Here is a 284,457-nt window from a genome sequence, read left to right as displayed (position 1 = left end):
GAGACCAGGTACATGTTCAACAAATAGATCTGGGGAATGGCAGAATTTGAATCCAGCGGCATCTTGGAGACAAACAAGATTCTGAGGAAATGAATTTTTAAAAATCAGAGCTCCCTTCTCCAGATACTAAAGGTATTTCGAGAAGGGAGTTCTGACTCTCGAAAGTTTATGCCCTGAAAATTTTGTTGGTCTTAAAGGGTTCCTGGACCTCAATCCTACTGTTCTACTGCAGACCAGCACAGTTATCTACATCTGGGGAATAGATCCAGAGGAGTTAACCATGTTAGTCTGTAGTAGCAAAATAGAAAAGAGTCCAGTAGCACCTTTCATACTAACCAACTTTACTGTAGCATAAGCTTTCAAGAACCACAGCTCTCTTCATCAGATGTATCTGACAAAGAGAGCTGTGGTTCTCGAAACCTTATGCTACAGTAAAGTTGGTTAGTATGAAAGGTGCTACTGGACTTTTTTCTATCTGGGGAATACTTTCCAAAGAAAAATTCTGGAGAACTCAAAAGCCTGCCCACTCTTTTGTTGTATTTTAGTTGCTCCTAATTTAAAAAGTGCATGGCCTTTTTCTTTATTTCCGGTTTTGTGGGCACCCCTGGCTGCTTCTAACTTCTGTTTTCAAAAAGAACCGGGACAAATAAATGGCCAGGGTGGACGCGGCAGCCTCGGCGCGCCCTCTTGTGTTTTCGCCGCTAGGCTATCTCGGGTCCTTCTAGAGCCACAGATACGCTGCGATTTGGGTCCCGTGGCGCCTTAGAGATCAACAAGAGATTTGCTTTCGAGAGGCAGAGCTCCCTTCTTCAGATAACCTGAACGGAGCTTTGACTCTTGAAGGCCGTGACCCTGAAAATCGCGTTGGTCTTTAAGGTGCCACTGGCTGGCCCCCAATCCTGCTGTTCAACTGCAAACCAACAACGCTGCCGAACTGAACACTTCTTTCTTTCTGTCTCTCGGAAAGTCTTGGAAAGCATGCAGAACTTCCACCTAAGCGATTCCGGAAGCAATACCGGACAACCACTTTGAGACAAAGAGTCCTGCTAAACTTACAAATTGCTAAACTTAACAAATAGGGAGTCAGTCTAACTAAACGTGCTGTTCCTTGTTCCTGGGGCTGGCAACTTTTAGTTGGTACATTTATGGAAATTTGGGGGTGAAGGTTGGAGAAGTTGGAGCTCGGGGGAAGGACCTCAGAGGGGTATAATGCCATAGACTCCACCCTCCAAAGCCGTCTTTTTTCTTCCAAGGAATCTAATCTTTGTAAGTCTGGAGAACAGTTGTAATTCCGGGAGACCTCCAGGTCTCACCAGGAGGTTGGCAACACTACTTGTAGGAACATTACACCTTTATTAAAATGCAAAAAAAACACCCTCTGATGCAAACCCACAGTGCACGTTTAAGGGGAAGCTCCATCCTTCCTTCTGCTGTTGCTAAATTTCTGCGGCTTTTCTGACCCCTCCCCCCAGCACAGGATTTGCCTACGGTGCCTATCGTGTCATGGCTGCCGCCACCACTTTGCGTAACGGCTTCGGACATCCGTGCAGAAACCGGTCCCACTCGAAGCCGTTCCGCCGACTCGTTCAGGGCGCAAAATAAGGCGAGCGAAGAGTCCCATCTTCCGACGCCTCTTATTGGCTGAGAGTGGCCACAGGAGGGGGTGAGGCCAGCACCGATTGGGCAGTACCTGGCGCGTCGCCGGTCAATCCCAGGGAGGCGGCGCTTGGAGGAGGGGGTGCAATACTGCCTTTGCAAACACACGAGGGAGTGTGTTGCGAATTCCGGCCGTGGGGCGGCTCCGGTCCCTCCCACGGTCATTGCGGCTGGGAAACGGGGGCTGCTGGGGACGGTCCTGCGCCGGGGCTGCCCTTGGCCGCCTTGCACGCGAGTTGGCCCGGAGCCGGGCATTCCCTGGAGAACTCTGCCCCCCTCGCCGCCTTTGCAAGCCCCTCCATGGCTGAAGAGAAGCCCTCGACGGTGGTGACCTGCACCGCCCCGGTCAACATCGCGGTGGTCAAATACTGTAAGTACCGTCTCTCCCCGCCCCCCCCCCGCCCCCAGCTGCTTGCAAGCCGCAGGATTGGCCTTAAGCGTGGAGAGGCTGGTCAAGAAGCGGGCGAGGAAGAGTTTAATAGTGGGGGCTTCTAAAAGACTAGCGGCACCCCCCACGCTCTTTGCAGAAGGGGGCTAGATCTGAAGAGGAAGGAAAGGGAGAGCCTCTCCTTGCCGCTTTCACGCACGTTGGATAATGCCCACTGGCAAACCTTTGCACCCGCATGTTTCTGGGCGAAACAGCGAAATCGGCTGATTCCGCACACGTTGGATAATGCACTTTCAATGCACTTTATCAATCCACTCATCCACTCGCAAACAATCACTAAACGCGTATCAGAGCAAGATTCGGGGCCAGGAGCACCTTAAAGTCCAATCAAGTCTCCAGGGTAGGAGCTTTCGAAAGTCAAAGTGTATTGAAAGTATATTATCCAATGCGTGTGAAATCAGTCTTTGATGCGCTGCATAGACGTACTTCCCTTGTGTTGTCCCTCTTTTGCACTTTGAGTCACAAACCTCTTGGCAATGGAGGAACACATTCAAAGTTTCCTTGGAAGTTTGGGTGTAGTTAAGCATACTTAAAAGGAAGGCCTAAAACGAGATGGCTGGACTCGATCAAAGAAGACGCTTCCTCCAGTTTGCAGGATCTATGCAAGTCTGGTAATGATAGGACGTTTTGGAGGTCTTTCCTTCATAGGGACGCCATAGGTCAGAGGCGACTTGACGGCACATAACACACACAGCACAAGCATACGTTGCCTTGATATGGATCAGCCAGGGCAAGCTGGATCCCAGGCAAGTCAGATCTCAGAAGCCAAGCAGTGTCAGCCTTGGTTAGTAGTTGGATGGGAGATCTCCAAAGAAGATCACAGGGTTGCAGAGGCAGGCAATGACAAACCACCTCTGTTGCTCTCTTTTCCCTGAAAACCCCAGCAGAAGTTGCCGTAAGTCAGCTCCAGCCTGAAGGCGCTTTCCACCACCAAGCAAACTTTGCAGTAACTCAACCTGCTATTAGGGCATTTCTGCTCTAGCACCAAATTTCTTTTTGCCAGGTGTGTAGCAACTTTTTTTGGCGTAGTGGTTAAAAGCAGCAGGTCTCTAATCTGGAGAACTGGGTTTGATTCCCCACTCCTGTGCTTGAAGCCAGCTTGGGTCAGTCACAGCTCTCTCAGAGCTCTCTCAGCCCCACCCACCTCACAGGGTGATTGTTGTGGGGATAAACTTGCTCTGAGTGGGTGTTAAGTTGTCCTGAAGGGCGGTATATATATCAAATGCTATTATTAACGAATGGGCGGTTTCTTGGCAATGCCAGATGTCAACAACCAAGGTGTGCAAAAACAAGTCTTAGCCAATTGCTCCCTTGTTGTGAAATTCCCTGGGCCATGTTGTTGTGCTTTAAGGCTGTGACAGTCTTTCTAAAACAATTTTAAAATATTGGGGTTGTTTTAGAGGAGAGAATGGTAAAAGACACCTTCTGAAATGCAGGCTGTAAGTAAACTTATGTTCTGCTCAGTCCTTCAGAGAATTGAGAGCATCAGTTTTCTGCCCCTTCCCATCAGACAGAGAAGCAGGACAGCTGAGACCCAGCTGAAAATTGGCTTCTCCTGCTGCCATTGTACAATCTTGCCTGTTGACACCCGAGAGAGCAGGTTGGACTACTTCTGCCGAACCCCAAGATTTACAAGGCTTTGTAAATCTTACAAAGACTTACAAAGCAAGCAGGAGGATTCAGTTGTGAAAGCGGGGCCCGGTGCGTGGTGCAATTCTGCTTCCGTTCCCAGCCCTAACAATGTCATCCTTCGCCCAGGGGGAAAACGCGACGAAGAGTTGATCTTGCCGATTAATTCCTCCCTCAGCGTCACCCTGCACCAGGATCAGGTTAGTCTCTGCGCATGACAAATGGACTGTTGTGTTTGTGCAACTGAATGGGGAGTGGGGCTGCTGTTGGTTGTGATAGAAGAGCAATTGTTGGATCCAGGCTGAAAATGTGTCTGTGGGGGTGGGGGGAGGATAGGAGTGTCAAGTTAAGAGCAGAAATCAAATCCAGTCGTGTAGATTGCCTTAAAGTTCTGGCTCAAGAGGTCCGGACCCAGTTGGATCTACTAAATTGAAATTGCCATATGTCAGGAGACCTTTGAAGTTCTGTTTCTGTGATTTGAGGGACCATCACCAGGCATGCATAGCCCTAAAATTTCTTGGAATAAGTACTGACTTTGGTGTCTTCAAGCAACGATAGTGGAGTTCTCTAGTGTGGAATCTGCACAGAACATTTTTTCCCTCCCCTCTCTGCAGACCAGAAAAGATCCTCTTGCTGAAGTTCTGTTGAACTTTGGCCAAAAATGAGAGTGTCTCGGTGTCGCTCTTGCCCTTCATTCAGACTTGTGGTTCTTTTGCAGCTGAAAACCACCACGACGGCGGCCATCAGCCGGGACTTCAAAGAAGACCGCCTCTGGCTCAACGGGAAGGAAGATGACATTGGGCACCCCCGTCTCCAATCCTGCCTGCGGGAGAGTGAGTGGGAGGCAGGGAGGGGTGGACAAGTGACAAGTACTGAGAGCCAGTGTGGTGTAATGGTTAAAATCATCGAGACCTGGGTTCGAATCCTTCCTCTGCCATGAAGCTCCTTGGGTGACTGGGTCAGTCTTTTAGTCTACCTCACAAGAGTGTTGTAAGGATAAAACTAGGAGTGGGGGAAGATGAACAATATATTTTTTAAATTAGATATTGGAGCCAGAGTGCATCCTGGATGGGTGGTGGAGTTTCTAGCCAGGTTTAAGGTTGTCAAAAACAGGGCATTCGTGAGCGTGTGTTCATGGGAGAGGTTGGTGCCTAATAGAATTTCCAGTGCTCTCTCTGGGCTGCGTGGCTGGAGGCTGTGGAAGGAACAGGGTCGGGTGGCTGCATTCACAAAGCAGGCTGCAGAATTTTGCTCGGGGCGCCTTAACTTCGGCGCAAAATTCTGTTGCTTTATCTGTTCTGTCCCACTGTACACTGCAGGTTAGAGTTTCCCCCTCCGTGCAAAAAAATACTTGGATGTTGAAAAGACGGATGTTGAAAAGCCAGCCCCCCTCGCTTGTGCACTCTCTCTCTCTCTCCTTGTAGGGGCTGTGCTCTCTTCTCCTTTGCACCACTTTATCTTTACCTTAACCCTGTGAGGCACATTAAGCTGAGCAAGAGTGACTTGCTCAGGTGAGCTTCATGGCTTAGCAGGGCTCGGAAGCCAGGTGTCGTCATGGGGTCTGCGTCCAAGACTTTCAACCCAATTCCCCTTACAGGCTCTCAGTATGCAGACTTTGCAATGGGCAGGGAAATTTTTTTGGACAGAGGCGCGTTCCATTCTGTGAGCCTGCACTGTTCGTGTGTAAGCACATGGCTTCCACCTTGCTGAGAACCGGCGTTTCTGTGACTTCGGGCCTGTTCTCGCCCTCTCTCTAGGCCTACGTCACCCGTATCTCTAATGTGTGCTTTCCTGCAGTTCGCCGTCTGGCTAGGAAGCGGCGTGGTGGCAACGGCGACAGCGGCAGTGGAGACCATCCTCCCCTAAGTCTCGCCTACAAGGTCCACATTGCCTCGGAGAACAACTTCCCCACAGCAGCTGGGCTGGCCTCCTCTGCGGCTGGATACGCCTGTTTGGGTAAGCGTGGCATCTCTTGGGCCTCTGTCTCCTGAAATGGTGGCTTCTCCATTCAGGATGGCATCTGTGGGTGGGGTGGTGGGGAGCTGCGATCATGTTGCGGGGGTTGAGATTTGGAGAACTGGGTCCCGAAGCATCGTGGATAGAGCTGTGGGCTACGATTGGATGATCATTTAGGGCAGGGAGAGAGGAAGGGGTTTTTTAGAACGGCTTACCTGGTTTACGCATGCAAGGGGAGAATAATAATAACATTCGATTTATATACCGCCCTTCAGGACGACTTAATGCCCACTCAGAGCGGTTTGCAAAGTATGTTGTTGTTATTCCAAAGTGGAACAAGGGGGCAGAGACCAGAGGTGGTAGAAAGGGCTGCCCCACTTCAGTCTGACACTCCCTGCCAATAGAAAACCAGCATAGCAAGCAGAGAGAGTAGGCAAAGCCTTTCTCTTTGCTGTGCTAGTTTTCTGTTTGCATGGATTTTTTTATAAAGGAAAGGAACGTTCAGAGTTGGAATCCACCACTTGCTCTGAACCAGCGGAGTCATCTCTTATATAATAAAAGTAATAATAACATTCAGTTCAATAATGCCTCCATGAAGAACTGCAAGAGCTGGGGGAGTGCTTTAATAATTATAATGACAAAATTCGCTCTTAACCACTCAGAGTAGTTTACAAAGTATGTTGTTATTATTATCTCCACAACAGTCACGGGAGGGCTGAGAGAGCTCTGAGAAAGCTGTGACTGACCCAAGGTCACCCAGCTGGCTTCAAGTGGAGGAGTGGGGAATCAAACCTAGCTCTCCAGATTAGAGTCCTGCCGCTCTTAACCACGACACCAAACTGGCTCTTCTCTCACTTCAAGGCTCTGCCACCTTATCAGCCTAGAGAAAGATGCCAGGGGTCTTTGGGTCCTAAAATGAGGACAGAGGAGAACTATGCTGCACAAAAGAGCATAAGATTGGGGGGAGGGGCCCTCTACATAGCCGCTCCCTTTCCTGCCTTTTGAAACTGCAAGGGACCTTTGGGCCAGTCCTTCATACTCAGCCTAGCCTACTTTGCAGGGTTATGATGAAGATAAATGGAGGGGACTTACGCCACTGAATTCTTTGGAAGAAGGGTGGGACAAAAACATGGTTAAATAAAACAAGGGCCTGTCCGTCCATGAGGCATCCCTAACAGGCCACCCTTGACCCCTCTCTGATCTTGCAGTCTATACCCTTGCCAAGTTGTATGGTGTGGAGGGGGAGCTCTCTGAAGTGGCTCGCCAAGGCTCCGGAAGTGCCTGCCGGAGTATGTTTGGAGGCTTTGTGCAGTGGATCGTGGGAGAATCGGCGGACGGCAAGGACAGTGTTGCTCTACAGGTGGCGCCAGAGACACACTGGCCTGAGCTGAGAGTTCTAATCCTGGTGGTGAGTAGCCGTGCTTAAGGGTGCCACGAAAGCAGCGCAGGGTCCAGGGGCTGGGCCATTCTGGGTCATGCTTCTTGAGCTGTGTGGTGCAGTCCAATACCTGGGGATGGCCCCGGTTTTCCAGTTAATAATAATAATAATGTTGTGCTTATATACTGCTCTTCTAGACAGAGTAGTGCCCCGCTCAGAGCAGTGAACAAAGTCAGTGTTATTATTATCTCCCCAATACAGCTGGGGCTGAGAGGAGTGGCTTCCCCAAGGCCACCTGCTGAGTTCATGGTGGCAAAAGTGGGATTCCAAACAGCAGAGGGCTGTTTTGCCACCCCGCTACTTAACCACTCCCTTCTGCAGGGAGCCTGAGATGTTGCTCTTTCTTCCTTCCCCATCCCCAGGTGAGTGCGGAAAAGAAGCCGGTGGGGAGCACCGCTGGAATGCAGACCAGTGTGAAGACCAGTCTGTTGTTGAAGGTCAGAGAAGGTGCTGCCCCCTGATGGCAGGAGAATGCATGCAGCCCAGTGGGTCGACTGCACAGCTGTATTTTCATCTTGGGGAATGTTTTCTCTGTGCTCCAGCTTGCAGTCAAGTTAGCTGCCATGAGAATGCAGCAACCGTAATGCAGTAACCTTGCTACACTGAAGTATTTTGCTTGACGACGTCTTGAGAACAGAAGAAAGGGTGAAATCACCCAGTGCTGACAGTGGCCCGTCCGATGCTTCTGGTGGAGTTTGGTTGGAAGCCGGACTAGACAAGAGATCACCAATCCCTCTCATTCATTCTCAGTGCCCGGTGCTCAGAGATAGTTTATCTTTCAATACGAGGTTCTGTTTTAAGCAGAATAAAACATTACAAAGCATATGAGAGGTTACTTGAGACCTGGTAAACATCATAGATAAACAATCACGTATCCAAACATTACAGCTGCTAGCAAAAGCACGTTTCGAAATAATCTGCTTCAGATGGTAACATATTGTCTCCAGACATGTGAAATAAACCTAGTCTCCTACATGAAGACACCCATGAATTCAAAAAGTTCAGGATAACCATTTTTTTCTCTCTGGTTCAAACACTGCAAGGTCTCATATGCTTTGTAAGGCGGAATATTTTTAGGACGCTCACCATTTTTCATGTATTTTTGCCCTCATTCTCATCCCGTCAGGGAGAATGGGTGCGAGGAGCGTCTATATATCGTGTTCCCCACAAGGTGACAGGCTGGTATCGCTTCCCCATTGCTGCTGCAGTTGCCAGTAAAGTGTGGCAAATGGCAAATATACGCAAGACTATATGCTTGTATATATTTATTGGATTCAGTTGTATTTTGATGTAGAGCTGCATCATAGATTTTTCACTCGTTTTTCATTGTTTGTGGGTGTAGGTTTTTGTTTCCTTTTGTGCGGTCGCACATTCTTTCAGAGGTTCCCTTTCAAGCTACATATTTGCTCTGTGAACTTCGGTTCTATTTTTAAAAGGCGGCTTCTGCTAATGGTGGCTGCCATGTCTTACAGCAACTCCAGAGAAGTTCCCCCCCCCCCCCGGCTTACCACACTCAGCTGACTCTTCTGTTGGAATTTACTGATTATTTCCAGTTCTCTCCCCCCTGCTGAATGTTTTATTTAGGAACTCTTCCTTCTCAAGGTGGGTTTGGGTATGATCTAACGTGTACCAGCCTCCCCTCTTCCAGCACCGCGCAGAGGCTGTGGTTCCGGAGCGCATGGAACAAATGATCCAGCACATCCAGGAACGAGACTTTGAGGCCTTTGCGGAGCTCACTATGAAGGACAGCAACCAGTTCCATGCCACCTGCATGGATACCTTTCCGCCCATTTTCTACCTCAATGACGTCTCCAAGCAAGTGATCGCCTTGGTTCACCGCTTCAATGCGCACTACGGCAAAGCCAAGGTTGGAGGGGCAGCGGCAATGCTTGGGAGGTGTGGGGACTACTGCGGCCTTGCCTGTCAGCAGAGGAGGGGCTGCTTTGGAAGGGAAAACTCCGTATGAGTTAACAAGGGAAGCTTTTGTTCAAGAACTTCACTGTAAGGTGAAAAAGTCCTGTGTGGCGCAGAGGGAGAGGCCTCTTTCTCCCTCTCACAACACTAGAACTCAAGACAGGGACAGGTGGTAGATTTGAGATAGGCAAACAGAAGTTGGACTTGCCACAACACATCATTTAACATGTGGAACTCACTGCCACAGGATTGGCTTAAGGCTGTTCTTGTTTGCAGGGGCTTTAAATGAGATTTTTGATGCCTGCAAGTGGATTGATGTCTTTGGGTTTACCATGTTGTGTGTTTGAGTGAACAGCTGCCATGAGTTCAGATTTGGGAGAAGGTGGGAAGTAAGTAGGTTAGTGAATAAAATCTGGCATTCGGGGGAGCTAGTCTCTTCTCCCAGGGCTTGCTTGTCCAAACAGAAACCTTGGCAGGCGCTTCACTGACATCTGGGCTGGATTGCAGGTGGCTTATACCTTTGATGCTGGTCCAAACGCGGTTCTCTTTGCTCTGGAAGACACTGTAGATGACCTCGTGGAGGTGGTCAAGCGCAGCTTTCCTCCAGAAAACAATGGAGGCCAGTAAGTGAGCCTGGAATTCACGACGCTTCTTGAAATGGCTGTGCCACTTGCAAGGGGGGGGGGCAGGGAAGCGGTGGGGGCTGGACTGGGCATTCCCCTGAGCGCTGCTTTCTTTCCCATCCCTCCGCTTAGGTTCCTGAAGGGCCTGCCAGTGCACAAAGCGTCTCTGTCTGACGAACTTCTCACAGCCGTGGTGAGAGATCCGGTGCCAGGAGCGATCCGGTATTTGCTGCTCACCAAGGTGAGGCTGGGATGGGTCTGGGACGCCAACTGCAGCCTGCCCATTGCCCTGGGCTGAGGCTGGCGCCCTCTTCGTGGTTGAGGCAATGACTCTGCTCGTAATGTGGCCGCCCAGGGTGCATCCAGGGTGTAGGAGGGCACTGCCACACCTCATACCCCTGGCATGCCTTCTCCATGCCGAGCTGGATGTTGTGGGTGCCATTTAAGGCTGGAGTTAATTGGGGTGGAAAGAAGAATTTCCAGAGTGAAGGTGCGACTGGCAGGACTGGATGCCATCACTTGCCGTATCGCGGAGAGTGTCAGTCTGGTGTGGGGGAGAGCTCTCTCTCTCTTGGCCTGGCCGACATCGCAGGGGTGGCATAGGGCATGGCGCATAGAAATCTGTTGAATTCTCCCAGCTGGAGGCAGGATGGACCGATGGGGTCAAAGCCATGGAGTGTTCCTTCTCTTCCTCCTCTCCTCTGACTCTGTTGAATCTTTAGCTGGCAGCCTCCCTTATTCTAATGCGGGTTTTTTCCCCTCTTCCAGCCTGGGCCGGGGCCCATGATGGTGGAAGATGCCAGCAGCCATCTCCTCGGAGCAGATGGGCTCCCCCAAAGCAGCCCTTGAGCAAATGGAGCGCCATTCCTGGGAGTGCACCGAGCGCATGGATGGGGGCTTGGAAGACCTGCAGAGGACGCTGCCTTAAAAGATGGGGGGGGTTGTGAATAAGGGAGAGGAGAGGTTGCGGGGGGGGGGCGGGGGGAGTGTATATGTGGGGTTTCCCCAAGCTATGCGGAAAAGCGAGTATGTGGATTTGCATACGCTTCTCCCCTTGTTTTGTATGCCTGAAAGGTGTTCGGCAGGGAGTCCAGCAAGCACAAGCTTCTCTTCTCTCTCTGCCCTCTTCTCGGCTTTTGAGGGCTTGGATTTCCTTCCTCTAAGCAGCGATGGGCTGACGGTCACTTGGGGTCTCCTGGTGGACCGCTGGCCAGCTTCCGCTGCTGTGCCAGCAAGGGGCTGGGATTCTTGCAATGAGCGCTGACCTGAGTGGGCCTTGCTCTGGCCAAGCACTTCTTGACTTGTTCAGTGATCGAAAGTACATAAACCTAAGCAGTGTTAAAGAGGTCTTGTGTACATGCTCTGGCTTTGTACTCTCAATGTGGGAGGCAATGGAGGCACTTCAGTAAAAAACGGGATGATACAAATTTGCTTCCTGCACTGCGTTGTCCGTTCTAGCCCAGCTGAGCTCAAGGTGACAATCATAACTCGCTCAAGGAAAGATCAGTCGTTGCAGCGTTTTCACACCGATGGTGGTAATGACAGCCCAGGCTGCGTTCAGACGTTGCAGGCAGTGTCGTTAAGGAAACTTATGCGCACAGCCAGCTTGTTGCGGGATTCCTTTCCTTAATGGGTGTGACCAGCAATGTCCGAATGTTGCCCCAGCACCCCCCTGGGCAGCAAAAGCAGCTTTTCCCTGGTTCTGTGGTTTCTTAAATTCTCTCTCCCACGGTGTTCCACAGACAGACTTTTGGGCACCACTGATGCGTTTGCAGTTCTATAATGTTCCTAGATCCTTGCTGTCATTTTATTTTTAATTGATGGGTTACAAAAGAAAGTTTCATTCTCTGCCCGTCGTTGTTCCCTTGCTGTGGGATTATTGTGAGGTGGACATTGCCCCCTCTCACTCTTTGTGGCTCTGAGTTCCTCGCAGACATCTACCTGTGACAGTGTGCCATCATCCACAGTCATAGATGCAGAGGAGTTAGCCGTGTTAGTCTGTGGTAGCAAAATCAAAAAGAGTCCAGTAGCACCTTTAAGACTAACCAATTTTATTGTCATCTGACGAAGAGAACTTGATTCTCGGAAGCTTATGCTACAATAAAATTGGTTAGACTTAAAGGTGCTACTGGACTCTTTTTGATCATCCACAGTGTTACTCTAACAGCTCAGAGTGCAGCTGCCACCTCTAAAGTGCTGCCAACCTGTGCAACTGTGGGCAAAGAATGAAAGCGCAGTTAGGGAATAGGGGTGCAGCGGCAGGGCCCTGAAGGGAAGGGGGCTAGGACAGTAGGGGAAGAAGCAGAGGGTGGAGGAAAAGACCGTGGGAGGGAGGTAAGTGTGTGCTCAGAAGATAAAAGGGTTTGGGACAGATTTCACATCAAGGAAGCTGGCTGGGAAAAGAGCAGGGGAGAGTTCGGGCTTGCCAGTACAGGAGGGTGAAGCGGCGGTTCGATGCCAGTTGGTTGCAACCAGCCAGCCTCGTTCTCTATGCCCTGACCCAGTGGAGCCCCAGTCAAAGCACAGGAGTTCTATCCCTCTGGGCGGTGGATGCAAAACCTTGGTCAACCCAGTTCCTAGCGGCTGAGAGGAAGTCTTCCCCCCGCTGGCCCTTAAGAGTATGCAGCAGGAAACGTTTCTTAAGATGGTGTAACGAGCTTTTGCCCGTGTCTGAAACTAAGCTTCTACTAGCCAAAAGAAAGATGTATCTCAGCTTTCAGCAATTAGTTCTCAGACCTGTCAAACAGATAAGTTCTTTGAACCACCTGTTTATCAGTACATTTATTTATATAGGGTTCAATATTGCTTTGCAACTCTTTATCAAACACACAGACACCTGTCTAGAGTTTATTTCACTTTATTGAAAATACACCCTAGTTTTTTAATGAAACAAGTAATCAAAACATAAATGGCTATTAATATAAATCCTATAAACACAGAACACAGAAAGGCAATAAGAAATAAGTTTGCTAACATTTTTTAATAAATTCCAAGTTTAACATAAAGTTTCTATGAAATGCATAGGTAAAAATAAGTTCTCACCTAAATTCTCTCGAGAGATTTCTTCCATCAGAGCTCTGCCATTCTATCCAAGTTTGCAATTTTATACATCATCATATGCAAATATCTAAGGTCTATTCACATGATCGCACAAACAAACGATAATTGGTCTGATGCTTCATTGAATATTCATAGTTTCTATTGTACAACCTTCCAATTAGTAAAAAATTACGTTATACTCAAACTTACAAAACTATAAATCTCTGAGAAGTGTCAGGAAAAGTTGAGAGATCACCATTGGTTGAATCTCCGATAGAGGAACATTAATCTCGATAGACTCCACTATTTTAATTAACTGTCAAAAGATTAAAGCACACCTGTTAGAATTACCTAACACAGAAAAAACCACACAGACGATTCATGCAAAGTCTGAACGTCCATCTAGAACACAAGGGCTTGGCCTAGTATTGCTCAGTATTGATTATTGTCATGTGCTTTTATCTATATTAGTGCAACAATGGGTTGCACAAAATCCAGGTCTTGGGTTCATGCCTGATAGGCAGGGATTCCCCCCCCACCCCCTTGGTTAAATGCTTTTGTGAGAGTGACCGCACGTGGTTAAACGTGCAAACATGTAGCAAGACTGGGGGCCCCGCACCTTACTCCAGGTCTTGGCCCCAGGTATCTATTTGTTTAAAATACTTCGATAACTAACTGTAAAACAAACTTCTCTGAAAATAGTTTTTACACCAAACAGGAAATGCATTCTAAAGGTGGAGCACAGTTTAGTTTTAGTTTATTCAGTGTTTAACCTGCCCTCCCCACAAGCGGGCTCAGGGCGGGGTACAACAGTCATAAAATGTAATTGCATAGCAAATTCTACAATAAAATTCAGCAATTAAAATTATATATATACAAAAACCTGATACAGTTGGCTACACATTCCTGCCTCCAGCATACAAAGAGGAGGTAGGCAGACACATGAGCTGTACTTGAACACGGGAGACCGGTGGGAGGCTCAATGCTGGTCCTAGTACCAGCCTCAACCATAAGCTGGGTGGAACATCTCCGTCTTGCAGGCCCCCCCCCCCCCCGAAATGATACAAGATCCCTGCGGGGCCCGAGTGTCCTCGGACAGACAGCTAGCCTGCCTTGTGCTCTCTCCCTAAAGCAAACATCTTTTAGCTTGTGGAATTCTGGGTATTGCAGAGCAAAACTGCAGCGGGGGTGTGTGTGTGTGTGTGTGTGGAGCCCTGTCCCCCTCCAGCCCCACCTCAATTTCCATAGGCGTGAATGAGAGCCATTAACTCAATGCAAAGATATAATGGGGGAGGGGGGAATTTTGCTCACTTAAAATGCATCGCAAATTGTTGCTTGTTAACTGTCCCTGTCCCGCAGCTACACGCTTTCTAGGAGGCTTGGCTGCTGCTGCTTGGTGGAAGCCTGGAGTAAGGAGGGTGGATGCACCCAGGGGGCTGGGGGGGCACTCGCTAGCAGAGTCCGGGTAACAGTCAGCTGTCTCATTTTCTGGGTTCCTGATCTGACAGCCAGAGATGCAGCCGAGGAGGTTTGGGCAACATCTTGTGAGCCCCGGTGCCTCTCTGTCCGCAAAACAACCCCCCTGTGCCACCACCATCTTGCGATGTCCGATTTCACATAACGGTCGCTGGGAGGGGTCCTTTGGGTGTCTAGACTTACGCTTTATTCTGTCCAAGAGGACGTTCTTGTTTCCTCCCCCTCCCCTTATGATAACGAAGGTGCAACCGCAGGCGAGGCAGGCGCTTTTATATCTCCACCGGACTGCTTGGGGTCTGCAGTGAAAAAAACTGACGAAGGGAGCTGTGACTCTCGAAAGCTTACACCCTTGGGAAATCTTGCCGGTCTCTAAGGCGCTGCGGGATTCCGATCCCGCTTCTTTACTACAGACCAGCACAGCTACCTACCAGGGAAACACACCCGACTTTGCAAGTGGGTCAGGCTGTGCCCCCCCCCTCCCCCGGTGCGGTTCGAAGGCGGCTCCGGGAGGCGCCCAACTGGCCGTCCCAAGCGGAGGCGGGTCCCGGGCCGGGGCAGCCTTGCGCGCCGAGGAGCTCTGCGTAGCCCGCCGGCCGGCGCCGCCCCCAGCGCCCGCCCCCGGCTCGCCTCCGAGGAGGAGCCGCGCGGGGCGCCAGGAAGGGACGTAGCGCCGGCCGGAGTGCGGGCGACGGAGCGGCGGCGATGGGGCGCATCGAGTGGGCCATGTGGGCGAACGAGCAGGCGCTGGCGGCCGGCCTGAGTGAGTCCCGCGGGGCGCCTGGCCCTGGGCGCGGGCGGCGCCGGCTCTTCCCGGGGAGGGGCGCGCAGAACTCCCCGCGGGCGCGCAAGCGGGAGGGAGGGAGGACGGAGGGGGCTCCTTTGCGGAATCTAGCGGGACCCCGACCCGCCCCGTGCGCCGTCGCGGCCCCGTCCAGGCGCAGAGCTGGGGGCGGGGGGTTGGGAAGGGCCGGGGGCTGCAGCCCCCCCCCGAAACATGCCTGGTGCGCCCTCGGTTGCCCGCCAGGATGCCCTCCTCGGTGTGCATCCGCACCGCCTGCCTGCAGACTTGGCGCGGAGCCCTGCCCGGGTCCCGCTGCCTTCGGAGTTTCTCCTCCGAGGTGGGCTCTGCGCCGCCCCACCTGCCCGAGGCTGCGTCTGGCCGGAGGAGGAAGTGAGTCTTGGGCTGAAGGATTGAGGAAGTCAGAGGAGCAGAAGCGGGGGAAGGCAACGCTGCAGCAACGAGGAGGTGTCTGTTGCCCCCCAGGGGTCAGGCGCGCACGCCCTCCCCGGGCTGGCTCGCTTTTGCCCTGGGCCAGTTTCCTTGTGGCACTTGGAGAGTAAAGCTGCTATATATCAGCCCTTTGAGGCTTTACAAGAGCGCCCTCGCCCACTCCAGATAGCCAGCGCAAAGTAACAGCTGCCCCTGACTTCTGGACTTCTGCAGCGTGGGTTGAAAATCACTGCTTAAAGGCAGCTGGAACAGGGGCATTTAAGGTCACCTGGCCATGCACTGCGTTTAGAAATGCCACTCTCTGCCTCTGATTTGAATGGGTTTCTGCTTGAAGATGCCCCTGCCATTGGGCATCATGTTTGCCAGGCCCCTTTAAGTCTTGCATGGCGTGCTCTCCAGGCGGCGATCGCAGTGCTGCCAAGGTTCTGTGGGGTCAAGTGTGCTCTAAAGCGTTGATCTGGTTCTCTGGCAGAGGCACCCCCGACGTGCAGCTGGCTTCCCTCTGGCAATCGGAACCCAGTGAGGTCACTGCCAGCCTGGCTTTTGAACACTTCAGCGGCCCGCAGAACCCAAATGCCAAAGGGAGGCACGCAGCTCCCTCCAGCTGCTGCCTTGAAAGATCCCTGTGGGAGGGAGCGTGACACAGTCGCTTGAGAAGAGAGCATCCCACCCGGAGAAAGGGGCGGCCTCCGCCCAGGCCATCCGTTTGCTCTGCGTGTTTGAGGAATCGCTAGCATGGGTTTGTCGGATGCGGGTTTGCACATTCTCACAAGCATAGAAAAGAACACAGGAAGAGCCCTGTAGGATCGGAGCAGTACTCCATCGAGTCTCTCCACTAGAGGCCCCTGGAAGCTGGCAAGCGGGGCACAGAGGCCAAAGCTTGCTCTCCCCAGCAGCAGGCAGGCATTCAGAGTCACCTTGCCTTGATTAAGGCAGTGGTGGCTAATAGCCACGGACGGGTCCAAACGTGTGTCTCAGTCCTTTTGGAAGCCATTTTGGCTCACGGCCAATGGAGTTCCACAAGTTGATGAGCCCCAAATTTAGGGCTTATGAGCATAATTGGGTGTCCCCAGATTTATTGTGGGAATGAGAAACAAGCCTTTCCACTCTTTACGTAGATCAAGATGGGGAGCCGTGTTTGTCTGTAGCAGTAGAAAAGAGCAAGAGTCCAGTAGCACCTAGAAGACTAACAAAATTGGTGGTAGGGTATGAGCTTTCGTGAGCCACAGCTCACTTCTTGAGATACCTGAAGAAGCTGAAGATATCTGAAGTATCTGAAGAAGTGAGCTTGTGGCTCACGAAAGCTCATACCCTACCACCAATTTTGTTAGCCTTCTACTGGTCTCTTGCTCTTTTGCACTCTCTTCATATCATGCATAATTTTAAAAAGAGGGACTGTATGCAAAAACAATGAGAAAAACCAGTGTCCCCAGCAGGACTGGAGTTGGCGAGGTGATGGCCTCTCTGGTAGCGGAGGGCGGATTTCACTTCTTGTTCCTCGTCAGGTTGTGAGTTTCGCCAAATGGCTCAGTGGTTTCCACCAGTGATCTGTGGTCAGGTGACCAGAAGCTTTGAAGGAAGCGAGATCGAAAGCTAGTCTGCTAGTTGAGAGTGCAAGATGGAAGTTCCCCGTTCAAAGCTCTTCTCCGCCATGGGGTTCCATAAAGAAGCCATTCTCTTAGCTCCCTGCCCCATCTCCAACATGGGGGTCATGGTAGAGGCCTTCCTTACAAGGTTGTTATGGCCAAGAATGAGTCACTGTCCATGAAAGGCTTGGGACGCACCAAACAGCTGTGCAAACACCATGTAGTGTGGCACGCTGCCCAAAATTCAATGGGTGTCTCAGCTGGTTTCCTTTGGAAGAGAGAGAGCGCTTGAAAGGTTGTGGTGTGTTTGTAGCATCGGAATTATTTGCAAATCTATAAACTGCAGGTGTTGGGGCAACAGGGGCCCGCTTTACGGCTGTAAATCTCCCCCCCCCCCGCTAAAAACATCTGGATCTCTCTAATTCCCCCTTTCAGCTCGAAATACTCTTGCTGTCTCTGCATCCATCAGATGCTCTGACTCACAACAGTTTAGAGAAATCTTGTTTTTATGGTGTCACTGAACTTCTCTTTAATTTCTCTCTCTCCTGTCTCCATGTCCATCTCTTCCCCAAACTGTCAACTGCTACTACTCATGCACACAGCAGCCCCTCCTTCTGATGAATTCCCCCGTTATCCCCTCCTCACCATTAGATCTTACTGGTGAAGTAACACCCAGCCGTCCTAGAATGGTAACCATTGCTGAACTGCAATTGATATACAGATCTGACATTTGACAGATTTGGGCAGAATGGAGACTGGGTGCGGCTGGTACAATACGGGGAGCCATTGCACACTTTTCCTCCGGTGCTGCCAATTTACCCAGGAACTCAGGATGGGGAACTTGGTTCTCTCCCCCTCCGTTTTATCCTTACAACAACCCTGCAAGGTAGGTTAAGCAGAGAGAGAGAGATGACTGTCCTAAAGTCATTCATTGAGCTTCATGGTGGACTTGAACTTCCAAGTTCTCCCAGGTCCTCCCGCTAGAGCTCACTGGGTCTCGTGGTGCTGGACAATGGAATGTTACCCAACTGTGCCCTGGAATGCAAGGCCTTCTGTGGTCACCTGCAGAAGACCTTGCCTGCAGTTTGCACTCAGGGATATATACTTCTGCCCGTTGGCATCTAGCAGAGCGGGTTCCGCCGTCTGCCCCAAGAAGTGTGTTGGCTTTTAAGGTGTTACAAGATTCTTCACTATTCTGGCTGGAATGCTCGTTGGTACGACCAGCTGATCGTCAGCCTCTTCTCTTTCCAATGTGTTCCTTCACCTCTGGTAAAAGCCATTTGCAGCTCTGCGGCTTCATTTGGGGCCTTCAAGCCCAGAACCCATTTTGTGTGCCGGTTCTCAGCTCTAGGACGTTTGATGTAAGAAGACAAGAGTGTCTCTGAACATATACCAAGTTCATTCCTGGGCAACTCCGCCTGAGTCCCGCTGCTGTTGGGATTAAAGAGCAGAACATCCCAAGCAAGGAACTTCGGAGCGGCCTCGGCGCCTTGGGAACGAATCCCTGACTCCTGCCACGTGAACCTATAAGCAGCGGCTTGCATTTTTTGCGTTTGGGGTTTCTTGTTTTCCCGCACTACATGGACTCTTGAGTGTATACCCAAGGTGAAGATGAGAAAGCAAATAATGTGAACACGAAATAACTTTTCTTTCTCCGTGTCCTATTTAGTTCTTGTGACTGGTGGCATCGTGGCTGTCTCTGCCCAGTTCCAAGGCTGGAAGTTCGCGGCCTATGCAGTGTATCCTTCTGTGCAAGTCTTCCCTCGCCCCCTCCCTCGCCCCAGGATGAAATGCTATATTTCTTGCTGTCCTTTGAGGGCAAAGTAAATGCCTGGGTAGGTGTCTAGGTGTTACAAAAAACTGAAGGTGTGTGGCAGAATTGCAGTAGTCATTTTTTTTATAAAAAAACAAAAAACCAAGCTTCTAGTCCATAGGGCCACCGTGAGTTTTGCTACATTTCTACATGCAAAATAGATCATCGGTATGGAATTTCAAGACAGGAAGCAGTTCTGTGCAGGGGTAACTGGATAACCTGTGTGATTTGAGTCCAGTGGCATCTCAGAGACCAGTGAGATTTTCAGGGCCTAAGCTTTCGAGAGTCCAAGCTCCCTTCTTCAGATACCTGAGGAAGCTGTAACCTGGACACCCAATGTGTATAATGTGGTGTGTGCCAGTTGCACATGTGTAAATTTTGCTGTGCAGAACTATAGGCATAAGATTCTTACGAGGCTTGGTTTGCATACACGTTGCCCACGAATCCCTGCCTCAGAGCCCACCTTTCTGTCTTGAATTTTCTTAACAGCCAAAGCAGCCCTTCTTTGGAGAAGTTTGCAAGTGAGGGCTTTGTAATTTGCAGGTGGCCCTGGGCTTGATCCAAAGAAAGCTGAAAAGTTCTGGGTTTAGAGGGAAGGCTTTTGGGGGTCCCTCTGGATGCCGCCTTGATGAATTCCAGAGAAATTAGCGAGTGGGAATAGAAGGGGTTGGAGTCGGGTTTCTTGGAGGAAGGGAATGTCAGAGAACGGGGATGCAGGCATGTTGCGCAGCTCCTTGCTACTGGCCGTGTCACTTCCTTTTCATTGCCCCAGATTTTAAAACAGTAGTAAATTAAGGAAATCTGATTGGCCTTCATGCAGAGTTTGGTGATTGCAAAATTTGGAATTTCTCTGGCTTATGAATTTGGAAGTTGCTTAATGCAGAGTGGGGGATGGGAGTGGTGGCACAGTTTTGGTTCATCCAGGAAATTACGATAGCATCGTCCACAACTGCTAACAGATTCCCCCCCCCCCCCACACACACACAGATTTTAAATAGACAAAGAGGAAGCTGACTTCGGGATGGGGTAGAGCCGGCCATGGTGGCAAGAGGCGGTGAAGAAACCTGGCCTAGACCGTGTATCGGGTGGATCCCTGCAGATAACGGGTTTGGGCGTATTTTCACGGACCGGCCTTTGGCCTCAGTTTCCTGTATGGAAAAAGGGAATGGAAGAGGCTTTGCTTGCTTGCAAAGAAGATGGATGTCTGGATATGTTTTTACTCTCCCTGAGAGTTTGAGTTAGAGCGGATGATTAATATGAACCCGTCTCTGCCGCCCGTGGGATGTGTGGTGGACTCCAAAGGGGTTCTGGGCAACCAGTTCCATGTCTGCATCTGACGAAGAGAGCTGTGATTCTCGAAAGCTTATGCTACAGTAAAGTTGGTTAGTCTTAAAGGTGCTACTGGACTCTTTTCTATTTTTAATTGTATTTGCAACTGCTGTGATAAAGTTATTGGTTATGAGATGCCTCTGTGTACAGCTTAAAACACCTTCCCCTCACGCCCTATGCCTTAAGAGAGACGCTTCATCCATGTTACATTTGTGGGTGTTTTAAATGCCATTTCCCTTTTTGGAAAAGTGAACAAGCAGCCCATTTTTTAGAAAACCCAAAGGCCTCTTCCACTCCTCGTGGCTGACGTAAGTGGGGTGCTCTGGCAATCGTAGGTCTCTGTAGATAAAGTTTTCCTAGAACCCCCCCGGGAATACTGGGATGCATAAGAGATTGGTTCCCCCTTAACTGGATTCCCTGCAGAGCAGCTGGAGTCTTTGTTTGCCTGCTGGAATATCCCCGTGGGAAAAGGAAAAAAGGTTCCACCATGGAGAGATGGTAAGCACCCAACTCCTTGTCCTCCGGTGATGGCTGGGGTGCTGTAATTCTGGGCAAGTGTAGAAAAGCTGCTGCATCTGAAGAAATTTGGCTTCCAAGTTTCTAGCCCTTAGGGTTATAAAGATAGGCTATTAAGTGGGTTCACAAAACCAGAGGGGGGCTTAGCTGAGAGGGGGGCAAACTGCAGTCTGGTGCTTTTCTTCTGACCTGCAAGCTCCTTGATAATTTGTCAGGGCCCCTGGAGAGCAGCGCTGGCTAGTGGCCACTGTTGAACAGCTCAAGGGCTGAGGGCCATTAGGAGCCACAGATTGGGGGAGAGGGCCGCATCTGGGTCTCTGTCCGCTTTTGAGGATACTGAGTTGGGTGATTCCTTTGCTGTGCCAGCACAGGGCACGGGAAGAGCAAGGGTACAACTCGGAGCTCTCCGAAAATGGCAATGATACAGGGAGCTGCTGTGGCATTAGTGGTTAAGTGTTTGGGTTGCGAATCAGTGCTCTGCTGGTTCGACTCCCACTCCTGCCGTGAGCTCAGCAGGTGGCCTTGGGTCAGCCACTCCTCTCAGCACAGCTCTGAGTGGGGCACTAGGGGAGTGGTCTATAAACACACTTCTGTTATAATGGGGTCAAAAACTGTGTCCATTCCTGCGTGTGTCCCATTTCTAGTGATTGGTGCTTCAGAGGAACCCAGCAGAATTCCCCCCATGAATAGCAGAAGTAGAATGCATTGTGCAAGGGAAGGATACGTGCACCTTTACATAATTTGTACAGTTGCAGAATCCAGCTTTTCTGAGTATTTGTGTTTTTAGCATGCAGCTTTGGGTGTGATGTTTGCTTTACGCAGTTCCTAGCAACCATAATATTTCTTGGCTATCTGCCGTGACCATCTGAGCTTGTGGTGACCCCCAACCAATCACATACACTTCCCATCTCACACAACATTCAGAGATTTCAACATGTGAACTTTGCATGTGTGACAAATTCACACGTGCCTTTTGCCCCACACATCTTGGTTGGAGTGGACCTGTAGTTTCACTGCACGAACTTTCTCTGTGTGTCAGCTGACGTTAATTGGGTAGGTTGAAGGGTGCAATGTTTTGAGTTCTTCAGCCGAGTCAGTCTGTGTTTTATTCCCATTGCCAACAGGGGTCAGAAGTATTTTACAGCAGTGGTGAAGGTATTTGGACCACTCACTAGGAATTACTACATTAGAGCCATCCTACATGCAAGGTAAGGGTGCCCCCTCCGTTTCAGGCTTTGCAAGCATCAAAGGTCTCATCTTTAGCTCTCCCGGTTGCTGCTTCTTCCTTTTTTAGGTAGTCCACGATGTGTCTTCCCATGACTTTTGCAGTATGTTTGGATCCCTTTGATAGAGGCATTCAGTTTTCTCAGCCATATGAGAATCACAGCCCTGTCTTACTTTGCTGACCTGCCTTCTTTCAAGAATGTAATGTCAGGAGCCTTCATTTTAAAACACTCTGTACTGCCATCTTGGATGGTTGGCTGCAGAAGCCTGGGGAAGCAATCTTGGACGGCGTGTTCTCCCTGCCATGGCCTTTTGCCTAAGTTAAAAGGGAAGGGCCGTCTGAGCAGACTCGAGCACCGCCTTTTTCTTGCCCGCTTGCAAGATGAGCTTGCCCTGCTTCAACGAAGAGCTTCACTTCTTTGGCACCTCGCTGAATGCCTCTCCCCTTTAATCCACTGCGCAAAGTCATTGAATGCCTCCACCCAAGCCTCACGTAACCAAATGGGACAGAAAAATGACCCTCTGGGCTTCTGTATTTTGATGTATGGCAGAGTATGATTGGGGGGGGGGGAGGATGCCCCAAGCAGGCATAGGGAATTCTGGTTTGAGAGAGCTGGGTTTGATTCCCCACTCCTCCGCTTGCAGCCAGCTGGGTGACCTTGGGTCAAGCACAGCTCTCTCAGAGCTCTCTCAGCCCCACCCACCTCACAGGGTGATTGTTGTGGGGATAATATAACACACTTTGTAAACTGCTCTGAATGGACGTTAAGTTGTCCTGAAGGGAGGTATAGAAATCTCATGTTGTTATGATTATGATTATTATTATTCCTGTTTGCTGTGTGCTACTTCTTGAAGGGCTCGGGCGAGAAATCTGGGATCCTAATATTGTGGTGCAATGAACAGTATAAACTGACTCTCTTCTGCTGGCTGTTGCAAGCCATTGCCAGTGGGGAGAAGAGGCTACATAAAATCTTTCAGTCCCAAGTGCCCCGGAAATTCTGAATACTCCACGCAATTTATAGAGCACTCGAGGGTGGGGTGGGGGCGTACAGCCCCTGTTAGGAATCACTGTTCTAACTTTATCACCAGAACCCAAGCCAATTTATAGGCATACCATAAAATAGTCTTTAAAACGTTCAGGCACTGATGTGCAGCAAGTTGACAGGAGTCCGTCAGTGGCCAATTTCTGGTGGACAGCCCTGTGTTTGGAGGTTGTGGGAACTCTTACACTGAATGTTGGCCCAAGTGGGGTGGCTGAGCCTTCTTTAAAAAGCCAAAGTGGCAGAAAAACTCTGAGTAGGTCCATATCGGAGGACCACAGGGATGCCAGTGCAAAAAGGGGAGGCCAGCACTGCCTGACATTTATGGGAATTGAGTATCTTTGTATAAATATCCAGAGGAGGATCTGACGAAGAGAGCTGTGTTTCTCGAAAGCTTATGCTACAATAAAGTTGGTTAGTCTTAAAGGTGGTGTAATAATATAGATTAAAGCACATTATACTAATCAATACTAAGCTAATACATAGTAATGGCTTGTATTTTGGATCAACTTTTAAACTTCATGAACTGTGCATTTTTTTAGAGTGTTACGTAACTAAAACAGGTGCGCTTTAATCTTTTGACGGCTAATTAAAAATAGTGGACTCCATCTAGATTGGTTGTTGTGGGTTTTCCGGGCTGTATTGCCGTGGTCTTGGCATCAGGAACTACAATGCCAAGACCACGGCAATACAGCCCGGAAAACCCACAACAACCATCGTTCTCCGGCTGTGAAAGCCTTCGACAATCCATCTAGATTAATGTTTCTTTATCAGAGACTGGACCAATAGTGATCTAGTATCTTAACTCTTCCTGTCATTTCTCACGGATTTATGGTTTTGTTTTGCAAGTTAGTTATAATGTCATTTTTGGCTAATTAGAAGGTTATACAATAGAAATTATGAATATTCAATGAAGCATTAAACCTATCATAGTTTGTTTATGCTATTACCTGAAAAGATCTTGGATATTTGCATATGATAACCTATAAAACATGCTAATCTAGATAATGAGTTAGAATTCTAATTGGAAGAGCTCTCGTGAAAATTAGGTGAGATTCTTATCTTTGCAATGTAGGTTATGAAAATCTTAATGCATTTCATAAGAACTTTGATTATTTTCAAACTTAAGAGTTAGGAAATGTTAGTAAATTTAATTCTGATTGCCTTACTGTGTTCTATTTTTGTAGGACTTATATTAATAATCATATATTTTAACTACTTTCTTCATTAAAAAAATAGAGTATATTTTCAGTAAAAGAAATAAACTCTAACAGGTGTCTGAGTACTTTGATTAGAAATGGCAAAGCAATAAAGAACCTTTTACAAATAAATGTACTGATAAGCAAACGGTTCAAAGAACAATTTTGCTTGACAGGTCTTGAACTAATTGCTGAACACGATCCAAAAGAAAAGATAAACCTGTCCTTTGGAGTAGTGGAAGCCTAGTTCAGACCCAGGCAAGAGAGCCTGTTACAAAGGTGCTACTGGACTCTCTACTATTTTGTATAAATATGACTCCATGCTATAAATCAGAGGTGCGGTCACAGAAACAGCTCGGGGAGCAGGGAAATCATGGCTTGACGGTGACGTGCAGCCTGCAGCATTTTCTATTCAGGTCTTAGAGCATCGGCCAGGTGGATCGGCCTGCTGGATTGCAACGTTGGCTAGCAGGCTGACTCCCAATTGCGTGAGCTCTGAGTGCCATTAAGAGCGGCTAAGAGAGAAAGGGGGCACCTGGGGGGTCTCTCTGCTCGCTTTTGAGGGGTGGAGACTCAGAGGTGGCCCTCAGTCCAAGCACGGCTCTCACCCGTGCTCTGTCTACCCTTTCCCCTCTCTCACTGGTTCTTCCGATTTGCAGCTTGGCTGTTCCTGCGGGGTTCTTGCTGTCCACCATCCTGGGCACCGTATGCCTGGCTATAGCAAGTGGCATCTACTTACTGGTACGTGACCCATTCCTTTCCCCCTCCTTCCCACGTGACTCTAGGGATGCCAAGCAATTAAATTATTTGCGATTGATGGATCAGTTGCCTTTTGGCAAGTGGGAACAACCATCCATTGCAAGCATTTTAGCAGTGCTTCACTGTTGTTGAGATACGGAAGGAAATGTGATTACGTAGTTATGTAACAGTGGCAACTTGTTGGGGAGAGCGTGCCTCTTTGGGGTTGTTTTTCTTTTAAAAAAAAATTATTACTAGTTTTTGCAAGGGAGGACTAATTATAAGGTAACAAACGAACCAAAATTTACAAAATATCATACAGTTCCATACGAGTTTTCCAAAAAGGCCAATGTTTCCACTGCTGAAATACGCCCAGGACCCTTATAAATAATAATCATTTAAAGACCCTTTAATGTTTTCTTACCTTAGTGCTTCAGTGATTGAAATTTGCCCCCACAAGTTGATCAACTGGCAAGTCGTTGATTATTGCACCAATTCAACTACGTTTTCTGAATTAAAGTATTGATCAGATGGTATGACCAAATGGCTGCTATTTGTTGAAGCTCCCATCTCTCCCCTTCCCCTGCCCATTTCTACAACCACAGCTGGGAAGTGTGTGTGTTTGGGGGGGGGGGCGTGTTTCCTGGCTCATTCTTTTTCCTCTGCTTCTTCTAGGAGGCAAACCGTTTTGTTTCTACTCTGACGGCTAGTTGGTTATCTACATTGGCCCACATAGCTAAAAAATTTACTGTCCTCTAACTCCCTCTGCTGGGAGGAGTTAATACTGAACTTCAGTTTGAAAATGTGAATGAAATCCTTTCATTGTACTCCAGCATTTCACATGCAGCCAGAAAGATCAAGATGGGTAGCCATATTAGTCTGTCTGTAGAAAAGAGCAAGAGTCCAGTAGCACCTGTAAGACTAACAAAATTTGTGGTAGGGTAGGAGCTTTCGTGAGTCACAGCTCACTTCTTCAGATACAAAAGGGATCTTTCACAGAAAGTTCCTACCCTACCACAAATTTTGTTAGTCTTATAGGTTCTAATGGACTCTTGCTATTTTCTACTGCAGCCAGAAAGACAGTGTCTAAGAGCTGAAACAGACGTGGTGAGATACCTAGGTTCAACTCATGTTCTGTTACCTTAAGGTTTGTCGGGAAGTGTAGGCGTCTGAGCTGCGCGGCTTCAGGTGGGGGCCAGGCGAGCGAGGGGGAAGATGCAGCAATGCCCTCGCCCAGCCCCCACAGAGCGATGCCAGGCTGCACGGGGAGAGCAGGAGGAAAGGCACCCAGAGCATTGCTGCATCTCCCCCCGCTCGCCTGGCCGCCACCTGAAGCCGCGCGGCTCGGAGCTGCATAGCTCGCCGTCGCTCTGCGGGGGCTGGGCAAGGGGTGGGTGGAGTGACGGTCCGTGTGATCCAGGTAAAGGCAGAGCACGCCGGGCTATGCAGCTCTGGGCCATGTGGCTTTGGGCAGGGGCCAGGTGAGCGAGGGCGGGGGGAGATGCTCTGGGCGCCTTTCCTCCCAGCTCTCCCAGTGCAGCCAGGCATCGCTCTGCAGGGGCCAGGCCGGGTGAGGCAGGGAGATGAAGCGATACTCCGTGTAAGCGGGGAAGGGAAGATGCCGCGATGCACCTCGAGAGTGGGAGGAAAGGCTCCCCATGCCTGCACTCCCCTCCCTGCTGCTCTGTAAATGCTAAACTTTAAGCTGCAAGGATGCCTACACTTCCCGACAAACCTTGAGGTAAGAGAACACGAGTTGAACCTAAGTATCTCGTCACGTCTGTTTTGGCTCTAAAATGATGAACATTTTCTCATATATGATTAGGACATAAATGCCACTTCTATTTATTTAATTCTGTCTGATCACTTAGTAATAAGAGCGATCTTTCATCCTCAACTTGACCCTTTTGAAGTCATCCAAAAAAAATTAAACTTATAGGAAGGGTTATTGAGATGTGCTTAGACTATATTCTCATGAAGGGGGTACAGGAGATTCCCTTCCCCCTCATCATTATTATTGGTAATTTCTGGAGTTCAGAATGTGGCAGGTTTAAAACATTTGAATTCAAATTCCTGATGTATGATCACAACAACCCTGTAAGGTTGGCCACAATGGCCTCCGTGGCCCAAAGTTTCACAGCAAGTTTCCTGCAAGAGTGAGGACTTCAGTCCATGCCTGGTATAACGCCCTGACCCCTAAGCCACACTGGCTGTCCATGTCTATTCCTATGGGATGGCTATAAGAAATGTGCTGAACTGGGACAGAATGGGCCAGAGGTGACCTGCTCCCTTTGCCTTCCGTGCTGTTTGTTTTGCAGGCTGCCATCTGTGGCGAAGAGTGGAATCCCATTGAATCCAAGCCACGAGAACGGCTGGAAGTGGGTACCACCATTAAATACCCTCCAACTAACCCGCCGCCTCGACCGCCAGTGGATGCCCGCAGGAAGCAGGCTGACGAGGAGGTCAGGGGTCAAGACAACGCGGTTGTCGTGCAGGATGAGTGACGGATCGTGCTGCTGCTGCTGCCGCCACCCTGGGGGAAGCCACTTTGGGACTTCCTGTGCTATGCTTAGTGGAAAGGAGAGGCGCCCTGCTCTGGCTGACCTGCCTCTCCCACGAACACCCCTCTCTGCCAGCCTGTTGCTTACCCACTTGTCCCTGGCTGCTCACCAGGCACAGTGGCAGCTGTGTTTCTTTAGCCACGGAGTCCGGCGGCAGCCACGTTCTCTATCTCCACGCCAGCAGGAGGAGAGTTACAAAGCTCCAGGCAGTGGAGGGCGGGGAGAGGGCACCTCTAGCCACTTCCGGAGAGTTGTGCTGGGCTCGCTGCCCTCTCGGGCTGTCTTGGACTCTTTTGTGTGTGTTGGAACATTATAATAAAAAATGAGTGAAAGACCCCTTTGGTTTTCCTCTTGGTCATGTTGTGTCACTCTTTGTTCGGAGTGGAGAACCTTCCTTTTTTAAATTTAATTTTGGTAATTTGGCTGTTCTGTTTCCCATCTTTCAGGGACGTTGGGGAAGGGTGGTTGTCAGTACGGTGAATTCGTCAAAAATTTTTTGCATTATTGGAGGAGTTTGGGAGCATTCGAATAAACCCCTTTAGGATCAAGTTTCTGCCTTGTTGTTCAGTCTGTGGCTAAGACCCATCTTGAGGTCTATGGGCCTTGAACCAAAACTTGGCGGCCTGTTCAGCCCCTGCTGTGTGATGCCAAAACTGCTGGGAGGCAAAGATTGGGAGGAAGTCCAATGTGAGACAACCAAAGCACGTCCTTTATTGCATAGAGGGGCAAGCTAACCTGACCTGCACTGGATGAATACAAATCCCCTGGGCCGGACGGTGTGCACCCAAGAGCGCTCAAAGAACTTTCCAGAGAACTTGCAGAACCCCTGTCCATCATCTTCAAGGCCTCCTGGAGGACGGGGGATGTGCCACAAGATTGGAGAAGAGCGAATGTTATCCTAATCTTTAAGAAAGGGAAGAAGGATGACCCGGGGAACTACAGGCCAGTCAGTCTCACTTCTGTTGCTGGGAAGATAGTAGAGCAGATTTTAAAGGAATAGATCTCTAAGCATCTGAAGGATCGCTTAGTGATCCGGGGAAGTCAACATGGTTTTGTCCCGAACAGATCTTGTCAGACCAACCTGATTTCCTTTGATCGAGTGACGAGCTTACTGGAACTCTGTCGACGTGATTTACCTGGATTTCAGTAAAGCTTTTGATAAGGTTCCCCATGACATTCTAATGGGCAAACTGGAAGACTGTGGAGTAGACTATAGGACAGTTCAGTGGATAGGGAACTGGTTAGAGGACTGCACCCAAAGAGTGGTGGTCAATGGCATTTCATCAGATTGGAGGTGTCCAGTGGGGTGCCTGGTACTTTTCAATATTTTTATCAGTGATTTGAACAAAGGGGTAAATGGGTTACTTAAATTTGCTGTTGATACCAAAGTGGGAGGAGTGGCAAACACCCAAGAAGATAGAGTTAAAATTCAACAAGACCTGAATACTCTGGAGAAGTGGGCGGTTGTGAACAGGATGCAATTCAACATAGAAAAGTACACAATATTACATCTGGGCCACAAAAATGTGAAGCACAAATACTGGATGAGGGATACACTTCTGGGTAGTAGTGTATGCGAAAGAGATCTTGGGGTAAGAGTGGACTGTAAACTAAATAGGAGCAGTCAGTGTGATGCGGTGGCAAAAAAGGGTTGTATCAAAAGGGCCATTGCATTGAAATCATGGGAGGTCAGGCCGCACCTGGAGTACTGTGTGCAGTTCTGGAGGCCTCACTTCAAAAAGAATGTGGACAAAATTGCGTGGGTGCAGAAGAGAGCGACTCTGGAGACTGAGCACTACGAGGAAAGGCTGAGGGCCTTGGGAATATTTAGTTTGGAGAAGAGATTGAAGGGGGACATGATTGCTCTCTTTAAATATTTGAAAGACTGTCATTTGGAAGGAGCAGTTCCAGTTGGCAGCAGAGGGTAGGACTCGAAGCAACTGGCTTAAATTACATGCAAAAAGGTACCGGCTGGATACTAGGACAAACTTTTTCGCAATCAGAGTAGTTCAAAGGTGGAATCAGCTGCCTAGGGAGGTGGTGAGCTCCCCTTCACTGACAGTTTTCAAGAAGAGGCTGGGTGAATATTTGTCAGGGATGCTTTAGGCTCATCCTGCATTGGGCAGGGGGGGGGGGTTGGACTAGAAGGTCTGTATGGCCCCTGCCAACTCTTGTGATTCTGTGGCCTGCCACCATCCCCCAATCCACGCTTTCCTGCTGCGGAAAGGAGACGTCACTGGCTGGGGTGGTGGGTCTCTTTGCAGTTCTCTCCTTGGGCCACAGTTGGGTGGTGGTGCATGGAGGCCAGCCCCCCCCCCCATCTCGCAGAGCGTGACCTGCCTGGAGACCTGCTGCTGCTGCAGGTTCGTATCTTGACCTGGCCTGAAGATGGGACGTCACGTGTCTGGGTGACAGCAGGGACCAGAAATGCGGTGGATGGAGTCGCAGGGAGCTGGGTTTTCTCCAAAGCTGCTTCCAGTGCAGCGGTGGCCAAACCTCCTAGGTGAACACAGAGCTTGGCCTTCAGTCAACTCCGTCTTGCGCTCCAGACAGAGAAACACTTTCCAGCTGTGGGTTTTGGGCATGGGCGCCCTGTTCCAGGTCTGGCCCTGGCAACACCCTAATCCATGCCTGCAGCCAGCTGCCCTCTTCCTCTTGCCAGGCCTTTGTGCTTGTGGCACATTTGCAATGTTGCTCTTCTTAGTGCTCATGTATGACATCCCAAGAAGATATGGCAACCAGAATTACCATGTTGGCAGCCATTGGCAGCAGCAGGGAAGGGGCCCAGGACAGCGCCTGGCCAGCCAGATCTGTAGTTTACTTGACTGCAGTGGGCAATGCCGACCTGCCAGCTGTCTGCTGCCATTCTCCTTTTCTCTTCCAGAACTGGACTATCCCAACTGCTGTCTCGTTTGAAACAGAATGTATCAGCCTAGCGTTCCTTTTGTCCAAATAGAGGTTGCAGCTTGGAAAAGACAGCCAGAGCTCTGCTACGCAAGGAGAGTCCCAAGCAACTTTCTAGGAGGCTCACTAGAATGTGGGTGGGTGGGTGGGGGGCCTTTTGGTGCATTTTGGTGGTGCATGCCCGTGTGCCCGGCTGATATTGGGTCAGGCGGGCATCTTGTGACTCTCCCCTGTCATTGGCTTCCAGGGCCTGGAGAGGGCGCTGCGGGGTTACATTAGTCCTAAAGATGGATTTTGCAAATGAGTTTTATTCCAAAATGTTTCCGTCTCTCCAAATCATTCCCGTGAGCAAGTTTCACTTTATCCCCTTGGTTATAATTACCATTATGCCAAACCCCATTCACAAATTTGGACTACCAAGAATTTCCACCTCCAGCACCTTCCCACGAGAGAGGCAAGTTTCTGAATGGCGGGAACCTTGGGGTGGGGGTGGGGGCCTTCTTTCCTCTGCAAAGTATGAATGCTCACCTGCAAGCTGTTTAGAGCAGTTTGCGTGGAAGCCCCTCCCCTGCCCCATGCCCCCCCCCTTGGCTTGTGTCAAAATGTGGCCTGGATTGTGTAGGTGACTCAAGGGAGGCTATATATGTAGAATGCCGCTGGGGCACGCATTGGAACAGAGGGGACTTGAACTTCTTGTCATCAGACCCGACAGTTCTACAACCTTGTTAAAAACCAAAGCCAAGCAAGCTGAAGTCTGGATTCTTTCATTAAAGAAATAAAAGTTTTTATTTTATTTTTTTTGCATTTAAGAAAGCTTCACACAGGAGAAAACTTCTGTAGCCCAATTTGGGCAACATTCACTTCCATCGTAGAGAGTTAAGTCACATAATAAATAATACATTTGCATAAATAGTTTAATAATTTAGACATTATTATTAAGAATTTAAATAGAACAATTAAAAATTACATGGACTAACAAATAAATAAACAGAACGCTGTTCGACGATGCAAACAATGCATAGAATATTTGCTGTTCGTAGGGCTGGGCTCCTATGGAGAAGCAGCTTTGCTTCCTTGTCAACTGCAGTTCGCACTGTGGCCTTTGGCACGTGGCCTGCCCTGAGAACATCTCCTTTTATATAAAGGTGGGGGGGGGGACAGGTTTGCTAGGTTCCTGAGATAAATGAAATGGGTAGGGAATCTTGATTTGACAGTTATATTGTGTTTCATTTGTTCTGCAACTTTCTTAGCCACCCTGAGTCTTAAGTGGGTATGGTGGGATATAAATATCTTTCAATAAATAATAAATAAATACATTGCTAAAAACTCACACAGGACTTCAAGGGGGCCCCACTACACGGCTATCAAAAGTGAAATCACTTTATGAACACGTTTTTTTGCAAATGCGGCTTACAGAAATGGCTTGCAGTTGGTCCAAGCTGTGGTTTCCCCGTTTGTCCCTTAATTATAGCCGCGGCACAGGCCTCTTTGTATGGGCCAAGACTCGAGTCCAGTCTTGAGAATCTGTTGCTGCTTTCCTGGCCTGGCAAATCTGGCCAGCTCCTTCCAGCACAGGTGGGCTTCAACAGAACTTCCCTCACCTAAAAGAAGCAACTGGGCCAGAGAGAGAGAGAGAGAGGCTAGGCAGTGGTCAGTGCCGGTCCTGTGCCAGCACCATACACAGCATGCTGGCACTGACTAGAGCCCTTCCTAGCATTGCAAGAGCAAGAACCAGTTTGGCCTTTGTGCTGGCAACCATGATGGCGAGCTGATGCCTAGCCCAGGCCTCTGCCACCTCCAGAGCCCTCCTCCTCTCTCACATCTGTCCCGGTGCAAGTTGGCAGTGTAGTTGGGGGTCAGCCACACACTGGCTCCCAAACTCCTCTAGCTCACTGCACCGCACCGCACTGCAGGGTTGGCTGAGCATCATCTGCACACTGAGGGACAGCCAAGTGGCAGGCTGGTGTGACTGCTGGCCCAAGAGGGGCTAGTTGGCAGGCACCGAGCAAGGGAAGTCGCAGTTAGGCCCAGCGATGGAAATGCCGCCTGGTGCTTCTGGCACAAGAGTAAGATACTGGGAAATCTCACAGATGGGAATAAATATTATAAATACAAATAATAAATAAATAGGTTGCACACAAGCTTGTGGGACCAGCCAAGCTCAGCCTCTCCCATCGATCCAGGACTGGCTCCCCGCATACCCTGGCCGAGACAGGAGCTGTCCTGAGCGGTGCTGAGTCCCCTTCACTAGAGCACCCTCCAGCTGAGCAGGAAAGGGCACACGGCAAGCGGGGAAGTGGAATATTAATTAAGGGAGCAACTACATGGAAATGTCTTGCTTGGCCAAAGGGCAGAAGGGAGGAGGTATGCTCCACAGGGCACCCTCCGCGGGGAGGTCTCCTGCACTGCATTACGTGGTTATGCAGTACTCAGTTCAATGGGTGCTGAGCTGGAGAATGTTGCGGAGGACCGTTTCCTTTGACTCCATCTCCTTAGATTGCTGAAGTGCCTCTTCAACACCTGAGGATAAGGAGGGGGGGTCTCCCGAGACACACACCTTTTCAGAAATGTAGAGGGACAGGGGGGCCCTTTTTCACTTTTCAAATTCCCCCCCCCCGGGTCACTCAGACCACCATTGCAGACACGTCCCCCAAAAAGGAGTCCATGGCTTTAGAAAAAGCCTTGGAGGGCATTCTCGATGGCTTGAAAATGCTGTCCTGGTCTGAGATGGTGGGCCAGAGCAGCCGGGGGGAAACAGTGGCTAATTTCAGACACGCTGTTCTGCCTTTTCTGACCCCGGGGCCTACAGTTGAAATGAACAAGAACTTTAAAACAAACACACTACATACATAACGCGGGATCCACACAAACAAATTGGAGGCTCAAGACACTGCAAGTGAAGCGGCTTGACGTAAAGAGGCTGTAGCCCTCTCAGCTGCTGGACTGGGGCAGGACGCAGGTGCAGGCCACGGGCACCTTGATGTACTCCACCTCTAAGGTGAAGCCGGCAGCTTCCGCATTGTGCTTGCACGGTTTGCGGCGCAACACCATCATCTCTTGGAAGACGCGCACAGAGTTGAGGGAGGTGGTCTCCCGGCCCGTCTTGACATCGATACAACCTTTGCAGAGGCAGTGTGCGAAGGCCAGCCTGCGTGGGTAGCGGTCTTCGTCCACGTTGACTCTGTTGCAAGGCAAAAGACAGGTTAGGCCTTCAAAGTGTTTCCACATTGGTTAAAACGTTATCCCTCCAGTCCCCAAGATTCTTTGAGCAGAGATCATTCTTGCAAGGCAGCTGCGTCTACCCAAGTGCCTCCAGGACAATTACACCTGACGACTGGGTCATATTAAAACCTGTGAGGCCCTGAGCTATGTCAAGCTTTAAACCAAGTGTGTTATTCTAACTTTGAAATTCATTTTTCCCCCATTTAGAGACCCTAAACTTTTAGATCAAGATTGGTAGCCATGTTAGTCTGTCTGTAGCAATAGAGAGCAAGAGTTCAGTAGCACCTGTAAGACTCACAACATTTGTGGTAGGGTATGAGCTTTTGTGAGCCACAGCTCACGTCTGCAGATACAGCTACATTCTTCTTCCGATAGAGAGCTACATTCTAGCTGTATCTGAAGACGTGAGCTGTGGCTCATGAAAGCTCATACCCTACCGCAAATTTTGGGAGTCTTATAGGTGCCACTGGACTCTTGCTGTTTCCTAAACTTTTAGCTCACTTAGCTTGCACAGAAATCTAGGTCTGTTGACAGCCTCCTTTCCATCAAGCCAGACTGGAGCCCAAACCCATCAGAGTGGGTGGAACAAGGGTGGAAGGAATCTGGGGCCTTTGGAACAGATCGCCCCCAGGTAGTCATGTGTGGTGTGAGATTAGACCCCATGACTTTGGCTGGCTGCTGCTCTAGAGTTGGCCCATCTAGTCAGTTTGTCTCATTTCCGCTCTCCTTTTCTGTCCAGGGTGCTTACTCATAGCTCCAGGGCGAGATGGACCGCTCGTGGATCCCGCTGCGCTGCAGGTCTTGGAGCTGCAGAGATGGACATTTAGACTCCAGGTGCCTCCGCGGCCTCTGCGTCGTCTCCTTTTCCAGGTAGGGCACCAACTGCACCGCGGTGTGACGGTCCCACCGCCTGGTCCTGCTTAAGAACTCTGTGGGCACGTGCCCCTCCGGCACATCCTCTGGGTTGAAGCAGTGCTGGCGGCGGTGGTGGTGATGGCCATTTGACTGCTTGGCATCTGTCCAGGCAAGGAGGAGGAGAGGAAACAAGAGGAAGGACCTCTGGATGGGGCAAGGGGTGGGGGGGGAGAGAGCGGCATTGGGCATTAACAGAATGCAACTGAAGAGCAAACCTTGATTTCAGTTAACCAGAATGAGATGTAGCGAGCAGGATGCCTTGTTGAATTCATATGGCGTACCGGGCAGTGGTTAAGAAGAGTGCCAGAGGAAGATGGGAGAGACCCAGGTTCGAACCCCCACTCTGCAGTAGAAGCTTGCGGCCAGTCAATCACTGTGTCTGTCAGCCCACCCTGTCCCTCAGGCTTGTTGTGACAGGGAATGAAGGACTGAGGAACGATGCAAGTTGCTTTAAAATGCTGTTACATTTTAAGCTGGTCTAGGACCGTTTTAATAAAGATTGAGTAAATAATATGTACTGGAGTCATCGTCGTCCCCCACACTGCCTTTTAAAAAGTAATTTAACTTAATTGGTATCCAGAATATGAAATGTTATTTCCGCTTTGAGTTGAAAAGAAAGATGCCTTGAATGTTGGCAGGTTAATGGAAGTTGCAAAGGATGGCACGAGAAATCCCCTCCGTTTTGCTGGCTGTCTAATATTTACTGGGGCACGCGGGACCTTTCCACAAGCCCCATTTCATTTTCATTTCCCGCTTTTCAGACTTCGTTCTCCCTCTTCTACAGGGCGATCCCAGTTGGGGGGGGGGGGAGAGGAGCCTTTCCAGTTCCCACCTGAAACAGACTGGCTCCTGTTTAGGATTGCTTTCAGTTTTTATTTTATATAGACTAAACTTTAGTGGCAGGAGACCAGCTACCGAAAGAAAATCAGTATAGGACACACTAAACATGCACACAGCTTTATCCTCCCCTTATTCTGAACAGCCTTTCTCGACTTTGATTGGGATGGAATGTATCGCTGTAGGTATATTTAGGGTCTTGGCTTTGAAAACAGAACTCAAATATTGTATGAGGCAGATGAAAAGCAATGAACAAGTACGATTCTAAGCATAGTTACTTCAATGAAGTTCACAAGGTCATTTAGAGTTGCCCTGGAAGTCAGTTGATTAGCCATTAGACAGCCTGCCCTTGTTGTGTGTAAAGCAACATTACAAAATAAGAGAAGGAAACCTGACAACACTATATTAAAAAGGATGCCACATACATGAATAGTAAAGAGTCCAGTAGCACCTTTAAGACTAAACAATTTTATTGTAGAGCTTTTGAGAACCACAGCTCTCTTCGTCAGATGCATTGTCAAAAAGTTGGTTAGTCTTAAAGGTGCTACCGGACTCTCTACTATTTTGCAACTAGACTAACACGGTTAACTCCTCTGGATCTATGACCACACACAAGAAGGAGAGCTTCTTGGGGAAGCTATTATTGTTATTATTTACTTCATTTATACCCCAACTTTCTCGTTTGTCGCTCTCTATTTTGCATTCACAACAGCCCTGTGAGGTAGGTTAGGCTAAAAGGACGTGACTGGCCCGCAAGCTTCCATGGCAGGGTGGACATTTGAACATCACCCAGACAGTAGTCCAGCACTCTAACTGCTACATCACCCTGGCTCTCAAATAACAGTCACTCAACATGATAATACATAATATTGTTTAAAAGGAGAAAGAACGTTTTAAGCCTTTTCTTAGACAAGATAAAGTCAAGATGCAGATCAAGAATCAATCTAGTAGGTGGTTTTAAAAAAACTTGGATAAGTCTGATTGGAGTGGGGGGGGGGCGGAAACAGATTACTGCAGCTGGTCTCTTACCCCTGCAAAATTCATTCCCAAAACGGAGACCACAGTTAAAGCACCCTGCTGCCTTCAGCCAAGAGGAAAGGTAGGGTATAAATGTTTTAATAAATACATAAATGATCAGAAGCCAGACAAGATGCCTCACACCGTGTGGCTGAACTCAGCATACACTGAAATGCAACGCCCCCTTCTGCCCAGCCCTACCGTTGCTCCTCCTGGCTGTGCATTGCCCACTGCAGCCGGCAGCAGCTCGTCTCAGGCAGAGACGGTTTTGTCTGCCACTGGCTACCCAAGATCCTTTAATGGAAAAGCCTCCCAGGGATGGAAGCTGAGACTTTTCCGGCACGCAGAGCCATGTGCTTGACTGCAGTGCTACGGCCCCTCCCTGTAAATCCAAGCATGCACTGAGACACACCCCAAAGCTGTGTGGCGTGCATGCCTGTGTACACCTAGTGGCGCCTCAGCCCTGCTAAACTCGCGGTGCTGTCTGCCCGGCTGATTCTGCCTTGAGCAGCTGAGCCGGCAGATTGGAACCATCCCAACATGATACTCCAGCATTTCCGTCGGCCACCTGGAGGTGGCAGAGGCGGCACCCTTACCATTCTGGCTGATTCGGCTGTGGTTGTAGGAAGCCAATAGGTGAGGATGCTGGCTGGCTTTTCCAAGAGTGCTTCTTGTCCTGCTCTTGGGGTGGCTGCCCTGGGGGGCGGGTGATAGCCAGGTGCAATGACAGGTGATCTGAAGCCAGCTTTGCACCTGTCTCCATTTATATGCACCGGGGAGAGAGATGTTACACACCTGGAAACTCCAGCTCCTCTTCCCTCCTCCCCTTTGGGGAAATAGTTGAGTCTACTCACTTCCTCCTCCCTTCCTGAGCAGGGGCAGCTGATTTTAATAACCTGGTTCTTTATTCTGCAATCCCCATGCATTCATGAAATAGTTCTGTTGCGACAATTACCAACACCCCTGCTAACATTTATTTAATGCCAAGGGATTGTCTGTTGGGCACAGGGATCTATTTCAACCTTTCTGCCCTGGTTGACTTTATATTAGGACTGCCTGTTATCGATATTCAAACTGCTGCTTGCTAGATTTGAGAGTTTACATCACTGGTTGGGGTGCGGGTGGCCCTTTAGCCCAAGCAATCATGTTGCATTAGGGCATCCATTGCTGGGTGGTGAGATGTGGGGCAAGTTAAGTGAGGAGATACCGCAGGTGTAATCCAACTGTACCCCTCATCAGAGGATGAATAATGTTTATTTAACTAGAATGACACCCCCCCCCCACACACACCCAATTAAAGGCTATGTACTGTTTATTTAAATAGAATGAAACCCAAGCTACCTAATTTGGGTTAGGATTTCGCTGCAGGGGGAAATGATTTCTTCCACTGGGCCAACTTAACTTTGGTTTGACAGTATGCAGGCTACCGGTGGTGGAGAGTGCTCTCAAGGCATAGTTGACTTACAGAGACTAACAAGTGGTTTGCCACTGCCTGCCTCTGCAGCCCTGGTCTTCATTGGAGGTCTCCCTTCCAATTACTAACCAAGGCCGATCCTGCTTAGCTTCTGAGATCTGATAAGATCAGGCTCACCTGGGCTATCCAGGTCAGGGCATGCTGGCTACTGAGTTCTACAGAATTCCTCATAAAAATTCAATCACATACACAAACTCTGAGAAAAAAGGGGAACTACATTACATCTGGTCTGTATGCTGCAAGTCTGACTGCCTTTCCATTCCCTCAGATGAATGGTTCTGTGAAACACCAAAGCCTACATACCTCACATCCAATAAAGTATATTTTTTCATTTCCCCCTTTTGTCCTCGTTTCTAGATTCCAGTTGGGAACAACGGCCTTCATCAGTCCTCAGCTTCCCACCCCACCCCCCACCCCACCCCCAACATCTTCATTGGTTCCTTCTTTCATTTTTTTCTTGAATTATCCAAGGGGTTAAGGCTGTTAAGAACAAGTGTTCTAAAAGATTTTAAATTGCAGGTATTGAGCTAATACAATTCCTTCCCCACTGAATTGTGGTTCAGATACAAAGCTGTTGTATAGTTGCAAAAGATGCTCGAGTTCAGGGGGTGTTTGTACTTGTCTTGCATTTATGAATGGTTATCACAGACCATACACCATAAGCAGAGTTTTCAACCTCTTGTGCACAATGTACTTTTCATTGGCGGGAATTCCCATGCTCACCTGTGAGTCCTCAACAAGGGGTTGAATGAATGCATATGTGAACTGTCTTGCTGCACCTACCAGATTAAGGATTTCTTTATTTACTGAAATCAGCTCTCTTAGAATGTGATACACGGATTTTAATCAGGAGGCTAATCTTTCTTGCTATTTGTGACATTGACAATGGAGTGAAATGTGAGTGAACGTTAAGCGGAAGACATGAATACTGGGAAGTCCTATTGCACACACACAAAAGTTAGTACTTCTCATTTACATTTTGGTATATATTTATTTTCTTGCCTCGAAGGTTTCGAATCTAAAAGACAGAACCAATCCAGAGTTCTTGAAAGTCAGTGAAGCTTCTTTCCCATTAAATGCTCTCAGAACCAGGTTTTAAGCCTGCAACTAATTCATGTGTGGGTCTAACTCGGCAGTAAGTGGATCACCGGGGTCATATTCTTCGGCCGATACACAGGGGAAAGGTGAAGAGGGCAGGTGTTGCTGAAAGCGGATTCAGCTTGGCTGTAAAAGGGTCACCAATCCTTCCACTAGCCCTCTACCCAGGTAGCCTTCAGCCACTCGCTTGAGGATTGTTTCTTTGCCTTCTAACAACTGTTCAGGAAGGAGAACAGGCGCCTTCTCCCAGCACTGTTACGATCTGGGGAAGGAACTGCTGAGTCACTGTGGGACCCCCTCCTCCTTCCGTCTCCCTGGTAAAGCCTTCTGTCTTGGTGACTCTCACTGTGTCCCCTGGCAGTGAACGTCCCAAAGCAACTAAGCGAAGAAGTATCGCCTTTGGTCTGTCCTGAATCCCTCCTGATCAACTTCACTGGGTTCCTCCTTTACTGCTATTATGGGGGGAAATCTCTCTCTAGCCACTTTTTCCAGCCCATGCATAATTATATCAATCTCTCTGATGTCTCCCCTCAGTTGTATCTTTTTCTAAATTGGAACGTCCTCACCGGAAAGGGGCTCCAACCTGTCTGCTTCGGCACTTCCTCCAGCTTTTTGAGATACGGCAACCAGAACAATGCACAGGATTCGAAATGAGGCCGCACCACAGCTCTGCACAAGGACATTACAATTCGGCCCATTTTATTTTCAGTTCTTTCCCTAATAATCTTCAGCATGGAGGTTGCCTTTTTTTTCACTGCTGCCACACACTGCCAACATTTTCATGACGTTTGCCACTACAACTGCATGATTTCTTTCAGTCTCAGCCAGTCCGGACTCCATCAGCTCCTACGTAACACTGGCTCTTTCGTCCCAATATGCCTCTCCTTACTTAACCATGCCGAACATAGTTGGAGCACTCACCCCGTTGAGAAAGATCCTCCCAGAGGTCTTCACAATCTGCCTTGATTTTCACCTTCCTGAATATTTTGGTATCATCAGCAAACTCGGCCTCTACACTGCTCCGCCCGCCCTGCCAGATCATAGAATCATAGAGTTGGAAGGGACCTCTAGGGTCATTTAGTCCAACCCCCCGCACAATGCAGGAAATTCACAACTACCTCCCCCTCACACTCCCAGTGATCCTTGCTCCATGCCCAGAAGATGGCAAAACACCTCCAGGATCCCTGGCCAGACTGGCCCAGAGAAAATTGCTTCCTGACCCCAAAGTGGTGACTGGCATTACCCTGGGCGTGTAAGAAGGGGCCACGAGAACTAAGCCCTGATGGAACCCTTCCTGCCCTCCCTCTCATGGTTCACAGGCTCAGCACTGCTGTCAGATGGCCATCTAGCCTCTGCTTAAAAACCTCCAACGGGAGAGCCCACCACCTCCCGAGGAAGCCTGTTCCACTGAGGGACCGCTCTGTCACGTCATTTATGAACAAAGTAAATAATACTAGTTCCTGGGCTGATCCTTCTGGAACCCCACCCCTTTATTGTCAGAACTGCCCATGTCTCCCAGCTCTCTGCTTCCAGATGTTCCACAAGAAGGTCTGCCTTCTTATCTCATGAGTGCTAAGTTAACTCACTGAGGGATGCTGCCTTTCAGACCGTCCAAACATACAACCGCCAGGCAGGTCCCCTCTGAATATGGGCGCTGGGGAGGCTTTGCCCCTTTCTACTCTGCCTCTAGGCCTTCCGGGAGCATCTGGTTGACCGCTGCGGGAAGACCGGAGGGACTTCCAGTCATATCCCGCCTGTTGCTCTAATGAGCCTTTGCCGGGCTCCCTGGCTGCTTGAGCATGTTACAGGGGCGACTTACTTCTCTGAGGCCCACCACTCTCCATGCATGCCTTGGGCACCTGCGCATGTGGGCTTTTCTATACAGAATTATGTTTCTCAAGCCCATGTGGAGGGATGACTCGGGGGAAGAGGCGTAGCGAAGACAGAATTCATAGAGAAAGGAACGTCTTGGGTCCATGTGGTGGAGGGCTGGCATTTATCAGAGGCACCAGGGCTCCAGCGGCTGCAAAGCTCACTGGCTGACCTGGGGATCATTTTCTTTCCTAACCTTGCCTGCCCCACAGGACAGTTGTTGTTGGAGGATAAAACAAGGAGATGGGATGCACTCGGCTTCTTGGAGAATGAGCAGATGGGGCATGAAATGCGAAGGGAGCACTGCGGGAAGCGTGAGCGTTATTTCTGACGTGCAAGTACCAGAAAAGTGTCTTGCGAACAGGCCGGAAGCCACAGGGCATGCCAGGGCCGAAGGAGTCATTTCTGGAACATGGCAGCACTCGGGCAACGGGAGGTCCTGTGAGTGCCCCACCGGTGCCAGAAAGCTGCGTGGTGGCTTGGCGGGGAGGGAGGAGCAGGCGTGTGGATTTGGGCCGGCGGCTTCCTTGGCCCCTCCCCTGGGGCTCCCTGGAAGCAGCTCGTTGCCACCCCGCGGCTGCTGGAGCCCCAGTAACGGGCCGCTGGCCGCGCGTCAGGAGCGATGCCGCAGGCGCGCCACAGCAACCGCGCAAGGGGTTAATGGTTCTGCTGTGATGTTGAAATTGGGTGAAAAGTCAGCCCGAGCGGGAGATGAACTTTTTAGGTCACGGGATCCTTGGAAACCGGCCCTACAAGGAGCCGCGGCTCTGGCAGCGCTGTGCGTGTGTCACTCATTCACCGGGTGCATCACATGCTCCGACCTGCCCAGAGCAGGGAAAACCCCTCCACGTGGCTGGTAGCGTCACAGCACCCAATTCCATCACAGTGCAGGAGGAAGAAAAAATTGCCAAACTCCAGGGATCTTGAATCAGGGACTGAGCTACAAGTTAGGTGCCCAGTTCGTATTTCACCTCTGCCACCAACTTTCCCAAGGAAAGCCACTCTCGCCCAGCTTCTGGCGCCCTGATGCAATAGGAGAAGCAGAAGACGGGCCCAGCTTCCAGGGATTTTTTCAAGGCTGCCTGCCACATTGTGGTGTACTCTGAACTCTGGAAGTGCTGTTTAAATGGGAAGTCTTACTCATTCTCTCCATGGCTCCCATTCTTCCTGCAATGAACTCAGAATGGTGTACGTGGTTCCGTTCACTTCTGTTTTATCCTCACAACCCTGCGAGGTAGGTTGGGCTGAGAGGGAGTGATTGGCTCAGGGTGTGACACTGGAGCGTGAGGATTCACCTTTAGAAGGCCCTTTCCCTTGAGGCTTACATGACACTTACTGGGCTGGTTTTTTAGGTCCAAATATTTCTTTTTTTCCAGCTCTGGTCCAGCACTTAAGCGCAGGATTTCATATATCTTTCTACATAATCAGGAGTTTTAAAGCAAACAAAAATCCATATATCTCTAGGAAGATATATTTGCTTTTCAGTTTGAAGACCTGCCCATTTCAACAGAAGAGATCAAAGACAGTGCAGACGAGACTTCAAGACTGTGTGCAATATTATTAATAACACTACAATGTGGTGTAGTGGTTAGGAGCAGCAGGACTCTAATCTGGAGAGCCAGGTTTGATTCCCCACTCCTCCCCTTGAAGCCAGCTGGGCGACCTTGGGGCAGTCGCAGCTCTCTCAGAGCTCTCTCAGCCCCACCCACCTCGCAGGGTGTTTGTTGTGGGGATAATAATGACATACGTTGTAAACCACTCTGAGTGGGCGTTAAGTTGTCCTAAAGGGCGGCATATAAATTGAATGTTATTACGTTTAACATCCATGCTAGAATGTAGACACGGAATGTCAATATATGTCCATCTTTGGAGCCTGCGTGCCCAGAAGCCTGCCTAGGCACATGAGCACATCAGAAAAGCCGTGCTGCATCAGACCAGTAGCCCAGCTAGCGCACCATCCTGTTTTCAGTCCTGGCCCCAGCCTGGTGGGATGCTCTGTCTAATGAGACCAGGGCCCGGCAGGATTTGTTCTCTTTCCACCGGGTCTGTAAGACGGAGCTGTTCCGCCAGGCGTATGGTTGACGCTAGGTGGAGCCTCCCCCCCTATCTGGTTGCGTGTGGGCTGTGCCCTCCCCACTGGTGACATCTCCATCTGTTGAATATTTCCAAATGCTCTGGTGCTGACTAAAGGGTTATGCCGCTGTGTGATGTTTTTAATTTATGGTTTTAAATGCTATCTGATGTAATTTTAACTTTGCGTGCAAATTGTGATCCGCCCTGAGCCTGCTGGCGTGGGGAGGGCGGAGTATAAATCTAATAAATCAAAATTAAATTTTATACAACTGGGGCACAGTAGCCAAAGCTTCCTGCCTGCTGTTGCCCCCCAGTGCTGGTATACTGCTCCTAGATAGGGAGGTTCCATAATGGGCACGTCCTCCATGAATTTAAAACCAACCAAGCTGGTGGCTTTCACCACATCCTGTGGAAGCAAATTGCGCAAAATCTTTCACTAATGATGGACGGTGCAAAAAGAATGGTAGCTTCACATATACACTGATGGGATCTGAACGGGTTCGTGATCAACTAGGAATGAGATCGCCATGGCTGAGTCAAGGGAAACGTTGACTTGCGGTGTGGCAGTTGCAAAAAAGGGCTCATTGTGTGCCCTCTGTGATAGGGCTTGTTGAATGGAAAACCAGAGTTGTCATACTGCCAGTTTAATGATTTGTAACTGTGTGTTGCCATGTCTCAAGAAGGCTGCTGTAGCACTAGAAAAGGTATGAAAAAAGGGCAACAAAAACCTCAAGGAGTGGAAATATCCTACAGAGCTTCCTCAGATCTCACGAAAGTGGCTATTGAAATAAATGTTCGTCTTTAAGGTGCCCGCAAAATGGTGTATTATTTTGCTATAATAGACTAACTAACACAGCTACTCGTTTCCAGACTCTTCAGTTTAGAAAAAAGACCATTAAGAGGAGACGGGGTTTGTAGAATTATGCACGAGGTGGAGAAAGTGGCTAGAGAACTTATTCCCCCCCTCCCCTAATCGTAGCACTCTGAGGCACCCAGTAAAGTCGACAGGCGACAGATTCAGAACAGATGAAAGGAAGGACCTCTTCACTCAGAGACTAACTTGTGGAACTCACTGACACAAGATAGATAGCCTCAGCTTCAAAAGAGGGAGGAGGCGTAGACACATTCAAAAAAGAGTTCCCTCGGTGTCCGTGAGCCTTGAGGACTATAAATGCCCCTCCCTGTTTAAAAGCTGTAACCCTTTGAATGCCAGTTGGTGGGGGGGGGAGAACAACAGTGGGGGTACCTTTGATCTCTATGCCCCTGGTTTTGAGCCTTCTGGGACATACTTTGTCCACCTTGGAAAACAGGCCCAGTGGTCTAATCCAACAGAATTACTCTTTTGGTGTTCTTATGTATAGTGGTTTGCTTTCCCCATCCACAGAGGTCATGCTGCGATGAGACTTGAACTCGCCACCTCTCTGGTCGTGGCCTTCTTTTAGCCCCTCTCACACCAGCTCTCTAGCATTTGTGCTGGCCTCCAAAGACACCAATAAGGGAGCAGGATCGGGCCTCCTGCTTTATGTCCTGCTTAAGAAAAACTTGCCTATGCAGTGCAGAAAAAGGCCTGTTGCAGTTTTTCGTGATGTAACTGTATGTCCATTTAGTCAGTTGGCTAAGCCACCTCAAAGTCTTGAGTATCCTACTTACAGTTTAGAAAATTATACATCACTTTTTGTACCAATCTCCCTTTAAAATTATTTATTTACATGATTTCTACTCTACCTTCTCACCAAGAAGGCAGATTACAGAGGGTGAGTTAGTACAATAGTTTCTACAGCAGAACTAATGAACATGCTTATTGTGAATAATGATTATAAATTCTATCCAGAGAGCACTCTGGTATCAGCCAGATGGCAAACAGTTGGATGGAATGCAGTAAAGTTCCCTTGGCAATGGCATGAAATTAAAAAAAAAGAGCATAAAAAACTAAGCTATGAATTTTTGGGACAAGGAGGAAAGTAAACATGAAAGGGGACTGAACAGGAGATGCCATCAGAAGGAGTCCAGAGCCAGACATTTGGAGGTGGTCGACCTATGAATGTGCATGTCTGGTGCTCACCAGATGCAGAAAGCAACAGGCCAAAGTGGTCAGATAAGCCTTGTGGTATAGCCCTCTTATGATTACACCATAGGGTTGCCTGTTCCAGGTTGGGAAATTCCTGGAAGGTTTGGGGGGTGGGGGTGGAGCCCGAGGGTGGGTGTGATTTGGGAAGGGGAGGAGCCTCAGGGGTTATAATGCTGTAGAGTCCACCCTCCAAAGCAGCCGTTTTCTCCAGGGGAACTGATCTCTCTTACCTGGGGATCAGTTGTAATTCTGGAAGACCTCCAGCCCCCACCTGGAGGCTGTCAGCTCTACTCTAGAATGCAGGCCACCCTCACCACCCCTGCTTCCTTCCTCCCTCGTCGTGTGAATTCCCTGGACACAGAAATCTGGCATAGCAGAGTGGGGGGGAGGCCAAAACCCAGCTCACCCCCCCAGTTAATTATCCACAGGCAGCAATCTTTTAACTGGGGGTGGGGGGGACAGAGTGACCAACCAACTACATCCTACCTTATCATCAAACTGCCCCAGTGCTATGCAGTGCATTGAGTCCGGTTTGCTTGCTGCTCAGGTGCAGAAGCCTGATCTCGCTGGTTGCCAGGATGGTGGCTAGCGTGGGACGCCTTTATCTATCTAACACTTTTAAAACCCTACCTTTCTACACCCAATTCCATGAAAATGGTGCAAAATGCCACACCATAAACCCCAGAATCCCTAAACTGCCAGGGCCTATCAGTCACCCTATTAAAAAGCCCTGATGCACACAATGCCTTTCACCACTTCCTAAGCCCTGGGATAGGCCCTTTGGAGAGCCTGACGGACTGGGCTAGTTCACAGACAGGAGGAGGGCGGGTTCCACGTGTGCAAAATTCGAGTCCAGTAGGGCCTCAAAGAGCAGCAAGCGTTTCCAGGGTATAAGGACCGTGGGGGGAGGGTATAAAGACCTCTAGGTAAGAACTGTGGCTGAGCATCCCCCCGCCCGGCTTTGCCAAGGCAAGTTCAGTGGGGGCTTGGCTAAAGGGCTCTTGGATTTTTGCTTGCAGTTCCCAGCCCGTGGCATTACTGTGATGAGCTCCTGGAACTACGTAGCACCAGCACGGGGGAGAGGGATGCCCCATCATATCAGTGACACACAAGGAGTTTCTTAAGGGCCTATTGCTTTCGGTCTGATTAAATTATTCAGGGAGGGGGTATATTTTCATATGGAAGCTGCTGCAGGACAAAGCAGAAGGAAAAAAAGCAAGGCATATACGCCTAAACGAATGCAGTGAGAAATAGGCTATCTAAGAGGGAGGGGTCCAACCGGCCAGGAGACACGATGCGCCTTCAGTCCCAGTTAGCATTATTTGCTCAAGGAGGGGGATCTGGCAGACTGAACACCAAAGTCCATGGACTTCCTGACAGGATGGATGGGTTGGTAGGTTGGGGGGTTTACCCACGGGGCAAACTTGTAAGGGTGAACCCATCTGCGGGACCACTCACTGTGCCAGCACTTGCTGTCTGCTTGCTGTGTGGGCTGTGTTGTGCTTTACCATTAGCGCACCCCCTCCCCCTGTACCCCTCTAGTCTGGCTTTCGTCCCGTAAAAGGAAATTGCATGGTTCAGCAGGCTCCATTGGCTGATTTGGTAGGCAGCCTTGCTCCTCTGCACATGCTTCCAGTGCCTACGTTTAAAATTATTCTTAAGAGTACCACAAACTTAAGTGTCTTTTGGTCATTTCTTAAAAAAACAAGAAAGTTAAATGAGTGAATGGGAGTAAGATAAAGCAGGCTCACCACGTTACAGGTGTTAACCAATCAGGGCTGTGCACAGCTGGCGCCTACCGGGAGCCCTGATTTGTGCACATGGCGAGGAGCGTGTGTTTGAAAGCAACATAGGGAATGCACTTCTAATGGATGAAGCACGCAGATATTGTGATGTGGGTGTGGCCAGCCCAGTGAGAGGCAGCATGGTGGTGTGGTTAGAGCAGCGTGTCCCAACTTTTTTTTTCCCATGGAGGAATCGTGAAGTCAGTTTTTCAAATCCTGAGGAACCCCTACCAATGAAAAAGTTTACAGGCCAGAAAAAGTTGATGGCAGGGAACACAATTCAGTGTCTGCTAATTTATTGGCCAAAATTTTTAAGAGCTGCTCTCTCTCCCCCCTCTCTCGTATCAGCTTACATAACCTTAATAACTGTGGTATTTTTTAGGATTTTTAGAAGTTTTCATGGTATCTCAATTTTTTAAATTTATTTTCTTCACGATTTCCCATGGAACTCTTGACCATATCCTGAGAAAACCCAGGTTTCCATGGAACCCTGGTTGGTTAGAGGGGCAGATTAGGCTCTGGGCAACTAGGTTCAAATCCCCTCTGCCACAGAAGCTTCTTGACAATCTTAGGCCAACCCCACCCCATCGGCCTAACCTGCTTCACAGGGTCGCTGTAAGGTTAGCAGAGTCCAGTAGTACCTTTAAGACTAACCAACTTTATTGTAGCATAAGAGAGCTGTGGTTCTCGAAAGCTGACGCTGCATCTGACAAAGAGAGCTGTGGTTCGCGAAAGCTGATGATGCATCTGATGAGAGCTGTGGTTCACGAAAGGTGACGATGCATCTGACGAAGAGAGCTGTGGTTTTCAAAAGCTTATGCTACAATAAAGTTGGTTAGTCTTAAAGGTGCTACTGGACTCTCTGCTATTTTGCTACTGCAGGCTAACACGGCTAACTCCTCTGGAGCTGTAAGGATAAATGGAGGAGAATGCTGTCGCCACTGGGTAGAAAAGCGGGCAATAAATGAAGTATATAAAGTAGATGGCCCTTGTAGGCAAGACCTTCCAGCTGTAGAATTCTACATTTTCAATTTTTCAATGGGTTGTCTGTTTAGTCAGTGTTGCTGCTCTGCTTTTAGAACTGGGAAGTTTGCATTTTTAAACGTGACAATCTGCCTGGCTCTCCTGTGCTTGACAGACATCAGGCTAACAAGCAACTCGCCCAAAGGATAAAATATGGCACAGGTGATGGGAAGTGCCTTTGAGGAGAGTTATTCTGGTCGAATATGTGTAAATGTGGGAGCTGCTTCGAAGAGAGATTATTTTTAAGGCTATCCAAGGCAGGGACTAGTTCAGAATTCCAGAGAAACCCCTGCCCCCGTCCTCCTTGAAGTCCCGGTGTGCCAAGGGCCTTTGATGCCAAGTGGCACTTGGGTTCCAAGTGGCACTGCAGGTGCACTTTCCAGGGGTCAGGTTTTTCCACAGCACAAGTGCTGAAGCCGGCCTGGTTGCACGCCCCCCGGCTTCCTCTGAAGAGCCGCTCCAGTGCTGTTGTGGGTCTCCCACCCTGGCACGTCACAGGGTAGCAAATTTCTTACTGGCCAAAATTTCATCTGAAAGGCCCAGCACTCTTACATCCCATCTAGTCTGTCTCCCAGCCAGCTTTTTGCAAGGCCCAGCTCCTTTTAAAATCCAGCTTCTAACACTCTCTTCCGTCTCACTTCAACATGAAACAAGCTGCCACACTGATGAGTCTCTTAGCTCTCCTCCCTTGGCTGGCTCTGCCTTCTCCCAGGAGAGCCACACATGGCAGGACGCTGGGCACACAGGCTGCCATGTGCTTTTTGGCAAGCCCCACCAAGGCACATCACAGCGGGCTGGGAAGTGGCCATCTCCACAAGTGTCACAGGTGCTGGGAGCCAATCAGATCTTGACAAAGGCCACACCCCTCTTATCTAAGGGCCCGCCAGGTGACCTCACCCACTCCATCCCTCTTCTGCAGCAGGGGCATTCTTCCAGGGCTGTGCTCGGTACACCTGAAGCAAAGGCTAGAAATCCCAAATTAGGCAAGAACGGACAGGTTCAGGCTGGCCGACACCTTTCCCTGCAGCGTCGGTTTCTGAGATCACATCCTTCTTGAGGCCTCCAGTTCCAAGGCAGTGGAGCGGTGGCTGAATTTATTTAAAAATGGCTGGAAGAGATGATGCTCCATGGAGCCTAGCTACCTGCCTCCCCTCTCCCCATGCCATTAACAGACATCCAACAGATGCATCTTGGCCCTTTACTGCGCTCTTAGGATAGGGGGGAAATCTGCTCCCTGTTGGATTTCTGCCTCATCTTTTCTCATGCTGGCCCCAGCCAAAAGGAAAGGAAACTGCCAGAGCTGTGCGAGTGCCTGTGGCACTCACCTTCTGCCCAGGGAAACAGCAAGGGATGCAACATCTGCCGCCGCCACCTGCGCTGCTAACAGGCAGGCTTTGGGAGGCATGCAAAGCTCAGCTGCTGCAACTGGTGGAGCCATGCAGTGGCAGGGCAAGTCTGGGATAAGCCACAGGGATGCCTTCTCTCACAGCTACCCAAGCAGCCACTTTGGTCACTTGTGCAGTGAAGCAGCCCTCCTTATTCCCCACTGAAAAGAGAGTGCGCGAACTCTAGCGGGCAGAGGAGGATCACAGGGCAAATGCCTACCTAGGCGGCAGTAATCTCTCTCAACAACTGCTGCTGCTGCTGCCTGTAGCCTTCTAGCAGGGTGATTTAGATTGCTTGTCAAAAGGAAAAGCCACCACCAAGAGAATACAAAGATATACAGCTGGTGCCACATTGCAGAATATAAAACATCCTTTAAAAAAAAAAACAAGCAGCTCAACTCTCCTACCTTTCAGGAGAGCAAATTCCCAGTCCTCACAACATGCAAAGGATTATTGAGGAACTGCATCTGACTCCCCCTGCCCTGCCCCCCTCACCTCTGCTCTTGCCTCCAGCTGATCAAGTTTAACTGGACATTTCCACCTTTAGCGTTAAGCACATGGCGAGCTGTCGGCTGGCTTGTATTTCAGTTTTCCTCAAGGGCAGAATGCCCGGCCACTTGCTGCCACTACCAACAGATACCTCCCTAGGTATCACTTGTTTTGCCATGAAGAAAAATCACACATAGACCATGCACATGACTCCTTGGATCAGTTTGACCGAGTTGAGCCCCCCTAAGTCCCCTCCTCTCTCCATTCATACATATTGGGTTGGTTTTTAAACACACACACAAATCTACATCCAGGATCTTCTAAGACAACAGAGTGCTTGCCCTTTTACACTCTTCCAGTTGTCGGACAGGGGAGGGAGCAACTAAAAACCAATAGTAGAGTCCAGTCCAGTAGAGTCCAGTCCAGTAGAGTCCATTAAGACTAATCAACTTTATTGTAGCATAAGGTTTTGAGAACCACAGCTGTCAGATGCATCTGTGGTTCTCGAAAGCTTAGTAAAGTTGGTTAGTCTTAAAGATGCAACTAGACTCGTTACTGTTTTGCAACTACAGACTAACACGGCTAACTCCTCTGGATCTAAAAACCAATAGGGCTGTAGCCACAGAGCAAACAGCCAGTCTTCTTTGCAAAATCTGGCAACCTGTAGAAAATGACTAGCTGTTCTGAAGCTGAGCCTCAACAGAGACGCATTCTGGCCGGTACCATTTTGGAATAGACGGAAACTCTTCATTTTTTGCCCCTTCCCTGCCCCATCTGAATTTTCAGGCATGGAAATGTAAGTATTTCTTATTTTACATATCACACCAGAGAGATTTATCACAGAGACCTGTGAATTCTCAGCAGGCCAAAAACCCACCGCTAAAGTTAAATGGCAAAAGGTAGAAGTTACCGGGCACCTCAAGGCAGAGCTTGGGACAGGAACAGAAAAGGCCAAAGAGAAGGAACTGTTTATCAAAATACTTTATTTTCAGTGTAACCCCTCAAAAAAATGGCCCTCCTTATTAGACACACATCCCAACAATACCTTTGCCTTTTCTTTTAAATCAACTAAAACAATCTTTTGCTTAAAATAAAAGACACATGGGACCTTCCAACCAGACTTCCATTGCAGGATCTCTACGTAATTGATTTAGTTCCTGGTAGGGACGAGGTGGAGGGGGTAGGCAGAGAGACAACTTGGGGAGGGGGCACGCTTCCAGCAGGCGACGGTGGCTTTAGGCTCTCTCCTTACACAGTTATGTAGAACTGCATTGCTGAAGACACCCCACACACACCAGAGCTAACTAAGGAATACGGCTCAGAGCTAGCGGAGAGGAAGGCAAGGCAGGGCGGGAGAGGGGCACCCGGCAGGGCTGCTGTTTGGAGTCTGCTGTGCTGGACGCCCATGGAAAACATCAAGGGGGCTGGCTGCCTCTGCCAAGGTGCCCGCAATGCCTGGGTGGGAAGGAAGACTGAGGGAGCCGCCTCAGATCCAGAAGGTGGTGGGATTTGTAGCTGACAAACTTCTTTTTTCCCCCACTTTTCAATTTTTAAAAAGGATCACAGCCAAAAAAACAAAAAAACAAAACAGAACTGCAGAATCCGAAGTGGCTGCTTGTACACTATTTATAAAAACAGAGAGCAGTCTCTAATCCAGGGTAGGCTGCAGCAGCCTATGCTTTCCCGGGGATCTTGGCCCGCTTGCGGGCAATGGCATCTTCCACGGCCTTCAGCTGCTTCAGAAGTTCCTCCCGCCGGGATAATGTGCTGGACTTGCCCGATTTTGCAGTAGCAGCTGGGGGGGCAGCCTCAGCCCCCTTGCCCGGGATGCTTGTGACTTTGCTGGAGCTCTTGGACTGGGGAGATGGCGGACGCTTCCTAGGGCAGAAAAAAGCACACGGCGGTGAGACGCAGAAGGGCTGGAAGCGCACAGAGGTAGCTCCAGAGTTAAGCAAGGAAAAGTCTGCGACAGCTGAGCTGTTTACCACTTCTGCTCTAAAAGTCTTATTCCTGCCTTTGCTATGAGGCTACGGTAGGAATTCAACGTGTACAGCATAGCATTTATTCCAAGAAATCTGGCATTCCAGCAGGAAATCACCCACTCATTTTAAATGGCATGTGCCTATTCCCAAGAGAGTTTTGAGAAAAACCAGTCTCTATCCAACCACCTGTGACTTCAGAGCGGAAGTCTGTTATTCCCCCCTTTTGCTCCAGCCCACTGAGTTCCCTCACCCCAAATTTTAGGCAAAGCAGGGTCTACAATGAGGAGAAAATTGGCATAAATCTCTCCCTCTCTTCTGCAAACCGAAATGCCCGACTAGGGGAGGAACCAGGTAATTCAACACATTCTTCTATGAACAAACCCCCCTTCCAAAAGTGGGAGAAATGTAATTCATTCTGAACAATAAGGCAGTAAACCTATATAGACATAAAAGCTGAATTGTCAGATGAGACATTTTGGATCTGAAAAGGAATGTTAAGATGTCTGGGGATCCCGGCGAAGCAAGCGTCAGAGACCAGGATGCTGTGGAGAAGCTGGAGATTCTACAAACAGGTTTTGCTTGGAAAATGCTAGTCAAGCCAAGCAGATTTAAAGCTTTGTGCAGTGGCAGGAAAAGGAACGCATAAAGGAAGCATTATGGGGTAGTTTGTACTTCTGACATTAGGGATGTTAAGCTGCCAGAAAAGGCACCAGGTGAGCAACAGTATCTATCACTGGCTGCCTCCTAGGCTGGACAGAGGGCTAAAGTGGCTGTTTTGGACTCCAGGACCAACAGCTAAGGGGCTGCACAAAAAGGTATGGGAGCATGAATGTGAGATGACTGCCTGTAACTTCATCATGGCGTTCAACTGGCTGATCTGTAGTGTCTTATTGTAGAATATTTAATTGTTGGGTAAATTTCGGTTAGCATGTTAGTATGCAAAGAACTTTCCATCAGGAGGCAGATCAAGATGGGTAACCGTGTTAGTCTGTCTTTAGCAGTAGAAAAGGGCAAGAGTCCAGTAGCACCCATAAGACTAACAAAATTTGTGGAAGGGTATGAGGTTTTCTGAGTCACAGGACGCTTTCATGAAGAAGTGAGCTGTGACTCATTTATTTATTTTATTTATTTATGCTACTTATATTCCGCCTTTCTCACTGAGACTCAAGGCGGATTACAGAGTGTGAGGTTAGTACAATTAGCAGCAAGGACAAGGGCAGGCATTTCCATACAGTGTCAAGAACAATTCCATAAACAATGTCATGGGATAAAAAAAATTAAGTTTACAAAGATACAGTATTAGCAAGGATCCAGTATGGGGTTGAGGAATTGATGAAACAGAACATAATCAATTCTAGGACTTACACTGAACAACATAAAGCATAGGTAGGACATAGGAGTACATATTTAAAGCAACAGATAATATGTAAGGCAACATAATGGTGAAATCTGTGGTTTCTAACTCATTAGCGAAAACATCTGGGATCCTTTCCCTACAATACCGCCCTCTTAGCTGAGAAAAAAGTCCTTTTTGAATAATTCGGTTCTGCATAGTTTGCAGAAAGCCAGGAGGGTGGGGGCTCTCCTGACCTCCTCAGGCAGGCCGCTCCATACCCTACTACAAATGTTGCTAGTCTTATAGGTGCTACTGGACTCTTGCTCTTTTCTACTGCATCAGAAGGCAGAAAGTAAAACACACACACAGAGAAACACAAACCCCAGCAGAAAACCTAGAGCAGCTGGAGTAACTCCTCCTTCCCCATCAGGATTTCGCTCTGTAATGTCTGCGCAGAGGAAACCCCTAACTGCCAGGTGATGCCCCGTGACATCACACCCAAGCCAAGAAGCAAACATTAAGGGTTTGCTCGACTGCCCCATCCTCTCTGGAGTTGCTTCATGCCTTCACACGGGACTGGCATTGTGCAACCACTGCCTAAGGCTGATCCCCAAATACTATGAGTCACAGCAAGGCATCAGGCCCAGGTGCCACCCACTGGGGCATAGCAGCTTCTTGGCCATGACGACACTGTCTGTTCTGCAAGGACAGGGTTTGACAGTGCCCATGAGGACCCTCAACAGCGAGAAGGAAGCCCTGGAGCTGCCACTTCACTGCCTCTCTGAGACTGGCAGTGCAGAAGCAACGGAGGCTAAATACAGCCCCCAGTTCCATCCTTGCAAATCACGAAAGCCGCGAAGAATCCTCACATCTGGCAACAAAGTCTGCTGAAAAGGGTGCAAAGCCCCACCCTTCTGCCACCGTGCCTGTGAGTCCAAGTGGCACACATCTGAGGGAAGGAATTCAGCCACCCCCAGAAGAAGGAAAACCGACACAGCTTCCAGCAAGGCAGTGCCAGGAGATTCCCTGCCAAGTCAGACTGCTATTGGCTGTTGCCGGGGTGTGTGGACCACAGACAAGGAGGCCCTTCGAACAGCCTGCAGGAAGAAACAAGGCGGAGGGGCCAAAAAGCAGCCAGCCAAGACCCGGGAGCGAAACTCACTTGTCAGCCTGAGCGGGGGAGGGCTTGGGATTTGGGCCCCGCTGACGGTCCTGTTTAGGTGAGGAGAGCCTTCCCCCGGATTTCCTATCGCGAGGACCTGGGACAGAGTGGGAGGAAAAACAAACAAGTCACGTGATCTGAGTGACACGGTCACATGTCCAAAAAGCATGGCAGACATTCACTCTGAAATCCTTGCAACGCCCCTGTAAGGTAGAGCCACTACTGCTGACGGGAGACTGGAATTCTTGGGAGAGGTAAGATTGGAACTGGGGACTTTCCAGCTCTCTCACTCTCACAGCCATCAGCGCTAGCCAAGGGCTAATTAACACACTGTGACTTCTTGGAAGAGAAATCAGTCTCAGGAATGAGGCACAGTTAGCCGATGTTCCAAGGAAAGTCATTGTCTTGGCAACAGTTAAAGAGCACCGAGACAGTCTCAGTGATGGCCCAACAGCAAACGCCAAAGGAATCTAGGTTAAGCGGTGGTCACTCGACACTCCAGAGCAACTCAGTTCTGCTCACTGAGTCATACCCAGCAGGTATGTGGGAAAGCCGGGCACCCTACTTCTGGCCCTGGAGACACGAAAGCCAGGGGAGAGGTCCCCTGGGATGCTGCAATGGAGCATTCGAAATAAAAATGCCACGTGAAGGATAGCAAAGTTCTGGGACCTGCAGAACTGATAAAACAAATCATGCTCTGCTAGCACGGGCACAGACTAGGAAACACACCCTTCCCTGGCTGCTATTCAGCCCCTTGGCACCAGATGCTGCCCCAAAAGTTTATTATTCATAAAGCAAACTTGTTAGGCACTGTGCAAGAATTAAGAACAAGACATGCCTGGCAGGCTTACAGTGCAAAAGATTCAGAAGAAGTCACTTGAATGGCAGAGAGGAAAATCAAAGAGGATCTTGTTCAAGGTTACCTCTTTAGCTGGAGGGTGGACTTGTTCACGGGAATTTAAATCATGATTTTAAATTAACTTTTCCCCTTGGATACTCATAGATTTCCTAAGCAGTGATGCAAACTAATTGGTTCCTCTAAACACTAAAATATGCCAAGCGTACAACTAAAGAGGTCATTTGTACAACCCAGGAGAGCAGACATTCTTTATAGCTTATATATGCACATGTATGCTGTAATACTTGGGAGTTTTTACTAGTTTTAGGAAAGGCTGCATGGCCCACTTTAATAGCCTCCTTCATTGTGTATGTTTAGAAGCAAGGGCTGGCACAGCAGTTTATTGTCCTAAAATGAGAAAGAAACCATCTTTGTTCACAGAGAGCGATTTGGGAATTCTCTGAAGACCTCCGGTAATAAAAACAGAGGACTACAAAATCACTCAAGCAGACCCAAAGGACGATCCTTCTGGGGGAAGAAGAAGTCGGCCGCTGAATCCCAGCGCTTGCCCAGGCGTGCCAGACCCCAGCCCGAGTATCACACCCGTAGCAACAATACTCTGTATTGACCTGTGATGCCATACGGACCTCAGCAAGATGTTCTTTAGTCCGAGCACAAGGAGGAGCTGTTAAGTAAGCATGTTTGACGGAAGTCCACCTGACCAACTCTAAGAGATTATAAGTGTGTGTTTAAACTCACTCTTCATTTTTTAACCATGCTATTGTAAAAAGAATATTAAAAACAAATATAACCAACATAAATTAAAAATTTGACTGAAAAGAACGTTTAGTCATTATTGTTCCAAAGACTTTTTTTTTTTTAAAAAAAGCTGCCTGTCCCAAATTCTACAGCTGCATGGCATGGCCGCAGGGGAACAGAGCGTGTGTGGAGGGCAGCTGTGTTGCTTTTACAAGCCAGAAGTTCTCATCGAAAAGGCAGAGTCCTTCAAAGCTTTTGGTGTGTGTTAGGCCCTGTAGCAGGGGGTGCCGGCTGAATTACTGGCACCTCCAGGGGCATTACCGTGGAGGCTGGAAGGTGCCTGCTTTCTCACCTCTGTCTGGAGACAGGTTGATCCGCTTGGCTGGGGGAGAGGCCTGCCTGTCTTTGTCAGAGGGCTCGTATCTCTTCCTGCCGCTTCCTTTGTCAGCTGCCTAAAAACAGAATGGAGGTGGTCAACACCAAAGTGCTGCGACGCACTGGAGGAAAATGCAAGGAGGGCCGGCCTGCCTCCCTGCCTGCCAACATGGTGCCGCGTGGAAGAGCCTCCTGACAGCAGGATGCTTTGCCGTCAGCCCGCGTGCAAAGTTTCCCCTTCTGTCACGGGCAGCCAGAGGCTTTTTTGCACCTTTCAAGGAAAAGGTCAAGGACTGTGACTCCGGGCTGACCCAAAGGATCAGAGGGAAAGGTCTCACTAGCATGCGACAGGTCAGCTGAGCATCTGCCTGGGGCCCTGATCCAATCAAGATGCGGCCAGAGGGTTCCTTGCTCAACACCTGTTGTTGTTCTCCCCCCTCCCCCACCCAAGCCACTGCATACAGAACTTCGCCTTGGCTTGGAAGCACCGGCAGGCCCCGAATAGTGCGCTCAGATCCATTCTCTGCTCATCCCCCATTTATTTCTTCCAAGTGCTAAGCCTCTGGCCCCTTTGCTTCCTCCCAAGTGACAGAAATGCCAGCTCCTAGCATGGTTTCAGATTTGAGCACAACCAAGAAACGCCATCAAATCAAGGCTACACACGGAGGGATGGGCTGTGATCTGGAACACAACTGTGGCAGGTGGGGCAGGTGAGGAGAGACTTGACCCCCCACAGATACTGGGGTTGCCTGGGACATGTTTTCAATGGTGTGTCATCAGGTAGGACTTTTATATGCAAACAGATGCTACTGGCTCATTGGGGAAAGGTGACTCCCATCCACTAGAAAAGACGACTACGATGTGTCAAAACTACGCAGGACCTCTGGCTGTGCGACTGTGAGGGCTTGCATCCTACGGAGAAGGTACAATGCATTCTTGGGCACCCAGCAAATACACCTCCCTCCCCGGCACGAATAACAACAGGCACCTGCTAGCTACAAAATAATAGGCTGGGCTTTTTGTATGTGCAACAATAGCTACAGAAAAATAGACTCGCGCCATCCCTGACCCTAACCTTCCCCGGATTAAAACCTCTCTCACCGCCAGATCGTTTGCCCATTTAGCCCGGCATCGTCTACTCCAAGCAGGAGCGACTAGAGTCTTAACCACAGTAACAACTTTCCCACCTAACTTGCAATTTTTCTACTGCAGGCATCCTCTCCCCTTTGGGCTAAAAGAAGACCCTTTAATGCAATGTATAATATAAAACAAGTAAAGCCCATTTTTACAGGAGGGTAGCCAGATTTCTGCACACCAAATCCCATAATCTGCTGACCTGCATGAAGGACCCACATTGGCGCATACTTGTATGTTCTGCTAGTCGTATTTTGGGAGGCAAAGAATTATGCTGAGCATTGAAACGCGCACACACACCTTTGATCTCTTCAGGGCAAAAAAAAGCCCAATGGCACCCCTGCCCCCAACACACCTTTGTTAACACAGGAAGTGCTACTGCACAAGCCTCACTGAAATGAGCCAAAGTTATGCACAAAGCGGCTCTCTCGTCTACTCAGCACAGCAGAACTTCCTGACGGACGGTGCGCCCAGGGTGGTACCAAAGCCAGTCTCTCCCCTTCGCCAGTCAGCTGCTGTGCTTCCACTGTAGCCCCACAGCCATCTGAGGGACGATCTCTCTAGGCAAGGCCAACAAGAGGAAGCCACCCTGCCTGCCCCTCGACATCCAGCCGCTGGCCGTGGCACTCATACTGGGAATGTTCCCCTTTGCGGAGGAGGCGGAGGAGGAAGAGGAGCGCTGGAAGGCAGGCCCCCCTCTGCACCTGCAAACCCAGACCCTCACCTTGTTCAGGAGGGTGAGCTTGATTTCTTTGTGGGCACTGAAGCCCGCTGGCTGCAGCTGAGGCGGCGGGGGCTGTTGAGGTTGGGGCGGCTGCTGGGATTTGCTCCCTTGCACGGGCTTTGCTGGCTTGGGCGGCTGCGCAGGCGCTTCCCGTTTCCGCTTCTCCTCCTTGACGCTGCTGCCTTCTTTTTTGGACTTGCCTGCTAAGAACAGAACAGGCCTCCGTGAGCAAAGTGCCAGCCCAGCCCCCGCTTCCAGCTTCCAGCTTCTGCGGGGGGTGGGGGGGGGCAGGGACAGGAGACTGCCTGCTTGAAAGCAGCTGTGGACACTTCTGAGTAACACTTTTGCGACTAAGAAAAATGCAGATATGCACAAAGGTGAATTTTTGGATAAGCGATATATGCTCAACATAGTCTCCGGAATCAGTGCCGGAAGCTGAAACTGCCCTTTGAGGGACTCCCTGACCTTCTACCTCAGGATCACCTCCAGGCAGGGACGAGCCTTTTTCAGCCCTGTTGCCGACAACACAAAGCGCCAGGGACGGAACCAGGGATCCTTTTCACCCAGGAAAAATACACGGTTGACCACTGATCTAGTCCTTCCCAAATAACAAACCACTTGGTAATGTGGTAGTATTGCCTAATTTGACTGACAGCAGTTCCAAGATCTTCCTTCAGGGCTTGCCCAGACTCTCAACGGGAGACGCTTAATTTATGTTCTCACTTTTGGCTTCAGATAAGGTCTTAAGAGGCAGCTTCGGTCTGCCGAGGGCATTTTCCTTTCATATACTAAAATACAGGCAAGAAAGTTGAATCCAACATGATAAAAATTAATGAATTAGAAGTAAAATCTTCCCAGGGCACTTTTCAAGGCATCTGCGCTCTCAAGGACTGAGCCTGCAGCCCTCTGTCATACCTAGAAGCCTGGGTTGCACCTTCCCCATTTGGGTAATTAGACCACAAACAAATTAAGAAACACAACTTATCCCCCAAAGGCTTCATATTCTGAATCCAGAGTGAGCTGTGCAAACTAGCTGCCCGGATTTAACACATGGCTGCAAAACTTCTTCTGACTCCAGAGAACACCCCCAAATGGGTTTGGCAAGAACGAGTGCCGAAAAGCACTGGGGGGGGGGGGGTGAGACCATAAAGGGCCGTGTTGATTTGGGAACTGGCAGCAGCCGTGGGGTCCGTGTGCATGCAAGGGCATTCCGAGCAGTTCGTGCAAGCAGCGGTCAAGAGGCACCTACCTCTTTCTTTCTTCTGCTGCGCTGGGGTTGGGGATCGGGAACTGGCTGAAGACACTGGGCTGGTCAGGTCTGCGTACATGTCTTCCGAGTCAGCGCTTCGCACTGAGCTGCTGCTGGAAGAGGCACTAGAGACAGACGAGACACTACTCACACTTAGGGACCTGATGGGAGTGGGTGGGGGGAGAGAAAGGAGCGTAAACAGCATTAGCACCACCAGTAGAGACCAGACCTACAAGGAGTGGCTGAATCAGACCTTCAGGGGGCATCAGCTATCTTTTCATTCTTGTAATAAGATGAACATGAGCTTCTGCCCGTCGACATCCTGGCAGCAAGCCACTCCCCCTCACTGGCTGGCCTGCTGTGATGTCACGGAATGCTAAGACTCTTGTCAACAGCAGAACACTCGCCTACAATACAGCTCCTCAGACAGCAGTCAAGTCCGTTTGATTGTGAACAACTCCACATAGGTGGTCTAAGGAATAGGAGCGGTTGTTTGATCGGAAGCAGAAGCGGTGGTGATTGTTGCTGGGCAGACAGGGAGGCTACGCCGGGCCCATTCTGCCTTTGCACGAGATCACCAAGTTCATCCCTGACGAGGAGGAATTCGCAATTCTCAGAAGCCTTAGGCAATACAGCCCAGTCAGTTCGCACTCTTGCCGCCTTGGCTGTTTTTCCCTGGACTTCTTCCAGGCAACACAGTTAAGGCAGACTAGACTTTTTCCATGCAGCTAAATGATACAAAGGCACGGACCGTATTGCACAGGGTGCCGTGACGGCTGCTACGACTGGCTGAAAAAAGATTACGTAAGCAGAGGACAGCGATGGATGTGTCACAACACACAGAAGGAGAAGTTTTCAAGGAGCCCGTTGGATGACCAGGTCTGGCGGCTGCTAACAGGGAACGGACTATCACACACACACATGCCCTCTCTCTGAACTGCCTGGAAGGATCCGGCTGGACACCGGCAAGGGAGAAATGGACGATTGTTCTCTACCGGATTGGTGATTCTTAGGTTTTTGTAACAAGCTGTGACCTTTAACTTTTCCCATTCAAATGAACAGCAACGCTTTGGGGATGCTTTTAGCAAACAGATCAGGTGGTGGAAAGAGTTTACCCTTGTCCGACAAGACGCTCCCCCATTCTTAGCCTTCCAACCCCCCTGCAGAAGTAAGCCTCTCACCTGGATTTTCTGGAGCCAGATGGGGATGCGGAAACAGAGGCTGAAGAGGACCGGGAATGGGATCGGGAGAGAGATCGAGACAAAGACCTCGAGCGGGAGCTGGAGCCACTGTAGCTGCTGCCACTGCCACTCAAGCTGACAGCTCGCCTGCAACAAAGCCCAGGAGAAGCTGGTTGAGTTACTTCTGCATGGAGGGGCTGTGCTCCAGTCTGGCCAGGGTGCCCAAATGTGCCCACGCAACCCCTCAAGGCATTCCACCTTCCCAGGCACCCCAAGAAGCAACCTGCTCTCAGCAGCACCGAGCCAGCCTCCCTGGCCCTCCTACCTCCTGGGGGGTGTCCTTGTCTGACGTTCCTTCCGTCTTGCTTCCCGGGCATCCCCTCCTGCCTTGGTTGGTTCAGGTGCAGCTGGTGCAGTTTTAACAACAGGTGGGGGCGCTGGAGGGGCTGCTACTTTTTTCACAGGTTTGTCACTGCAGGAGCAAAATGGCATCAGGTTAAGCCTGTGAAGGTCACTGGGAAGAGTACTAGATGCTGACCAGGCCTGGGAAATCCCGGTCTCAACCTCAGCTGTTGTCTTAGGGGAGGTGGAGGGCTGCAACTGCTTAATTTATTTAATGCATGGATCTACCGACTGCTCAACCTACATGTTTACAAGATGCTTCACTATTCAAATCCATTATAAAATCCAACATGAACACATGGAAGAAGTTAACGGTCTGCTGTGGGGAAAAAGCCAGGAGAACTATTAAAACCCATTTCATACTACATTGAACAAGAGTAGCAAAGACAGGCAGGTGGCGGATGAGTAATTACAACCCATTACGCACAAGAGCAAGCGACAGGAGGCAGAGAAGGGACTGGGGGAGCAAGCAGCCCTTTAGACCTGTCATGTGGCTTCCTGCTACAGAAGGCTCAGGTGAGCTGGAGCCAGGCGTGAACACGCTTTACCCCGCCCACTAGACCCTTGTGCTGCAGAGTGTCTACTTTGATTGGCAGTGGGTTTCCCCAGGCACCTTCTGTGAGCAAGGGGATGCACGCTGCCACGGGGCTGAAGCCCCTCTCTGAATTCACAGGAACCCATGAAGCCGCCTTATATTGAAACAGACCATCAGTGCATCAAGGTCAGGACTGTCTACTCAGACTGGCAGGTAAAGGTCTTTCACATCGCCTCTTGCCTGGTCCTTCAATTGGAGATGCCAGGGTTTGAACCTGGGACCTTCTGCATGCAAAGCAGGTGCTCTACCACTGAGCCACAGCCTCTCCCTCCCATGAAGGGGAGCCCCTGTACTGTCACGGCCCTGGACAAATCGCCTTTTCTCTAAAGGATACCAGGGCAAAGCAGGGATTGCTCAGAGACACAGCTGTGTTCTTCTGGATTTTTAGTCCCTGGAACAAGGGAACGAGACATCCCGCGGTGTGCGGAAACAAAGCCACCCGCCCTCCCCCAGTACGTGGAACTTCTCCATGCTCGGTTCTGAGCTGCCGAATTTCTGCTAAGTAATACTTGCATGTTTTCAAGCTTACTTCAAGAACTAAATGCGGAAACAAAGCCAAATGGAAGCAGGCTGCTGAATTCTGAAATAGACAGCAAGCTGTACGTTCTGCTGGTGCAACTCTAAGCTCAGTCTGGCGGAACCAGGTGAGGGGGGGTCAGGGAGACGCCTTCACTGGAGATCTTCAAAGCAAAGGCTGGACAGCTCCGGGAACCGGCTTTGAAAACTGCACGTATGCCGGTTCAGCATAATCCGACTTTACTGGTTCCCCAGGTCGACCCCAGGATCAGATCCAGGGGCTCAACTCTGCGAGATGGCTTAGCCAGCTACAACAGGCAGCCGCTACAGGCAGCTGCTACAGGCAGCCACAGCAGTGAGCAAGCAGGCAGCCATGGAGCCCAGGCCCACGCCACTGCTGTAGGAGAGGGATGCGGGGCAGGCAAGTGGGGCAGGCAGAGCGGGTTCCAATCCGATTCTGCTTCTCCCCCCTGCCCAAGCTCTAAAAAGCCCTAGCTGGCTGCCACTGGGTGCCCTCTGTGGCTCAGGGGCAAGGAAGGAAACCTTCAATCTTCACTGTTTTGATAGGAAGCCATGGAGAGTGGCTGGGGTTGACCTGTTCAGGGGCCCCGGGGGTCCAACTCACTTGAAATTCACGGAGTCTTTAGGGGGTAGTCAGGAGTGAGTTTCCCCAAATTTACTGGAGCTAGCTCAAAAAATCCCCCCCTCCAAGCCCCTCTGAACATTATTCCCCATAGGCCAGTTAAATCCGAGATTCTCTAACCTGGATCAGAGAATCTGACCAGGATGTGACGAATCCTGGATTTTTTTTTTTTTAAAAAACCCTGAAATCTGGGTCCAAGTGCACACCCCTACCAGGGATGATCTAGTTTTGGATTCCTTGTGTTGATCAGGGGGCTGGACTAGATGGCGGAGAATGCCCTTCTAACTCGAGGAGTCTGTGGAATCCGTATTTTACATTGGTGCAAATTCATACCAGCCTCCACTTCTCGACTGCTGTCACACCCCAGCCCACTCTGCTAGCAATGGGCTGGGGGTCCCGAGCATGCAGATGCGACGGGCACTGGAACTCACAGTGGGATCTGGCACAACTGCAGCTCCATCCGCTTGATGTTAATATGGGCTGAATTACACAGCGGATCTTCATAAGAGATGTGCTAAGTTACTTTAAAAAATGGTTCATGGTTAAGGCGGCGTCTTCCTTGGGACTGCTGTGTACTCTAGTTGTGGCAGGCATTCGTGTCATGCTAATACAAAGCTGGTGTGCCTCTGTTTGTGGGGAGATGACGTCAGCTCCAAAATCAATATTTAAGCACCTACAGCTGTTGTGTTTGCGTTCATTCACGTACAGCCATCACAATAAATCTGGTCCACACTTCAGGAACCTGATCAGTTTCCTGCCTGGCTCGAAACAGAAGAGCAACAAAGAGGGCTAGTAATGACAACAGAAAAGGAAACACTCCAAAGGTGCTCAAAAACACCTTGCCATGTTTGGTCTCAGCCGCCATTCAGGCCCCACAAGGGTTCAGGAGCTTGGGAGGAAGAAGGAAAAACACTCCTCTTCCCCCAGCACCTCTGGGACATTCCTTTGGGTGTGTGCCATCATCACTCACACCCCATGCGGAGCCCTGGAAGCCGGTCTTGTTCCCAGCCTTTCGGCCTTTAGTTAGGATGGTCCTCCATGTCTCTAAAGCCAAACGCTTCGGGTTCCCGGTTATGGAGACACGATGCCACCCGCCCCTCGACTGCTTCCCCCCTCTAATGGAACAGCCTCCATTGCTTGCCTAGGCCCGGCTCGTTGGGTGTGCCTTTGGGCCCAGCAGCCTGAGCCACAAGAACAAGCCAAATGACACAGCCCCTGCTTCTGCTGCTAAGTGCCTCACCCAGCGCAGGCGCGGAGCGTTACCTCTTTCCAGGCGGTGGCGCAGGCTCCCCTTTCGCTTTGGCAGGAGGCTTATGCGGAGATGGCGTCGGAGAGGGGGAGGGGGAAGAGGAGAAGGATCGCGACCTGCCGAGAGAGGGGAAGGATGAGACCTGCCTTTCTTTGGACTGCAGCCCCACACCAGAAGCTGGATCGGTGGATCCATCACATTCTGAGGCAGGAAGGAGGGCCACAGCCTCACGTAACAACCCCCCCCCCATTTCTGCAAACATAGGAACAGGCTGACTGAGCATCTGAAAAGGTTCTGGAAAAGCTACCTGAAAGTCTTAATAACCAAATGTTTTGGAAGTTCTCTCTGAGCCAATGATTCCCTTTAAAAGTACCCATAACCCTAACCCACTCCCCCCTCCCCATACCATGGTCAGGGCTGTTTGTGTTCCTAGAACTCTCACGCAAGCACAGAATCAGGCACTGGGGAGGGGGTGGAGATGTTCAGCATCTGAAAACCTCCATTTTCTCTGGGCAGGTGGAGAAACAACCTTGCTTTCTAGGGGAGGAAGGAAATTTCAAAACGTGTAGGCAATGCACCTCATAAACTCTGAGGCCAAGGAGTGTCTGCCAAGATTTCCAGTAATTAGGAGTGGCACGTCTGCACCACGCATGGCTCCTGGCCCCTGCCTGATAGCCTCTGCCCTTGCAAGGCATCTGGCGTCAAAACTTCCCTCTTTTCAGTCCCTGAAGCCCTGGCACAGTTCTTGGGAAACCCCCTGGACCTTGGAAAAAGAATGATGCAAAAAGAGTGTTATTTAATCTGCAGGATTTGCGGAAGGAAGGGGAGAGCATTTGGGCTCTTTTGGTGGTTACCTGACAGGATGGGCCTTTCCCAGCCCTCACCCTGTCCAAGGAAGAGCCCCGTATTGCTGAGTCTCCTGAACAGAGAAAAAGTGAAGACTCTTTGCTCTCCTCTGTTCAGGGCCCAGCCACACAGGTGCTTCCTTCTCTGGGATTGGGGGCGGGGGGGGGGGGACAACACTGAGCTTTGGACTTTCAGTTTGAGCCAAAGTCCTCTGCATCTAACTCAAAGCTCTTTGCTGAACTGAAATTATAGGAGCAAGATCTCTTGGAAGAAGGACAGACAACGTAACAAAGAGCAGATCAACAAGACTCTTGCTGGCCATTCTGGGGATGCAAAAAGCTACATGGGAAGACAGGCAGCAGCTGCCTGGCTTAGGGCTGAGACCAAGTCACACGGTTCCCTGGAGCAGTCATGGGATGCTATAAATGCCTATAAAGACATCCCGGCTTTCTTGCACAGCTGCCTTGGATAAACAGAGAGGGTGCTCACAAGACAACCACCGATGTGTTTGCACAGCCCTCCACCCCTTCTGATAAGGGATGATTATGGGTGTATCTAGACACTTCGCCATCCTGTACCATTTCTGCCAGAAGCGGCCAATCCAAACATGCAAACCCCACTGGTGGTGTCTGGGCACTGTGCCTATCTAGGAAACGGCCCTCCGTTCAGTCACGTGCCCCTGCTTACATATAAGTCAATGTGATTACAACAGAGACCCTAGAGCCTTAAGGGACCATGTTGCCAATTCAGAAGATGCAGAAATGATCTTAAAATCACCCAAGAATTCCTAGGTGGCTGCCACTGTGAGATCTGGTGCTGATCACTATGAGCTAATCTGGTTTCACACTCTGGCCAGATCGAAAGAAGCACCCAGTTGAGAAGGAGACGCTTTCACCTTCACTCACTTCACACATGATGCAGTAAAAAAAGGAGGACACAACTATGATGCCAGAGCCCCCTCCGCTACCTGAAGCAGCAAAAGCCAGAGAGCGGAAGCGTGCAAACACGTCCATTCATTCATGTGTGTGCGTGACTGCCTCACTCAGCAACGGGGCCACTGTTACTGTTAGGAGTCCCTGACCGCCATGAAGTTAAAATTTGGTACACACTAGGAAGCCTTCCAACTGGATGTTTTTGCCTCTCTTCCTTGAAACTCAGGACATGAAGCCAGCTCTTACTGTAAGGTCAGCAAAGGCAGGACAAAATCTGGGGTTGTGCGAGAGCCCCACCTTTGTACTGAGGAAGCTGCCTCCATGACCACTATTGCCAGGCAGCAGCCACGAAGCCATGGCCCTGTGTTAGGCCACGCTACGTCCTTCCACGTGGGCTCCTGAGCCAGGCTTATGCCCAGGTTGCCACTCCCTATGTGTCACTCTGGCACTCTGCCTTGAGCTTCAAGTGGGGCACTACCGAGCTGCTGGCTCATGGAGGCGGCCCTTGGAGAGCTGAGTGCCAGTGGAAAGGCCAGAGAAACAGTACCTGGATCGACTGCCTGAGAAGGAGCTGTGCCTGGAAGAACGACTGGAGTAGGAGCTGTAAGAGGACGACCTGGATCGGGACCGTGAAGAACCGGAGCCAGAATAAGAGGAGGAGCGTGAGGAGGACCTGAAAGGAGAAAGGAAGAGACGTGCCGCATAACCTGCTGCAGCGTGGCTCCTGTGGTTAGATCCCTACAGGTGGACTTCCTTGCCCTATGGGCCTGCAAGCTCCACTTCCACCCACCTCCGAGACTCTTCTAGGTTCACATGAACCCAGGGCTTGGGCCCAGCCGCACCTGACCCCACACGCCCAAGCAGTTTCCCTTTCCTTCAGTCGACTCCCCCCCGCCCCCGCGAGCAGCCCTTTCTGTAACCAGTCCCAAGTGACCCACATCCCTTTTCTCCCCGATCTTGGCGAGCTTCCTCTCCCTCCAGCACTGCTTCTCCCACTAGGACAAGGTACCATCTGGGGAGGACGCAAACAGAGTGGCCTGCCCGTGTCATCATTGGCTGGCCCTCTCAGAGGCGTACCTTGAAGAACCAGAGCCGGATGCTGATGAAGCAGAGGTTTTCCTGCGCCGGCGTGCGCGGCTGGGCGAAGCAGACATCCCATGCTTCTTCTTGGGAGATTTGGATCGGCGCCAAGGGTCCTTCCACTCATCTGCTCTCTTGGACTGAGAAGGGGTAGTTGTGGTCGTCTCCTTCTCCTTCTTTGGTGGCTCGGGCTGGCGGCTGGAAGACAAACAGAGGAGATGAGTAGCCAGGGGGAAAAGATCTGCTCTCGTCTGTCTCATTGCCTGGCCCCTCCTCCTGCATTTTGAGGTTTCACCCAAAACGTGACCTAATTCGGAGCTTCTGATCAAGACATGATGTGATGCTTAGCTGGAAAGAAGAGCAAGTGGGTATTCCCCATCTGCCCCTGCTTGCCTGCAAGGGCCAGGATGGACAACTGAGACAGCCACACAGGACAGTGGCAGGGACTTAAGGGTAACAGACCCTTTAAGGGAAGGGACTTCAGGGGACTTCAGGGGAGGGGGGAGCTGATATCATTTGGTGCTGTTGTCTGAAATCCACAGCTGTTCTTAGTCCCGGCACATTTTAAAACGGGCTGCACTCAAGATTCAGCCAGCAGCTGGTGAAATATTTAATTTCTAGTCAAGCCCTGTCAGGAAGGAACACCCAGTGTGGGACCCCTGCTATTCAGAAACGCCAGACAATCAGAGAGAGGCTAAAGATCAAAGCCCTTTGCTGTTCCATGAATGCAACAAAATCTTTGCTCTCACTGCAACTGCAAAAGCCACTTGCAGTTGCATTGCTAATAAGACCAGCCCTGCGAGGAAAAGGTGTATGCATTTGCCTGAGAACTCACAACAGTCCTCTCTGATAGAGATGTGGCGGGAAGGCCCTGAAGCGCAAAATCCTTTCACCACTGGCCAGCGCAGGCTCCGGGTTGGCCTGCTAAAGATTCAACCTTAAGGCAGGGTTGTGTGGGAATGAGAAACGGCCCCTCAAATGATCACAAGGCGTTGGGTCCAAACCTCCTTCAACTTTTTGCTTCTCCGCTTCTGTGGCTTCCTCCAGTGCAAGGGCTGTTTAGTTAGCCAGGGCAGACACCCCGCTTTTCTTGTCAATAGGGACCCAAAGCGATTTACAAAGCACTGATTTAAATAAATAAAACACGAAGAAACAAAGCAAGACAAAGATACTCTAAACGTCCTGGGCAGTTCTAGGGCCCACAGCTGTGGTCTTAGCCATGGCAATGCCCTGGGATAAGAATCAAAGGCCAAGAACCCATGGCTCTTGCCAAAAAGTGTGCCCCTCTAACCATGCAACAGGAGACAATTGCTCACGAAATCCTTCAGAGTTCCATGGACCTACACAGATACCATGAAAAAGAGTGCGAAGTGTCTAGCCTTCGCTGTACCAAGAGCAAGTCTGAACAAATGCATGCAGTAGCCAATAAAGATGTGGAAACCAGGAGGTGCTTGGAAAGCTTTATACATATTCAGTTCCATTTCTAGGGGTTCTTCCTGACCCTATCAGAGGCCTCAGCTAAGACCGCCCGCATACCATTTTGCCTGGCTGGGTTGTCACTGCCTCTTACTGCAAAGAGATGGCTGACTGCATCATTAACATTCTCTTGCAGGGATTCTTGACATTCTAACAGAAGCCAACGGGGAATGTAAAGAACTGCCTCGGGGCCACACGCTCCCACCTGTACATTTGAGCTCTCTGGCAGCTGGTTGCTTGCTCTAGGAAAGGAAGGGGAGCAGAACTTTGAGGCTGCCACCCCAATTCTCCAGGAATTTGTTCTGACCAGGCAATTATAACAGTCCTGCCAAATCCTAGCAAGACTCAACACACACACCCCACCATCACCCTGAATGTGTGCCATGAACGAATCAGGCTGTGGCAGTGTTCAAACAGGTTACTTCACTTGAGAGGAAACCAAGAAGGGAAATCTGGACCTGTGCCAGGGCAGTAGGTTTTTAGACCAAAAAATCCCTCGGAATGCATTCATGCAAATATTTGCGCTGTGCTATTGTGTGCTTCAGAAAATGATTTAGTCAGAGAAAGTTACTTCCCTCCTCTCTTCCTTCAAACATGACATCAACACACCTTTTGACTGATGTCTTAATCTTATCAAGCAGGAAGGCTGCTGACGTGACAGCGCAGCTCTTTGAGGATCACTGCTAGGATGCTACACCTTTTGAAGGCAAAAACCTGTCCACCTGTCCTCTGGACCCCTGCCCATCCTGGCTGGTGAAGGCCAGCTCGGAGGGGCTACGGGACCATCTGGAGGCCATTGTTAACATCTCCCTGAGCTCTGGGGTTTTTCCAGGAGTGTTAAAGGAGGCGGTAGTGCGGCCCCTCCTGAAAAAAACATCTTTGGACCCCACCGACCCGTCCAGTTACCGCCCAGTGTCGAACCTCCCGTTCCTGGGCAAGGTGATTGAGCGGGCGGTGGCGGTACAACTGCAGGAATTCCTGAATGATGCTCTAGTCCTGGACCCATTCCAGTCTGGCTTCCGTCCTGGCCATGGGACGGAGACAGCCTTGGTTGCCCTCACAGACGACCTTCGCAGGCATCTGGATCGAGGCGGGTCAGCGCTGCTTGTGTTACTTGATCTCACAGCAGCGTTTGACACGGTTGACTATGATTTGTTGGCCAGCCGCCTTGCCGACGTGGGGATTAGGGGGACAGTCTTACAGTGGCTGGTCTCCTTTCTCCAGGGTCGGGGACAGAGGGTGGCGCTCGGGGGAGATCTATCGGCCCGTCACCCTTTGGTGTGCGGGGTTCCCCAAGGGGCGATACTCTCCCCAATGTTATTTAACATCTATATGCGCCCCCTCGCCCAGTTGGTGCGGAGGTTTGGGCTGGGTTGTCATCAATACGCGGATGACACCCAACTTTTTCTGTTGATGGACGGCCGGCCAGACACGGCCCCAGACAATCTGGCCAGAGCTTTGGAGGCTGTGACGGCATGGTTGAAACAGAGCAGGCTGAAATTGAACCCAGTGAAGACGGAGGTCCTGCAGCTGGGACGGGGGCTGCCAGATGTTGGGATCCAGCTCCCTGCCCTGGATGGGACACCACTGGCAACTTTGCCAGTGGTAAAGAGTCTGGGTGTGCTCCTGGATGCCTCCCTATCGATGGAGGCCCAGGTCACGGCGGTTGCCAAGTCTGCATTTTTCCATCTTCGTCAGATCAGGCAACTTGCCCCCTACCTGACGCCCCAGGACCTGGCTACAGTGATCCATGCAACGGTCACCTCCAGGCTAGATTACTGTAACTCACTCTACGCTGGGCTACCCCTGGGCCTGATCCGGAAACTACAACTGGTCCAGAATGCGGCGGCACGGGTCCTGACTGGTATACCTTACCAGTCACACATCACACCTGTCCTGCGCCAGCTGCACTGGCTTCCAGTTGAATTCCGAATCAGGTTCAAAGTGTTGGTTCTTACCTTTAAAGCCCTGAGTGGGTTGGGACCGGCATATCTTCGGGACCGCCTCTCCCTGTACGTTCCCCGGAGATCGCTCCGATCAGCGAATAAATATTTACTTGTGGTCCCCGGCCCTAAGGAAGCCCGCCTCGCTTCAACCAGGGCCAGGGCTTTTTCAGTCCTGGCCCCAGCCTGGTGGAACGCTCTGCCAATGGAAACCCGGGCCCAGCGGGACATATTATCGTTCCGCCGGGCCTGTAAGACAGAGCTGTTCCGCCAGGCGTTTGGTGATTGAAGGGGGCGGTGCCATGTCGGCCTCCCACCTTTGGGGTGGGGAAGGTTCTCCCCACCACTGCACCTTGTTAATTTGTTTTATTATTTGTATATTGATTTTAGTTTTGTTTTTATCAATTTTAACTGTTCACCGCCCAGAGCCCCTGGGATGGGCGGTATATAAATTGAATAAATAAATAAATAAATAAATAAAGTCCATCTAGAGCAAGGAAGTAAAGTTGCGGTGGTTTTTTTTTTCTTTACAAGAAAGGTGTCGCATTGACATCACCCTGAGTTTCCCAGGATTGTCAACAGGAAGTGAAAATGTTTGGAAGCGATTGCTCAACCGTCACCTGCTTAAAGAAGGTCTGAACACACACACACACACACACACACACGCACACCCCTTTCAAATGATGTATTTCTTTTTCAAAGTCTTTGAAATCTTCCAGGTAGGTACGGCAAGAGAGCCTTTAAGCATGAACCAAAAGGGACATGGATGTGCGCAGAGGCCTAAGAGGCAGGGGAGATAAGGAGACTGGACTTTCACGGCCACATACACACACGCTGCAGAAAGGTTTTGTGGTTACGTCTAAAGCAGTGGTTCTCAAATTTTAATAACGTGAGGACCGCCTTTCTGATTTTAAAATTTTCATAGATCTTCTCTCGAAACCCCCTCTCTTTTGCTTGCCTGTGCTAGCCACAAGCCAGACAGACCCCTTTCAAAGTGTGCACAGCAAGCCACACGTCGTCTTTGACAGAGGCTTCTGTCCTCTCGCATCCTTAAAACAATACAGTTAGGAAAAAAACAACAACAATACAGTTAGAAACATATCAGTAACACTTCAAACGCCAATGTAAAAAAAAATGTAAGCATTGTCTCAGAAAAGTCCTTACGGAAGAGTCACCAACGTCCTGGAATAGCCTTGCAGGCTCACCGCAGCCCAGCACCCCATGTGAGACACCCTCTTCTAAAGGCGGCTGGGTTGTGTTTTTCCTTTAGTCTCACCAGCCTCCCAAGGTACAACTCCATCTTTCCATTTGGGGTAGCTGCTGTGAAGGCAGAGCAGAAATAATGCTTTGAACTTAGGTGTCCGCGCACCTTGTATGGAATGCGATGACTAGTGGGCTATTTCCCCAGGTTTTCATCCTGCAACCTGCCCCTGGAGAGTGGCTGGAGAAGACTCCTAAATGGAGCTACTACAGAGGCAAGCTAAGCTGCACAGCTGTATGCGAAAACAGCCTTTGCAAAGCCTGGATTGATTTGGCTCAGAAGGTGAGCCATGCCCAAAAGGCACAGGGCCTTTGTAGTGCTTCTGGACAAGCAGCCAGGGCCTCCTTGCGCAATACCAGATGCAAAAAATGTTGCTCACTGGAGCCCAGCGTTTCCTGCAGCTGTGGCTCTTTCTAAGCCTCATCCCAAGGAGGAAAACTGGACCAACTATGACTAACCAAGAGGGGACTAACTCCAAGGAAAGAGTTTTAGAATTACGCAAATTCGCTCTTGCTCCACACTGGCCCCACAAGGCTGTGACTCTGCGTGCCTGTGTCAGAGAGGGACAGTCATGAAATTACAGTTGCATGACCTGATTGCTGCCGCTCCCTTCCGGCACCAAAGCTAATTTATTCCAACACTTTCCCGTTTACGGTGGTGTCTTAAGGGATTTCTGACTCAGATCATCCAGGCAAGGATGGGGATGGCAGAAGCAAATTAAACACATGATGCCATGCGGCTCTAAAGTGTCGTCAAGTTGCAGACGACTTATGTCGACCCCACAGGGTTTTCATGGCAAGAGGTGAACAGAGGTGATTGGCCATTGCTTGCCTCTGTGGAATGACCCTGGACTTCCTTCCTTCTTGGTGGGCTCTCACCCAAATACTATACAGAGCTGAGCCTGCTTAGCTTCCACAATCTAACGAGACCAGGCTAGACTGGGACACCCCAGTCAGAGCGTTCCATGAGGTGAAATAAAAAAACTAAAATGGCCCAAATCTTTTAATCTCTGCCAGCTGAAACGACTAAGTGGTTCACTGCTGCCTGAGTTTCTTGCAGGCCACAGTCTGCTTTGTCAGAAGGCAAGGCGTAAGAGCTTCTGCCTCTGAGATGTCGTGGCTCTTCTTGCCACTGTGCTGCTCGGAGTCCAAGAGGCATGCCCCACAGTACTGTGGGATCCAGCTGCAGTGGAAGAACCGCGTGCCTCCTTATCATGGGGCCACAGAACTAGCCGGGAAAACAAGCCCACGGGACTCACAAGCCAATAAGCAGTGTTAGCAGCTTGCTTGCCACACACGGCTACATCTGAAGCTGCTCAACGTCACTGGTCCACTGAGCTCAGTGCTGTCTATTCTGACCAGCAGGATTGAACCTGGAGCCCCCTGCAAAGCACAAGTTCTACTGCTGAGCTCTCTCTATTAGTCATTTGTGATCTAAGGCAGGAGGAGGAGCAACTCTTGCAAACCTTCCCTGCCTTGTGCCTGGAGGCAACGACCACTTGCCACGTGTCGGGTCTGATAAGGCAGCGCCAAGAAAGCAGCAAATCAGATCTCAAAAGAGACTAGGGACGCTCAGAGAGAGAAGGCATTCCCGCTGACAACCTTCGAAGCCTCCATGCTTGGCAAAAAGGTTTCCAGAGGGACAGTCTCCGGCACGGAGCGGCCAAGGGGGCATCCATGTGCCAGCCAGGCCCCCTGGACTCAACAGAGACTGGGAGTGGCGATCATCTCACAACAGACAGTAATGGTGCCTCTCTGGATGGCTGTGATGTTATTCATCATTCGTTGCTGATTTGTCATCAGTTGGGAATGGGCCACATCCACTCTGACCGGATCATGCTTTAATTTGCGCCCTCTTATACGCAGGGCTGTTTACGGATCGGCCTTTTGTTAGTAATTGGACGGGAGGCCCCCCGGGGGGACCAGGGAAAACCGCCCCTGTTAGTCCCTTGCCTTGGAAACCCCAGCAGGGGTCACCGCAGTTCAGGGGCCCAATTTTAGATCTGCAGTTGGGTGGGCTATGACTTGACAGCACTTTCCACCACCATGATGTGGTTAAATTTCTAGCCTGCCAAACTGCTGATAGAAGATTAGGGCTGGTCCTTTTACTGGCCCAAACATATTTGGTTGAACAGTAACTTATCCAAACAATATCTAATATATAAGTATATTAAAAACACTTCCATCTTGAGATAAACAGCTATTGGTGATCCCTGGCCCCAGGGTGGCCCGCCTGGCCTCACCCAGAGCCAGGGCCTTCTCGGTCCTGGCTCTGGCCTGGATGAATTCTCTGTCTATTGAAACCAGGGCCCGGGAGGACTTACTGTCCTTTTGCTGGGCCTGTAAGACAGAGATGTTCCACCAGGCATAGGGCTGAGGCTGGGCTAGGGCTCTGCCGGCCATGTAGGGGGCTGGGGTGGGTGGGTGTTTTAAAGCCCCTCCCAACCAGTTCGTTTTTTACCACCACTTTGTTTACCACCACTCTGTTACACCCAGAATGCATGGCAGTATTGCTATGGGGTTTTTATTCAAACAAAGATATGTAACAGCTACACTGTGGTGGCGGCCTCTTGATTCTTAATTATTTATTATGAAATTACTTAGATTTTAATTGTCTTAGGGGTTTTTTTGTGTATTTATTGATCACGTAACATTGTTATGACTAGGTTTTAAATGATGTAATCCCGCCCTGAGCCCATTTGCGAGGAGGGCAGAATAGAAATATAATAAATAAATAAAAACATTTAACAATGCTAGGTTAGGTTTCTACGAATGTGATTCACTGAACACAACCTGGAACGCCAGGGTCAACAAACAGAATAAAACAAACAAGTGGAACAAAGCCAAATAAAGCCAAAACCAGAAATAAATCAAAGCTAACAAACTATTCAAACGCGAAGTCCGGCTGGAGTCGCCTGAAGTTCCAGCCAGTGGACTTCAGGAGGAAGAGCCCTGCCACACGGCCTGGTCTGTCCCTCACTGCGGCTGGGCTTGAGGCAGGGGGCAGGGGGCCTTTCCTCCCACCCTTGAGAGCCAAAGGCGCCATCAAGAACTTATAAAGGCAGACTTGAAACCTAATGCAACAGCATCCTTGGCTTTGGGGAATAACGGACCACAGGCAAGTAACAGGTGGTTGACTGGCAATATCTGACTGGCCAAACCGGTGATTCCCGGCCCCAAGGATGTTTGCCTGGCCTCGACCAGGGCCAGAGCCTTTTCGGCTCTGGCACCAGCCTGGTGGAACGCTATCCCTGTAAACTTGTCACAATTTAGCCGATCTTGTGAAATGGAGATGTTTTGCCAGGCCTATGGTGACGGTTGAGGCACAGGTGAACATTCTTGCCCGCCTTCCTGTTGTAGCTGTTGACTCCTTTGCGCCTGCTGGTTGGATCTTGGCAGATCTCTCGGTGCCTGAAGGTTATTACTAGATTATATACTGACTGCCATATCTTGAAAAACGTTATATTTTGTAATGTTTTTATTTATACTGGATTTTATGACGTATTTATTGTGTTGTTTTATCTACTTATGTATCTATAGTCTTATATTTATGTGATTGAGATGTTGTGACTTGCCCTGATCCTGCATGAGAAGAGGGTGGGCTAGAAATCTAATCAATCAATTAATCAATCAAACCCAACTAAAATAAAGCATACTACACCAAGCACCAACTGTGCCAACAAGCCCAAACAGCTGTGCCACACCAACTCAGCTTCTGTGACCAAAGGCTGTGACACCTTCAAGACACCTTCTGAATACACACGGTGGTGTTCCTTTGGTGAGGCAGGGGCAGAGAGTGGGGATCAACCTTCTCCACCCAGTCTGCACGCAGGACTGCAATATCCTTTGTTCAGCAGACATGACTTCAAACAAATTGTAAATTCCACCAGGCGTGCAAACGGTCTTTGACATCACCACCACTTAGGAACGAAGGATCCAAAACGGTTCTCGACTCCCTGTTTTCCTTGAACCACCTTAACAGGGTTACAGCTTTCCCCACCAACTTCCTGGCTCTAATGCATACACAAAAACTCTTGTCTGCACTTCCAAACCCTTTTAGTCCTGCCAGCTCCATTTCACTTCTTTTCCACCTGGGGAAGGGGTGTGGGGAACTTGCACAGATGACATCGCAGCGGGCACCAGCAAACCTCCTTCAAGTAGCCATGGAGTGGTGAAACACACCCCGAGGGTTGCGTCATTTCATTTTCTGCCCTGGAATCTTTTTAGTTTAGTTTAGCATCCAGAAATACTTGGGTTTAAAAAGCAAAACAAAGCGGCCCTCTTCCTCCAGATAGTTCACGGTAGCACGGGGAGGAGGGGAGGGGGGGCTCCATTACCCTCATAATAACCTTGGTCAGAGATCATGACTTGCCAAAAGTAATACAGTGCGCATCATAGGGGAGGGTCTTCCTAAACCAATAGGTACCGAGGGGAAACTAAGGCAGGCAGATTCTTTGTCTGGAGATTAAGAGGCGGCGGCAAATAGAAGTTGATCCATGCTGACAGGCTATGCCTTGCAGGAGAATGTAGAGTCGTGCCAGGAACACAGAGATCTCATCAACAATGAAGCGGGCTAATAATATTCTCAAATCTGGTTTTCTTCTTGCAGGTTATATAAGCAAGCAACTATGTAAAGAGATGGTGAGGGGGGCAGGGGGGAGAAGCCCGTAATGAGCAATCTGCATTTCAGACTTTCTTAAAGAAACAAATCTGATTCATTAAAAGATTTGTAAGTGGACATAAGAGATTGCAGAAGGCATTTCAAGACCTGAGAGGCTTGCCAAGTCACGCGAACTCTTGGGCAGCATCAGCCCCAAACTACGCAAGATTCCGGAGTTGCCAAGAATTGAGGCAGGACTGAATGATTAGGGAAAGCACAGGAGTCTATAAATAGACCCAATTAATGAGAAGTCACGCCCACTCCAAGGGAGAAGCCGGCTAGGGAAACAAAGAATTTCTAAAGACATTACACATTAAACAAACTTCTAGGTTATTCTTCTTCAAGTGCTAAATTTAAACTGATAATTAGAACCGTAATCACTTGTAGGTCAAAGAGGGGAAAGCAGACAGGCCAGGAAACTACAGCTCCCACTAGAGGTCAGAACAGAGAGTCGCAGATTTAAGAAGGTGGCTCCAAAATGCAGCACCCATAAAAGAAAAAATCAAGTCACACACACTATAAAATCTCTCAAGTATCCCTCTACGGATCTTTCTAAAACGTTGCTTTGCTGCTGCACAAGCATTCACAACCCAATTTCTGCTGTCCAGCAAAAGCAAGCCAGGTTTTTGGATCTCGAGAAATGGAGCCCAAGGACAACTATTTCACCCCTCTCGACACCGGCTCTCTGAGCGAAGGAAACATTTCCTACAATGCTTCTCCAAAACTAGAAGGTACTTGGCCACTGCTGCGTAGGCCCCAATAACACCCAGGTTAGATCACTGTAATGCAGTTTGTGTGGGGCTGTCCTGCTCTGGAAGCGTCAGACACTTCAGAGCGCAGCAGGCAGGCTTAAGAGAACTGCACCAGCGGCCACCTTACTGTCGGGCACAATTTACAGTGCTGCCTTTACTTTTACGGCATATGAAGGACCCACTGGAGCCTGCTACCCCCTTCTACAAAGCCCCTGCTTCATGTGAACCCCGTAGAACGGATGATGGCCAGACACAGGGGAGTCGTGGTCAAACTGCTGGGAAGACCCACAGTCCAGCCTTTACTCAGTCATGAAGCACAGTGGGTGGGCCACCACTCACTCTGCCTTAGCTTAGTCCACGTCAAAGGGCTGTTGTGAGTATAAGAGAGAGGAGGCAAGAACCAAGTAGGCTGCCACGAACTTCCGGGAGGAAGAATAAAATGAAAGAGTTTGAGTTTAGAATTCCCTATCAACATTGCTTTGCCTGGCACCAAGATTGTTAGGTGCCACGCAGAAACTTTTAAAAATTTCCCAGGTATTTGTTAATTTCCCCAGCCCACAGCTTTATCTTCTTATCTGTGACGCTGTTCTCATAAGAATGTAGGCTACCCACTTCTAACTGTTGTGCTGCTTTCTTTGTTCAATTTTTTAAAAAAGAACTTATGTTTCTAGATAACTGTTGTGAGACACCTTGGTTGGGTTTTTTTTAATTTAAAAACAAAACAAAAGCGAGTGCACCAACTAAAAATATTTTGAGCCAGTCTCTTCCAGCCTAAGTGAAAGGAACCCTCGTCTTGTCAGAGGCTTCCAAAGTTCCAACAGGCACTTTCCGTACCCGAGATTAAACTTCTCCTTTTGGAACTGAGGAGCTCATTCAGAGCCAGCCTACAAAATCAGAGAATGTCGCTAAACCAATCTTTCCCCGCTATACTTCAGCTGCAAATGAGCTGTAGTAGCCACAGAGGAAGAGAGAAGCCATCCATCTAGAACAATGGACTCTTTGTTGGGGCCACACTGCTTTACCTGAAGAGCTAGAAGAAAACATGTTTTTAGCAGTCTTCCCTCATTGGCCAACAGTAATTAAGCCAATTAGCCTTCACAGACTGTCAACTCAGCTGTTAACCCACCATCTTCCACTCTGAGCAACAATGCAGATAGACTCTTGGTTACCACCAAACTTGGTCTTAAAAAAAGAACAAAAAAAGTCATTTGAATTCTCTCCAGATAGTTAAGGTGCCATCAGAAAACGGGATGAATTAGGGCCACTCTTGGCAAGTGAAGACAAATGGCATCGGAATACTTCAGAGAGAGAAAGAGAGAGAGAATGAATACATTTCCTTGCTGCAGCAGTTGGGGATCTGGGAAAACTGGGCTTTTAGCAATGTGGAGGTTTCAGTCTTACATCAAAGATTCTTCAACTGCTTATTCATCATCTGGGCATTTTATGTCATTAGAGTGAAAAAGTGGTTGGGACACATTATGCTTTCATGACAATGTACAGGTGCGAGTTTACAAGGCAGGCAAAGAAACTAGAGGGTAAGAGCTACAGAACAGACGCAAAGGCATCAGGGAAAGAGGGAAATTCTTGTGGTTCCAGGCCCCAAGAACTCCAAAGCCTCAACTAACATGTTCACGGTTCCTAACTAGGTACAGAACTGTACAGGAAGAGACAAAAATCCTCCCGTTAAGATGGAAGACATTTGCGGGTCATGATTACGAAAACTATATCCAGATTCCAACACAAATCGAGCGCTTAGGAAGAAATCTGGGTAGGGCTCTTCATTGGAGAAGCAGCAGGGACTCCCCCCTCGCAACCTCCTATGCACGTCGCACACACAACACAAACACCAAATGAAGTCATCTGGAAGTTCTGTATACAGAATTATGCAAATTACTTACTGTGCATAATCCAGTCTACGTGGAGTATCTTGGCAAGAACTGGGGCGGAAGGAGGAAGAGAGGAAAGCAAAGGCAGGAAGATGAGGGTTAGAGGGTCACTGGAACGAGTAAGCAGAGGCAGACAACTGCCAGCAGCGGACTGGGAAAGCGCCTACCTTTGTTTATCACAGTTAATGACTGCCGGCATAACAGGTCAAGGTATTTGAGAGATCAAAACAGAAAAACACCAAACCACAAAGGGGCTGCGCTTCTTGCATGGCAAAACCCCACCTCACCTACAGCTAAAATGGGATGCCGCTTGTGAACCAACAGCCCATGACCCCACTGGCTGAATTTCTGGAACGTCAGTCAATGCAGATGATTATGAAACGCCCAGGGGGGAAAGCCAGGCATATGACCATGATGCACGCTGAAGATGACGTAGAAAACCTGCTTTCGAAAACTTTTAAAGCAGACTCGCTGGCAATGCTTCGTTCAAATCATATTTGAGCCTCTGTGAGAAAGGAGGACTAGAGATGAAGCCAGTAGATAAAGATGTAAATATTATGTCACAGCCCAAGCCCCAAGGCCCATCAGCCGGGTGACCAAAGGGCCACATAAAACTGGAGCCATTTGCAGCAAGGAAAGTTCTCAAAGGGGAGCCCAAAGCAAACACATCGCACTAGCCTATTTTCCAACCAATCCAGCCATTTCCTGATCTCTCCTTCAGCGGCCACCAGCACTTTAAGCCTTGTGTCCACCTGGCTAGATCATCATCAACACAAAACCGCAACACCAACGTGCACAGCAGACACGCTGCCCTTACCTTGCTGGCTGTGGCGATCGCGGTTTTGGTTTCTCTTTCTCCTTCTCTCGGTCCCTTTCTCGGTCGCGGTCCCGGTGCTGCCGGTCCTTCTCGTCCCTCTTGATGCGTTCCCTCTCTCTCTCCCATTCCTCTTTCCTTCGCTGGCGTTCCTTATCGCGCTCTCGTTCCCTTTCGCGCTCGCGCTCCCGCTGCCGGCGTTCCCGTTCCCGCTCCCTCTCTCGCTCGCGTTCTCGCTCGCGCTGCCTGTTCTCCCGCTCCCGCTCTCTTTCTCTTTCCTTGTGAAACAAAATGGAGAGAGGTCAGCCTCCCATTTACCCTGGCTATATTTCTTCAACAGCAATGTGGCTTGTAGATCTCTTCCCACTTGTGGAGCATCACATGGTGAACCGGCACTCACTCTGCTTAGGTAACAGAGGGCCAGAGATTGCAGGAGCCCTTGCAATGGGGGTGGGGGTGGGGGATGGACTGCCTGAATCCACCCAATGCAGAACCTGAGTCAGAAGCCCAGGAGGGTGCAGAGAATTTACCTTACTCAGCCTGTAGTTCCGGTATGGATCTGGATCCGTGTACTGCACCCGGAAGTTCTCGTACTGCCCACCTCGCCAAAAACGTTCTATTTCACAGTCGTAATAGGGATCCGAATAAGGATCAAGTCTGCACGGAGATAAAGGGAAGAGTTTATTTCCATACTTCCGCACATGTTGGAAGCCCCCCAAATCGCCCAGCTAACCAATTCTTCTCCAAACACCATATTCAGAGGGGTACAGAAACTTTCGGAAGTAAACTGAAGGGCACTGCATGCACACTGAGGAGTTATTAAGATACGTAAACCATGCGGCATTTTCAGGAGCAATCGAACAGGCTGTTGTTCACAGGATCATTCTTGGAAAAACTGGTTACTTCGTCATGCCATCCCCAGGTATCTGCCGGCCCTGCTTACAGGTGCTGAGGCCCCGTTCCAGTCGCCGTGTTTGCTAGCCATACTGCCCGCATGCACTTATTCACAAGGTAAAACAGTATGACAACAAACATGATGGCTAGAGTTGGGTCTCTGTTGGGTTGATGGCTGGAAGGAACTCAGAGTGGTGCAAGAGCACTGGTGGAGTCTCAACAGTCTAGCCAACAGGGCTCGATGCCTACTGGAAAAGATTTATTTGTATCTATTTCCTGCTTTGCAGCGATCATTAGGAAACTCAGCTCCTTGAGATGTATGAAGCATGTCAACAAACCCAATATCTGCTTTAATGTGATGCTATTATAAAACGTCAGTGTGGCAATGACCTTCCACTTGAACGACAGATGCTGTCGCACCATTACATTTAGTGCACGACCTCTGGGATGATGGCGGATCTAGGTATCGAGGATCAACGGTCCTTGGGAATCCGGAAGAAAAATACCAAAGGATACTTCCACAGAGGGACAACTCCCCACGGTGCCCTCGAGAGTACAAATACAGCAGCATGCCCAGCTGCAAGAGTTTCTCCGCACAGGGTCTCCACGGCAGCACCTTGTGCCTGCCACCTCACTCCCACCCCACCACCAAAGTGCTTTTTCTCGGCTTTCAAAAAAGTATATTGCTGTAAGTGTCATGACACTACAGCAATATACCTGCTACCACGTTCTCTTAGTTGACAAAAATCCTGCCAGTGGCCAAGTGGGGGGAAAAGACAGTTGCAAGGCAATAGGAAGGGGAAGTGGCATCCATTGTGAGCAAAGAGGTTCAGAAATCTTCACCTTCCTGTTTACACTGCCGGGCAAACCAAATCTGACTTCCATCTTTGTGGAAAGATTACAGCTAAGTAGGTTTGGGAAACATCAGGGAAACTAGGGGTCGCCACGGAAAGAAACTGATTGGAGGATGATGTTGTGTGGATGCTCCGAAAAGCCCGGCTCTCGTTTGGGAGCCAAGGTGGAGCAAATCCTCCACGGGGAAGCAGCCAAAGCTGCAGCTCTGCTTGCCACCCTTCTTTGCAGGGAGTCACCAGAAAATGCATGCCATCGTCTGGACTCCAAGATGTAGTCAAGTGATTAGGAGCACAACAGTTACTGTAAACATTTACGAGATGTGGCCAACACCCAGCAGCCTCTGAATCAGATCACACTAAAGCAAGAGTTGGTCAGCTGTAAACCTTGCCTTATGCAACTGTGGATACACAACTGAGAATTCCGAAGAATTCCGAAGGATCAGGATAGAAGCAACACAGCCCTGCTGCCAAGAGAAAAGAGATTAGGGGGTGCTTACCCATAGTTAGCATTCTCTTTGATGTCCGCCTCACTGGAGTTTTTCAAGAAAAGGGAGAGGAGAAAAAAAGAGACTCATGAAGCTGTCGGCCATTTCCACACATCATAAACGGATCTCAGTGCAAGATCAGTTCACAATCTCAGATTTTAAGGGAGAAGGGAGCACATGACCAAGGTTCCCGTTCAGTGGCGAGAAAATCCACAACTAGAACAGCTTATTCAGAGCAAGATCATTGCATAAATCTGCAGAATTATTCCACTTCTCTGAGCTCCGAGAAGGAACAAGGAACACTTGCCCCTTACCCACTAATAGCCCTGCCTGAACCTCCTCTGAATCCTGAAGTTTAACCCGCCTTTTATGTTTTCAAACTTAAGGTGTCAGCCACATGGACTAGAAACTTGGCTTTAAACAAAATCTATACAAAGCCAAAGTTGTGCGTAAGTGGTGTAATCGAGGAAGTACTGAAGACACACAGCTAGTCCGAATGCCATCACTGCATCTACTTGGGACTTTCCCAAAGTTGGAGAATCAATTTGCTCTATTCATTTCACTCCTCTCACTCAAACAGGTTAGTTATTTGATCTATTTGGGCAACTCATGAGGGCTGGAATCTGCTGTCAACGCCAACCAAGACGGCGATCTGTGCGCAGAGGCCTGTTCACACCTTCTGCAGCTCTAGAGATGTTTAACGTGAAAGCTCTGCCAGACCAGAGGAGTGGTCCCTCTAAGCCAGCGTCCTGTTTCCCACAGTGGCCAGGAAAAGGCTCACAAGGTCCACGAAGGAAACAGTTAGTGGCCTTCAACACACTGTGTGGCCGTGATTTTGGTGCTCAGGCACTGATTTTTTCGGCCTGACCCTGATTTACTTCTCGCCTGCTCTTAAATAAAAGGGTGCTCCCAGCAAGACGAGACTGCTAAAAAAGCTCAAGCCTGAGAAGCAGGGCTGGTGCAGCAAGGTGCAATGCAGGGAGCAGGACGGGATGCTTGTGGCAAACCTGCTTCCAAAAACCAGGCTAGCAAAAAGTGTAGTTCATATAGCATTAGAGCTGTAAGCAGAAGAGGATTAGCAAAAACACGAGTGGCTGCTCCACTTCACATATGCATCTCTGTACATGGCAAGGGCTGCCACGCGGAGGAAGCTCCAGAGAGCAGAGAGGAAGAGAACTCTAATGTGGGAGCTTGCTTCTTCAGCGATGCCAACTTGCGTATGCGAATGCCGAGCACAGCGACGGCTCGCAAGGTTGGCCAACGCTGCCCTCTGCTGGACACTGCCCAGAAGCCAACTGAGGCCAGCGCAAACAGCAATGGGAAGCCAAAGAGGCAGAATTCACTCTTGGTCCACAGTTACACAAGCAAAGCAGCGCCTTACGTCGAGTCCCGGACATCTCGTGTGATCCGGTAATTCCAGTCTCGGAAAAATTCATTCTCTTTGTCGAACTCGCGCTCGTCCTCCCCGATGGTAACGGTAAGCCGTTTCTCCTCAAAGTCTGGCTCCTGCTCTTTCCTCATTGTGGCCTTTTTCAAAACCTAAGAGGGCAGGAGGTAGCATAACGGACCTTGCATGCAGGAAGGTTCCCGTATAACAAGTCAGAGCCCTGGCTATCTAGCTCAATGCTGCCTCTTCTGACCAGCAGGGTCTCAGGCTCAGAAGGTCTTCCTTAACCCCTGTGGCATAAGACCCTTCCCCTGGAGATGCAAGGGACTGAACCTGGGGTCTTCTGAATTTATTTTAACTTTATTCTATCACATTTATGCCAAGCAGGTGGTGGTGCTTGACCAGCAAGCCATAGCCACTTCCCAAGCCCGCTGACAATTTATATATATAATTTATATATATATATATAACCTGTATAATTTTGAGCTCATATGCCACTCACAAGGATCGGGATTCTTTTAGAATTACACGCATTTAGGTCATTCATTTAGACCATTCTTACTCCGCTGCTTAGGCACAGAAGAGTGGCTAAGCAGATGCACTGTGAGCAGGGAGTTCCTTGGCTCATATCTCATCCCTGCCAGGAGCTTATGAGGCGGCCTTAGGAAAGCCGTTCGGTCTCCTCAGCCTCATCCTACCCATCTGCAATATGGGGATAATAACAGTGGCATACCACCTTGTCGGGCTTCTGTTAGGATTACGCCAAGATACTGTGTGCAAACCACTTTGAACCGTGAAAGCGCTAAATAAATGGTTAAGCGTCCACACTGCCTCCTGTGATACAAATTCCAGGGTTGCGATTTTCCTCTTGACGCTCTGCAGTTACTTCCTTGATAATAATCAGTCTCTGGGTGATCACAGCACTGAGCACGGCTCCAGCACGCAGCCTTGTCATGCACTCTCATGAGGCACTGCGCAGAAGCCGTAACGACCTCTGCAACACACACGATGCTTAGTACTTAAACAGGATCAGCGGACGTGGCACACGCTTTTGTCATCTTGAGTTTTGAAAGCAAGCTGCATAGCAACCTTGGCTTTTAAGGAAATACAGTTTGTTGGTCAATTAAATGTTTAAATAAGGTTTCCTAGTGAACTTGCCCAAGCGGGGAAAATAATAATACTGCACGTGGCCTGGAACATGTTGGCATGTCATTGAGGAAATTGCTATCTTACGGGCTGTGACTCAGTGGGAGGACAGAAGCATCGCATGCGAAAGATTCCACATTCAATTTCCCGGCAACCTTCAAATGAAAGCTCCCCCGTGGCAGAGCTGGGAAGGACGTTTCTCTAAGAACGTGGGGAGCTATCTATCAAGTACGGTGTCAGTCTGCCCTCATTTCTGAGCGTGGCACGCACGGTGTTCCCTTCCCCAGTTTATCCTCACAACTGCCCTGTGAGGTAGGTTAAGCCTCAGACATTGTGACTGGCTCAAAGTCACTTTTTAAAGGCAGACTGGGGACTGGAACACAGGTTTCCGAGACTGCAGTCTAACCCGCTACCCAGTTGCCACAATGGCCAGAGACGTTACCACTGTGAGGAGCAATCTAGCCACTTGCATTTCAAGCTGGATTTGAATCACGGTTGAGGGATTTGCCATAAAGGCATCTCCAAGCAGCTCTCCTACCTCTTTAGCATGGCGAAGTCCCCTTTCCCAGGCACTTTCCGTAGGAGGGTCTGGCGGTGGCGGCGGCAATATTTCATCAACAGCAGGCCCTCCCTGTTAAAGGAGAAACGAGTGATTATTCCAGACAGACATTTCCCTTCCTACAAAAACATCACTAGGGGGTTGGCTGTCAGCACCCAGGAAATTCATGGAATGTCCAAAGGGTTGCAAATATCACCATTCCACCTTTTCTTTATACAAAAATGCCACCTCTGGCGTCCAAAGTCTCTTAAGGTCAAGGGTAGGACGTTTGTTTCTTTGTCCATTTACAGCCAGTCCCCTGTAGGAGGCTCTAGGGATGTGAAGCAGGTATTTACAGCACTAACTGTTCAGCATTACAAACGCTGAAAGATACAGTTAGGCAGACGGACCCCCCAAAACCTCACACCGTTTCCTGATACTCCGGCCCCCACAAATCCACTTGGCCAATAGTGGGTATCGCTGGCCCTCTGCAAGAGAGGACACACAGCCGCCCTAAGTATCATGGTGAGAAGAGGATCGGGGCTGCCCCTAAAGGCTGCTCCAGCAAAAGTCTCAACTAGAGGAATGGGGACTAGTTCTCCTCCTCTTCCTCCTCCTCCTCCCTTAACTATTTTGCAGGAGTTACAGAGACACTCCACCTATCACCTGCCCCCCTTCCCCATCACCAATAGTTTCCCAGTCCACTTCCTTCCCTCTACCCTTAAATCTCTCAGTAAACAGAGAACGTGCCCTCCTTGTCGAGGCAACTGGGAGGAGGCCTTTCAAGGCATTATGGGATCTGGCTGGCCAAGCTCTCTGCTGTGCCAAAATTGAGGCTGTGGCTGCTGACCTGTCCAAGAAGCACCTTGAGCTGCTCCAGTGACCAGAGTGCTGAGCACACCCAACTTCTCCCCTCCTGGCCTGCAAAGTGGACCAGTGGCCATTTCTGCATTTACATCTGCTCCAAACCTCCACACAACGGGAGAATTCCCCCCGTCCTAGTCTGCTGGACTTGGGGGAGAGGAGCAGCTGGTGGCAGCCACAAACAGCAGCTGGCAACCTAGGTCGGCCAACATTTGTGGACTTCCCAATTCACTTAAGGCATACATAAACTTGTTCCCTGCTAGCAGTCATGTGGGCCTCCGTCATGTTCCTACAGTTAATGTAGAAGCAGATTTCAGGCTGGTTTGTGATCATTATTAAGCACCCGAGAGATGAACACAAGCCTTTGCAAATGAGACACAAGAACTTTTGCACCAAGCCTGCATACTTACATAGCCTGCCCAGATGGCACGCTAACAGAATTTTGACAGAATAAGAACGTTTCCTTGACCAAGGAACTGTTCTTTCTCCCTTCAAGCAGGCCCAGGCACATTCCATGTTACCTGCTCTCTGGCCAGAAGGTTGCATAGCAAGAATCTCAATACAAAAAGAAATTAATAATACTATTCACACAAAATAATCTGACTACAGGAGTTGGGTTTCCAAGCACACAACAGTCATATGGCCTGGAACACGAGCTGTGGAGTTTCTTTCTTGGGATACAGTTTTTAAGTTCTCAAAGAAGAACAAGGCCCTTCCTGCCTACGGTGGAGCCTCACAACCCGCTTGCTACTGCCCAACGATCAAAACCATAGAGGTGAAGCAGAGAACGGAAAGTGTGAAGAGGGGTCTCTTTGTCCCTTACTGCCTGGTCATGTTTCCATCATACATATAAGCACGGAAGGGGATGAGACTCAGCGGCAGCACCTCTCTCTCTCTCCATAAAGGCCTCTGCAGTGAGCCACGGTATGCACACAGCTAATCAATCTCAGGCAGAAGGGCCGAGAAAGATCCTCTGCCAGCAGAGACTTATTTGGGGCATCTCCAATCACGGCTGTCCATCCATGACTACAGGCATCGCTGGCTTATGGGTTCCTCGTATCCCAGGTTTTCTAACAGGAACCCCTAGTGACGGAGCAGGCAGGTGACCCGCAGGCCCCGTCTCCTTGCCTCCTCCTCCTCCTCCAGCTCCTGGAACCACCTGCAGACCAACACAAGACAAGAGGCAGGACCCGAAAATGCCCACTCGATGCTCCTCACTTGCCTGGTGTTGCTACAGATTCCAAAGTAATGCACCCTGCTCAATGACTCAGCATCCAGAATGAGAAGATTTCGGTTTTAAAGTAATGCTTCCATACCCAAGGATTGGCTGGCATCAGTGGGTGAGGGCCGGGGCCGATAGGTGGGGCGCCGTTAGGTGAGAAAGAGTCTGGCTTAGAGATCAAGGAGTAGTTCCCTTTGTCATTCACGCCAGGATGAATAAATCTGCAGTTCATGCCCCAAGTACAGTGACCTGTAAGGGGGGGAAAACACACAGAAATGTTTCGAATGTTTCTGCACAGAACAACCAAAATGGGAAGGGAGCGCATGGAAGCAAATTCAACCTTTACCGAGGAGGTCAGGCAATTTCTTCTTCTACCGGAATGCCAAAAGCAGTTCTTCGCTGAGGCAAAGCTGGGCGAACTGAGGCAGGAGTGGACCCTGGACGTCCCACTGCAGCTGGAGAGCACAGCTACGTGCCCCGGCTGCATCACCGTGCCCCAGCCTGCCTACGCCCGTTCACTAAACGCTTCATCCATGTTGCTGAGCAAGAACCTTGAAACCCTGCAGTGTTAAGAACTGTGCCGATAAAGAGGGACCCAAAGGGCCGGCCCATGGAAGACAGCTGAGACTTGTTCCTTGCTGCTCCCGAGGGTGAGGCTAGACCTCATGGGCTAAAGTCGCAGGAGGGCAGATTGCAGCCGAACATGACAAGAAATGTCCTAACGGCAACAGCAGTTTGGTGACGGATCCGGTCACTATGGCTGGAGGGGGGGGGGATTCTACTCTGCAGGAGCTCGTTGCACAGAAGCTGAACAGCCTTCGGTTTGAGTTGCTCTTGCTTTAAAACACCCTGCGCTGAGCAGGGGGTTGGACTAGACAGCTTATAGGACTCCTTCCAATTTTAGGGCTCTAAAAACGGCTATTGGCCTAGGCAACGAAGGGGGACCTCCATGTTTGGAGGTAGCAGCCTCTGAGTATGAGACACTGGAGTACAGGGGGTGGGGGAGAACAAAGCAACGGAGAGGGCTTGGGGACTTCCACAAATATGGCACTGGCGGCTGTCCTTGGTCTGATTCAACCCTAAACCTCATCAATGGATGCTCTCAAGGACAGCATCTGGCTTGGTACTAAAATACAGAAATAACCCTGGGCCGTCTTCACAAGTCGTTAACGTTGTACAACACCGTGCAACACTCACAGAGCGCTGGCGCAATGTTAACAACGTGTGAAAACAGCCCTGGTCTGGTCCACAGATGTTCAGAAGCCACAAGCCTCCAGAGACCAGGCAGCACCACAATAAAGTCAGAATGTTCAGGGAGAGAGAAGGCTCCTACCTTTCACGAAGAACCGGCAGGTGGAACGTGGCCTTACTTTCCTGTCACTGGGGTCTTTCACCTCTCCTTCCTCGAGATCATCATCCTGGAGGTATTTAAAATGTCGACGTTGTTAAGACAGCAAGGTCTTAAGCCACCAACACGCTGGCTCAAGAGTCCAAGAATTTGAACAGACACACTTGGGCTCCACCTGCTCCGCAAGAGAACTGGGTGGCATGGCTCTCCAACTGGTTCTAATGACCCCCTGCTGCTTTGACCCCCCGCCACCCCTTCTCTGCTGCTTGTGGCGACTGCTAATCCTTAAGATTCAAGAGACATCTTGGACAAGTTCAATTGTTCAGGGAAAGTTCAACGGTTGTCTTCTTTTTCTTCCGCCTCCTTCGTTAACCCCACCTCTACTCAGCTATCCACCCCTTTCAACCTCTTATATCAGCTCCCAAATATTTCAGGTTCTTCAAAAACTCTAGAGCCAGTTCTGGGGATCGCATTGCTAATGGAAAGCTTTAAGCAAAGGCACATGTATTTTCAGGTTTGCACCAAATAATTCTGGTGGAGGACATACTTGGAATGGAACCGTGATCCCCCATCAAACCCTGTGGTGCAGAACAGGAGGTGCGCTTTCTTCCTAGTCTTCTCCTACTCACAAATCTTCAGGAAGCTGGATGGGCAGGCAGCTGCGGTTCTGCCTTATTAGGTTTAAAGGCAGCCGTTTTTAAGAGAAGACGCTAAAGCCATTTCACTCTTCGCTGCTACGACATCTCCCTCTATTTTTTATCCCACTTTTGGGAAGTAAAGACAGTACACTGGTAGTAATGCCCTCAATGACACTGTAAAACTTGCAATCTCTAGTTCAGTAGAATATGCAGTGTGGGCTGTGTGTGTGAGTGGGGAAGCTAGACATTTTTACAATTGCCGACACAATTATTATGTCAGAAATATCAGATCGTAAAACCAACCCCAAAACTTTTATTTTATTTTACAGAAAGGTGGAGTCAAAGTTCAGCAGCACACCAAGCATTCAGCATGCAGACGGCCCAAGGTTCAATCCCATCCTCCCTGGTATAATTTTTTTAAGCAAGGGCTTATAGCTCATTAGTAGGACGGACACCTCCTCTGCATGCGCTACAGACTTGTCAAGCAACCCCTCATTATGAGACCTTCCTCCAAAGGTCTAGCAATGATCCCACATCAACGCTTGGTTTTGCTGCTTCTGCAGTTCAAGCCTCCAAATACTCCCATGGCTGACAGACGCGTACAGGTCCTCCTGTCAACCCCCATCTCTCATTTCCTACACAGAACCTGCCCTTGCATGTCACCGTTATCTCACCAACGACACCCCTCTGAGGAGCTGGAATGCTTCTGAACATTCCATGCCATCACAACAGCTTAGTAAATGGTTAGGACAGACAAGCCAGTGGAGGCAATGGGGGGTCCATCTGAGACCACATCTTTGTTCAGCATTGCCAGCTGATGCAGAGAAGGCTATCCTGTCGCCCAGAAGCAATGTGTGTATTCAAGTGGCAAAGACGACAGCGGCACTAACCACTTCCCACAGAACTGCCTGAACTACAAGGAGGAAGAAAAACATACCAGGAAGATTCAAACAGAGCAGACCTCATGCTCGCCTCTGCTTGAAAGCCACCTGGACGGCAGTTTCAGACTGCACTGATCAAGAGAGCATCTCAGGGAACTGCAAAGCTTAAGTAGGGGATTAAGAAGCCCTGCGCAAACCCTTCCAGGAAAAGTTATGCCTCTGATCTGCTTTTTTTAAAAAAAAGGCAGGTCAAGCAGGATTGCTATCTAAGAGCAAGCAGGTTTTAAGGCGCGTCGTAACGCAGAAATGCTCAGCTCACACAAACAGGCATGGTCTGCTCACGTGTACTCTTCTGGGAAGACACACACACACACACACACACACACACACACACACACACACACACACACACACACACACACACACACACACAAGCAGGCTCCCAGCCACAACAGGTATATCAAAAGGAATCATCAAACTGAATTCCCTGGAGCTTGACACGGCCTCACCGGACTACAGGGGACTGCAAGCAGTTATTCCCTAAAAGAGCGATCACAAGATATAAAGCTGCCTTATTCTGGACCCGTCTAGCTCAGAACTGCCCATGATCAGAAGGCCAATGTGGTGTAGTGGTTAGAGTGTCAGACTAGGATCTGGGAGACCCAGGTTCGAATTCCCACTCTGTCACGGAAGCTTGCTGTGTGACCTTGGGCCAGTCCCACCCCCTTGGCCTAGCCTACCTTCAAAGGCTTGTAGTGAGGAGAATGATGCAAGCTCACTCAGGTCCCCACTGGAGAGAAAGTTAAGATAAACGTGAAGGACGTAAACAAACAAACAAACAAAAAGGATGACTGACCAACAAGGCCTCACCACAGTTCCAAGAAGAGAGAAGATCTCCCCCAACCTTGCACTCTCCTCCAGCGGTGGGTGCTAGGGAGGTCAGCCAGGAATCTTTTACAGGTAATGCTTTCGTAGGACCTCTGAGCTCTGCCCCGTTCGACTAACAGTTACGTCAGTCAGTCAAGTACCCCAATGCCAGGAAAAACCACGTATTCAGTAAAACCTCAAATTAAATCAATACAACCATAAAAATAACATGGTGGTCCCCGGCCTTGCTTCAACCAGGACCAGGGCCTTCTCAGCCCTGGTTCTCACCTGGTGGAACTCTGTCTGTGGAGCCCTGGGCTCAGCAGGAATTGTTCTCTTTCCGCTGGGACTGTAAGACAGAGATGTTCCACCAGGCATATGGTGGTTGAGGCGGGTAGGCTGTGAAACCGGCCTCCTGCCATGAGGGGGGCGGGGGGGGGGTGGTTCCCTTTTCTGTCACCATCTAATAACTGGCCGTCCAGCTCCATAGATTGCTGTTTGGGTTGTGCAATACGTGTGCTGCTGTCTTTTAGAAATTGTTTTACATATTTATTGATATTTTTATCTGGTTTTAAAGTAATATGTTTATGTATTTTATATATGTTGTAATCCGCTCCGAACCCATTCGCGGGGAGAGCGGATTAGAAATATAAATAACAACCACAACCACAACAACAGAATGACCAATAAAAGAATAAGCCCTGGAAACATGGCAGGGGCACAAAACAACATTCAGCAGCTTAAAATGATATTCATATTACAGGCTGGAAGTAGGCCTAAAAACGATGGGACACCTCAGTTACAAGCCTGGATAAAAATAAATGTTTCGGCCTGGCACCTAAAGGGGAGTTAGTTGGATACTGTCAAGGGGGAGGAGATCTCAAAGCCCACGATATGAGAGGAGGTCGTCCTTCAAGCACCCCAGCCCCAAGCCATTTAGAGATTTAAAAGAAACACCCACTCAAAATCCTGCCCAGAAATGGACAGGCAGCCAGTGCTGCCTTACATACAGAGGGGATATAATCCCTTCGTTCTGCTCCCAACAACAACTCAGATCATCTATAGTTCCCCAGAAGTCATCAAAAGTAGCCCCATGAAAGGCACATTACAATAATGCAACCTGGAGGAATTCAAACACGGAATGCTGCAGCGAGATCACATCCAAGAAACTTGCAAGGGGCACCCAAAACAGCCCTTTCTGAATGTGCGGCAGGTCTACAAAACGAAGGGGCAGAAAGTACTTTGAAGACTCAGAGTGAATGCTGCTTGTTTCCAAGAGTTTTGGGGGGGAGTAACGTGAGCTTGGGGGAGGGAAAGAATCTGAGACTTACGTCAATCTCGCCATCATCAATTTCTCCGTCATCTTCCTCTTTCTTCTTCTCCTTGAGGGGCTCCTGTCCATCCTTTTCATCGTCACTCTTGGTGCCAGATTTCTTCTCTTCCTCGGGGGCTTCATCTCCCTTCTCCTCCTCCTCTTCTTCCTCCTCTCCCCCAGCCTTGTCAGCCTCGTCGTCGGCAGCAACGGTGCTCGGCTCTTCTGGAACCTCCTCGTCGTAGTCCAATTCATGCTCGTCCAGCTCCCGAGTCACGGAGGAGGCTTCGTCCCCAAGGTCGTTTGCCCTCTCTTCCCCCTCCTTGATGCTCAAAGAGCCCTTCAGCCCCCTGGCTCGTTCGTTATTGTCGGATTCTGGAGACTTGGCTTCACTTAAGCGGTCCTCTTCCTCAGAGTGGTTTTCCTCCTCGTCTTCTTCCTGGCTCAGCTCTCTGGCCGCATCTTCTTCCTCTTCTCCCAAAAGGGCCTCCTGCCCTTCCTCTCCATCCTGTTCCGCGTCTGAGCCACTCTCTTTCAGGATTTCGTTGTCGGATAGCTGCTGGTCTTCCTCCTCCTCCTCCTCCTCCTTCTCATTGGGAGAACGGGGGTTTTGCTCTGGACTTTCAGAAACATCCATGTGGGCCTGCTATTTTCTGTGAGTGGGGGGATTAAATGAGACAAAAAGGTTCAGGTTTACTTTTGAACGGTACAGTTTTCACACATCTGAGCAAACCTGTTACCCATTTCCCTGTTACCTCTTTCCATCCTTGTATGTAACTTAACGCGAGTGCCTTGAGACAAGGGAAGCCATTCTGGAAGGCTTCTGTGTCTTAAAGATGTGATATAACAGGCACCCTCTCACGCCGCCTATATTTCTAGATATCTGGCAAATGCAAGATACAAGCCAAGTCAAGAAAAAAAGAGACTGGGAAGGTCTGATACTTTCTTATTGTACAGTAGGGTGAAAGTCTACAAATCCATGCAGCCCAAAGTACCCAGTCCGATAATGTCTGGCAAAGTATTGTTTATAACAGCAATCTTAAGCCAGGCTGGCCTCTCCTCCTAGGAAGCAAAGGGAGATTATATAAAGGGTTCCCTAGGTGAGCAACAAATCTAATTCCTGGTTAAGGTGCACACGACAACTAGATTCTCAGATGTTTCCAACACATACGCTTCTGTCCCGTTTGGAAGCAAGCCTGGGAATACGGGCACAGAGCCTGGACAACTTGCCTGCAGCTTTTCCTTACTTCTCATCTTGCTATGCACGGAGTGTCTCAACTCTCTTCTACTTGTCCTGTCCCAGCATTGCAACAGGCAAACACAGCAAGGACGAAACACAAACTATTTTGAAAACCCAACCTACAGACGGATAAACTCACACAGAAACTTACAATGAACACAGAAATCACAACACAAAGATAATGCAGCTCCAAAAATATTATTTGGATTTCTGTCCCAAAGGCTCAGGGCAGATTATAATACCTAGCTATTAAAAATTCCAGAGGGGAAGGCACATTAAGTCAGTTGCGGCAAAAACAACAGGATCTCGCTGCTCCTTAAAGAAACGTTCATGGGCTAGAGCCCATTCTGCCAGATACTCCATAGTTGCGGATGGAGGCAACAAGGGGACACTTGCCAGGGCTATACGGCTCTCAATAGGAGGCCTGAGTCCCTGCAAATTGGACAAAAATTCTTTAGCTACGTAACCAAAGAAATCTAAGCAAAGAGATTTTAAAGATGCCGCGCCAGTTACTGGGCAAAAAAAGCCCCGGAGCATCCTTGGCACGGTTTTGTATAATCAAAACAAAAGTAGCATCTGTGTGCGTGTGGCAGGCAGTCATCGTTGGGCTCCCCAGGCTTCCTTAGAAGGCAGAAGGTGGGCTGGAGACAGGAGCTCCTGAATCCACAGGCAGGCCCCGAACAGCAAGACTGGAAGCCGAGCAGCCTGTGGAGGAGGAGGACTCCAGACTCAGAATGGATTGCGACCCCAGCCCCCAGATCTACTTCGATCTAAAACAGCAACATGCCCTTGAGTCTCCTGCCCCAAACCCACTGCCCTCACTCACTAGATCCTTCATCCTGTTACTTTTCTTATCACAAGCTGAAGGTAGAAGGAACTGCAACTATGGGGGTCAGTTGTCAAGCCAAAGTTAAAAACAGAACATCCCAACCCAAACCCACACCGTTTGTAAGGATTCACAGGCTCTTTAAGTATGTGTGGGCTATCTAACTTGGGTGTCCTAGCCAGTTTTCAGAACACACAGTTCCTTCCTGCTCTTCTGAAACATTTCCCCCTCAGGCTTCCACTGAAGTGCTTGGCACAAGGAACCTCGCAGGGCAGTTGAGGAGCAGCACCTTCAAAGACGTTTGGGGGAGGATGGCGGAGGGGTCGGGGAAAGCAGCACAGGCTCTGTTTTGCATTGCTCCCTCCCTTTTCCAGGGCTTTAAAGTGCTACAGGAAACCGAACAGACAGACCACTACCCACGAGCTGTGCCCACAGCCAACCTGAAGGTGATGGTTTTCCAGTTCTTGCCAGATTCCCAGTGCCATCCTATGTGTTCAGAATTGAGCTATGCTGCATACAACAGGAGGCAGATCAAGATGGGTAGTCATCTTTGTCTGTCTGTAGCAGGAGAAAAGAGCAAGAGTCCAGTAGCACCTATAAGACTAACAAAATTTGTGGCAGGGCAGGCACTTTCGTATCTGAAGAAGAGAGCTGTGATTCAGGAAAGCTGATATAGGTGCTACTGGACTCTTGCTCTTTTCTACTGCATATAACAGGGCTTACTGCCAGGTAAGTATGCAGAGGACTGCAGTCCCTCGCTCAGTTACATCCTGAACTTAAAAGGAGAAGCTTCCCTAAGCCTTCAGAAGTGAGACTCCACCATGAAGCCCTCCCCCAAGCGTAAAGACCTCTCTGTGTGTTGCTTAGCTCTTTCGTTTTTCTCCCCATATCCCTTCTAGAGACATCCAGGCTGTGTCAGACATGCCAGGCAGCAGGCCAAACTCCTTCCTCCTCAAGGACAGCAAAAATGAAAGGAGAGAAAGTACACGGAAGATGAAGAGTGACAAACACCAAGTCATAATTGCTACCACGTGGACCACTGGGAAAAAGTCAGCAATTCAAGAGCGTGTCAGAAATCTGCATGTATATGCATTAGCAGCAAAGAACAAAAACAGAAGTTGGGGGTGGCAATGTTAATGGGTTAATTGAAGCAGCGCTTCAGAATACCCCACAGTCCCTCAGCAAGTCCTACACATCATATTTTGCGTCAGATCTCGATGTTCATGTAAATAACAACTGAAGTGAGACTACGAGGAGTCACGCGAGATAAGAGCACTGCTAATCGCCTCCTGTTAATTGCGGTCCAGGGCAGTCAAGTGAGGCCCTCATAGACTGCCTGTTTTAAAAGCACTTAAAGGCCAATGCTGAGGGCAGAAACATCCATCACCAACAGTGTGCAAACCTGGCTGTCTTCCGCTTACAGTTTGAAGCTGTTTAACTGCTCAAGAAATTACCCCCTTCTGAGCACTCACACATGACAATTTGCTTCTAATTTGCAATATCTGAAATTAAAGGTCAGAATTAACAAGCTTACAAAAATGTACAAAGTGTCTGATGAAGAGGACTTGGGTAATTGTTTCTTCATCTGCTCAAACAGATGGCTGGAGAATGTGACTGAGATGCCCTCCACAGATTAAGTCCTGAGCAGGAAAACATAACACTTGTATTTATTTCACAGGTAGATAAAAGCTGTTTTGTCTCCTAACCACTTTAACTCCCAGAATAATGTGCTTCAAATATAAAAGAAGCTTCCCTTGCCTGATTACCTGAAAGCCAGTTTTCTACAAGTAATCGGAAAACTAGCTATTAACGAAGCTGGAAGGTGACAACAAGCAGAGAACACTTCAGACCAGAGAAGCTCACTAAACTACCTTAGAAGAACTGTTTTAAGTGGCCCAATGAAAAATCATTAATGGGACAGTAATCCTACATATTTCTTTTTATTCCACAAAAGCCTAACCTGCAATATTGGAAGCTAATATGAAATGCCAAGTGATGCAGAAAGTGTGTGTGTGTGTGTGTGTGCGTGCGTGTGTGTGTGTGTCCAAGTCTGTAGGTGTCAGCTTCAGTTTTTAAGCAACAGCTGGCAAGTGGTCAAATACTACTTCAGTGTTGCCAGCATCAAACTTCCAGAAATCCAAGATCTTCCAGCCCTTCCATGAATAAAGAAATGGGAATCAAGATCGTAAGACTGCTTAAATGACTAGGTATACCAGGGTTATTTCAGAAGAAGAACATTCACAGTATACTTGGACAGAGTATCTCAGGATGTCCGAGTCACATCTACTTGGTTAAGAATATGACTGAGCACATGGGATGCTCATTGTTAAGTCTACTCAAGCCAACCTGTCCAAGGTACGAGCCATTAAATAGTTAGAAGGAAGGGTGAACAACATGGCTTTGGTGCTTTATGCAGCTCAATGCCTTGATTTATTTGGATTTATACTGGGTGGAGAGGGTAGCAGAGCATCTTGCTGAGGACATATTTCACACACTGTGTTGCCACCCAGTTCTGGTGCCACACCATTGTACAACATGGGCAGATAGAGCTTGTCACAGCTATGCTTTCCCAGCTTTTCAGTATCTACTAGAATATTCTGGGCTTTGCTGGTGATGCTGAGAGCTCCCCTTCAACATCACCTTTGTTATGTGGGAACTACCTTTTGCCAGGCAGCCCACAGGTGCTTGTCTCAAGGAAAACATCCACATAACCAGACTCCACCAACACAGCTGGGTTGCTCAAACATTACCCAGCCATGCAAAGGCTACACTGAAAAAGAGTTCCTGTATGGCTAGGATACCATTTACAGGCTCCAATATCAAACTTGAAGGTAATCATGAGGAATAGGGAATAAGGGAACAAGATAACCAACATCGCTTTTCAAAACATGTCCCAAAGAGTATTCAAACTATATTGTTCAGCCACCTTTTTGCTAAAACCCAGCCACTTAGAAACAGGTACTTGGAAATACAGTTGGCAACAGTGGCAGAAAAATGCTGTTTTCATTGTGTTCTTTGACAGTAACAATTCAACACCCCAGTGATGAAGCATCCACTGCCTCATCCAAAAAACTTTTTAATAAATTGACTTATGGCTTTTTGACATCTAGAGATTCAGTTACAAACAGTACACCAGTTTGCATTTTAAAAAAAAATGCCATGTGTGTTGTAATTACAGAAAAATGACAGGAGAAAGTGGATTGTAGATGGAGAAAGTATTCATTAGCAGCCTGGAATGGGCATGCTGTATTCTGAAGGCAGGTTTCAGTGAAACCCTAGAGGCCTCTTTGGCAGCTAACAGTTATTCATATTAGGTTTAATGGTAAGCCACTAACAAACAAAACTTAATGTATCTTTAAAAGCCCTCATTGATAACTAAGAACTCTGCATCTCTTAACTTACTAGGAATACCCATCTAACAACTTTTATTTATATTCTCCAGGAGTCACTAACCCACACTTAGGAGCAAATACAGGCTTCCAGGTCAGATAAGAGCTAAGAAGAGAACTGATGCCATTAACTTTCCTACAACTGCTATCATCCTTCCCAATTAGGGACCATGCTTTCTTCTGGGGGACCACACAGTTATCCCAGAAACAAATTTCCTCTGCCTATCCATTGCATCATTACATCCATTGTACTTCTGTTAAGACGCTGCTGAAGTAAGCATTCCCTTTCAAGATTAGCTGCTGCCTCCCAGCGATCTTCAGGCCTTTCAGTCTCTCCACCCCACTGGTAGTTACAGCCATCATACTCTAAATTTAAAAAAAATCAGGTTCCCCTTCAACAAGATGGGGTAAACATGTATTCCTCTTCCGCCTCCCTTTATGTGGGAAATCCACTTCCCCACCTTGCAGGGCCCTCAGACCAAGCTTTATGGCCCCATTGACCCACACAGTTCTGACTAGTTACTTCAACTCCCTTATTGTGTGGAAATTATGGTCCCAACCTCTTCTGATCTATGAAGATGGTTTCAGTTGGTTAGCTATGTTTGCAGTAGAAGAGCAAGGCTTGTGTCCAGTTGTACCTTAGAGATCAACTAAATTTCCAGAGTATTAGCATCTGAGACTCAAAACTCCCTTTGTAAAATATAAGGATTGGAAAAAGGTAGAATTCTTCATTAGAAAGGCAGAGTGTGGGAGTATCAGGTGGATAGCCATGTTGGTCTGTAGTAGAAGAGCAAGATTCAGGTCCCATAACAACTTAAAAGATTAACTAGATTTCCAGGGTATGAATTTTTACTCTCAATAGGTCATACCCTAGAAATCTAATTGATCTTTAAGGTGTTACCAGACCTGAATCTTATTTATTGTCTATCTTTCTCAATGAGATCTCGCTGAGATTCAAGGAGAATTACACACTGCAAGTAAACACAATATAACCAATAACTAGGACATTCAATGAGCAAAATACAGTATGATCAACAGTTAGGACAGTCAATGAAAGTAGATATTTTGAATAATAGCATAAAGCCAAATACAGAGGTGAAACCTTTCTGAATTAAAGTGTAATTTTATCTCCATCAGCAGATGATACTCAATAGTCTAGTCTATAGCCCCTGTCCCTTATCAAGGGCCATACTCTGTAAATCTAGTTGGTCTCTAAGGTGCAACTGGGCTTGAATCTTGTTCTTCTGATCTATGCGCACAGAGCCTTTTCTTGAGGCCAAGACCAGACCAGCCCCATCACCTTCCACCACGGAAATCTCTCAGGAAGGGATAGACGCCACTCCACCCAGCGGATGGGCCATGCAAGATCAGACCACAAGCCCATCTAGCCCAGCACTCCACTCACCACAGCAGCCAAGCAGATGACCCTGGGGTGCCCCAAAGTAGAGCAAGACACAGCAGCTGCCCCACTCAGTAACGTCCTTGAAATGGACTGTCCTGACTCACACTGTCATCTGCTCTGAGTCTAGGTGAGAAAAGCGGACTATGAATGAAGTAAATAAATACATAAACAAACTGGCGCATTACCTCTGCACATGGAGGCTTCATCCAGCCTGTATGGCTGGCAGCCCCTGACAGGCCCTCTGCTCCCCCCACCCCACCCCGCCTGCCCAAGCCTCCTTTAAACCGCCTCTCACAGCCCCCCGTGACCTCCCCCGCCCAAGGCATCCCAGAATAACCCCTTCAGCGGCCTTGGCAACGACCAGCCCCCACCCAACAACAGGGGCGGGGTCAGAGCCCCCTCCCCTCCTGGCCGCCCCTCCCCCACAGCTCCCCTCCCCACAGCTCCCCTCCCGATGACGTCACTCCGCCCCCTCAGGCCCGCCCCTCCCCGGCGGCCTCGGCCTCCTCTCCCCCCTCCCGCAGGCTCGGAGCCCGCCCTCTCCGGCCCTCGCCGCCCCCTCGCTCCCAGGGGGTCGGCCCCGCCGCGCCTCACCTGGCCGGGCGGGGAGGGGGGAGCGGGAAAAGCGGTTCCGGGAAGCGGCTGCGCGCGCGACAGGCCCCTACTGGCGGCGGCAGAGCGGGGCGGCCATGGCGTGACGTCATCGAGGCGCGACGGCGACGTGAGGGAAAAGAGCGTGCGCGCCACTGCGCTCGCGCGGGAGTGCAGGGCCCACGGGAGGCGAGGGAGGAGGAGGCGGGGCCGAGTTTGAAGGGACTGGCGAGGAGTCGCTCGGCCCCGCCCCGAGAAGGGAGAGGAGCCAATCAGTGGAGGCCAGCCGTGACACAACCCAGAGTCTTGTGCTTCGCTCGCAGGGTAGGAGAGACAGGCTGCGCGTGCGCACTGCGCGCCCTTGGTTTCTAGACGGGAGCCCGAGCGGTTGCCAACCTCCAGGTGGGGCCTGGGGATCTCCCCGAATTACCGCTGGAGAAAACTGTTGTTTTGGAGGGGGACGTAATGGCGTTATAACCTGCTGAGGTTTTTTCCCAACTTCACCCCGAAATCTCCAGGAATTTCCCGACCTAAAGTTAGCAAACACTATGTACAGCACCTAGCACTTTCGAGCCTTTAAATAAGACAGTTATATTGTGTCCAAGGAGAAGCATCATAAAAGTGTCCATATCACATCCCTTTGCCTTTTTCAAATAGCCTCTCCAAATCTCCAGGAATTTCCCAGCCTGGAGTTGGCAACCCTATCTTGGCCGTGGTGAGGGACAGATAAGATGCTGAGCATTTTATTTGTTTGCTGCTAAAAATATTCTGTCCAGTAAACAAATCAGTAAGAAAACTGACAATTAAAAAACTCAAAAAGAGTCCAGTAGCACCTTTAAGACTAACCAATTTTATTTTATTGTAGCATAAGCTTTCGAGAATCAAGTTCTCTTCATCAGATGCCGAACAGTTCGGATCAGGCATCTGATGAAGAGAACTTGATTCTCGAAAGCTTATGCTACAATAAAATAAAATTGGTTAGTCTTAAAGGTGCTACTGGACTCTTTTTGATTTTGCTACTACAGACTAACACGGCTAACTCCTCTGAATTAAAAAACTGCGGCCGTTAGACAACCAATATTAAAATGGAACAAATGAAAGAATCCAACAACAGCAAAAAAAAATATTGATTTTCAACGTCAAATTAGTTGAGCACACAGAGGTGGAATATCCTTTAAAACTGTGAAACAGAGCTCAAACATTGCATAAGTATATGAGAGGGAGGCAGAAGAGCAGTCCGTCCGGTGAAGTATTATGTAATTAGGGTTGCCAACTCTGGGTTGGGAAATTTTATTTAATTATTTTATTTTTTTATGTTGTTTATAGACTACCTTTCTCATTGAGATTCAAGGCGGATTACACAGTGCAGGTCAGTACTGTCAATTTCAAAGACATTTTAAAATTTGCAAAGATATAAACCTGCAGAAATACAATACACAGAGTTGAAGAAATGCTGAAACAAAGCACCAGCAATTCTAGAAAACAATTCAGTTCCTAGAGATTTGCGGGTGGGGCCTGGGGAGGGTGGGGTCTGGAGAGGAGAGGGACCTCCGTGGGGTATAGTGCCATAAGCATCTATTTTCCAAAGCAGCCATTTCCTCCAGGGGAGGTGGTCTCTGCGGAGATCACTTATAAGGAGATCTCCTGACCCCACCTAGAGGTCGGCAACTCTAATTCTGTTTTACACAGTGGCCAACCAGTCTCCTGGAAGTAGGGTTACCAGCCTCCAGGTAGTGGCTGGAGAGCTCCTGGAATTACAACTGGTCTCCAGGCCACAGAGATCAGTTCACCTGGAGAAAATGGCTACTTTGGAATACTTGGAATAACAACAATATTCGATTTATATACCGCCCTTCAGGACAACTTAATGTCACACTCAGAGCAGTTTACAAAGTGTGTTATTATTATCCTCACGACAATCACCCTGTGAGGTGGATGGGGCTGAGAGAGCTCCAAGAAGCTGTGACCCAAGGTCACCCAGCTGGCAAGCGGAGGAGTCGGGATTTGGGAACCAAACCTGGCTCTCCAGATTAGAGTCCTGCCGCTTTCAACTACCAAACTGGCTCATTTTGTAGCCTTTGGAATCGCCTTGAGAAACAAGACAGAGGATCAACTAATTATTATTTAAAATATTTCTACCTTGCTGTTTGGTCAAAGGACTCTCAAAGAAAGGCCCCATTTAAAATATGTCATAAATTACCAACAGCGTAAAACACAACAAACCAACAACTCCAACAGGATCCAAATGAGACAACTCAATAAAACCGGCCGAGATTTGAAGCAGAATCTCCATTCAGCAGAATGCCCTAAAACTCAGTGCTAACTCAGGTATCTGCTCCTCCTTTGGAAGCTGGCCCAAAGTTCGTCACCTGCCAGTTCTGGAACACTGCCCTCCGACACACTCAGCTCTTCAGACGCCCCACTTTTAACTTGGGAATCACCAACAGTCGCTGTGATTAGATCCAACATAAGGGGGAGCTCAAACCCAGCACGGATGCAAAATCAGTTTTGTCTCTCTGCCAGTGAATAACTGGTGAGGAAGGGGGCGGCGGAGAATAGAGCATCATGCAAGAAGACAGAATGATATTGTGGGGAAAACTGAAGCTGCACAGGGGGCCCTGGTGGGGGACTCTGGAAACGCGTGTTTCTCCTGTGCAGCAACATCCAGTGGAGGAAAGTCGGTTCCTAGGGCATCAGCAGGCCCTGTTGTAGTCCAGATCAATTCTTCCTCTAGCAATGATCACTATCAGGTTACTATTTCATACATACTGGGTGTGACAGTAGGAAAAGCTGCCTGTTGGTTATATTGTATTCCCTTGCAGTATGTAATCCGCCTCGGATCTCAGGGAGAAAGGTGGACTACAAATAGACCACAGTGCCAATGATAACCGCTTCCTGCTGCCGTGCGCAAAAGAGGGTGTGGGATAGAGGAATCTGGGGCAGTTTAATGACGCAGTCCTAGTAGAGTTAAACCTTTCTAAGGGCCAATGGACTTAGAAGGGTGTAACTCTGTTTAGGATTGCGCTGTGAGCATAATGCCACGCACCCACAACAGCCCAGCAGCAGAGAGAAGGGGCCATGTTCTGGGACGCTGCGGGTGCAAATCTTGAATATAGATTTATTTCGTTTATTTATAACCCACCTTTTCCCCAGAGAAGACTCAAAGCAGATTCTATCATTCTCCTGTCCCTTTCCCCCCTCACAGCACCCCTGTAAGGTTACATTGAGAGTGTGTGACTGGCCCAAGGTCACCCCGCAAGCTTTCATGGCAGATGGAGGATTTGAACCTGTGTCTCCCGGATCCTAGCTGACACTCTAAGCAGCATATCACACGGGTTATATTTTTATATTCCGAACGCTTTGCGAGCCCCTTTTAGCTTTTCACAGGCAGGATTCAAAAATAAAATTAAAATTAAAAACGGAGTACATCGTTTTTAGAACATGCCTGTTTAATTCGGTCCGCCTTCCAGTGTTATTCAGCGTTTGCATGTCTGGGCCTATCTATATATATCTGTACCTACGTATCTAAATAGGCATTAACTCAGGCTGCTCCACGAGGATGATAAAACAGGCTGCCTCCTACGGAAATGGAATGAACAGCTTCTAAGTCACGCTTTGTCTTCTGACTGGCTACTGGTCTGGCATTAACCTTCACACAGAGCATCGGTGTCACTCACCCAACGTGACCAAGAGCCATGCCTGTGCACACAACATCCCTGCCAGCCGAGAATTCACAGAGAAAGGGCAGCCCTCCAGACCCTGCCCTTAAACTTGGCTTTACCTGACTGGAGTGAGAAGCACGGCCTGGCAAATTCCAGCAGGGCAGGAATGCACGTCTGCTGCAGCCTTGCACAACTGTATCTTATTGCCCCTTGGAGACTGGAAGACATCGGTGGGTTGGACGGCATCAAGAAAGGGTTACACGGAGCCTCCTTAGCCGTGATAGTTAAGTTAAGCAAGGTAACGCCTAAGTAAATTAATTACCACCAGCTACAGCCAGCGGGAAAGGTCACTGTACTTATTTCAGACAAAGGCTGCAAATACTCGGGTTGGTCTACAGACAAATTGCCCACAAAGAACAATTCCCCAAACAAAACTTGTGTCATACCTTTTATTGGCACCAAGCAAAATATGTCAGAACAGTGGGTAGCCTGTACAGTTCTATATCGTATATGTTTTAAAAGGTGTGTGTATGGGTGGGGTGGGGTGGGGTGGGGTGGAAAAAGTTGTTCCAAAGCCCACAGTTGTGGCTCAAAGACACAAAACAAGGCATGTTGCAGACTAATAGATCAATCCTGTACATGTTTGCCCAGATACAAGTCCCATTGAATTCAATATGACTTACTCCCAGGAAAACATGCCTAGGACTGTCGCCTTCATTGGATGAGTTTAGTCAGTGCTGGGTGCAAAAGAAGTTTTCAAGATGCAGCAAGTGGCTAGGACAAAAGAGAGGTGGAGGAAACAGCATTCTCCCTTTATAAATATGGAAGGCAGCAGCTAGCTGCAGAGCAAGCACAAAAGAGAAATACGTTGTGCCCTGTCATCGCAGAATGAGACATTTCCACACATAGGCAAAGGTGACAAGTAGACACATTGTTCAGTAGACAAATTCCAAGACCAGAAGTCAAAATATCACAAAGCTGGGAGCGTCACTTCTCTTTGGTTCTTCTGAGTTGTACAGAAACATCACTATCTCTATTTCATAGCCCCCCCCCGCCCCCTTTCCCTCTGCTGGATGTTGCAGTTCCACGGACTGGGGTTTCACTTCATGCATCTGATGAAGTGGACTCCAAACCTTCTGTCTTAAGGTGTCAAAGGACTCCTTTTTGCTCTTTGACGGAGGCAGAAATCTTCAAGTGGAATGAGTCCACCACCAATTAAAGATAGCCTGCTGAGAATTAGTTACAGACTTCACTACTTGATTCATCAAGAGAAGCAGAAATGAACATTTTAACAACTCCTCTATTATATATTAGGAGGTTGCCGGTTAAAACATGGCTTGATTGGCATGGAGTGAGGTACAAAGGCCAGGAGACCAGACGGCATTCATTAGCCAAAGGAATCCAAACAAAGGAGCAAATCAAGGCAATTTACAACAAAAAAACCCCACCACAACCCTGAACCGAAAGCCCACTTTGAACCCGCTTTCCCAATGGCATTTCCAAAGATGGATACAGCAAAGTCGGAGATTCACCAAGATGCAAAGATTCATCTTTGAACACACACTCAAGTTCCTGTGTGTTTCATCTGACACCAGTTACTACATGAGATGGAGTGAAGAAAAATGCGACATCGTTTGCTTACCACTAAGCTGTGCCAAAACCCTTTCTTTCTGAATCGCAGCACTCTTAGACAAACACGCCTTTCCATTTTGCGCTCCCCCAAAAGAGTTCTGTGTAACCCACAAGCTTGCATGTTTGTAAATTCACAGAGGTATTCCCTGACCTATGTATTTGTCATTTTTGAAGAACTTCTTGCCTGTTGCTGTCTGTCTGTGCTTCTAGTGACCTGAGCAAAGGTCCATAGGTGACTCTGTTACTCAACAAAGGCAGGGGCTGACCCTTTGCTTTAGACCCAGGAAATGTTCGCATCTGCTCAGAAAGGAGCTGCCCGTTGCTTCCATGGAGCCAGTTGTGAGCAAGCCATTTCCAGGGGTGAGGAGGACAGAGGAGCTCCTACTTCCTACTAGCCACGGTCATCTCGGGGCCTTGTGTATCTACACAAAACCAGCCCAACCTCAAAGGAATGCCAGGCCTCTGGAATGGGAAACCAGCTCAGTGTAGCCACTGCATGCAAGCAGGGATTCCTTTGCCTACGTTTTGTTGCAGAGAGAGGAAATCCATTCTGATACATTTTCAGGGCCTGCACAAAAATCCGCTGAAATCTTCCCTTCTAATCCTCGCAGGCACAGTTGGCTCAGGACCTCTGAGCTAAGACCACTACCCAGAACATCTGCCAAGTCTTTTGTGCACCTTTGGCTGGTACCTGGAATACAGAAGCATCTGTCAGGCCTTAAATAATTCTGCACAAAAACCTGAGATGAGAGGCAAAGCTCGCCACTTGAGCCCCAGGATGTCTTTTGCATGGACTCTCCTGGCAGAAGCTTTGCAGGGGGAGGGTGCTCCCTGAGCTTGGGGAGGGGTATGATGAGTCGGGCCTACCACTTTGCATAGGTTTGCAGGCCCATTAGCGCAGGGCCTTTAGGAAGCTGCGATCTTACCTTCGGACAGCGGCTCAAGGGGAGAGGCATAGGCTACAGGGGCTGAATGTGGGACCAAGCAGACGTCCACACATTGCCTGGGAAGCACAAAGGTGGGTTTCAGTTTGTGTATGTGTGTGTGTGTGGTGGTGGGGGGTGGGAAGGCAACCAGTAACATCCCTTCGCACCGCTTTGGCAACAGTTGCAAGAACTTGGTGGAGGAGCCCTCTCGATTCAGCACCGCAGCTGCGGACAGCATTTCCGTCCATGAATAGACTGGCTGAAGGTTACTCCTTGGCAATCTTCCTGGCCAAATGGGGATATGAACCCAGGACACCCCCTCCCTTGGGCCCTAGCCCTGCTCTCTAGCCTTTATGCAATCCCATGAATAAACCAGAAACTGATATTAAGACGGCGAAAGACTGACAGGGGGGAAAGCCTAGGGAGACTTTGCTGTTCTTTTTGTGCTTCTGATTTGCAAAACCAGAAATGACCTCTCTCTTTCTGACTGCCTCTGAAACCAGGACTATATTTTGAAAAGTTGCAATGACGTGCCCAGGGTCACTTAAGAGAGTCTGTGTCAGGGAAAGTACTGAACCCAGGCCTCTTGAGGAGCAAGCCGTGCTTGAGTCACCTACCAGCACAGCGAATAGATCAAAACTGAATCCCAACAGAGTCTGTTTAGGAAACAACTGACATCCCCTCGAGCCCTAGTGACATGTCATATACCAAGACTCAGCAACGGCTTTAAGAGTCTGTAGTTTGGGACTGGAAAGCAAATGTTCCACCTGGCTTCCTGTGCCTCCTCTTGAATTCAAGCAACAGCTGTCAAAATACCCCCCCCCCTTTAACCAACAATACGTGCATTTAAAAATGACAAGGAAGAGCACTGCTATTTCTTTGATTTGCCCCTCTCCCGGCTTGCTTCCCTGCACAAGAAACAATTCTGATTACAATTTCTTTCTGGGAGGCAGTGAGGATGGGTCTCTCCTCTCATAGGTTAGCCTGGCAGAGTGAAGCTACATCAGCTGATGAGAAGTCCCCTTATATCTGTGAGCAAAAAGCAGCACCGGCTTTACTGAAGGGGGAGAGACAGAGGCTGTATCGACCGTGGGAGAAGAGACAGGAGAGGAAAACACTCCAGCGCAGCAGAAGCGAGGAGAGATCTGGGGAGAATGAGGTGCCTGCCCCTCTCTTAACTCTCTTCACACTGGAGACATTGCCTTCAACCCCCTGAATACGATGCAGAAGGTAAGTTCTCTGGAAAAGTTCGTTATTGGTTGTTGATGGAGTTGGGACGGAGAGGAGGAGGGAGGGAGGTGCTGACTCCCACAACGATGGGTTTGCAAACCAGCTTCAGTGTATGACACTGTTGGTGATAGTCCGTTTTGGGGTCCAGTGGACGGGCAAGTCAGTGCGTCAAGTTTCCAGGAGGGAAGGGGTTCCTATCACAGAAGTATGGCTTCTCCTAAAATACAGAGGGTACTCCAGAGAGGGGAGAGTGAAGCAGAGCTCCATGAAACTTTGGGATCTGATGGCTGGGAGGCAGGGCGCAGAGTAACTCCTGCCTCCCCACAGTTCCCGTAGCTTGGCCACTAAGGGGTTAGTCAGACAGTGCTCTGAGCTGCTGCATCCAACCATTTCACACTAGAATCCTCTTGGACACTTTGCCTCTGGGAACAAATCAAAGGCACCCTTCCAGGACAAATCCCCCGTGCGTTGCATCCTGACGCATTTGTGTGGCTTAAAGAAATATTTTTTAAATAAACTGGCAACTGATTGTCTGGCCCACTTGTTTCCAAACAAGAAAAAAAAAAGGAGGGGGGCTGCCACGAAGCAGGACAAGTTAGGCCATGCTGGGGTTGTGATATTTTGGCCCATCTGTCCGACTCCACTGCTGGCACTCATTTCCTGCCCTTCCCATTTCTGCAAGAGGCAGACCTGCAGTGGGGTGTAGGTCTCCTCTCGTGCCTGCGATGTGTTATCTCCAGGAATTGCAGCAGGTGCCTCTGGAAAGGATATTGCAGGTTGCTCCCAGGATGAGTGACGCTGACAAGGACTTGGATCCCAGAGCCGAGCAGAGCTGATAACAAAACTAGATGACGCGGTGCTCAGATGCGAAAGCGACGTCACATTTAAATGCAGGCTAACACCACTGAAACTGATCCCCTGGTAAAGCAAACCCAGCTGAGGGCCTGGGTGGACTCCCGGCGAGTCAGAGGAGCCCCTTGCCCTCCTGTGCCCCAAGAGATGCCCGCGGGTGCATTTTTCAAAAAATTGCCTTCCTCCTGGGCAGGCTAAAAGTGATGCTTCAGATCAGGAGGTAGCGCCCCCTTCATTCTAACCCTCCTTCAAGGCAAAGAGCGCTGCTTCCCTCCAGATAACCACGGGGAAGGAGCAGCAGACCGCAAAGGAAGGCATCAAAATCTAATCACAGGGGCTGTCAACTGATTAAAGCGTTTCAAATTGATCAATTGCCTGGCTTTTAACCGATTAAGTCAATTAACTGTCCAATTAGCCTGCTCCAAAGTCCTGTTGGAGAGCAGGGCATAGGGATCCCCTTCCCACCCCTCCTCTGCAGCCGTTGTTGGGGCAGCTCCAGAACCTGTTCCCATGCTAGGCATTGATGGCACTTGCTGGGTTAGGGTGACTAATTTCAACCATGTATCATGCTCTCATTCGGTCACTTCTGTTGGGGGAAGGGCAGAAATTTCAATTTCACCTTGAAGGGCAAACGATGGGTTTGTTTTAGACAGACACTGGGAGGAGTCCTTCCTTTTCATCTCTCCCAATGCCGGGAGGAAGGAGTCACAGGAGGAGTCACAGGAGTGAATGGCAACAGGTGCTTTAGGAGCCCAGGCCTCGAATCGTTCTTTGCAGCACTATTAGATTAAACTCTGATCTGATCTGAGGCCAGATTTAAAGGTGCAGTTAAAAGTTTAGTGGAGTCATCAGATCAATACACCGATTAAGGCTTGAAGCATTTAAACTGGGGAGGAAGGCTAGTCGGAAAAGAATGCACAGCTGCAAGTTCTGTTGGTTCTGTAAAAAAGGGCTAAGCGCTAGGTGCGATCCTAAACAGAGTCACACCTCCACCTATTGAAGCTGGTGGGCTTAGAAGGGTTTAACTCTGTTTAGGATTGCACTGCAAACTTTGCTAATGAATTCCAGCCCTGCCGGTCACTTGCTCCAACTGTCCTCAGATATGATCAGGGATGGAGTATGCAGGGAAAGCAAAACTACTTCTGCAAGTATCCATGTGTGTTGACTTATAAATAGCTGCATTCCAGTTTCACACAAAGGTGCCTCCCAAAAACCGGCCTGTACACAAATGAAACCCATACACAGCTCTGCTCTGAGGCCTTATAACGGCCAAGGCCAGAAATGCGGAAGGGAAGGAAAACTGCGGGGCTCTTGTGACCCCGCTAGAATAAGAGGGTGAGCGGTCCATTTCCACAAGCATTTCAACTCCAGGTGATTTCAGCCGAGCATCCTCCATTTCAGTTGCCTGCAGTTGTTACTGTCTGATTTATGTACATTCCTTCCTGCACGCAGTGATTGCGATGAAAACACTCCAACGGGGAGAAGTGGTCACGTCCTCTGAAAGCTGAGTCCTCATCCCCCCCACCCCAGACCAGCCATCAGCAGTCCCCACTGGGGCCTGCCTCGCTCCACACCTGGCCATGGAAAACAGCAGCAGCCAGGGAGGCAAGCCCACCAACATCTCCCTGGCAAGCAGCGATGCCATCTTTGACGTGCTGGAATATAAGGCTCTCTCTGTCTTCCTGGTGCTCGGCGTTTGCGGAGTCGGCATTGTTGGCAACGCCATGGTGGTGCTGGTGGTCACTACCACCCGAGACATGAGGACTCCAACCAACTGCTATTTGGTTAGCCTGGCCGTAGCTGATTTGATGGTTCTGGTCGCTGCTGGGTTGCCCAATGTCACCGAAAGCCTGATGGGAACATGGATCTATGGGTACATCGGCTGCCTGAGCATTACCTACTTCCAGTACCTGGGCATCAACGTGTCATCCTGCTCCATCACTGCCTTCACCGTGGAGAGGTAAGAAAATATGCTGTATTCTGTTCTACTTTCTGGCCAGGCATAAAGGGTCAAACTAGCTGCCCTTTTTGTGCAACTTCAAGACAATGTAGATGTGAAACGATGAAGCTCCCTTTCTTCTGGGCAAGACCAACAGGACATCTGGACCAGCGCTCTGACGGGCAGCTGCTCTCAAGGGACAGAGGACTTTCCTATCCCTTGACCTTGAAATCATTTCAAGTGGAGCTGCCTAGGAATTTCTGGACACCAAACGTACGCTGCAAAAAACAAAACCTTGTTCTCCCTATCTGGTTATTAGTTTTGAAGGCTAAGAAATTTATTTATTTGAAGTATTTTCCCGCCACCTGCCCACCCAGCTTAGGGTCTCCAAGGTGATCAAAGGCATTAAAACAAACTTTGAAAAATGCATAGCATAAAAACAATTAAACACAACAATTAAGGGAAGCACACAAACAATGAAGCAAAATGGGAAGAAGGTTTGCAGTGAGGGAATGCCCTTCAAAACAGGCAAGTTGTCACCTGCTGGTGGAAGGCGAGGATAGCGAGGAGCAGACAAATCTCCCAGCCCTGACCCTCAGGATCATGCCAGGTGGGGATGAACTCTGCACGTGCTCTGCCACTCCACTAGTGTCTGCTATAGAACTGGGAACCTGGAGACATCCCATTTCCTAGCCGTGAGGGGTATGGAGTCTGACCACTGATGGGTGGTTCCTGGCACAGGGCCAGCATGGGGCTTCTGGCAATGTGTGACACATCGGCCCTTATTTCTCCAGCTCAGCTGCAACAGAAGCTCCAGCTTTGGTGCTCAACTCAATCTGGTCACAGAATTTCCTGTATTAAAAATGCCAATTCTGCTCCAAGATCAGAATATATATCAGTCTAAGCAATTCAAGCATATAAAGGAGAAAAGCCCAGTCCATGTATAGACCCCCCCCCATCACACCACACCCGCCAGGCTCTAAGGTGGCTTAGCAATGGGAGACTTGCAGTTACACACAGGGCAGAGCAGTAGGGGGCAACTTGGTCAGGCTGGCCTCATTCCACAAAAGTGACTCTTCAGTGGCGGACTCTGTGAACGGGCATTAGATGCCTGCAGCCACGCAAATGGCTTTGATTGACTGTGATGAGCTGGGGTGGCAGTGCTGCTGCTGCAGAGATCTGGGTTTGAGTCCTTGCTTTGGGTTTTGGGACGGACACACTCTCTCAGCCCCCCTTACCTTTCAGGGCCGTTGTGAAGATAAAAACCGGGGAAGGAAACCCTACGGATGCCGCCCTGAGATCTCTGAAGGAAGGGCAGGATAAAAACATGGAAGGTTACATCAGTTGTGGGCCTGTAGACCACATTGTCAGAAGTGATATAGCCTAGGGAAGGACTGTGGCTCAGTGGCTTGGCATGCAGAAGGTTCCAGGTTTAATTCTTGTCATCTCCAGTTAAGGGTCAGGTTATAGATGATATGTAAGGCCTCTGCAGCTGGCAGTCCGAGTTGACCACACTCACCTTAATGGGCCAACGGGAGAAGGCAGCTTCACATCTGTGGCTCTGACAGATGGAGGATGCTTGAGGGGCTGATCCCGCTTGGGGGTCCAGAGGTAGAAGCTTGCTGTGGCATGCAGGTGGGCACGTGGCACTTGTTGGGCTGGGGAGGGGTGCCTTTCCTCAATCCTATCTGGCCTAAGCTGCAGCTTTGCTGCCTGGCATAACTCTCCCCCACTTCTCCCCACAGGTACATTGCTATCTGCCACCCGATGAAAGCCCAGACCATGTGCACAGTGTCACGTGCCAAGCGCATCATTGCTTTCCTCTGGAGCCTCACCTCAGTCTATTGCCTGCTCTGGTTCTTCTTGGTGGACATCAACGTTGGCAAGAGCCGGCAGGTGGAGTGTGGCTACAAAGTCTCCCGCAACCTCTACTTGCCCATCTACCTTCTGGACTTCGCCCTCTTCTTCGTCACCCCTTTGTGCCTGGCGATGGTGCTCTATGGCCTCATCGGCAGGGTCCTCTTCCGCAGTCCGGTCCCACGCCAACCGGCTGCCCTCGCCAAACACTGCAGAGACTCGAACGGCAAGGAGAGGAATGGCAGTTCTGGAACCAGCGGGCCAGTCTCCTCCAGAAAGCAGGTAGGGAGGCTGTCAGAGGATTCCCCCAGCAACACAAGCAATGTTTTGACCAGCACTTGCCATGAATTCAGGTCTGAAATGTGGGATCGTAAGGGGAGAGAGTGCTTCTGAGCAGGGGGGAAAGGGTTCTTTCCTGACCCCTGAAAAAGGTCGTCTCGTATCCCCGCCACCTCCAGCTAGGACGGAGCTGCGAGGCTTCTCACGGGCGCTGTGTGCTTCTGAGACGGAACAGATCCTCATCGCTCTTGCTTGGAAAGAATTAGCCACACAATGTGTCACCTGCCCTTTTCCCTCTGCCAGCATTTGTCACGTTCAGCGTGCCAATAAATTGACTTTGCATTGAATTGAATTATCACCACTGCCGACTGCCAAGCCGGGAACCAGAAGGATCCCTGGAGCCTTCGTCAGTGTTAAACTCTGGTTGCTTGCAGAACAGCTTTTATAAATTCTTTGGGAAGAGTCCAGGGGCAATAATGGCTGAGACAAGAATCCCAGAGAAAGGCTCTGCAGGAGACTTGGGGGTGGCCCATCCCGCTAGGAACAAAAAACTGCTCCGCTTGCTCCTACCTGGTTACATGGAAGGACAGCAACAGCCCACATACATGCATACATGCATGCATACATACATGTGTGTATACACACACACACACACTTCTAAGCTTCTTGAACAAAGGAAAACATAAAATATATTACCTACTAGCAACCAAGCCCATAGAAAACTGCCTGAAGAGAGCTGAGCCACCTCAGTGGGCCTTCCTGTGCCTCCAGAGGGCTGGGCCATTCGTAGTCCCTATTCAATCCAAGCCTGACTGAGTCAAATGGTTATCTTATTATTAGAAGTAACTGATCCCATTATCAGAAGCTACTGATTGCATCTTCTCCTCCCTCCCCTCTCCACCTGTATATCTGACCAGTTTCTTCTTACCCTCCATGCATCTGATGAAGAGAGCTGTGGTTCTCAAAAGCTTATGCCTCAATAAAGTTGGTTAGTCTTAAAGGTGCTACTGGACTCTTTTCTATTTTGCTACTACAGACTAACCCGGCTAACTCCTCTGGATCTATTTTTATTTACATCCTTGATCGCCTGCCTTTCTCACTGAGACTCCAGGCAGATTACGCGGCATGAGTCAGTGCAGTCGATTTCGAACACATTTCAATAAGCAATGTCATGGGTACATACATGCAAACTTGCAATGATTTAAACCTGCAGAAATACAACACACAGAGCTGAAGAAATGCCAAAACATTAGTGGTTCTAAGACTGAAATAGTAAACCTTTGGAGTGGGGGGGGGGGTTCTCCCCACCATTGCACTTGGTTAATTTATTTCATTATTGTTTTGTATGTTGATTTTAGTGTTGTTGTTTTCTTGTTTTTATTGATTTTAACTTGTTCACCGCCCAGAGCCCCTGAGGATGGGCAGTATATAAATTGAAATATAAAAACAAATAAATAAATAAATAAAATAAACAATATAGAACTATTAAGCAGGATCATACCTAAAACAACAGATAGTACATAATAGCAAGGAGTCCAGTAGCACCTTTAAGACTACCCAACTTTATTGTAGCATAAGCTTTTGAGAGCTACAGCTCTCTTCGTCAGACTAACATGGATAACTCCTCTAGATAGTATGTAGCAGCAACATAAAAAAGAAAACCAAACTTTAAAAAATATAGAAAAGAAAAATAAAAGGAAAAAAAGAATACAGTTACAAAATGTATGAAAATAGTACATAGTAGCATATGGCAGACAAGTCTGTGGTCCCGTCCCCTTATTGATGCCTCTCTTTGTTCAAAACAGCTGGGAGAGACTTGAGATCTGTCAGAGGGGCTGTGGGTAAAGACCGCAGCTCCTGGTCCACGTTTCTTTGCCTTGCCTTCCTCTTTTCTACTTCTCTGCAGGTCACCAAGATGCTGGCTGTGGTGGTGGTCCTCTTTGCCTTGCTCTGGATGCCCTACCGGACACTGGTGCTGGTCAACTCCTTCATGGAGCGCCCCTACCTAGACCGCTGGTTCGTCCTCTTCTGCAGGGTCTGTGTCTACGCAAACAGCGCCGTCAACCCCGTCATCTACAACCTCATGTCCCGGAAGTTCTGCCTTGCCTTCAAGAACCTCTGCAAGTGTCGGGGGACGGAGATGCCCCAGCGAAGCTTCTATGCAGCCTCCAGCGGCTACAGCATGAGGAGGCAACCCATCCTTCAGCACCAAAGAAAGGAGACAGAGGCCTCCTCAGAGTCAGCTGGAGAGAAGGCCCCAGCTGCCTTGGAGCCAGGGAGGACATCTTCCCAAGAGAAAGAGAAAGAATTATACTTCAGCGTGGTTTGAACAGCCAGCAGCTTCTCTGCCTTCTACCTGTAGATACGTCTGGGAAGCTGAGACAGGCTTGTGCTGACTTTTCCATTTATCTGGAATCACAGTTTGACCCTGGATAAACCTCATCTGGGCTGGGCTCTGCAGGAACGGGTGTCCTGAAGGCTCCTGTGCCCTATCAAGCCAAAGCGCGGTACTTTAGAAAGACCCTCCCCAATGGCCAAGGACGCTTCTTGCATCAGAGGTCCAGAGCAGATCAGAGTACTTGCTGACACTTGTAAAAGGCCGTCAGCCGTTCTCTTTTGCTGTATATAGGCTGCTTCCTGCTTTGCCTCCCACCCCCTGCTTCTCAAATGCACAATCCCCCAAGAATGTCAAATAAAACTGCAAATAAAGGAAAAGGGCACCAAGAAATTCTCATGCTCCTCTCCTTGAAAGCCAAGATCATATTTCAGCTACTGCTCTTCTTGTTGGGAAGCTGACTCAAAAGACGACAGGGGTTGGTGGGGGGGGGGGAGACCTCTCTGATCTTCAGACATGTCGCTTTGGAGAATTCTAAACCTGGACAATGGCCTGATCACAGCAAAAGCCTGAACTGCCCCCAAGGCAAGCACAGTCAGCAGGACAGAGCCCTTGCCAAGCAACCCCTGCCCAGGGCCAGTGAACTTAAATGATGTATGAGCCGGCTGAAATGTACTTTTACAAAGAAAATCATATCTCGCCTTGCCATCAAATCCAATATCCCAGCTTGCACAAAAGCTTAAAAAGCAAACAAACAACCCGCTCAGACTAAAATATCACGCAGTACAAAGCAGCAGCCTTGGAAGGGATAAAGCCCACATCGATTCACAGTTAAGACCCACCAAATCTTTGGGGGATGAATGTGGACGTGGCGTCGAAGCACTGCCCCCGAATGACTGCTTTTACAGTGGGTGCCACCAGTCCCGACTGGTCCCACGCACCCTACTGGCTCCACTTTGGGAAGGGCACTTGCTGGGACCCGGACGAAGTAGAATCATAGAATCATAGAGTTGGAAGGGGCCATACAGACCATCTAGTCCAACCCCCTGCCCAAGTACTGGCCTCTTGCCCTGGGGTTTTTATGAGAGGTTCTGCCCCTTTCCCTTATCACTGGACCCAAGCCTGTTATAGTCCTGGAGTGACTTTGCATGCAGTTAACAGTGTGTGTGTGTGGGGGGGGGGGGTAACAGCAGGCTGAAATACTGACAATGAATGAATGGAAAAGTCACAACCACCACCCTCTCTTCCTCCAGTAGCCCATTCCACAGGGTGAGTGCAATGACCGAGGAAACATGGGCTCTGGTGGATACTGACTGCACAGCACTTCAGATATGGGGGTTCAGGGTTGTGACGGGCTCCACCAGTAAGAAGCAACCAGTGTAGCTGCTTCACAACAATATACATGTGCCTGCTAGCCCAGGAAAACAATGAGGCTGCAGGATTCTGTACCCAGCAACATTTCTGATAGCCTTTAAAGGCAGCCCCTTGAAAAGCGTGATGCAGTAGTCCAGCTGTCAGGTTCCAAGAGATGTAACTAAGGGACAAATCTGGAGCCCCTTCCTGCAAAATATTGTGGACTCACAACTGAAAACAACAAAGAGCCTGCCTGCGAAACCTTCAAGCAAGAATTAGTCATCATTCCATTTTTCTCGAGAAGAAGCCAAAGGAGGGGGTCTGGGATGCAGATATCTCATTTCCTCGGTGGAGGATGCAACCTCTACATAACGTTACCACTATTACTTCTTCTGGGCTTCTCAGAAGTCTACCCCCTTCCTCCCCGGAGCTCATCTTGGCATATAGGGGGAGAGACCTTAGTAGGCAGAGCATCTGCGTATTCCATTTGAAAAGACAATCTGTGAGCACAAAATGTTACATCGGAAGCAGCCTGCTCTGCCACCAGAAAACCAAAACACAGACAATAGCTGCATAAACTTCTTTTTTTTTAAAAAAAAAGCCCATTTGTACTCCTGTGGGCTCAGGGTAGATTTGAACACCAAAATAAAACCTAGAAATGCATAAAACCGAACTCTAAAATACTCTGAACAGTTTTAAAAATGTTCACCGGAACCCCCCCCCCGCAATCAAAACAACAGGAAGCATGCCAGCTGAAAGCCAGATTACATCTGAAACTATTGCTGATGAGCTATTTATGCCTCCCAGGCATAATCCACCCTGAAAGTTCAAAGGAAAAACACTGATTTATGCCTCCCTCTGTCAGGACTGGAAAGGAGGGGGGAGAAGAGTGGGAGAGAGTCTCTCTATAAATGTGCTTTTAATTGAAAATGTATAAAGCTCTTTAATCTTGCTTATTGTCACCGAAATGCTTTAGTGTGCATAAACAGGTAGTTATCCCCTGTCCTTTTTATTGTAAAAATGAGCCTGGTCTCTCAGAAAAGACCAATTTAATAGACTTTCCATCACTCTATTAGGGGGGGGGGACTCAAAATGGGCCATTTCACGGGTACGAGAATTCCCACTTGCATTTAAAGGAGCTTTGCAATTCTTGGCCCTCCCTGTGGGCAGGCCAGACCCTTTCCACACAGGAGACACTGTCCGATACATGGCATTTCATCTGTCTCCCTGGGAGGCAAACAACACATTATTTGGCAGGAATATTAGACACTTCCTCCCGCCAAAGGCCCAGGGAATGGACAGTATGTCAAAACTCAAGCGATTTTAAAAAGTGCATTTACTGACAGCTGGAGCAGCAACAAAACATGTAACAATTCCATGACAAAAGTGGCACCCCCTCCCCCCAAAATATCTGTAAAATGAAGATGAGCTCTGACCTGGATAGCCCAGGCAAGCCCAAGCTGATCAGATTTTGGAAGCTAAGCAGGGTTGGCTTTGGTTAGTAATCGGATGGGAGACCTTCAATGAAGACCAGGGTTGCAGAGGCAGGCAATGGCAAACCACCTCTTATTTATTTATTTTATTTTATTTTTAACCCGTCCTCCTTGCAAGCGGGCTCAGGGCGAGGTACAACATTGATTAAAATACAACTTAAAATCATCTATAAAAACAGATAAAATACTGTGCCCCTTTCAGGGCAACCAGCGGGAGTGGACTCTCCAAACCTCTTGTAGAGGGAGACCGGTGGAAGCTCGGCAATGATGGGCTGAAATTAGCCACCATATGCCTGGCGGAACATCTCTGTCTTACAGGCCTGCCTAAACGATACACGATCCTGGCAGGCCCGAGTGTCCTCAGACAGAGAGTTCCACCAGGTTGGGGCCAGGACCGAAAAGGCCCTGGCCATGGTAGAGGCCAGCCAAGCCTCCCTAGGGCCAGGGACCACCAGTAGATGTTTTCCAGGGGTCACCATAAGTCAGCTATGACTTGAAGGCATTTTCGACTATCATCACTGAACTCCTGAGAGCTCAGTACAGGAGCTAAAGAATATCAGCTAGAATTCAGTCCTGACCGGAGGGGGGGCGTCATTTGGTAAGTAGCCATTGATTCAGATCTCATTAGATCTCAGAAGCCAAACAAGGTCGTCCTTGTTAAGTCATTGGATGGAAGATCTCCAAAGAAGACCAGGTTGGCTATGCAGGGGCAGGCAACGGCAAGCCACCTCTGTTAGTCTCTTGCCTTAAAAACCCCAACAGAAGTTGCCATAAGTCAGCTATGACTTGATGCTACTTTTCACCACCATATAAAGATGAAGTTCTTGGCTGCTAAGACGGGATGGCCCTGGTTAATACTTGGATGGGGGATTTCCAAGGAAGTCCAGGGTCACTACACAGAGGCAGACAATGGCAAGCCACCTCTGAATGTCTCTTGCCTTGAAAACTCTATGGGGGGGGCGGTCGCCATAAGCCAGCTGTGACTTGACAGCACTTCCCACCAGTACCTGGCAGACGTCCCCGGACTGTTCTTTAAGATGGAGGCCAGGACTGGAGAGACCCTGTTCTATTCACCAGTGATTAAAAGGTATGTGGAACAGACCCTCATCCCAGAGCAGAGGGGGAAAGGGAGATTTGGGTGGGGGGGCCACTTACTGGCACAGCCCCTTGCCTTGGGGGAAGGAACTCTTTGGCACCTTCTTGAAAAGCCATCCCTCTGCAAAGTCTGCTGGGAGAGGGCGAAGGATGCCGGAACGGGCACCAGCCGCCTCTCAGGACCTGTGCAGTCCCTGGAGGTTGGCAAGGGGAGAACACAGCAGCTGCATCTGTCACACTTCTTTTGCCAGCATCCAATGTTATATTTGCCCCCTGCTTCCCATGCAACAGGCCAGCCTCAGTCTGTGCCACGGCCAGTTGAAGGACTCGGGGAGCCAGTGCTGGGAAAGGCCTTTTACGACTTGGGCCCCTGGAAGTGTCTGCCAACCACAGCACACAACACCAGATGGACCGCTCTCCTGACTTAGCTTCATAGCTGGCTGTGGCTCAGTGATAAATCATCTGATTTGTGTGCAGAAGGTCTCGGGTTTGATCCCTGGCCTGTCCAGTTAAAAGAGTCAGGTTACAGGTGATGCAAAAGACCTCTGCTTGACTCCCCGGAGGAGACCCGTTGCCTGTCAGATGAGACAAGTCTGACTTTGATGGACCAAAGGTCTGACTCGGTGTATGGCTGCTTCATTTATGGAAGGGCTACAGCTCTGTGTCAGAGCACCTGCCTCCTACGCAAAAGGTCTATGGTTCCATCCCTGCCACTCCAGCGAAAAGATCTCCCGAGACAGATTTGGAGCGTCATTCCTCTGACAGAGGCCCTGGAGAGGTGCTGTGAGTTGAAGCAGAAAATAAGGAGCTGGATGGATCAAGGGCAGAAGACAGCATCGTATTCAGTGGAGCTGAGATCCTTTTCAAAAGGAAAACAGTTGCGTGGGCTTCTAAAAATCCCTCCAGCAGAACTGGAGATGGAATGTTAAGGCTACTATGGAGAAGGTCACAATTCAGATGACATGGGGAAAGGGCACTGGAGTTGGGGGGCAGAGGAGACCTTTTGGCATTTCAAGAGTTGACAGGTATGTTTTTAGGGAAAGTCTGCCAGCAAGAGATGGTGGGCCAAAACCCCACCACATCTTCGCTGAAGTGGCATTTTTCTGAGGCCGTTGGGGAACAAAAACGGTGTGTTCTAGAAATTTCACAGCCATCTATAGCTCCAGAGATGTTTTCAGAGCAAGCGTTCCTGTCAGTCAAAGGAGAAAAGTAATTAGCACAGTTCGCAATCTTTGACTGCAATTATGCCGGAACAGGCTTTGCCATGTGAAAAAAAGAAGCTTCCAAATGGGCCATTTTATCCAAGGCCAGAACAAGACCTCAACCTATGCAATTAAGAGAAGAAGGAAGAGGAGATTGTATAAGAACCTCTCCTTATTTGGGCATTGCAAAGTCTCTGTAGGGAGCAAGTGGAAGTTTTTCTCCATAATGAGACAGCTTTCAATCAGCAGTTTCAGAAAGCTGTCAAGAGATCCTTCCTTATTACAGCAGCTGTACAGAAAAGAATGGGTGAATCCAACAGCGGATCTGTCATTTGTTTGTTTAAATGCAGCTAATATCTGGCTGAAAATGGACCCCCGAGCCCTTTTATTTTCTTTTTAAAAGCGCAAAGCTCTGGGATTCATTTCCAGCAAAATGAAATTTCAGAGCCCGGCAGCTCCTTGCCATGATAGTCACACCAACGATGCCAGTCGAGGAACAGGGCATTCTCAGACCTGAAGGCTGGCAAGAAGGTCGGCAGCAGAGTTTCCAAAGGGCACAAGCAGGCCGAGAAGGAAGTGAAGGGTACAATATGGGTGGAAGAAAGCAGAGCCTTTAAGGGGGAGAGGGCTGGGGGGAAATAAAGGGTGCAAGAAAGGAGGGGGCAAAAGAAAAAAACTTGGATGTAGGGACAGGACAAGCTAAGTATTCTGGGAAGGAAGAAACTCCTCCGGTGAGGCTCTGTGCCGAGAGAACCGCTGGGGAGGGGAAGGTGACAGAGGAAAAGTGGTTTTGCTTATGCTTTGCTTCCTGCTTTGAGCTCAAAACAACAGGAGGGGAATCTCTTTCTTAGCAACAAGGGGAGGCATGCCAAAGGGGGTGGGGGGCAGAACCACAGCCCTGTTTGGCATGCAGGGACAGCTCTCCCCTCTGCGGCTCAGTCTGTTCCCCCTGCATCTGGCAAGTGCAAGCCTCTCCTTGCCCCACTTTTGCTTGCTGGAATGCCAATGTCTTCACAGGTAGATGCAGGGCTTTTTTTCTGGGAAAAGAGGTGGTGGAACTCAGTGGGTTGCCCTTGGAGAAAATGGTCACATGGCCGGTGGCTCCGCCCCCTGATCTCCAGACAGAGGGGAGTTTAGATTGTCCTCTGTGCCACAGCGATCTCAACTCCCCTCTGTCTGGAGATCAGGGGGTGGGGCCACCACCAGCCATGTGACCATTTTCAAGAGGTTCCAGAACTTCCTTCCACTGCGTTCCAGCTGAAAAAAAGCCCTGGGTAGATGTGACTTTTGGGGGCCAAAAAGGTTGCCTGCCTACCCCTGAATGAAAACATTGCTTAGTAGCAAGCAAGCTTCTTGGCTCACCAGAACTCCTTTTCAGAGCACAAGTTAGCAAAAAGGAAAAAGAAGAGACGCCCCAGCAAAAAAGAGTTCAGGTGAAATTGGGATGTTTGCGTGACACCTGGAGAAGTTTCAGCTGGTCGCTACTGTCAGGCTTGGATTCATTTCCTAATGGACCAGAACAGCTCTCTGTAATTTTCTTCTGATCGGAACTGAGCTGCGGTGCCATCCTTTCCATAACAATTACTCACAATTTACAGGCAGTTCCGTTCATCTGGAACTCAGTTGGTACTTTGCAGACCAGTTAAGGTAGACTCAGCTCTGTGGACCAAGATCATGCATTGATGCCCAGAGGTGGGGCACAGGGTTTTTAATTTCCAGCTAGGAACATGGATGGAGGTGTCAAATCAGCTCAGAACCCCAATTAAGCAATCCGCTCATTCGGATGAAAGCTGTAATTAGCAGCAGTCCAGTTGCATTCAGGATCATCCGAGGGAGGGAGGGAGGGAGGAGGTCTGGCAGTTCATAACAAAGCTGACTGGCATTCTGAAGGGCCATCAGGTGTGGATGGAAGAGCCCTCATCTGGAGAGAAGGAGCCACCTCTGCCGGGGATTGTACATACGTGAGTTTCAGCTGTGGCCACAACATACTAGAGCAATTACAGGCTTGTTATTATTGCCCAAGCCTCTGCATGGATATGAGATTGGAATGCATGCTGAGATCAGTTTCTGGGCTCAGCTGGCCTTGAAGGGTATTCAGGAACTGAAACAGAAGAGATGGTGATGGAGTACAAAAGGTCTAGGATGCCAGGGAGGAAGACAGGAAAAGCTTTGGATCCACAATGCCAGAGAATTTTCTTTCTTACTTCATAGTCACCTTTCTCCCCAAGGGGGGGGGGCAAAGTAGGTAGCCCAAAGTGACTTACCTAATTCTCTTTTCCTCCATTATATCCTTCACAACTCTCCACGAGCGGAGAGTGTTCGACTGGCCTAAGGTAACCCGGCAAACTTCCATAAGCAGAGTGGATCCGTGTTTCTGAATTCCTTCCACCTTTGCTGTAGTTGAGCACTGTAGCTGAGTGGTTGGGCTGTGAATCAGCACTCTGCTGGCTCGACTCCCACGACTGCCATGAGCTCAATAGGTGGCCTTGGGTAAGCCGCTCCTCTCAGCTCCACCTCCTCAACTGTATTGTGCAATGGTGATAACACTGACTTTGTTCACTGCTCTGAATGGAGCACTCATCTGTCCAGTAGAGCAATACATAAGCGCAGTTGCTGTTGCTGTTGTTTTTATCCACTAGCGCTCTTCCAGTGTTCAGCACCATTACTGATGCTGGTCTCAGCCCTCTGCTTCACAGATGGAGGATGCACAGCTCAGCCTTGCTTCCCCCCCCCCCCCCGCTCTCCTCTTCTGCCCCTTGCCTGAATCGATGTAGGGGAGTGAGGCAAGCATAGAATCTCATGCTGTGTTGCACAGCACCACTAGGGGCAGGATGTGCTCCACGCACTCACCCTTTGACAGCATCCTGCAGCTGCCACACTCACCCATGGGAGAGGGGCCTGCAGCAAACCTACTTGCTACTACCCTGCCTCCCCGGGACAGCTGTTGATATAATAAATTCGGCATATGGGACAGGCTGCCTACAGGTGGGCCAAGCGAAGCCCATAACCCATATGCAGGATGCCATTTGGGCTCATGGCCCATTTCACCACAGGCCACACAGCACAAAAACTGTGCAGGGACGCCACCTCTGTGCGTGCATTTCTTTAGGCCTCCTCCCCATCGCACCAGCAGCACTGATGATTTCAGAATGAAAATTGTTCACAGGGGACTTCTAGCCTTCCATAGCTTTCCAGTTGCTACCTTTAGAGATGGGAGATCCTACAATGCATTCTTCTGTTCATTCAGAGGCAGGGCAAAGACTTTCTAGAGCAGAAAATTATTGGGGTAAAACATACCCCCAAGCCTAGCGCTGGAGACATTGAAGTCTCTCTCCTCCTGCAGTGCTGCTCAGCTCCTCTAGAGGGCACCACTCTAACCATGCTCAGCACCAGGGAGCCCAAAGGGGGAAGGATACAGAAGGGAGGGGACACAGAATGCTAACCTTGCAATCAGCAGACGGAAAGGCCAGGATATATTTCACTCCTGCAAAAAAATAAAAGTCTGGATCTGCTTGAAAGCATGTTGACTTTATCTGAGCTCCGTTTTAAAAGTGGAAGATTCACAGTTGCTTTTCTTCACATCAACCCTGTGAGGTAGATAACTTTTGCACCCATTTAACAGATAGGAGAGGTGAGGCAGTGAGAGCATGCATCTAGCCTAAGATCACACTAATGAGTCTCCAAGACATGAGCCCAGGTTCAAATCTAGACAGAGTAACAGCCCCAGAGGTTCCTATCAGAACAAAAGCAACTGTTTTCTGCCTCTCTACCAGTCCAATGAAAGAACAATAAGCCAAGACTACACTTTCAGCTGTCGTCCTTTTTGGCGGCAGTTCCCACACCCTAATTCTCCCATTGTTTTGCCATTTCTTGCAAGGCGTTCTGTCTTTGGGGCCATAGAAAAAAAATCCCAGGACCCTTGGGGCAATTCCTTAACCACCTCTGCCATGTTGACAGCGGCTGAGAATGGAGGAATGGGACCCTTACTTGGCTATTGAAGTCATCAAGGCCTGACCTAGGCTAATTTGGCAGGGTTGACGGTCGGGCGGGGGCTGACTGGCTCACTGCAAAGGGAGATGACCGGTTTGAACTGCCGTTAATTGTAGCAAAGCAGAACAGGGATGCAATCTGCAGAGAAGTTTTGCAAAAGCCCCACTGAAGCAAACAAGAAAGGAACAATCAGGATTCTGCAGGGCTCCTGTTCACACCAGATTCTACAGAAGTCTCTTTGGCCAGCTTGGCACAATCCACAGCTGAAATTCCGGGGGGAACCTCCTTCCAAAAGGCCAAGCTACACTTTGGCGTGCCCCACATGGAACACCCAGTGTGTGTTTTGACCATAACGAAGGGGGAGGAGAGATTAAGCCCATTTCCTTCACTGAAAAATCCACCCTCTGCCAGGCTTAAATCTCAAAAGGGAAAAGAATACATGCAGGATATGGGTGGCCCTAGTAGAGCCATGGCTTATAACCAAATAACGGACATAAGTTTTACAATAGAAACCACAACATTAAAAAAAAAACAGTGGGGGAACATTTTAACCTTTCAGGACATTCAGTCGCTGACCTAACAGTAGCAGTTATCCTGCAGAGGAATTTCAAAGGGAGATTAGAAAGAGAGACTGCTGAATTGCAACTGCTAAGAAAGCTTGCCAATGCTCACCTGGATTGAATTGAGACCAAGGCTTCCTGTCTCATTACCAATGCTGATTTCTCCACACCCACCACCCCTCTGCATACCCCACTCTATTCAATCACGCCTACCATTGTCGTTCATCAGCTATTGTCATTTGGCATCTGAAATCACTCTACTCTCCAAGATATAAGGAGTCAAGGACAGATGGACTCACATTATAGCTGTATCCAGGGCTTTTCTTCTCGGAAAAGAGGTGGTGGAACTCAGTGGTGTAGCGTGGGTTGCCAGCACCCAGGGCAACTCCCTGCAGGAGGGGCCGCCCCTGGCACCATGCCTGCACACGCGCTCTCCCAGGACTGTGCGATGATGTCACTTCCAGGAAGTGAGGAGCTTGGCGTGCTCCTCAGCCAGCAGCTGCTGCAAGAGGGCCAGCTCAGCACCCAGCAAGCCAGCCGCCCCATCAGCGCAGCAGGCACTGTGGGCAATCTCCTATGGATGCAGTGCAGGCTCTCCTCGGCACGGCACCCCCTAAAAATTTTGTGCCCGGGGCGACCGACTCCCCCCCCCCAACACACACTACACCACTGGCCCGAGCAAGCCCATGAGCTTGGGTTGCCCAGATGCAGGGCTGGAGTGGAGGAGCACCAGGAAGGGGAAGAGCCAGGGCCTGGCCTCTGCTCCCAGGACAGGAAAATCTCCTGTGCCAGCTGGCCACGCCTGCTACTTCACCGCCTGATGTGCCCTCAGGGGCAGGGAGGCTCCCTTCTGCCTCCGGCTGGGGGGAAGCATTTGAGGAAGCGGCGGCAGGGCAAGCTGGGGCGCGGGGCCTGCTCTTGCTTTGCTGCTGCTGAAGCTCAGCATGCCGCAAAAGAGCTGGGCACCCTGGGCTGCACGCGGGGAGGACACGGAATCAGGGAGCGGGGCCACCAGACACATGGCTACTTCCAAGAGGCGCCGGAACTGCGTCCCACCACATTCCGGCTGAAAAAAAGCCCCGGCTGTATCTGAAGCCGTGAGCTGTGGCTCACCAAAGCACATGCCCTACCACAAATTTTGTTAGTGGTGCTACTGGACTCTTGCTCTTTTCTACTGCTACAGACAGACTAACACGGCTACCCATCTTGATTTAACAAAATAAGTCACCGTGTGCGTGTGCATGCCCTTCACAAATCAGTCAGAAATCACATACTGAACTTTCCTTTTATACAAGAGAAACAGAAATGTCATTTTCTTTGTTTGGAAATGTGCAAATGCCAGAAAAGCCACACGGGCAAGGCACCGCCACACACCACACTGGAACAGGATGCTCCTTCAGCACAATCTCCCTGAAAATTGACAAGGGAAGGCTGGCTGGCCATCAGGATAGAGACAGCACAGACTGTGAGCCCCTGGAGGCGGTTCACCTCCCAGGAACAAGACAAGAGTCTTCCAAGTCCTGGGGCAAGAGAGGGACAGGCAGCAGCCTTAGGGGGAGGATGCCCCCCCCCAGGAGCTAGCTTGGAGTTAATGCAGATCAGACACTTGCCGATAGCAATCTCTCCTTGCAAAGGCCAGAGGGAGCTTCCAATTCAGCCCCTCGACTGGTGATTTTCCTTTGCAATACAAAGAAGCTATATCCTTACTGGTCTCAAAGGGCAGGAGACACAAAAGAAAAATGCAAGGATATCTTTCTCTGGAACAATTCATATTTTATCTGATGGACAGACCTGCAAAACTGGAATGCTTGCATAGTCCTGTACCAATTTTTGTGGAGGGATAGAGGGTAGCCAAACCTTAGCAGGGTCTGGGTTGTACGAAAGGGGGAGGGAGGTCATTCCTAAGTGGGAGATAGGGGAAATACAACAGCAGGTGATCCAGTCCAAAGGTAAACTTCAGAGGCAGCCACATTACTCCAAGAGCTGGTGCGGGAGGAAGGAAGCACGGGGCTTCTAGAACTGCCAACAGACAGTCTTTTCTGGCTTAGGGATGCCATGAATTTAACAGGTCATACATTTGATGGTCAAATATATGGTGTTCAGCTGTGTTGATCAGATGCAACCAATCACTAACTCTTGTTCAGTTGAGTCCCTCCCAAGCCATTTGAATTACTGCTGAACAGGTCTGCACCAGGTGTTTGCAAATTCAGCACATGCTACATGCGTGGTTCTGTTTCAGGGCAGACAAAAAAGTCATTCTTGGCATGCAGCCCAATTCACTTATGGAACTCACTGCCACAGGATGCAGTGTAGACTGCTAGTTTAAACGACTAAAAGAGGATTAGAGGAGGGGTGTATTAATGCTGCTAGCCATGATGTCAGAATGGGGCCTCCATGTTTAGAGGATGTGTACCTCTGAATGGCCCTGACTGGGATAGCCCTGGTGAGCCTGATCTTATCAGACCTCAGAAGCTAAGCAGGGTCGGCCTGGGTTAGTAATTGGATGGAGGACCTCCAGTGAAGACCAGGCCTGCAGAGGCAGCCAATGGCTAACCATCTCTGTTAGTCTCTTGACATGAAAACTCCACCAGGGGTCGCCATAAGTCTGCTATGACTGGAGGGCACTCTCCACCACCACCACCACCACCCCTGAATGACTGCTGTGGCGGGTCAGTGATAGGAGAGCCATGGGTCTCTTTTCTCCTGCTTGTGGCCATTTGATCTGCTCCTGTGAGAAAGAGGATTCTGGAGGAGGGGGACAACTGGGGAGGGGGATAAGAACATGAAGTGGGGGGGCTGTTTGGCTGGAAGGAAGTGGAGGTTGTCTATGGAGTGAAACAGGCGTCTGGGAAGGGCTGAGTCACTGAATACTTCCTCTGGGTTTTAGATCCTTTATTGTCTAAGCATTTGCAAGCGCGTACATGTGCGCACACAAGAAGTTCACTTTCCTCTAAAGCCTGAAATGACTCTGAATTCTGTAGCAGGCATGAGGTTTCTCACTTGCCCCCCTGGGCATGTTTGCCTGATTTCCCAGTCAGGGAGCAGTTCCAGCCGGCATGGGTGTTTCTTTCTCTGCTCAAAGTTAGTGCCAAAGTCCTCCGTTTGATCTTGGAGTAATGGCTGGTGGGGGAGTGGAGAAGTGATTGCTGCTCCCACCCTACACGCCGGCCTGCATTCATATGGAAAGCTCGGACATGAAACTCCCCCCAGCCAGCTTATGGATAAAAGCAACAGGCTGCTAATGGAAGATCACAGCAGGTTTTGCTCCCTGCTGCTTTGCAGGCACTGTCCGTGGTCCTGAATCTCAAAGGCTAGAAAAGACGGGGCGGGGGGGGGGGGTGTCTTTCCAGACAGCCCTGTTACTGAGTAGTCAATGTACCACCATAACAGGAGGAATAAATCTTGTCCTCCTCCGCTAGTGTGTCTGTGCCAGGGGGAAATCAGTTGCAATAAAGCACAGGCAAACCTCACCCCTGCCTCTGACACTTGTCAAAGAGCATCCTTTAGCATCGCCCTTTGTCTGCATGGACATCTTGGCATCTCTGCTGCTGGACTGCCTTCCAGTCCTTCCGCTTTTGTGGCTGCATCTGGGGCCCTTCAAGACTCTCTCAGGGCTGCAGCAGACAGCCCAAGACTGGTTGGAGGGGTGGCTGGCTTCTAACCTCTGCCAGTCCTGTGGAGAAATCTTGTTACAACCAGAGGGCTGCCAGGAGGTTTTAATTGTGTTACTAGAAACAGGTGCTCCAGCTGTGGGAAGTGGGATCACATCACTGGGCAGATTCTAGCTTGCGTCTGAAAAAAGAAAGAAAGTAAGGATAGAGTAGGCTTCGTGCCAGTTTCCTGCCAGGCATTCAGGCTCTCCCTGCCAGACCCCCCGGGCACAAAAGGGCAATTCATTCCTTAAGAGCAGGGCTTTTTTTGAGTGGGAAAGCAGTGGAACAGAGTTCCGGCACCTCTTAAAAATGGTCACATGGCCAGTGGCCCCGGCCCCTGATCTCCAGACAGAGGGGAGTTGAGATTGCCCACTGTGCTGCTGTGCGACGCGGGGGGCAATCTAAACTCCTCTATGTCTGGAGATCAGGGGGCAGGGCCACTGGCCATGTGACCATTTTCACTGAGGGCAATTTAAACTTTAACCCCCCCCCCCTTGTTCCAGCTGACCCAAAGTGACGTCATTGTGCGGTCTTGAGTTCCACCACCTCTTTTCCCAGAAAAAAAGCCCTGCTTAAGAGCAATATTTTGCTCAGTAAAGGAAAGTGACTACAGACAATCCTCCTTGGAGGAAATAAAAAGGTAGTTGTTTAGCATGGCTTAGAAAATGAAACTCGCTCAGTCTTGTGGGTTGAGAGGCAGTTGAGGGGAAACAGCTGCTGAAAGACGCAGGGGGCACAGCAAGCTGGCTATTTCCTCTCTGCCTCTTTTTGTGCTCTGCCCCAGAACCTCGGGCACCCCACTAAGCTTGGCATGGAAACTGAGTGATAGCTTTAAAAAAAACAAAACGGTCATGTCAGAATTGAAAATGCACCTAATGTGTCTTGCACTTTACAGTAAGAAGCAAATCCATTACACTCCCCCCCCCCCATCTCATTTTCCCTATTGAGTTAATGTACTGGAGAGAAGCTTCTTTGGACCATGTCATGAAAGGCTATTCCAAGGCCTCTGATAGCTTGCAGTTGTTGCACAGTAGAGGGGGGGGGCCTTGAACCTTTGAACACCCTTCCCCAAGACAGAGAGCTCTGGCTGGCTCTTCTTCTAGCAGCTAGCTGGTCTGGTAAGCTACAGAAGACGTCGACTCCCTTCATCTCTAAGCACAGTTCAACCCAATTTGGAAATGGGGAAAATATGAAGGAACCAGAAACAGAAAATACGGAAGGACAGGTGTGTGTGTGGGGGAAACCAAGGAAAGAAATCAAGGGAGGAATAACGCGTGTGTAGTGTTTGTGCAAATGCCGTCTTTTCTGTTACTGAACTAACCACCTCATTTTTATCCATTCTCCAAGAGGACCAAGACAGCCTTTATGGTTCTCTCGCCCTTCATTTTATCCTCATGGCAACCCTGTGAGGGAGGGTGGGTCCGAGGGCACCACGTGGCCTTCAGGGCTGAGCAGGAATATGAACACGGGCCTCTCTGCTCCGAAACTTCCTATTAATCCATACCAGCTCCCCACCTGTAAGTGTTCATTTAGAGAATTTATCCATTGCCTCTCCAGACACCTCCTCAAGGTGTTATAAGTATAAAACTATAAACGCCCCCCTATTTTCAATTGTTAGGACATGTGCAGCCTTAGAAGCATCGGTCTGGACAAGAAACCAGGGGTCATCCAGCCAAGCCCGCTGCACTCCCCAGCCAGATTAAGCCCAGCAATCCCAACCACATGGAAAGGCAGAAAGGTCTTTTCAGGGCAGACAGCTTCAGAGAATTCCCAAGAGTAAACCAAACAAATGCCACCCCCAAGCCACCCACACCATGCCAGGTAGAGAAGAAAATGTCTGAGAGTCATGGGCAGGGCAGTGGCTCAGTGGCAGAGCATGTACTCTGCATGCAGAAGGGCCGCAGGTTCAATCCCCGACAATGACAATTAAAAAGGATCAAGCGGCCAGTGAGGTGGAAGGCTTTGACCGGAGACCCTGGCAGAGAAAACAGTCTGGACCTTGATGTACCCACAATGCCACTGTAAGCAGTTACACCCTTCAACACCTGCAGATTTAGAAGGGTGTAACTTTGCTTCTGAGGGCGCTGCAGCAGTCTGACGCAGCTCATGGCAGCTTCGTTTGAGGCTCATTGTCCTGCGTCCGCTTTGCTCGAAGAAGATTTCAGAGTCAGTCCCCAGAACCTTGGTCTATTTGTGTTGGCCATTGCCCTGTATCATCATCTGCACCTTGAGATGTTTTAGCAAGTTTTAGCATATACGTGTAGCCTGCCATTCAGGCCTTACGTTTTAAACTTGTTTTTAATCTACCCTTGTGCACATCTATAATAAATACTTTATATATTTTTAGGTTGTTACTTGACCCCATTTCTGTCCCCCTGCTTGTTTGGGTTGAGTTTGTGAGGACCTTCCCCCACACCCCCTTTTCCCTTCCTTGTTGTTAATGTGAAAGAGCAACAGCACGGAGCCCTATCAACTGGGAAACAGCTTCAGAGAACTCAAGCAAGCAAAGTAGGCCTGGAGAATGAGGGGATGCTCTCTGCATGTGCCCAGAGGCACAGAGCCGCTGCTATACAGCCTGGCTTGCTGAGACCTGGAGTTGAAAACAGCTCCCGGGACACAGCCTGCCTTTGAACGGGGCCTGCAAAGGCATCGCGAAGGGCTCCCTGCACATGGCTGCCTCTCTGCTGTTCTCTTCCGAAGGCACTTCTCTCCTGTAGCCCTCCGTCACCGCCGACTGGTGAAGCACCTCTTTGTGGGGCAGCACAGTGTGGATAAAAATACCTGAGAGGTCTCCTGCAGCCTCCAAATGCCAGCCGCCAGTGGGGAGAGGAGAGGAATGGAACAGAAAGAACGACTCGCGTGCCAAGAAAAACCGCCGCTTGCTAGGAATTCAGGCTGCCACTGGGCTCCCTTTCTAAAAGTGGGGGTTTTCCATCTGCATGTGGAGACTGCGCGACAGCTTCGACTGCACAGCAACCTAGCGTGTCCATCTGCGATTCCAGCGGAAAGTCGGCATTTCAACACTAAGCAGCAGCAAGGAAGGAATCCATTGTTGTTTGGATGCGAAACCAAAGAGTGGAGCGATGATGTCTCCCGGGGACCTCAGAGGAGCCACTCTGGGAGCCAGAAATCTGCATTTTGACACCACTGAGTCAAAGGCCTTTCTATTGGGAGTCCTAAATCACTGCTGGCTGCCATTCATCTTCCATGCAAGTGCACAACCTTCTCCAGCTGCTGGGGGCATTTATGTTCTCTTCTGCAGTCTTTCCTACAGAAACAACGTTCATAAACAGCACAAGGAAAGTGCAAAGGGTGTGCAGCTCCTCCCAGGTGAAAACACCCTCTGAAAAGAGAAGCCTCCATCATGCGCCCAAGAACTAGACAGGATTCACTTCAAGGCGCTATACTCTATGCTGCTAGGTACTGTCTGCTGATGTAGACACGCACCTACTAGGGAGTTTCCTCATTGCTACACCTGACATGTAAATGAGTTATGCTTTGTTTCAGAAAGATTTCATCTCTATGCTCGGCTTTATGCTTGTTTTTCAAATTTTCTGCTACCGTGCCCTTTTGCATCTATTTCACTGAATGTCCTCGCTGCTGATTATACTGTATTTTCAGTTGCACTGTGTAATCTACCTTGGCTCTCAGAGAAAAAGGTGGACTAATTAATAAGGATGGTGGTGATGATGATGATGATGTTGATTTCCAAGGAAGCTTCATCCCAGGGACAGACAGAAAGGCTTTGATCTTGCAGGCCTGAAATCGTGGCATGCTGGTGCTCCATCCTAGAACACGGGGGTCATAATAACTTGAAAAGGTGCCCCTGAGTAGCCACACCTGTGACAGGGCAGTGCGCCCAAATCAGGCACCGTGACTTCATAGAATCATAAAGGGACCTTCAGGATCATCTAGTCCAATCCCCTGCACAATGCGGGAAATTCACAACTGCCCCCCACGCCCCCGTGACCCCTGCTCCATGCCCAGAAGATGGCAAAACACCTCCAGGATCCCTAGCCAAACTGGCCTGGGGAAAATTACTTCCTGACCCCAAAGTGGTGCTCGGCTTTATCCTGGGCATGTAAGAACAAGGACTAAGCCCTGATGTAACCCTTCCTGCCCTCCGTCTCATGATCTGCCCAGGTTCACAGAATCAGCAATGTTGTCCGGTGGCCATCTAGCCTCTACTTAAAAACTTCCAAAGAAGGAGAGCCCACCACCTCCCAAGGAAGCCTGTTCCACTGAGGGACCGCTCTGACTGTCCGGAAGTTTTTCATAACGATTAGCCAAAAACTCTTTTGATTTAATTTCAACCCGTTGGTTCTGCTCCAACTTTCTGGAGCTATGGAAAACAACTCCGCGCCATCCTCTACATGACAGCCCTTCAGGTACTTGAAGATGGTTATCATATCACCTCTCAGTCGTCTCCCCTCCAAGCTAAACATTCTGAGTTCCTTCAACCTTTCCTCAGAGGACTTGGCCTCCAGACCCCTCACCGTCTTCCTTGCTCTCCTCTTGACACATTCCATCTTGTCTATATCCTTCTTATATTGTGGTGCCCAAAACTAAACACAATACTCTAGGTGAGGTCTAACCAGAGCAGAGTAGAGAGACACCATCACTTCTCGTGATCTGGACACTGTGCTTCTGTTGAGACAGCCCCAAACCACATTTGCCTTTTTGGCTCACACTGCTGCCTCATGTTCAGTGTGTGGTCTACTGAGACCCCTAGATCCTTTTTGCACATACCACTGCCAAGTCAAGTTTCCCTCATCCTATAATTATGCTTTTGATTTTTCCTACCTAAATGCACAACATTACATTTATCTCTGTTGAAATTCATTTTAGTTGTTTTAGCCCAGTTTCCCAGCCTGTCAAGATCACCCTGTATCCTGAATCTGTCTTCTACTATATTTGTTACCCCTCCCAATTTAGTATCATCTGCAAATTTAATCAGCATTCCCTCTATTCCTTCATCTAAAACAGGTCCCAGGACCGATCCTTCAGGCACTCCACTTGGCACTCTTCTCCAAGAGGACGAGGAGCCATTAACCACCACTCCCAGGGTGCGATCTGCCAACCAGTTACAGATCCACCCAACAGTAACAGGATCCAAACCACATTTTACCAACTTGTCAACCAGGATATTACGTGGGACCTTATCAAAAGACTTGCAGAGAGGTTTTGAACCTCAGCACCTCTTTATCTGGACACATTCCAGCATGTCTAACACCCTCTCTATCTATTGGAGGTTTTTATTAAGCAGAGGCCAGATGGCCCTCGGACAGCAACGCTGAGCCTGTGAACCTGGGCAGATCACGAGAGGGAGGGCAGGAAGGGTTACGTCAGGGCTTACTTCTCGTGGCCCTTTCTTACATGCTCAGGGTAATGCCAATCACCACTTTGGGGTCAGGATAGAACCCATTTTCTCCAGGCCAGTTTGGCTAGGGATCCAGGAGGTTTTTTTGCCATCTTCTGGGCATGGAGGTAGTTGTGAATTTAATGCATTGTGCAGAGGGTTGGACTAGATGACCCTGGAGGTCCCTTCCAACCCTGTGATTCTCTGATTATATCCACTTGCACAAGACAAACCACGGGTGGTAGGGGAACTCCCATAGGTGGGTGCGAGATGATCTCTGGATCCTAAAGCCAGCAGAGCCAGCCTGACTTGGAACCTCTTGTTTGTTCTCAGCGCTGCTAAATCGGGCTGCCTAAGTCACCCAGCAGCCTCAGCTGTGACTCACGAGGAGGGATTCAGTGCTGCTCAGAACCCTCGAGCCTCCGGTCCTCAAGCTGGCAGCGAAGGCCCTGAGCAAGGCGGGATGCCCATCTGGAGCCGCGTTGGCAGCAAGGCACGGCGCGGAGCAGTGTGGGGGATGGAGTGGCAGCAGCCGGCCCCTTCTGATGGTCTAAGTTGCGCCGCGAGGCAGAGATCAGGTCCCAGAGTCCCAGAGCAGGCACATCACCTTGCTTGGGTGCTGCAAGACACCCAATGCTCTGGCCCCAGTAAAGGTCCTGACTTGGCCCAGCAAAGGGCTTCCCAGGGAGCAGGCAAGGCCGCTGGGCCTGCAGCCGTTCAGCAGCTGCACCCCACAATCCTCTGTGATGCCGACAGGGCTCTTGGGGCACATCTCTGTGGCTGTGCAGCTCAGCTCAGCTCAGGGTGAGGAAACACTTGGCCACACCTCTGCTCAAAAGGTAACGGTGAGCACCAGAGATACAGAAAGGGAGCTGGCGCATCGCAGGTCACAGAAGGCACTCCCTACCTGACAGCAAGCATTTTTGAACCCTTGCAGGGACTTGGGCTTGACCAGCAGTGGGATAGGACTGGTTTGGGGGGGGGGAGGCCAGTCAACTCCCATGCCCCCAATGACTTGGAACAAGCACAGCTCTCCACACGTGTCTGCCCTAAGCATTCTCCTGGGGGGCTTGGCAGAGAACTGACCCTGCAAACCGTTCATCCATCTAGCCGACTTCTGTGGACTCCCGGACATTCAGATGAAAACCCTTTTCCAGTCCCTTTTGACTGGAGGAGTGGACTTCGGCATGCAGTGCAGGGGTGCTTCCATTAGACTCTGCCCTCCTCTCCTCCCCTTTTTAGAGGGGGGAGGAAAACCCAGCAGGGAGGTGGCCAATCCCTTGATGAAGGCAACTTATTTGTCAAGAGGGCTTTTGCTAATCTGCTCTTCTCTCTCCCAGCAAGTTTGGATGACCCTACAGGCCGGTGGGGAAGTTTGTACCCAGCACAACCAAAGCTTACAGACACACACACCCACACACAAAATCAAGGCCTAAATGAGGGAGACTGCTGTGAGGCAGCAGCTTCAGAGATGTGCATTTGATAAGATTAAGATGGTGATTTTTTTAAAAAAAGAAGAGATGTGAGGGAAAGAAAGAGCCTGTGTGGCCAGGATCAAAGCAGAGCAGAGGGAAAGAAGCCACCAGGGTTGCCAGCTCCAGGACGGGAAATTCCTGGAGATTTGGGGGGGGGGAAATCCTGGGGAGGGAGCTCAGTGGAGTATAATGCCATAGAGTCCACCTTTCAAAGCAGCCGTTTTCTCCAGGAGAACTGAGCTTTATTTGCTACTGATCACCATACCCCACCTGGAGGTTGGTAACTCTAGGAGTCACCCTGGGCAAAGGAATTCCTCTGCCCTGGAAGAAGGCGTGCTACATACCATAGATACAGAGGGGTTAGCTGTGTTAGTCTGTAGTTGCTAAGTAGAGAACACCTGCTTGGTCCATCCTAGCCCATCTTGTTCTCCCCATCAGGCCTCACGGCAAAGTACTTCCAGGGATAGCTGGGGTTAAATAAAGATTTCCCGGAATCTCTCACACACGGAAAGCCCTTCAGAGAACTGCACTTTATGGCTGTCAAGCATTTTGCATAAACAGTTGCTAATTAAACCTAATTAATCAGCTGAACAACAACTCATTTCCAAAGGAAAGTTGTGCACCATAATGGCGCAAACCCCAGCCAGCTAACCTCCACCACCATCTGCCAACAGCTCCCAAACTTTGACCCCAATTTACAGCCCACCCCATTTCTATTTTCTTCCCTAAAGGCAAGGCTGAAATACTTAATTGTTGGGTTAATTTAAACATGGTGATCAGTTACACCCCTACCCCTACATTACTGGGAGACAGATTTTTTTTTTAATTAAAAAATTACCGTTGTTTTTAATATAAATACTTCTAAAAACTGCAGATGGCAAGTGCCTTCTGTTTCTTCTAAGACAGCTGCAACACAGGAGTCCTGCATCGACAAAGCATGCTTGCTTTTTTCATTACTAGTCTCGGGTTTTTGCTCCTAGGTGAAATTATGCAAATAAATTGATTAATTAAAACTCAAACGACTTAATAATGTTTAAATGTGTTTAATGCTAAAAGACATCTCTTGGTCCCAGCATTTCCTTTACTAGCAAGTAGGTATGACATTCTACCCCATACATTATGCATTGTGGGGATTACTTCCAGGTAGAGAGGCATGATTTCCAGCTATCTCTGAGCTTCGGTACCTGGAAGTTACTAGGCGGCACAGGTATGAATCTAAAAAGTTCAGAGGCAGCCCAACGCAGCAACAAGCAAGACAACAGGACTTGCACAGTTCATTAAGCATGAATATTTGTCAGAGATGCTTTAGGCTGATCCTGCACTGGGCAGGGGGTTGGACTAGATGGTCTGTATGGCCCCTTCCAACTCTATGATTCTATGCTCTCCAGACTTTTGTCCTTTAGCTGTTGGTGTCAGACTGCAGAAGGTGGGGCATTCCAGAGGCCCTGGGCACACCGGAAAAAGCCAGTGCCCAGCTGAGCAAAGGAAGCCGCTCCATGGCTGCTTCCAAGTAGTCTTGGTTACTAAATCTTTAAAAGGACTTGATGGCTTCTTGGAAGGGCTGCTATTCCTAAGCTTATTTCCTTTATCTCCTCCTTACAACGGAAAAAATGTCTGCTGGCAAGATTGTTCACTGGATCGATCACAAAATCCAACATAGGCAGCCGTCTGCACCCCCAAACTACAGACCGTGAACAAAGTTTGAATGACCTCCAAGTCTAAGAAATTCTTACACTGGATAGGCAGTGCATGTGGGAGGTGTGCTTCTTCCCCCGGAGCTTTGGCAGCAAGAGTTGGTCTCATAAATGAAGTGGAATCCGTTGAAGTTGGTCAAAGGGACAGGTTCCTAGGCCACCGAGCGCTTTGCAGAGTGAACGTCCCCCAACTCTTCTGGCACCGGCATTTGTGCCACTGGATACTGCCGACGAGCCACACAATCTGACTTTGCCTATGTGTGACGTGAAGACCTGAGAACGCAAGAAGAGCCTCGTTGAGCAGACTAAAGTTTCATCGAGTCTGTTATCTTTTTTTCCAAACATGGCCCGATACCACCCCAGAAGACTTACAAACAGGCCATAAAGCTTAGCAGTCTTTCCTTATTGATTTCAAGCGTCTGGTACTCGGAGGTACACTGCCTCCGAACATAGATGTTCTATTTCAGTACCATAGTTAACAGCTGCTGCTGGATCTTGCCTCCCTGAAGTTGCCTATAACAGCACAGATGCGAGAATGCACAATATCAAGGCAGACTGACCCACAGAACGTCTTTCCAGAAATGGAACGAGGGCTATTCTGGTTTCCTCCCAAAATACTGTAGAAGAAAGCAGCCAAGAACCATTCTACAAGCTTTGACTTCAGACAGACAAACACGTGACATAATTATCCATAACCGTAACGATGCGGCAAAAAGACAACAGAAAATCTGGAAAGATGGAACCATCTCTGACCGAAGATTGTCTCCTCAGAGTTCCCACACAAAAACTGCCAGTGGGCATCGAGGCTCTGAGTCCAGAGATGGCACAGCGGAAGTCGCCGATAAACGAAGAAATTGGAGGAAGCTGCCGTGTGCAGAGAGGGCCCTGCTGGTATGGCTCTGGAAAGCGGAGTGCGACGTGCTGGAATTAGGAAGAGAAGCCGAGGCTGCCCTCATCTGAAATCAATTCTCTTTCACACAGCCCAGAGGGAAGGCAAGAGGAGTCCTGCTGGTGAAAGAAAGGCTAGAGGCAAGCCGAGGCGAGCTGTCAGGGACGGGATGTTTGGGAGGAAACCTTTCTGTGGAGTTTGGCAGGGTGCAGTTCGTGCAAAACTTGTTTAATTTGCCTTCACAGGAAATGAGGAAGGTTGGCTGGGCGGCCGTGGCTTAGAAATGGGGATTTGAATCACGGTTTGGGGGTTTGTGTCACTGTTTATTAGCGTATATTCTGTATGAAATTATCAAAAGGGCCAAGCCAAGAGATTTGACTACTCTGAGTGGTAAATCCAAACATTTGACTCCTGGATCCTCTGCAGCATGGCACCTTTTGGCCTGCACGTTGTAACTGGAATGTTTGCGATCATTCCATGAGTTCACAGTAGCTCAGCCAACGGAAAGAGAAATCCAAGGCAGAAAGGTGGTGATCTACTACAGAAAGAAACAGACACATGAACCTTCATTCCTGTTCCAAAGCCATTAAAATTAGGAGCTTGAAGTGACATGGACAACAGCTACGACTCCCACCCCGCACAGTCCCTTAGGAATTCACTCTAGACTGAAGTTCAGATTTGCTGCTCCTTGGGGCCAGTCATGAAATCGATCTTTGCATGACCGTCTTTGGGAAAAGGAATTCGCATTTATGATTTCCAGGCCTTCATTATTTCTTTTCCTTCAGGCAGCTTTATTTGGTATTTCTTTATAACCAATATTTGGTATCCTATCCACATTTTACTTTAAAAAACAACAACCCATCAGACAGAATTTATGGGAAAATTAGTTTTTTTTTGGGGGGGGGGTGAAAAAGTTAATTAAATCAAGTTTGTTTTGCTGGCAGAAATCTCCTTTCATGTTTGCCAATGCTATTTTTGCAAAAGCAAGGATGAATGCCCAGCGATTAATTGGTTTAATAAACTGTTTATCAATACGGCTTGTAATTTAGCAGAAGGAACCTCTGCAACTTGAATGCTGTCCCTGACGGATACCTGTTTAGAACATGACGCAAGTGACCAACGGGATGCAGCACAGCTAGGAGGCCCTGGTTTGCATGCAGAAGGCGTGGGGCATAATCCGCAGCATCTCCGTGAAATGATCTCAGGCAGGGAGTGGTGGGAGGAAAAGGCCTGTCCCTGGAGACAGGCTGCCAATCGCAGCTAGGAAGCCTGGCTGGCTGGACTGCGGGCCTGGTTCTGCATAAGAGAGCTTTACATTTTCACGCCTACCTTTAGGTAAAGAGTGAGAAGCATTGGATATCTTAAATTTATTCCCTTTTCTTGGGCAGTAAGAAAATTCTAAACAGCCACTGGAGGAGAAACCATTCCTGTTTCTTTGACTCCCCCATCCTGTTCAGAGTCAAATACAGCACAATGGTTAACACTTAACTAGTTTCTGATCTCGCCCCAGCCACAGGTGCAATAGGAGGCAGGCCCCAAGCCCCATGCATACTAGATGATGTGTGCAGCCCGGTGTGTCCGCTCCTGTGTGTAGTGAGGCTGTACTAGACAGGCATCAGGAGCCCTACCGTGCGAATCTCGCTTCTTCCATGGAGGAGGCTTTTGGAAAGCCCTTCTCTCTCTGCCTCCTTGCTCTGCCACTCAGACAGGCATACAGGAGACCCTTCCCTACTGGACTGTTTTAAGGATTACTGAGACAAGGCCCCTAAAGAGCTTTCGAACCCTGCAAATGCTTATATGTCAAATAGCAAAGTAGCAGCAGCCCCGTAGCAGGGCAAGGGTAAGGGGGCAGCCCCAGCTGAGCTTCCTAGTTGAGATCAGGGCATTTTTAAAAAACCAAACCTGTATTGCAATTCGACGAGGCCAAATTCTATGCAACCCAGCTACATTCTGCTATCAAAGATTACAGCAAACCAAGTCATGCACAGCCGTGGGGGTGGAAATCTTCTTTCCCGCTGCCAATGAAAAGAGCAGGCCAAGGTAGAAGCAACCTGGGAGAAGAGAAAAAGCGCCATTTGCTGGCCTCTGGTTTCCCCCCGCAAACCTTCAGTGTTCTGCCAGCTACACCCCACTCGAAAGGTGCATCGTGGAGTCAAGCGAGCTCACTTGCGCCTTCCAGGGCCCCTTACCCCATTCCTGCCCTCTCCTTTCACTAAATGGAGACCCTGAAAGCCCGGTTGCCAGGAGGGTGCAGAGGCCCCTCCAGCCACTTAAGGAGCTCAGGGGGCAGCCAGAAATCCCTCCAGCATTCCCCCCTTGGGCGAGGATCCAGCCCCCCCGCACACCTTCCTGCCAGTAACAAGCTATCAACATTCTAAGTGGGAGTGACAGACCTGGTATGTGGGGGGGGGGGTCAGTTTGGGCCAAGCGAACTGGCTGCTGTCGGGCATCTCCCTGTGGACAGGAGCTAAGCAACATAGGGGGGAAATCAGCAGAATTTGAGTCCTGGGGCACCTTGGGGACCCACAAGATTGTCAAGGTGCAAGCTTTTGGGAGTCATCGGCTGGACGAATCCTTGTCGGGGATGCTTTAATCTGTTCCTGCATTGGGCAGGGGGTGCAGATGGCCAGTAAGGCCCCTTCCAATTCTAGGATTCTACAGACACCTTCAGACATTGGATACATTCTATACATTGTAGATGTACAGAGCCAGTTTGGTGTAGTGGTTAAAAGCGTGGGACTCTAATCTGGAGAACTGGGTTTGATTCCCCACTCCTCCACTTGAAGCCAGCTGGGTGACCTTGGGTTAGTCACAGCTTCTAGGAGCTTTCTCAGCCCCACCCACCTCACAGGGTGTTTTGTTGTGGAGATAATACTTTGTAAACCGCTCTGAGTGGGTGTTAACTCATCCTGAAGGGTGCTATGTAAGTTGAATGTTATTATTATAAAACCCTTGATGCTGGGGGGCTGAAACTGTCTCATAGGGTCAGTACTCATTCTTACCTGCCAGCCAGCCAGAAAAGCTCCCGTTATTTTGCAGGTTCTACAGGTGCAACAAGTACTCTTCTAGAACTTTTCTCCAAGCCTCTTGGCTGGGGTGTCGCTCTGCGACCACCCAAAGTCCAGCCTTGGCATGGATGCCAATAGAATTGTGGCGAACAGCAGCTTGGTTGCCGTGCTCTTCTATTGCTCCGTGAAGTACAGAACATTGTTCTGACTGATCTTCCTTATGTGCCAATCCTTGACTCACTGACATTTGAATCAGGGCCTCGTTCCAGAACCCCTTTTCTAGGCTTAATTTCCCCAGGCAGGAAGTCAAAGACTTAAGCCTGTTGGAAAACAATGTTGCCCACTCTCAGCAGAATAGAAAGGCACTCTACGCACCCCCAATATACTTTTATTCCGGCTTGGGGGACGGTGTGGCTCCAGTAAAGCACCCTGCAGCTCAGCCCTGTCATTTATTAAGCATTAATACAGACAATTCATATACTCCCACCCTGTTGCTGTTGTCAGTGGGAAGAGAAAACTGGAATGGACTGTTACCAGCAGTGCTTTGGCACCACCCTGTGGCCAGAACTGCAAACTACAAGCAATACCCTTGCTCTTCGCTGAATGGAAGGCCGCCAGTAATCGACAGAAGGCAATGTTAATAATTATCTTGGAAAGCATCCACCCCAGGACACAGCAGCCCACGTGATTCCTTGGAACAATTCCCATTCCCCACCAGTATTGCTACTTGCATTTTGTTGCCAACCTTTTTATCTATATAATGCCATTGTTGCAAAGGATGCCGAACTCCCTCAGTAGCTTGATCTTGGCCGCATACTTGCTGGTTTTGGATTTTCTGTTTGCTGCTTGTGTTTCCATCCCAGTGGCACTCCGCCCCCCCCCCCACATTTCCCCCTTGAAATCCACCAACCATGTCCCACCAAAAGAGCTATTCTCTCCCAGTCTTTCTGCCTCCACTGAAGCAAAATATAGGGTCGTGATTGGTGTTAAAAGTGTCTTACAAATTTTGGGAACCATTGGGGCAACAGGGCTTGTATCACTGTCCACACGTGGGGGTGCAAGGCATTTGGGCTATGCTGAGTGTGGCAAAGGCCGTATAAATCAGTCCCACCATGATGGTGCCTTCACACTGATTCTTGCCAAGACCCCAATAAGAGTCATACACAATACAGTCCCCCGACTCCCTGTAACAGTACAATACTCAAGGTCAGCCCCTGAAACAAGTTTGCAGTAGATTCAAGACCGGCAAAAGGAAGCTGCACTTCTCACAATGGGCAGGTTGCTTATAGTGCTCATTGCCACTAGATGTGGAGATGGCCACTGACTCAGAGATGGATTTAAAGAGAGCTGCTGAAGCACAGTGGTTAAGTAGTTCGGCTGTGAATCAGCACTCTACTGGTTCGAATCCCACTCTTCCCATGAGCTCACTAGGCAGTCTTGGGCAAGCCCCTTCTCTCAGCCCCAGACCGATTGTGGAGATAACAACACTAACTTGTTCTCCACTCTGGGTGAGGCACTAATCCGTCTAGAAGAGCGGTATATAAACACAGTTATTATTATTATTAAAAGGGGGTTGGACACATTTATAAAGGATGGTCTACTGCTAGCTAGTAACCTTGATAGATGAATGGGACCTTTGGTTTCTGGCTGTCAGGTGCTGGGGAATGGACAGCTAGGGAGGGAATTTGTCACTGGGGCCTGCTAGTAATTTCACCGAGACATCTGACCGGCCCCAAAAGTGAGATGCTGAACTCGATGGGCCTTTGGACTGATGTGCTGATGGCTGCTGAATCCATAGCAAAACCAGAGCAACCCTGAACACCCTCCCCAGCCCCCTCACGCATATGCAAAGGCAGGCCACAGGCAGAGATTCCGTAGACATTTATTTATGTACACACGTATACACACGGTTCCCGAGGGGAGATACCCTCCCTCTTCAGTGCTCTCTCGTTAGCATTTCTGTTCCAGTCCACATCAATTCTACATCAACCCACCGGACAACAATTCGGGAAGGGAAGGGGAGTAACGCAGACCCAATGCAGCCCCCGCCCCCTGCTCTGCAGAAAGTGACAACTGGATGAAAAAAAGCCCGTGCACTCCAGTCCCACCAGGGGGGGCTCCAAGCCGAACTCTGGAGCCAGGGCCGGGCCCCTGGAATCCAGGCAAACTTTCATGACACCATCCTACGAGGAAAGTGGACCCAAATGCCAGTGGAAGATCCATCTGGAAGTGGGCACAAAAAGGAATTGGGTGCTACGCATGTGGCTTTGGGGAGCTTTTTGTCCAGTGAGTGGGGCTTACACAGCCCCATTAAGTGCACTCGTCCAGAGAAGTGGAATTAGCCTGTGCCAAATGGCATTCATGGAGCCTTACGTCTTCCAGTCAAACAGGCAGGTTCATACACGGTCTCTGGGCAACTTCCCAGGCTAACCTGCTGCATTCCAGCCTCCACCTTTGGTGGCCTCAGACTCTGCCCCTGCCTCAACCGGGAAAGCCCCTTACAAACACCGGCAGAAAAACAAAGCTGCCTCCATCAGGTCGGAGAGATGGAGCTTCTCCTGCAGGAAGGGACATCCGGGGAAGGCAGACGGTGGGAAAACTGAAAGTGGGGGGTGAGGACCTCTGACTCTCTGCAGAAAAGGGGCCACTTTGGGAGGGGCATTAGCAAAAAAAGAGGAAGGGGGCCTCCCGTTCAGCAGCGGCACCGTTTCCAGTTAAGACGGCCGCTGGGCTGGAACACCTCTGATCTCCAAACATCCTCAGGGACAGGGTTCCGGGTCACAGAAGCCCAAACCCGGCTTAATCAGGCGGGGCCAGGCCCCACCCTAGCTGACCTGAAGACAGAAACATCTACGCTTTCCCCTGTCCCTCCCTAGAAGGAAAAGGAGGCGACGGACCCTTCCGTCTGACTGGGGCTCGGGTGGCTCATGGGTGTGTTTTTGCTACTGTGCCTCCACCCTCAGGCACTAGCCTTGCTAGGAGGAGGGCAGTTCACTGCATCCCTCTGACTCCTCTAGGGTCCAAGGGACAGTCGACATACCCCCAGCTCCGTATGCCACTCGGCTGCCCCTCGCTGGCACTCACGGGAGAACCAGTTCCCCTTGTGAACTCCTAGGGCAACCCAACCCTTCTGCGCTTTCAGACCCGAGGCTGCGGAGGAGTCCACCTTGGCCAGTTGCTCCAGGGAGCCCAGCTTCCATGCCGGTGTGGCCAGAGGCAGGTGAAGTGCTATTTGACGTGTTCGGCAGCGTGCGAAGAACAGTAATACTTCTTATGGGCAATGAATGTCGACAGGCTACTGAACTTGATATTGCACAGGCGGCAGTACCTGTGATTGCCGTTGGCGATGGGGACCGGAGGGCCTTTGCCAGGCGGGGTCTGCACGCTTTTGTCCGTATACCCAGGAGGGGCAGGTGGGGAAGCCTCTGGCAGGGGGGAAACGGGGAGGAGGGGCTGAGGGGAAACGGTGGACCGTGGGCTCCCGTTGGACACCGAAGGGACAGGCGCCTCTTTGCCGTTGAAGCTGTCTTTGCGCAATCGAGGGAGGGGCTGTGGTGGGGAGGTGGTGGGAAGCGGGGGAAGCAAGGTGCTGTCAGCCAGCGTCCGCGTGGCTTCTATCAACGTGGCACCGGCCACAGTTTTGGCAACGAAGAGGCCGTGGGCATTGCGGAAGTGCTCCACTAAGTCCCCCTTAATAGCCCCGTTCAGCGGGCAGTAGGGGCACACAGCCACGGGCATCTTAGCAGCGTGGAGGTGCAGGGCTTTGGCATCCAGGTAGCGCTGCTGAAGGGAGTCCATGCTGGGATAGGGGGATGGTGGGGCTACGGGGCTCAAGGAAGGCACCACCTTCTCCACTTTGATTGACACCCCTTCATGCTCCTCGCTCAGTTGATGCTCAGGGCTGCCTCGAGGTTTCAGAAGGGGTGGAATGGCCCCCTTGATCTTCTGCAGTTGTTCTAGTGTGCTGGGTTGTAACGGCGTGGCAGGGCAATAGTACTTTTTGTGGGCCAAGTAGCTATCCAGGCTGTGGAAGCTGATGCGGCAAGCCGTGCACTCGTGGTAGTCCGCCAGGGGAGGGAGGGAGGCCGACAGCACCTCCCCGCTGTGCAGACGGGGCTTCTTGCTCAGGTCGATTGGCCCCTCAGCATCTGGGCTCGAACTAGGAGAGGGGGTGGTCTTGACCACAGAAATGAGGGCGGGAACCACTGGGGGCGCTTCGGGGCGTGGGACATCGGGGGTGCTGCTGAGCTGGTTGGAGGCATTGTGGATCTCATACAGCTTGCGCCGCTTACGGGTGCGGATGGGCTGCGGCAGGAAGGGCACTTTGCCAGCGGCACCGCTCCGACGCAGAGGTGGGTCGTGGCGGGAGGCGCAGTAGTAGCGCTTGTGCACCACGTACGTTTCGTGGCGGCTGAAGCGGATGTTGCAGGCTTCACAAATTGTCCGGCTGGGATCATCGTCTGGCTCTTCCACAGAGCTGCTGCTGGGGCTCTGGCTGTCCTCGCTAATACGCCCTGCGCCATCGGCTTCAGGGGAGGGGCTCGCCTTCGTTCCCCCTTCCTCCACCTTGATCTCTTGCTTGATCTCTGGGACGGGTGGAGGGCTGCCTCTTCCCGTTTCTCCTTCCGGCATCGCCTGACTCTCTCCAGGAGCCTGGGGCGAGAGGAGCAGCCCAGGCGTGGGGGGGCCTTTAGGGGAAGCCAGCTGAGCAGCCTTAAGCTTGCGGGGGCCGGGCGGGCTCTCTTCCGCCACGCGGCGGCTGGAGCAATACAGCCTCTTGTGGACATAGTAGTTGTTGATGTTGTTGAAAGTGATCTCACACTCGAAGCAGGTGGCCCCCTTGGGCACCGGGGTGCCTGGAAAGAGGGCGGGGGGCACGCTGCCATGGCCCTGCTTCAGCCGGCTATGCACCAGTTCTGACATCTTTGCTAGGATCTCCGATGCTTGAGGCACCACTGTGGCCTCGTGGCCAAACACGTACTGTGGCAGAAATATCGTGCCCCCAGTCGTGCCTGATCCCGACTCACTGGGCACGGGGCTGGACCCTGGCGTGGGACTGGCCTTCTCAGATTTCACCTTCACGGACGGCAGGCTGTGCGGAGAAGATGCTTGTGAGGCAGAGTCTGGTTCTGGTTCAGGTCCAGCAGCTACGCCTGGAGAGATTTGTGTGGCACCTTCCCCCTCGTCCACAGGTTCCTCCTTGACCCGCACTGAAGGCGCCACATCGCTCAAGCAGGCTGAGGACCTTCGCTCTCGTGGAGGGGAACCATCCTCTGCTTCCTCAGCAGCGGGGGACTTATCCAGCTTGGCAGGGATCTCTGGCTGGCTTGGGGCAGCTTTAGGTTCTGAGCTGGGCAGAACAGCTGCGGCGGCACTGTGCAGGACCACATGCTGCTGGAGGCTGGGCAAGCTGTCGGCCACGTAGCCACAGAAGCTGCACTTGAGCGTGGGGGCAGGGCCTGGCGTGCTTAGACCTGCAGGGAGGACAAGAAAAGACAGGGCTTGATCAAATGCGCTTTCTTCCGGGTTCGGAGAGTTCCCATTTGGCAGCTCTGAGCCACGGGACCAGGGCCGAGCTGGAAACCGGGAACGTGCATGGACATGCGATCCATCCAGCTCTAGAGAACCCCCAAGAACACGACTTGCCTGGGGTCAGTGGTTTCGTGGCCGGAACTGAGGAGCCTGGGGAATAGATCTCCCCCTTGGAGCCCGGCTGGCAAATCATATGATTGGTGACCAGGTGGCTGTAGAGGATGTCTCGGGTGGTGGAGATGAAGCCGCAGCTGTGGCAGACTCCTGATGGGAGACAGAGCATGGAGCATTAGCTGAGGAGGCCACCTCAGACTGAACCAGAGCAAAGGTCTACTGAGCCAGATCCCCAGCCAAGGTCTTCTCAGGGCCACGGGAACCACAATCCGGACCATGGAACTGGGCAGGCCACCTTTCACAAGATGCCTGGGTTGGGTCTGCGTGGAGCAGAAGGGCAGAGAGGATGTGTGTCAAGGCCCCCGTGGCGATTCTCAGCAGCCGCCCAAGACCCTTTTCTCTGCAGGTGCCGAGGACAGACCCAGGACATTCTGCCATGCAAAGCCAATACTGAGCGATGGGTCACTCTCCCAGACATAGACGGGGGATGCGAAGTACAGAGGGCAAGCACGTGGGGTTGCATGCATGCCCACACATCACACATTAACCCAATATGCAGCGGAGACCTAAAACGGTACTCCTGCAGCCCAACGGCTGGAAGCATGCATGCGCACCCACCCACCGAGGCCCTGACACCCCTGCCCATGGTCAGGCAGCCACGCAGTGCAAAGCTCCTTCTCGATGCTGCCCCTGATAAACACTGCTCGGAATCTCGCTTGGACCTCCTTTGGGAGAGGCTTACCGTTCAGCGTGTCCGTGTGAACCTTCAGGTGGCGCTCGCAGTTGGCTTTTGTGGTGAAGGCGGAGAGGCAGATCAGGCAAACGAATGGCCTCTCTCCTGAAAGAGAAGCCGGGGGGGAAAGAGCCGACGGTGAGGCCAGGCACTCCCTGCGCCCCCTAACTGCAGGGCCCTTCTCAAGTCACCAGCAATAGGACTCCCTCCTCCTCCCTCCTCCTTCCCCCTCCCCAAGGATGGCCCTCTAGTTTCTACCTCCCTCCCCTCGTACCACTGTGACTGCGCATGTGGATCTCCAGGGAACTGGCACTGGGGCAGCTTTTCTTGCACTGCGGGAACGGGCAGATGCGCTCATTGGGGTAGGCCTCCTTGGGCTTCTCGTCTACCGCGGGCGACGCAACGTTCTGCCGGCTGGCACAGTAGTACATAAGGTGAGCCTGCAAGTTGCGCTCGCTACGGTACCAAATGCCGCAGTCTTTGCAAGGAAAGACATCCTCTGGAAGGAAGGGAAACGAGGGGGGGGAGAGGACACCGATGAGAAGGAAGCGCCAGGATTCTCTCTCTCCTTCTCCCCACCCCAGCCCAAGAGCAACGCCCAGAAGGCTTCCGCTCTGGGGTGACCTGCGAAGGAGGCAACATACATACTGTTCACAACGGCCGTGGCCAGGATTGCAGCCATGCCCGCCTGCTGTGGCAGGAGCTGTATTTCAGGGGGCAGCACTGCTGGGCAGGCGGGGTCCCCGGGCTCAGGTTTCACAGTGTGGTTGGGGATGCCCATCGGCTCAGCCATGACGAACGCCTTCAGGGATTCTCCTTCCGGGATGGCCTTGGTGGTTTTGCACCAGATAGAGTCGTCTAAGGAACGGTAAGAGGAACAACTTTGGGGTGATTCTGCAATTGCTGAGCAATGGGAAAGGGCTGGAAGGTAGAGGCAAGAGTAAACAGTTGGCAGAATCTCGCACGCGAGAGTGGGTACCGAATCATACGGTTGTGAGAATGGGCATAACAGAGATATCTGTGACTCTGCGATCACATGCATGTGCAAAGTCCATAACCAAAGGGGAGGCGGGGCAAAATACTCCCTCCCCCAGCCCTCCTCCTACAATTAATTTTGGGTTCAGGTATGTATTTATGTGCCCTGATCGGGATAGCCCAGGTGAGCCTGATCTCATTCGATCTCAGAAGCTAAGCAGGGTCGGCCTTGGTTAGCAACTGGATGGGAGACCTCCAGCGAAGACCGGGGCTGCAGAGGTAGGCAGTGGCAAACCACCTCTGATAGTCTCTTGCCATGAAAACCCTGCTAGGAGAGGGGAAATGCTTAAGAAATAAATTCTTAGTATCGGAGAGGGGATGTTTTGAGCCTCTTGGGCTGACATTTACTGCCTTGCAAGGTTGTGGCGAGGCGGAAGTGCAGCTGCGAGGGAAGCAGAAGACGGCTGGAGCTTGCAATACATGCAGTCTCCCCTAGATGGCAACATCAGCCCACGCATCCACTGACGTTGGCAAGAACAGCTCCCACCTCCTCAAACTCTCCCCTTTGCTGAGTTCTGCTCTGCCACCCGGAGCATGCAAGGGCCTCTTCCTTGCTCTGCCTCGTAGCACCCTCCCAGATATGCGGCCCTGAACAGACATTCCTACGCATTCCCTCCTTAAAACCCACCTTTCCCTGGGAGAGTTGGCCATTTAATCTCGTTTTCAACAACAGCCAAGATTTAAATGCCCCTAACCGGCGTTTGTACCCACCCTTCTCTTCTTCCACTGCCCCCCCCCCCAATTGTGTTTCCCCATTGTACATTTTAGATTGCCGGCCCCTCAGGAAAAGGGAGCTGTCCATTTCTGCCTGTGTCACTCTGGGGTGTAGAAAAGTCTGGGCATGGACCATGACCAGAAATGCCAGGGGGTCCGCAAAGGCCAGACTGCCACAGAGGGCTAGGTATGGGACCGTGTTCCCCCTTAAATGAAAGAGAAACACTGTCTGGCTGTCTGTTTGTTCCACAGCACAATTCCAAGAGCTGCTGCTCACCTTTAAAGCCCCGATAGCTTGGGACCGGGCTGCCTGAAGGATCGCTTTTTTCTGGTCTGTCCTGCCCTCTCGTTCAGATCATCACTACAAGCTCTGCTAATGGTGCCCTTACCAGCAAACCAGAGGCAAGCGGTGACGAGAGACGGGGCTTTCTCAGTGGTGGCTTCTGGCCAGGGAGTGCTTTCCGAACCCTTGCCATTCATCCAGCACCCACCTTACTGGCATTTAGGCAACAGGTGCAAACATTTCTTTCCACCCAGACTTTTAGATAATGTTTTGTATCATTTTAGGTGGGCAGCCGTGTTGGTCTGCAACAGAACAGCAGGATTTGAGTCCAGTGGCACCTGAAAGCCCAACAAAGTTTTCAGCTTATAAGCTTTCGAGACTCACAGCTCCCTTCGTCAGACACGAGGTGAGAGCTCTAACTCTCTAAAGCTTACATTATGAAAATCGTGTCGGTCTCTAAGGTGCCACTGGACTCAAATCCTGCCATTTTGTACTGTAACACCCTTCTCTACAGCCTGCCCGTATCCTGATTCTTCACATTCTTTTTTAATACTGCCGTCTTTGTTGACTGGATGAGAATTTATTGATGGAATTTTATTAATAATTTTAATTGGACTATTTGTATTGTTTTATCATTTTACTTCTGCTGTTATCTGCCTCTGACAAGGTAAAAATATTCCAAGTAAGAAATGCTCTATCCACGTGTATCAACAACTCGACCAGCTTCCAGCTGCTCTGGTCATGAGCCCCCAAGTCAGGCATTCAAGAGCTATACAAGTCCAGGACAGGCCTAACCAGAGAAAACAGGAAGACACCTCTGTCTGCCCAAAGGAGACAAACGGGGACGGAGAATTCCACGCTGCCCTGGACTTCCCTTAGCCCCTTTCAAGGCCCTACAGAATACAACAGCACCTCCCACCTTACTTCTCCCCCTGCCCAGCAGTCCAGGGAAGCAGCTGCCATGTAAATACCAACCCTTTTTATAGACCACCAAGCTGGCCTCTCCTTCTCCAGGAACCAACGGCAGTTTCGAGAGCCAGCATGTCTCGTCTTCCAGCATCAGGGTCACAGGGGGGTTCGGCTGCCAACAAAACACAAGAGTCGGTTTAACGTGGACCTGAAAAATCAGGGCCTGGAGCAAGGAAGGAACTCCCCCCCTGCCCCCCCCCCGTCTCTGCAGACTACACAGCCACCAGCAGGGTCTGAAGAAGATTCCTTCTGTGCTGCTCAGGATGGACCAAAGGAAACAAGTAAGGACATTTTGGAATTCGCTGCCACTGGCCGCTAGTGCCGACGGCTTCAGACTGACTGATGGAGGACGGGCCCATCCATGGCTAAAGGGGACCTCTGTATCCAAAGGCTGTTGAACTCTGAATAGCAGAGCTGGGAGGAAGCATTCATGGAAGGCCTGGGCTGTCTGCTGGCCCTCCGGGGCATCTAGTTGGCTACGACCGGGTGCTGGACCGGGTGGATGACTGGTTGGGTCGAGCCGGGAGAGTTCTTAACACCTGGACCCTTTCCAGCGCCACTTGCACGGAAGAGCTACCTGTGAAAAAAGACTCCTCGGTCCAAACTGGGGCGGGGGAGAGAAGAGGGCCAGGGGAGCAGGAGACTTCACAAGGTCACAGCGCACACCAGACAGGCCCCCTGCGGAAGCTGACCCTGCTGCTGGCTGCCCGGCCAGCCCCTGGCCTGCCAACATCCCTTGGAGCGTGACTGTGAACACAACAAGCTTGTTATTTCCTCCTCTCCTTAACCTGGGGGCTGACCGTGGCAGGCGGTGTAGGAAACAGCCACTTCACCCCTAACCTCACTAAACACAGGGAGGAAAAGAGACGGGGGGAGGGGAGGGAGATGGGGCAGGACTGGGGCAGCTTTGCGCTGCTTTCGCAAGACAATAGGAAGAGCCTCGTTCCCCGGCCAGGAGCCCAGCCTTCGTGCTGCTGACGCAGCGACAGATGTTCAGTGGAGACAGGAAGAGGAGACCCGCGTGGACCGGGCAAAGCAGGCCCCCGGAGCCCAAGGCCATAAAGGGGGCTGCTTCCTACCACGTAGGTGCTTCTCCCTCCCACCACGTGGAAGAAGTGGTGGGACCTTGGTTGCAGGCAGGAGACCTGAACAGCACCAGCCCAGGCTTGAATGCACCCAACAGGATCTTTTGCCTCCACCCTGTTTTCCAACTTGAAAGGCCCTATGCCAAAAAAAGGGGATGCCTCCCAGGCTGGATGGACTCTAGAAACAAGTCTCAGAGGAAGAGGTCACGGATAAGTAACGGGAAGCCCCGTGGCCAAATCCAGTCTCTAGGATATCACCACCGCGTGGTCCTCGAGTTGCAAAACGGATTTGTGGAAGAAGAGTGACAGAATGTCCTGGCATCCCAAATGGGATTCTAGCCTGGCACCCTCCGCCCTCTTCCTGCAAACATACATTTTAACCAGGGAGCTGGACTATTCCTCAGGCATTGTGAGTCGGAGAGAGGAAGAGAGGAAGAGAGAAAGAGTGCCATCTCCCTGCCAGTTTTTAATACATGGGCCCTACTACACTTCTCAACTTGCCAAAATACAAACAGCCCTTCGAAGTGACCCAGAAATACCTGCCCCTCTTCAAAAGATGCAGGTTGGCACAAGGTGCCACTCTTCTGAGAAACCCATACCCATCCCAAGACTGGCCGAAAACGGACCTGGTGGTGATACAGGAGATGTACATCGCCAGGGCGGGCCTCAAAGAGGTGGGATGTGTAGTGTGGGAATACCCATGCCTTACCAAGGGGTGAGAATGGGACTGGGAAAAGGGACCAGAGGTGCAGCGACCCTTAGGAAACACAATGCACTTCTGCAGGAAATGCAACGGTGGGGAGACTCTCTCGGGGGGGGGGTGCGATGGCACGAGAGTGTGGGGAAGCGGTCTCTGGGAAAGCCACCTACGCCTCCGATCAATGGCTGCCTCAGCCCCCCCCCATTCTGTGCCCCCCCCACTTCGCTGGCTCTCGGCCTCAGCTCCTCTCAGCCTTCATGTGCCGCTAATGAATATTAATGAGCAGAGGAGGGAAAGAGAGAGAGAGAGGGGGGAAAATTAATCTGCCTGATCCTTCGATGGCTGCAGCAGTAACGATATGAAATCTAATTATTCGTCCCAATATTTCTAAACCCCCCAACTCAGACTGACAGTCTTGGTCGGTTTAGGGCTTATCACTTGAAGGAGCAGAGTGCTCATGGCTTGATAAAAACACACACACACACACGTATGCACACTTCTCTCTCGCTTACACACACACACACGCGCTGCTGACAGTGCAAGAAAGGCAGCAGTCCTAATTCTGGAGTATGTGCATGTGTGGGGGCAGAAATATGTCTATCCTGTAGGCACGGGAGGGTATTTAAAGGGGGTGTGCGTGATTCTCTGACCTGCTGCTTCAGCACTTCTCACGGCAGCTCGCCACGGCAGCCTCGGCCGGGAACCTTCTAGCCCACAGAGCTGCACAAGGGAGCGTTGGGTGGCCCCGTCCACAGGACGGAAAGAGGCACAAGCCTCGCCCCCCCCCCCCATCCAGCTCTCTTACCAAGCACTGGTTTTGCCCCACCACAAAGAGGATCTTTTCTCTCATTGGCATCCTGCCCCCCCTTTGCATCAGCCATTTTCTTTGAGCATGAAATACCTGAAATGTATTCAGGTCACTCCCTGGTCTGAACTGCTCCAGGTCTTGCCTGCATGTGTTTTGGGGATTTCTTTTTTGGTGGTGGTGGTGGGGTGTGTGTGTGTGGTGGGGGGGGGGGCGTGTTATGTCCTGCCTTAGTCCTCTGACCTCCTTCTGACTCCATGGACTTGGCCAGGCAGGTATCAACCAGGCATAGTCACTCCTTGATTTCCAGCCCTGACAGCTAGAGGTCTGCTTTTGTTTCTAAGGTAAAAGGCAAAGTTCTCAGGCGCTGGAATTCCAGATGCCCATTATCTTTTTTCCATAGCTGTGTGCTGCACCGCCCCCCCCCCCCCATCCTGAGCAATCCTCAAGACCCAAAGCTTTTTCTACCCCACCCCCGGCCTGGGTGCCCCGCCTTCACCCCCCCCCCCCCTTTTGTGCTCTCTGGCCAGAGAGTGTGTCCCTCCGGAGTTCTGTACAGCAGCTGGCACACTGGTGAGGCTGACTGCATGCGGGGTAGGAGCAACTGCGTATTTCCCCCCTTTGCACACCACGTACGCAACCAACACAGCACAACATGGCTGCCTGCAGACAGCATTAACGTCCACTGGAGTGCGCATTCCCATTAAGACACTTCATAGCACAAGTGGTTTGCACACAAATTTCCACAAGGAGGCCTATCCAAGCGGTCTAGCTCACACCTGTGACTCTCCCAGGTGGCAGGACAAAGGGAGAAGCCAAGTCCAAGGCGGCCCTTCCTGCGGTGTCGCTCGCCCTGCTCCTTCATGGCTATCAGGGTCCCCAGGGCCTCTTGAGCCGAACAGCAAAACTTGCCTCTCTACAGAGGACTCCATCCCGCAGCCACACCAGGCCGGCTTCAGAATAATCTCCCTTTATTTCTTCCCCACAATGCCTGAAGGGGGGGGGGGTGATAAAAAAGGCCGTGACAGACAAACATTGGCAACCAAGGTGTGGCTTCCTTTCTGGGCGGCTTCCATGCCAGCCCCTCTGTGGTAAGTGGGACGGGCAGCGCGGCAGCTCTGAGAACCCTCCTTGTTTCCCCCTTAACAAAGAGGTCAGTGTCTCGGATCTGCAGAGGCCCAGATAACCATCAGAAACTCTATCTGAGCAACATCCGCTTGGGACGCTTTATCTGGGGCAGCCCAGACCCCTCGCCAAGCGGGGGAAGGCAACCATCAGACTGGTTAATCAGTAACCTCTGGCAGGATTCGGCCTCCCGGCAGGAAGGAGGGGGGGGGAAGATTCTCTTGCCTTTTAAAACCAGTCAGTTGCTGGTCTTGCAGAGGGCTGAGGTGGTGGTGGGGGGGCTGTCCCAAAGGCAACCTGCTGTGGCATAAATCCAGCAGTGAGGGGAGCCACCCATTAAAAGCAGGCTCCCCCCGCCCCCGCTGCTTTGTGACAGATTTGGCTGGGCAGACAATGGGGCGGATTGTGTGGCCTTTCACTGTCCAGCAACGCCATTAGGAGTCCAAGTCTGTAGGAAGTCTGAGGCAGCTCAGCTCCCAGCAAGACCACCCCCCCCCCCGGCCCCATCCAGGCAGGGACACAGAGCCCTCGCTCTTCCTGAAATGCCAAAAAGACAGGGTTCCCTGAGGCTGCAGAGGTGTGAAGCCATTCGGACTAATAACATAACAATAATATTCGATTTATATACTGCCCTTCAGGACAACTTAACACCTACTCAGAGTGGTTTACAAAGTGTGTTGGTATTATCCTCACGACAATCACCCTGTGAGGTGGGTGGGGGATGAGAGAGCTCTGAGAGAGCTGTGACTGACCCAAGGCCACCCAGCTGGCTTCAAGCGGAGGAGTGGAGAACCCAACCTGGCTCTCCAGATGAGAGTCCCGCGCTCTTAACCACTACACCAAACTGGCTCTCTTGTGAGCAAGACTGACCCAGATGCATTTATAGGGGTCTGGTGGATTTCTGGCTGGCCGCCCCCCTCCCCTATTCCCCTCTTTTCGTCTGAGCTTAGTTCTCATTTTGATTCCCCCACCCCCAAGCCCCAGGTATGAGATCTGCTGTGGGCCTAAATTGTGACACCACTTAGCCCACCAGTCCCCCTTTCCCCAAAAAATCCCAGACCGGATCCTTGTTCTGGCACAGAAGGAAAGATGCAGCCGGGGGAACTTGCCCTCCTCGCAGCTCTCCCCCTTCTCTGTCTCCAAGCCAGAAAAACCAAGTCACTTTCCGTGATGGAGGCTGGCGAGTCCTTCTTCTAGGCATAGACAGTGAAGGGAAGCAAGTGGCAAAATAAGAGGAGGGGGGAGGCAGGGCTGGGAACCATCAGCAGAGCTTGATAAGGGAAGCTGCTGAAATGGGAGCAAAAATATTTAGACAATAAATGAAGTATCAGAAAAAAGCAACAGCATATCTTTAAGAAATCAATCATCCTGTACCGGTTGTCTGGACAAACGGCGCCACAGGAGAGATAGCCGCCAAACTGGCAAGATAAGGGTTAATCAAGGATTTAATTCGGCAAAAGATAAACGGGAGGCTGAGAGGCTCAGAGAAAGAGAAAGGGAGAGGAGAGGCCAAGACTTTCTGTCCCATTATTTCTTGCCAGCACCATCAAGAGCTGGACGGCTTCCCGCCAGGCCCACCTCCCGGCTTCCCTCCCCTCCCTTAAGGAGACAGGATCTCGGGCAGAGTTGGGGGACAATATCACGGCAAGCGGCAGATGAATCACGCAGAGGCCAGGCCTTGGGACCAGCCCCCCACCCCCAGGATGTTTGGACCGAACCAGCGAGAAGCACAGCACACGATGAGGCCGTGAATACCCCATTTCCCTCCTACTCACCCCTTCTTTTGGGGAGGGGGTCCAGTTCTGCTCCCCTCTAGCACCTCTCCTCTCTTAAGGATGAGCTGAATAGCTTTTCTGAAAGGGTGTTCCAGGGTGTTGCTGAGCTCTCTACATTATTTACAAGCCATGCCCGTGGCACTTCCGGGATGCACCTCTTGTTCTACAGTATTCTAAGCCTTTATTTTGAAAGATTTTGCAATATTCCAATTGGAGTCGAGACAGGAACCTTTGTGCAATAAAGGACAACTCTCCTTCCCCTTTGTGCAATAAGGGGCAACTCTCCCTCCCCCTTAAAAAAAGCCACACCCTTTTCTACCGACCCGTATCTTGAGTTAGATTTCCTTTGGCTCTTCTGCTAGAAATTGGCCAGCTCAAAGGTTGAAGCAGCCTGAGAGAGACAATCTTGGGGGAAGGAAACGGGGGCTCAGTGGACCCTCACCCAGTTCCCTTTATGCTTTTGCAGTGTTGATGCGGTGGGGAGGGGGAGGATGGTCTCACACGAGGAAAGCAGGGGCCGAGAAACCCTTTCCCTCTTGCATTGCAAGAATAGAAGAACTGTTCAACTGGCTCATACTGTCTCAGTCCACCATCCCGTTTCTTTGAGTGGCTGGAGGGGGCTTCAAGAGAAGAAGCCCACAAGTAGGGCGTGACGGCAACAACCCCTGCCATTTTCTTGTCCCTCAGCAACTGATATAATAACAATGGGCTTATATCCTTGACCTGGATAGCCTGGGAGGGCCTGATCATGTCAGATCTCAGAAGCTAAGCAGGGCCAGCTTAGCCAGGGCTGCAGAGGCAGGCAATGGCAAACTACCTCTGTTGGTCTCTTGCCATGAAAACCAGGGGTTGCCATAAGTCAACTATAAGTCAACCCCTGAAAACCAGGGGTCGCCATAAGTCAACTATAACTTGAGGGCAGGATTTCATTCATTTCATGCTTATATAGCACTCTTCTACGCAAATTAGAGCCCCACTCAAAGCAATGAACAAAGTCAGCGTTATGATAATCCCCACAACAGAGCTGGGGAGCTGTGCTGAGAGGAGCGGCTTACCCAAGGCCGCCTGCTGAACCCATAGCAGTAGTGGGATTTGAACCAGCTGAGTGCTGATTCACAGCCAAACCACTTAACCACTATACTACAGCAGCTCAGAGATATTCGGAGATACTCTTAACCTGTAGGGTCCATTCAGCTATCATGGATTCTGACAAACCTCTTCCACATGTTTGTCAAATTGTCTTTTAAAGCCCTCACGTCGCCTTGTGGCAGTGAGTTCCATAAGTTAATGGGCGTACCTTTCCAAATAACATCCTGAATCTACCACCCACTAATTTCACTGGATTCCCATATTCGAGGAGGAGGAGAATGTTCTTTCTATTTTCTTCTGACTAGGCATAGCTTCATAAACCATTTCCCCCTCTGTCTTTTTCTCTAAAAGGACAAGCCACAAAGCTGTTCATAGGAGAAAAGGTGCTCCAGTGCTTTAAAATAGTTTCAGTTGCCCTTTTTGGCACTTTTCCCAGTTCTACCATACCCCTTCTGAGATGGAGTAACCAGATAACGGAGCGCTCCGAATGAGGATGCACTATGGTTTAAAGTAGGGGAATTAGGATACTGGCTGTTTTATTTCCAGCGCTTCTCCTAATTACCCTTAGAGTGGATCAACTTCGTAACTGCTGCATGTTGAATTAACAGATTCATGGAGTTATCCACTATGACCCAAACATTTGGATGGAGACAGCCTCATTGCATATGTGAAGTCAATAATCTTTGTCCCAATATGAACACATATGAGTTTTCTTATAGTGAAACAGGACTTTCACCAACCTGGACAATTTGGGGTCACCTGCAAAACGGGCCTCTATACATCTAGCTTTAGATTATTTATGAAGATGCTAAAGAGTTCCACTTATCAACATAGAACAAAAGACTGCCCTGGAGTAAGTCCAGCAGATAAGACGCTCCAGCCTGGATTTCGAAAACACACCATGGGACACATCGACAAGTGAGCCTTTTGAAAACTTGGGGCTGATGAGATATAACCTTGCCATAATATCTGCTAAGGAGATAAGGCATCTCTCTGTGGTTTGGGCAGTGCTAAAATCAGGTGGCGGCACGTGAGAAAGAAGGAAATGGATGCTTGGATGCCACTGTTTGGACGCAGTCTTTAAACATCAGCTATTGTCTCTCTCTCTCTCTCTCTCTCTCTCTCCCTCTCCCTCTCCCTCTCCCTCTCCCTCTCTCTCTCTCTCTCACACACACACACACACACACACACACACACACACACACACACACACACACACACACACACACTTTGGAGACCTCAAGACTCTTTCATCAGAGATCTGCAACCCTTTCTGTGCTCATTTCGTGACTTACTCTTGGTCAAGATAAAGTCGCAAGGTGCTGGCAGGGTTGTAAGATGTCTCTCTATAGGCAGGGGACAGCAGTTTTGAATACCACCTGATGTTAACCATTATTCTCTGTAAGTAGAAACTAGCATGCGCAGAATAGATTGGACTATACCTCTTTCCCTGATGGGCTAGTTTAAAAAAAAATTGCAGGGGGCATTCAAAACCAGCTATGGAGATTATTTTGAAATGTCCTTATTCATTTCATTTGTGAATGAGATTTTTGGAGTCCCAACAACACAGATACTTTGGGTTGTTACTTTATAACAAATGAACGAGTTTTGTATTTGAGTTGTTTGTTGCTATATGTACACTGATACACAGGTAAAGGTATGTAATGAAATTCCCTATTTATATTATGTTTTCACTCATATTTTTGCTCTTTTTATTATTACTCAGTGCAATCTTTTTTTTTACTGTTTGTCTGCTTGCTTAGTACCCTGCCCTGACTCCTTCTACTGGCATGCACAGGTGAACTGCTCTGCTGGAAGGGTTCTTACCATCTCGCCGTGCCCTGGAGAAGCAGCCAGCTCGCTGTGGATGTTGCCCGGGTATGGACCCCACGACAAGCCCTCGGGCACGTTCTGCTTGGCAAAGACTTCGCTCTCGCCCTCGGATGTTGTCAGCTGCAGCTCACCTGGCAGAAAGAGGGCGAGAAATGGGGGGGGAGGTTGGAGTTAGGGGGAAGGAAAGGCAGTGACACATCCACACACACACACACACACACACACAATGTTCCCAGGCCACCTCTGCCACTACGGAAAGGTGCTCTACGTTATGCATCCAGATGTTGGGTTTTTTTATTTCTTACCGCCATGGAGGTGGCATGACTAGGCAGTTCCCACAATGCCTACAAAACCACTTCCAACGTCAGCCACTTCCTTCGGAAGAAAAGCCCATTTCTGTGGAACCCCCCTCCCAAGTAGCTTCCCCCCACAACTCACTGCTTCAGCAGCCTTTGGCCTTGGCTGCACTTCTGAAGGAAAAAAACGGAGCCCTCTGTTATTTGAGTAACCCTTTGATGCCTCTTGAGTTTGTGACTAATCTATTCAGCTTTATCCAGGCCCAAATCTGGAATTGGCCTTTTCGGATAAGATGCAAAGCCTCCACTCGGTCCGGCCTGAGGGCTCCCACTTGCACAGGCATGGCCAAGATGGCCGCCATCGCCAAGATGGCCGCCATCTCGTTATGGAAGATGTCTGGGGCAGTTTGGCAGTATCAACAGATCGACGTGGATTCACCCCACCAAATTAGGCTGTGCTCTTACCACATCTGACAGGTATACACGTGGCAGCAATGCCTGAGATGTAATGTCAGGCAGGGTGAGAGAAAGAGCAGCTGTTTTTATTAGTCACTAAATTAGCCACAGCAGTATCAGACTACGGATGGGTTCAAATCTCGTTCAGCCATGATGCGCTTTGGGTGATTTTAACCTAGTCCCCCCCACACACACACACTCAGCTGAACTTACTGCACAAGAGGACAAAATGGAGCCCAGGAGAACCACATCTGTGGCCCTGAGCTCCATAGAAGAGTAGAATAAAAATGATAGTGATTCTTGCGTCAGACCTATGTGCCTCTCTTCATTACTCTTTGCCACATTGCAAACTCTCAAACAAACCCCCCAAATTCCAGGAGTTTCTGTGGGTGGACACCAGCTCCATCCCATCGCTACACTCTCTGGCTACCCTGAATGGTGCCCACCAGGCAAGGGAAAAAAGATCAAAGTTGGTTGGCATTCCTCCATCCGAAGGGAGTCTGTCTTTTGCTTCATTAGGACCCTCATTTGAGGCAGCTCCCAGCAGTAATGGCCTTGATGGGCTGATAAGCCTCTCGCTTTAATGGGTTAGATAACATGTAAATAGGTTAGGAAGACTTGCCCTAAAATGTTTTCGCTGCACCTTCATCTCTCAGCAGGCAGATAAGATGGCAGCTAAGCAATACACCGACGGAGACTAAACCGAGATGCCCCACACCCCTCAGTGTACATCTGAAAGCGGAGATACCCCTGAGACGGGGGCAAGCCCTGAGTCTCTCTCCCCTACTCCCTCCAAAGAGGGAGGCGTTCCTGGGGAGAGGCGGAGGCATGGGAAGGCGGCTGGGCTGGCCGGCCAGGATCCAGCACCAACTTCCTGCGTGGGAAACAAGCCCTTGAAATCAGATTGCTCCTTTCACCAAAGGACATCAAATGCTCCGGGGTGGACAGGGAGACAAGAGTCCCAGGGTACTGATGCTTGTCAGAACGGAGGTGAAATGCTTTGGCCGTGAGCGTCTCCACTCAGGCTGCCCCAGCCTTCTCCCCCATTCTTTGCTGGTGACTCCATAGGATGCTTCCAGTGTGCATGGGCTGGGCCAGCACGTTCTCTTCTGCTGACCCTCCACGACCAAGAAACAGAGGGAGGTCTTTCCTGAAGTCTCCAATAGCCCTCCCAAGGGATGCCCACTTGGCCTCATCCTGGCCATCCAAACACCAAAGTCTGTTCAAGCATTTGGCAATAACTTCCCTCCTTCCTCAGATCTGGTACAGTGGTTCCCTACCCCCTCTCCCTTTAAAAAAGAAAACAGCCTGTAAAGAGCTGCCTTGAGAACTCATTTGGGACAGAACACCATCGCCTACAACTGCAATTAAACAAAAAGCAAAAGAGATTCTTCCCCATGCAATAGGTGGCAACTTACAAGGACTTTCCCTAATGCGCTTTTCTATCACACCAGCCACCGAGTATTTTCCTGAACTGGTTTCAGTGAAGCACAGACACACTGCACATGGCCTGATGTGCTCGCCATTAACGTTACCTTATGGGTTCCCAACATTAATTAAACATTGCTGGCACCGTTTCAGGTGGGCAGCCGTGTTGGTCTGAAGTAGAAGAGCAAGATCCGGGCCGAGTAGCACCTTAAAGACCAACTAGATTTCCAGAGGATGAGCTTATGAGAGTCAGTGCTCTCGTCCTCACAGGCAGAAGGGGAACCAAGACCCATTCTGACATCAGGCGGTGACTCAGGCCAGACTGGGGGGCTGACTGAGGGACTGGTTTGTGCGTTTTTATGCTATTCCTGGATTTTTACTTTGGTTTTCAATTGTACGGTTTGATCAGGTTTTTTAATTGTGTTTTGCCTGATTTCAAAAGGATTATACGCTGTCTTGAGAAGACTTGCATCAAAAAGCAGGGTAAAGAAATCCGAAGCGATAAACTGAATGGGGGTAGCACTGTAGGAAGGGCACCGATTTATTGCAAGAACAGCTGCCGGGATAAAGAGAGCGGAAAAGAAAATCCAACCTTTTTCCAGAGCTCTAGCCAGCCCCGCCCCGCATGAGTCCAGCTGATTGTAAGAACCCAGGGCACTGCTGAACTCAGTCTTGGGATTACTGACTCTTGAAGGTGAGAAGGGGCAACGGGTGAAAAGCCATTTTTCCAGCATCTCTAATCCCTTGCCCAGGAATAGCCGTGAAGGGCTCTAAAGGACAGCAGGACAAGGATAACAGAAGGAGGCTCACAGATGCCTCCTTCTCCAAATTCCCCTCTTCAGTTCTCTCAGGAAATCAGAGCAAAATTCAATGAAAATATGCCGGGGTAGGGGAAAAGAGACAGAAGAGAATCCCTTGTGGTTTTGGATTTGAGACGAGCCAAGAAGAGGAGTGAAACTGAAAACTCGGAGAACAGTCAAAAACCCAGCTTGGTCTAATTCAAATTTCAGACCCGGAAGAGATGCAAGAAAGCTGTCACAGTGTCTTATGAATGGCAGCTGACCTCTCCAGACGTGCCTGGAAGTGGGTCCTTGGTCCTGGGGTAGCCTATTTTTGTATGTGGGTCAGCTTTATGTCTGCATCCATGGAAGCAAAAGAGCACTCTGCATGTGCTCAGAAGGCATTCTTGCCATTCAAAGAAGAGTCCAGAACTAAACCCTAAGGACCACTGGTTCCAATTAAGAGCCAAAATATAAGTGACGCCTGACACTAGTTGGACACTTGTCAGCTTCCCTCAAGTTTTGAGGGGAAATGTAGGCATCCTGGTCTTGCAGCTGTAATGGAGAGCCAAGCTGTAAAACCAGGACGCCTACATTCCCCATCAAAACTTGAGGGAAGCTGACAAGTGTCCAACCTGTGTCAGGTGTCACTTGTAGCTTGGCTCTCAGTCTCCAGTTCAGAAGTGCAGAATGCTTCCTTCCACTTATATGATGGCAACCCTCCAAACCAAGGCACTACTAGCTGTGAGAATGTGGGAAACGGCACTCAGGATCCCTTGCAATTCTGCAAAAGATTCCAGTGAGAAATTTGGATCATGCACCACTTAATTGCTTCCTCTAATGTTAACTTAGTGCAATCCTAAACAGAGTTACTCTGTTTGCAATGAGCCTAGACAGGAGTTACTCTTTTTAGAATTGCGCTGTTAGACAACTGGATAGGGAAAACAATCTATTGTTTCCCCCCCCCCTGGTTTAAAAAGACTATTTAATGATATCAGGTTGGCTTAAACAAACCTCAAGCCCAGATGGAAAGCCACTCTTCTATATGAACAAAGCACTCCTCGGAGTTTACAGTGTTTGCCATCTGTACAAGTTTCTCTAGAAAGGGAAATGCTTAGGCGCTTTCTACAAGTGATGCTTAAATCATTTTCTGTATTTCTAAGGTCTGAGTCTTGTGTGTAAAACCTACTTCCAAGAACATACATTTGGTTTACTAATGTTTCTCTGCTCTACTTTGTATCTTGCATTAAGAATTACATGCCAGCCCAAAAGGTACTCTTAGCAGAAACAAGGGCTGAGCCAGGGTAAGGCTACCTTTGCCTAGAGGCATGCAATAGAGAGAATCAAAAGCGGGTTGAGAGGTGTGTGCATGCATTTCTTTTGACTCATTGCCACCTCTAGTCAAAGGAGTCCTGCAAGTTTGTGAAACCAATTATTCCAACCTGCTTGCAATCTCTCTTGCAAACCTACTCTTGGAAAGCAACGCCATACAGTCTGTCTTACGCCTCAGAAAGCAGTGGTTCCTCTAAGAAAGCATAGTGCTACCACAGGGTGCAAGCCATCGTTTCTGCTCTCTGTTGCAGACAACCAAGAGCTTCTTACTCTTCAGGAACCTTGAGGGAAGCTGCCAACTTAGGGTTAAACGACAAGTTCTGGCCAGCTTGGCAAACGAGCGGATTTTGTGCCCAACAACTGCCAGCCTTCCTCCTGCTTCTTGCTGGCTAATCAGTTGCGTTTGGGTCAGGAGACCATGCCTCCGAGATAAGAGCCTTTTTGCCTGACACTTTCCATGTCAGAGCACTCCATCTTCTGTGTATCAATCCCCACCAGAGAAAACACATAGCCACTGATAAAGAAGGCAACCGTTCCAGACGCAAGGGGACAAAAATAGGGCAAGCCAAGCCAGCTGCTTCCCTCCCTTCAGCCCTGCTGGATTTTGCAAAAAAAAAAAAGAAAAGAAAAGAAACGGACAGGACAGGAATTATGCCCCTAACTAAAAGCCAAACGGGATGGAGATTCAGGAAAACAAAGTGGAAACTGAGCAGCCTCTGACAGTAACTCACTGCACAGTTCAGGCCAATGGACACTCTTAAGGAGTCTGTTCTTGCCAGTCAATAAGCCCAGGAACAGAAGCCTCCTGCCCCGGCAAGCCATTTTTCACCCACATGGCAGAGCAGACAAACTAGGGCTGGATCCTTCCAGACCAGGCCAAGACAGCTCAGAGCTGAAACCGCAATTTCAAATGCGTCTCATTGGTGACTGTAAGAAAAATGCTCTTGTTCTTGCAAAGTGTACGCTCAAGACAAGGGGAATGAAGGCTGAAAGATGCTGCGGATACATCCATGTTCAGACAGGAGGTTGGTTGGCTGTTCTGCAATGTACCCCCCCCCCCCCCATGGAATTTTCTGACAAAGAAGATCTTCCTTTACCCATCAAGGGAAAACCTTTTCCATTTCCCAGTGTTGCTGTTTTAATTTTGGCAATCATTTTTATTAGGGATTTTGTTTTATTGATTGTATTATTGCATTACCTGATTTTAAATATATTTACCTCTTGAATTTATGACCTTTTGGCCTCGCTGTTTACAATTCATTTTGCTCTACCACTGCATGTGTATATAACATTTCCACCCACCTGACGAAAGTGGTGCTGGCTCAGGAAAGCCCAAGGCACAATACATCAGTTAAGCTCCGAAGGTGCCCAAGACGCTCTGCTAAATTTTATCTCAAGAGGGTAACACAAAGCTCCCTCTCCGACATCAAGAGATATTTGTCTGCCCAGCTGAGTTTTGCTGTTGTGGAAATGTGTTTGCATGGTTTCAGTGTGGTAGGAAACTTCAGTTTTTTAAACACTCTTGTGAATGAGCCAACAACAGGCAAATGGGTACTATATTCCTCAGATCGCAATCTCTCCTTGTTCTCTACATGCCTGGAATTCTGTCCCCAAATTCCCGTGCCATGCTGCCTTTTGCTCTTTTCCTTCAATCCCCAATTTCCATCACCTGCTTAGCTTTTCTCTTCAAGAAGCCTAAGAGGAGGCATAACTCTGTTCCTTCACATTTCTCCTCTTGGGATCCTTTTCTCTCTCCCAATCTCAGGTGAGACTGCAAGCTCCTCAAGGCGGTGACCTGACTTTTGCTTATGTTACTGCAAAGCACCACAAATAACAGTAGCAACATGCAGGCAAGAAAAGAGCAATGCATCTTTATAGCCACAGCTCCCCTTTCTACAGGTGCACTCAGGAGTACCTGTGTGAACATGGTCTTTGTCACCTACATATAGCCTGCAACTGCCTGCATCTGGGACAGACTGGTGGAAGATCAGGGAGAGCGAGCTCTGGGGCTGTGACGCTTTCAGGGACTCGGCACACAGAAAGGGTCACTGCTGATCCCACCCATACTGCCTTATGGAGCCTGAACTGCAGAGTTAGAACAGACTTAAGCATTTTAGGCCTCTGGCAGTGGATCATTTGTTTTTATAATGCTTCCCTTGCATGAAAGACTCCCTGCAAGAAGAAAACTAACACGAACAGGAGCAAGAGTGAGTAAAAACGTTTTCTCCTTGGGTCTTTTTTTAAAAAACATGCAGGGTTTTTTCTCTCTTCCATGGAGCACTCCAAACAACACCCAATCTGTAGTCTGTAAAGGCAGAATGCCCAGCACCCCTTCCTATTTCTACCACTTCCTTCTGCAGCACGCACAGGCTGCGGAGAACCCCTCAGCAGAAAAAGGAGAGACAGAAGATGCCACCCTCCGAGGGTCACACAGCACGGCACCCCTTGCATTTCTCCAGACCATCTCCAAACTGCCAGAAAGAAAACAAGAAACTAAGAAGCATACATTAATAAGAGCCAGGCCCAGCCTAGCTAATAGCCTGAACAATCTTGCAGATTATCACAAGGCACAAAGTCCATTTCTTCCCCTCTCTCTCGCTCAGTGCGCGCGCGCCTCTCGCTGCCCCTAATCGCGGGATCGGTGGTGCTGGCTCTCGGTTTCACCATCCTGCAGGTTAATACAATTCCCCCCTTATCTTATCTTTCCATCAGCTTCCTGGCAAAGCCGGATCCGATTGGCTCCTGCAAGCCAGCTGGCCTGGAAGTTATCGGAATAATTCTTATCTCTGGGATCATTAACCAAATTGGGCTGGTATCGGCCTGTACGCTTGCGATAATAAAGTTACAAAAGGAATGGGTGGGGGGAGAAAATAGGGAGGGGGCAGAGTCGGGGAAGCTTCTGTTCCCTGGGGTTCTGCTCAGATGCTGGGGAAGAAACAGGAATCTCAGCCCACAATGGTGGGACCGGAAGATCCTAAGGCCACGCCGGGACATTTTCTGAGCAAGGTCAACTAGATGCTGGCTAAAACATTTACAAGCCAAATGCAATAGCACTGGGCTGGACCTTAGCATGTTGTTGTTAGGCATCAACCGCTCCTGCTTAAGGACCGGTGTTGGTGGCTACTTCAGCTTATTTAGCCATCTGCAACATCCACTAGCTAGCGTAAGATAAGCCCTGCACCAAATGTCAGCCTAGTCTCATGCGTGGCACCCCACACTGGTTAACCAGCTACCCGAGAAGGGCCACAAGCAGGGACCTTCAGAGGCATACTGTCTCCAAACATGGAGGCTCCATTTTGCCATCCTGGCTAATGGCCATTCTCGTCTTCCCTACTGTTTAAGACCCAGTTTGGTGTAGTGGTTAAGAGCACGGGACTCTAATCTGGAGAGCTGGGTTTGATTTCCCACTCCTTCACTTGAAGCCAGCTGGGTGACCTTGGGTCAGTCACAGCTCTCTCAGAGCTCTCTCAGCCCCACCCACCTCACAGGGTGATTGTTATTGTGGGGATAATAATAACATACTTTGTAAACTGCTCTGAGTGGGTGTTAAGTCATCCTGAAGGGCGGTGTATAAATCGAATGTTACTATTATTCAATTTTGGATCGTACGCTCCCTGGATCAGCAATGTTTCTGCTTATATCACTTTGCAGAGCTCTAATTTAGATTGAGGATATGAAAAATATTGCAATAAAGTATTCATACATAATGGTAATAAGAAAAAATAGCAAGAAGCGTACCTATAGTAACTACACTTTCTCCAAAGATAACATTTCATCAACATGTTGGCTCAGAGCCTTGGTGCATCCCATAAAGAAATTAGAGCTAAACGGTCATCGCCAGGGCATGGTGGGCCAGTCTGGGCCTCTTTCTCTCTTCCTCCCTCCCTCCTCATCAACAGGTGGAGCTCCTGCTTTACATGTACCTGCTGCAAAGAAGGAGCGTGTGCTCCAACCAAAGGAACAGGACTGCGGGGATAGGAACTAGGGAGTGTGGGGAGGCAGAGAGTTGCCCCCGGGGGAACCTTGGCCTTACCCAGTTGCTGTGAATAAAATGACTCCAAGGAGCCCAGCTCAACTCAAGTGCCCACGCCAAATACGCCAACAAGAATTGCAGGATTAACTTCAGAGAGGAATTGGGGCAGTTGGGGGTGGGGGGAGGATGACGTTTTTGAAGAGCATTTTAAAAAATCACAGCGCTTTAGAGGATTTTGCTCAAAACAGAAATGAGACTCCCACAATTCGCTGCTAGTGCCCAAAGAGCCCCAGCCTCCCCCAAGCCAATTCTCATTTTTGCTGCTCCCTTCAGGCATGCTTTGGCTGAGATCCTTCCCCCAAACAAAGCTTTTCGAATACCCACATGGTTTGTGCTTAGGGTCACCTTTCCAACAGCCTTTTGAAGCACGCCAGTATCCCTCTTTTCCCTTCTCAAGCCCAGCTGCAACAAGTGGGAGCGTTACCTATACCGCAGGCGAGGGGCTAACTGGCAGAACGCATGCTTTGTGCCGAGAAGGTCCCTCGTTTTACTCCAGCATCTTTGGGGGGCAGGAAAAACCTTTCTCCGCCTAGGCTGCACAGAGCCACTGCCAATCCAGGCAGGCGATACCAGGCTAGACTGACTCCATACAAGGCAGCCATCACACACTTATGGGTACAAATAATCCTTTACAGAATTGTAACAGCCCATGTTTGCAAAGGGGAAGAGGCCGAAGGAGCCTCACAGAGAAAGGCCCATTCCCCAAGACAAGAGGTGTGATATTGCACTGCAGAACCCAGATGAACACAAGAGCCAGACAAAAAGATCAAAGGATCCACTCTGAGCGGAAGCAGACTGTTTCCCCAGCGGATGACCTGGCGGAGTAAAAGGAATCAGGACAGCGTATGCAAACCTGTAAGGAACAACAGTTACTTGGGCAGGAAACTACCAACCCTACTGCATCCAAGTTTAGCAGTCTCAAACCTGCATTTGAATTCCAGCAGCTTTTCACTACAGCGGACCATCACAGCTATCCGTAAGGAGGAGGTCTGTTTAAGTATACTTTGGGTTACCGCTGGCTGGGGACAAACAAGGGAGGCCAACTATCAGCGAGAATAGGCCGAGTTTGGTCTGTTTCAGCAAAACAAATCTTGCATTTTAAGCTGTTTTTAGAAATATTATTTTTCTCCAACAAGCTGCAAACACGAGGCTGAAGGAATATTAACACACACACACACACACACACGCGTACCCCTGACAACTCAACTAGCGAAATGATGCAGGATAGCACAGGCCTGATAAGATGGAGGGGGCGATTGGGAGAGGTTTTAAGCTGCATACAAGCAACGTCTTCACTCTTCACCTTCCTGCACAAAAGGAAATCTCTCCAAAGGGGCTAAGGAGATTATCCCGGATTTGCCAGCTCCGGTGCTCAAGTAATCAGGGGCAGTCTTGGGAATAACAAAGGAGCTGTTGGGTCTTCAATTAGACCCGCAGGAAGTCAGAAGGGGGTCGCAGAGACCCTTCCCCAGGCCCACAGCATGTTGCCAAAAGGCCACTAGGGGCTAGAGGGTTGGTGGCCCACAGAGGTTAAGAGGAAGATTCCAAAGACACAGAGGACTCTTCGATTGTTTCTCCGGGTCTCTCTGACCTGCTTGCCTGTCTAAACCAAGTCCTAATTGGAGGACAGCTTTGGGCAAACCAGCCCAGCCCCAAGCCTAGAAGCACTTTGAACATGAGCCACCCGCCCCCCCTCAAAGGGAGGGAGCCACAGCCCGGGGAGAGAGCCTTGCCCCACCTTGCAAGCAAGGAGCTGCAGTCCTTTTTGCTCCCCACAGTGAAAGTCAGCTGTGGCACCTCTACGGTCAAGCTGCAGCTGGTGAGAGTTATCAGCAAGTTTGGGTGTGGCAGAGTCTGGCCCATCAGGGAGCTGCACCTCCTTGCCTCCCTCCCTCCCTCCCTTTCAAAGCAGAACAGCTCTCAGAGTTGCCCCTTACCTTTGCTTCTTGGCACCTGATCCCCTGGACTGCCTCCTATGAGCGTCCATTGGCTGCGATTCATTTCAAAATGGCACCCGGGCAGCAGAGAACTCTCCGACAGCAAGCCGGAGGTGCAAATGCCCCTGCGTCCTTCACCTCTCTCTGCTTTTGTAGGGTCTCCTCTGATGCAAGGCCTCCCCCTGCGCTTCCTCGCAGTCAGTGTGTGCCCAGCCCCCGCCGCTTAGCTGGCTATTGGGGATTTCTTCTTGCCTATCGCAGCCAAGCATCGCGGAGGATTTATTGATTTTTTGACACAGTTAACAACAGCAAATCTTTATCGCTGCAAACCCTGACCCCATTAATGGAGAGGCTCTTACCAAGCCTGTGTAGCAACGGGGCCTGTCTACCCACCCCAAACACAGCTCCAACCACCAACTTCATGGTAGGAGTTTTTGAGAAAAAGGGACCAAACAAACACCAAACAGCCTTTTGGACAATAGCCATGAAGCCAGCCAAATCTTCCCATCCTCTTTGCTGCAAGTTCAGGACTCTTTCCCATCCTCTTTGCTGCAGCGAGTTATGCCTTATGGGTCAGGTGCCCAGAAGCCCCCAGCAGCAGACTGGGCAGGGGGGCAGGAAAAGATCGCTGACATTTAGTTCATCAGTTAAAGTGAGGGTGAACACTTCTGCCTTGTAAATATAAAACCCGCCTGAAATCTATTTGGCACCTGCAGCATGCCGTCGGGAGCTGTAGGTCTCCGGCATAACTCACAAAGAGCCCCTTCCCCAAACTACAATTCCCAGGATTCATTAGGAGATGCCAAGACCGTTAAAGCAGTTGGGCAGAACTCACTGCCAATCCACAGCTTGATTTATTGTTATTAAGAGGGCATGAAGTGCTCTTACGTGTATAGCCTCAGTGGGCAAAAAGACAGACTCCCTTACCCAGCTGCTTACAATATGACACGGTATGACAACGGGGGAGGGTACAAGGCCAAGGGGACACCAAGGGGCCCCACCCTAATTACTTCTGGAAAGGACCCGCAGCTTCTCAGTTTCTGGGGGGGGGGGATAGGGTCGCCAGCTATTCCACTTTAGTGGCTCAGTCACTAGATCTGGGCACCTTGCCTTGCCGTGATCACATGAACCAGGTTGATGATTTTATTTGGGTCAGTTGGCAACCCTGTTGGGGGGCTGTGTGAACGGGCCAAGCGGCACCTGCCCCATGCTGTAAGTGACCACCTGGGCAAAGGATCACCTGCATCGAGACCCCAACTTGGGCTCCCCGATTCTGTTGCTAACGCTGGTGCCCAAAGGCCACAATGTCCCTCTGCCCTCTCTCCCTTCTGGCGTTCCCGTTTCTCTCTGTCGTGCATCAATTTATTTATATATTTCCGTCTCCTCTCCCCACCCCCTCCCATATTCCCCATGCACCCTGCTGAAAATTTCTCATAATCGGCACCCTGGCCAGGCAGCCCCTGATACCATCAGCTCCAAGGAGAAGGCACAAAAGGGAGGTGGGCTTTGGAGGGTCTGATCATATCCTGGCAGCAAGGGCGGCCCATTCAGGCCTGGAATGAACCGTGATCCTATCTCCTTTGCCAAGGTGGGGGGTTATTGCGTCTCATAAAAGGAGGGACTCTTTACAGCATTTTCTTCTGTTCTACGCCAGTTTCTTATCAGCACCGTCAGGACCCAACTGCCCTCCCCGCCACAATCCCCTTCCTAAGCAGTTTAGTTCAAATATTCTAGCTCAATATGCAAGAATCTTTTTATCATGCCCATGCTCGGCTCCAGAATATCAGAAATAGCATGAAGGAAGAGAGTTCCTCTGACCATGTACAGAGGACAGCCTCTGAGCACAGGGGACGGGATGTTCAGCTGACTGCTGCACGGTTGGTGGATCAAGGCCACCTTGACCCCGCTAACATCACGTTCCCACCACCGCCTGCCCCCTTTGCTTCCCTCCAGCATGGGTAATCTAAAACAAATAGGACTATCTAGTGTAAAACTCTGTTCCGAGAGATAAAGAAAATTGCTGGAATAATTTTTCCCACCCACACATACCAACGCAAAGGGGAAGAAACAACACACGCACGCACGCACACACACACAAAGAAATGCAACCAGATAATCGGGAAGATCGTGGCCAACCCTGCTCTGTCCATCACAACAGGCAGTCCCGCCTCAAGCTGCCCTGCACCACCCGATAATAAACCTTGAGGTTTGCACAGAAACTTCAGGCAGGGAGAGATTACTCAGACAGGAGTCACTGCAAAGATAAAAAGAAAGGAAAAGGAGGGAAGAAAGATGGAACAAAAATAGAGAAAGGAAAAAGTTTGCTGCTTTAGATAGCAGACAGCCCCCCCTGGCCAGGCTGTGGTTGCAATAAACTCACACAGTGATCTGGACAAACAGTTTTTATTAGCTGTAACAATTACATGGAACTTCCATATCCAGTAGCAGTATACCATTATCTGATTGTCAGATGCTTTACAGTGAAATCCTAAGCAGAGTTGCTCCAGTCTAAGATCCTTGACTTCAATGGTAAAATTGTGTTTATTTGCTCTCTGGCATTGTTTATGGAAATGTCCTTGAAACTGACTGTACTAATCTCACACTGGGGAATCCGCCTTGAGTCTCAGTGAGAAAGGCGGACTATAAATGACATAAATAAATAAATTAGATGGGCTTAGACTGCAGTAACTCTGCTTAGGATTTCACCAATCCAATCTGCTGACCTTATGCCCTACTTGGAAGCCTTGGTTGATATGAAAGACTGTGGACTGGTGTGCAATGTATGTTGCTGTTAAGTATGCTCCTACTCAGTAGTTTCTGCATCATTGAATATGCCGTGTCCAATTGATTCCACTTTGTTTCAGCTTTATATTGGATTTCTAATTATTTTCAAATTTCCGCATTCCTTACCCTATTACATTGTCCGTTGACTGTCTTGACTTACACTGTGTAATCCGCCTTGAGCCCCAGTGAGAAAGGTGGACTACGAAGAGCGCCAATAAACAAATGGATATCTGGCAAGCCACTGCTGGGAAACAGTTGAGTGAGTTACAGAGATCTGACTTCCGATCTCGAAAGTTAGTTTCTTCCTCAGCAGCCGGTTTAAAAGAAGAAAAGAAATTCTGGAATCGATGCCTGCCAGCATCCTGGGAGACCTTCTAACTGCAGATGAAGGGACCAGAATCCGTCCTCCCAGACTGGCCCCCGTTCTCTAAGCAGTGTGACAAACGTTGCCCCCTCGCGGAGGCTGTTGAGCTACACTGTTTAGACAGTTGGTGAGGGTTTGGGGGAACAGAGCCAAGTCCTACCGCCTCCATCATGGGCTCATAGCTTGGCCTCTGGCAAATCTTCCCTCCCCTTCCTTAGCATCCCAGTTGTAAAGTGGGAACTCTATGGGGTTGAACCGAAAAGGTGTTGTAATCATAAAAGCAGTGAGCCACCAAATAAGGACTATGAATGATATTTCGTAGGGCAGGTGGACGGAGAGGACAATCCCTCTCCGGCCTAGGGAAGCTCTGTAGAAGCCAGTCCCTGGTTGCCTTCAGCCCACAAATGAGGGCCCCAAGTGTCCGCCCTGCAGCCTTGCAGAATCTGTGGACGAGTCTCTGCAGGATGATATTCGGAGTTTCTGGGGGGGGGGGAGATGGAGGCAGCCTAGAAGGTGGCAGAAAAGGAGTCCGGCCAGAAACCTCGGAAATTAATAGTAAAAGCTCTTTGCCAGGAGACAAAAGGGAATAAAAAGTGACAAACGGCCCCACATAAAGAGGCCCCAGGGTCGCCAATCTATTTGAATATTTGATGGGGGTGCGAAAATAAAGGAGCCCATAAAAAGGAAATAGGACAATAAAACACAAGGCAGAGTTACAGGTTGGGAAGGCAGCCGAGCACCTTCTAATTATTTTTTCCTTCTTTAAAGGGGCTGCTTGGTATTCTGCGGAGGGTAGGCAGCTTGATCTATCTGCAAGGTATAAACATCACTCAGCGCGGGAGATGCTGTAGCCCAGAAGAGGGATCTCCTTGCCAGTCTTGCTACAAAGATGCCTGGATCACTGGGCAGGTGGGCATACAGTGAACTCTTAACAACGCTTTGTTGAAGCACTGGGCAGTCCATGCAATGGGTCAGGCCACTGGAGGGGCAAGTGCTGTCATCTTCAGAGCAACCCCATTCCCCAGCTACTGATCCTGTCTTGATTACTGTAACTCATTGTGTATGGAGCTGTCCCTTGGAGACTGTTGGACACTTCAGATGATCCACAACATGACATATTTACAGGGGCTGATTACTGGAGGCACATTTTACTAGCACTTCCAGCTTGTTTTGGGGTACAATTCAAAGTGTTGGCTTTTACCAAGAACTGGGAACATGAGGGTCACACCCTGGGCACCTCTGCTTTCCGAGACTAGCCCCAATGGCTGCCAGAGAGCGGGCCTTTTCTGTGGTAGCTCCCCTAGCAGTGGAATGCCCTTCTCACTGTGCTCCTGGGAACATGAGGGTCACCCTGGGCACCTCTGCTTTCCGAGACTAGTCCCAATGGATGCCAGAGAGCGGGCCTTTTCTGTGGTAGCTCCCCTAGCAGTGGAATGCCCTTCTCCCTGGGAGTGATACCTTTTAGTGCTCTCTCTCCTTTTGTAATCCTAGTCCTACAGCATTGCTTATTAGATCTCTCATGTTCTTTGACTGCATTGTTTAACAAGTAAGCTGCTCATGTCTCAGTGAGAAAGGCAGGCTTATAACTACAAGAAGTTATGTTTTTAAATCCCCCCCTTCCTACTAAAATTGGCTTTCAAAGAGGCTCCCCCGTGACTGTTCAGTGGCTCAGGGGTGGTGGCTCCTGCTAGTCTGGAGGGGTGCCTGACTGGTGGACTCCTGCCCATCCCTCCACCCTCTGACAGCCCCAAAGATGGCCACCTGGAGGTGCAAAGGGAGCAAGCTCTCCTCTTGATCGGGATCTAGGCACGAGGGTCTTTTATCTTCCTGCAGGCACCAGGTGGAGATCCTTCTGTTCACTCGTACTTTTCACCCCATCTAATTTGAAGACAAATGGTGTGGGGGTTTTTGGCAGGTTTTTTGTTTGAAATGTGATCTTGTTTTTGTGATTAGATTTTTAAGTCACCTTGAGTGCTTTCTTAGCAAACAAGCATGATAGAAATACCCAGACCAATAAAATAAACAGACTTTGCCCCACAACTTTACCCCCTTACTGATGGTCAGCTATAGAAAAAAGTTGCAACAGGTGTGCTTGTGTGTTGTGAAGTCATTGATGGGTGGGTGGGAAGCACAGGAAAGCAACACAATAACACGATACACAATGGGCACTACTTTGCTTGAGTTTCTACTTCACCTAACCCTGTGACAGACAAAACCTAAAACATTACAGATGTATTTAACATTTTTTAAAAATTATAAACTTGCAAAACCTCAAAATTAGTTTCACAGGCACGAATTCCTTACACATTCTATGTACCAGCTGCATAATTTAAAGACAAAACCTATTAAATAGCATAAACTCGGATGGACCGAAGCCCAGGTCATCCCACGATGTGGACTTCTGTGCCAGTAACTCTGTTAGCTGTTAAGGTGTCACAAGTGTCTTGGGTGCTTTTTCTGTAACAGATGCACCCACCCATTTGAAAGGAGTAAGTACTGTATTGAACGCTGGGCATGTGTGTCAAAAGCACAAACCCCTTACAGGGCATAGGGTGGCTATCCGCCCCAGTAACATTGCTAAAGTTATGACATAGAAACACAGAGCCCGAAGTACCCCCAAAGGCCATCTAGTCCAACCCCCTGTGCAATGCAGGAAATTCACCTCCCCAGTGACCCCTGATCTATGCCCACAGGAAGGCAAAAAAAATGCCAGGATCCACGGCCAATATGGTTTGGAGGGAAATCTCTTCCTGACCCCAAAATGTTAAATGATGTTAAAATATATCTTCATTTCCTCTTGAATCTGTATGGACTTTTAACCCACAATGCTATCATCACTGAAATGAGCCCTGAGCACAACGGAGTGCAGCAGAAGGCATCGCACCAAAGCTACTTCTACAATGCCCCCATGTTCAGCACGCCATAGTTAATAAGCACCAACATCGTTCTTAGAATTGAGGGGGGCAGGGAGGAACTGTCTCAACATGTTTGGCTGCTAGGAAAGCTGACCATCAGATAGAAAACACTCCTGTGTCGAACAAATCTAACCTACAGAACTCTGTTCACTCTATTAAAGCCACAATTTTTAAAGAATATTTAGGTTTCCCTCCTTGCACACTTTTAAAAGTAGATAGTGAAAATAAGGGGCCAGGAAAAGGATAGGACTGGCGTGGGGTGTCTTTGCAGGGCTGGAATTATCAGCTGATATGAATGGAGAGTTGCCCAGAGGGCGTCTTACACCTGTGTCCAGATCTTCTGCCAGTAATAAAGATGCATTTAATCAGCTGGTTTCTGACCTCCTCCCTAAAAGCTTATAAGAAATGCTAAGGTAGGACGTTCATTAAAGATGTTGGCATTTTATCAGCCTCGTGATTAGGCACAACTGTGATTCAACAGCAAATGTATACTTCTGCATGTGAGTAATTCCTACGGATGTTTTAGAAACCAAGGGGGTTTCTGAACAGGATACTGGGTACTTGCGGGGGGGGGGGGGGAATCAATTTTCAGCACCCTTCACAGTATCTGAATAGCAAAGGCAGAATCCTCATGTGGGACCCAGGTCCACCCATGGCCATTATGCATGATGGCGAAATTGAACCTCCATGTTTAGAGGCAGTGTACCTTGGAACAACATTTGCTGGGGGCCAACAATGAGAGGCTTTGGGCCCTGCGCCCTTGCTTCTGAGCTTCCTGCGACACCTGGCTGGCTACTGTGGAAACAGGATGCTGGACCTGATAATAATAATAAATAATAAAAACCATGCTTATCTTCTAGACAGTTGAACCACTGGTCTGATCAGGCAGGTCTCTTCTTACGTTAATAAATAAGTCAACACGGATGTGCAAATGTGCTTAAATTCTATAATTCATCCAGGTTGTTAAATTCTGCCTCCCTTGGTGGAGAACTATTTTATTTCACCTTAAGCAAACTCTTCCGGTCTTGGCTGGCCCATGTGGTTGAGTCACACACCAGTGTTAGTTCTGATGATAGATCCAGAGGAGTTAGCTGTGTTAGTCTGTAGTAGCAAAATAGTAAAGAGTCCAGTAGCACCTTTAAGACTACCAACTTTATTGTAGCATATGCTTTTGAAAGCCACAGCTCTCTTCGTCAGATGCATCATCAGACGAAGAGAGCTGTGGTTCTCAAAAGCTTATGCTACAATAAAGTTGGTAGTCTTAAAGGTGATACTGGACTCTTTAGTGTTGATGATGTAACACATTTAAATGCCCACAATTCGAAAGTCATTTTAAGACTAGTTTGTTCTCAAGAGTCCTTTGGACCCTCTCATGAAAGAGGCCTTTGCCTGAAAAGGGCTCCTGCAGCTGATTGCTGCCCTAGGCGGGCTCCACCTATTACTAAGGGGGCAAGCAGCAGCACAGGACACCTGGCAAACCCCCTCCTATCATTCCTGCCCGGGGGCAATTTGGAACAGGCCACCCAACCTGCTGGAGACCATCGGAGCCCCCAGCGGCTGGATACACCACTCGCTGCCTCTGAGCGAGATTTACGAGACCAAGAAGTAAATGGAACGAGCCGCTACATCTGCAAACACTCCCAAGTTGAGGATTATAGATTATAGCTATCAGCTATTTGCATATCAGAATTTTAAAGCAGCCAAGACCCCTCCAGCGAACAAGGTCATCACAAAGATTTTTTTAAAAAATCCCTCTCATTTTCTTCTCCTTCCCTTGATGACTTTCTCATTCTGGCTACGCATCGCGCAGCACTGACAAAGACATGCTGGAGAGCCATTCTTCCTCCTCTTGCCCAACTGCCCCAGAGCGAGCATGCTGGCAGGAACATGGCTAGCAGGAAAAGGTTTGCATTTCAGCAGGAACTACGGGACGGGGGCCACCTTCAATACCAAACACTGCCACTGGCTGCTCCAGGACAGCAGAGACTGCAGCACGGGCGGCCCCAGCCTTGCCTCTGATTGAAACCAGAAGCGAAGCCAGACACGCTGCTGCCACTGAAAAGGGAAGCCCCGTGTCTCTTCCTCAGCACCTCCTTTAATATCTAGGCTTATTCAACAACAGATTTTTCCCCATGCTCACTTCACTGGCTGAGGCATGATCAATAATCCCAAAAGTTATGGGGAAGGGGAGGGCAAAACAGGGAGCTGTCATTTCCAGACCAAACTGAAACACACAAAGGGAGAACTAAAAGATCAGCAAATGTGTCAGGGCACGAGATGAAAATCTGCAGGCCAAAGCCTGTTTGCCAGGTGCCCTGGGAGGGCTCTCTAATCCGTGCTGCATTCTGAAGCAGAGCTCATATACCTGGAGCATCCCTGCCGGACCCTGAGCCGAACTCTTCTTGGAAATACCCCAAAGGGAAAATTCCACCCTCTCCCTGGCAGGGCTTTGGCCGTCACTCAACTCCCCTTAGGGCCAGGAGAGCCAACCTTAGCTGCTCTCCTTGTGCCTCTAAATCTTCGCTGTGACAACTGCAAAATACACTCTGACCAACCCTCAGTTGGCCACGCCCTTCTAGTGGCGACAAAGAAGAGCTTTTTAGCGCAGCTGACTTCAGGAGGAAGCGGCCAAAAGGGAATGGGCAACCTCACATTTCCTGCCGTTCTCAGACCCACTCTAGGGCTGGCAACACCGGCTTGGCCGCTCAGCTGGCCTGCAGGCTAAGCCAGACACAGGCCACAAAGACAAATCCAGAATCTGAGGAAACCCACGGCAGGCTCCCACGGGGCTAGCCAGGCGAACGGGGGAGAAGGTTTAAAATGGCACCAAGGACCAACCGCAAAACCCTCCCCCTGCACACAGACATACGCCACACTCCCGCCCCCCCCCCCGCCCAGCCTTCAGACACCATCTTCCCAGCCTGCCACTGGTGACACACGGCGGATCCTGCCAGATAAAGAAGAAATTCAGGCTGCTCAAAAGTTTCCCTTTTTTTTCTGCCCGTTCCATTCCTGATAAGTGCGGTGCCTGCACAGAGACTGATAGAAGGCCTATCGCGGCGGTTAGTGCAAGGAGGAAAAGCCTATCGGCACGGCATCGCCGGACTCACATCAACTCCCAGCCACACAGAAATTAATATCACTCCAATTACCAGAGTAGAGATGGGCTGTGCAGCGACGATAATAAAATCTCTTTTACATAAAGAATGCAAATAACCAGCGCTCCGAGGGTTGGCGGGTGGGGGTTGGGAAGAGGCGCAAGAAACGCACCCTCCATATGCTCCTCTGAGGCAGGGTCCAGCCCCAGGGAATATGTTCAACCTCATCAACTGGATGAGCTTTCGTGGGCTGTACTCCAGATGGAGAGCCCATCTGAGCATGTACAGAGTACCAACTGCAGCCAGCTCTCATACTTCTATAATAAAATCCACCAGAAAAGCCTTAGCAGCCCACACATAACACAAAATTATCACCCCCGTGCTGATCAAAGTTCATACCATTAAGGCATAATGCACAGGCTAGGACTTTGTCAGGCCACCAGGGTTTGCCAGGATGACTCCTCATAGCTCAGAAGAAACAGAACAGGGCGCTGTTACTAACATTATAGGTTGCAATGGAAGATGCAAGTGGAGTGGTCTCTATGGGGAACCCACCAGCAGGCTGAGCTATCCCTGTGGGGCCAGAGTAGGAGAAAAATTAATTCTTTAAAAAGTACCGCAAGACAACTTTATTTTTGGTAAAGCACCATTTTTTTTAAAAAGGCTGCAGGTAGAGAAGCAAGACCAAAGTCCCATAATACCAAAACGACACAAAACCGTGTGCAAGTTTTTAAGTTCTCCAGATGGATTTTTTTTTTAAGAAGCAGGGAGTGAATGGGAAAGAAACATACACCTCTCAGGCCATGGAGTTAAGGCCACGGTCTGTGTCCATTTGGATACTCCAGCTGACTTCCGTGGGCACAGGTATCAGACTGCACCCCTGACATGCCGGGGCAAGAAACAAAGCATCGGAGCCTCCGGATAAAAATACAAACACCAACAGGTGGTCCAGCACCAGGCAGGACACACTAAGTACCTCCAGATTTGCCCAGAGCTCTGACCATTTCTGTCTTCTGGGGGGGGGTGCTACGGCAGGATCCGGGGGCTGAGGGTGTGCTCAGGCCAGGGCTGATGGTTGCCAAAGAGGGCTAGCAGCTGCACAAACTTAACAAACTTCACACACGTCCATTGAGGGCAAAGAGCTGGGTGGGAATGCACAGATAATGGAGGAGGTGGGATGTCTTGCAGATACTTCCGGCTGAAACATCCAGGAAGAGATGGGGAGGGATGTCAGCTTGCCTGTGAAACACATTTCCCTTCTTGGACCCGACAGACCTGTGCTCTTAGGGGCCCACTTGCAAGGCCCTGTCATGCAAGGAGGGGATGCCAGCTGCACTCCACAATGAAGTTGTCAGGTGGCTGAGGCTCTAGACTGGTCTACAAAGCAACCTGGAAGGTCCTTGTCGATCCCTTCGCTGCATTTGGTGGTCCGAGGACTCAACTATCCAGAACCACAAAGCAAAGTCACTGGCTGAACTCAGGCCAACCAGGATAAGAGCAAAGCAACGGGGTGGTTTTGCTTCCTGGATGGATATGGTGTGACGAAAAAGAATTGTTTGAGTCAATGTAGTGCAGTTTCAGACTGGGAGAGGGAGAGGGAGAGAGAGGGAGAGGGAGGTAGCTGTGAATTTCCTCCATTGTGTAGGGGGTTGAACTTGGTCATTTCTCTCAGCTGGGCCTGCCTCACAGGGTTGTTGTAAACTACAATATTATCTAGACAGTATTGTCTAAACAGTATTGTCTAATGCTGCTGGGAGGAAGGGCTGGGCACGCCCAGTTCCAACCTCATTTAATCAAAATGAAACTGATGGCTTTTTAAGCCATGTGTCTTAAAGACGCAGTGAAACAAACTGTTCCTCTTCGCTCGGAGAAGGCCGAGATACACTTCCCAGTCAACCAAAGATTTCAGCAGCCCCCATTCCAAGGGACTTCAACCATGCGCCTTCCTGACCTATAACAGGGGAATGGCACAAGGCAACAGAGCTTGTGACACTGTTGGCGAAATGTCCATGTTCAGAGATAGTATACCACTAAATGTTTCTGGGGGAACAACAAGAGGGGATATTTTGGACTATGTGCCCCTGTTGGGCAGGGGGGTAGCTTCTAGAGTCATTGGGTTGACCCCTGCAGGAAACAAAATGATCCAGCACTGGTCTTCGGCTGCTGCCTCCGCTGAGAATGTGAGTGGGGGCCCATTTTCTCTATTGTATCTCCTGAATTTCCAGCCAAGAACTCCATGACACAGTAAATGCCCACTCCAACAGGAGCACTTTGTGCCAGGGGTTAAAAAAAAAACGATTGTGATGGAAAAGGAATAAATATCACCTGGAGGTTTTGGTAACACCACCAATTTGCAGCCAGGATGTGACCGGGGTTTCTTTGCACTTAGGAGAGCAAGATTGGAGTCCAACTAGATTTCCGGGGGATGAGCTTTCAAGAGTCAAAGGGAACTATCTGTTGAAGGAAACTCTGACTCTCAAAAGCTCATCCCCCAGAAATCTAGTCGGTCTGTAAGGTGCTACTGGAATTCCAATCTTGCTCTTCTACTGCAGACCAAGACAGCTACCCACATGAATCTATTTGCACTTATGGACACCCACAGCCTGAGCTGATGCCAGTGCAGAGCCCCTGTCCTGTCGGCTCCAGCTTGTCCAGAGAATCCTTTTCTCAACATAAACCCACATTTGGAAGATGCAGACCCAGGCAACCTCAGAATATTCTTAAAGGGAGGGGGGGTACAATAATAAGGGACAGGGCTCTTCTTCAATGGTTCCGCTCTGCTGTTCAACTCTCGTCTTCTTATAGCAGGGAGTTCCTGAGGCTTATTTAAGACATTTTCATCTCACCAAACCCCCTCTCTATTAGAGGCAACCACGCCACTGTTTGCCAGCTCATGACACGCTCCCTTCCTCTCCCCTTAGCAGATGGAGACCGGCACGCCCAACATTTCACCACACGCCTATGTGGCTTAGAGACGAAAGTCCAATGTGAGAAACTGCCAGGGCTACAGGCAGCATCCTGCCTTGGGGAAACAGATGCTCCTTAACTTTGTAATCTGCAGCCCTCACAACATGCCTGAGTTTTGACCTTGTTGGCTTTTGGAAGCCAGCGGTGTGCTTCTATCCTCAAATTGGAGGGGGAAACCAAGTATCGAAGATAGTCTGCCTTTCCTCTTCTTCAAAACAAAAAGGCAACCTTGGTCTCAAATTCAGTGATAGGTTTTCTCATTTTCAGAAGTCCCCCTCTTCTTGCTAAATCCTCAGAAAGGGATCAATAAACAGAACTCAAAATCTCTTCCACTGGCTGATCACCCTTGTTTTTAGCAACCACGAGGGCCAGTTCACAGATTCAGCGTGTCGCCAACGTGGGCCTGTTAGGCCTGTGGTCCTTCACTGGGTATCTGGTTAGATGACACTAGTTCCCTCTGTTTAAAGGTGGCCAAGCCCTGAGCGGGACATCCGATTACCACCCAAGAGAGTTTGGATGAGCCTGATCAGAAAAGGGAGAAGTGGAGCAGTGCGCTTACCTGGCCCATTCCACTGGTCCGTCTCTTGGGGATCCTCCGGGATGTCTTGCTTATCGGGCTCCTTGGGACTGGCTGAATTCTCTTTGGGCTCTGCCTCTGAAAGGGAAAGAGCAAAACGTCATTGAAGCCCTCGGAAAAGACACACAGTTGGCAGCTGGATGACACGGAGCACTGGATGACCTCCGGGCTTAATCACATGATGCTCCTTTTGGTTCTTGCCGGGCTGAATGCTCTTCTCCCTCGAGCCCTCCCATAGCACTTAGAAAAAAACCAACATCTCTAGAACTCTTCTCCCCAAATGCCCATTATCTGCACACAGCGAGTTGGTTTAGATGGAGGAGCATTCCGCCACTTAAGCCCCCACCTTGGATAAGAAGTCATACAACCACACTCCGATTTACTAGCTCATCCACTATTTGAGAACTAGGCCTAAGTTAAACACAACACTAGATTGGATTGGTGCTTTTGTTATGTCAGAAATGGCACCCAGAGAAAGGCAGACTTGTATATTCTGACAGGAGCCCCACAAACATTGGCTAAAGTGTAGTTATCATTCGGACAGATACCAGGATCAACCACGGTTTGTTGCTATGAGAACAAACCTGGGAGACCCTCAGCCTCCAGCACCTGAACCTCACACGCCATCCTCCCCATCACAGGTGGCCCCCAAATGAAAAAGGTCCATTGTTGTAGCAAACCACAGTTAATTTGGATGCAAAAGGAAACTAGACGGTTTGCTGTTAAAAGGGGAAAGGTTTAATTACTGACTGTGTACAAAAGGAGGGAAGGAAGGAAGAGGGGGTGCCAGTAGATTCCCCAGGTATTTTCAGTGAACATTTATGCCTGAACCTCAGCATGAGGGAGGCCCCCCTCCCACCCCCTCACTTTCCTAGTTCCTCTACTTCCAGCTTTCCTAGGGTCTTAAAATACAGTTTGTAGATTTAAATATTTTGAACACACGTTTTTATGAGATTCTTTGCACTATTTAAAAGCAGAAGTTCACATTCTGCCTCAAATTCTATGACCCAAATTCAAGAAATAATTTAATTTGTTCATAAGTGATCTGGAATCGGGGGTGAGCAGTGCAGTGGCCAAGTGGTTTTTTTTTTAGTTTTTTTAAAATTGATAACAAATAGCATAACAACAGTAACAGTATACAAGTGGTACAACATTATACATAGCAGTAGGCAAGTAACATAATGATAACTTCAGTATATAACCATTAGTGAGCAAACATACACTGCAGGTGAGATTACATGAAAAGGATGACCAAACATCAACAACAGAAGTGGGACACAAGCTAACAAATCTGTTTTCATACAAAGCACATTTATAATTCAGATATCTGGATTTATGATGGTATAAAAAGGCAATTTCAATGTCAACAAGTCATTTTTGGCTAGGAAGTCTAAGAAGGGGTACCATTTTGCATAGAAGTTGGAGGGCTTTGAAGGGTTCAAGAGAAGCTGTATTCTTCCTGTTAATTGCAGTGGCCAAGTTTGAGGATACCAAATTATTCAGGAGAATGAAAATGAAAGAGAAGAACTCCAAAAAAGCTCTCTCCAGATGAGGCAAAAGGACTACAACATGGCAAATGAAGTATAGGCAAGTATAAAGCGATGCACAAAGGAAAATCCCCCCCCCCAACTATAAATAGACGCCATGGGGTCTGAACTGGCTGAAATTGAGAGGGAAAGAGATCTAGGGTTCATAGTAGACAGCTCGATGGAAATGTCAACTCAGTGTGTGGCAATGGTGGAAATGGCAAACTCTGTGCCGGGGATTATTAGGAAAGGTTGCAATAAAACTGTCAATACCGTAATGCCCTTGTATAGATCTATGGTTTAGCTTCCACTGGGATATTATGCATGGTCGTGGTTGTCATATCTCAAAAAAGACACTGCAGAGCTGGAAAAAGGGTAGAAGAGGGCAACCAAGGTGATCAGAGGGTTGAAGCGCCTTTCCTAGGAGGAAGAGATGAGGTGTCTGGAGCTTTTCAGTCTATAGAGGTTTATAAAATTATGCACAGAAGGAAGGGAAGGAAGCAGGGAGAGAAGTTTTACTCCCTCTGTCAAGGTACTAGCACTTGCGCGCACCCCATGAAATTAATGGGCAGCTGTTTCAGGATGGACAAAAAATGTTTCTTCAGCCACGCCTCGTTAAATGGTAGAATTCACTGTCAAAGAATGTACCGATGGATGTAGACATAGACAGCTTTAAAAGGGGGTTAGACAGATTCACAATGGATCAGTCTACTAGCTACTAGGCATGGTGTCTAAGGGGAACCTCCCAATTCAAAGGTAGTGAACCCTTTATACCAGCACCAAGAGGCAACATCAGGAGGAGGCCTCAGCCTCTATATCCTGGTGGGTGACCCTCCAGAGTGACCGGCTGGCCACGGTGTGAGACAGCATGCTGGGCAAGAGGAACCACCGATCTGATCCAGCTAGGCACCGCTGACATTCTTATGATCTATTTATTATCTTAGAATTTCACATCTTATGCTTTCTCCCGTAAGGGAATTCAATGCAGCTTCCAAAAATCCAGCAGTACGAGACAAATGACAGATGTCATGAATTTGCATAATTTATTCAGCCTCCAGTAGCAACAGGAAGCAACAGACAGCAGAGCAGCTACTTGGATTTCAGCCACGCATTTTCAAAACTTAGCTGGTGAGGGTTAGAAACTTGTGGTGCTCAAATTCTAGGCTTGCATGGTGCATACGCGGTGCAGGCCCAAGAGCCAACGTGGCTTATAGATCCAGAGGAGTTAGTCGTGTTAGTCTGTAGCTGTAAAATAGTAGAGTTCAGTAGCACCTTTAAGACTAACCAACTTTATTGTAGCATAAGCTTTCAAGAGCCACAGCTCTCTTTGTCAGATGCATTTGATGAAGAGAGCTGTGGTTCTCGACAGCTGATGATGCATCTGATGAAGAGAGCTGTGGTTCTCGACAGCTGATGATGCATCTGATGAAGAGAGCTGTGGTTCTCGAAAGCTGACGATGCGTCTGATGAAGAGAGCTGTGGTTCTCGACAGCTGACGATGCATCTGACGAAGAGAGCTGCAGTTCTCAAAAGCTTATGCTACAGTAAAGTTGGTTAGTCTTAAAGGTGCTACTGGACTCTTTATGATGTGGCTTATGACACCAGAAGCGACCAACTGCTACTTAGTGACTCAGAAGGCCGAGCTGTTTCCTCTTTTCCCAGCTGGCTCACAGAGGAGAAACTGCTTCCTGGGACTGCTCTCCCTGTGGCGTACTCATAGCAACTTGGATGGCAATTATTTTCCCCATTAAGGGCTGTTTGAGATGCTGCCGATAAGCCTATCTGCATAAGACAGCGTGAAAGATCAGCGCCCAAAGTGCATGTTTGCCTTTTGCATCCAGGCTCGATAACTGCCGCAAGAACAGCCCCAATCGATGGGCGCCATAAAGGGCGCCCCCAGGGTGACGTCACCGGCCATTGGCGATTATTAATACAGGTGATAAGGCAGGGGGGTGATGATTAACATCAAATAAATCAATCGCCGGGGATAAAAGTCCCATTATTTTTGGCTATAAATCAAAGTGGCTGGCATATTGATTGTTATCCATCGTGCTGAAAGCTTTTTGCTATTCGCCACAGGAGCAGCAGTTATTGCAGCCGGAGTGTTATCTTGCGCTATCACCTTCTCTCTCTCTTTTTTTTATCACAGTACGCGAGTGCCAGGTGCAGCACTCAGCTGGAGACTTCGAAGCGCTTCACCCTCCCCAGACCAGTCGTTCCCCCCACCACCCAAAGCTTTTGTAGTAAGCTCCAAAATCAGATAAAGGCACTTCTTCCTTCCCTTCTGCAGGCCAACTGGAGGGAATGGTGGATGAACCAAAGTCTGCTGTCGAACAAGCAGTTGGCCTTTTGTAAACTGCTTCCCTCCTCCCCTCCCTCCAAGCATATACAGTGCACACCCAACTACATCACCTCCCAAAGGTTCCTTTACACTTTGGCGAAGAACAGCCTTTGATGGGTATGTATATCGCGTGTGCGCATTTGCAAGGAGAGAGATTAGAAAGTCAAAGTTCATCAGCTAAATTCACATCCTTCCCTGGCAGATCATCAAATGTTGGATATTGGGACCTACGTTCCATGGGGGCTTGGAGAGGCTGCAGCCCCTCTCCATGTGGGCTGAACATTTCCACTAGGAGGGTGGACAATGAAACGAAATCTAAAAGGGAGCGCAGGGGAAATATGAGTTGTGCGGTTCAATCCTTGCTATGAAAATAAACTTCGTCAACTTCAGTGCTCCCAAGCAATTGGCTTTCAGGATATAGGGAGTCTGGGACCACGAGAGAGAAGGGTATGCACGGGAGCACGCATGTAGCACTTCCGGGTCAGTTTTCACTGAGCCACCTGACCAGGTTTTCAAGACGCAGCAACAAGAAATGCAGACTGATTCGGTGCCTGCATTTCTTCTTGTTGTGCCTTGAGAAACTGCAGTTGAGTGTATGCAAAAATCACTGGCTCAAATCTGAGCCAGGCACGCAGAGACCTCGTGGCAATTAAACCAGGTCCCTGGTTTGGGTCTCCCCTCTGATATTTCACTAGGCAACCTCAAGCAAGCCTCTCTCTCTCCCCCTCCTCCCCTTCCTCAGATATGCAATACGGGCAGAGCAACATCAGCCTACCCTAGTTCAAATTACAAAATGATAATGCATATGAAACATTTTGAAAATTCAGTAAAGCTGCTTAAAAGCGGTTTTAAGGAGCAGCCCTGGGATGACTCGGCACTGCAGGAAAGAAGAACGCCCCCGGGGCTGGGCAAGCAGCCCCTCTCTCCCCTTCTGGAATAACTACCACCACTTTTTACATTTGGAAGAAGAGCATCTCCTTTCCCACTCACGGCTCTATGCGGATGAAGCCACTCTCGAAAGGCTTGTCTCTCTCAGGAGTGGAACTTACCTTCGCTGCAAGGAGAACCGGACGAATCTCCCTCCACAGAACCCTCCTGGTCTGAGGCGGCCCCCCCTCTCTCCAAGTGGCTACTGTCCTCCAGAGGCGCTTCGTCCCCTTCCTCCATTTCACCAAAGGAGCCTGAAAGCACAAAAGCCAAGAGTAGGAATAAGGATCTCCCTGGTGCATTCCAAAAAAACCCGATCAAATGATACGCTTCTTATTGATAAAGAGAGGATGCAATCCCAGACCCGGCGTCTTGACCAGTGACAGCCCCTTGAGGCTGCATCAGCTAACTCTGGTTTGATTTAAACAGGACTCTGGTGAGGCATAAACACTGTCCGGTGGGACTACGTGCTTGCCTGCTGTCTTCTTCAAACTGGGTGGCTGACCACGTAAACTTGTTCAGGTTTCAGTCCAGCCAAAGTCAGGGGCATCCACAAAACTGCCAGTAAGTCCCCCGCCCGACACACACAACTTGTCGTTGGCAGATTTCTCTGTGTTTGAAAAGTTTGTATTTCTCTCTGTAGAGGCATTTCAGGGGAGAGAGAACAGTTCAGAATCCATCCCGTCCTCTAAGTTAACCGCAAGTGAGAATAACCCCTAAAGAGCCATGCTTTGACAGGTGTGCGGGGCGGGGAGGGGGGGAGAGCCCAAGCAGGATTCCTAAACATCTTCCATCTCTCTACATAAACCCCCAAATTGTACTGTGCCTCTCTACTTCTTCCTGCAAAGGAGGGCAGCTGCACAGGCATGGCTTGCCACGTCAGCACAGGAAAGCTGCCACCATGCACGGGGAAAGAAAAAGGCCACTTTGGCCTGGGGGATTCCTTACAGCCGGCTGTTGGTCAGTGCTCTGCGCTCACTCTTCATTGCAAGGGATTGCAAAAGCAAAATGCCCAGTCAGTGGAAACAGAACTTTACTAAATGCTGCTTGCGATTATTCCGCTTCGATTTGAAAGTCAGAGATTTTTTTTTAGAGTTTATTGGCTCGTGGCATGAAATTGTGATTCTCTGTCCCCCCCCCAGCCAAAAATAACCAATTGCGATAGTAAAATGTATGCTAAAATCAACTTCTGTGCTGTCCCTCCAAACAGAGCACACTATTGGTCCATATTACAGTTGCACAGGTTTGGTGTTCACAGAAAGACCTAAATTATATATGACCATTGTGTTCAAATACGGGACTAAGCTCTAATGAGCAAAGGGGCATCACGATTTCACATTAAAAGAGGGACATCGGAGCATTAGTAGATGGAGGACACTGGAATTTGTTTAGGATACCCTGGATTGATAAACAAACAAGTGTTTCCCTTTTCTCTTGCTGGATTCAATTTTGGATTAAATATTTTGGATTAAATATTTTGTCTGATTGCACTTTGCGTGTATTTTTGAGACTGGTACCAATTTTTTTTTAACATTGATCCAAGAGCAAAAAACAAAAAAACAAAAACACAGACACTTGTTCTTGTGCATAAATCAAGTCAAAACGGCAAACAATTAAAGGATAAAATAGAAAATTTGGCAAAGGAACTAGGCTTGATGAAAATGTTCATAATGAATAGATATAAAACCCAGAGAGAACTAAAACTGGCACCATTGCACAACCTGGACTCCAGCACTGTATCTCACCACCAATGAGCAAGCCCAGCCTCAAAGTTAAGATTGTTTTCCCCGGTGGGTGGCTCCCCCAACATTGCTGCGAGGGGGACACATGAGCAGGAAGAGGTGGGTGTGGCATGGAAATACCCTGGGCAGAGGCCACCTCATCTCCCCCCCCCCCCCCACACTAGCCTCCTTTTGCCTCTCTGCAGCACAGAGCTGTTCTGGACTCAGCGCTGTCCGGATGTGTTCTGTATCTCAGGCCAGATTGGTCTCCTGGGATCCCCTTGGGAACCCAATTCCAGATGGAAAAGAGTCCAGTAGCACCTTTAAGACTAACCAACTTTACTATAGCATAAGCTTTCAAGAATCACAGTTCTCTTCGCCAGATGCAGTTCTCTTCGCCGGATGCATCTGACGAAGAGAACTGTGATTCTCGAAAGCTTATGCTACAGTAAAGTTGGTTAGTCTTAAAGGTGCTACTGGACTCTTTTCTATTTTGCTACTACAGACTAACACAGCTAATTGCTCTGGATCCATTTCCAGATGCTAAGCTTCTGGTTCCCTACTGAGCTACAGCTCTCCAGAGAAACCCTTTAAAACATGTCTGTATTGCTGAATTCCAAGCGTGGAGCTTGGTGGGCAGAAGGGCAACACGGCCATTGCCTCTACAGGGCTACAAAGACACCATCAGAGCCACTGATGGTCAGACTGCTGGACTTTGACGAGACTGGCCCAGGTTCAGATTCCCCTTCCCCACCATGAGACTCAAAAGGTGACCTCGGGACCCTCTCTTACAGCCCAACATACACAACAGGATTGTTGTGTGGATAAAATGAGGAGAGAACTCCCTGGCCGTCACTCCCAGTTCTTCTGAAGAAGGGCAGAATATCTGAGGGAGACGTTAACCATCCTGTCCTGGCTAGGGTATGAAGTAGGAGGCCTGAGTTCTAGTCCTGCAGGATTACCTCAAAAGATGTGAATAAAGGCCATGACAACATTGTGCTACCAGTACACCGGCACAGCTGACGCCCACAATAGCAGGAACATAGGATTGCCCTTCTGCAAGTCATAAGCGAGGGGAACACAAATGCATTATGGTGGCCCAATGCAATACTTCAGTCATGACACTTGTCAATAAAGTGCTCAGAATTACCACATCCAAAACACAGTTGGGTCTGGCTCTCCATGAGAGCTCTGCTGAGATAATTCGATAAGAACTTAAGAGCTGCCTTGCTAGATTGGTTCTGTGGTCCATCTAGTCCTGTTTCATGCAGGCGCCAACCTGCTGCCCTGGATGGCCCGGAACAGGGCAGAGAAGTCACCACAGAAGTTGCCACCAGCTCCCAGCACTGCTGTTCAGAAGTTGCTGCCTCTGGATATGAAGGCTCCCTTTGTTCATCACGGCCCGTAGCCACCGATGGACTAATCTCTTTTTAAAGGGATCTATGCTTATGGCCATTACTATATCCAGTGGCAGTGAATTCCACCGTTTAATTCATCATTGAGTAAAGAAATATTTCTTTTATCTGCACTGTACTTTTATCTGTATCGTCCATTGGGTGACCTCAAATTTTAATATTATGAGGGAGGGAGAAAAAGCTCACTCTCTATACACTTTCTCTAACCTATGCATAATTTCATAAACCTTTCTTGAGTCGCCCTCCATTTTTTTCCTAAACTGAAAAGTCCCACTGTTGCACTTTCAAGGTCTAGAGGTCTTCTTGGAACAGGTCGCCAGTCCATTGTCGCTCCCCTACAAGCACATTTCTGTTCTCTTGCACTGGCCAAGATATTTTTATCGTCGTCTTATTTTGCATCCACCTTGTTTTGGCAAGTTTGTTTGATACCTCTTTTAATTCAGATTCTGGCTTTAAATAGGGGCTGCCAAAGAGGACTCCCTGATCAGTGACAAAGTTGCTTGAAGGTCTTGTTTCTCTAACTTGGTGACTGGGGTAGCATTTTCCCACCCACAGTTCACGGGCCATTGTACTTCAGAACCGCATGCCGCTGTTCTCCAGGTTGATCCTACACTTCAGAAGAGATCAGAAAGAGCCTCAAGGCAGGACGATCCACCCACAGATTCACACAGCTCACCCTACGTGACCCAGAAAAACACAACGCAACCAAGAGGCCGCTGCGCTGCAGAAAATGCACGCAGAGAAAGTCCTCCAGATCGCAAAAACCAATCAGCCAAGCGGCAAACCACGGCACAAATCTGCTCCAGGGTTTCCACGGGTCCTTGGTGGTCATGGGCCCCTCCCAGCCCCCAGGGCTCCTTTCCCCACCCACCCCCATCACAACTATGCTCGAGGGAGTCAGACATGATTCTCACAGCTTTTCAGACCCTCTGTCTCTGACCGGTCTAAAAAGAACACAAAATAATCTAAACTTCATTCCTTCCCGGAAATGGGAGGTTGCTCCAGAGGTCTGTGGGACAGCATCGGTGTTTCTGAGGCAATCACCCATTTCTTGATGGGAAGGGTGCCTGGGGGAAGGCTGCCTCCTGCTTCCTTCACCGTCATCAAGCAGTGGCTTGGCTGGGAATCTCAAGGCAGTGGTAGGCTGTCTGCTTGACCACCCGCTTCAGCATGCATCCAGCCACGCTGACCCTAGGCCACCTTCTCTCCTAACGCTCCCTTCCAAATAAGCCAATGAAGCAAAGCCATTAGCCAATATAACCTGCAGGAAAATTTTTCCAGACCCCAAAGGCATGGACTGTAAATCTACAGCAGGGTCCAGCTCTCAGGACACAGCTATCGGTGACTGTTAGGGGACCCCCAAAGTTGACACCATTGGCGGCACCGGGGAAGAGGTGTTGATTTATGACAGCTGGGGGGGGGGGAGAGTCCATTCCATTCACCCTCTTCCTCTCTCTTGTTCTCTCTGAAGACACACACTCCACTCTCTCTGCTGCTTTTATAAGCCTTGATGGGAACTGCATTTACAGATTATTGGAGAAAAATATATCAAAGTCTACAAATGGCTTCTTGCCTTGTAAATACACAGATTTCCCCACAAACACACAAGATTTTTCAGGGAAGATATGAGGAGGGCGGGGGAAGCAGGCAGCAGGGTGTATAAAACGTCAAACAAGGAAGAAAAGGCAGTGATTTCCAGGAGCCCCTTATTAAGGAGCAGGGGTACCGGGAGAGCGTCCCCTTCTCATCTCTTCTAAGCCAGATCCAGTTCTCAGACATGCCTTTGGATTTGGTGTGCAGAAGCATGGGAAGTCACCCTTGCTGTGTGTACAACGTGAGCAAGCGCCAGGGGCTGTGGCGGTGGGAGCACCACAAAGACCAGGGGATCTAACCCACCCCTTGCCTTCTCTGGGGTGGCTGACCAGCCTTCCCATTAATTGAATCAGTCATGGTAGACTTGCAATCCCCCAAAGAGATGAGGCTGGTAGAGGAAGAGTTCCCCCACGTAAACCAAGTGAGTAAAGCGATGTCCCCAAAGATTCCGGGGCACACGGAGGCCACATCCTCAGGGCCTGGTCAGAGGTGACCTTTTCGTTGCGGGGTCCCAAGCCACTGCCCAACTTGCCCCAAGCGCTTGGCCAGCCCTCCTTACCGGAGAGGGGGCTGGTGTTTAACAGTGCAGGCCTGCCGTTCTAGCCTTGCTCTGTCCGGGCGAAGGGGGGGCAGAGATGGAAAAGGAGGGGAGGGGGTTAACTTTATCAGAACCCAAAGAGCCGCAAAGGCGTGAAAGAAAAAATTAGCCTAACGATGTTTCATTTACAGCGAGAGAAACGATTTGTTAGCCGGCAATTGTTTCTGAATATTATCAGAGCCTTTTTAATTGTGCTGGAACTGAAATTAGTAGAATTAGAATAAATTGCCTTCCCTTCTCCGGCAGGCTCTTTATTCACGCTCATTGTTGTCTGCTTTGTATAGATTATGGGGTCTTTGTTCTCCCAGCGTAAATATACATGCCTGGAGTCAGACAGAGTAGCTGGGGTCTGGAGAAATGCACGGCGTGTGCCACCCCTCCCCTCCCCTCCCCGTCTCATTTTTGCCTTTTCAGGGCAAGGTGGGCAATGTGCCACTCAAGGCAGAGGCTGCCCATTACAAGAATAGGTGGTACAATATTTATACTGGTATGGATCCTCCTTTGGGAGCGGGCTCTATAGTCACTGCATCAGTGGCGTTCCCATCATCTTTTTTCAAATTTTCTGCTACCATATCCTACTGTCTCTCTTTTACTGAATGTCCTAACTTTTCATCGTTGTACTGTTGATTTATTGTTCCAGCTGTTGATTATAGTGTATTTTCACAGGTCCTGTGTAAACCACATTGGATCTCAATGTGAAAGGCGGACTATAAATAAATAAATAATACACGGCACAACCTTCAACAACACCCTGCAGAACTTTGCAGCCATTTCTTTCTTTTTTAAAAAAGAGCATCAGGATTCTAGCTCTTCTGATGGAGCAGGCAAACTTGAAAATTATGCAAGATAGGTTTGGTGGGCCCTTGTGCAATTTTTTTTAAAAATACCACAGATTCCTAAAAAACAAACAAACAACAACAACCGATGACCTCTCTAAAACTCAGCATCCTCTTTCTTGATGAAATCCTAAGCAGAGTTATTCCAGTCTAAACCCACTGTCAGGCACTTCCAAACTCATATTGTAAATCTGGAGCCATCACCTTGCGAGGCCCTCAGCAATGTAAAAGAAGGAGGATCCGTCCCAGCTTCCAAGAGCACCAGGGGTTCAATGGCTCCGCTGCTGGGGTTGTGACAGAGCCAAAGAAGGTCGCCCCCCCCCCATTCCTCATGGTCCCAGTATGTCCATCCTACCCCAGCAGCAAAGTCCAGCCACGTGCCCAAATAACCATGCAAGATTACTAGCAAATTTGCTATTTCAGAGACAGTCCTTTGGGACCAGATGGCAGGGCTCTTGCTTGAGCCCGCAACACATCTGACTTTTGAAATTAATGACAGCCCACTCAAATGCTATTGTCTCAAAAACATCCCATCGTTTGCAGGAACATTCGCAGCTGCAGACATGCCAGCTGGAGCCAGCTTCCCCGTGCCAAGCTGTGTGGGTTAACTGGGCTCCTGGGTTTTTTTTCCAGGCTGGAGAGAGGGAGGGGGGAAGAAAAGAGAGCGCTGGGCTGGAGGGGGGGGGGAGAGCAGAGGAGAGAGCAGCCAAGGCAGCAAGAAGAGCATCATTTCTGTGGGATTGCTGGAAGCCTTGAGGAGTTATCAACTCATGCAGGCTCCCTCAGTCAGTCTGATCTGTCTATTCTTCATTAAGCAAATACGCTGAAATGGAAATGAAAACATAATAGCTATTTGATTTTCAGCGAGATATTTTGCATATTGGTTCAGTGCTGATAGTGGAATTTCATCAACTCCCTTTTTTCATGCTTTAAAACTGAATTACTGAAGGCTGGCTTTACAGAGAGGGGCTGAGCCAAGAACACATTCACTTCCAAGATACTCCGCTTAGACGATTAACTGGACTCTTCCCCCCCCCTTTGATAACAAGGAAGGATTTCTTTTTTAAATTACAGTGATTGTAAAGAAGAACTCGCATTAATCTGAGATGAGGCGACAAAGTTCACTGTGCAGATGCTAACTGGCTTTCTGACCCCCCCCAGCCCCTTCTATTAACCCACGGGGGAAAAGATTGGGTGTGGTACAGATTGGGGGGGGGCTCAACTAGTTTGTAGAAGCAATAGGAATACAAGCCTCTTGGATCATTTCCTGAAAAAGGCTCAATGCACGCGCTCTTGCACAACCATCTTGTACACCCATTGCAGGAGAAATTTTTGGAAGGGAGCATCGGAACAAAGCATTTCCGGACGGATGGCTGTGCCTGGACAGACCCGGGAGGCGTCTAAGGCAGCAGCCCTGCTACCCTCAGAGCAAAGCAGTGCCCAACGCCAACCTGTGTTACTGGAACCTCGCAATCTACTAATGAAAACGGAACCTGCCATTCTGACTGCCAGGGCCAGCTCTGACTCGCGGACCTGAACATGCCGCCTCCTCAATCCAATCCTTAGAGCCTGTCAGAGCCAGTGATTATCAGGGCATCTTAATAACTGCCCTTACATACCGCCCCATTCAAAGCAGCAAACCAATTCAGTGTCGTTATTATCCTGACAATAAAGCTGGGGCTGAGAGGGGTGGCTTACCCAAGGCCACTTGCTGAGCTCATGGCAGGAGTGGGATTCAAACCAGCAGAGTGCTCATTTGCAGCCCAACCACTTAACTGCTATGCTACGGCAGTAGTAGGATTCGAGCCAGCAGAGTGCCCATTCACAGCCCAACCACTTAACCGCTATGCTACAACAGTAGTGGGATTCAAGCCAGCAGAGTGCTCATTCACAGCCCAACCACTTAACTGCTATGCTATGGCAGTAGTAGGATTCGAGCCAGCAGAGTGCCCATTCACAGCCCAACCACTTAACCACTATGCTAAGGCAGTAATGGGATTCAAACCAGCAGAGTGCTGATTGACAATCCAACCACTTAACCACTATGCTAAAGCAACTCTCTTGTGACACTGAGTTCCACAGGGCAACTGTCCAGGTAGTTCTTTTCTCTTAACTATGAAGACGGACTGGGAGACCTCAGGCCAGTCTCTCTCTCAGCCCAATCCTCCCAGCCATGGTCTTCCACGCTTCCTGACCCAGAACCCATTGAGCTGTGAAAATGTGATAGCAGAGTCATGTGACAGGAAGAGGGGGTACCGGAACTATGGTTATACCACTGGCCCTGCACAGTGGAACAAAACAGCCAGGGATGAGAACATAAGCCGAGCATCACAAGGCGCGGAACCAGCCAAGGGTCAGGGGAGACCTGGAGGAATCATTTCCCGAGCTAAGCAACCTTGTCTCAATGCCCTACTCTCCTCTCAGCAAAGAGAGGCAAGAACTGTGGCAAGTCTGGCTCTCTATGCAGCAGGTCCTTTTGAAAGGGAGCCAAATCCAGCAAGTGGAGCTTCTGACCCACATGAGAGTCCCAGCCCTAGAGCCGAGACCTCTGCCATACAGACAGTGCAGTATAGTGGTTTGAGTGTCGGACTAGGATCTGAGAGTCCCAAGTTCAAATCTCTACCCTGCCATGGAAGTTTGCTGGGTGATCCTGGGGCCATCACACACTCAGTGTGTGTGTGTGTGTGGGGGGGTAGTTGTGAATTTCCTGCATTGTGCAGGGGGTTGGACTAGATGAGCTTGGAGGTTCCTTCCAACCCTATGGTTCTGATTTAGCCTAACCTACCTCACAGGGTTATTGTGAGGAGAAAATCAAGGAGAGGAAAATGATGCAAGCCACTTTGGGTCCTCATTGGCAAGAAAGGCAGGATATAAGCGAATGAATATATTTAAATACATAGACCGCAACTTCCTATCAGCACGGTGGGGATAATAAAATTAATGTGCCAGGGCTGTTGTAAGGAAACAAAGATGAACATGGAAGCTGTCTTTCCAACTGCTGGTCCATCTAGCTCAGTACTGCCTTCTCTGCTCTGTAGCATCTCAGGCAGAAAAAGTCTTCCTTAACACTCACTAGCCGAGATCTTTTAACTGGAGATGGGCAGAGACTATCTGTCACTGAGCCCCGCTGCAGTTTTCAAGTTCCCTCCACTCCAAAGGGGAAACATACATAAATTAAAGATTTATTGCAAACAGATTTTTTTTAAAAAAACAGACCAGCATTAACCACCAGATGTCCAAGCAGTTTATCACCAGGCATCAAGAGCTGTCCCCAAAGAGCCAGGCAAGAAAATTCCAGGACCGCAGAGCATCTGGAGAACAGCTCATGATGCAAGACCGACTACCTAGACTCGGCACCCTGATTGGAAGCCTGCAAAACCCCTGAAATCCAATTAATCCAGGAAACAGCTCACTTTCCCTCTTTAGATATATGGCATGGGAACGGCAAGATCGGAAGGGCGGGGCAGGGTGGGAATGACGACCGAAGAAGAAACGCCTGAGCAGGATCTTCCATTCATGCACTTCCCCTCTCTCTAAAGCGATTTAATCGAAAACACCACCTAAAAAGAAAAAATGCTCTTTGATAAATGTGCCTTATCTGGGTGGACTGCAGCGCCATAAAAGCAGGGATTGCTCTTGAGCTCCTCTGGCCTCGGACAGCTGCTCCCCATTTTTCCAAAGCCTGGATGTCCACACCTGGCTGAACAGATGCTGCACAGCCATGAAGCTGGACGGTATTTTCAAATAGTCGATGCTCATCGTCTGGTGAAATTAAGCTGTGTGAAGCCTGATCTCCAGAAAGCAGCTGGATGGGTATGTGGCCACAGGTACTATTTTGGCACACGAGACAGGCTTCCAGAAAGAAAAATGCAAACGGTAGCACTCTCTTCTAAGGATGGCCTTCGTCTACGGCAGTTCCTGTTATTCTCAGCCCAAGAGTAACTCTGCTTGGACATACAGAAATACTGTGTGTGCTCGCGAACGCGCATGCACACCATTTTATACCATGAGCACAGTATAAAAACTCTAATTCTGGAATGTATAATGCAAGCCATTCAAAATTTGCCTTTACATTGTTTATTGAAATGTATTTGAAATTGACTGTACTGACCCACACAACCGTGTAATCCGCCTTGAGTCTTAGAAAGGTGGACTATATAAATAATGTACACAAATACATAAAATTACATGTGCATACTTAATTTGCATATGTTTTGCTGCTTTTTGCCCCAAAGAATCCAACCATTTCCCGACAAGGAAAGATAAATCAGAATTTGGGAGCAGGCTGGAAGGGCAACCGATGGAGAATTCAGGCAGAACAAATCAAAGAAAGCAAAACACAGGGCAACGAGAATGCTAGCTTGAAGCCCAACCCTAAACACATTCTCTGTTCTCAGTCAAGAAGGAACAGCCCTAATGCTTTTGTGAGTTTAACAGGAAACGACATTTTTTATCCCATGATTTCTAGAATCCTGTTCTTTTTAAGAAACTGAAACTCATCTTTAGATCAAGAGGCCATATTGAGCAGTCTTGTGTTTCCACAACATAAAGAATACTTCTAAGTCAGCAAATCTCTCTGAGACAACCCAGTTTTGGATTTTGCCTTAATCACTTTGAGAGAGTCTAAAAAAGGTCGTTTGCGTCATCAACATTATTCAAGGTGTATTTTGGACAAAAAAAGAGAAAGAGAGAGAGAGAGACATAGTAAAATGTGCGGCTGACAGTCTTCATGCTGAGAACGGTGGAGAAAAATCCTAGAAATAGCCACTTTGAACTTAATGGCAGGTTCCTCTAAGCTCCCTTTACCCTGTGTACCTAGTTAGCAGCTTTGAAAGCCTTGGGCGAGGTATGCTACTCAAGGAGAAAGGACAGGCAAGTGGGATACCTGTTCCTGTAACAAACAGCATGATGCTAGATTGTACAGATGCTTGCTTATTGCAGAAGGCCTCAGTGTACCGTACTGAGAGAGGAATCCATCAATGCTCAAAAAGCATAAACATGGACCCATTGCCCCTCAATGTTCTTTTGTGACCCAGCTGCACTTTCAATAAGGTGAGCTTTCCCCACTTTTTAAACCATGCTGATGGGTTAAGTGAGGCTCACCTACAACATTAATAATAATAATGATAATGATGATGATGATAATAATAATTTGATTTATATACCACCCTTCGGGATAATGCCCACTCAGAGCAGTTTACAATGTATGTTATTATCCCCACAACAACACTCACTCTGTGAGGTGGGTGGGTCTGAGAGAGCTCCTAGAAGCTGTGACTGACCCAAGGTCACCCAGCTGGCTTCAAGTGGAGGAGTGGGGAACTGAACCTGGTTCTCCAGATTAGAGTCCTGCCGCTCTTAACCGCTACACCAAACTGGCTCATTGAGGGATATGGGACCAGGGCGGCCACACTAGAAGAATTCATCTCATCAATAAGACTGATTTCGCATTTGTGAGGGCAGTTTCCCATTCGGGACATCCAGCAAGATTATTTGGCACTGGGTGGCTGCCTGACTCTATGGAGTCCTTTTTTTTTTAACTTTTTATATTTTGAAACTTGTCTTGGCCCCGCCTGTCCCTGACGCGCTCAAGGCAACTCATACCAGAAATCAAACAATCACACAAAGCTCACCCAAACAAAGATTACTCGGATAATTTAAAACAATCCAGCCCACCAAAAACTACATGGCCACAAAGCAACATTTCCATTCTCAAAGGAGTCATCACTGAACTGCACCCTCAACCCAACTACCCTCTGTATTAACAGAGCATGAAAGACATGAACAGTGACGCCTTGGGCTGGCTATTCGAGAGTCTTCGTATGATGACCGAAGAGTCCAATCTCTGGCCAAGACCAGGTAGGCAAGACAGACCAACAGAACCAGCCACATCACCACCATGAGCAGGCAATCCCACATCACCCTAAAGACCATTTTTAAAAACCAAGACTCCTCTATTCCTGTAGGCCCCAGATTTCCAGTGCAGGCTCCCAGCCTACACCACCTTCTGCCAAAAGCCATCTGAGACCACAGTCACATGCAAAAAGGGTCTTGGGTGAGCACTGCCCTGAAGTGAGATCATAAGTTAGCAGCTTTGGGGGGGGGGATCTCCCCCAAAATTGAAGGCCAGCACAGCGTGGAGATTAAAGGCACTAGAGCAGTGAAAAATCCAGGGAGCTCATAACAAATCCCAAATAGTTTAAAGCAACCTCTCAACTGTGTGTTCCCACGGTCATGAGACAAGGCCAAAGCCACAGTGAAAGCAAAGCAAGCACAGAAACTCCGCGTTCTCGTCGTGCCTCCCTCAATTCCTTTGCTTCTGGCTGGGATCCACCCTGTCTCTGTGGGTTTATCCCAGTGATCAGTTCAGAGCTTCTCCCTAACCCACTGTCCCAGTCCTAGTGTTGGAGCCAGGAAATTCCCATTTCAAGTTCCGTCTCTGCCCCAAGTGCCTTTGGCAAGTCATTCTGCTCTCTCAACTACAATCCCTGCCTGCAGTGTAAGGGTAACACCCTTCACCTACCCCATCTGCTGTACGGATACCGAGATGGAACATCGGAAATTTCATCGGGTCTACCAAGGTCAGCAGTGTCTACTCTGACTGGCAGCCGCTCTTCAAGGTCTCAGGCTGAGAAAGGTCTTGCTTAATATCGGCTGGGACCTTCTGCTGGCAAAGCATACACTGCACCACGAAGCCACTCCTCACTGGCATGAGCTTGGCTGAGCTAAAACCTGAATCACCCCTGAGACCACCAAGCCTGCCTAAACGACAGGAAGAGCTCAGGGTTCAAACGCACCATATAAATGCCAATCGTGGTCCTGCAAGTTGAAATGCAAAGGCAACCGTGCAACAGTCAGTACGTAGGTCATGGGTGGCAAGGATGAAAAAGCGGCCTTGCTAGGAACACAGCTGGAATGTTGGCCTCTCCCCATCCCCCTGTCTCAACAGCTGGATGGTGTGCATTCCATCTCAAAATGAGGCGCACGGGAGGCGGCAGAGAGTCTACAAGAAAAGGAGGTGAAATAGACTAAAACCAAAACAGGGATAACCATCTTGTCAGTTTGATTTCCTCAGGGAACCTACTTAAGTGTCCAAGCCTGAAGATGTGTAATACAGCCAAAGTGGGGGGCTTCTCCAAATTTGACCTTGACATCAATAATTCTTGGCTCCAGTTAAGAGTTACCCTTTTGCAGTCCAGGCAGTGAGTGACAACGTGGTGAAGGCATGTAAGAGAGAGTCACCATTCATGACCTCACAGGCACTGTCCAATCAGAGCCCTCAAAAAATGCTCCACCACATTCCAGAAATCTTGGAATGGCCCTGTATTGAGCGGGGGGAATCATATTTTCTTGGGACCAAGGCACTATAGTTTTACGTGCTGGATAAAGGCGCGTGCACACGCACATGCGCACGTGCACACGCACACCATAGAAGCGCTTCCTCCAGAGATAAGGTCCGGATCCAACGCAGCAGATCAGCAAGTACCGTTATGACACAAGGGCTGTCCTTTGCCATGACTTTCTGCAAAGGTCCTTGAGAGGATACTGAGGCTCCATGCAGAGGGGAATGCACCAAGCCCGCTTGCTTCCTCTATGCAATTAAGTGCCTAGACACCGCTGTTCTGAAAGATATTCAAGAAACGGCCCTCCTATGAACAATGCTAGTGAATGGATAATTTCGGACGGAGAGGCACACGGAACACTGGCTTCAGGAAGTGCGGAGGGGCGGGGGTCAGCACAAATCGCCATTAGACATGTAATTATTTGATCATTTCACTCAAATTAAACTTCTTTCAACATCTGAACAATAAACCTTTTCTTGATCCTTCTCATTCCTCCGGTAAATTAAAAAGAATACAGCGTATATATAGCAAAAGAGATGATTCCACCCCCGCCCCCCCCGCCCCCTTGAGCTGCCAAGAGAAAGACCCTGGGCAATCCGCAAGCAGGCATGTAGACAAGAGAGGAACGATAAGAAACAGCGATAAGAGATAGAAAATAGCAACAGATTCGAACTTTCCCACCAGCCTGGAGATCAGGGGAGGCAGCCATTCAGCCTGGCAACTGACAACTTCTCTCCCCCTCTGCCTCCCTCCCACACTGTGCGCTACCCTCTATATACCTGACAAGTCAATGAACGAGGCAGAAAAGTGTGTGTGCGGGGGGGGGGGGTGTACACGCTTCTCTCTCAAGAATCCACCTGGTTCTTTCGAGCTGCTTACGTGGCAGACCCTTGGAGGGGGGAAAGTGGTTTTGAAGTTTTCCCTAAAGCTGCATCGATGGGGCACGTTTCAACAGACCCCCCCCCCCCCGTTTTTGCAAGGAAGCCTTCCAAGAGAACCTGCTGCTCTCTGGTGAGGGAACATGTCGAACATAAACATAACTCTGCTGTGAAGCAAAGATAGCAGGATAGGATAGATACACCCACCCACGAGAGATAAAACAAAGACTCTGGGAGAAGGCTTCGCTCCCCTGAAGTCGGCCGAGGTCATTCCCACCAGACAATAAAAGCTTTTTAAATAGACAAGAGGCTTCAGCACGCTTTTTCTTTTCACACACAGGCCCAGGAAGGGGCGAGAGACTCTTGCAAACCCATGAGGTGCACAAGACAGACAAAAGGCACAGTGCTGTCTCCGGGGTTACAGAGCAGACTTTGGAAAGGTCTGGATTCAAATCCTTGTTCTGCCACTAGTAGGTAATTTTTGAGGTAACTCCTCTCTGTCTCACTCAGCCATAAAAGTGGGGAAGCCAGGGTTCCAATCTCTGCTCAAACATGATCCAACATTCATAGCCTGCTCCAGAGGGCTGTTGTAAGCATCAGTGGTCGAAGCCACTTGCATACCATCTTTCATTTTCACAGAGGAAGAATACCACTTTTACTGTTATTTCCTTTTCCCCAGCAACTAGGTGCACCTTGAAAACCTATTCTGCGCCCAGCACCTTCTAAACAAAACCAATCTGGTCTGTAGCATTCAGTCTTAAAGCGGCGGGTTTTGGGACTTTACTTCTATGTTCTTAAGCAACTTATTTTCTCTCCCTTCCACCTTTAAAAAAAATATTAAACACCAATCCTGATGAAGAGTCATAGAGACCTTGAAAGCTTGCATGCTGCTCTGTAATATTCTGGTTGGTCCCAAGAGAGGATATTACACAGCTTTTATCTATACCAGCAAGCCAGCTCAACAGTTCAGGCGGTGGGGGGGAAGGCAGGTGGTGCTTGGCTTCAGAGGATTTCCCTTAAAGAGACCCTAAAAAGCAAGATGGGAGGTCAGAAAAGACTAAACTGGTCTGTGTTGTTGAGTTACAGGACAATAGAGAAGTGCAAATAAATGAGGGAATAAGAATTGATGTTCAAAAGAAAAAATGGGCAATAGAATCCATTCTGAACTATACAGCTTTAGCCTACAGGTGGCAGGCCTCCTATACCACAGCTTCTTCCATACAGAAAATTAGTGTCTCAGGGTATAGGCTATGCTAGAAATCCCCCATGTTTAAAAAGAAACCCATTCCCTGCATATAGAAAGTTAACACATCAGGACAAAACGTTTCTTGTTAAACATGGAGGAGCAATGTGTGTGTGGTTTCTTCACCTCCCTTACTGCAGTCCAAAAAGGAGCTTTGCCCCCTTAAATTCCTGGCTCGTAGCTGCTGCAGCTTCTGTAAAGGGAAAGGGCAAAGTGCCTTTAGACGTACCAGAAAGCCAGAGCTTCTGGGAGGCGCTGAATGCCAACCAGATAAAAACAGCTTCTGAAAGATTCTGGTCTTTAACAAGAGGGAAAAAATACCGCAATTATTATAAACGTGGGTCTTGTGACGTCTGAAACCCTAACAAAGTTTTATTCCCGTGTAAGGATTTGCGGAGCAAAGCCCACTTCGGTTTCATGTAGTCCACAAAGTCTCACAGTGGAATAAACTGAGTTCATCTTTAAGGAGCCCTAAATCTGTTTATTTTTGTGGCAACAAATTAACATGGCAACACTTCTGGAATTGCAGCTATTAGGGTGACTTTAGTTCAGTTCTGACAGGAAATTCTATCTTCTCAAAAACACACTGAGCTTTTGGTGAGAGGAAATCAGTTCTCCAGTCCTTCTGCCGGCTTAAACCACCTCCTCCAGTCACTGAAACCAAAGCAGGGTTGCATATTCACCTGAACCCAAAGCTATTGAATGGTAGGGTCTCTCACCATGAAGAGGACAATAAGACCAGGCAACAGTGCACAGACAAACCCCTATCTGCTAGGGGAGATGGGTAAGCGAGGAGATAGCGCTGGAGACCGCCAAAGAGGATGCTGGGCAGATAAGAGAGAAAGAAGAGCCCTCGGCCAGACACAAAGCAGAGATAGAAGGCCCACAAAGATGCCAAAATCGTTGCAGATCAGAAATCTGCTGCCCAACGTGAGGTTTCCCTTCCCCCTGGAGCCTCAGAAGCTTTTGTGCACAATGCAAAGAGAGTGAATACAGAGACTCCCCCCGCCCCCTTGTGTTGCATTACACAAGAAAATCAGGGTCACCCAATGAAATTTATTGGCAGCTGATTTAGGACAAACCAAGAAGAGCATTTCTTCATGCAAAACACGCACGTGTTATGGAACTCACTGCCATAGGATGTAGTGAGGGCCACGGGTGTAAGAAAGGGTGGTTTAATAGGGAGATGGGGGGAATCTGTGGAACTGATTGGCTACGACTGCTCAGTGGAACCTCCAGGTTCAGAGGCAGTGTATCTACAAATGCCAGTTGCTGGGGAGGATGTGGTAGCTTTCATGCCCCAGTCATGTGGCTTTTGCACAATCACCCAGCTGGTTGCTGGTAGAAACAGGGTGTTGAGCCAGACAGGCCTTTGGTTTGAGTGTGCAGGGCTCTGATGTTGAGATTTAACTCTCAGCCGGTACTGAACAACACACCAAATCAATCATTCAACCAAACCAGCATCTGTTTTAAACTGGCAGTCACCATTTAATCAGGAAAGGCTCCTCAGATAAAAGAAATCAAAGTGCTGACACAGGATTTATCCTGATGAAGTGCCTGTGAGTTGCAGAGGTCCAGCAAAGCTCCCTTCTTTAAACCAAAAATATCGGCCCTCCAAATCCAGTTCAGACCCAAGACAGAGGACAGAATAGTCAATATTAAGCTATTATACAAAACACTTTGAAAAGGAGATCTTCCTCCCTCTTGCACCAGCAGAAGTTGAGGTAGGTAGGATACAACCCAACAAGGCAAAGCACACGAGAGGGATTTGCAAGGTGCTCTTCCGGTGGTTTCAGAAGATCCACAACCCATTTGCCCTCCCTTTTTGTGATGCTGCCTCGCACTGTTGAAAGTCAGTCGCTGGCAGGCCCAAACGACGTTTTAATCAAATCAAGGCAGCAACATAGAAGTGACCCAACCCAATCTCTGCTCCCCAATGCCAGCACTTTAAGTATGTGGTAAAAACCCAGCAACCTCAACCTGGTGGAACTCTCTGTCTGTGGAAACTTGGCCCCGGCAAGGTTTACTATCTTTTCACCGGGCCTGTAAGGCAGAGATGTTCCACCAGGTATACAGTTGTTGAGGTGGGCGGACAATCCCATTGGCCTTCTGCTGGGGGGGGGGGGGCTGCTGCCCTGGGTCTGGGATGTATCTGGCAGCTGGTCACCCCACCCTATGGGATCTTTGATGTTGAGGGATCTGCACAATATGTGCACTGCTGTGTTTGACTGAACTGCACCGTTGTAGGTTTTAATGCTATGCTACCTGTTTTCACCATTTATATTGTGTTTTATTGATGTGATCCACTGTGAGCCTGCTCGTGGGGAGAGCGTATAAACAAATGCAACCCACAAGATTCAAAACGGGTGCTGTCCCTAGGCCACAAGTCTGGCAGCATCCGGCCTCTCGCTGTGCTAAGCAGCCCCCTTTATTAGTTTGGCCAGTAACCAAGTTAGGAGGTGGTATGTAAAAGGGTTTTCAGTAAAATAAAAAAAGATTACCCACTGTATCTCCTCAAGCGCCCTAAACTCTTCCGTCTGGCTTTTGAAGTCCTCAGAATTTACGAGACAAACGGCAAAGACGATTGTGTTTGACTGACAGGAATTGTAAGGGAGAATTCTGGGCCTTCCTGGGGAAGGTTGTGGGGGCGGGGGGGGGGCGGGGGGGGGCTGAGAAAGGCAGCCAGCACCCTATCAGCCCACCACCAAACTGGCAAGCCCCAGCACAGGCCGCTTTCTGGCTCGCTCGCTCTTCCCGTCCCTGCCCAAACTTTAAACTTGTCTCAGATAATTTTAATATCAGTCTGGTGTGAGCAGTTGATAATGTTCGGGCTACGCCCAGCCCCTAAGTCAGGGAGCACCTCTTGCTCATTAGGAGTCCTTCTCTATCGCGCCAAGATAAACTCGGCCTGACCTTTCACGTGGGTCTCCATGGCAACCCGGGCGCCATCAATGCATTATCCCTTCCATATACCCCCCCCTGATTAAAAACGCTAAGTGTGGGGCGGGTGGGAGACAACGCGGAGGGAAGGGGAGATGCTGAAGGCAGATAGGCATCACCCCCCCTCCTCATCCCACTGTGCTTAATTTAAAGGCAATGCAAAGAGACTCACTCAAGCAGCATTTTGGAGACGGGGCCTCTGCTAAGCCGCATCGCAATCTTCCTCTCTTGAGGGAAGATTGACACCCTACTTAAACTGGTTGAACAGTCACTCCCTTTCCTCAAGGAAATAAAGTTCTGCAAGATGGGCTGAGGTATCTCCTCAGCATCCTCACACATTTAGCATTGGGGGCATCCGGCTTTTAAACTGCAATAAAGCCACTATACAAGTATGTATTGTAGATATACCCCCAGTTTGAATGAGACACGGTCACAGATGGACGGAACAGCCCGAAGAACTGTGCTCCTATCTGCAGAAGTGAACGAAACGCTCCAGTTTTAACTCTGGCCTCATTTATGCGTGCACCCAGCTGAATGGACCCCCTGCCGTCACAAAATACCTGCTGCTACGAAGTACCCTCAAAGCAGACATTCTTCAAAACCAGACAATACTTACCACAGAATAATCAAGTCTTATCATCCTTTAGCCACAATGTCATACTCAAAAGGAGGATAAAAGGGGTGAATTCTTTCTTTCCTCCGATGTGCGCTTTATAGAAAAAGTGGGAACGTTAATTTAAAGACTGCCTCACATATTAAAAATTTGGCTCTCTCATGTACACATGAAGTAGACCATGTAATGTACAAAAGGGAAACACGCCCTTCAAATAAATTATTATTTATACTAGTTCCTAAAGTATACTATCCTTTGCGACTATACATACATAGTCAAAACACAATGCCGTAACCTGTAGCTGACAGGAAAATTCAACACCCCTTAATAACTGTGACGTATGAGATTTGCAATGGGTGAAGGCTTTTTTTCTTTGATATGTATGGTGAAAGAAAGGGGATTTTTTGTTCTTTAAAAGGGGAATTAGGAAGAAGTTCAATCTTTTGTGGGTTTTTTTAAAGAAAAGTAAAATGCCACAATCTGTTATCACACTCCTGCTTAATAACTGTGATTATCACACATTTTGAACCTGGGTGTTTGTACAGAAGCAGTCAGAAGAAACCCTCCCAGCTCCCTTACCTACACTGAATCACATACCTATGTCGAGATACTCCAGTCTAAGTCCGCTGAAATCAATACAGGTAAAAAGGAGTAATTCTTCAAAGGAACTGCACTGCTAGTCCCCCAATGAGGGACAGAATTATCCCTTTGTTGCGAACGCTAATTACAACCATTCTTCTTGGCTCAACATATCCAAGAAGAAAGATGACCGTGAGAAACCCGGCAAAGTTTACACAACATTTTGGAGGGCACCCTTGATATAAGATGGCTGCCCGAAGGTCAAAAGAGGACCCGAACTCTCAGGTTGGCTTCGACAGCTCCCCGCCCCTCCTTACCCTGTTCCCCCAAATCTCCAGGGAAAGGAAAGAGAAGGGGCAGAGAAAGGAGGAGGAGGAGGAGAGCCACAGCCTGAGAAAAAACAGTCCTGCTTGTGCTATCAGGGAGATTGGTTTCAGACAGAGCTGTGCTCTCTGCCAAGTCTATATCCTATCTGAGGCGGGTGCAGTTACTTAACATTCATCACGGACTGAACTCTGTAACTTTATCAGTTCTCGAGTATGGCGCCATCTCAGGGGCCGGCCATTCTCAGCTCTCAGATAGGCCCGATAAACCACTGATAGATTACAAAAGATTGTTTCACTTCAGGGGACGCGATTACTAATACTAATAGTGCAAGAGAGAGAGAGAGAGAGAGAGAGAGAGAGAGAGAGAGAGAGAGCTCGCATCATATCAAGCGAAGAAGGGAAGTGGTGGGGAGGGGAGAGAGAGAGAGAGAGAGAAGGAAAGAAGAGAGGAGACAAATAATGAGAAAGAAAATACGAGGGCAATAGCAATGAAGTGACTTTACGTTTCAGATGGGGGCCGATAACGCACTGATAGATTTTAAGAGAGGAAAAGATTCTAATAGAGCTATCCCCAGTCCGCAGACACATCAGATGGATAAAAAGAGATTGCTTCGTAAAAAGAGGAGGCGACTTTTAATGCAGCGCCAGGCTTTTCATCTGATAGGGGCAAGAGAAGGGGAAGTTTGGAAATGGGGAGGCAAACAGAAGGCCTGGAAAGAGAGGGGGGCTTTCTCTCTTCCCCTCCCCACACCCAAATGCTGTAAAATGAAATGTTTTTTTAAAAGAGGAGCTGCGGGACAAGTTTGCATTTCAACAGGTCCACAAGCACGAGGCGTTTCTAGTAATGACGTTGTTCGGCATTGGCGTTGTATTTCAGAAGACTTTTGTCGAGAGCACCGCCAGAATGGATCCCTTCTCACAATCCAGTTCTTATGCTGATCTCAGCAGCAAAAAAAATAATTTAATAAATCCATACAATGGCACAGGAGAGGGCAGCCATCATCCAACGCCACACACAGACATCAAGAACGTTAAAAACTGCAGCTATTCAGCAATTCAGAACTCTCCCAGGGCTGAGGCCTTCTCTCATGTAATTGCTCCGTATAGCTGCAGAGATGAAATTGCTTAAGGAAAGGGATAATCAAAAGCTGCCCCTATCTGTGCCAAGGTAAAAATCCTCGCCAGAAAATTAGCAGAAAGATTCCCCTTTTATAACAGATAAATGTCTGGCTTCACGGTCACATCCTGTAAGAAAGCAACAACAGAACTGGAAGCTCTCTCTGTGCCAGTTTTTTCATATTCTTCCCCTAAAAGAAGGCAAGTTGCAAGGACACGAAACAGGGAGGAGGAAAAAGAGCAACAGGGCCCAACAAGCTTTTGATCTTTGGACTTCCGATAAAAGCACCAGGCCCAGGACTTCCAATACATCGAGATACTTTCAGGTGGGTAGCTGTGCTGGCTTGCAACAGAAGGGCAACGTGCCGCTGGACTCGAATCTTGCTCTTCCAGCGCATCAGTTACTAAAGAGAAGGTGGTGATCCAAGAACTTGGGCCTGCAGGCAGGCTTCAAACCAGCCACACCCTTGAGCACCTGTCCCCAAAACAGTCACAGTAGGGTAAAGTGAGGGAACACTCATTACTGTGTACAACTACCACGCCTCTCTCAGAGCAGGAGGTAGCCTCTTTGCCCCCCTTCCTGATGAAAACCTTGGTTTGCCTTTGTTGTGGCTGACGCAGGCAGGGTTGCCAGCTTTGGATTGGGAAATTCCTGGAGATTTAGGGGGTGGAGCCTGGGGAGGGCAGAGCTGGGGAGGGGAGGGACCTCAGCAGGCTATAATGCCATAGACTCCACCCTCCCAAGCAGCCATTTTCTTCAAGGGAGCTGATCTCTGTAGCCCGTGGATCAGTTGTAATTGCGGGAGATCTCTAGCTACCACCTGGAGCTTGGCAACCCTAGACGCAAGGCTGGTTCAAGGTGTTTTGTTGCTGCCGCCTCCTCCACCACCAGGGTGCGAGCTAAGTTGAGTTTGACGCTGGCCTGCTGTGTGTTCCCAGAAGGTAATGCCTTTTGCCTCCTGCGCCACGTTGTTGCACCGCATTGCTTTGACAGCTTGGCCGGAAAATGTGTCCAGAGGCTACACCTGCATGCAGCACAGCAATTTTTCTGTTGTAGCTCCTGGAAAACGGGAATGGGAGGTATATGCAAGATTCCATCGCTGATATCCACTTGCCCGGATGCTAGTGAAAAGATTTCTCTTTTTTCCCCAAAGCTGAGTTTCTGCTCCCTGTTTATTGCTCAGTTGGGCTTTATTTTATATTACTTGCTTTAAACAGCTTTACGATCTTTCCTGATGCCATGCCATTGATCGGCTTTAGCGTTCTGTGTACCACGTTGGAAATCTTTACTGCAAGGCAGTATCTAAAAAAAAATCCCTTTTATTTCAGGTTGCCAGCCCTATATTCCAATACCAGCATCTCACACACAAGCTTGCATCACTTCGGGGGTGGGGGGGAACTGACATTGACTTTACCTCCTAGAAACAAATGAGTATTCATCATATCTACACTGAGGTGGTGGTGGTGGGGGGGAGAATTCACTCAGGAAAATGTTCCTTATTTCTTTACTGTGGACATACGTATGCCAGGAGGAATTTCTGCGTGCTTTCAGGGAAATCCTGTGCCCCTATTGCAACCCCCCATTCTTTCTAGAGAGGATACATAGTCCTTCTATAATTAATCAGGACACACAGCAGGCTTACCATATTCTCTCATCTCCTTCCCCAAGCAACACGGAAAAAATCTAGTACATGTCTATCAAGTGGGGGAGGAGGGAGTTGCAACGATTCACTGTATACCTTATTAATTCTAAGGGCCATAGCACATAATACACAGAGACACACCTAGGCTTGCTATTTAATACCCACATACACCTCAATTTTCTGGAAATGGTAGCAAACATGGGTTTACGACATTAATACTTAACATTTTTAAATGCATGTTCACAATATACCTTTAGGTGCACACCTAAAACGGCTGAGGCTTGTCTGATTCACACAGGAATGTGGGGGTGCTCCTCTGAAGACAAGTAAGTCTTACACTGTTACACTCTCAAGAGTAAACCATTTGGGGGATGCATTAGTTTCCAGGCAGGAAATGCTACCTTATGGTTTATACAGCAGCACAGGAGTATCCCACAAGTCTTGGGAGGCAGTTTGGTGTAGCGGTTAAGAGCGCAGCATTCTAATCTGAAGAACCAGGTTCGATTCCCCGCTCCTCCGCTTCAAGCCAGTTGGGTGGCTGGCCAGTTGTAGTAGCAAAATGGAAAAGAATCCAGTAGCACCTTTAAGAGTAACCAACTTTACTGGAGCATAAAGCAGATTCTCGAAAGCTTATGCTACAGTAAAGTTGGTTAGTCTTAAAGGTGCTACTGGACTCTTTTCTACGTTGTTGTTGTTGGTAACAAAAAGGGAGCTGAAGCAACCAAGGTGCAGCAGAGCATTCTCTTCATACAGCATAGATTTCTCACCATTATGATCTCGTAGCGACTCAGATTCTAAAGAATATGATACGTTTATCAGGAGACCAAAGAAGAGCAAGTCCGCCAGCTGACACAGCCAAAGTATTTCTATACCACCTCCTGGCAATGAAGAATTGGATTCTACTTTGCGGAAACAGGTGATTCTGAGCAGTTCTGAGATCACACAGCATGTGCTACCCAACGGGAGCTGCAATGTTTATTACTATTTACTTTCTTACCCAGTAAGAAAAAATACCATCGAGTAACAGCTTTCCACTCTGTCCAGTTTGCTGCTTGGCCTAAGGAGGCCAGTGCCAGAAACCAAGCCACGCACCGCGGCAGCATCTACCGGAAGCCAAGACTAAAACCTCTGGAGGCACCATTTTCGTAAGTCACATCCATCCTGCCTGTAAACTATCACCCCGGGTAGCAGACAGCCACACGTGCTGCCATTCAAGCTTCCCAGCCATTTTAATGGCGGAGTTGGCAACTCCTTGTATGGTGATCTTAATTTCACTTTTCAGCCACAAATGGCTCCCAGGAATTAAGTAGTAACAAAAACTTCATATGTGTGTGCAATATATTCTCAAATGGAAGACTGGGTTTTTTCACGGTATACTATAAAAAAAAAGAAAAGAAAGGGTTCTCTTACAGTCACATACAGTTATGTCCAATTATTGTCCTACATTGTCTTACATTACGTTACTATTGATCAAGTAAATACTAGAATTGTCAACCACCAGGCGGGGCTTGGAAATCTCCCAGAATTATAAATAATCTGCAGATGACAGAGACCAGTTCTACCGGAGAAAACGGCTGCTTTGGAAGGTGGAGTCTGTGGTGTTATACCCTGCTGAGGCCCCTCCCTTACCAAAAATCCACCCTGGAGCTTTTCCAGCACAGCATATCCTTCATACTTTGTGTTTTTGTGTGAAACGGAAGGGCTCTTTGCTTTCCAAATTTGAGGACATGACATCTCTGAAAATAAAGACACAGTAAAGATAGGTTTCCTGCTGTATGTTCAATGCAGATATATGCTGCAACTATTAGAAAGTAAAGTCGAAGAAGCTGATTTTTGAAAACACACACAGATATACCCAAATACCCAGCATGCCCCCTTTACAAGTTTCATTAAATTCAGCTGGGCTTGCCCAGGAAAAAATGTCAGTGGATCACGGCCGTTCTTACCAAACTCTTAGACACTTCCTCTACTTGCTCAAAATAATAATTCCTTGTTCGTTTGCTGGGAGGGGGTCCAGTGGAAGCACCCCCCCCCAACATACAAGTAAATCTTTCCATCCCAGACCTTATTACAAGACAAAAGGATAACGTCAGCTGATTTTTCTCTCCTGAGCAGTATTATTATGATTATTTTTTGTTTCCCAGGTTGTGTTTTGACTTCATTTGCAAAAAGAAAAAAAAAGCAACTTGCAATTTTAATTTAATGGTAACATTTTATCACCAGTTCCATGAATTATCAAGGCAGTGGGGTTTGTGTGTTTTCTGTTCTTGGCATTTTGGTGGAGCGAGATAAAGAGTGAAAAACAACAGAGCTGCTCGAAGAGTGAAAAAGGGAGATAGATAATGTAGATATCAACTCCTACACAAAACAGTCCTGGACTTATCTGTGCTTTTTATCTCAGTTCCTTTAAAAAAAATAATAAAAAGAAGAGAACGGCCCAACTGGAATGGGGCAGCACATTGAAAATGAACTTTATATGGCTTGGTCTTTAGTCATAAAATTCAGAGGGAAGAAAACTTGAGATTTGCGAGAGATACTTTCAAAGGTCAGTAAACCTAGAACATTTAGGAACTAAAGTTTATTTTTCAAGCAAAAAAAACACACCACCCTTCAAGATCCATAAAAGGTGCTTATTTATGGATTTAGGAGGTTATTCACTCTCCGAATGACCATTTGCCCACAAAATGCCAGAGCACCTGCCATAGAGACAGGGTTACTCCTAGAAGAAAGTTTGCTGGCTAGCTAATTTATAGAGGAATCTAGTTATGAATCCAGAGGAACATATCTTGACTTACATTAAAGAGAAGAACAAAGAAGTTAGCATCTCCTTGCAACACTCCAATATACACAAACACCTCAACGTGTCACATGAACAGAAAGCAGTAAACTAATTTTAATTGGTTAGATTTTAAGTGCTGCTCACTTTGGGAACCAAATATTGGCCTAAAAAATGGAATCAACCTATACATACATAATCCCTCCCCAAAGGAATTCCCGCTCATCCTGGAAGGAAAGTTCAAGAAACTATTTGTAAGACTGTTTTAGGCACCCATTTTTGGTTCACAAGACCAAGATTTTTAACAGCTTGGTAAAATCATTTCCATCCCTCCAAAGGGCTTTTAAAACAGCAATGACACATCGTGTATTAAAAGTCTTTGATTAAAAAAAATAGCAATTGATTTACAGGGGGCTTAGACTGGAGTAACTTCTCAGTATTGCACTGTTAGTGTACATAAATATTTTAAAAACCTACATATGACACACAGGATTGCAATAAAACTCTGACATTTTCATCTGGTAGCAGTTATTCACAACACTATGCAAGTCTCTGGGCACACATCGAGATTCTCTCATCTTTATAAAGACCATGTTGCAGGGACTTGGCTTTGGCATTCAAAACAAGTTTTGGACATTTACCCCAATAAACTCAAACCATGATCAAAAAGTTTCCATAAAAAGGCACTGAAAATGGGGAGAACAGGAATCCAGGCCAGGCCTTGAACCACACATTACTGGGGAAGCCAAATCACCCCTGGATCAAGGTGACGTAGGGATAAATTCCTTCCTGATTTCAAGAAACCTAGTTATTACCCTGAGAAGGTAAAGCCAAGATTAGCCACCAAGCCAACTGAAAAAACACAAGCCAGCCTATGTCCCCAGTTCTTAGTTCATGGAGCTTCTAGCTCAGAGGAAGAGAACTTCATAAGGTCTTATGGAAAGATCCTAATTATCCTTCAGAGGAATTTCAAAGGGAGATCAGAAAGAGAGAATGCTGAATTGCAACTGATAACAAAGCTCAAGACAATACATCCCCCTGGACTGAATCGAGACCTAGGCTTCCTGTCTCATTACCAATGCTGATTTCTCCACACCCACTACCCCTCTGCATACCCCACCCTATTCAATCACGCCCACCGTTGCCATTCACCAGCTATTATCATTTGGCTTCTGTAATCACTCCACTGTCCAAGATATAAAGACAGGTGGACTCACATTCTAGCTGTATCTGAAGAAGTGACCTGTGACTCACGAAAGCTCATACCCTACCACAAATTTTGTTAGTCTTAGAGGTGCTACTAGACTCTTGCTCTTTTCTACTGCTACAGACAGACTAACATGGCTACTCAACTTGATCTATTTGTTAGAGACTGTAGTCGGGAGGACTTCCCAATGCAATGCACTGGGCACCTGTCCTTGCTGGTGACAAAAGACCAGTTCCTAAACACCTCCCTCCGTTCAAGGCCTTTCTATACAACAAAGGTCATAAAGCAACACACACACACTTCGAATCCACAACACTCAGAGAAGCTTAAAAATAATATAGTATAAGGACAACGACTCATGGCAGGAAGTCAAAAGCACTCAGTGGCTCCCAAACGTCTGTCGCCATCTTTCATGTTATCGCCAGGACCATTTTATATTTGTAAAGGACATAGCAGGCACTTGAAACTTCATTAATGATACCACAGGGACCAATACCAAAGCATTTTATGGAAGGCCGATGAATGCTGCCGCCTCTGTTACCTCTAGCTTCCTGAGTAATCCCAAAGTGTGGGTGTGAAAAAGCAAGCACATGTTGGCTTATGATTAGGGATTCTTAATCAGAAGACTTCGCATGAGCGCAAGGGGGTCTAGATCACTCGCAGCACATGGGCCTTATGAAGGATACAAGAACAGCCTTGCTAGAGCCGACCGATGCCCACTCTATTCTCTGCAGCATCTTGTTTCCAAACACGTGCATCAGAACAACAAAAACATCCTTAGCACTTTCACAACTATTTAAAGTCTTCAGAATAATTCACAAATATTACCTGATTGTAACCCTTCAACAGCTCCTATAAGATAGGTCAGTATTTTCTACATACATTACAAGCTAATAGGGTTCGCAACATCTGCGTGGGGCCCGGCAATCTCCTGGGATTGACAACTGATCTACAGATGCCGAGATCAGGTCCCCAGAGAAAATGGCTGCTTTGGAAGGCGGACTCTTTAGCGTTATATCCATGGAGGTCCCTCCCCTCTCCAAATCCTGCCCTCCATCCTCTGAATCTCCAGAAATTTCCAAACCAGGAGATGGCAACCCAAAGAGGTGGGGGGGCCAAGGCAAAGACTGCAGCTGGACTGGCATCAAGACCACCCACTGAGATTGTAGCAAAAGAGAAATCTGAACTCGGGATTCCTCAACTTGAGCAGCTCAGCCGCTAGGCCCTCGCCCAAAGAGAAACGCTGTGGGGTGCCCTGGGAGGTGCCTTTATTACAAGCTGGCAAAGCAAAACCATTTCTGTGGTGGGAGGTTTGTCAGAGAAATTGAGGCACTGGACACGAAAAGGTCATTTTCGTCCTTTCGATGCGTTGAGTTTTAATGGCTTCCTCTGCAGAGAGTGATTTGAATCCACACAATATAAACACGCTGTGATGTGACACCATGCCAAATCCGAGCAGTCCCTGACCTATAATGCCCTCTTCTCCCGCCACATACACAGACCTGGACTCTCTGAGGTGTACTCCGTGCTCAACAAAAGAGACCAGGCCCCTGTCAGCTCCAGCAGGCAACTTCACAGGCTCTCTGCAGCACCAACGCCCCAAAAGCGCCGGAGTCAGCGCACACATGCATGCATGCAAGTCTTTTAATTGTCTGGCTACATTATATTCTTTGAATGCTGCAAGATCTAGGCCTTCATGTAGCTGAGACGTGGGGCAGAGCCCAAGAGGCAGGAGGGAGAAAAAAATGGACTCAAGGCTGTTCCCCCCCCTTCTTTTCTTCCCCCTCCTTCTGCCCTCGCACTCCCGTCCCTACCTTCTTTTTGAAAAACATAATTTATCTGTGTATTATCAAGAAATCCAGACACTTTAATCAGTGAGCTATGAAGTCAGTATTTCCATTCTTATCTAGTGGAGGAGTGGAAATGGAGAGCAGATAGGCAGCTCCGAGCCGGTCCGTGGTGGGGAATGTTAATGGGAGAAGCGGTTGAGCGATTGGCTACCGAGCGCTGGCTATCTCCACCATTATCAAGCCCTTATCAATTCAACCATCAGTGGCGCAGTAATGGGGCCAGTTCAACTTTCCGCATTATCATATCCGCTGAAACCTGTATGAGAGGCCTCAGCTGGGAGACAGAGGAGTGAGCAAAGGAACTGAACTCCCAGCTTTAAAAAAAAGAAAGAAGAGGAGGAGGAGGAGGAAGACCGGGTCTCTTGGAAAGGGGTGGGATGAGCCGAAATGCCAGATGAATCAATCCAGACCCAAAAGGACAGAAAGAAGAGGCAGCTGACACATGAGGAGAGTGGTGGTGGTGGGGGGGTCATTTCCTCTTTTTGCTCTTCTTGGAATGGTGAGCACAGCCAATTGACTTGCACTTTACAGGTTATGAAGGAATGGCAAGGGGCACAGACCACCAGCGTGAACTCTGCTGTCCCCCCCCCAAACACAATCACCTCAAGGATTCAATGTTCAACAAACCCCCAAGCCACATGGCCAAGCATTTCACAGGGCAGAAGACCCCAGTTCTCCTGGCCTCACCGGCAACGGGTCCAACTTCCTGAAAAGGCCATGCAAGGACTCCTATGTTCTATCAACTGGCCACTTCACATTGGCTACTTCCATTTCTTGGGTGGATTCCCACCCAGGGGTGCCTGAATTTCAGCACGGGGATGATTCCTGAGAGCCAGTTTGGTGTAGTGGTTAAGAGCAGCAGGACTCTAATCTGGATAGCCAGGTTTGATTCCTCACTCCTCCACCTGAAGCCAGCTGGTTGACCTTGGGTCAGTCACAGCTCTCTCAGAGCTCTCTTAGCCCCAACCACCTCACAGGGTGATTGTTGTGGGGATAATAACAACACACTTTGTAAATTGCTCTGAATGGGTGTTAAGCTGTCCTGAAGGGCCATATAAAAATCGAATGTTATTGTTATTATTACTTATTTCTTTAGCATATTTTTAGGCCGCCTTTCCACTCAAAAGGTTCTCAAGATCTATTCACAAGTTGAAACATTTATTAAACTATAAAAACGAATACAAAACAACAAGAAAGCATCTAAAAAGCACAGAAGGATGAAAATCTGTGCTGTCCCCATACCATTCTGATTTTAAGGCCTCTCAGAAAAGAAAGGTCTTTAATTTAACCTGGAAGGCTTGCAGAGGGAGGGCGTGCCATTGCCGAGGGGCAGTGACCGGAAAGGCCCTTAAGCTGAGATAAGGCTGGTCACCACTTTCTTGCTGCCTCTGGCATCGTCTTAGATCTTCTTGAATCTTCTTGGACCATGAATGAGAAACACGTAAGAGAGCTGAGGCAAGTAACATTAGCCTACTTATTTGCAAGGCCCAGCATGGGCTTAGGAGGCAGTTTGGTGTAGTGGTTAAGAGCACGGGACTCTAATCTGGAGAGCTGGGTTTGATTCCCCACCCCTCCACGAAGCCAGCTGGGTGACCTTGGGTCAGTCACAGCTCTCTCAGAGCTCTCTCAGCCGCACCCACCTCACAGGGTGATTGTTGTGGGGTAATAATAACACTTTGTAAACCGCTCTGAGTGGGCATTAAGTTGTCCTGAAGGGCGGTATATAAATCGAATGTTATTATTATGTTATTATTAATATGACACAAAACTAATTTGTTAAAAGATTTATCTCTCACTTCCCACCCTCGCTTGAGGACCCTCCCACTGCCAGCAGTAGTAACGTCAAAACGCAAAAGTTAAAAAAGCAAAGAATTACATTAAGAACAAATACAATCAGGAACTGCTAAAATAAAATGCCACAAGCATGGAGCAGCCACAAGAGCCACACAGCCAGATGGCCACGGCAGGTCAAAGGTACCCTGGGAAAGCCACCTCTCCACAACATCGACCAGTAAGCAAAGAGGCCTCCTGCTACAAAAGAGCCCAAAACAGGAATGCTGCCATTCTCACAATACTTTCAGTCCAATGCCGGCAGGAAGGGGAAACCAAACGTTGTGAGAAGCAAAACAGCAAAGAGTCCAGTGGCAGACTAGACTAACCAACTTGTTTGTAGCATAAGCTTTCGAGAACCACAGCTCTCTTTGTCAGATGCATGAGTTAGTCTTAAAGGTGCTACTGGACTCTTTACTATTTTGCAATTACAGACTAACACAACTAACTCCTCTGGATCTGTGAGGTTTAAAGACCCCAAGCCCCAGAAAAGAAGGCTGAACACTTGGACCTTGGGAAAAGATGCACAGATTTTATCTTTTGGCTTCCTTTATGGTGCAAAGTATCAGAAAACGGCCCTCCACTGGGGGGAAGAGAGGTGAAAAGGAACTCTTTTTAGCTTATGGAGGATTTGTTGGGGAAACTGTTGGTGCCTTAAAATCTTCCAGCATAGGCCAAAATGAGATGGCCTCTTGGAAAACACCCGGTTTGCTGAACCACTGCTTATTCTCCTTCCAAAGAGCATCTCACATTTTCTAGATATTCCCAGTGCTAGAAGATGTGCATGTGTTATGTGTTCCAATTTCTCCCTCACTCATTCCTCACTCATCTTAAAACTGTAACAAAAAAATAGGCAGGCTCTTGCTTGCACCCATGACTTTATTAACCAAAGCAGGCTTTGTGTATATGTATTCTGGTGTGCACAATACGTCATGCACAGCAGTGCACAACTCTGGAGACGGTTTTATTATTTGGTTCAAAAAACACAGACTCTGAAAGAACAAAGATATAAAGTCGAGGGTTTTATCGATGAGTGAGAGAACACACATACAATACACACAGAGAGACTGCAACATACTGTAAAGCATGACCCACCTGTAATTTTTATCTGCATTCAGGAGAGGAGAATGGGTGATACTAAACAGCACAGTATGCCAACACACACAATTGCCAGCATGGAGAATTGTTATGCTCCAGCAAAGACCTCTTCTACTCCAGGCCTTCCGGCCAAAATGACACATCTCAGCTTTCGCAAGCTTGAAGATAAAGGGGCGGTGGTGGAATTATTCAGTCTCGAGAGACTCCTCATTTTGTCCTCCACTGACAGCATCGACAAAAGAAGCCATCATCCATGGCAGAGTTGCGACAGGAGCCCCGTTGCAGAGGGAAACAGCAGCAACCACACTGACTCCAGTGGCAATGGAGAGCCAGCCAAGAACTGTCAGTCATTCGCCCCTCCACATCTTGCACAGCTGCCAAAGACCCCAAAGGAACTGAACAGAGTGCTGTTCAAAGTGTACAAGTATTTTCAAATGTTCCAGATGTGCTAGAGTTCAGGCCAGAGCAAGAGAAGAGAGAGAAACTGCCTCACCCAACAACAGCAAGGGCTGGAATCTGTACTGTGGAAGGTCTTCTCCTGGCTGTTCCCCACACCTGGAACCCCCCCCCCTCCCCAGTCCATGAGGCTTCTTCCCTCAACTACTTAAAGCAACTGTAGCTCAATGCAAGAACCTCTGCTTAGCGTGCAGAAGGCCCCTTTCCCCACTGCTTCAGCATAGTGGTTAAGTGGTTGGGCTGCGAATCAGCACTCTGCTAGTTTGACTCCCACTCCTGCCATGAGCTCAGCAGGTGGCCCTGGGTAAGCCTCGGCTTCCCAGCCATACTGTGGAGATAATAACAACACTCACTTTATAATGGCATACTTTGTAAACCGCTCTGAGTGGGTGTTAAGTCATCCTGAAGGACGGTATATAAATCAAATGTTGTTGTTGTTGTTGTTGTTATTCCCTGCTCTGAGTGGGCACTAATCTGTCTAGAAGAGTGGTATATAAGTGCAGTTATTACTATTAATTGGTTAACGGTCAGTCAGGACCACACTAGTTCAGTGACACATTGTACAGCACCTAAAACACTTGTTAAGTTAAATAAAATATTAACTTGTTTTAGTGCCTCATTAAGTGAAGCGCCGAGCCCTAAATCTGGCTAAAAGAGAGCTTGTTTTCCAGGCCTTGAGATGGCTCATAATATTTCGCTTCTTTTAATTATGGCCATTATGAGTTATTTTGGGTTTTTTTAAAGCTCAGTAACAAATAGCACAGTAAAAAACAGCCCTCCCCACACTGAATTTAGAAAGCAGCAGAGATTGCCATAGTAAAATAGGTACTCTGCAAGGCCAACAGCTCTGACAAATAATAAAAACCACGGGTCAGCTTTCTGCAGGTCAAAAGAAGATGAGACTTGGCTCCCCAGCAGAAAATATCCAGAAGAAGGAGTTACAACCGAGGAGGCCCCGCTACTAGTGGCCATCAATTTGGTCTGACAGAATTTGGAACAGGGCAAGGGAATCCAAACTATTTCTAGGGCCCCAGAACTGCCCAGGCTCCTCAGATGGACTCTGTCCTATTTGTAGACCCTCTGCAGGGTTTCCAAATGCCAGCTCAAAATTGCCAACCATGACTTTTCTCAATGGGAAAGAAATGGCTGCCGTCACTGCGAGAGAGCAATTTTGCCTACAACGAGCAGTTGCCGGAGAGGGAGTGGCAAACCAGCTGATGCCAATCAATGGATAAAGTTAACGATCACAAGGAAAGCTAATATTAGAGGTACACGTGGCACATTCCCTGCCCTATCCATTTGAAGAAACTTATTTACCTTGCCTGCTGCAAAGAATACTGCAGTCGGGAATATTGATGCGGATTTAAACACGTGGACGACGCCCCTAACTTAGGTTGCCAGGAAATGTTCCCTTCTGGCACCTTAGTAAGTGCCGGAGCTGGAGGACTGGGAGGGAGGAAGGAAGGGGACAGAACAGTCCTGGGTGCCAAGACTGAACCAGAACGGTTGTGCATGCTCTGGGCTCAGAACACCAGCGGAGACTCGAAGTCACAGCCTCTTAGGTTCAAAACAGAGCGAAGGGGCTCCAGATCGGCCAAGTCAAACATAGATACAGGAGAACCAGGCTTTTTGCCCTTGGTGTATCAAGCACAGTAGATCTCCCAGCTGCTACTCCCAAGGACCGTGGCCTTCATCCTCTCTTGACCAGGAACCCGTGAAGCTGTAAGCACATGACATCAAGTCACGTGACAAAAAGAGGGGCAGATTTATGACCTCACCAGTGTCACAACCGAGCCAATGGGGAGCTGGGAGCAGAGGACACAAGATGAGCACCAGGAGATGTACTGCACCGAGGGACAAGCCGAGGGCCAAGGCCTCGGAGGAATCCACCCCATGGCTGAGCAACCCCGCCGCCTCCCAATGCGTATGCACAGAGAAGCAGAAGGGCGTGCACCCCCGCTCTCTACACAGGCACACTAGTAGCAGGTGCTTCTCAAAGGAAGTTCTAGAGGGGTTCAGGCGGGTCTCTGCAACTCACTTGAGGGTCCCAATGATGGGATTAAAGACAACTGCGCTTTCCCTATCCTAGATTCCTGTACTTGCAAATGTCAGGGATCGAACCTAGGACCTTTAGCTTGGGAGATTGGATATGCCTGCCTTCCACTCAGGGGAATCTCTGCTCTACGTGAAGGGGGTCTCGGGTTCAATCTCTGAAATCTTCAGTTAAAAGAATCCAGTACAAAGTGATGTCTACCTCAGACCCTGGAGAACAGCTGCCGGTCCAAAGAGACAGGACTGAATTTGACCAGTCAACGGTCTGGGTCATTTTAAAGAAGCTCTATATGGATTCAAACATAATGGAGCGGGGGTCATAAAGAACAGGGCCTTTTCAGTAGCTGCCCCCCAACTACGGAATGCCCTCCCCCTTCTTCCCGTACTTTTGCTACGGATCATTCAGCACCAGGCGGGGCCTCTTTTGTTACAGCTCGCTTTTGCTTAATTTGATTGTTTCCTCCTGCTGGTTTACTATTATTATTAATCATTTCTATGCTCTTTGTTTTAAACTGCTGCTGCTTATGCTTATATATAATTTTGGGGGGGGAGGGTTGGTTATTTACAGGATTGTGTGTTCAGGTTTTGTTTGATGATTGTTTTATTGTATTGTACACGGCCTTGCCTTGAAAACCTCACTACGAGGATCACCAAAAGTCAGCTGTGACTTGACGGCACTCTCCGCCACCACCAGGTGGCCTTGCGCGCATCCTGCAGAGAGGCGTTGTATCAATATTTTAAACAAACACTCTTAATAGCTGGAATGTCAGACTACAGAGAACAGAAGCATTAGCCCAGCTGACATAAGAACGTAAGAACATAAGAGAAGCCATGCTGGATCAGGCCAATGGCCCATCCAGTCCAACACTCTGTGTCACACAGTGGCCAAAAACCAGGTGTCCTCAGGAGGTCTGCCAGTGGGGAAGGGACACTAGGAGCCCTCCCACTGATTGCTCCGCCCCAAACACCAAGAATACAGAGCATCACTGCCCTAGACAGAGAGTTCCATCTATACCTTGTGGCTAATAGCCACTGACGGACCTCTGCTCCATATGTTTATCCATATGTTTATCCTCTACTTCCAGGACTGAAGTCCTTCCAGGTGCACAGGCACCCATCTCCCTGTGGGTGCCCACAACCACCATCCCTATTATTTGCAAATATCCTCCCAGTTTTGTAGAAAGCTGGTCCCAAAACGTAAAAAGCCAGGGCCCCAGCAACTTAAAATAGCTTGCACATTAAATTGAAAGCGTGAGGTCGTTTGCACAAACACGCTCACCATCACGCGATGACTTCAACCTCAAGTGATGACTTGAACATTTGCATGTTCTCAGACACAGCGAGGCCGTTCCCATGTTCGGCTGCCAATCAAGCAAAGCTCACACATGCATGTGTGAACGAGGCCTAGTTTTCAGATTAGGAGAGGGAACAACAACAAGGAGGCGGCAGCGCAGTGCATCCAGAGGTTTTTTAAAAAAGAGATTAGCAAATGAGAGAGAAGACATTTCCTTTCTTTGCTGGCAAAGAGTGAGATGTCACCAAAGTATGTTGATGGGAGAGGAGCAGAGATAACAGATATTTGGGAGGAGAAAAGGCAGTGGAAGGCCCTTATCTGAAATGACTCAGAGCCGCTCACTCCTTAACCCTATTCCTGCCCAAGGTCAACAGCCACATTCCAGTCAATGCTTCATCCTTCCCAAAAAAACCCACAGTCGCTGCAGAACAATGGGGGGCCTTTCTTCGACCAAAGCAACCAGGAGGCAAAAACTCCCTTCCAGAAACTACACACCAGACCAGATGTCCGAAGCGAAGGGAGTTTTTGCAGACGGGATTCTTCAGCTCAGGGATGGAAGTGGGCTTCCCCCCGCCCAGAAAAACCCATGCACACAGTCGCCTGGTGAAGGACACCCAGGGAGACAGCTGGAGGCCCCACCCGGTAAGAGGAGTTCCCCTAAGCCACGGGAAGGATAAGCCAAACCTCCTAGGCAGGGCCTTTTTTCTGGGGAAAGAGGTGGCGGAACTCAGTGGGTTGCCCTCGGGGAAAATGGTCACATGGCTGGTGGCCCCGCCCCCTGATCTCCAGGCAGAGGGGAGTTGAGATTGCCCTCGCAGAGGGCAATCTCAACTCCCCTCTGTCTGGAGATCAGGGGGCGGGGCCATCAGCCATGTGACCATTTTCAAGAGGTTCCGGAACTCCGTTCCCCCGCATTCCCCCTGAAAAAAAAGCCCTGCTCCTAGGGTGAATAAGTACAGGAAGAAAGAGGGAGGCCATTTGATCAGTGCCTATTTGATCTCAAGCTGCATCTTTAAAGGGGAATCTAAGAAATGGCAAAGGAGAAAACATATTAAAAAAAAACAAAGAACACTACAGAGAGATTCCTACTTGCTGCCCGCAGCAACATTTCCCGTGAGACACCAAGTGCCTATTTCCTTCGGGTGGGCGGGAACTGTCCTAGACTGGCACTAGCCCTCCAGGGCCATTTCTGGACACATGCACAGGGAGAAGACTGTGCCTCCCCCCTTCCCCCAAGTTATTATTCACCCTCCTGTAAGGAAATCTACCTTTGGAAGAAAAGAAGATCTGAGAGCATGCATAGCAAGCACTCTTCAAGGTCAGCCTGCAGAACCTGTTCTTCAATGCCCAAGTTCAGGCATGGGACATCAGAAGTCAAAGGAGTGCATCTGAGCACGTGCAAAAAGGCTCCTCCCTTGCCACACAGTAACCCTAACCAGCCTCCATTTATATGCAATTGGGTAGAGAAGATTTTTCACTTGGGGCATCAACCCCAAACAAAACCTTTGCTTCCTGATGATTTTTAGTTGGTAGGATTTTTTTAAAAAAAAAACCATGAGCCTCAAATATACCAAAAATATCCAATAAAACTAAATAATAAATTTAACAATTCCTGGCAAATCCCATTCATCCCAGAGGCACATAACTAAGAACAAACTTTTCCTTTATGTGAATATTGGTCTGAAGAGTTCTGTGCAACTCTAAACCTTGCATGTTATTACCCATCTAGTATAATAAGTCAATTAAAAAAAATCTTGTTATATCCATTTTGAAACAGATCCCTGTCACCTCTGTTCCCAAGTACACAGAGACCCAATGTCAGCCAACAGCCTGTAGGAAAACTATTCCGGGGTCCCTCGTATCCCCCCGCTGAGATTTACTCTCCTACACTTGGCCTCCATTCCCTTGTTTTATATTCTTCAAGGACCACCCGCCCCCCCCCCTCCAGAAAGGAAAAAGTTAACATTATCCGTAAAGACAGGATTTAAGATTAGACGGAATTAATGTCAGAAGTCACACACGTATATAGGTAGGAAGATCAGATGCTGCTGAGATGTAGCTTAACACCTGTGCTGATAAATGTTGCTTGAAAAGGGTTTCGGGCCTGAGTGATCAGCGTTTAGTGCTGAGCAGCTGATGTCACCCACTGGAACAGGCTGCAGTTCGGTTCAATTTGGTTGCCACCTGAACTTTGCAGCACCCTCCGAATTATCTGGAACTTTGCATAATCCTAAAATTAACTCCTGCAGATGAGAGTTGTGATCAGTTCCCATTTCAAAATCTGCAGGTTCATCTACAATGCAAATTTCCCCGCCAGCATTCACCTGAGAAGCTGGAGGCTGTTGTGGCGTCTGCTTCGCAACTCATGGAGGCTGTTGACTGCTGGGATTTCAAGGCAGCCCAAATTACACTTACACACACACACACACACTCAAGAACAGGAAGGTGCAAGTTCCATCACTGGCACAGGATGATCTTTTAAAAAATGTGTGTGCGCTAGTTAAAATTCACTTTGTACTTATTCTCTTTGTATATAGCTATTAATGGATGTTCTATTTTTTATTGTCTATTGCTTTTTTAAAAAATAAATAAATAAACAGTTTTTTAAAAAATGTGTGCGCTACCTTTCTGTGCACGGCAGATCACAGGAATCACAAAAAAACAATTATGACCGCCATAAAAATTAAAATGGCAGCACAAATAAACTTACAAGGCCAGAGCACAAAGAAAAGCAGCTGAAAACCCAGGCACAGCCTGAAACACACAAAAAGCAAAGAGAGAGAGAAAAAAATTAAATTGCTGAACGCACAAATAACTATGAACTAGGGTTGCCAACCTCCAGGTGGAGCCTGGAGTTCCCCCAGAATTACAACTGATCTCCAAACTATGTACATCATTTCCTCCAGAAGAAATGGCAGTTTTGGAGGACAAACTACACATCACATCTCGGCTAAGCCATCTCCCTTTCTCAACCTCCCAGGCTTTGTTCTCAAGTCTCCAGGAGTTTCCCAAGCCAAGAAAATAACCCTAACTATGACAGATTCTGCAAACAAGGCACAACCACAGAAAAGTCCTTTCTCCAGTGGACTTCAGGAAGTGGGTGGAGGGAGTGCTGGGGACTGGGAAAGGACCTCCAATAAGAACCTGAGTTTCTGGAGGGCCATTTAGGACCTCAGCCGTCAACACTTCAATCACGCCTAGCAGACAGACAAGGCACCTGAGAAATGCATCCAACTGTCCTGAGCTACAGACACCGACTGCGCATCCATGTGAGATCCAACATACCCCCAAATTGTGGGCCTCATTTTCAATGCATAGCTTTCATTCTGCATCACAAAAGCCAGCCCCAAAGGATTTTAAATTTGTGTTGCAAGGTGTTTCTGGTCACTTGAAACTTCTGGATATTCAGTTCCCAGTAGATCTGTGAAAGGAAAGCAATTTAACTTTAAAAAAACCTCTGGCTTTCTAAAAGGACGATTTCAAAAGCCAACAGCCCCAAACCAGTTGAGGCCTAAAACATCTTTGGGAAAGCAAACCTAAGCATCCAGCCATGTATGGCTTGTTAGCACAAACTCAGTTTCCCAGATTCATCTGTGCAATCTTAGATGTTTACACAACGGGAAGAATTCCGTGTAGGTCTGGATCATTTGCCTCCAGATAGTCTGGCTGGCTCATATAATGCACCCAAGATACCCACCTGTACATCAGGGGTTGCTCTCTTATCATCAGACTGCCGCGGGAATAAAACTCTCAACACCCTCAACTTCCCCTCCAGAAAAGCTATGATAGTCATCAAAATGCTATCTCAGCACAATCAAAATTTCTCCCTCATCACTCTTTCTCAAGCCCTCTCATCTCATCTGGACAGCTTGCAATTTGCCCCGGAGGAGGTTTTTACTCGCTAGGTGGCCAGTGACTCAGAGGAGTACAGGGGGGGGTGAGTTCTCTCACCCACTGACGTGAGCAAGCTTTGAATATCTGGGGCAACCGGATTTTGTATTGCAACTCTCAGCCGGTGGATACAGCAAGCAGACAAGCACAGAAACAAGATCCAGGCACAACACCCTTCATTTTAACAACAGTAAAGAGTCCAGTAGCACTTTTAAGACTAACCAACTTTATTGTAGCATAAGCTTTTGAGAACCACAGCTCTCTTTGTCAGATGCATCTGATGAAGAGAGCTGTGGTTCTAAAAAGCTTATGCTACAATAAAGTTGGTAAGTCTTAAAGGTGCTACTGGACTTTTTACTTCTCTAGATCTATGACCATTTTAACAAAGGAAGCTTTTGAATGTAAAACAGGCTTCTAGCCCTTATGAGTTCCTTGGTCAATTTGAAGTGTGCTGCCAACACCCAGTTGAAGTTCACTACATGGGCGAGGAGGTCTGAATAGTTTTCCTGTTGGCCGGGATGTGGGTTTTCTATTCACTAAAATCAGGCTCCCTGAAAATCAATTTACACTGACGTCTAACAAGTGCATAGTGGTTAGATTAAGAAGATCTGGACTGAAATGTTCACTTTGCCCATAAAGCTCAGAGAGTGACCATAGACCAGTCACGCTCTGCCCAACTTACCTAACAGGGTTGTCGTGAGGATAAAACAGGAAAGGGAGAACCGCAGAAGCAGACCTGAGTTCCATGGGTGAGAAGTACGATAGAAACATGACGGATGAATGGTCTGAAAATCTTCTCAGGAATAAGTCAAGCACAACGGTATGGCCGATGTCGTTTGCATCAATGTAGCCTGCTCACGGTGAAATAGCCAGTGGCTTGCAAGAAACTAACTTGCATAGCCTTAACGAAAGAGAAACATTGCATGTGGGTACCAGTCTGTGTTTACACATTCAATTCCCCCTACTGTCCAGCCTGGAGTAAGCTGCCCTTCTATCAGGCTGCCTGGGCAGCTTCAATCTGGGCTAATGGAAAGTGAGGGAGAAATAATCCACAAACACATGCCAAAAAACAAAGAGGAACAGCCCTAAAGACGGTAGAAAAAAGGCTCTCTTTTGCTGGCATAAAGGCAAGCAATTCCGGAGATTCCCAAGATACCATATGCACTTTATGCCTTTCAAGAAAACCCTCACACAAGCTAAAAAAAAATGGAAGCACAAATATTTTTCTTCTCCTTCCCAGCAGCCCTGAAAACACCCACGGATCAGCACTGCTGTGGCCCAATAAGGGACAGACAACAGAACTCTGGAATCGTCTCTGCAGTGCCCCATGTGTCAAGAATCTGCCAATGAGCATGCACCTAGCATTCAGTAGTTCTTCTACCAGCAGGACATTGCCCAAGCAACAGATGGTGCCCAGAGTCCTCGCTTCATGCCAGGGCCAGGCAAGGGATGCTTGACCAGGAAGAGAGAGAATGCACAACTGCTGTGAGATGTAGAGTTCCAGGGCCTGCCATGTGGGTTCTCATTCTTCTCAAAGCAACAAGAAAGGGCTTTAAGCACCACAGAGCCAAGCGTCTGACACTGCAGTTCACAAAGGCATCTGCCAGAATAAAAAGCGCACACACCTTCCTTTAAGGAACCACAAGTCTGTTACAGTTTCACATCACACAGGGAAGTGCGTTTCCCATGATCCTTAGGGGGAAGTACAAGGGATGAATCCTGGGCCTTCTATACAGTGCTCTTACACCAAGCCTCAGCCCCATCCCTACTGCTGGGTTCGGAGCATGCCGGAAAGGTGCTAAGAGCTTTTCAATTTCGATTTTAAAAAGCAAGACAAAACTAAGGGAAGGTGGAAAAGAAGAGGTTTCTAAAATGATGAATGGGTACGGGTTCCAGGGAAAATTTCACTCCTTCTTTTACAGTATTGGACCTCAGAAGCACCCAATGAAGCTGCTGGCAGTAACTTCAGGAGAAAAGGAAGAACTTCTTTACACGGTGCCTAATTAACCTATGGAACACACTGCCACAAGATTGGGAAACATCCATCGGCTTAGAGAAGGCAGACAAAATTCTGGAGGGTTGGCAGCACCACCCTTGACACTTAGACAGTAATGCTGCATGATAAACAGGGTCCCTGCCTCTCTTTGCTGCCCATTATCCTGCCAAGGGCTGCTAAAAATCAAATAGCACCTTTAAGACTAACCAACTTTATTGTAGCATGAGCTTTCGAGAGCCACAGCTCTCTTTGTCAGATGCATCTGACGAAGAGAGTTGTGGCTCTCGAAAGCTCATGCTACAATAAAGTTGATTAGTCTTAAAGGTGCTACTGGACTCTTTGCTATTTAGACTAACATGGCTAACTCCTCTGGATCTATGACTGTTGGAAGAGAAGTCCAGTTTGGCTTCAGCTCCCCAAATGACAGGCAAGGTAATAAACTTCAGTTTTTCAGTACTGCACTACTTCAAACACAATGCAGGGGGCGGAAACTTCCTCCTTTAAAAAAAAGTCCCCTACATCTAGAACATGAACTCACCAAGACTGGACTAAGTCAGAAATTTTGTTTTCCCTGCAACGCTTATTGTATAGGTGAAGTCAATCTACTATATGGAATAGCATTCGTCATCTCACAGGGCTGGCAACTCACCCAAAACTGGGACTCCGAGGTCCTCCCAAGTCCGTGCATGCAGCAGAATAACGTGGGGATTGGGGAGCAGAACGCTGCAGAGTGACTTCTCAGGTTGCTTTCGCAGGCACAGCCCATACACTCTGCAGCGTAGCTTTGACCTTCACGACCTCAGGATCTGTTCTGTATACAAGATCAGCTTTTCTGCTCTTACCCCGTCACAAAATTGCCACAGCTCAACCCAGACCTTGCCCAACAAGAAGCTTGCAGTCAGTGCTTGCTTCCCAAGTCTCCTGAAGGATCCAAGCAGAAGTTTCCTGACTTGGATGTAGCAACCTGGCTGGGCAATCTAGCACATCCTGAACCAACTGGCCTCTCTACTGCAAGCATCAGCAACATGCCAAAGTATTACTAATAGCCATTCCCTTTCCATACAGTGTTCAGTGGGATATTCCCACAATGCACTCCAACAATTCCGGAACACCCCTGATGCTCCCAAGAATGAAATCCTTGCTTTCCTGAGACAGCAGAGAAGGCATGATCCAGGCATTAAAAGGAAGAATGTGTAGCCCTCTGCATCTCCTAACCAAGCAGAGTCAACCAAGGAAGGAATAAAAACACCCCTGTCTTTCTACACCTCTCTTAACTGATTCTGTCATGGTTAAAAACTAGCTTGGAAACAGCTGGTAAAAATGCAAGTAGCCAGCAATAAGATGTCTTCAAGCAAATCTTACCAAGGTGCGGAAGTTTTGTGAACAGATAAGTTCTTTCCCCCCCTAGATCATCAGCTCAGTGACTAAGAAGGTTGTGGGGGATGCAGCCCTAGTAAAAATGTCTGAGGGCCAATAACTTCTGCAGACTCCTCTGCAAGATGCCACTTCGAATGTGCAAGGGTGACTAATCGGGCATGAGTAAGGGGTTCCATGCAAGGGTGGTTAACCAGCCCCTGGAAGGCATGCAAATCACGAAGACCGAAGGAAGCCTGAAGTGCCTGTTGGGCGGCGAAGAGGGAGGGGAGGAGACTGTTTCAGGCTTGGGGAAGCTAAAAATAGATGCCAGGTTGGCTCCTGCTGGCATGGGAGGGGAAAATGCTTACATTTTCATCAGCTACTGTAATAAACTAAAGGACACTGTATTAAACTAAAGGATATTCACAATCCATGTAATGTACTGTAGGGAGGGGCTCTTTTATGCTTCGCTAATGAGTTAGGGACCATAGACTTCACCATTATGTTGCCTTACAACTATTTGTTACTTTAAATATGTGCTCCTATGTGATGAGAGAGCCCCGTGGCACAGAGTGGTAAGCTGCAGTACTGCAGTCCAAGTTCTGCTCACGACCTGAGTTCGATCCCGTTAGCAGCTGGGTTCAGTAGCCGGCTCAAGGTTGACTCAGCCTTCCATCTTTCCGAGGTCAGTAAAATGACCTGGGGGTAAAGTGTAGATGACTGGGGAGGCAATGGCAAACCACCCCGTAACAAAAAGTCTGCCAAGAAAACGTCGTGATGCGACGTCCCCCCATGGGACAGTAATGACTCGGTGCTTGCACAGGGGACTACCTTTACCTATGTGCTACCTATGCTTCATGTTGCCTAATGTTGCTTTCTTTGTGGTGGCCCCTACCCTGTGGAATGACTTGCCCGAGGAGGTCAGGAGAGCCCCCACTCTCCTGGCTTTCTGCAAATGATGAAAAACCAAGTTATTCAAAAAGGCATGGGAGGGTTGTATTGTAAGGATGGGGCCTCAGATGCTTCGCTAATAAGTTAGGGCCCATAGATTTCACCATTATGTTGCATTACATATTATCTGTTGCTTTAAATATGTATTCCTATGTACTACCCGCGCAGGGGCGGCGCCAGGGTTTCTGGTGCCTGAGGCTGCCCCTATACATGCACGTGCACACGCGCCCTGGACTACACGATGACATCACTGTGTGAGGTCATCATGCAGCAAGCCTGCCCCACTGGCCGGCAGACGGCTGGAAGGGCACGCGGAAGCTGCCCGCGCTCCCAGTTGGGCACGGCGGGTGGCTGGGGAGGTGCACGTGTCCTCCCAGCCCTCCTGCTCCGTTGTTCCACACGCCACCCTGGACGCCTGCTGCGCCTGGCCCGTAGTTGCTGCGCCTGGCCAGGGGCGTGTGTTGGCGGTGACAGCAGCACAGGGTGGAAGGGCTGGCAGGTTGCAGCAGCTGCGGGCCAGGCACGGCTGGGGTGGCGTGCGAGCTGCTTCCCATCCCTCCTGCTCAGCTGCCAGCGCTGCCGCCGCCAGCTCCACAGCGCGCCCCCTCCGACGCCTCAGCACTCGAGGCGAGGGCCAGCCCTGTACCCACGTGCTTCATGTTGCCTAGTGTCAGTCCCAGAATTGCTTATGTTCTGTTTCAGCATTTCTTCAACTCCGTATTGGATTCTTGCTAATGTGATGTCTTTATAAACTTGTGTTTATTTCCCTTCTGGCATAGTTTATGGAAATATCCTTGAAATTGACGGTACTGATCTCACACTGTGTAATCTGCCTTGAGTCTCAGTGAGAAAGGTGGACTATAAGACATTCATTCTCCTCCTCCTCCTCCGGGACCTAAAACTTTGCCTACGGCAATCAAGGGCCAAGCCACTACTTTTGACCCAAGCTTTTAAATAAGGGGATCCATCCCTTTCAGCTGCTCTGAGATGGATGGTATCTAGATCATCTAGATCATTTTAGACTGCTGCCCTGTTTATTTTTTGCTACTTTTGCACCGCGGCTTGTTTTTATCAAACAGCTTTTATTTACTTGTTGCTACCGTTTGATTCTTTTAGTTGTGAGCCATGTCAAGCGGATTCTGGAGAGCCGCACACAAACTCTCTGAGTAAATCAACGGAGACAAAACCGAGTAAATAAATAAAACAATTTCAACAGAGATAACTTGGAGTCACCAGGAAGTTAACAAGCAGGACTCAACTGGTGTCAGCGCATCCCCAGGCTTAGCCCAAGGAGGCACTGAAATGTTGGCAGCAGAGCCCTCTCTAGAACCAGGGCTAATAAACACAATATGCTCCTAAGCAGGTACAGAAGAAGGGCATGAAATTACGGGGCGGGACTTCCGAGGAGGACGGAGGGCCCCTACCTCCTTTTATACTCCAGAAACTGAGGCATGTTGGTCCACACCTCACAAGGAGTAGGAGTAAACATGCATCCACTACCGCATGCCCTTGGCAACCAGAGCCACATCTACAACGGGCGAGTATGTTGCATTCATTCTGCTTATTTGGAAATCACTGCCAAAACTGAGCTAGAAAATCAGTGTGGGATCTAGAACTCATGAAAATTAAAACTCAAGATACTCGGGGTTCCTAGTTAGAAACTGAACAATATTCCTTTTATGGGGGCTCCTGAAGGATAAAGAGAGAACAAGAGCCCCCTGTTTAGATATTTGCAAAATACCTTGCAGTGGAAATGGCTTTCTTCCAAGTTAAAAAGAAAATCAACAGCTGAAATCAAGAAATAGTCAATCCAACAACCCCGCAAGGTACGTTAGGTTGGCAGGGAAAAAACCTGCCTAGAGCCACTGAGTTTCCCCTCACTAAACAAAACCAGAGAAGTCAGCAAGAGTAAGCGGTCCAGGATGAAATGGGTGGGCCAGACCAGACACTACCATAACCCATCATGTTTACTTCCTCCCCCTCTACAAAGGAGCACAGGCTTGGGTGCGGGGGAGCAAGTCTCCCCATTTTACCCACAAAGCATCCCAGACAGAGAGTAAGTGGTTGGCCCAGAACAATCCAGTGAGCTTCGTGCAGGGAAAGGATTTCAACTCAACCCTGTGAAGTCCTAGTCCAGCCCGCTCACCAGTGCCCCACACTGGATCCAATGCGACCTACTTCAGTAGGACGTGCCAGTCCAACAATACTGCACCACTTTCTTTCTTTATTTTATTTAATGCACTTATACCCTGCCTCTGCACAATGCCCATCATGGCTTATATAATATTCACACAAAATCAAGGAGTTCAGATCTCAAGGGGGGGGGGGCAGGGACATCTCAAGGAACACGGTACAAAGTTCTTGTCTGCCCAATGAGTGTTAATTTGAAGCAATCATGTAGAATTTCATGGCTGTGACAATTTATGTTGCTTTGCTCTCACACTGTGCTACCTCTTGTCCCAAAGATTCTTGGGGCTGGCTCACCAAAAAAGGGCTTCTCACTTGAGTCAGAATACCAGAGATCCAATCCAAACGCAACCCATGAGCAAACTGACACCAAGCCGCAGCTCCGAGGGCAGAAGTGCACACCTCCCAGACTCGGCTGCCTTCTGCATTGATTAAAAGACATATTTGCTACACTTTGCAGAGTGACAGATAGAAATCTAAAAGCTTACTTTGAACGAAGCCACATCTGGGTCTGATAAACAGACCCAGAAGAGAAATCAAGTTATATATATATATGTGTGTGTGTGTGTGTGTTTTTTACAGGAGGGGTGTGGGGAAGGGCCCAACCTCTCCCCGCCACCTCCATCAGATAATTAAAATGCCTGCATTAATCACATTTGCAATGGAACAAATCGTTGGGAGCCCTTTCGCCTCCCCCTTTCCAGGGCCTGTTATTGTAGCAGGCGAATCCTGCTACAGTCTGTTTGGCAGAGATAAGGAAACCTTTATCTTACTTGGCAATCTTTATCAGAGGAGAGATCAAGTCCTTTGCTATCACCCGCTCAGATCTGCTTCAACAGAAAGCATAGCGGAAGGGGAGGGGGGCAGCAAACAGAGGGAGGAGGGCTCCAGAAAACTTCACCGAGAATTTTTGCTTCATGCTCAGACACGAGAGGTTGGGTTTTTTTAAAGAAAAAAACTTAAGAATAGTACAAATGCACCCATGCATACACAAGCACACACAACCACACAATCACCACAAGATCAATCTGCCAGTTCTATCAGCACCCCCAATCTAAAGAGCCAAGGCCTGAGCGGATTGCAGAAAGACACACACACACAGCTGCCAAAAGGTTTGATCATCTTCTTTCTGTGCCCACACGCCCCCCTTTGAAGTTAATAAATGTAACCAGCTATCTAAGCTAGGGATCGGTTCCCTGCCTTTTTTTCCCCATCTTTTATCAGCTGTCCACATCTATCAAACAGCAGAACAAAAGAGACACAGGAGGAGAAAGAGAGAGAACACAAACACTGCCAGATGCATCCTGATGTTATAGGAGGCTTGTCATATTTTTTTTTTGAAAAAGCCACATAATTTAGTGTGTGTAGGGGGAGAAAATGTGGGAAAACAGAGGGCTTGAATAACCGTAATATTTAAGGTTGCAGTTATCTGATTGACTTCCAGCCACTTTTATTTTTTTTTAAAAAAAGGGGGGGGGGAACACAACTACCCCATCAAGCAAATTGCCCGGGTCAAAGCCCAGGAGAGCAGAGAGCGGGTTTAAAAATTAAAAACCCCGACTGACTGCATATGCCTGGATGTTTTGATCCCCTTATCTCAACCACCATCAGCTCCCAGTTACAATCATGCTTTTACTGCTTTAACTGCACATAGCATCTAAGTTCCAGCCAGAAAGGAAGAAGAACGAAAGTGAGACAGAGCTCTCTCAGGCCCTTCTTGGAAAGCTCCTAATAGCACAAGCAATTACCAGCCACGCCTCCACAGGGTGCGTACCACTTCTGTGTGCACACCACGGAAGGACGGCGGGATTTTAGCCGGGAGGGGTGCTAGCCCTCCCTGTCAGCCCAGCTCTCCAAGGAGCACTCCACAACAGCGATTGGTTGGTCATTTCTGCAGCAAGCAAAGATGACAGCCCACCCACCCCCCCATCTCAGTCGCCACCTGCTTTCCCAAATTAGAGGCGTTAGTCAATCCCTTTGGCTTAGCACCAAAGCTGAATTCTCCTCTGGGCCAGGGATCCACAGTAGCCTCCATCTTCCAGAATTCGGGGTTTTTGAGAGAGAACTCCCAGGCAGAGAGAGTGAACTTCTGCCACCCAACAGTCTCCTGCTAAGTGGGTAGATCTGGTCTAGTACAGGCTCAGTCTGTAGCACAGGCAACCAGAACTCCACCTATCCAGGTGCCCACACCTGAGCCGTGAGGTCAAAGCTCTTGGTGCAGCATGCCTCACTGCATGCCAGTGCAATCGCTGCCCCTCTCGGGTGGCAAAGCTCTGTTGAGAGAGGCTACTAAACACCAATCTGGTCACTATCGATATGTCTTTTAATTGCTTAGGTACCTGCCATAGCATTCAGCTGATATGACAGCTGCTCCCTTTTTGAAGATGACTTAGCCGCTTTCTTAACTCCCGCAACAAGCCATGTGCAAAGTTGCCCTTAAAGACAGCAGGGGAGCACCGGCTGGGTGCAGTTTTATCATTTGATGTTGGGGTGGGGGAGGGTTTGGTAAAATGAGCTGGCTTATGCTTTGGGTGATTGTTATTAATCATAATTATATTGCTTTATTTTTAATTGTTCTTTCCTTTTCATTGTTCAATTCAAGGCCTCAAGCAACCTTCTGGACAGGCAGCTAAGATATAAACCAAGTAATACCAGTAATAACAGCCGGTCCAGAATGCAGCCGCAAGCCAAGCATACAGAACACGAATTCTCTTTGATTCTCACTGGCTGCTGGTCAGTTTCTAAGACAAGTTCTAGGCATCAACTTTGACCTTAGAAGTCCTAAATGACCCGTAGGGAGCACTTTCCCCTATACATACCCCCACACACACAAACACACTTTGAATTAAAACCAGGGGGTAAAGGCACCCTTAGTCGAAGAAAGCTGTACCAAGAATAACGAATTTGCATTATCAGCATCCGTCCTAGGGAGGTCCATTCCAATGGAAGCCTGCCAGAGTCATTCCGTGAGGTTTTTCAGCCAAGCCTGCAGATGCGGAACACAGTCAGTGGCTGACCTATTCCGATTTAACCTTTATTCATTTTATTGCCCTCACAATGCTATCATTCATTACCTTTAAATGCATTATCACAGCACACTGGATCTGTTGACTATAAACTGCTTTAAGGGCCTTTATGGCAAAAAAATAATAATAAAGCACCCTGGCTTCTAATAACCTGTTGCCGGCCTATGGAAGGGAGCTACTCTCAGCGCCTTAGAAACCAAACCTCCCTGCCAGGATTTGCATCTGTGGTTCCGAAAGGACCCTTCCAAAGGGTCAACATGTCAAGTGACAGTCAACATGCGACTGTCTACGTCTGGATAAAGAAATTGCTCTTTAGGACATTTCTCCCCTTTTTGGCACTTGCAGAGGAAAAACGTAAGGAGGTCTGTCACCAGCTGATGCTCATGGAGAGATTAGCACCAGAGAGATTCCCTTGTCTTGCCTTGTTCCCTATTCTGGAGCCACTTCAAATAACTCCCAAAAAACAGTTCATGGTAGAAACGCTGCTGGGAATAGAGGCCATTCAGGTAGAGCAGACAGGAAGCCACCCCCCCCTCTTGGTGAGAAAATTCAACTCTGGGATTAGGATTGGTATTATTATTATTAATGATTATCAACTGCCATTGTGTTTGATGTGGCACGCACTTTCAACGGGATGCACCAAGAACAGAGCTTTGCTGTGTAACTACAAGGCCCCAGTGGGTAGTATCTTGCAGCAGAAGGACTTGGCAAAGACACCAAGCAGCCGCTGCCGCTCACTGGAGGTGGCCCGTGGGTTAGAGGACTCGAACGCGTATGCCGCAGCGTTGGCCACTCATTTCCTGATCCTCATGAGGTAACAACACGACTGGAATTACTCCATTAAAATAAAACGGGGCTGCACAGACTGGACTCATGTTCAGCACCATAAGAAAACCTCCTCTCAACGTGCTGGTTAAATTTAATCCAGTGTCTGATCTTTAACTTTATCAGTCTTCTGGCTCCTCTCAGAGATATCTGCTTTTGCATCTAGCTGGGGGGGGGGAGGAAGAAGAGGCAGAAAAGTGCAACCAAAGACACAAAGAGGCACGTCGAAATAAGCATTTATAGATTGAGGGGAGGCAGCAATGACCAGTCATCTATTTTGTTAAAAACAGGTCCAGAGTTCAGCTTAAAGACATCTCAACTGGTGTATTCTTTCCACCCTCTGAAGAAACCAAATAGGAAAGAGAATGTTTTTTTTTTCTCTTTTAACACCCCCGTATTTCTCTAGCCTGCATACTTTGGGATGGCTATTTTCATGCCGACACACACACACAGGACGGCCTCTTCCTGCATCTTCCATCGCTCATCACTTTTGGCCATCTCTATCTGGCCCCAGATCAACCCTCCCCACTTTATCATTCCTTCACATCTCAGCAGAAAGCCGAAGAGGGAAAAGCCTGGAGCCAGAGCCAGCTAATGCATTCCGATAGCTGCCCATCCCTGGAAATATCCTAATCCATCTTCAGAGCACCTTTGGCTCCTTATTAAGCAGAGAATGCTGCATAAGGGTGACAAGGAAAGAGCTGGAAATTAATGCACAACAGCCACTCCAGAAGACCTAACAACTCCTGCAAGACAAAGCAGGGTGGAAAGTCGAAAGGGGGGGGCGGCAGGAGAGACACACCACCCGAACAAACCACGTCTACTGAAAGGAGGAAGCTTGAAGAACTCTAGCAAAGCAAGTGCCAGCCATGGGGATAATGGCTCGATGTTCTGAAAAGTGCCAGACCACATTCACCCTTGCCCGGCAGAAAACTGCAGGGTGCCTTGCCTTTGCCATAGCCAGCGGCACGCATTAAGAGGCGCCCCCTTCCTGAAAAATCTTACGTTTTCTTCCTGATGATCAGAGGGTTTAATTCCCACCCCCACCTTGACTTCCAGCCACCTGATCCAAGCCCGGCAAGAATATGACCGGCTCCTTCCACACAGTTCACCCGAGGACATTCAAAGGCTGTTCATACAACGCAGCAGAATGCTTTGAAGAGCTGCAAGATTGACTGCAGCTCAGCTTCTTTTCAAAAGGCCCTGGGTCTCACCTGGGGCCCCTCATTTCAATGTCAGCCCGAGAGAGGGAAAGGGACCCCGCATTTCCAATAAGGCAAGAAGGACCCAGGGCCTGGGAGAAGTTTGAGAGAGAGAGTCCTGGTGAACTGCAGCTCAAATTAAACACTGCCAGTGTGAGATAATGGTTCGGAGTGTCCAACTAGAGGACTGGAAGAGGCTTAAGTCCAAACTCCCACTTACTCACAACTGGCCACATTCGCAGCCTGATCTACCATGCAGGGCTATTGTAAGGGTAAGACGGAGGAGAGGAGAGACGTGCGTGTGCCGCTCTCGAACTTGGAGGAAGGAAGGGACAGAAATGTAATAGAATAATTGTTTTTTATTATGGCAACTTCCCCCTATCAGAGACCCCCGTATGAGAGAGGTGGGCCTCTGCTGCTACAGAACACCTCCTCAGCGAGGACACTGTGGCTAATTTCAAAACAAGTTAGCAAAAAGTTTGGTATCAAGAAAAGTTAATGGAAAAACCCAACGTCTCTTTAGAGGGGGAAAATCTTGCATCCAATTTTTCAAAATAAAAAAGTTTGCTTGGGCCTTATCAGCAGAACAAATCACCTCAGGCAGGCAAACAGGTAGATGCAACTTAGGATGGCAATTATTTCCAAGAAAAGATAAAGCAACATTAGCTCAGGAGGGCTGGCCTCGCTATCCAGCCATCTCTCTGTGCACCTTATCAGAGCGGAGATCTTTTCAGGAAGGAAAGGGAGGGAGAGAGGGAGGGAAGGAAGACAAAGGCAGCCCCAGCCAGCCAGTGGAAAAGTTCCCGCAGCTGATAGAAAATCTCCCCCACCGCCACCCCACCATGCATGCACACACAGGCAAACACAGCAATAATCGGTTTCATATTTGCCAGAGCTGAAGGCAGACCCCAGCCTGCTGGATCAATTCGGGATCCTTGAAAAGAAGATTTAAATCGGAGGCACCATTATCAGCCAGGGAGAGCCAAGGCAAGCGCCGGCTCCATCAGGAGATGCTTATCGGGGCCTCCTGAATCTTATTTGGGTTAGAAATATGTGGGGTGGTTGGCAGAGATAACCAGCCGGAGCACAGACCAGGAGGGAGGGGAGGGGGAAGGGGCCCACAAAAACTTGGCTGACAAGCTTTGCAGAAGGGGAAACGTTACCTACAATACCCCAACAAATCGAGCAGAGGGGGCCAGGATCCCCCCCCCACTAACCCCTATCCCCGGGGTGTTTTTAAAGACCAGCCGGCCTATAACGAACGCCATGGGGGGGGGGGGGCTGTCACTCCGACTTTACCAGGGCGAAGACGTAAAAGCCCAGCCTGGGCTGCTCCACCTTACACTGCGCCAGCCTTGCATCCCCCGACACTCTGCGTCTGGAAGGCGTCAAGCGGGGCCAACGCGCGGCAGGGCTATCCACACGTGCGTTTGACACCCCCCACCCCCCGGGGCTCATGCCCGAGGGGCGCACGGCGGGAGATCTCCGGGAGCCACGCGTCGCCACGCGTGAAAGCGCACGAGTCCGACCCCAAGCTGGCCCGGAGCCGCGAAGGCATCGCCCGCCCACGACGGGCCGAACGGCACTCTGCGCGCGCACAGAGGCCCTCCAACCGGGCGCGGAGAGCGCCGAGCGGGGCCCTCTGCCGCCCCAGCGCGCCCCCGCCTCGCCCGCCCGCCGCAGCCTTCCCCACGTCCCCTCGGAGACGCGGCTTCCTACCGCCGGAGCCGGGAGTGAGTCAGGCCGCCGATAAGATCGCAATTTCAGCCCGTCCCGACAGGGCGATCTTATCGGGCCGGGCCTCGCGGGAGGGACTCGCGCCGCCCGCATCTCGGCTCCCAGCAGGGGCGGCTCTCCCGGCCGGCCGACCGACCGGCCGAGCGCGGCGCCGGGCCAAGAAAGTTCGCCCGCGGCGGGGGGCGGCTCAGCCGGGGAGACCCGCTATCCGCTCGCCGCCCCTCCTGCGGGGCAGCCGGACCACCGGGGCTGGGCGGGCGGGGGGCGCGATCTGGGGCCAGGGGGGCCGCCCGCCCCCCCCCCTCCACGGACAAAGCACGGCGGGGGGCGACGCCGCCGGGGGGGGGGGCGGTCAACTTTGCCTGCCGCCTCGCGGGCCGCGAACTCGGGCGACGGGGCGGCGCTCACGTTTGATCTGCCGGGGGTTGCTCTGCTTCCTCCTGGACATCGCGGGGCGGCGGCGGCGTCTCGGCGGGGCTGCAGCAGCGGGCGGCGCGCGGGGCTCATGCCCCTCGGGCGCCGGGCGAGCGGGGCTGGCCAGCGGGCGCCGGGCGCCGGGCGCCGGGCGCGGCTGCTCTCCTGCCTCCTGCTGCCGCCCGCGGCGCCGGCTCCGGCTCCAGGCACCGGCCGGCGGAGGGGGCAGCTGCGGTCCGTCCGTCTGTCCCGCCGCGGCTTCCTCGGCGCGCTCGGGCTCCTTTTTCTCAATGGAACCTGAAAGGGCTCAAAACCGCCGAACGTTCCAAAGGGGCGTGGCCGCGAGGCCGCGAGCGCCCAGCCGCGCCCGCGGATTGGCCCGCTGCGCGACTGCCGGCCACGCCCACCGGATGAGGTGGATACTTTGAACGGGCGGAGTTGAAGCGGCCGGGAAGCGCCGCCCCGCACAGGGTCCCTGAGCCTGCACAGAGTGCGGCGGCGGCCGCCGCTGGAGGCGGAACGAAGCGGCCGGGAGGGGAAGGGTTGCCACCTCTAGGTTGGGCAATGCCTGGAGATTTGTGGGGGAGCCAGGAGGGCGGGGCTTGGGGTGGGAGGGGCCTCCGCGGGGTATAATTCCGTACAACTCGCTCACCGAAGCTGATCTCTGTAACCCGGAGAGCAATTGTAATTCCGGGAGATGTCCAGCCACCACCTGGAGTTTGGAACTCTGTTTCCCCTTCCTTCAGGCGCTCGCTTAGCGCCCTCTCCTTTAATACAACCGCTTGCTTAAATATAGTGATAATACCAGGAGGCGACTGACGGGAGGAGGGGTTTTCTGAACTGCATTTCTGGGATCGGCGTTCCTTTTGCTTGGGAAACTACCTGGAAGATTTTGCAGGCACAGCCTGACAATCTTATTGGCCTCTAAGGTGCCACTGGACTCAAATCAAAATGTAAAGTTACCTGTAAATAGCAAGAGTGTGTATACAGCCAGTTTGGTGCAGTGGTTAAGAGTCTGGGACTCTAATCTGGAGAGCAGGGTTTGATTCCCCCCTCCTCCACTTGAAGCCAGCTGGGTGACCTTGAGGCAGTCACAGCTTCTAGAAGCTCTGTCAGCCTCACCCACCTCACAGGGTGATTGTTGTGGGGATAATAATGACATACTGCTCTGAGTGGGTGTTAAGTCATCCTGAAGAGCAGTATATAAATCGAATGTTGTTGTTATGATTCCACTGCAGCCAGAAGAAACAAACGTGTCTAAGAAGGGAGCTCTAACTCTGGAAAGCTTACATTCCCCAAAATTTGTTGGTCTCTAAGGTGCCCCTGGATTCAAATCTTGCTGTTCTACTGCAGACCAACACAGCTACCCCCCCCCTTTTAGGCAATGAAGTTATCCCCCCCTTCCCATTGCAATGCCTTGCGGGGGCGGGGGGGGGAGCCCTGCATTTCAGCTGCTCAACAAAGGACGCCAGATGGGCTCTTCCCCTGAGGTGCTGCCAGCGAGCCCCTGAGCCAGGAGCCACCCCCCCCTCCCTGCCAGAGGCAGGAGAGAGACCCGTGGTCATACATTTGGAGCTGAGGAAGCATTTCCCAAGAGGGATGCTCTCACCTGCCGTGAAAGCTGGGCAGTGTGTGCGTGTGTCAGTTTCACGATCTTTCCCACGGGCGTTTGTAAAGATGCTGGAGTTTTGCAAGGTTTTTCCAGAGGAGTCTGCTGCGTGTTGCAGCTGATGCATGGCAACTTCATCCGTAGGACATTCCAGGCAAGAGACAAGCAAGAGATGCTCCACACAGGGACTCCAGTCTTCCCTGGTCATCGTCCCTGGTGGTCTCCCATCCAAGTACTGACCGTGGTCGACCCGGTTTCGCTCCCAAGCCCTGACGAGTTCAGGTTAAGCTGGGTTTATTTGGGCTGTGGCATAAAACGAATTGAAAAGCAACAGAAAGCGGGGCCTGCAACAGAAATGGTGCCTTTGTAAGATGATCAGTGGGAAAAGTCCGCTGTGGAGAGCCCAGCCAGTCTTGCAGAGACCCTGCGAGGGGAGGACCTGTGGCAGCTCTGAGCCTCTTCTGGCAGCCCCAATGGCTGTGTCCAGAAGCTGCATAGTTGCATCTCTTCGGCTGTGAGCCTTGCAAGATGCCCACGGTTGTGCTTTGATGTGCAAAGAGTGCCCCTGCCTGTCCTGCACTCCGGCATCCGACACCTGGCTTCTGTTGCCCTGATTCGGCACACCTTCTGTTAAGTCAGGGCACAAAGCAGCCACGCCAAGGTTCACCTGCTTTCCCCCCCCCCCACAACTTCTGTTTTGTGATGTTCTAGCAGAAAGCACTCCCCAGGGGTGCGCAGGGCCCTCTCTTTTCTTCCAGGACTGGGGGCTGAAAGCCTGCTCTCCTAGAAAAGGGAGATTATCTGCTAGTGAGATTTCCGCATCTGAGGGGCAACCAGAATTTGTGAGCAGATTGTGGCGGAAAGATCCAAGAATATCTTTGGCTCTCGTTTTATGTCCCCAAAAAGAGATGCGCGTGTTTATTTTGGAAACGGGTGCCTGCTGTCTCCTGCGCAGCTCAGCGGTCATCGATGCTAGGGAGGGCTGACGCTTGCCAAGAGTTACAGCTCCATCTGTCCCCGCATTGCAAAGGCTGCACTTCTGTTGGAGGCCCTTCTTTCAGCTGCTGTAGCTTTTGAATTCATTTTGTGCCACTCGGTTGATTCCATAACTCCATCTGGCTTGTCTTCCTCTCTCATCTCAATAGCCTTATTTGGGCATTGAAGAGTGTAATTTTTTTTAAAGTCTTTAACTCAATGGTCGGGGCACACAGGTGGGATGTAAGCCGAACTACTTCCATTTGATAGGCTCTGCAACTAGCATGCCTGCGTAGGAAGCAAAGACGCCACGACTCCTGCCTCTCCCCGAGGCCCTCAACAGGTGAAGCTGCTTGAGACTGGAAAGGATTCCTTTTTAGCATGCTTAATGCACCTTTCCCTGTAAAGGTGACTTTGGTCACATATTACTGTCACATCAATTGACACTCCAAAGGACCTGGAAGTAGCGCCTTGTAAAGGGTGAAGGGAGGAGCCGACAAAGCTGCGGCTCCAGGGATATGCCTTCCTTCTGCATATCCTTTGTGGATGGATCCACCCATCCAGCCACAAAGGTCTAAGGCCAACCGGATGGGGAAAGTGCAGGCTGAACAAGTAATTCCGAAGGGGAGTGGTGCGTAGCCAATGCTCTTTCCTGTGCTTCTGCAGTGCTCGTATCACATCAGCCTGCGGCACAGTCTGCCATGGCAGCACATTCGTATTGGATGGGCCTCCTCTGCCTCCACCAGCATAAAGCCTGACTTTCGCTGGGTAGGAATAGCAACTGAAGGGGGTCTAAGCCCCACAAGCATTACCCGTTTCAAGTGCCCTCCTTGCGGAGGAAGGCTTTGCCCAGCATCTGGGCATCTTTATCAGAAGGGGAAGCCAGGCCGCAGACCCATGCTAGCCTCCCCTTTGATTTTCCTCCCTAAGCCACTGCACAACTAAAAGAGAACCCAGATGGTGGAAAGTGGTTCCAAAACTTCGGGGTGCATTTTGGGTTGAGTAAATTATCCCGACAGTTTCATTGTGAGTGAGATTTAAAACACAGTGAACTATCACATTCTACTTTAGGGTGGGATGTTTACAAAAATAAAGAAAGGCTCAGGTTTAGCTTCTGTATAATTTTCTGTTGCCACTCAGCACCTGTAAGGCACCTGAAAGATAACTCCAGCTGGCAAAGCCAAGAGTGCAGCCTCTTTCCTGGGCCCTGGAGCCAAGGTTGCTTAGGAATCACAGCCACAGAGGGGGGCAGGAGGGAATCTTGGGGAACTGGCTTGCAAGTAGACCCAGACAAGGTCCCACTTCCCTTCAGAGCAGAAAGAAACGAACTGGTCAGGGAAAGGGGCTTGCTTCTTGGCCCTCGAGCCATCGTTGTTAGCCAGGGAGTTCCACGTTTCCTGTTACTGGGCTTAAACTTCGCCTTGCTTGCAGGGAGAGATTAAAAGACAGCTTAATCTGTCTGGGCCTCCCAGTCCTGCCATAATCCACACTTTCTCTTCTGACAGGTGAGGGGTGTGTGGTGTGTGTGGCCTCTTGCCTGATTGGCCTGGCAATTCAAATCTCCTGCAACGCTTCCAAAGAAGCAAAAGATCACCTGTGGCAAGCAGGGGGGAGCAGGTAGGTGGGCACCTCCTTTTTCCTTCCCCTGCTCAGTAGGCAGTGGCAGCAGCCCGTGCTTTTGCCAAGGGCCATGCCAGAGACATGGGAAAGGAGGGCCCAGGTTTTGCCCAGCTAGGGGACGCACAGGCAAGGTCTGCCCGCTATCTGCTTAGTGTAATAAGGGAATCCTGTTGCTTCTCAAAAGCTTTAAAGAAACTGGCCCTTTGCTTCTGGCATTTGTGGCTGGAGGAAGGAGAGCCCGGAGCAAGGTGGCTGAAGGCCAGGGACCAGAGACTCTGTGCCGCAGCTAAGACCAGGGGCAGCCAGGAATTCACAGGGTGGGCAAATGGTTCATTTTGCCACCAGCTGGGGAATGGTGGGAACCCCCTGATCTTTCTCTATCCCTCTGAGCATGTGAAGTTGCCTCATACCAAAGTAGACTCTTGGCCCATCAAGGTCAGGACTGTCTACTCAATCTGGCAGCGGCTTTCTGGAGTCTCAGGCACCGGCCTTTCACATCACCTCCCACCTGATCCCTGGAAATGGAGGTGCGGGAATTGAACCCGGGACCTTCTGTGTTCCAAACAGATGCTCTGCCACTGAGCCACAGCCCCGCCCCTCTCTGCATTGAGTGCGATCTCTGGACCAGCTCAGCAAGACTGCTGACTACTCATCAAAACTTTTTTTTTAACATATAAAGGGTTTTTAATTAACTTCTTGTTTCAGTGGGGGAATAATGAGTTTTAAGCACCACATGACTCTAGTAAAGAGGTCAAGCTAAGCACGGAGGATGTTGAAATAAATGGAGCGAGGAGATGTGAAATAAGCGCAGCGGAGCAGGGGCTCTCATGCTGGAAAGCTGAGCCAGTTTGCCCACAAGAATGCCCATATGCCAGGCACCCCAAAGCACCAGCCAGTCTTAAACTTTGAAAGTAGCCCCCCCCCCCTTCCCACACACACACACACCTGAAAAATCTGGCCCTCTTGCAATCAGCGAGGGGTGGTTTTTCAGTGGTAAAGAAAGATTCCTTCTTTCTTGAAAGAGGTGTGAATTTTGCGACTGCAGCCAAGTCTAAAGCTCCACGTTGATGGTGGGAAAGGGAGAGAACGCCTTGGCATTGTGCCAGAACCCCAGGGGCTAAGGCCTATTTGCATATAAATTTCCACCTTTTATCATAAAAAAATGCAGATGAGCAGAGAGTTATTTACTGAGCACCTTGCATATTTGCGGAGGTCTTCCTTGATAAATGGCGGTGTAGATGAATGCAGACAATCTAAGCTGGCCCCCTTGCTAGAGAGGATTCTTGCAGCCCTTTTGAGGCAGAAGCATTCAGCTGCCCCCCCCCCCCCCCGTGTATCCAAATAATGGCAAAAGAGCTGCCAAAATCAATCCCCTCCACAACTGCTTCATTTATAGACAATAGCCGGCTGGGGCTTCTCTAGCGGTGCCCTGGGTAACACATGAATCCCCACAAAGAGTTTGCATGGCTGAACAGCCAGGAATTTGGAAGGAGCAGGCATCATGTTAAACCTGTGTTCCCAGCTCCAATCTCGCCTCTGCCACAGACTTGCCAGCTAAGCCGAAGTTCTCCGGCTTGCTCTCTCACCCTCAATGCACAGAGAAAGTGTGTTGGGGGTGGGCATGAGGGCAAGGCTCGCCGACAAGATGGTTGTAAGGGTTCATGCACATGAAGTGTGCATCCTTCTCTCCGAGAAAGCCTTGTCTAAGTACAAAGAGGCCATTACGGTACATGGCTTCTGGCCACCACAGAAAAAGTGCAACTTTCTGTGTTGCTTGTCCACCACTTTAGACAAGGGTGGTTGGGCTGTGAATCAGCTTTCTGCTGGTTCGAATCCCATCACTGCCGTGAGCTCAGCAGGTGGTCTTGGGTGAGCTCCTCCTCTCAGACCAGCTCCCCAGCTGAGGATAATAACAACACTTTGTTCACTGCTCTGAGTGGGACACCGAGCTGTCTAGAAGAGGGGTATATAAGAGCAGTTGCTATTATAAGGGAGGTGCATAGCAGTGTGGTTAAGTGGCTGGACTGCAAATCAGCACTCTGGTATTTTGAAACCCATAATAATAACAACATTCGAATTACATAACTGCTATGAGCTCAGCAGATGGCCTTGGGTAAGCCTCTCCTCTCAGCCCAATTCACCAGCTGTATTTTGGGGGTAATAACGCACTGTGACAGTATAGTGGTTAAGTGGTTGGGTTGCGCATCAGCACTCTGCCGGTTCGAATCCCACGACTGCCACGAACTCTGCAGGTGATCCTGGGTAAACCACTCAGCCTCAGCTCCCCCGCTGCATTGTGGAGGCAATAACAACACTCACTTCGTTCACCACTGTGACTGTGGTACTAACCTGTCTAAAAGCGCAATTATTATTTAACCCCCATCAGAAGCTTTGATCTGTATGATTAATATGTAGAAAGAATGTAGTCTAGGCCATTCAGGAGCACTCATTGGTGGGAACATCCATGTATAGGAATGGGGTGGAGGAACCACCGAGCCCACCACTACTGGCAGTGGAATAACACTGCCACAGTAACGCCACCCCTCCTCAAGTGAGTGCTTTTTCTGTCTAGCTAGAAGGGAGGCCCAAAGCAATGGGGTCAGATTCTTTTCCCGTTTGAAGCACTAGAAGGGGGCACAACTGTGATGTCTGGTGAGCGCTGATGTTGCCTCCCCCTCTCCCAAAATAGTAAAGAGCCCAGTAGCATCTTTAAGCCTAACCAACTTTATTGTAGCATAAGCTTTCGAGAACCACAGCTCTCTTCGTCTGACGATGCATCTGACAAAGAGAGCTGTGGCTCTCAAAAGCTTATGCTACAACAAAGTTGGGTAGTCTTAAAGGTGCCACTGGACTCTTTACTATTTTTGCTACTATAGACTAACCCAGCTACTCCTCTGAATCTTCTCCTCAAATGGTGCTTTAAAGTGCCTTAGTGCAGCCCAGTCACGGGTGTGTATGCAAGCGTGTGTCCCTGCTTGAGTTGTGTTTGCAGAGAGATTGTCATAATGCCCCAGAATAAATAGAATGTTTTCCTGCGGACTGAATTACATGCCTGCAAAGCAGAGATAATATGCAAGCAGACGCAACTCCCATTGTGTGCAAAAGTGACATCTTTTTATGGAGCGGTGTACATTTGTATTAGTGCCAATTAATCAGGGGCGATATTATAAGCAACGCACAGAGAAGGTGTGTTGGGGGTGGGTGGGAGAGACTTGGTGGGGAAGGCAGAAGAGTTGAGCAGAGGAATTTTCCTTTCATGAAGCGACAAAGGAAGAGGAGGGAGGAGGAAGTCAAAAATGGAAAGCCGAGAGCTGGAGGTGTCCTTTTGGGACTCCCAGCTGCAAGAACATTTGATTGGACATTTTAGACGCCACTGGGGCTGGGCTTGAGCCTCGAGACATTTGTAGCACCAGTCAGGACTGCTTCTGGGTGTACACCAAACTGGGAGCCAGACCATATGCATTTTAACATTTAAACCTTTGCTAGTTTCCGGTAGGAAGCTGTACTGGTTTGTAGTAGAAGAGCAAGATTCAGGTCCAGTAGCACTTGAAAGACCGTCTAGCTTTTGAGAGTCAAGAAGACTCTCTGGAAATCTAGTTGGTCTTTAAGGTGCGACTGGACCTGAATCTTGCTCTCAAACCTTTGTAAGTTGTTCAGATGGTTTTTGTTTTCAGTTTTTTTAAAAAATCCATGTAAGAAAGAAGCCAGAAAATTATTGAAGAGGCTTATATTTGAATATCCCAGAAGGATTAGCTGAAAATGTAAGCGGAAAATGTTTTTACCGAGAGAGGTTCTCATGCACAGTGCTCTCTCTTGGAAGCCATGTTCCTCCCTAACCCAAACGTGGAAGGGCTGCACTTACTCTGTGAGGAGGGGGTTCATCTTTACATTCTCTGCAACTCTTTATATATGTCCAGGGCTTTTTTTCAGTGGGAATGCAGTGGAACAGAGTTCCGGCACCTCTTAAAAATGGTCACATGGCCCGTGGCCCCCGCCCCCTTATCTCCAGACAGAGGGGAGTTGAGATTGTCCTCAGCGCCACCGAGCAGCAGAGAGGGCAATCTCAACTCCCCTCTGTCTGGAGATCAGGGGGCGGGGCCACCGGCCATGTGACCATTTTCACCACAGGCAATTTAAACTTTAAAAAACTCCCCCCTTGTTCCAGCTGACCCAAAGTGACGTCATTGTGCGGTCTTGAGTTCCACCACCTCTTTTCCCAGAAAAAAAAGCCCCGTATATGTCCAAGGGCTGTCAAAGGCATGCAGGGGGCTGAGGGAGAGTGACCCCACACTCAAATCTCAGTCTAGTTGGAAGGCAAGCGGACTTCGCCACAGCCCTCCAAAGCGTGCAGTGCCAGCAAAATGCTCTGCTGAGGGCACATTCCATTCTGATAATGTCTTTTCATAAAGTGTAGGGAGCCACAGGATGCTGGGGGACCACCCTGCACAGCAGGGATTGCTCTGAATCCGCAACACCCCCCCCCCCCGCCCCAGTGTTGCTTATTTTTTTTTGGAAAGGATGGAACGGGATGCAGTTGAGGGAAGCCAGGCTGCCACCTACTGGCGAGTTCCTGATGTGAGATTTCACTGGACCTTGGGGGTGAACTTGGCATTTTGTGTACTAATTTGATTTCTCTGCTGGTGGTCAAAAACATCTCTCCCCTCTGGTCCTCCTGACCTCTCTCTTTCTTCCATGCCCATTCTGCATCCCACCTGAAAACAGACTATTTGGGGGGCAGAACCATATCTCTGTCTTGCTTTTTCTGACTCGGTAAAGCATCGCCCACATGGTATCGTCATCAACCATCTCGCAGAGATCCAGCAAAATATTTTAGCCCCATTCCATAATGAATTAAGTTTTCAGGACACTTAGGGTTTTTTTTTTAGAAATGGCATGTTTTATGTATATTCCTGAAAATGCAGCGGGCTGGATCCTGCTAATCTGTTCCATTAAAGGCAGCCTCTACTAGAGGACACAATACTTGAATCCACACACATAACAACAACAACAACAACAACATTCGATTTATATACTGCCCTTCAGGATGACTTAACACCCACTCAGAGTGGTTTACAAAGTAAGTTATTATTATTATCCCCACAGCAAAACACCCTGTGAGGTGGGTGGGGCTGAGAGAGCTCCTAGAAGCTGTGACTGACCCAAGGTCACCCAGCTGGCTTCAAGTGGAGGAGTGAGGAATCAAACTCGGGTCTCCAGATTAGAGTCCTGCGCTCTTAACCACTACACCAAGCTGGCTCTCAACAGTCTGAGAGTCTCTCTACACAAGACATCTTACACGGTGACACTCAAATATAGGAAGACACAATGTTAACCAGCAAGCATAGTTTAAAAGACAAAGCCGGCAGAGATCATGCCTCAAAAGGTTTGTAAATTTCATCTTTGCCTTCCCAAAGGCTCTGCCAATTTCATCTCCTTGCAAGTGCGGAAACAGATAGATTGCTCAGTGGGCCCACAAGGCCGAGGCCCCCAATGCAGGGTTAAAGTTGATCTTGCATAAGGTTATCATGCAGACCTCTGCCCCGCAGAGGCTCAAATAGGAAGCCTCTGTTGATCTGCTAAAGCTGCTTCATGATTATTAATGGATTCATTGTCCTTAAATACGATATATTAAACTACACATCTATCCTATTCCATGTACTGAAATGCACTGTGTTGTGCACTGACAGCATTTGGACCGGTGCAAGATCCCATAGTGGCAGCATTTCTGTCCAACAGAAGGCACTCCCTGACAGGAGAGGCTCCTTGCCAAGGCTCCTTCCACCCAGATCTCTACGGACTTCCATAGAAGGACTCTTGTCGCCACTGTGCACTGACCGTGTGGTCCCTTTCTGCAGATGCCTCCGAGAAGGCAAAGGGCGTGTGCTTCTCTCCGTGTGCTGGAAGCAGCAGAGGGGAAGAGTGCATGGACATGTGCACCTTGAAATGGCCCAGTTGGGCCAGGCGGCAGCGTTCATATCCTGGATGACACTGGAGTGCCATCCCGTGTGGAGCCCAAGCTTCCAGGCCGGCTGTAGCGGCAGCGACACCCTCCCTCTGCACAAGCCAGACCCTGCTGCAGCTGCTGCCCCTCTCTCCTGCAGGGCCTCCTCCCTTCCTTGCCCTCCTCCTCCCTCCCTCCTTGGCTTGCTCACTCCCTGGCCAGCACCCTCACCCACGCGGCAGCTTCAGCTAATCTGTTCACTTTCCCTTCCTCGTTGGAATTACGTTGGCAGCATTCTGCAGTCTCCCAAGTGTCAAATGTGTCTGAAACGCTCGGTGATAAAGCGGGCTCAGTAAACTCAAGGGCTTTAGGGGGCTGAGCCTGACTGACGGACAAGGGGGAGGGGGGGTTCTTTTATTTTTTTATTTTCTCCAGCAAGACCTCAGATGTGGGCAGATCACCGAGTCTGGCAGAGGTCCTGCAAATCTCCTTATTATGCACCAACAGATTTCTGCCAAGTGTGCCAAGCTGCAAGATCAACATCGAGGGAGGGAGGGAGGGGAGGAGGGAGGGAGGGAGGGAGGAGAGGGCACCGACAGCAAACAGGAAGCTAAGTAGCTCCCGGTTTGGAAACAGCATCTTGTCTACTGCACCATGTCAGTGAAGTCGAAGACTATATTAGCGGCAGTGTAGAATGGAGACCTTGGGGCAGACACTCTCACTGCCTCCATGCAATTTGCTAATGAGGACCGGGCATCTGGAGGGAAAGAACAGAGGAAGGTAAATGTTTGGTTTCTAGGAAAAACTTGCCATGTTGAGTTATCTGAATACAGCTCTGGGTGCTGTACTCCTTGGCTTTTCATTGTTAAGACCCAGGATTGCCCCCAACAAACCCACCTATCTAGCAGCCTTGTGCTTTTGACTTGGAAACCAAGTTTCCATCTAGTGCTTCACTACAATACTCCTTGGACAAACCCTTCATTTCCCACCTACAGACAAAATAGTAAAGAGTCCAGTAGCACCTTTAAGACTAACCCACTTTATTGTAGCATAAAGCTTTCGAGAACCACAGTTCTCTTTGTCAGATGCATCTGATGAAGAGAGCTGTGGTTCTCGAAAGCTTATGCTACAATAAAGTGGGTTAGTCTTAAAGGTGCTACTGGACTCTACTATTTTGCGACTGCAGACTCACGCGGCTAACTCCTCCGCACCTACGGACATTAACTCCTTGGGCCATTGTCCCAGGTACTTTCCTGCTGGGATCAACAACACCAGAGAGCACTTCTGTGTGGTCCCAGGCTAAATGCAACAGATTTAATAAAGTTCATGGGGAGATAGGTGGCAGCCCAGGAGTCTCTGGAGTGTCCTCAACTCATACAAGGGAAAGGAAGGGAAGAGAAGGCAAAGAGGTCTGTCAAGTACATCAGCAAGCTGAAGTCTCTGGGGAGCCGCCTTGGGAGCACATTCAGCAAGGGCTGTACACCTTGCAACCCATGACTGTGATCATATTTGGGACTCTTCTCCCTGGCAGAGTATCACCATAATCCAGGGGTGCCATGCACAGCTCCTGGGGTTCCCCTGCAGTCCTTCCTCAATGTAAGTACATGCCACTGAAATCAGGGTTTTTCTGAGCCAAGTGCTAATAACAGAACCTGTTTCAGCTCAGAACATGAGAGGCCTCTGGGCACATGCAGAGAGCCGGTTTGGTGTAGTGGTTAAGAGCGGCAGGACTCTAATCTGGAGAGCCGGGTTTGATTCCCCACTCCTCCGCTTGAAGCCAGCTGGGTGACCTTGGGTCAGTCACAGCTCTCTCAGCCCTACCCACCTCACAGGGTGATTGTCGTGGGGATAATAACAACACACTTTTGTAAACTGCTCTGAATGGGCATTAAGTTGACCTGAAGGGCGGTATAGAAATCGAATGTTGTTGTTATTATGCAGAGTGTCTTTCACTCATGATCCTCACCAGCACTCTCATGTCTGGGTCAAGAAGGAAAGGCCCCACTTCCAAGGTCTGGCTTCAGAAACCAGATACAGGACACGAGGGCCGATCTGCCGTCGAGTTTCACAGGCCACCTGGAAGCCGCTCTTCCTAAGCTTGCAAAAGAGCCTGTTGCTCTCAGCACAATTGTTTTGAAAGACCGTAATGCTATTAATCTGGGAGGAGGGAGGAAGTTGGGACAAGCAGGTATGAAATATTTTTCTCTCTGGTACATTTGCATCCGCAGAGAAATATATCAAAGACACGGCATCGAAGTCCCATTCCCTGCTCCATAATATTTCCTGCCAAAACCCGCTTACAAAAACACACCGCTGTAAATTTCCTGACAAAATTCTTTTGAGGTTATTTTCGCCCCTAAATTAAGCCATACTAATTATTTTCAGCCGGCTTTATCTCCACTTTGCAACACTCCAGGAGGGTGCGGGCGGTGAGCATTTTAAGCCGCCATAAACAAAAGAGTGGTTTGGAAAATAATTCTATCAATTAATCAAATTAATCCTGCAGTTTTAGTTACAAGCCCCAAGTGGCAGGATTCTAGCCTGTGGTTATGAGCTAGCTATCTCTCATTGACAGTGTTTAAATGTTATGATTGCAACAGTAATTAAAGAATATAATATACTTGTTACTTTGCAGTGGCCCACATGCTTCTGGACTGCAGGGGGCTTTGCAGAGAGGTCAGCCGGAGGACAAAGGGAGACTGACCAGAAGAGAGGTCCCTTCCACCTGTGGGACCAAGTTGATGGGGCCTCCTGTTCTGCTTCTTTCTGAAAAGCAGGAAGCAGCTCCTATCTGCAAGCCTGATAAACCGCATGTCAACAGCAAAGATACCAACTCACGATGCACGGAATTTAGCCGTGACACAGATTTTGCTAGACTCCCAAGAGTGGCTCCATGGACCAGCCTAGCGGTTTCCAAAGGTTAGGCAGACCTCTATCCATACAGTGGAGTAGAGTCACCAGGAGAAGTACAAACAACTGTCTGCTCCTCCCCACAGGTAGCAGAATTAATACAAATTTGCCTAGCCAACAGAATGGTACCTCTTGTCCTGGTGCTATCAAGCGAGCCGTTTTCAGGGCAAGTTGGGTACTGCCTCAGGAATAAACACGACGATGAGGCCACAAAGCAGGAAAGAGAAGAACCTGGGCTTATCTAGCGACTGCCAGCCAATGAGGTCACCGATCACGGTGGGCTAAGCATGCTGAGGAAGACGTCAGTCCAAGAAGGAAAGAATGACTGATTATTACATTTGCGCTTTCTCCGTGAGTGGGATGCTGGCATCAATCCCAACCACATTCCATTGCTCCTGAAAATGAAGACACACCCTCAGTTACCAAGACTAGCAGCTATATATACATCTGGCAGGTCACCGTATTATCTGGCAATGGGATTGCAGCATCCTGGGGCAATGAGTTCCATAGGTTAATTGGGCTTCATCTAATGAAGTGCCCTAATTTAGTTTGTCACAGGACAGTAAGGTCAAGTCGGTTTGCTATATGCACACACGAAAGCCCCGTGCCCATCCCCTCTCACCACAAAAAGGGAGCAAAAGTGTCTTGTCTTAAAAATGCCAGGCAGACCAGCAGGTTTCTGTGAAAATATTGGACTATATTTGAGAAGAGAAATCCAGGCCCTGTTTTACAGTACCACTGCATATTGTTCATCTCATATTTTATTCAACAACATTCACGAGGTGCTCAAATGGCCCCTGTACAACATTATAAAAAACAAACGGGCGTTTTCTGCTCTTTTCTCTGCTCTTTGACAAATATCAAAATAAAAACTTTAAACATAACGCATTGCACCCAATGTATAATTAACCTACTTTTTTTTTTACACAAAGAACTGTAAAGGTACATATTAACAGGATAAAGCCACTTAATTCCTTTTTTTTAAAAAAAAAACTTAAAAACAAAACACATATAGTTGAAAGACACACAGAAAGAACGCTGCCCGCCTGCCCCAACCCCTTCAGTGCACCTTCTCTTCTCCTCCGTGACCTCAGAGGACCCTAAAAATGACACAACACCTGAGATTAAAACCTCAAGATGTAACCGTGGTTGCATATCCTGTGGAGTACCAGGTTTGCAAGAGGATATACAGCATGCCCCCTCCCTGTTCTCTCTCTCTCTCTGTGTTAGGTTAATACAGGCAACTGTTAACTTCTTTAATGAGTTGTCCCCTCCCTCCCCTTGACTTGTTTGTTCTTGTCAGTATTCACATTACAAAAATGATAATAGCACCAGTTAACTGCGTCGTGAAAGCCCAAACTCTAGCAACTATCTTCGATACAGTAAGAGTTAGAAATCATACCTTACAGATAATTAGGACAGTACTGCATTTCGGGGAGGGGTAACGGTGGTGGTAAATTGGCACAGTTTTCTCTCACGGGAAAAACATCAATAATTAAAATAATAATTAAAAAGAAACTATGTCAAAAAATCTTCAAGGTGCAGTTCAGCTAGGTTGGAGGGGACATATAATTTTTTTTAAAAATCCCTTTCAGCAACATCTACAGTGGTCTAAAGAAGGTAGCAACTTTCAAAAGGCCCCTAAGGCTGTACAAATTAGTTCATTCTTAACTCCACATTCTTAGGAATGGATGTCTGTCAAAACGAGGGCCTGCTTCCTTCTTAATTTAATTTTTTTTTTAATTGTATCATGTCTTAGGCTGGCTCCCAATTAAATGAAATCATTCAGGATTATTTGTGCAAAATCTTCAGGAGAAAAAAAATGCTTTCTACAGTGTACTGCACCTTATGAATAAGACGTCTCTGGAATGAAGTTCATCTCTTCAAGTACTTTGTACAAAGATAACAGAGACACAGTCTCAAAAGGGCCCGGGATTTGCAAGTATCCCCATAACCTCAGCACTTCTCCAATAAAGCATTTCCTCTTGACGCTTCGCTCTGCCCAAAGCGATTACAGTTTTAGTTCATGAAAATCATCAGCAACATCAAAGTTCTAGCATTTGCATGATAAATCAGGTGAATTAAAGTAGATTATCAAGACACAAAGCAAAACTATTTCAGAGGCTGCAGTGCAAGTTCATTTAAGCTAGACAGAGAAAATCACGCTACACAAACGAATTTAATGCTTTGATAATTTTTTTCCCCCTTGCAAACCCCATGAAAGCAGCGAAGGATCACCATAAGTCACTTTCATAAATTACTCAGAAGTATCTCTTCTTAAAGGAATTTTAAAGCTAGTTAATTTCTGCCCAAACAGTTGGCTTAGGAGATTGTTCTGGGATTCAGCCGTCCTGTAGTGGTGAGTGTCAGGGAGCTTAGCACCTTGGACAGCTCTGTGTCGGTTTAAAGAGCTGGCCAGGGAAGTGGAGGGGTCTTTGGCTAAGAGGGGATGGTAGGCCTTTCCCAAGGCATCCTTCTTTTGTTTCAAGTCTCCATTGGAATGGCGGATCTCCGCTTTCTTTTGGAAACACTGGTCAAGCACCATCTTCTTGAGCTGGCCACCTGCCACGGGCATCTTGGGCTTGGGGGTCAGTTTGTTGCAGTACACATCTCTCCTTCGAGGGGAGAGCGCTAAAGCTTCGCTATTGGACCAGTCGGCCCTTTTGAAGCCTCCAGCACTGTCGCCCCTCATGGATTCTGGCGCTCGGACTTTCTTCTTCTTGCCTCCGTCCCCCTCGATATTCTCACGGGAGGCTGAACTTCCCTTGTGAGAGGACTTGTGTTCTCTCCGCTTTTTGGGGAGTAGCTTGGTGAGCCCATTGGAAACGGGTCTTTCTTGGAATCTGCTGGGTTCGGGGTGGTTGTGCCTCATTGGAGTGCCTCCAGCGTCACTTCGGAGGTGGCCACTCGCAGGACTGATTTGGATGCTTCCCGTGTCTTTGACACCCACCTGAGCTTTGCTGTCTTTGGGGCAAGCAGCCATCTCTGGTGGGGCCTTGTCTTTTGGGCAGGGGGGCTTCTGAACCTCTCCTGTACCGCCCAGGGGGTTCTGGGCGTCTGGAGCATTCTCAATGCCATCCTGACCAACTGTGACTTTCTTGGAGGGGATCTCTTTGGCAGGCCGATTCAGGGCAGGCGGTGATGTCTTGTCCTTCAGAGGTAAAGTGTGACAGGCGGCTTCGGGTGTATTTAGCTTCAAAGCGCTGTCCTGACAAACTGTTTCTTTCATACTAGGATGGCTGATCCACTGTGCTTTGCCGGACCCCTTGCTCTCTGTAACCCCCCAGGTTGCTGCAGGAAGTTCGGACATCTTGCTTACAGGAGCTTCTTGCCCATGTGAGTTGCCCCATTTGCCCACGGGATGTTCAACCTCACTGCTAAAGGTGACCTTTTCAGGAACTTCTGCTTGCTTGTGCTTCTCAGAGAGATGAAGGGGAGGCAGCTTTTGTGCTTCGGTTTGTTGATGTGCTAAACTGGCAAGATCAATGCTAATTGCGTCAGGAGAGTCTAAAAATGGAGGTGGATTCTCATCTGGCAAGCTTCCTTTCATCAGCTGGCCCATGGAAAGTGTAGCCACGTGCCTGGCCTCTGGGCCATTTGATTCTTGCTGGTGTGCCAGGGGAGGGGGCGAAGGCAGGTGGCCAAACGGATTTTTTTCTATTTCGGCCAAAAGTCCAGAAAAATCTCCCATCCGGTCTTCTGTTTTTACGGAGGCCTGGAGTGGAGGCGTTGTGGTCGCACGGACCGCTGTGGACAGAGGTTCACTTGGGGGCAGCAGAGCTTCACTCCCTAACTGGTGGGGATGGAGACAATCCAGGTGCACAGGTGAGCCCTGCACAAGGGAGCTGTTGTGATGGAGGACCTTCTTCTTTTTGGCAGCAGGCATGCCTTCCCTTGGGCGCGACTCTTCTTTGATTTTCTTGTCTCCATCCTTTGAAACGACCCCTGGCCGCAAAACGCCTCTGAAGCGGAAGGTCTTGTTGCTCCCCACCAGGTGTTTTTCCATGTGCCTGTCATACTGCTCTTTTTTGGAGAAGGTATAGTTGCAGGTGCTGCAGATGAAGGACTTCTTGATAACGTGCATGACATCTGCGCAGAGCTCGCAGGCATACAGGGTGGTGTGTTTGATGTCCACTTCCTCAGCTGTCCCGTGCTCCTGGCTAAGGTGGCTCCGAAGCTCTTTGGTTTCCTGGTAGAACATCGGGCACTTGTGACACAAGTAGATCTTCTGCAAGCTGTGCACCACGAGATGGCGCTGGAGTTTGAAAGGCTTGGGGAACTGCTTCCCGCAGTGATGGCAGTCTCGCGAGGGATCTTTGCACTCGGGGTGCATGGGCACCGTCTTCGGAGGCCCATCAACCTTAGGGGCAGGGTCCGGGGATGAAACTGCCGATACTTTGGGGGAAGAAGCTGAAGGCTTGGTTCTGACTGGGTTTTCCGTTGGGTCCTTGCTGATCTTTCCCTCTTGCCCTGGGGGTTCTTTGGGGACATTGGTCTCTTTGCAAATGAGAGCTTTGCTACTGGGTTCAGCATTCTTGGAGGACTTGCTGGGCTTCCGACAGAGGATGGAGTTCAGGAAGTGAGTGACGGCAGCATCGTCCTCACTGAAACAGCCAGGCATTCCCAAGACCGACTTCTGAGCCTGGCCTTTCCGAGCGAACTGAGTCGCATGCTCCCTCAAATGCTCGTTGTACATCCAGACATCCGAGATCTCCTTGAGGCACATCCCACAAGCCCACAAGCCAGCTTTGTTCTTGGCATGCTTCTCCTTTAAGTGGTCCCTCAACTGCTCTCGTGAGCTGAATTTCCTCTGGACGCACATGTAGCAGGTTGGCGGAGGGGAAGGATTATGGGTGAGCTTGTGAAAGTCCAGCTCCCCTAAGGTGAGGAACCACTGGAAGCATACTTTGCACTTGTACTGCTTTTCTTTCGTTTTGAGGTTTAGGTCACTGCGGGGTTTCCCCTGCTTTCCTTCTTCTAGCTTATTTTTGAGTGGCCTGCCTTGGCCGACGGACATTGGCTTCAAACCTAAGGTGCATTCGTCTGTATGATGGAGATGATCTTCTCCAGCATTATAATAGGACATGTCCCTCATCTCAAACTTTGCATTCAACATCTCCATATCAATTGTATGAAATTCAGGTAAGATGGGGTTTTCATTCCTTCTAGCATCACAGGGTTCTTCTTCGAGCTCTGGGGGTTCCGGACTGGCTTCCATCACAGAATGGCCCCTGGAAAGTTCCATGGATGATTTAAGCAATGGTCCATCATCAGAGGCCCTTTCTGTCTCTTTCCCTAGACCACCCCAGCTGCTCAAGGTTGGAAGAACTTCTGTTTGACCCGTCTGACACAGGAAGCTTAAGGTGTCGTCTTTCTCCAAATCAGTAGCTTCTTCTCTTTGTCTAACCTCTGGCTGAAGAGCAACGTTTTTGGCCGAGCTGGGACTGGAATTGCTCGTCATTGTTTTGCTACTGTGGCACATGTTGAGCATCAACGCATCGTCAATTGAGATGGTTTCATACTCACAAGGATCGTCTCTAGTGACACAGAAAGAGCTGGTTTCCCCAAGGTCTGAAGCCATCCGGATCGTGAAGAGGTTGGTCGCAACTTCTAGCTTGGTGTTCACCTCTGCGACAGGTTTCAGCTTTTTGGTCCGCTTTCCATACACGCGAGTGCACTTCCTCCGGGCAAACTGGTCGTTCCGAGGGAAGAGTTGTGAAAAGGTGGTGTCATCGTCAAACAAGCTCTGCAGGCTGGGACCATCGTCATGAGATTCATGACTCCGTGGAAGCTCTCCGATCTGCCAGGGCTTGGAATCCCCGGGATAAGCGGCGGCTTTTCCTGAGGAATCTTCTATGGAACTCTTTTTGTCTGGTCCAGAGTCCGACGGCAGCTGTTGACTTTCGGGGCTCCGTATCGACATCAACAGACTGTTTTGGTTTCTGCGACTGGCCTCTTCCAAAGGATGCTCCTTCACCTCAAGTTCCTTCACATTCATGCTGTCACATTCATTCTGCTCATCGCAAAGGTTGCTCAACTGTTTCTCAACTTGCTTTGGGGACCCAGTTTGCCAACTGTCTTGCATGTGAAGCTTTTCTTCTAACTCTGGATCTTCCATCTCCTCTGCGCTGCCCCTTCCTACGTCTGGAAGTACCTGTTCTCCAGACGTCTCTTTGGCTGAGGCCGTCCTTCCATCTACTTCAGAGTCACTGACTGTCAGAGGGAGAGGGGGCAAAGACAACTGGCTCTTGGTCTGAGCTTCCGTGGAGGTGGAGCTCTTTTCCAGATCTTTAGAGGCCACAGTTAGAGCCAGGTTGACAGTTCTGGGGACCCCCTGCGAGTGACCCTCGGAAAGACGAGACCCAATGACCTTGTTTTGGTTGAGAATTCCTTTTGCTTTCCCCTTTTTCCCTTTCCTCCTCAATTTCTTCTCCGCTAAAATGCCTGACCCAACAGGCTTGGCCTCTCCCTCATTTCCTCCTGTCCTTGAATTTTTTCTAGACTTAGGCATTGACTCCTCCAATCTTGCTGCTGTTGTTTCCCTTTCTTCACTCATACTCTCCATGCTTTGCTGTTCATGGGTTATGTCCAATGAAACGACGCTCAGGTCACGAAGCACCCTGCTAACAACTTCCTGGATCTCTGCACTGGGCTCTTTCCTCCGGCTTCGGTAGGATCTGGGAACAACTTGGCCAGTGGTGGTTTGGGGACTGCGTGAGGTGTACACTCTTTCTTTGACAAAAGCCTTCATATTCCTCTTAGAGGCCGGCTTGCTCGGACTCAAACCAGGCAACCGAGCCCCATCCTTGTTCTCTTGGTGTTTCACAGCCCGATGTCTCATCAAGCCTGTTTTGGATCTAAAAGAGATGGAACAAATATCACAGGCAACTTGCAATCTGTTTCCCTTCTTTTCTTCCGGCTGTCTGATTTTGGAAACATTTTGGGGATTTCCATCTTCACCCTCTTCTTGGCCCCTGGGGCTAGAAGAACCTGCCCTCAGCTCCTCCTGTCCATGGCCTTTCTTCTTCACATCATCTCTGCTGTCCGTGTTTTGAGAATTGTAGCTGTACCCAGCCTCTCGACAACGGCTAGCATGGAGGCAAGCCGCTTCCTCGTTGGCTATTTTTGTGAGGGCAGTTGTCGGAATCTCAGGAATAACGACATGTTTTGTAAAGACTTCTTGCTGGGATTCATCTTTCCTGACTTCTAGGGAGCAGCTTTCAGTCTCTTTTGCTTCCTGGAGTGTTGACGTTTGCTCTGCACCTTCATCTCTGTGCTGAGCAGAGCGAGTCTCTGATGGAGAAGGGCCAAGAAAGATGCCCTGTAGGGAAACTGAAGGGGAGCTGGCCATCACGACCTTGGCAGAGAACGGGTCACTGTCTTCACCATGTGGACTTGGGGGCAGCCCTTCAGAAAGATCCGTACACATAAGAGACAGCACCTCAGGGGATTTGCCACTGTTGTTTTGCAGCCCCGAGGGTCTGTTCATTTCTGCAGGAAGAGCTAATGGAGCATCCAAGGCTGCTGGTGTGGTGATGTCCTTTGGAGGCTCTGCCAAAACACCAGGGGCACTTTCCGAATGACCTTGCTGTAGGCCGCCTATCATGTCCAAGAGCAGCGGAGACGAGGCATTGCAATGCTGCAAAATGGGAGTGAAGGGGGTTGCTTCTTTCCATTCCTTGTGTTCTGAAGGACTTCCAGTGCCAACTTTCTCTTCATCGGAGGAGTAATTGTGCGCACAAAGTGCAATAGGCTGGCCGTCAGGAGGTGCGCTCAGACAGTGGAGTTCTTGAGATATTAGCTCTCCGAAGTCAGGGAGTGCTACATTTCTCGTGTTCTTTCCCTGTGCACGTTTCTGATCAGATTCCATGGGGAAACTATCCCGGGAGGCTTCTACACAGTGACTCGCTTGTTCCTCCAGGCCTTCAGCCAAGCCCGGGCTCATTCCTGGACAGAAGCCTGTTTTGTGCAAGACATAATCATCCCGGTAACAATCTTCAGGAGAGCTGGGGGGAACCAAAGATGCGTTGTTTTGTGGCTGCTCTCCACTCAATTCAGTCTGTTGAGATTTTACAGGACACGATGGCTGTTCTTGACTGCCTGCTTCGCCCCAAGTAGCACAGCGTGTGACTTGGATTTCGAGCGCTGCTGGTAATGCGTGGCCCGGCGTATCTTGCTCAAATGATCCAGGGCTTGAAGGGGATTTTCTGCAGCTCCTAAATGCCAAGGTTGCTTTTTCCTGCTCTCCTGTAACCTGAGCCCCCACTGATCCTTCCTCTCTTAGCAATGAGGTTACCGTTGAGTTGCTGAGCAGGGAGAGGTTACTGTGCTCTGATGAAAGGGCACCTGCAGGCCTATCCATGTCAACCGCCGCTGAACATTCCTCCTTCAAGAGCTGCTGTGGGACCGCGTGTGGTTCAGGGCTCGGAAGCACCAATTGCTCTGCAGCGGGAGAGAGCTTTTCATGCAAGGGCCCCACTTGCTCAACTGCTTCCAAGCTCGGTTCTGGTGGGTCAGATGCTTCGCTTCCCGACTCGTCCCCCACAAGCCCCTTCCTTTCCCCCGGTGTGGGGCTTTCAGCCACGTCTCCGTTTGCCACACTGTCTGCAACCTCCTCTTCCTGTTCCGGCTGCATATCGGCACTCGTGGGCTGGAGGGGGCCAGCATGCAGGCCTGGGAAACATGGCAGCAGCGAGTCCTCCTCATTGTGTTTGACAGTCCTGGCAACGAACAACTGCAGCTGCTGCAGCGGATTAGCTGACTTCCCTCGAGGGGCCGACACGTATTCTGCCCCTCCTTCCACCTCCTTGGAAAATGGCAATGAATCAAAGAGCAAGGCTTTCCCATTGCCGGCTTTATCGCACGGTGCTGGACTTGGGCAAGCAGTTGCACCTTCCGTTTCCTCGGCCTCTTCCAGAAGTAGATATCTATCTTCATCCCTCTGGATGGGTGCCCTAGATTCCAGCATTTCAGGCGCCTTAGTTTTGCTCACGGGTCTTTCTTCTGGATCTTTGACTTGTTCAGTGCTCGACAGCAAGTTCTCCTCCTCCTCCTGAGCTCTGACATCTTGCAGTCCAAATTCTGGTTTCAGACATGGGACCTCATGGCCATACGATTCCAGCTCTTCAGTGCTGTCAAACATTTTTTCCTTTTGTGGCAGTTCTGGAAAACCGTCTGCTTCCAGTGGCAAAGTGTCATGAATATTTAGCTCAGCTCCCGCCAGGTTCTTAGGGAACAAAGGATCAGGGCTTCGCATCAAATGGTCCGTGTAGCTGGGAGTGTTGTCAGATACCGGCATCATTCTGGTAGACAAATCCCTTGTTTCCCTGAAGCCTTCTTCCCCAGGGATTTCAGCATCCTTCAGACCTTCATGAAGTTCGTCTTGGGACTCTTTGGAGCCGAAAGAGCCAACCAGGATCAGATCCGCAGCAGACGTTGCGTTCAGGGTAGACCGTAAAGGACTGAATTGGACTGAACAAGGCCAAAGTTCCCGGGGGCTTCCATACTTGGCATCTAACTCTGGAAGTGTCTTCTCATTTTCTGAATTTTCACAGAGGCAGGCTTTTGTAGAGAGAAGGCCTGTGTTCTCAAATTCACCCTCCACTAAGAATAGCCCCTTTCCATCGCTCTGTTGGTCCAGAGTTAAAGGAGAAAACTGGCTGACAGACACCTTCCGTTCTGCATCCGTGTGTCGTTTGGGCGTTTGGTGTCCATCCGATGCCTCCGTGTTAAGTTTGCTAGTTTGTAGCTGGCTTTCCAACTCAGTGACTAACCTTTTGATCTCTAGGTCGTCATCGGATATGCTGGTCATAAAAGGTTCGTTGTAATCGGCAATCCTTTCAGGCAAGGGCATTTGATTAATCTCACTGTGGAAGCTCTTTGCTAACGGCTTTTCCACAGAAAGGCTATGAAACGGGGCAAGGTCTTCTGGTAAAACGGGTGATACCTCTACTAGCTGGTTCCACTCCTTTTCTTGTAGGAATGAAGAGTATTGCTGGTCAAAAGGGGTCATCTTGCCAAGTGGATGACTGGTGCATGGGAAGGGAACGTAATTGTCCTTGCTTGGAGAAACACTATCGTACAAGGTAGCATCGAAGTCAGCTACGGGGATCTCTCCAAAGACAGAAGAAGAATCAAAGCCCAGAGGTGACGGGACCTTACTTTGGTTGGCTTCGTACGGTGAGATCACGGGGTGTTTCAGTTTGAACGAGCTGACATTAATGTCTCCCTGGCACAAGTAAACATTGTCTCTGCCGGATGATTCAATGGTTGGAGAGCCGGAGAAGAGACCTGGCGACTCATAGCTACCGGATAATCCTTTGCAGTCATAAAATGTGTCAGCAGTGTTGGCAAGCATATTGGGTCCTTTCTCAGCTATCCCCAAGCCGACAGGATTGTCACTAAAACAGCTGATGGGAGCAATAAATTCCTTTTGCTTCTCTAAAGGCGTAGTGTTTACTTTTTCATAGACTGCGTTCTCATTCATGGGAATTCCATTGTTACCGATGGAGGGAGGAACAATTAATTCTTCAACTTGATACTGCCCATTATAGGCAGTAAACTGATGCCAACGTTGATCTATTCCTACCTCGCATGGCTGCACGGCTTTGCTTGTAGCCCTTGGCTTATCTTCATCGTGATCGGGCGTCCCATGGCACTGCTCTGACTCTTCAGAACCCAAAAGCGTGGCTGGGCTTTTGCCAAGCGTAGTATTGCTGTGATGTAGGTTCCCTTTGGTACGTAGCAATCCTTCATCTTCATTTGTGTTCGGACTGTCGTTCTGATGCACCTTAAAAACCGGAGGTGGAATCTTGGCTGAGTTGACACTGTCTGGCTCTCTGGGCAAGTCGGAGGCAATTGTATAGCTTCTTCTTAGCATTTCTCTCTCAGGAACATGCAGGAATTTTCTTGGAAGTGAGACCACGTGCTTGGGATTCTGCAGAGACCTCTTTCTGGGCTCACTTTCCTTCTCGGTGTCTGAATCAGCCCGTTCGGTACTTTGGGGGCTACTGCTAGTTTCGCTGGAGAAGGTTGTGCTCTGGCAACTGCTGGCGGAGGACCTGCTGCTTCGGCTGCGCAATCTGGCCACGCAGCTGTCTTTCCTTCCACCCTCCTTGCCCAAGGCTCTCTTGGGTCCCTCTCTGTCTTTCCGCTGCCCGTAGCTCCATGCCAGCTCCTTGTCCTTCTCCCTTCCGCCTCTCCCTTGGCGCCTCCTGCTGAAGGTACTTCTCAGTCTTCCGTTGAACCTCGAGCCCAGCTTCCTCCTGCAATGCCGCTTGGCGTATTCCACTCTCTCGTCATCAGATTCTGAAATGTATTCATATTCTCCAAACTTGTTGTCCTTCGTTTCAGGCAGCAGTCGGTCGGCAAGCAAGGACAGCGGCACAGCCTTGGTACTCTTGGTGTGCAATTTGTGGAGCTTGTTTTTCTGCTGGACAATTTTGTGAATGAGCTCCTTGCTCCACGTCCCGCTCCGCCGCTTCTGCTTCTTTGCCTCTTTGGCAGAGAGCTTGGCCTTCCCAGCAGAGGCAGCAACTGGCTCAACAACTGGTCTGAGGTCACTCACTGGAGAAGAAGCGCACTTTACATTCTTCGGCTGCTTCCGTTCCGGAAAAGTCTTGGTTACCTGCTTCACAGGCAGAAAGGATCCGCAGCAGCTTTTCCTTCCTATCTTCAGCTGGGGGGTTGCATCAATTTGTACCCCGTTATACATGACTGGATCCGTAGCCTTGCTTTGAACCAACTCTGTGCTGTTCTGTTTATCAAGTCGTTCTCCCCCATGGTCTGGAAACCAGTTTGCCATCCTTTCTTTAGGCCCCTGTTGCTTCTCAGAGGCTCTGTTTTTGGTCAGGTCTTCACAGGGTCGATCGTCATAACAGTTTCCCATTTTCACATTCTCCTCCATCCCCACGTGCTTCATTTTCTTCCCTAAAGCCAAGCCATCTTTTGCTTTGTAAGGTGCCCCACTGCCGGCGACCTTCACAGATGCCGGTTCTTCATCTGCAAACACATCTATGAAGCTGCTGTCGATTTCTGGGTTATCGGATTGGTACCCCAGTCCATTCAGAGCTTCGGTGATCAAACTGTCTAGCTTGGCATCATCAATCTCTAAGTCAGAGGCACTAAGAGGCAAAGGGTTTGTTGCTAGGCTGCTGAGCTGGTTCACCTTGAGAAGGTCTTCCTTGGATTCTCCTTTGCCCTCTCCGTCGGCCAGGAAATCAACAGTCTTGTTCAAAGCAAGGAGTTGCAAATGAGAATCAGGCAGCAGCATCGGTCCCAAGGCACCGTGTGTGTGCTTTCCAGAATCGGGAGGCAAGTGTTGTGGCTTCCTGATTTCTGTCCCCCGGGAGTTTTCTTTTGTCTGACCCTGCAGGGCCATGTGCAAGCTGCAGAACTGACGGTGCTCCAAGAAAGACGAGAGATTGCTGAAGTTCTGGTCGCACTGCTTGCAGGTCAGGAACACGTCCAGCTGATCTAGGCTTGCGCTGCTGAGTGAGCTGGCCAGAAAGTGATGCGAGGAATAAGGCGGAGGAGGCACCTCAGCCTCAAAGCCCTCCAGGCACCCTTTGGAGAGGTCCACATTTGGCTTGTGGAAGTGGCCCTCCACGGGGACGCCTTTGTAAAGAAGGTCCTCTTTCGAGGCTTCTTGGGAGAGTCGGAAGGCCTTGAGGGGGTCTGCTGCGTGGTAGTGGATCGAGCTGGTGCACAGCGGCTCTGAAACATGGACGGGCTTATTGCCATCCTTCGGGTGGCACTGGTGGTGAAAGAAGGGGGACGTGGTCAGTGGCGCACCGTCTTCAAAGCTGTGGCTGCTGGAAGTGCTGGAAATGGGAGAGAGGGACGAGCAAGTACTGCCGTTGGTGGGGTTCGGGGCAGGCGACGGGAGAGGGGAATCACTCGGGGATGCAGCCAAGGCTGAGGACGGCAGCACCAAAGTCGAGCCAGAGGGGAGCCGGGAGGATGCCGGTGGGATTACCTGGTTCCCATTGAAGAAGAGGGACTTGCTCCTTGAGCCACCCGCAGTGGGAAGGTCGGCCTCTTTTGCTCCGTCGAAGCAGAAGGCATTCGCTGCGCCACAGTTCTGCGGAGCTGGATCGTGCCTCTGCATGATGGCCCCCTCCCCGGTCAACAGCACTTTACCAGAATAGCTGGCCGCATGCTTGTGTGCCTTGCTGCTTCCTTCCCACTCTGACGGGAAAGGGAGTTTCTGGCTGGCAAGCTTCCTTGAGAGCTCAATCCGGTTCTGACCAGGCATGGGAGAAGTGAGCTGGAGATGTGGCCAGGTCTTCTTGATATGTTGTCTCTGCTCCGGTCCCGAGTGGCTCCCGAAGGAGAGTTGGTTTCCAGCAGGACTTGCGTAAGGCATAGAGTTCTGTTCCATGGGAGAATAAGGCCTCTTGCCTCCCTCCCAGGCCTGCAACAGCCGGGGGTGGGTATGAGCTGAAGTGGAAAGGTTCTTCTCAAAAGGCACTGGACCTGGGCTGCTCAAGCCGCTAGCCGGGGAGTCACTATAAGCCTTGTTCTGAAAGTGCACTTGAGGGAGAGAGATCTGAGGCATGTTCCTTCTCAGCAAGCTACCTGCATCCAGTATCCTTTGACTAGCTACATTGTCTTTCAGGGAGGGCTGCCTCTTACCGATTGGCTTTGGCATACTAGAAACATGTAAACTGGGTGGGAAAACGGCTTGGTTTTCTTGCAAAGTGCTTGGGTTTTGGTCGATAGCACCAGAAGGAGAGATAGCACCATTGTGGTCAGTGGAATGTTCGTTCCTTCCTTTGTAGCACGGCAAATGCCCTTGAGTCTGTGACTGGAGAAACTGAGTCAGCGGAGGAGCCAACCCGTACAGCCTGCTCTCTGGAGCCACGTTCTCATAGGGGCCGTTGCCAAGAGCTTCCCTGGAGGAAGAATGGAAGCCCAGAGCACCATGGGAGGCCTGACTGGTGGCCAATGAAACGTCGACATAATCTTGAGTGTTGGCATCACCACTCTGGAAAGGGTCTGGAGCTGGGCTGTGCAAAGCCGGGAAAGGGTACGGGAACGACGGAGGCCCCAAGCAGTGCGCGTTTGATTTACTGTTCTCAGGGAAGGGGCAGGGCTTTGGGGCAGAGAGTCCACTGTTAGCACCCGGAAGGCTTTTGTCTGGTGAATGCCACGAGTTATTCCCGTTTCCTTGGAACTCCAGATAATGTAGCTGCCCACTGCTTCCAGGGTTTTCATGAGGGATGCCAGCTGGGGGCTGCATCTTTGCCCCATGGTTTGGGCGCGCAGCTGCTGTCAGTGAGGTATAGTTGCTGGAAATATGGCTTGAGGTGGTCTCTGGGAAGCAGCGGGCAAAGCTGAGATCTTCTTGCTGGAGCTCCACCTCCCTTTCGGGGATGCTGGGAACGTGGAACCTGTAGCTCCCCGAGATGGGCCCTTGGCCAACTTCAGCCTTCTTTGGAGGGGTGACCTTCTGCTGTGGGTAAGCGATGCCGATGGTGGGGTTTGGTCTGGCATTGCTGATGGTGAGCCGGTAGAGCTGCTGGTGCCCGCGCTCCCCTTTTCCCGACCGCTTGTTTTTATCCCTCGCTCGGCTCTTTCCAGTGGGAGATTGGGGGCTTCCTTTGACAGCTCCCCAAGGGCTGTCGCTGGGAAATTTGGACTTGTTGTGCAGGGACTTGAAGTCAATTTTGCCCGCTTGCTGGGGCCGGATCACAGCTTCCCTTTGGTTATGAGGCTCCTTGTCCTTGGCGCTGGCGAAACCGGACCCATTTTCTGCCCGGTTTTGTAAGCCTGACTCTGAACCATCCAGCGCTCCGCTGTCAAATGCACCACCCACATCTTTCTTGCTGAACTGCTCAAAGCTGATGTCTTTGTCTTGGGCACTGGGCTCAATATCGTTGGTGACATAAGCATGCTGGGTCTCTCCCATCATTGTACCAAGGAACAGGTCTAAAAAGAAGCCAGTCTCCTCAGCTTCTCAGTATGAAAACACGCCTTTGTATGCATTGCCTTCAGTTCTCAGCCAGCTATGAGGCAGCTCAGCCTCTGGGATAGTTCCTCGTTCCATCCTGGCTACTGGACCGGACTCGTGTGTGATGGCTGACAGGGGTTCATCTCACAATTCCACATGAAACCTACGAGACAGAAAAGCGCTAGTGAGTTTCAGGAACTTGCTGTCATATCCCATCTCAAAACACAAAGACATTCCAGCATTTACTGTACACATTGACCTGATCTAAGGACTGGGGTACGCTCTTCTTGATTTTGGAAAGCAGACACCCACACACCCTTGCCCCAGGGAGGCTTAATGCCTTTGACCATAATTAGAAGCAAGACAAATATTCTGCACGTGTTCAGAGGCGATACCCACATGGCCCAAGACCAAAGTCCAGTATGCAAAGTGGGCCCAGGGATGAGCTGTAATAAATTCTAAACAAACACTGGCCCGACCTGGCACAACCAACTCAAGGTCTTTTGCTGCCCTCTGACATCACAGTCCCTTGCTTCGTTGTACAGTAGGGGGTGGGCGAGGCGGGGAAGGGACTCTTCAAGGATTTAAGCCTTTTCTCTATTCAATAACAGCAGCACCAAAAGCATAGAAACACAGAGCTAGAAGGGGCCCTAAGGGTCATCTAGTCCAACCCCCTGCACAATGCCAGAAATTCACATCTCCCTCCCCTCGTGATTCCTACTCTGTAGCAAACTGAATGAAGGAACGCCTGTAACTGGGAGCATGACTTATGCCACACCTCAGACCTCTGTCGCTCTGCAAGTCTGGAACAGAAGGAGTTGTGACTCCTCTAATGGATTTTTTCAACCAGTCTAGATCCCTTGCTGCTTATTCCGACCGCAACAGTCACATCCCAGGGATTTTTCAGAGATTTTAAAAGATAGTAGGAAGATGAGCTCCTTGTGACTTGATGTGTGTGAGAGAGCCGGGTGTTTTGCTGCCTTGGTCTCTTGAAAAAGCTGCCTCTCCGCCCTCCCTCCCCGCCAGTCTCTCCAGCACCTCAAAGGTTATTAGAAGCAATTTACTTCCAGCTTAAATTGCTGAGGAAGGCATTTCTGTTTCCTTCAAAAAGGAACGGAAGACAACGGAAGTGTTCAGCTACGTCTGCTTTGATTTCAGAGGCATCAGCTTTTCCCCCTTGAACTCAGCCCCTTCTCCGTCCTTCCATGGGGACTGATCTGTTGTCTGTCCTACACTTTATCCACTGGCAACTGGGTGTTTGACCCACTTCTGTTGAAAGGCACGTTGCGTTTGTGGTGGATTCAAAGTGCCAGTCTATGGCATTTGAAGCACAATAGACCAACAACTCTTGTGAACACATGATGAATGCACGGTGTAGTCACTGGAGGAGAAGCAGTTATGTGTGGGGCCCACCCAGTCCTCCGAAAGGCAAGTGGGTTTGAACAAGAAATACCCTGCGCAGGACTTTTGAACAAATGCACTTGCGCGTCACAGCCAGGAGAGGGCTTCTCTCCGTCAAAAAGAATACATTTTGATACATGAAAGACCTCCAAAATCATTTTTCTGTTTATCTTTGTAACAATAATGCAAGGAATTATGGTTTATTTGGCGGGGGAGTCAGAGATGGCACAAAGCTGGCTCCTGAAGAGAGATTTTGGACAGGCCCACAGAATATATTCCACTATTCCCAATGAAAGAGGCTTCAGGTCTGTTTGTAGATTGTTTATGGTTCTTTTAAAGCGCAGAAACCCTGAAGAACATGCCGTCTTGGGTACAAAACTGAGTCTCGCTACACAAGACTTCGGACATGTGTTCTTCACGTGTTGGAAGACGCAATGTTAGCCAGGAAGCATAGTTTTAAATGACAAGGTTGGCAGAGACTGCTCCGGAGGGGACAGATTCTCTCACAGCTCTCCGCTGCCTCTGGCATGCCGGAATGTCCCCCCTTCTGGAGTCTTTGCCCTGCCGAGACTTAACTAATTCAAAGTTTTAACAGCGAGGGCAGCGAAGGCTAACATTGCTTCTCCTGGCACTTGACAAACACGCACCCAGGTGTCTAGTGTAGAGAGACGCTCAGAATCGTGGCTTCCATTGAACGAAATAAGTTTCAACCCTTATGTAAAGACAAGTTTAAACGTGTGTGGTCAATGAAATCTCAAAAACCTGAGAAGTTTACAGTGGTTGGGGTGGGGTGAAGCCTGTTAAGGCTGCCAGCCATGGGTTGGAAAATTCCTGAAGATTTGAGAGTGGAGCAGGGGGAGGGGAGGGGTTTGGGGAGGGGAGGGGAGGCACTTCAGGGCAGTATAACGCTATGCAGCCCATTCTCCAAAGCAGCCGCTTTCTCCAGGGGCTCAGTAGTTTGGAGATCAGTGGTAATTCCAAGAAATCACCAGGACACATGTGGAGGCTGGCAGCCCTACTCTGGGGTGTGAGATTTTGAGTTTCCAGATAACGTTTGCAGTCTTAAGAGGTAGTAAGTTGTTGTTATTCCTTGGCTCAATCATCAACCAACAGGGAGACTGCAATGAACAAATCAGAAGAAGACCAAGACTTGGAAGAGCCACTGTGAAGGAGCTAGAGAAGATCCTTAAAGATAAAGATGTCTCTCTGGGGACCAAGATCAAGATAATCCAAACGATGGTATTCCCCATTGCCATGTATGGATGTGAAAGTTGGACGGTAAAGAAAGCTGACAGGAAGAAAATGTATTCATTTGAAATGTGGTGCTGGAGGAGAGTTTTGTGGATACCATGGACAGCCAAAAAGACAAATAAGCAGGTACTAGATTAAATCAAGCCTGAATCCTCCCTAGAAGCTAAAATGACAAAACCGAGGCTGTCGTACTTCGGTCACATCACGAGAAGACAAGATTTTCTGGAAAAGTCAATAACGCTAGGAAAAGTGGAAGGCAGTAGGAAAAGAGGAAGACCTAAAATGAGATGGCTGGACTCAATCAAAGAAGCCATGTCCTCCCGTTTGCAGCATCTGAGCAAGTCTGTTAATGGTACAACATTCTGGAGGTCTTTCATTCATAGGGTCACCATAGTTCAGAGGCAACTTGATGGCACATAACACACACACACACACAGACACACACACACACACAAAACTTGTTTTTAATTTTAAATCTACTGAAGCTCTCAAGATGTTCAGTTTTGTGGCCAAACTGTATTGTGAGTTTATACGGTATGCACATGGGTGAAGTCAGCAGCAGCCTGTACAAGGGCTTTCTCTGTGCTGGCCCCTATCCTGTGGAATGACCTGCCTGAGGAAGTCAGAAGAGCCCCCACTCTCCTGGCTTTCCATAAACGATGCAAAACCGAACTATTCAAAAAGGCTTTTTACTCAAATGGGAGGGCTGCATTGTAGGGAAGGGGTCTCAGGTGCTTCGCTAATGAGCTGGGGATCATAGACTTCATCACCATTTTTGCCTTATATATTATCTGCTACTTTAAATATGTACTCCTATGTACCACCAGTGCTTCATGTTGTCTAATGTTAGTCCTAGAATTGATTATGTTCTGCTCCAGTATTTTTTCTACTCTGTCTTGGATCTTTGCTAATGCTATGTCTTTTAAACTTGTATCTGTTTACCTTATGGTACTGTATTGAAATGTAGAATCATAGAATCATAGAGTTGGAAGGGGACATACAGACCATCTAGTCCAACCCCCTGCCCAGTGCAGGATCAGCCTAAAGCATCTCTGACAAGTATTCATCCAGCCTCTTCTTGAAAACTGCCAGTGAAGGGGAGCTCACCACCTCCCTAGGCAGCTGATTCCACCTTTGTACTACTCTGACCGTGAAAAAGTTTTTCCTAATATCCAGCCGGTACCTTTCTGCATGTAATTTAAGCCCATTGCTTCGGGTCTTACCCTCTGCTGCCAACTGGAACAGCTCCCTGCCCTCCTCCAAATGACAGCCTTTCAAATATTTCAAGAGAGCAATCATGTCCCCCCTCAACCTCCTCTTCTCCAAACTAAACATTCCCAAGGCCCTTAGCCTTGATACTGATTGTATTAACCTCATACTGAGTAATCTGCCTTGAGTCTCAGTGAGAAAGGCGGACTATAAATGATGTAAATAAAATAATAAATAATAATAAAAGTATGAGATCATAGAATATATACAACCCAGAGCCACAGCCCCCCATTAATCATTAAGGATGAATTCATACCCACAGTGCTGGGACCCCTGTTTCATACAGGGCATGGGGTAGTTTGGAGCCAGTTCCACAGTTTAAACTGATGTGGGCATGGAATGAACGACTGTGGCTCAAAATACCTGGGCCAAAAGAGTGATTTAGAGCAAATTCCATTTCTCATTTTGAAATCTAATAAATACATCTGACACTGTTAAATGCTCCATTTGGGCAGGCAGGCTGCGGGACAAATCCTCCACTGGTCCTGAACGACATCCTCCCGAATTCCTTCCTGTCTGTGACTCCCCTCATTGGGTACAAGAACGCTGTGGAAGGGTTGAATGAGGTCACTGGCCACTGGCTCTTTGATCTATCCGTTTTATCTGCCTGGCCATCAAGCGGGACTCAGCCAACGACGGCAGCCTTGACAGTCTCAGATTCCTCAGTGGTTTCACACTTGGCTAAGCGAAATAAATTCCAGACTGATAGAGGGAGAGGAGAGGGTCCTATCGCTCCTTTTCCCAGCCAGCCAAAGTTGACACACAGCCCCTTCATTACACACGGCGTCGGCTTTCACAACAATGTGCCACTTATGCTGATCGGAGCACAACGGCAGAGCCTGTTTACTGCTGTTTAAATTTGCGAAGGCTCCGTGCCAATATCAAACAGCCAAGGCCAGAACTAGTTACATTATCACAGTTGGGTTCATTCAGCCACATAAAGGGGGCATTTTGGAAAGATTTAAAAAGAAAAACCAACTCTCCTTGGAATCCAAAAAACTTGCAGCCTTTGCATCGAAGGGTCCCACACTGACTGTTGCATTAGTGCATGAAGCCAGAATAAATAATTGCTTGGCTTCTAGCTCCAGCCCGGGATTCCAAAGCCAGAAGGGATGCAGGGGGAAAGGTCCCAGCTAGAATAAAAATAATGAGGTGCCAAACCAGACAACTGTGCATTTTCAGTCCCAAGAGATGTAGGAAAGACCCAGCCCCCTGGCTAGATAAGAACTCGGGGATTATTAAATTCACACATGAACTCAGAAAGCTGCCATATACTGAAGTAGGTCACTATTGTCTACTCAGACTGGCAGCTGCTCTCAAAAAAGGTCTTTCACGTCGCCTCCCACTTTATCCTTTTTAACTGGAGATGTTAGAGATTGAACCTGGGACCTTCTGTGCTCGAAGCAGAGGCTCTCCCACTGAGCCACAGCACCTCCCCAGCTGAGGTTCAATCCTACACATCTACATAACAGCTTGAGAACCTCTTTCACATGCCAGGAATCATCCTTGGGACACATCAAGCAACAAACAAAATCAAAGAGTGTCTAGACGTGTACAGAGTGCCTGTCACCAAGGAGTAAGCTCACCAGTTGTCTGAAGGACAGCCTCTCCTTATAGCAATCCTCACCATCCTTTCCCACAGCAAACTTTGGATGGTGGCAGGAGATTCCACAGCCTTTCTTGCGATTGCCCTGTGTGGTCTGAGAGCAAGGTTTATCTTAAGCAGAGCAGAGTAGTTAAGTGGTTGGGTTGCAAATCAGCAGTCTGCCAGTCCGACTACCGCAACTGCCATGAGCTCTGCAGGCGGCCTTGGGTAAGCCAGTTCTCTCAGCCCCAGGTACCCTAGCTGTGTTGTGGGATAATAATGCACTATGAGAGCTGCTATAGCATAGTGATTAAGTGGTTGGGCTGTGAACCAGCATTCTGGTGGTTTGACTTCCACTACTGTCATGAGCTCAGCAGGTGGCCTTGGCTAAGACACCCCTCTCAGCTCCAGCTCCCCAGCTGTATTGTGGGGACAAGAATAGCACTAACTTTAGTTGTTGTGGATTTTCCAGGCTGTATCGCCATGGTCTTGGCGATGTGAAAGCCTTCGACAATATATCTAACACTAACTTTGTTCATTGCTTTGAGTGGGGCACTAATCTGTCTAGAAGAACAGTATGTAAGTGCAATTCTTCTTCTGAGGGACTCTTTTGGTCATGATCCAGTTATTATACATTGGTTGATTTCCTGCTTATCTGGAATATAGTCCATTATGGCACTGAAATCTGTTTTTCGGTGTGGTGGTTTCCTATTAACTGCCTGTTTTTTCATGTACACTGTCTTAAGTCCACATTTGTGGGGAAAGGTGGTCTAGAAGCATTTTAAGCAAATAACGCCTGAGATTAGGATTGGAGGGCTTCTCTGTGGAAAGATTCAAATTCTACCACACCTAAACCTCAGAACCTCTTTTTTAAAGGAAGCATCAACCTCCTAAATGGTATTTAACCACTTTCCTGACACCGTACATGTGGAGTTCTGTGTTTCATCTCCGCCTCACAATTACAGACTCTGGATCTTCATGCTCAACTTGTGTGAGTGGGATTGTGAATAGATCCATTTCAGGGAATATAAAAGCAGCGCGCCTTCAAGTCTAAAAGATGCATTGTGGCAAGAGTTCTGTTGCAGCGGACTTACACGGCAGCCCTTCTGGAATCTCGTGACATACTGCCTTTACAGAAGCCCAGTGTGGGTGGACACATCCTGACAGCACACACGCACAGTGACGCAGCTCTTAAAATTATCCCCAAAGATGCACGTGACTCTTGGATGGGCACCTGAGCAGCACGCTGGGGTGAGATGCTGCTGCCTTCACGGAGCGGAGAATAGAGTCTTCAAGCCCCCCACATATTTTAAAAAACATCTTGAATTAAAGCAGGTCCCCTGAACGCTGTTCAGCTCCTCCTCTTCTTCCACTGCCTTATTAATTTTAAGCAATTTCCCCGAGAAAAAAGGAGCAGACTCAGTGATGAAGCAAGCCCTTATATTTTGCGTGCATATACAGAAGGTTGCTTGATGGCCTTGTCAAGATTTAAATTATATCCAGGCAGGTTAAACAGAAGGCTGAGAAGTGAAAGTTTTGGCCAAGTTCATGAAAAAATCACTTCCTCTTGTGAACGAGCTTTTTCTCAAAGCCTGGACTGTCTAAAATTCTGTTTCTTGTTTTAATAGGCAAGCCACGGAGAGTTTTTTTTTTTAAAAGGCCCCAAGACAGTCACTTATTTGGCTTAAAACAGCCACATAGGTCAACCGGAGAGGAAGGAAAAGGCCAGAAAGTGACGGACTCCATGCAACTGGGCCCAAGAAAGAGAAGGATAGAGGGGGGAAGTATTGCTTCAACCTGTTGAGGGTTAAAGAGCAGGATCTCTGCGAGGGGAAGAGCAGACCCACTAGCCCTCCATATCAACTGGCCGTACCTTGGAAAATGTCTGTCACTCAGCTACTGCTGGGTCTCGGCTTAACTTCCCATGAAATATGAATTTCTTGGCTGCAAGGGAAGAGAAAAATATGTCAGGAATTTTTGTTTGGCTTGGCGGCCACCGCTGCCAGAGATCAGAAGCTCATTCAAGCACCCGAGCCAGGCTGGACGTGAAAGGCACGTTCTCCCTCGACTGCGCTGCTGTCGGACGTGCAGGGAACGGGGCTTCCCGGGAGACTAATGTACAGACGCGCTCAGCTGCTGGCTCCAAGTGACTCAGCTGTGCTGGCTCTCATGGAGCGTTCCACACAGTGGTTCAAAGATCTGGGCCTTCTAGCTAGGAGACAGTTCTTCCTTATATTTACTGTGAGCCTCTTGCTGGAGCATACAGGGAATACCTGAAGGTGGATGGGTTTCCTATCGTGCATGGGACCCTTGGAGGCAGAAACATTGCAATTTCAGTCCCAGCCTGGGGAAGAGACCTTTCTCTTGGGCCCAGGGGCTCTAAACAAATGAAGCTCTTACCTGGCTACAGTGGCAAGGGACCTTTGTTTAAGGGAGGCCACCCCTCGGTGTTTTTTACCTTCACTTCTGGTGCACCAACAACCAAAGCAGTTTCTAAAAGAACCAACTGAACTCTGTGCGGTTTTGCATTACAGGACGTTTGCAAAGTTTGCAATTTAGGAGATGAGGAGGGGAATTAAACTCTGGTCATTTTTGTTTGTTTGTTGACTAGAGTATTAGCAGATATTCGGTTTTCCTTTATTGACTGCCCAACAGAGGCAGGAAGAAGGAGACTTTGAAAAGAGTGCTCAGGTCAGCTTTCTGTTCAGGGTCACAGTCTATACTTCCCTGCTAATCAATCAATTTGATAATAGTCATCACCACTGTTTATCGATGTGCAGGACTTCTTCAGTGGTGGCCCCCACTTATAGAATACTGTCCCTACATTCATCTGCTTCAGGCTGAACATTGTTGTTATCCATCTTATGTCCCAATTTCTTTTGGGAGAGATTGAGATCTAGAAATATTTCAACAAATGAATAAACAAATTCATTTCCCTCAAGTGTTTTTAATTGTATTTACTTCATTTACAGTAAAATTCTAAGCAGAGTTACTCCAGTCTAAGCCCGTTGAAATCAATGGGCTCAGACTGGAGTAACTGTGCTTAGGATCTCACTGTTACAGCCTGATTTTCTCACTGCAACTCAAGGTAGAATGCAATAAAAAAAATTCAATCAGACAGCAAGGACTTGAATAAATAAAGCAGTAGGATTCAAACCACAAGAAGAGCTAAAACACAAACCATTTCTCTCTTACTGTTATCTTTGCACATACATATTTTTCTGTTGGCTTTAAGATTTTATCATGAGATATCACATCCCCTGATTTTAACATTTACCTGTTGCTGCTTTCAGTTGTCCATAGGACATAGGAGCCCCGTGGCGCAGAGTGGTAAGCTGCAGTACTGCAGCCCAAGCTCCGCTCATGACCTGAGTTCGATCCTGGCTAAAGCCAGGTTCATGTAGCCGGCTCAGGGTTGACTCAGCCTTCCATCCTTCCAAGGTCGATAAAATGAGTACCCAGTTTCCTGGGGGTAAAGTGTAGATGACTGGGGAAGGCCATGGCAAACCACCCCGAAACAAAAGTCTGCAAAGAAAACGTTGGGATACGACATCCCCCTATGGGTCAGTAATGACTCGGTGCTTGCACAGGGGACTACCTTTACCTTTATCTTTAGGATGGTGGAGATTCGTTTTTATTGCTTTAATGGCATGTTGTGATTCACTTCATTGTAAAGTACCTCAAGAACTAACTACAGTAGAGAGTTACAGAATAGAAATGTTTAAAATAAATACATTAAAAATAAACACAAACTAAAAAGGACCCAGTCCCGAGGAGCTTCCCAACCTCCAGGGGGTGGCTGGAGATCTCCTGGAATCACAATAGATCTCCAGCTGTCAGAGATCAGTTGCCCGGGAGATGGTTCTTCGGCTCTTTATTCCCGAATGGGTCTCTCTGTCTTATTGAGAACCTTTTGAGTTCCAGATCTGTCCATTGGGTTCTGGGCTGAACCCTCCTTTCCCAGGTTCTCATTACACAAAACTTTTGGTCTGTATTAAATAACAAGCAAATATAATGATAACATAAATAAGCAATTATATTCAAATAAAATATACCACCCATCAACCGAGCATTTCAATATCATGCAAAAATTGTCTGGAAGTGCAGAACTGACAGCAGCTCCTTTGAAAGTCTGTAATAAAAAGTGAGCTATTTTGACATTTATTTAAGAAATATTTATCTCTCGTTTTGCTTCTGACTGCTGCCATTTGCTAAGGAATTATCTGTTACCTAAGTACTCTGATAAATCTTCGAAGGGAAAAGTATCTTAGATGCTGCCAGAAAGGTACATTTAAGAATGCTTCCTAATTTATCAGTTGCATTAATCTTAATTACTTCAGTAAAAGAAGAATCTGGCATTAGGGCGAGCTAAATTGAAAGGGCATTTTGTCTTTTATCATATCACATATTTGAGATGGTTTAATGCAGATAAAAGGAATAGGAAGCAGGACCAGTGATGGATGGGCAGGTGGAATTCACAGGCAGAGAACATGGGTGGGGGGGAGAAGGGGCTCAGCATGGGAAGTACCACATGATCTCACCTAGATCAGCAAGGCCAGGGTTCAAATCCTGCTCAACCATTGAAGCTCACTAGGCAGCTGTGAATCAAATTGCAGTCACAGCCAAACCCATTTTACGGAATCATTGGGAGAATAAAACAGTCTGGAGGGCTGAGGCCTGTCTTTTCAGCATGCTAAAGCATCATAGATGTTATAAAACAACAATAACACTCATGTATGCTACTCAGAGCTTTGGGGGAGATGGATGGGTAGACAGACAGACAGACAGACAGACAGCCTTGTAAGGGCAATGTCCACACAGCTGGTATGCCCTCTGTGCAAAGAAAGTCACTGAGTAGATTGCTACCTGTGCTTGCAGATGTGGAGTCTGTTGTCCTTGACTATGGTTACTTATTTTGACAAGTTTTTTAATGAACATTCTTTAAGAATTGCATATGGTTCCCCCCTTTCCCAGCTGTCCTCCAAAGCATTTCTATAAGTAACAACAACAACAACATTTGATTCATGCATTTCCCTACAGGACAACTTAATGCCACACTCAAAGCAGTTTACAAACTGTGTTATTATTATCCTCTTGACAATCCCCCTGTGAGGTGGGTGGGGCTGAGAGAGCTCCGAGAAGCTGTGACTGACCCAAAGTCACCCAGCTGGCTTCAAGTGGAGGGAATCAAACCTGGCTCTCCAGATTAGAGTCCTGCCGCTCTTAACCACTACACACCAAACTGGCTCTCAAGTATGCAGTCACTGAAGTTTGGAAATGACTCAAAGGCTGTCCTTATCCCCCACCCATGCACACATAGCACAAATGGACCAAGAAACACAGCCTGTGCATTCCAGACTAGCACATGCCACCAGCTGATAGCAGATACATCAGAGCATGGTGCCTGCAGAGGAAATGCCTCCAGATGTCTACAACGAGTAAGAAAAACAAAGACTCCACCTGACCTTAGTCACTGATATTGTCACGTTCTGCCACTGGCCAAGTTTCTAAATCTCTGTATGGGGAAAGATGTGCTAATCTGTGCTAGTCCCAAGTGCCCAGCAAGCCCAGTTTGATGGGACAGCAACCCAAGCACAAACCTATAAGGATCCACTACACTGGACCAAATCATTCTGTTTTGAACTGCTCCTAGACCACCAAAGCTTTATGTGGAATATCTTTTATTTTGCCCTTTTTGCAAGGAGTCCCGTTTTATCCTTACCACAACCCTGTGATGCTAAGACAGAGTGGCTGCCCCAGGGTGATGCAGGAAGCCTTGCGGAGATTTGACTGAGGATTTAAATCTGGCTCTCCCAGTTTGTAATCCAGCACTCTAGCCACTATCCCACATTGCCTGAAGATTGTATGTTCGTCCTTTGCATCTAGGATTCAGAAGTATATTGAAAGTTCCATTGAGCTATCACGGCTCATGTTTGTTGATGTATTTATTTGGGTCATTTTAATTTGCCTCTCTCCTATTACAAAGTCTCAAATAGGAGGTTTTCTTTCCAGAATTCATCTAATCCCTTTTACCAGTCCTCTGAACGAGAGGTGATCACTGCCTCTTGCGGCATCAAATCTCATAAGGCAGCAAGAAATCCGAGTACTTCAAGAGAGAAATAGAATAAACAGACGCCTTCTGACACTTTCAAGACTCAACCATTTTTATTCCAGCATAAGCTGTTGAGTACAAGAGCCAACTGCATGAAACAAATGGGTGGGGGGGGGGCGGACCTCAGGCAGACATTTACGTATGAGATGAGGAATAAACAAGCAAGCAAGCAAACGCAGAATCCACAAAATGCAGGAAGGACAGAGTGGGAAGTAATGATGTAAAATTCAAAACTGTATAGAGATTGTTTGCATAGCAGGAATGGGCCAGATTTCTAGTTTTGCGATGCTAAAAACACCTGCAATGGCTGAGGAGTCGTCCTGGGCTTTACTAAAGAAGTTCACGCCTATAATGACTAAGGAATCCCAAGTCATCGTCCAACTTGGATGGGTGGGTGAGTCAAACTCTCGAAGAGAGGGACAGTCTCTCTCTCCTCCCCCAGAAACCCTTTAGAGGTGAAAGCTGTGATGCACTCCCCACCACCACCCCAGCCATCATTCAGTTGTAAGACAGAGATGTTCTGCCAGGCTGAGGCCAGTCTTAGGTTGCTTGGAAGCCTCCCTACCAGTCTCCCACCAGGGGGGCTATAAAACCACCTGCCCCCCTTACATGCGAAGTCACAGAAATGATTTTTTGTCAAAGGCTTTCATGGCCGGAGAATGTTAGCTGTTGTAGATTTTCCGGGCTGTATGGCCGTGGTCTTGGCATTGTAGTTCCTGACGTTTCGCCAGCAGCTGTGACTGGCATCTCCAGAGGTGTAGCACCAAAAGACAGAGATCTCTCAGTGTCAAACTGTGGAGAAGATGTTAGCAGGTAATTTATATCTACTCCCACCTTCCTGGGTAGATAAAACTACCTGCTAACATCATCTCCACACATTGACACTGAGAGATTCCTGTCTTTCGGTGCCACGCCTCTGAAGATGCCAGTCACAGCTGCTGGCGAAACGTCAGGAACTGCAATGCCAAGACCACAGCCATACAGCCCGAAAAATCCACAACAACTAAAGAAATTATATTAACTGTGCCTCCCCCCTCTTTGTTTATATTATGGCCAAGGAGTAGGTTTACCAACCTCCAGGTGGTGGCTGGAGATCTCCTGGAATTACAACTGATCTCCAGGTGATAGAGATCAGTTTCCCTGGAGAAAATGGCTGGTTTGGAAGATGGACTTTATGGTATTATACAATTCTGAGGCCCCTCCCCTCCCCAAACTCCACCCCCTCCAGGATCCACCCCCCAAATCTCCAGGACCTTCCCAAGCTGGACCTGGCAACCCTGCTGGGGAGAATGGAGGGGGCTGCCATCTTGAGACTCCAATTGTATATGTACTGTTGTTTTGGTTTTAAATGTGTTTAAACGTTTTAATCTTTGTACTAATTACATTATTGTAACCTGCCCTGAGCCCGCTTGTGGGGAAGGAGGGCTAAAAATCGAATAAATAAATAAATAAAAACTGGGATTTTTCTCTTTCCCACAAGTCCTTGGGAGCGCCCCTCTTGTTCTATTATAAAACTACGTGATATTAACATTGGTAACAGTGTTGCACAAAGAAGTATTTATACCCAGGGCTCATTTCGAGGGGGAACGCGCCGGAATGCAGTTCCGGCAGTTCCCCAAAGAGGTCACATGTCAGGTGGTCCCACCCACCTGACTCTTGGCCATTTTGGGCCCATTGGACTCTCAGCCTGGATTGGGGCCCAAATGGCCCGGATTGGGCCTCTGGTGGGTGGTGGATCACTCTCCTGCTCAGCAGCGGCCCGATCCTGACCCCAATTTCAGCCCTGAATGGCCAGGATTGGGTCCAAAACAGCCAGGATAGGAGATGTCAAGGGGTGTGGCATATGCCAATCAGTTATGTTAACGACACACTTCCAGTGATGTCAAGGGGCATGACATATGCTAATGAGTTATGCTAATGAGTTCCTCCAGCTCTTTTTCTACGAAATGACCCCGTTTATACCACTCACTTGGAGCTATTTTGGGTCGGATTAATTCCAATGTACGGAATCATGACAATAAAAAGCCACAGGCAAAGGCACCTCCCAAGGCAGTTCACAGCCAAATGCATCTGCCTTGGTTCCTTCAGCTCAGGTAGCCTGAGATACCCCACCCCTTATCTAAAATCTTCACAAAAATAAATGTTATTCATTTGCTACACTTGGCACCGCATCTTTTTGGCCAAGGAGCTCAGACAAGCATTTTGGCCTGTCCACTAACCTTGAGCATTTTGAAAAGGGATGGAAGACCTCTCAACTATCAATGTTTCTACACATTCGTTTTGTTAGGAAGCTCTTTTGGGGAAACTTACTTCTAAAAAGGCAAGATTAACGAGCATTTCTAGTGTGGATTCATTACCCTATTAATTATTCTGTCCCAGAAATTTAGTTCAGAACATTATCAGCATTTTTATTTTCAATTAAAAATGATAATTTGGTCTACAAAAAAGTTGAATTTTAAGACTCTCATTTAAAAGTGAATAGCAGTTTTTGCAGAACCTGTACCAGTGGGAATTTTCAAATAAGTGTTCTTCTACTCAGCAGCCCATTTCTTCGCTCTCTTGCAATAAGCTACCCACAATTCCATCAACAATGGGGGGGGTGGGGGCAAAAACTACATTGCAATTTATATAAATTTCCTGAAGATGGAGCCAAAGCTGTCTGAATTGAATTTCCTGCAAAGCTGAAAATGAGTATAAGGAATCAATCATGCTTATATAGATTGGGAAGTTCAAAAACCACGGAGCACCAATAGAAGGGTTTTTTTTTAGTTGATTAATGCTTTACCCACCTAGTTGATTAATTCATCAACTACATGGAAATAATTTTGCATGTTACCAAATCTCAATATAGTGCCTCTCTGAGACGATTCCTTACAATTTATGTGCACATACAATAAATAATAATCAAATAAATAATCAAATGCATGTTACCTCAAAGTGCCTCTCTGAAACAATTCCTTGTAATTTGTTTAACTTATTTGTACCACACCTTTCTCCCCAGCGGAGACCTAAAGAGGCTTACATTCTTTTCCTCTCCTCCATTTCATCCTCACAAATGAGGGGGTTTTGGTAAATATTTTTATTTTTTAAACAATACGTGGTACGGAAAAAACAAGGGGAAAGGAACAAACGATTTAAATTTGCAACTCACAAATAGTTTTTTCCCCTAAAAAACTGGTGCGGGCACTCATGGTGTCCACCACCTTGGACGCCCAAGCCCACCGGCCAAAGGAGGTGCTGGTATTATGTACTAGCGCATGCCACCAGACAAAAAGACCTGCTCACAATAATCCTGTAAGGTAGGTTAGGCTGAATAAGTGTGACTGACCCAAGGTCACCCAGCCAGTTTACATGGCAGAGTGGAGATTCAATCCTTCAGATAGTAGTAGACTCTGGGGCATTACGTCTTCCATTTCCCAAACCCAGCTCTCTCCAGGTTCCACCGCCAGACCTACAGGAATTTTTCAATCTAGAGCTGACTACCCAATTTGAAGGTCAATACCAGTACCTTAAACTGAAAACTGAAACAAACCAGCAGCACCCGCCCCCCCAGCACTTCAGTCTTTCACCCCACTACAGCTGACAGCCTGACCCTGGTACGGTAGGTACTAGGCCGCAGTGAATAGCCCTATATCCATTTTGAGGGTCTCCTGAAGAATTCTATTCACACTTTTAAAAATATTTTATTGCACATGTAGACCTTTCCAGGAAAGCACATTTGGGGGGGGGGTATAATTGTTCAATACTGTAATATTTTGAAGTGAATAAAATTTTTATTATTTATTTAAAATGTATAATTTATGGATGTTTGAATATGAGACAATTTGTTTCACTTCTATAAGGAAGCAGTTAATTATCTTATTAATAAAGGTTATATAACAGAATCTATTAATTGCAATTTATGTGGGGGTGTGCCTCAGCAAAAAAAATTGACTGGCCCCTAGTCCCTGCAGGGCCCCTGGGCTTCAGCCTAGTCAGCCTTATGAAAAATATGGCTCTTCCCTAGGCTTTGGCCTAGTCAGCCTTAGGGATAATATGGCCCTGGTCCCAGTGCAAAGTTACAAAAGTATGGATGGATGTGGCCAAGCCAGACAAGTCTCAGAAAGGAGAATCTGGAGTATTCATATATGAAAAGCAAGAAGGAATTATGACTGTTGCCTCTTATTTATTTATTTGATTTTTAGTCCTCCCTCCCCACCAGGCGGGTTCAGGATGGAGTACAACATTTCAATTTACATAAATAACAGTTAAAAACAGATAAAACATTATACAAATGGCATTAAAACAACTTTATACAATAAATACAATACAGCTTCTCTTGAGATAGCGACAATAAAATATAACATTTCCGGGCCTAGCTCATATATAGGTTCATACATAGGGTGGTGGACAGATCTTTAGTGTGGCCAGTAGGGGCCCAACCTAGCCTCCACCATATGCCTGACGGAACATCTTTGTCTTACAGGCCCAGCGGAAAGGTAACAAGTCCTGCCGGGCCCTGGTTTCCTCAGACCGAGAGTTCCACCAGGTCGGAGCCAGGATCGAAAAGGCCCTGGTTCTGGTCGAGGCCAGGTGGGCCTCCGTTGGGCCAGGGACTAGACTTGGACATGAACCCAAAACATTTAATGAACCAGTGGTTTGTGGTTCGGTGCCAACGACGATCCCAAGATCGCGAACCGCAACGAACATTTTCCATTACCGAACCGGTTTGCGGTTTGTGGGGCGTGGAACAGCCCCCGTGGCACTTAGAGAGCCCATATTCCCGGGGAGTCTTTTGCAGGCTCTCCTACAGCCATCACCCAAGTTTGGACAAGATTGCAAAAGGGATCTTGGAGTTATACCCTCTCCAATCCAAGGCCCCCAGGAAACTCCCACAAAAATCCAAGCTCAATTATACTCTCAGTCTCTCTCCCCAAAGGCTAGCAAGTGGCAAGCAAGAGCTCTGTCCCACTCCACTGCTCGCTGAAAGTGAAACCCAGCCTGGGAGCCCACGGCTATTTATAAGCACACGTCCCATTGAGCAACGCAGGAGGTCTGTGTTTGGTCATCAGAGCTGCCTATCAGGGTTTGCAGGGATGAGATTGGCGTGCCCGTGGCTACAGAACACTCCCTTCCCCCTTCCTCCCCTGGGTGTCTTCTCCCAACTTGTAACCGCTTTGCAGCTCCGTGGTTGGAAGGAAGACCTGCCGATCAAGGTAAGCTGGGTTTCCATTCGGGTTTCCAGGGCTACAGAAGGAGTGCAGACAGAGTTCAGGCATTCCCCCGGCTCCGTTGCCAGGGGAATTGATTGGTGGCGCCTGACTGTCTGGCTTCCCGAACCATGGCCGAATGCACCGAACACTGGTTCGTTGGCCGTGGACAATCATGAACCGCTGGATCGCAATTGTGCGATCGCCAATTTCGTGGGTTTTTGACGTTCGTAATGTGGTTCGTGCCCATCTCTATCAGGGACCACCAACAGTTGTTTTATTTGTTGAACGAAGCACCCTCTGGGGTACATATGGGGAGAGGCGGTCCTGCAGATATGCTGGGCCCAGTCCCTGAAGTGTGGTTTATGGTAGCTTCATAGCAGTTTTGCAGCACTGCGATTCAGCAAGAGATTTGTTGATTTGAACTAAGTTTAAAGATAAAGTTGGAATTGTGTGTGTTTAGTGTGCATATTTTAAGTTTTGCCCTGGATCTTTCAGGTAGGATTTGGGGTGGAGGTGGGGTACATAAATAGTTCTTAGTTAAAACACAAAAATTATTAACTGTTGATGTTGCTGTCACAAACCAATTATTACAACTATGAACAAGCTTGAAGGCCTATAAAAATGATTCTATCACAGATTTTACTATGAGAACACAGCACAGACAGGTTAGGTCTCTTACAGTCTAATTCTGAAACATCAGTTCCCCGAGGTAAGATCTTTCTATTTAGCCACTGTTGGTTGGATCGAGAGAATCCCCCGGCCCTAATTTCCAGTGTAGGATGGGTTGTTTCAGTTATTCTCTAGGCACTCTGAACATGGGCTGTAGAACCGAGTTTGAGAACTCCTGAATATGAAATCAAACTTCCACTGTAGACAAGATTGCAGATATATCTTGGTATTTCGGTTCCATTCGGTGGTTCTAATTATCGCTGCGGTTTCAAATAGTTTGCTAGGATTTCAGTTTCAAAAACACACAGAAGGCAGAAGCATCTGGGGAGGGTGTGTATGCCACAATCTTACCTTGCCTTCATTATCTGAAATGTGTTTTGCAAATGTTATTTGGAAGCCACACAACTGGGGCGTGCTGCATATGGCCAGCAGATACCAACAAGTTCAAGCTACCAGGGCAGCTGCAATAGCATGGAAGTTGTGGTCTACGTGGTTAGCCACTTGATATGGGCGGCCACTGCACCCAGCAGCCATTACAGGGAGATAATTTCAAATACCCTTGCCTCTAGATGCGGAGATTCCCTCTAGTGGTCATGGCTAGTAGCCACTGATGGACCTATCCTCCATGAATTGGACTATTCCCCTTTCTCAGCCGTCACTGCATCCATCGGCAGCAAATTCCACGTTA

General features: G+C 49.0%; 7 protein-coding genes and 1 non-coding gene across 15 annotated transcripts; 3 read left to right on the top strand and 5 right to left on the bottom strand.

The window, feature by feature from the left end:
- The first annotated feature begins 1,740 nt into the window (after positions 1-1,740).
- On the top strand, positions 1,741-11,091 carry MVD (mevalonate diphosphate decarboxylase). Its single transcript, XM_055000155.1, has 10 exons — positions 1,741-2,026; positions 3,863-3,933; positions 4,452-4,566; positions 5,531-5,689; positions 6,898-7,097; positions 7,490-7,564; positions 8,776-8,994; positions 9,549-9,664; positions 9,797-9,905; positions 10,433-11,091. The coding sequence occupies exons 1-10, from the start codon at positions 1,957-1,959 to the stop codon at positions 10,511-10,513; spliced, it is 1,215 nt and encodes a 404-aa protein (XP_054856130.1). The 5' UTR covers positions 1,741-1,956; the 3' UTR covers positions 10,514-11,091.
- Positions 11,092-14,802: 3,711 nt separating this feature from the next.
- LOC129344053 (cytochrome b-245 light chain) lies at positions 14,803-27,751 on the top strand. The gene is made up of 6 exons (XM_055000533.1): positions 14,803-14,939; positions 18,666-18,735; positions 20,562-20,636; positions 21,779-21,862; positions 24,777-24,858; positions 27,174-27,751. The coding sequence occupies exons 1-6, from the start codon at positions 14,882-14,884 to the stop codon at positions 27,357-27,359; spliced, it is 555 nt and encodes a 184-aa protein (XP_054856508.1). The 5' UTR covers positions 14,803-14,881; the 3' UTR covers positions 27,360-27,751.
- A 5,448-nt stretch (positions 27,752-33,199) lies between these two features.
- Positions 33,200-49,141, bottom strand: IL17C (interleukin 17C). The gene is made up of 4 exons (XM_055000276.1): positions 49,029-49,141; positions 48,601-48,656; positions 34,291-34,558; positions 33,200-33,501 (listed from the first exon to the last, which is right to left on the bottom strand). The coding sequence occupies exons 1-4, from the start codon at positions 49,139-49,141 to the stop codon at positions 33,252-33,254; spliced, it is 687 nt and encodes a 228-aa protein (XP_054856251.1). The 3' UTR covers positions 33,200-33,251.
- A 1,402-nt stretch (positions 49,142-50,543) lies between these two features.
- ZC3H18 (zinc finger CCCH-type containing 18) lies at positions 50,544-99,371 on the bottom strand. Of its 5 annotated transcripts, none has more exons than XM_055000693.1 (19): positions 99,259-99,371; positions 91,827-92,460; positions 88,095-88,179; positions 86,856-87,010; positions 84,676-84,768; positions 82,986-83,143; positions 81,617-81,649; positions 79,902-80,028; positions 79,375-79,649; positions 66,578-66,778; positions 66,048-66,173; positions 63,737-63,838; positions 60,643-60,789; positions 60,318-60,464; positions 59,137-59,297; positions 57,888-58,090; positions 56,007-56,106; positions 54,058-54,154; positions 50,544-51,455 (listed from the first exon to the last, which is right to left on the bottom strand). In XM_055000693.1, the coding sequence occupies exons 2-19, from the start codon at positions 92,442-92,444 to the stop codon at positions 51,251-51,253; spliced, it is 3,033 nt and encodes a 1,010-aa protein (XP_054856668.1). In that variant the 5' UTR covers positions 92,445-92,460; positions 99,259-99,371; the 3' UTR covers positions 50,544-51,250. The 5 variants fall into 5 exon arrangements, with proteins under 5 accessions (XP_054856668.1, XP_054856671.1, XP_054856672.1 ...); XM_055000696.1 differs by having other exon boundaries at positions 57,888-58,087; XM_055000697.1 differs by having other exon boundaries at positions 59,137-59,261.
- TRNAA-UGC (transfer RNA alanine (anticodon UGC)) lies at positions 61,508-61,582 on the bottom strand. Its single transcript has one exon. It is a non-coding gene; the product is annotated as a tRNA-Ala (tRNA).
- Positions 99,372-109,137: 9,766 nt separating the features above from the next.
- LOC129343894 (thyrotropin-releasing hormone receptor-like) lies at positions 109,138-113,961 on the top strand. Its single transcript, XM_055000275.1, has 3 exons — positions 109,138-109,517; positions 111,242-111,635; positions 113,539-113,961. Exons 1-3 carry the CDS (start codon positions 109,138-109,140, stop codon positions 113,959-113,961), a joined length of 1,197 nt encoding a protein of 398 aa, XP_054856250.1.
- A 27,676-nt stretch (positions 113,962-141,637) lies between these two features.
- Positions 141,638-238,355, bottom strand: ZFPM1 (zinc finger protein, FOG family member 1). 4 transcript variants are annotated; one of them, XM_055000869.1, is made up of 10 exons: positions 238,277-238,355; positions 185,413-185,544; positions 180,479-180,574; positions 157,525-157,661; positions 149,125-149,230; positions 146,766-146,975; positions 146,392-146,616; positions 146,127-146,222; positions 145,385-145,534; positions 141,638-145,212 (listed from the first exon to the last, which is right to left on the bottom strand). In XM_055000869.1, the coding sequence occupies exons 1-10, from the start codon at positions 238,314-238,316 to the stop codon at positions 142,967-142,969; spliced, it is 3,438 nt and encodes a 1,145-aa protein (XP_054856844.1). In that variant the 5' UTR covers positions 238,317-238,355; the 3' UTR covers positions 141,638-142,966. The 4 variants fall into 4 exon arrangements, with proteins under 4 accessions (XP_054856844.1, XP_054856845.1, XP_054856847.1 ...); XM_055000870.1 differs by having other exon boundaries at positions 146,127-146,171; XM_055000872.1 differs by lacking the exons at positions 180,479-180,574; positions 185,413-185,544; positions 238,277-238,355 and adding an exon at positions 177,352-177,382.
- Positions 238,356-252,080: 13,725 nt separating this feature from the next.
- On the bottom strand, positions 252,081-266,251 carry ZNF469 (zinc finger protein 469). Its single transcript, XM_055000521.1, has one exon. It carries the CDS (start codon positions 266,249-266,251, stop codon positions 253,595-253,597), a length of 12,657 nt encoding a protein of 4,218 aa, XP_054856496.1. The 3' UTR covers positions 252,081-253,594.
- Positions 266,252-284,457: the final 18,206 nt, after the last annotated feature.

Source organism: Eublepharis macularius, chromosome 16 (assembly GCF_028583425.1).
Source record: "Eublepharis macularius isolate TG4126 chromosome 16, MPM_Emac_v1.0, whole genome shotgun sequence".
Taxonomy (NCBI): domain Eukaryota; kingdom Metazoa; phylum Chordata; class Lepidosauria; order Squamata; family Eublepharidae; genus Eublepharis; species Eublepharis macularius.
Note: the sequence above shows the minus strand (reverse complement) of the source record. Positions and strands in the feature narration are given on the sequence as shown.

What these genes read in the sequence shown, in the direction of transcription:
- ZC3H18 (XM_055000693.1), bottom strand. Translation starts at nt 92,444, where the DNA reads ATGGATGTTTCTGAAAGTCCAGAGCAAAACCCCCGTTCTCCCAATGAG. An exon ending in TTGATGATGGCGAGATTGAC is followed by an intron (nt 88,180 to 91,826) that starts GTAAGTCTCAGA and finishes AAATACCTCCAG; the next exon opens with GATGATGATCTCGAGGAAGG. An exon ending in GACTTCGCCATGCTAAAGAG is followed by an intron (nt 83,144 to 84,675) that starts GTAGGAGAGCTG and finishes CTGCCCTCTTAG; the next exon opens with GTTTTGAAAAAGGCCACAAT.
- ZFPM1 (XM_055000869.1), bottom strand. Translation starts at nt 238,316, where the DNA reads ATGTCCAGGAGGAAGCAGAGCAACCCCCGGCAGATCAAAC. An exon ending in GGACCAGTGGAATGGGCCAG is followed by an intron (nt 157,662 to 180,478) that starts GTAAGCGCACTG and finishes TCTTTCTGCCAG; the next exon opens with GTGAGCTGCAGCTGACAACA. An exon ending in CACGAAACCACTGACCCCAG is followed by an intron (nt 145,213 to 145,384) that starts GCAAGTCGTGTT and finishes TCCTCCCTGCAG; the next exon opens with GTCTAAGCACGCCAGGCCCT.
- IL17C (XM_055000276.1), bottom strand. Translation starts at nt 49,141, where the DNA reads ATGGCTCCACCAGTTGCAGCAGCTGAGCTTTGCATGCCTCCCAAAGCC. An exon ending in GCTGTTTCCCTGGGCAGAAG is followed by an intron (nt 48,657 to 49,028) that starts GTGAGTGCCACA and finishes CCTTTGCTTCAG; the next exon opens with GTGTACCGAGCACAGCCCTG. An exon ending in ATCTCGCCCTGGAGCTATGA is followed by an intron (nt 33,502 to 34,290) that starts GTAAGCACCCTG and finishes GCCTTGCAACAG; the next exon opens with AGTCAACGTGGACGAAGACC.
- ZNF469 (XM_055000521.1), bottom strand. Translation starts at nt 266,251, where the DNA reads ATGATGGGAGAGACCCAGCATGCTTATGTCACCAACGATATTGAGCCC.
- LOC129343894 (XM_055000275.1), top strand. Translation starts at nt 109,138, where the DNA reads ATGGAAAACAGCAGCAGCCAGGGAGGCAAGCCCACCAACATCTCCCTG. An exon ending in ACTGCCTTCACCGTGGAGAG is followed by an intron (nt 109,518 to 111,241) that starts GTAAGAAAATAT and finishes TTCTCCCCACAG; the next exon opens with GTACATTGCTATCTGCCACC. An exon ending in CAGTCTCCTCCAGAAAGCAG is followed by an intron (nt 111,636 to 113,538) that starts GTAGGGAGGCTG and finishes ACTTCTCTGCAG; the next exon opens with GTCACCAAGATGCTGGCTGT.
- LOC129344053 (XM_055000533.1), top strand. Translation starts at nt 14,882, where the DNA reads ATGGGGCGCATCGAGTGGGCCATGTGGGCGAACGAGCAGGCGCTGGCG. An exon ending in AGAGCCATCCTACATGCAAG is followed by an intron (nt 21,863 to 24,776) that starts GTAAGGGTGCCC and finishes TCCGATTTGCAG; the next exon opens with CTTGGCTGTTCCTGCGGGGT. An exon ending in CAAGTGGCATCTACTTACTG is followed by an intron (nt 24,859 to 27,173) that starts GTACGTGACCCA and finishes TTTGTTTTGCAG; the next exon opens with GCTGCCATCTGTGGCGAAGA.
- MVD (XM_055000155.1), top strand. Translation starts at nt 1,957, where the DNA reads ATGGCTGAAGAGAAGCCCTCGACGGTGGTGACCTGCACCGCCCCGGTC. An exon ending in TGAGAGTTCTAATCCTGGTG is followed by an intron (nt 7,098 to 7,489) that starts GTGAGTAGCCGT and finishes CCCCATCCCCAG; the next exon opens with GTGAGTGCGGAAAAGAAGCC. An exon ending in AGACCAGTCTGTTGTTGAAG is followed by an intron (nt 7,565 to 8,775) that starts GTCAGAGAAGGT and finishes CCCCTCTTCCAG; the next exon opens with CACCGCGCAGAGGCTGTGGT.